Genomic DNA, 288,358 nt, shown 5'->3' with positions numbered 1-288,358 from the left:
AGAACAGCAGAAACTGGATCAGCAGCATGACCAGGGGGACTGGGGCCGGGAACTGCCAGGAATCATCAGGCTAGTTAGTCCTGAGGCATGGTCCTAGTGCTCAAGTACTGGGCCAACCACAGCCCCCACACCCCTAGAGGGATATCAACAGTCCACCAACTTACTACCCTGAGACAATGTGGAGTCTTGCCCACAAAGATCTCCCCCACCACAGGAGCCTGAGGGGGCGCAAGACCGGACAGGAAGTTAATATCAGTGACTCAACCTACTCAAGTCGAGAATAGCAAAACAATCCTGGCAAGACGTGATGCACCCCTCGTAGGGACGGCATGGGGGAGCACTAGCAAGCCAATGACTCAGCCCCCATAAGGGTCAGAGGCAGGGAGTCCCAGCAGAGAGGGGAGCCAGCCAGGCAGAGACAGCAAGTGTGGTTCGTCACTCCAGTGCCTTGCTGTTCACCTTCACACCCCTGGGCCAGACTACACTCAATCACAGGACCTACAGAAGAGATGAGTCTTCAGTAAAGACTTAAAGGTTGATATGGAGTCTGCGTCTCTCACATAATCAAGATACAGTGACAAGCAGTCATCAAGGCAAAGGGTGGCTACTTCAAAGAATCTAAAATCTATTTTGATTTGTTTAACACTTTTGGTTTCTACATGATTCCATGTGTTATTTCATAGTTCTGATGTCTTCACTATTATTCTACAATGTAGAAAATAGTAAAAAATAAGTACTGTATTTCAGTACATTCATACAACCTAACCATTGCGAAACATCTATAAGATCAAATAAACCTCACATAGCAAATCAGCAATTACATTTTTGGGGGACCAAATTCGACACTCTTTCCTTGACCTCCATGCTTTCATTGACCTTCACTTTGTGGTCTCATTTTAGTGGACAGATTTTGGGTTAAGTAAACCCTCTCTAATTTTCCAGCTGTACCTTTAGATCGCTAGAGTGTACTTTTATAACATTTACATAGACAACCAACTGTATTTTAATATTACTGTATTACACCGGTGGTCAGGAAGATCTAATCACAATTGGTTCACAATGGATCTTGTGATTGTCTACACCTGTTCACAAATGTGGGGACAATCAGAATGTGGATAATAAGCAGGGCTTTAAAGAGCAACTAGGAAAGATTATCTAAATGTTTAAATAGTCAACAGATAGAACACAAAATACCACAACACCCCTGTGTCTGAGGTGTGTTGATGATGAGCCACGGCCTGTTCACCCCACTATCATCCAGAAGACGAGGTCAGTACAGGTGCATCAAAGCAGGGGCCGAGAGACTGAAAAACAGCTTCTATCTCAAGGCCATCAGACTGTTAAACAGCCACCACTAACATTGAGTGGCTGCTGCCAACATACTGACTCAACTCCAGCCACTTTAATAATGGAAAAATTGATGTAAAAATGTATCACTAGCCACTTTAAACAATGCCACTTAATATAATGTTTACATACCCTACATTACTCATCTCATATGCATATACTGTACTCTATACCATCTACTGCATCTTTTCATCTTTATGTAATACATGTATCACTAGCCACTTTAAACAATGCCACTTAATATAATGTTTGCATACCCTACATTACTCATCTCATATGCATATACTGTACTCAATACCATCTACTGCATCTTGCCTATGCCGTTCTGTACCATCACTCATTCATATATATTTATGTACATATTCTTTATCCCTTTACACTTGTGTGTATAAGGTAGTAGTTTTGGAATTGTTAGGTTAGATTACTCGTTGGTTATTACTGCATTGTCGGAACTAGAAGCAAAAGCATTTCGCTACACTCGCATTAACATCAGCTAACCATGTGTATGTGACAAATACAATTGGATTGGATTTCATTTTATGCTTCCTGCACCATTTCCTGTTATTCATGAGGCTCTTGAGGTTTACTTCACATGAATTCTGAGGTGGTCTCACCTTCATGACATTGCTTCCTCTGTGGGCTCCATTTCCGTCTGGCATTAAGCCAGTTCAATTGTCAAACGCACACTTGTTTGTTGTTTTCAACTCTCTACAGACAGCAGGTGCGGTAGAGATACTCAATGATTGGCTATGAAAAGCCAACTGACATTTATTCCTGAGGTGCTAACTTGTTGCACCCTCGACAACTCCTGTGATTATTATTATTTGACCATGCTGTTCATCTATGAACATTTGAACATCTTGGCCATGTTCTGTTATAATCTCCACCCGGCACAGCCAGAAGAGGACTGGCCACCCCTCATAGCCTGGTTCCTCTCTAGGTTTCTTCCTAGGTTTTGGCCTTTCTAGGGAGTTTTTCCTAGCCACCGGGCTTCTATACCTGCATTGCTTGCTGTTTGGGGTTTTAATCTGGGTTTCTGTACAGCACTTATGATATATCAGCTGATGTAGGAAGGGCTATATAAATACATTTGATTTGATTTGATTATATTATTCCAATTACATTGTTTTGTTTACTTTAATTTGCTTCCTCTGTAAACATCCTCACGGCTGTTTGTTTATTGCTGAGTATCAGTTGACGATATAAAAAAATACATTTAGGCTTATTAAATCGTTACAATTTGATCCCGACGCATGGCGCAATACTTGGCCATGTCATCACGCAGTTCCATTGTCATTGCAGGCAATAGAGGAGGGTATAGCCTACTATTGTACACTATTCCCCCTATTATAATTATATGTACACTAACCTTCCAACATTACCATCGGTTGAATAACTGAATTTGGCAATTTTCAGAATGAACCAAACCATCGTTTTCTTTCTAACGCCCGTAAAGGAAATCCAAGCCTCGTATGATTCATAAATACTTTCCTAAATAATCTACAAGATCAGAGTATTTTTAAATCTACCAATTGGTACTGAAACAGAGACGATACGATATGCATAGATTTAGAACGTTTTGTATTATTGATCCCTAATATTCTGAACCCGTTCGTTCACTCGATATATTCTAGTCTGTCAGCAAAATTCGAATTAAAAGTTGCACTGTATTAAAAGGGATGGCTTAAAATAAATGTACTGAAAACCCCATTGAATGAAAACTCCATGAGAAAATCTGTTGGCCAGCAAGTGGGAGGGTTTTCAGCAATTTAATGACATTTATTCAGAGCGCACAATGTAGCCACACCTGCAGAACGTGTTACGCGACTGAAACAGGTAAGTCTGAATACCAAATACTGAGAAGTGAGTAGAAAGGCTTGGGTAGGAAAGCCATACATTTCTAAGTTGGGATCGGGTACTTAGAGACTTCTGTCAGGGGGTGAATACTTATATAATCTATCAATCAAATTTCAATAATGTGTATTTATAAAGCGCTTCTTACATCAGCTGATGTCACAAAGTGCTGTACAGAAACCCAGCCTAAAACCCCAAACAGCAAGCAATACAGGTGTTGAAGCATGGTGGCTAGGAAAAACTCCCTAGAAAGGCCAAAACCTAGGAAGAAACCTAGAGAGGAACCAGGCTCTGAGGTGGCCAGTCCTCTTTTGGCTGTGCCGGAGGAGATTGTAAGAGTACATGGCCATTAAGGCAAGATCGTTCTTCAAGATGTTCAAACGTTCATAGATGACCAGCAGGGTCAAATAATAATAATCACAGTGGTTGTCGAGGGTGCAACAGGTCAGCACATCAGGAGTAGATGTCAGTTGGCTTTTCATAGCCAAGCATTCAGAGGTCGAGACAGCAGGTGCGTTAGAGAGAGAGGGTCGAAAAATCAGGTCCAGGATAGGGTAGCACGTCTGGTTAACAGGTCAGGGTTCCATAGCTGCAGGCAGAACAGCAGAAACTGGATCAGCAGCATGACCAGGGGGACTGGGGCCGGGAACTGCCAGGAATCATCAGGCTAGTTAGTCCTGAGGCATGGTCCTAGTGCTCAAGTACTGGGCCAACCACAGCCCCCACACCCCTAGAGGGATATCAACAGTCCACCAACTTACTACCCTGAGACAATGTGGAGTCTTGCCCACAAAGATCTCCCCCACCACAGGAGCCTGAGGGGGCGCAAGACCGGACAGGAAGTTAATATCAGTGACTCAACCTACTCAAGTCGAGAATAGCAAAACAATCCTGGCAAGACGTGATGCACCCCTCGTAGGGACGGCATGGGGGAGCACTAGCAAGCCAATGACTCAGCCCCCATAAGGGTCAGAGGCAGGGAGTCCCAGCAGAGAGGGGAGCCAGCCAGGCAGAGACAGCAAGTGTGGTTCGTCACTCCAGTGCCTTGCTGTTCACCTTCACACCCCTGGGCCAGACTACACTCAATCACAGGACCTACAGAAGAGATGAGTCTTCAGTAAAGACTTAAAGGTTGATATGGAGTCTGCGTCTCTCACATAATCAAGATACAGTGACAAGCAGTCATCAAGGCAAAGGGTGGCTACTTCAAAGAATCTAAAATCTATTTTGATTTGTTTAACACTTTTGGTTTCTACATGATTCCATGTGTTATTTCATAGTTCTGATGTCTTCACTATTATTCTACAATGTAGAAAATAGTAAAAAATAAGTACTGTATTTCAGTACATTCATACAACCTAACCATTGCGAAACATCTATAAGATCAAATAAACCTCACATAGCAAATCAGCAATTACATTTTTGGGGGACCAAATTCGACACTCTTTCCTTGACCTCCATGCTTTCATTGACCTTCACTTTGTGGTCTCATTTTAGTGGACAGATTTTGGGTTAAGTAAACCCTCTCTAATTTTCCAGCTGTACCTTTAGATCGCTAGAGTGTACTTTTATAACATTTACATAGACAACCAACTGTATTTTAATATTACTGTATTACACCGGTGGTCAGGAAGATCTAATCACAATTGGTTCACAATGGATCTTGTGATTGTCTACACCTGTTCACAAATGTGGGGACAATCAGAATGTGGATAATAAGCAGGGCTTTAAAGAGCAACTAGGAAAGATTATCTAAATGTTTAAATAGTCAACAGATAGAACACAAAATACCACAACACCCCTGTGTCTGAGGTGTGTTGATGATGAGCCACGGCCTGTTCACCCCACTATCATCCAGAAGACGAGGTCAGTACAGGTGCATCAAAGCAGGGGCCGAGAGACTGAAAAACAGCTTCTATCTCAAGGCCATCAGACTGTTAAACAGCCACCACTAACATTGAGTGGCTGCTGCCAACATACTGACTCAACTCCAGCCACTTTAATAATGGAAAAATTGATGTAAAAATGTATCACTAGCCACTTTAAACAATGCCACTTAATATAATGTTTACATACCCTACATTACTCATCTCATATGCATATACTGTACTCTATACCATCTACTGCATCTTTTCATCTTTATGTAATACATGTATCACTAGCCACTTTAAACAATGCCACTTAATATAATGTTTGCATACCCTACATTACTCATCTCATATGCATATACTGTACTCAATACCATCTACTGCATCTTGCCTATGCCGTTCTGTACCATCACTCATTCATATATATTTATGTACATATTCTTTATCCCTTTACACTTGTGTGTATAAGGTAGTAGTTTTGGAATTGTTAGGTTAGATTACTCGTTGGTTATTACTGCATTGTCGGAACTAGAAGCAAAAGCATTTCGCTACACTCGCATTAACATCAGCTAACCATGTGTATGTGACAAATACAATTGGATTGGATTTCATTTTATGCTTCCTGCACCATTTCCTGTTATTCATGAGGCTCTTGAGGTTTACTTCACATGAATTCTGAGGTGGTCTCACCTTCATGACATTGCTTCCTCTGTGGGCTCCATTTCCGTCTGGCATTAAGCCAGTTCAATTGTCAAACGCACACTTGTTTGTTGTTTTCAACTCTCTACAGACAGCAGGTGCGGTAGAGATACTCAATGATTGGCTATGAAAAGCCAACTGACATTTATTCCTGAGGTGCTAACTTGTTGCACCCTCGACAACTCCTGTGATTATTATTATTTGACCATGCTGTTCATCTATGAACATTTGAACATCTTGGCCATGTTCTGTTATAATCTCCACCCGGCACAGCCAGAAGAGGACTGGCCACCCCTCATAGCCTGGTTCCTCTCTAGGTTTCTTCCTAGGTTTTGGCCTTTCTAGGGAGTTTTTCCTAGCCACCGGGCTTCTATACCTGCATTGCTTGCTGTTTGGGGTTTTAATCTGGGTTTCTGTACAGCACTTATGATATATCAGCTGATGTAAGAAGGGCTATATAAATACATTTGATTTGATATTTCAACCTTTTAAAGCCGGCGCTCTTCTATTGTCAAACCCTAGCCCCACGATTGGTAATTTACCGGTCTTATATGAACTTGCTTGCACTGAGGTGGGAGGGGTGGCAATATCTGAGGTGTGTCTTTAAATCATGCACCAAAGTGCCAATTTCAGTATGTGTGAGCTGTTGGGGATATTTAAGACCAACCAAAAGCTGGTCTTAACGGTAATGTGATTATGGCATGGATTCTGACAATGGAAGGATAGCCTATCCAGCCGTGAAGCCCAGTGCCCATATGCACATAGAACAAGAGAGATGTGCTTTTTGTGCCGGTAAACCTTGTATTTAGATTATTTTCTATTTTATCCCTATTTAGTTTGATTAAAAAACAAGCATAGCCTCCTCTCAATGAAGGCTGTGTTTTTGTTTGTTTTTATCCTGCCCAATGCATTCGCCAAGTAGTCAAGACTATCGATAAAGGGTTTGGCTCGTGAGACCGCTTTGACATCAATCTTACTCACCAAAGCTGTATTAAAATATCATGTTTGGCAGCAGCAAAACGGTGAGCGGACATCCCCTTTTAATCCATGTAGGCTATTCAATTATTTTAGCCAGGTTCCTCTAAAAACCCAGCATAGGCTATATGCCGATCATAGAACAATGGATGAGATAATCCGGTGACCCACAATGGACTAGGGCAGAATATTCTGTGTCCCCAGCCGAATTGGAGTTGATGACAACGCAAAGACTGTCAATAAACTACAGAACTTAAGACAAACACATGCAGTATTAATCCATGGAACACCTTGATTGGCCAGTAAGTGGCCAAGCCCTTCACAACTACAACTTCATCAAAACACAGCTCTTTCACGCCACCTGAACCTATAGCGCTACCACCAGCGCTTAGATTTACCATTACGTTGGCTCTCTCTCTCTCTCTCTCTCTCAAGTAGGAGGCCCAGCTTCAAAGCAACAACTAAAGCTTTGCACCCCTTACATAGCATGGTGGTTTATGGAAAATCCTCTCAAACTCACAGAGTGGGCCTGTTTAACCTGTAGGCAATTTGTAGCGTGAAGAATTAGCAAAAAACTACTTCAAGGTCTTTGGGTCTTCACAGTAAACTAACAAAAAAGAACTGATGACTTTTCCAGTTATTTGCTACAGTGGCAGCCAGTGCCAGTAATCCTATTATGTTACAGCACTCCTAATAGTACAAATAGAGGCATGGTTGCTAAGCTTATTTGCCCATACTACATTAGAACATACTGAATCAATGGTATTTACTCTGAGTCATTGCGGATATGCTCTTGCTCCCAAACAGAGCACCAGCAAATGGTCTGATTAAGGAGAGAAGAATCATCCCATAGGAAACATGGCGTAGCTTTTGATTTGTTTGACTGCATTGTACACAAGGTCAGGATGTTATCAGACGATAACATATCAGCATCTCCGGTTCTGAATCTAGATTAGAACCTTGACAGTTGACTTGCATTTCACTGAGGAGAATTGGCAAAGGCAGATGAGCAGTGTTGTTGAGGATGGTGGTTCAACTAAAAAGTGGTCCTATTCCCTTTTTTACTTTTGTGAATTTTACCCCCATTTTCTCCCCAATTTCGATCTTGTCTCATCACTTCAAATCCTCAACGGGCTCGGGAGAGGTGAAGGAGGAGTCAAGCGTCCTCCGAAACATGACCCGCCTAACTGCACTCCTTAACACCCGCCAGTTTAACCCGGAAGCCAGCCGCACCAATGTGTCGGAGGAAACATGGTTCGAGGAGGATACCCAACCCAACCTCTATGCAGGGTGATAGCCATCCCCAGATTGTGTCTGTGTTTTGACCTAGGTGTCGATTTCATCCCTTCTCTCTTGTAGTGCCACCCGAAACAGATGGCACTGTGACTGTAGGGAGCCGAGTCTAAGCTGTCGCTGGGAATTCCCATAGGAATCTCTTCCTCTCTTCTCCATTCACTCATATACTGTAGGACAGCGGGCTCCAAACACCTTGCAGGCTTGTAATCAAATCAAATCAGTAAATCCAATCTAATTTTAGTGGTCACATACACATGTTTAGCAGATGTTAGTATAGTGTAGTGAAATGCTTATGCTTCTAGATCCGACAGTGCAGCAGTATCTAACAGGTAATATCTAACAAATTCCACAACAAAACCTAATACATACAATGTAGTAAAGGAATGGGATAAGAATAGATAAGTATAAGTCTGTAGGTAGGCAGTTGCCTCTCTGTGCTAGTGGTGGCTGTTTAACAATCTGATGGCCTTGAGACGGAAGCTGTGCGTGTGTAAGTGACTGTAAGGTGACACAAAGGACATGTAAGAGACCGTAAGGTGACACAAAGGACTTGTAAGTGACTAAGGTGACACAAAGGACATGTAAATCACTGTAAGGTGACACAAAGGACATGTAAGTGACTGTAAGGTGACATAAAGGACATGTAAGTGACTGTAAGGTGACACAAAGGACATGTAAGTGCGTTTCGCTCTCTTTTACTTACCACTCTTTGTAACTGTAAACAGCACAGAGGAAGGAGCGTTGCACCTTGCAGGTGAACAGAGGACAAGGAAAGGAAATTAGGATATGACCCGCACTGAAAAAGGGGGCCATTTTGCCACCTCTCCAGGGACGAGGTGTGATAGTCACCAATTTGACAGTTCATTGCCAGGATACAATTGTGAGATGGAATTTGTTTGTAGTATACATTAGAGAGACTTCTTGTTTGTGTGTGTGAACATCGACTTCCGGAGAGAGCGCAGATCAGGTCAGTTTATACATTGTAAGATATTACTCCTCCATTATTATGGTATTTCCCAATCCCAAGCTTTATCTCCAAATCATTGGTGATTTCAGTTACAGAGCAAGTTCGTACCATGCGCTTTCTAACAGCCTCAGATTCCTGAAAACCAGAGGATCCCAGCCAAGTCTCAACAAGTTGCCAAATCCACCTTTCCTCACTTTTTTCTTTCATTGTCCTTCATGTAATTTTTTTTCTTCTGTCAATCCCAATTTCAACTCCCCGTGTTTTAGCAGTGTTTCTGTGTGTGTGGCAGCGGGAGGGGGGGGGGGGGGGGGGAGGGGGGTATGACACAGAGCTGGATAGTGTTAACTCTACAGGGAGAGCGGTATCACTTTAAAGGCTTTGGCATGGGAGGGAGCCACCAGTGTCGACATGTCCCACAACCCACTTGGGAATGCCAGGCCCATCCCGGACCCACACTGCCACATTCATGTTCCTCATGTTACCCAGTGAGTAACGCTGCGATCACATTTCCCCGCTAAAGTGGCCTGTGTTTTCACATATATGCACATCCACGTTTGCACAGGAGCACCAACACACGTGTGCGCACACAAGCACAGAACCTCTCATGCACACAAAAATACTTTTCACTCACATACACAGTACAGAGAGAACTACATTTTCTCATGACAATAAAATACTAACATGTACTTATATTCTGCATAATCCAATATGCATCTTCAGTAGAAGAAAAGCTTTGGGATATATTGCATTTCAATTTTTCCAATCTACACAACATTGCAAAAATATTTCGCTTCAGTGTTATAATTATTTTGCAATGTTGCCATGTATGGTTATTCCGGTGTTAGAGTAGGTCGACTTGAGCGTATTTTAGTAGTATTTCTCTCAGCTCCCACCCGTGTGCCTGTACCCTACATCTGAGGGGTCAGAGGTAGGGACACAAGCTCTCTTCCCCATTTGTCCTACTTTAACACATCACAGGGAAAGCAGCCAGTGGAAATGGGTTTAGAAGAATTCTCGGGGCCTCTCAGAACGAGAGAATGGGACTATTGTGAGCAGAGTGAAATGCTGGGTAAGAGGAATAACATGGCTCATAACCAAAAAGGGGGGGGGGGGGGGGGGGGGGGTTATGGTGCTTATTGCTGCCGATCATCACCAACCATAGAGAGAGAGATAGTATATTATCTACTTCACTTGCTTTGGCAATGTTAACATATGTTTCCAATGCCAATAAAGCCCCTTGAAATTCATTGAGATACAGTGCCTTGCGAAAGTATTCGGCCCCCTTGAACTTTGCGACCTTTTGCCACATTTCAGGCTTCAAACATAAAGATATAAAACTGTATTTTTTTGTGAAGAATCAACAACAAGTGGGACACAATCATGAAGTGGAACGACATTTATTGGATATTTCAAACTTTTTTAACAAATCAAAAACTGAAAAATTGGGCGTGCAAAATTATTCAGCCCCTTTACTCGAGAATCTGTGGAAAGAACTGAAAACTGCTGTTCACAAATGCTCTCCATCCAACCTCACTGAGCTCGAGCTGTTTTGCAAGGAGGAATGGGAAAAAATGTCAGTCTCTCGATGTGCAAAACTGATAGAGACATACCCCAAGCGACTTACAGCTGTAATCGCAGCAAAAGGTGGCGCTACAAAGTATTAACTTAAGGGGGCTGAATAATTTTGCACGCCCAATTTTTCAGTTTTTGATTTGTTAAAAAAGTTTGAAATATCCAATACATGTCGTTCCACTTCATGATTGTGTCCCACTTGTTGTTGATTCTTCACAAAAAAATACAGTTTTATATCTTTATGTTTGAAGCCTGAAATGTGGCAAAAGGTCGCAAAGTTCAAGGGGGCCGAATACTTTCGCAAGGCACTATAAATAAGGAAATGATCTCAACAGAGAAAAATGTCACCATGTGTGCTACCTATATCCCCTCAATAGAATCCCCATACTTTAACGATGACAGCTTCTCCATTCTAGAGGGGGAGATGAACAATTTCCAGGCCCATGGACATGTACTAGCCTGTGGCGACCTAAATGCCAGAACTGGACAAGAACCCGGCACCCTCATTATACAGGGGGACAAACACCTACCTGGAGGTGACAGCATTCCCTCCCCCATATGCCCCCCTAGACACAACTACAACAACATAACCAACAAAAACGGGTCACAACTCCTGCAGCTCTGTCAGTCGCTGGGTATGTACATAGTCAATGGTAGGCTTTGAGGGGACTCCTATGGTAGGTACACATATAGCTCATCTCTTGGCAGTAGTACTGTAGACTACTTTATCACTGCCCTCAACCCAGAGTCTCTCAGAGCGTTCAGCCCACAGGACACCCCTATCAGATCACAGCAAAATTTACTTGAACAGAGCTTTGCTCAATTATGAGGCATCAAAGCCAAAAGAGCTGAATAATATTAAGAAATGCTATAGATGGAAGAAGAGTAGTGTGGAAATCTACCAAAAAACAATTAGGCAAAAACAAATTCAATCCCTTCTAGACAATTTCCTGGACAAAAAAGTTTCACTGTAATAGACAACCTAAGAAAATGAACAACAATGACAAATGGTTTGCTGAAGAATGCAACAACCTAAGAAAGAAATTGATAAACCTATCCAACCAAAAACATAGAGACCCAGAAAACCTGAGCCTACGGCTTCACTATGGTGAATCACTAAAACAATACAGAAATACACTACGGAAAAAAATGGAACAGCACGTCAGAAATCAGCTCAATGTAATTGAAGAATCCATAGAATCTAACCACTACTGGGAAAATTGGAAAACTCTAATAAACAAACAACACGAATAAATCATTATCCAAAATGAAGATGTATGGATAAACAAATGCTCCAATTTTTTAAATTAAATCAAACAAATCAAATGTCACATGAAATGCTTACTTACAAGCCGTTAACCAACAGTGCAGTTCAAGAAGAGTTAAGAAAATATTTACCAAATAAACTAAAGTAAAAAATAAAATAAAAATATAATAAAAAGTAACACAATAAAATAACAATAACGAGGCTATATACAGGGGGTACCGTTACAGAGTCAGTGTGCGCGAGTACAGGTAAGTTGAGGTAATTTGTACATTTAGGTAAGGGTGACGTAACTATGCATAGATAATAAAGAGCGAGTAGCAGCAGTATACAAAACAAATTGATGTAATAGTCCGGTGGCCATTTGATTAATTAATCAGCAGTCTTATGGCTTGGGGGTAGAAGCTGTTAAGGAGCCTTTTGGTCCAAGACCTGACGCTCCGGTACCGCTTGCTGTGCGGTAACAGAGAAAACAGTCTATGACTTGGGTGACTGGAGTCTCTGACAATTTTATGGGCTCTCTTCTGGATGGCAGGAAGCTTGGCCCTAGTGACGTACTGGGCCGTACGCACTACCCTCTGTAGCGCCTTACGGTCAGATGGCGAGCAGTTGCCATACCATTCGGTGATGCAACCTGTCAGGATGCTCTCAATGGTGCAGCTGTAGAACTTTTTGAGGATCTGGGGACCCATGCCAAATCTTTTCAGTCTCTTGATGGGGAAAAGGTGTTGTCGTGCCCTCTTCACGACTGTCTTAGAGTCTTTGGACCATGATAGTTCATGGTGATGTGGACACCAAGGAACTCAAAACTCTCGACCCGCTCCACTACAGCCCCATTGATGTTAATGGGGACCTGTTCGGCCTGCCCTTTCCTGTAGTCCACGATCAGCTCCTTTGTCTTGCTCAAATTGAGGAAGAGTTTGTTGTCCTGGCACCACACTGCCAGATCTCTGACCTCCTCCCTGTAGGCTGTCTCATCAGTGTCGGTGATCAGGCCTACCACTGTTGTGTCGTCAGCTAACTTAACGATAGTGTTGGAGTCGTGTTTGGCCACGCAGTCGTGGGTGAACAGGGAGTACAGGAGGGGACTAAGTACACAACCCGGAAGGGCCCCAGTGTTGAGGATCAGCGTGGCAGATGTGTTGTTGCCTACCCTTACCACCTGGGGGCGGCCCATCAGGAAGTCCAGGATCCATTTGTAGAGGGAAGTGTTTAGTCCCAGGGTCCTTAGCTTAATGATAAGCTTCGTGGGCACTATGGTGATGAACACTGAGCTGTAGTCAATGAACAGCATTCTCACATAGGTGTTCCTCTTGTCCAGGTGGGAAAGGCAGAGTGGAGTGCGATTGAGATTGCGTCATCTGTGGATCTGTTGGGGCGGTATGCGAATTGGAGTGGGTCTAGGGTATCTGGGAGGATGATGTTGATGTGAGTCATGACCAGCCTTTAAAAGCATTTCATGGCTACCGACGTGAGTCCTACGGGGCGGTAATAATAACAAGTTGATGGAAAGAGGTGTTGGGGGAAAAACATACAACATTATAAAGTCCATCTACACAAACAAGTGTGTGGTTAAAATTAGCAAAAAACACACATTTCTTTCCACAGAGCTAGGGGGTGAGACAGGGATGCAGCTTAAGCCCCACCCCTCTTCAACATCTATATCAACAAATTGGCGAGGGCACTAGAACAATCTGCAGCACCCGGCCTCACACTATGAGAATCTGAAGTCAAATGTCTACTGTTTGCTGATGATCTGGTGCTTCTGTCCCCAACCAAGGTGAGCCTACAGCAGCACCTAGATCTCTGCACAGATTGTCAGACCTGGGCCCTAACAGTAAATCTCAGTAAGACAACAAATAATGGTGTTCCAAAAAATATCTAGTTCCCAGGACCACGAATACAAATTCCATCTAGACACCGTTGCCCTAGAGCACACAAACAACTATACATACCTCGGCCTAAACACCAGCGCCACAGATAACCTCCACAAAGCTGTGAACAATCTGAGAGACAAGGCAAGATGGGCCTTCTATGCCATCAAAAAGAACATCAAATTCACCATACCAGTTAGGATCTGGCTAAAAATTATTGAATCAGTTATAGAACCCATTGCCCTTTATGGTTGTGAGGTCTGGGGTCCACTCACCAACCAATAATTCACAAAATGGAACAAACACCAAATTGAGACTCTGCATGCAGAATTCTGAAAAAATATCCTCCGTGTACAACATAAAACACCAATTAATGCATGCAGAGCCGAATTAGGCCGATACCCGCTAATTATAAAATTCCCGAAAAGAGCTGTTAAATTCTACAATCACCTAAAAGGAAGCAATTCCCAAACCTTCCATAACAAAGCCATCACCGACAGAAAAACAAACCTGGAGAAGAGCCCCCTAAGCAAGCTGATCGTGGGGCACTGTTCACAAACACAAACAGACCCCACAGAGACCAAGGACAGCAACACAATTTGACCCAACCAAATACCTGAGAAAACAAAAAGATAAACAGAGCAAACTAGAATGCTATTTGGCTATAAACAGAGAGTACACAGTGGCAGAATACCTGAGCACTGTGACTGACCCAAAATCAGTCCGGAAATCTTTGACTATGTACAGATTCAAATTAGCATAGCCTTGCTATTGAGAAAGTCCGCCGAAGGCAGACCTGGCTCTCAAGAGAAGACAGGCTATGAGCACACTGCCCACAAAATGGGTGGAAACTGAGCTGCACTTCCTAACCGCCTGCCAAATGAATGACCATCCACAGTGTGCAATCACAGCAGCAAGATTTGTGACCAGTTGCCACAAGAAAAGGGCAACCAGTATAATAAACACCATTGTAAAAACAACATATTTATGTTGATTTATTTTCCCTTTCATACTTTAACTATTTGTACATCATGACAACATTGAATGTGTGTATATACATATATATATATATATATATATATATATACTGTATATACATATACAGTGGGGCAAAAAAGTATTTAGTCACCCACCAATTGTGCAAGTTCTCCCACTTAAAAAGATGAGAGAGGCCTGTAATTTTCATCATAGGTACTTCAACTATGACAGACGAAATGAGAAAAGAAAATCCAGAAAATCACATTGTAGGATTTTTTATGAATTTATTTGCAAATTATGGTGGAAAATAAGTATTTGATCACCTACAAACAAGCATGATTTCTGGCTCTCACAGACCTGTAACTTCTTCTTTAAGAGGCTCCTCTGTCCTCCACTCGTTACCTGTATTAATGGCACCTGTTTGAACTTGTTATCAGTATAAAAGACACCTGCCCACAACCTCAAACAGTCACACTCCAAACTCCACTATGGCCAAGACCAAAGAGCTGTCAAAGGACACCAGAAGCAAAATTGTAGACCTGCACCAGGCTGAGAAGACTGATTCTGCAATAGGTAAGCAGCATGGTTTGAAGAAATCAACTGTGGGAGCAATTATTAGGAAATGGAAGACATACAAGACCACTGGTAATCTCCCTCGATCTGGGGCTCCACGCAAGACCTCACCCCATGGGGTAAAAATGATCACAAGAACGGTGAGCAAAAATCCCAGAACCACACGGGGGGACCTAGTGAATGACCTGCAGAGAGCTGGGACCAAAGTAACAAAGCCTACCAGTAACACAGTATGCCGCCAGGGACTCAAATCCTGCAGTGCCAGACGTGTCCCCCTGCTTAAGCCAGTACATGTCCAGGCCGGTCTGAAGTTTGCTAGAGAGCATTTGGATGATCCAGAAGAAGATTGGGAGAATGTCATATGGTCAGATGAAACCAAAATATTACTTTTTGGTAAAAACTCAACTCGTCGTGTTTGGAGGACAAAGAATGCTGAGTTGCATCCAAAGAACACCATACCTACTGTGAAGCATGGGGGTGGAAACATCATGCTTTGGGGCTGTTTTTCTGCAAAGGGACCAGGACGACTGATCCGTGTAAAGGAAAGAATGAATGGGACCATGTATCGTGAGATTTTGAGTGAAAACTTCCTTCCATCAGCAAGGGCATTGAAGATGAAACGTGGCTGGGTCTTTCAGCATGAAATGATCCCAAACACACCGCCCGGGCAACGAAGGAGTGGCTTCGTAAGAAGCATTTCAAGGTCCTGGAGTGGCCTAGCCAGTCTCCAGATCTCAACCCCATAGAAAATCTTTGAAAGTCCGTGTTGCCCGGCAACAGCCCCAAAACATCACTGCTCTAGAGAAGATCTGCATGGAGGAATGGGCCAAAATACCAGCAACAGTGTGTGAAAACTGTGTGAAGACTTACAGAAAACGTAAGACCTCTGTCATTGACAACAAAGGGTATAAAACAAAGTATTTAGATAAACTTTTGTTATTGACCAAATACTTATTTTCCACCATAATTTGCAAATAAATTCATTAAAAATCCTACAATGTGATTTTCTGGATTTTTTTTTCTCATTTTGTCTGTCATAGTTGAAGTGTACCTATGATGAAAATTACAGGCCTCTCTCATCTTTTTAAGTGGGAGAACTTGCACAATTGGTGGCTGACTAAATACTTTTTTGCCCCACTGTGTATATATATATATATATATATATCTACACATACACATAATATTACATTTCAAATGTCTTTATTCTTTTGAAACTTAAATGTAATGTTTACTGTTCATATTTTATTGTTTATTTCACTTGCTTTGGCAATGTAAACATACGTTTCCCATGCCAATAAAGCCCTTAAATTGAAAAATGTAATTGCATTGAGAGAGAAAGAGGGGGGTATGGGACAGAAGCGACACCTCAAGGTGTAAGTTTGAGGATGTCTTGTCGGGATGACAGAAACAAACACACACTGTTGTTGTACACATGGTCGGACCATCTGCCCTGTCAGGACATGACTGAAAGCCATCTTTTACGTAGAAACGTGTCTGGCATTTCAACGCCACCAGCAGCTGGGCCCTGGGTGAAGCCTGGTTAGGGCTAACTGGTCCTATAATTAGCTGAATGCTGCAAGAACTAGTTCAGACTCATGCTAACTGTGCTGAAACGCTTTTTCATTTACAGACATCAAAACTATGAAATAACACATGGATTTATGTATTAATTAAGTAAAAAAAGAGTTAAATCAAAATATATTTTATATTTGAGATTCTACAAAGTAGAAACCATTTGCCTCGATGACAGCTTTGCACACTCTTGGCATTCTCTCAACCAGCTTCATGGGGTAGTCACCTGGAATGCTTTTCAATTAAAACGTGTGCCTTGTGGAATTTCTTTCCATCTCAATGCGTTTGAGCAAATCAGTTGTATTGTGACAAGGTAAGGGTGGTATACAGAAGATAGCCCAATTTAGTAAAAGAATACAGGGATCCTACCTCAAACCCTGTGGCAATACCTCAGGACACAGATGCTCTGTTATTGTCACAGAGACACAAAATACAGTACCTGACCAAAAGTATGTTGGCACCTGCTCGTCAAAATCATTCCAAAATCATGGGCATTAATATGGAGTTGGTCCCTCGTTTGCTGCTATAACAGCCTCCACTCTTCTGGGAAAGCTTTCTACTAGATGTTGGAACATCGCTGCAGGGACTTGCTTCCATTCAGCCACAAGAGCATTCATGAGGTTGGGCACTGATGTTAGGCGATTAGACCTGGCTCTCGGTCGCAATTCCAATTCATCCCAAAGGTGTTCGATGGGCTTGAGGTCAAGGCTCTGTGCTGGACAGTCAAGTTCTTCCACCGATCTCGCCAAAACCTTTCTGTATGGACCTCGCTTTGTGAACGGGGGCATTGTCATGCTGAAACAGGAAAGGGCCTTTACCAAACTGTTGCCACAAAGTTGGAAGCAAAGAATCATCTACATTGTCATTGTATGCTGTACAGTTAAGATTTCCATTCACTGGAACTAAGGGACCTAGCCCGAACCATGAAAAACAGCCCCAGACCATTATTCCTCTACCACCAAACTTTACAGTTGGCACTATGCATTGGGGTACATAGCATTCACATGGCATCCGCCAAATCCAGATTCGTCCGTCGGGCTGCCAGATGGTGAAGCGCGATTCACGTTTCCATGCTCCAGAGTCCAATGGTTGTGAGCTTTACACAACTCCAGCTGACTCTTGGCATTGCGTATGGTGATCTTAGACTTGTGTGTGGCTGCTCGGCCATGGAAAACCATTTCATCAAGCTCCCGATGAACATTTCTTGTGCTGAGGTTGAGTGTTTACGCGGAATGATTTGTACTCGCAACGAGCTTCAGCAGTCGCCAATCCTGTTCTATGAGCTTGTGTGGCCTACCACTTCGCGGCTGAGCCGCTGTTGCTCCTAGAAGTTTACACTTCACAATAACAGCACTTACAGTTGACCAGTGCAGCACCAGCAGGGAAGAAGTTTGACGAACTGACTTCTTGGAAAGGTGGCATCCTATTTTGGCGCTACGTTGAAAGTCACGGAGGTCTTCAGTATGACCATTCTACTGCCAATGTTTGTCTATGGAGATTGCATGTCAGTACGCTCAATTTTGTACACCTGTCAGAAACGGGTGTGTCTGAAATCCACTATTCACTAATCCACTATTTTGAAGGGTCCACATACTTTTGTAAAAACAGTAACCAGTCAAAAGTTTCAACACACCTACTCATTCATGAGTTTCTTTATTTTTAACTTTTTTTTTTCTACATTGTTGAATAATAGTGAAGACATCAATACTATGAAATAACACATATGGAATCATGTTGTAACCAAAAAAGTGTTAAACAAATCAAAATATATTTTAGATTTTAGTAGCCACCCTTTGCCTTGATGACAGCTTTGCACTGTCTTGGCATTCTCTCAACCAGCTTCACCTGGAATGCTTTTCCTAACAGTCTTGGAGTTCACACATATGCTGAGCACTTGTTGGCTGCTTTTCCATTCACTCTGTGGTCCAACTCATCCCAAACCATCTCAATTGGGTTGAGGTCGGGTGATTGTGGAGGCCAGGTCATCTGATGCAGCACTCCATCACTCTCCTTCTTGGTCAAATAGCCCTTACACAGCCTGGAGATGTGTTGGGTCATTTTCCTGTTGAAAAAAAAACGATAGTCGCACTAAGTGCAAACCAGATGGGATGGTGTATTGCTGCAGAATGCACTGACAGTGTCACCAGCAAATCACCATCACACCTCCTCCATGCTTCACGGTGGGGACCACACACGCAGAGATCATGCGTTCACCTACTCAGAGTCTCACAAAGACACTGGGGTTGGAACCAAAAATCTCAAAATTGGACTCATCAGACCAAAGGATAGATTTCCACTAGTCTAATGTCCTTTGCCCGTGTTTCTTGGTGTCCTTTAGTAGTGTTTTAGTAGTGTTTTTTGCCGCAAATCGACCATGAAGGCAGCATTCACGCAGTCTCCTCTGAACAGTTGATGTTGAGATGTGTCTGTTACTTGAACTTTGTGAGGCATTTTTATGGGCTGCAAATTTTGAGGCTGGTAACTTTAATGAACTTAAATCAAATCCAATTTTATTGCTCACATACAGTATATCACAAAAGTGAGTACACCGCATTTTTGTAAATATTTGAGTATATCTTTTCATGTGACAACACTGAAGAAATGACACTTTGCTACAATGTAAAGCAGTGAGTGTACAGCTTGTATAACAGTGTAAATTTGCTGTCCCCTCAAAATAACTCAACACACAGCCATTAATGTCTAAACCGCTGGTAACAAAAGTGAGTACACCCCTAAGTGAAAATGTCCAAATTGGGCCCAAAGTGTCAATATTTTGTGTGGCCACCATCATTTTCCAGCACTGCCTTAACCCTCTTAGGCATGGAGTTCACCAAAGCTTCACAGGTTGCCACTGGAATCCTCTTCCACTCCTCCATGATGACATCACGGAGCTAGTGGATGTTAGAGACCTTGCACTCCTCCACCTTCCGTTTGAGGATGCCCCACAGATGCTCAATGGGGTTGGGGTGAAGACACAGCCATTAATGTATAGACCACTGGCAACAAAAGTGAGTACACCCCTAAGGGAAAATGTCAAAATTGGACCCAATTAGCCATTTTCCCTCCCCGGTGTCATGTGACTCGTTAGTTTTACAAGTCTCAGGTGTGAATGGGGAGCAGGTGTGTTAAATTTGGTGTCATCGCTCTCACACTTCCTCATACTGACTGGTCACTGGAAGTTCAACATGGCACCTCATGGCAAAGAACTCTGAGGATCTGAAAAAAAAATTGTTGCTCTACATGAAGATGGCCTGGGCTATAAGAAGATTGCGTCAAGACCATGAAACTGAGCTGCAGCACGGTGGCCAAGACCATACAGCGGTTTAACTGGACAGGTTCCACTCAGAACAGGCCTCGCCATGGTCGACCAAAGAAGTTGAGTGCACATGCTCAGCGTTATATCCAGAGGTTGTCTTCGGGAAATAGATGTATGAGTGCTGCCAGCATTGCTGCAGAGGTTGAAGGGGTGAGAGGTCAGCCTGTCAGTGCTCAGACCATACGCCGTACACTGCATCAAATTGGTCTGCATGGCTGTCATCCCAGAAGGAAGCCTCTTCTAAAGATGATGCACAAGAAAGCCCGCAAACAGTTTGCTGAAGACAAGCAGACTAAAGACATGTATTACTGGAACCATGTCCTGTGGTCTGATGAGACCAAGATAAACTTATTTGGTTCAGATGGTGTCAAGCGTGTGTGGCGGCAACCAGGTGAGGAGTACAAAGACAAGTGTCTTAACTTTTCTTGAAACAAGTTCTTGAAATTGTCCGGATTGACTGACCTTCATGTCTTAAAGTAATGATGGACTGTCATTTCTCTTTGCTTATTTGAGATGTTATTGCCAAAATAGGGACTTGGTATTTTACCAAATAGGGCTATCTTCTGTATCCCACCCCTATCTTGACACAACAACTGACTGGCTCAAACACATTAAAATATATTTTGATTTGTTTAACCCTTTTTTGCTTACTACATAATTCCATGTGTTATTTCATAGTTTTGATGTCTTCACTATTATTCTACAATTTAGAAAATAATTTAAAAAAAATTAAAAACCTGGAATGAGTCGGTGTGTCCAAATTTTTGACTGGTAATGTATACAAAAACATACTCCAAATGACTCATATTTACAGCTGTGGCATGACCAGGCCATAACATATTTGTGGTAGTAGGTGTAGTAAGAAACTGTAAATAAACGTTTCACCACAGTCAGGAGCTTCATGAAATGGGTTTCCATGGCCGAGCAGCCACACACAAGCCTAAGATCACAATGCCAAGCGTCGGCGTGGTGTAAAGTTCGATCATTGGACTCATGATTTGGGAAGGAACACACCTGTCTATATAAGGTCCCACAGTTGACAGTGCATGTCAGAGAAAAAAACCAAGCCATGAGGTCAAAGGAATTGTCCGTCGAGCTCCGAGACACGATTGTGTCGAGGCAAAGATCTGGGAAAGTGTACCAAAAAATGTATCCAGCATTGTAGGTCCCCAGGAACACAGTGGCTTCGATCATAAATGGAAGTAGTTTGGAACCACCAAGACTCTTCCTAAAGCTGGCCGCCCAGCCAAACTGAGAAAATGGGGGAGAAGGGCCTTGAGAAGGGCCTTCGGCGGTCGACGTCACCGGCTTTCTAGCTGCCACCGATCCATGTTTCATTTTTCCTTTTGTTTTGTCTGTTTTACACACCTGGTCCCATCTCATGATTATGTTCCTAATTTAACCCTCTGGTTTCCCTTTCTGTTTTGTGCGTGATTGTCGTTCGTGTGTTGGAGTTCGTATCCTGTTTTGTATTTGTTTTATATTTGTTTTATAACGAGATTTTTGTTCCGTTCGCGGATGGAGTAAATACAGTGGTTTTACTCTTACCTGTGTCCTGCGCCTGACTCCTTCGCCATCCTCTAGATCAGGGGTGTCAAAGTCAAATGGACGGAGGGCCAAATAAAAAAATCAGCTACAAGACGAGGGCCGGACTGTTCGAATGTTCATTGAAAAATGTTTAAATGACGCATATAGTCTAGTGAACCTAATTGAACCTACTGAAAACCTAACAAATATATTACAATATGATCAGATAAATAAAGCAATATTTTCTTATGGCTCTGTCAGTAATCTTTAATTTTCAACAGACACAAAAGACAAATTTCCTTTATATAAATATCCCCATAACATGAACATTAAATGAAAGAAACCGGTATTCAAGGCACCATCAGTAGACTATATTTTCTATTTTAGCAAAAGTGGGCTAAATTTACTTCAAAGAAAAAACAATAATAGCAATTTTCTATCATCCACTCAACTGAAATATTTTTAAAATATAATTGGATTGAAATACAAAAAAATAAAGTGCAAAAATCTATTAATCAAAAACAACACTTTGTTTAAGGAGAAGTAACATGCAGTGAAAACAAATATTAAATTTTAACTTTTAAACTTGAACTGAGTAAAAACTCTAAATATGTGATTGCACAGTAATGTTCACTTGTTTGAGGTTGAGGGTGATACTTGGTGGTGTCCCATCTTTTCCACAAGTTCATCAATGTTCGGGGTAAGGCTCTGAGCTGAAGAAATCCTCAGAATTGAGTGGAGGTGTTCAGCAGTAAGTCGACTTCTGTGTGATGTTTTGTTCAGGTTCATCAAAGAAAACAGTTGTTCACACAGGTATGTGCTGCCAAACATAGACAACGTTTGAGCAGCCTGGATGCGCAGCTGGGGCATTGTGCCGGGGAGGAAACGGGCGAACTCCGCAGCACCCACTGCCGCATATTTTGCCCTCAGTGCATCATTGCATTGGAGGTCAATCAACTCCATTTGGAGGTTTGGTGGTGAGCTTTCCACGTCAACAGCAAATGGGTTACCGAGCAGTTCCAACCTGCTTTTTTGTGCTTCAAAGTCAGCAAATCGGCGTCGAAAGTCAGCGGCAAGCATACCTATTTTATCAGCCAACTGTGTGCTCGGGAACGCACTGGTAGAGAGCTTCTCTTTCATGATCTGGCAGCTGGGAAAGTGGCTCAAATTTTCTTTCCGCATCTGCGTCTCCCACAGAGTCAGTTTGGTTTTAAATGCCTTCACTGTACTGTACATATCAGAGATGACACGATCCCGACCCTGCAGCTGCAAGTTTATTGCATTCAGATGACTCGTAATGTCACACAGAAAAGCCATTTCACACAGAAACATTTCGTCTCGGAGTTGTGTTGTGTCTTTCCCTTTGCTGTCCAAGAACAGACAAATCTCCTCACGAAGCTCGAAACATCTTTGAAGCACCTTTCCCTGGCTTAGCCATCGCACCTCTGTGTGATAAGGCAAATCACCATGCTCCGTTTCTAACTCCGTCAGAAATGCCTTGAACTGGCGGTGATTCAAACCTTTGGCTCTGATAAAGTTAACTGTGCGCGTGATGATGCTCATTACATGCTCCATTTTCAAGGCTTTACCGCACAACGCTTCCTGGTGTATGATACAATGATAAGCTGTCAGCTCACCTGTCGCGTTTTCCTCTTGCATCTTTTCCCGTATCTTCGCCACCAGTCCGCTCCTGTGTCCACACATCGCAGGTGCTCCGTCGGTTGTTAAACCCACGAGTTTTTCCCAAGGCAGCTCCATCTCATTTACACATCTTGACACCTCTTCATACAAATCATGCCCCGTAGTTGTGCCATGCATAGGACGTAAAGCCAAAAACTCCTCTGTCACGCTTAGGTTGGAGTCCACTCCGCGGATGAAAATTGACAACTGGGCAATGTCAGAAATGTCGGTGCTCTCATCCACAGCCAAGGAATATGCAATAAAATCTTTTCCCTTTTTCACAAGCTGCTCTTTTAGATTGATGGACAACTGGTCTACTCTCTCGGCAATGGTGTTTCTGCTCAGACTCACATTTAAAAAGAGTTGCCTTTTTTCTGGGCAAACTTCGTCACAAACTTTAATCATGCAGTTTTTGATGAAATCCCCCTCCGTAAATGGCCGGGCTGATTTAGCGATCTCTTCTGCCAAAATAAAACTGGCCTTGACAGCAGCCTGGCCTTGTGATTTGGCTTTTTTGAACAGAGCCTGTCGAGATTTGAGGCCTCGTTTTAATTCCTCTGCCTTTTGTAGCCTTTGTTCCATGTCCATATTCTTGTTTTTGTCCGCGTGTTTCGTTTCATAATGTCGTCTCAGATTATACTCTTTCAGTACCGCCACACTTTCTCCACACAGAAGACACACAGGTTTTCCAGCTACCTTCGTGAACATATACTCCGACTCCCACCTTGTTTGAAACCCCCGGTTCTCAGTATCCACCTTCCGTTTTGCCATTTTTGATGGGTATCTGAAAGTTAATTTTACTGTGATGCTGACGACTGCTGTGCCAATAAATATTGAAATGAAGCAGCCTACTGCTCGGTGCGTCACCTTTGCATTGTGGGAAATGTAGTATTGGTGCGTGTAAAAGATCTGCGGGCTGCCGGCTTGCTGCGGGCCGGTTCTAATAATAAATCAAGATCATCCCAGGGGCCGTAAAAAACCTTCTTGCGGGCCGGATGTGGCCCGCGGGCCTTGACTCTGACATATGTGCTCTAGATAGACTCTGACACCGTCAAAGACAATATAGTACTCCAACAGAGATACAGACAGAGATCTACATATATATATCAGGATTTTGTGTATCCTTGGAAAGAATCAGAATTAATGTAACATTAGTTTTGAAAACATAGCTGTCCAAAAAAAGTGGTCTCTCGGCAGAAGACAAGTTGAGAAACGAGACAGGGCAAGTTAAGCTGCTTACACATTTTAGTACTGTATTAATACCTTTAAAACCCTCTCTTTATTTCCCAAACAGAAGTCAACAGAATGGCCTTTTTTTCTTAACACCAAACACTTTGTACATAGGCCAGGCCCTGTTACCTCATATCCCAAGGTTACCCTCCTCTTTACTCCCCCAGGTAAATATCGGGCATGCCAAAGTGACACACTGCATTATTCTGATATGGCACTGCAACAATATGGTGAACGGCACTACAAATCTCACTCCACACTGAATTATTCTGATATGGCACAGCAACAAGATAGTTATTCTAAGGGAAGGCACTGCAAACAATATGGTGAAAGGCACTACAAACTCACACTGGTGCTGCACACAATATGGGACCACCCTCGGCCTTGCTCTACTCTGCCAAGGACTCTACTGCTATGAGACAAAATAGTGAGGGGGAAAGACAGACAACATAGAGAGGGTGGGTTTTCACTTTTCTAGGGCCCTACAAGAACCATATCCCCAAAAATAAAATAGTAAACATTTGTCTGCCGTTATCCAGATCCGCACAGCTCCCTGTCCTGGAAGGAGCCCGGTCTGAGACTTTGCTTGGCGTTTCACCTCCTGTGCTGAACGAGAGGGAGAGCGACGGCAAGGAAACATGCCAACAATAGTGGCTTTCAGTGGCAAAACAACCCAGAGAGAGAAAGAGTAGTGTAAGGGTAAAGGGTAAAATCACATTCTTGTCAGAGCTAAAGTGCCTAGAGGTGTGTTGTTCAAATGTCTTGCCCGGATCACCGCTCAGCTCCACAGCCGCAGTTTGTCACCAGAGCAGCCTCCCACTTTCTCACTCGAATTCGCCAGTAAGACTTCTTGTCCCGCAGACTCTGGTCCATTGCGATCACAGCAAACACGCAAGACATGATCACTTGCATAGGGGAACGATCCCCACAAAGAGACATTCTCCACTCAACTCCCAGCACCGAATACCACAAAACACTGGGCTTTTAAAGGAAATAGCCAATCCCCAGCTACCTGTCTGATAGCTAACTCGCTGCAGGTGCGTCTGATCACACCAGCCCCACCACCTACTTATCTACCAATATATCTCATGACATATCTACTTTGGTTTAGATACAAGCATCATGAATCCTCTAACACAATAAATTCATTTGGGACCTAACTTGCTTGCCCCCTTTGTGGGCCCCTCAGATAGCATATGTTAGCATAATTGCAGGACATGTTATTTATTTATTTAACCTTTATTTAAATAGGAAAGTCAGTTAAGAACAAATTCTTATTTACAATGACAGTCTACACTGGCCATACCCGGACGACGCTGTACGGCCAATTGTACGCCGCCCTACGGGACTCCCAATCACGGCCGGCTGTGATACAGCCTGGAATCGAACCAGGGTGTCTGTAGAGAAACCTCAAGGACTGAGATGCAGTGCTTTTAGATTGCTGCGCCATTCGGGAGCCCTAACTTAAATCTGCAACATTTTTACTTTGCCTCTTGACAAAATCGTAGAACAGCATGATAAAACTGCACATTTTTGAAAGTCCAGTCTTGCATGAAATTATGACCTCTTCCTAAATATTTGGTCAAATTTCTTGAAACAAGGGTGTCTCAACTTACCCCTTTGGCTCAACTTACCCCACTCTCCCCTAATGGTGATACAAGAGTCAAGATTAAATATTCTGTCACTTGTTTTTTTTTGTTGGTGTTATACAGTATGTTGAAGTAGACCTTTCTCAGACAGCAGGCTGTTCTGACAACGTCTTCACAAGTCTCTGAATAGTTGTGACCACATCCTGCAAGAGGAACGCAGCCACCTGTTTCATCATCCTTTGTTCTTTCTAGGAGAACCACATTTCGTTTATGTCAACTGCTATTTGAAGAGCATAAAGTGCACCTTTGCTCAACGTACTTGTTGACTTTTAGGCCTTCCAAACCGGAAATACGACTTTGGAGTGAGATATTTATAATGTGGTTCATTGAAACATTAGAAAGCGCTCCCATATCTGGAGACTTTAACCATTTATGCGTCTCTTACATCAGAGGAAATAGAACCAAGGTTGCCAAACTAAAGTGAACACAATGCAACTCAAACCTGACCCTGTACACAGACATAGAAACCATTCAGCAGGGCTGTACAAATTGTGGTCGACTCTCAAGGTCAGCCACTAAACTCATTGAGGAAATAATCTTATTTGATTTTAACATTATCTAACGGATGCAGTAAATTGTTTAAGTAGGGAGCAACCTTTGGAGCCTTTTGAAATTCTTAAATATTTTCCCACAGGAGTGGGAGAGAGAGCGGTTGAGGGATTGTGCAACGCCATTGTGAGAAAACCATGCAGGGTAGGCTGCTGCTGTGTAAACGGTGGCTCAGAAATGTCAGGGTGTGGCCTTTTATAAGTCCTTACACCTCCATTCAATCCTGCCAGAGCTGTCACGCTTGAACTCTCTCCCATGCGCTTAATCCCCCCCTCCAAATGAAACAGTTACATGCCAGGCTTCTCCCTCTCATCGTGTGCTCACTCGATACTCGTTACCAGGCAGAGGGCCGGGCAGTGCCAGGGTTAATGCGGGCGCTCAATCAGTCAGCGCGATCTTCTAAATGATATAATAGCTAACTGGCGAATGCGATTGAAAGCCACAGGCCAGGTGGAGTTAGCGGTAATGGGTGAGATCCCGTGGGAGTCGGCTGCTAGTGGGCTGGGTGCCAGTAGACCCACACAGTTAGCAGGCTGATTCATGCCTTCAGCATCAGAGAGAGGAACGGAACTTCAGTCAGTACCAGCACAATGCAGACACGTCTCTTACAGCATCACTCAAATGGCCACCAGGTCTTAAGGTCTGAATATACTTGCGCAATATAAGCCGAGCCAGCTGCTGAGCCCACCTAGAGTTAGGTGTTAATTGCCTTGCTCAAGGGCACAACGGCAGTAGATTTCAGTGGAAATATCCATTTGAAAGTTTAAACAAGCAAGATAACTCAAACAACACCACAGTGAACACAATCAATTCAGTGTTTGATTTCTGTCCTTTACCGGAAGTACCATATCAACAAGAATGACTATGCTAAGCATCATACAGGCACCGTAGTATTGAAAGGAGAAAGTGGAGACACATCCTTTCCAATGGCCTTAGGTGAAGCCTTTGTTGAGGAAGATGTCCCAATGCAAAATAACAACCAGGGGCTGTATATATATCAAGCATCTCCCATATGAATAACATTAGCAATATGTATGCCCTGCCCACCTGAGGAATCTTTTTCAGCCATCTATCAAATCAAATTGTATTCGTCACATGCTCCATCTACAACAGGTGAGTAGCAGCAGTGTAAAAACAAAAGGAGGGTTCAATGTAAATAGACCTGGTGGCCATTTGATTAGTTGTTCAGCAGTCTTATGGCTTGGGGGTAGAAGCTGTTAATTAAGGAGCCTCTTAGCCTTAGTGCTCCGGTACAGCTTGCCGTGCGGTAGTAGAGAGAACAGTCTATGACGTGGGTGGCTGGAGTCTTTGACATTTTTAGGGCCTTCCTGTGACGCCACCTAGTATATAGCTTCCTAGGAAGCTTGGCACCACTGATGCACTAAGCAGTACGCACGAGGCGGTAATGCAACCGGTCAGGATTCTCTCGATGGTGTAGCTGTAGAAATGTTTGAGGATCTTGGGACCCATAAAAAATCTTTTCATTCTCCTGAGGGGGAAAAGGTGTTGTTTTGCCCTTTTTCACAACTGTCTTGGTGTGTTTGGACTATGATAGTTTGTTGGTGATGTGGACGCCAAGAAACTTCAAACTCTCGACCCGGAACACTTCAGTCCTGTTGATGTTAATGGGGGCCTGTTTGGCCCTCCTTTACCTATAGTCCATGATGTCTTGCTCACATTAAGATAAATGTTTTTGTCCTGGCACCACACAGCCAGGTCTCTGACCTCCTCCCTATAGGCTGTCTCATCGTTGTAAGTGATCAGGCCTACAATTGTTGTGTCGTCAGCAAACTTAATGATGGTGTTGGAGTTTTGCTTGGCCACGCAGTCATCAGTGAACAGGGAGGACAGGAGGGGACTAAGCACGCATCCCTGAGGGGCCCCAGTGTTGAGGATCAGGGTAGCAGATGTGTTGTTGCCTACCTTTAACACCTGGGTGTGGCCCGTCAGGAAGTCCACAATCCAGTTGCAGAGGGAGATGTTTAGTCACTATGGTGTTGAACGCTGAGCTGTAGTCAATGAACAGCATTCTCACATAGGTGTTCCTTTTGTCCAGGTGAGAAAGGGCAGTGTTGAGTGCAATTGAGATTGCTTCATCTGTGGATCTGTTGGGGTGGTATGCGAATTGGAGTGGCATGATGGTGTTGATGGGAGCCACGACCAGCCTTTCAAAGCATTTCATGGCTACCGACGTGAGTGCTACGGGGCGGTAATCATTTAGGCAGGTTACCTTCACTATCTTCGGCACAGGGACTATGGTGGTCTGCTTGAAATATGTAGGTGTTACAGACTCGGCCAGGGAGAGGTTGAAAATGTCTGTGAAGATACTTACCAGGTGGTCCGCTTATACTTTGAGTAAACGTCCTGGAATGTTGACCTGTTAAAAGGTCTTGCTCACATCGGCTACAGAGAGAGGGATCACAAGGTAGTCTGGAAAAGTTGGTGTTTTGCATGCATGCTTCAGTGTTTCTTGCCTCAAAGCAAGCATAAAAAGGCATTTAGCTTGTCTGGTGGGCTCGTGTCACTGGGCAGCTTGCGGCTGGGTTTCTTTTTGTTGTCCGTAATAGTTTCCAAGCCCTGCCACATCCGACGAGTGCCAGAGCCGGTGTAGTAGGATTCAATCTTAGTCCTGTATTTCCTGTGTTTGAGGGGTGCAAAATCCACTTGTCACTTAAAATCTCGCTGGATTGCTTTAATTTTCCTCCTTCGACTCTTTCATACTCTTGCTTGTGCCTGTCATTTTTTCCTGTTAACGTTACGACCACGGAAATGTTTGTAATGACCTGTCAAACACACCCTGGTAATGCCAGATATGGGCTCCATGGAATACATCGTCTTTTCGTTGAATCTATAAGAACGCTAAAGATTTGTTGGGGATTTAATGCACTGGCTAGACACTTGTGGCTGAAATAACAGAATCACACTAATTTGAACGGGTTTCCACATACACTATATATACACAGAAGTATGTTTAGATAAGTGTAATCTAGAGCCAAGCATGTTGATTTTTTTTATCCGAGGGTATCCTGCTAGTGGCACTTATTGAATTATGCAACAGAATGTGACACCAACAATTTATGAGACAGAGCAAGTGTTTGGTGGTTGCAGCCTTGCTCAACCCCTTTATGTTAATTTATTTGTATATGGAAAAGGGGGATATTTAATCAGTTTTTCAACTAAATGCATTCAACTGAAATGTGTCTTCCGCATTTAACTCAACCCCTCTAAATCAAAGAGGTACGGGGGGCTGCCTTAATCGTCATCCACGTCCGGGGAGCAATTGTTGTTGGGGATTTACTGCCTTGCTCAGAGGCAGAACAACAGATGTTTACCTTGTCGGCTTGAGGATTTGATCCAGCAACCTTTCGGGTTACTGGCCCAATGCTCCTATTCGCCAGGCTTCCTGCATGCAAATACACCCAGTGTATCATGCAAATGAGGCACGTATAATTGTCTTTATTTTAACAGAAAATATATAAAGGAATGCCTGATACAATAAGAACATGTATATGAGTGCATTAAGATTATATCTATATTTTTTTTACAAAATACCTGAACTCCCATTCATAATTTGTAGTAAAATGTTTTATATCTTATATTTCAGTCAATATCTGATGGATTATAAAAATGCTAAAAGTTTGGAATATCTTTATCCATTGTCCAACTGTTGCATTTATAAGAATTGTTTTAAAAACTTTGTAACAATTTAAAGAGTGTTGCTGATAAGATTACATAGACCGGAGGTACCTCACCCTAGATCAACATGAACTACTCTGAGACGCTTGACACATATGACCCTAGATCATGAGCAGAAACATAAGTCAATATTAATGAGCTAATTATCATGAACCAATATGTAATTCATACTTATCATGACTGCGACGTATTGTAACTTACTGTAGGACTAACCACATAGCATGTAGTCTAAAGACATATTAGAAACACTAACATATGCCATGCTATTCCCATAAGAAGCTGATCAAGTTTTACTGTTACTATATTATGTGACCTAGGAGCAGGGGTGAGTATTCTATTTTCTAGGTGGAGGTGCGGTAACGTTCTGTTTAACTGGCTTAAGGGTTTTCCATTTGCCAGTAGTCAGTTAAACTCCCAGCTGCCAATATTTGCATAGGGAGATAAGAAGTACTTTATACCTGCCCAGGACAGGAAGACAGAAAAGGCCCCCAGGTCAATATAAATCATTTATGGGTACAGACCTGAGGAGAAATACACTTCAGCACTTGACCTGGGCCCTGTTGGAATACTTCGAAAATCTTTACTTCCTTCCTTCCTTCTCTCCTTCCTTCAAGTAATTACTAATCTGACTTGTCTGCATTGAGGAAATGAAACCAAGACAGTTGTACAACTGAATGGATGTGTTAGCCCATTGTGGACCGGCGGACTGGACCAGGTGCAGTTAGTTACACTTCAGCAATACAGAATTCATTCATTATTTATATTACCTGGCTGTAGGCTATATATGATGAGTAGGCCTACACTATACATCTTAATTCCAGTCTAATCCCAGAAAATCTGCACCTTCACACACGTTGCAAGAGCAAGTTAGATGTGTTCTCAATGTATGCCCAGCAACATCTATCGTGCATGTAGTTACACATTATACAGAATACAACCTACAGTCAATACAAGACGTTAACTGTACATCATTACGTGGGTATGATAAACAGACACTTCTACAATAAAACGTCTCACCACGACCTCTATGGCCTGGTCCCAGATCTGTTTGCGCTGTATCCATAGGAGTTGGCTATACAGCATAAACTGATCTGAGATCAGGGGTCATATCCACAAAGCGTCTCAGAGTAGAAAATTGTCATAACCGCTGAGAAGAGACATTTTACTCCTTCTCTTTTGGGTAAAAATAAAAGCTGTGCATGAAGCCTCTTTAGGACTCTTCTCAACTCATGAGCTGTCCTAAGCAGTTGAGTTGAGTTACCAGCAGTTGTCCTGATAATAGAACAAGGCTGCTAGTCAGTTGCTCCCATGCCACAAGCAATTGCTTTGGAGTTGTTTTTTTTTTTTTTTCACCTTAATTTAACCAGGTAGGGCAGTTGAGAACAAGTTCTCATTTACAACTGCACCCTGGCCAAGATAAAGCAAAGCAGTGTGACACAAACAACACAGAGTTACACATGGGATAAACAAATGTACAGTCAATAACACAATAGAAAAATCTATACACAGTGTGTGCAAATGTAGTAAGATTAGGGAGGTAAGGCAATAAATAGGACATAGTGGTTGAAATAATTACAATTTAGCATTAACACTGGAGTGATAGATGTGCAGAAGATGAATGTACACGCAGAGATACTGGGGTGCAAAGGAACAAAACATCAAAAACAATATGGGGATGAGGTAGTTGGATGGGCTATTTACAGATGGATTACAGTGCCTTGCGAAAGTATTCGGCCCCCTTGAACTTTGCAACCTTTTGCCACATTTCAGGCTTCAAACATAAAGATATAAAACTGTATTTTTTTGTGAAGATTCAACAACAAGTGGGACACAATCATGAAGTGGAACGACATTTATTGGATATTTCAAACTTTTTTAACAAATCAAAAACTGAAAAATTGGGCGTGCAAAATTATTCAGCCCCCTTAAGTTAATACTTTGTAGCGCCACCTTTTGCTGCGATTACAGCTGTAAGTCGCTTGGGGTATGTCTCTATCAGTTTTGCACATCGAGAGACTGACATTTTTTCCCATTCCTCCTTGCAAAACAGCTCGAGCTCAGTGAGGTTGGATGGAGAGCATTTGTGAACAGCAGTTTTCAGTTCTTTCCACAGATTCTCGATTGGATTCAGGTCTGGACTTTGACTTGGCCATTCTAACACCTGGATATGTTTATTTTTGAACCATTCCATTGTAGATTTTGCTTTATGTTTTGGATCATTGTCTTGTTGGAAGACAAATCTCCGTCCCAGTCTCAGGTCTTTTGCAGACTCCATCAGCTTTTCTTCCAGAATGGTCCTGTATTTGGCTCCATCCATCTTCCCATCAATTTTAACCATCTTCCCTGTCCCTGCTGAAGAAAAGCAGGCCCAAACCATGATGCTGCCACCACCATGTTTGACAGTGGGGATGGTGTGTTCAGCTGTGTTGCTTTTACGCCAAACATAACGTTTTGCATTGTTGCCAAAAAGTTCAATTTTGGTTTCATCTGACCAGAGCACCTTCTTCCACATGTTTGGTGTGTCTCCCAGGTGGCTTGTGGCAAACTTTAAACAACACTTTTTATGGATATCTTTAAGAAATGGCTTTCTTCTTGCCACTCTTCCATAAAGGCCAGATTTGTGCAATATACTTGTTGTCCTATGGACAGAGTCTCCCACCTCAGCTGTAGATCTCTGCAGTTCATCCAGAGTGATCATGGGCCTCTTGGCTGCATCTCTGATCAGTCTTCTCCTTGTATGAGCTGAAAGTTTAGAGGGACGGCCAGGTCTTGGTAGATTTGCAGTGGTCTGATACTCCTTCCATTTCAATATTATCGCTTGCACAGTGCTCCTTGGGATGTTTAAAGCTTGGGAAATCTTTTTGTATCCAAATCCGGCTTTAAACTTCTTCACAACAGTATCTCGGACCTGCCTGGTGTGTTCCTTGTTCTTCATGATGCTCTCTGCGCTTTTAACGGACCTCTGAGACTAACACAGTGCAGGTGCATTTATACGGAGACTTGATTACACACAGGTGGATTGTATTTATCATCATTAGTCATTTAGGTCAACATTGGATCATTCAGAGATCCTCACTGAACTTCTGGAGAGAGTTTGCTGCACTGAAAGTAAAGGGGCTGAATAATTTTGCACGCCCAATTTTTCAGTTTTTGATTTGTTAAAAAAGTTTGAAATATCCAATAAATGTCGTTCCACTTCATGATTGTGTCCCACTTGTTGTTGATTCTTCACAAAAAAATACAGTTTTATATCTTTATGTTTGAAGCCTGAAATGTGGCAAAAGGTCGCAAAGTTCAACGGGGCCGAATACTTTCGCAAGGCACTGTATGTACAGGTGCAATGATCGGCAAGCTGCTCTGACAGCTGATGCTTAAAGTTAGTGAGGGAGATATAAGACTCCAGCTTCAGTGATTTTTGCAATTCGTTCCAGTCATTGGCAGCAGAGAACTGGAAGGAAAGGCGGCCAAAGGAAGAGTTGGCTTTTGAGATGACAAGATAAATATACCTGCTGGAGCGCGTGCTATGGGTGGGTGCTGCTATAGTGACCAGTGTGCTGAGATAAGGCGGGGTTTTACCTAGCAAAGACCTTTAGATGACCTGGAGCCAGTGGGTTTGGCGACGAATTTGAAGCGAGGGCCAGCCAACGAGAGCATACAGGTCACAGTGGTGGGTAGTATATGGGGCTTTGGTGACAAAACGGATGGCACTGTGATAAACTACATCCAGTTTGCTAAGTAGAGTGTATGAGGCTATTTTGTAAATGATATTGCCGAAGTCAAGGATCAGTAGGATAGTAAGTTTTACGAGGGTATGTTTGGCAGCATGAGTGAAGGAAGCTTTGTTTGCCAAATAGGAAGCCGATTCTAAATTAAATGTTGGATTGGAGATCAGATCAAATCAAATTTTATTTGTCACATACACATGGTTAGCAGATGTTAATGCGAGTGTAGCGAAATGCTTGTGCTTCTAGTTCCGACAATGCAGTAATAACCAACAAGTAATCTAACTAACAATTCCAAAACTACTGTCTTATACACAGTGTAAGGGGATAAAGAATATGTACATAAGGATATATGAATGAGTGATGGTACAGAGCAGCATAGGCAAAATACAGTAGATGATATCGAGTACAGTATATACATATGAGATGAGTATGTAAGCAAAGTGGCATAGTTAAAGTGGCTAGTGATACATGTATTACATAAGGATGCAGTCGATGATATAGAGTACAGTATATACGTATGCATATGAGATGAATAATGTAGGGTAAGTAACATTATATAAGGTAGCGTTGTTTAAAGTGGCTAGTGATATATTTACATCATTTCCTATCAATTCCCATTATTAAAGTGGCTGGAGTGAGTCAGTGTCATTGTCAGTGTGTTGGCAGCAGCCACTCAATGTTAGTGGTGGCTGTTTAACAGTCTGATGGCCTTGAAATATAAGCTGTTTTTCAGTCTCTCGGTCCCAGCTTTGATGCACCTGTACTGACCTCGCCTTCTGGATGATAGCGGGGTGAACAGGCAGTGGCTCGGGTGGTTGATGTCCTTGATGATCTTTATGGCCTTCCTGTAACATCGGGTGGTGTAGGTGTCCTGGAGGGCAGGTAGTTTGCCCCCGGTGATGCGTTGTGCAGACCTCACTACCCTCTGTAGAGCCTTACGGTTGAGGGCGGAGCAGTTGCCGTACCAGGCGGTGATACAGCCCGACAGGATGCTCTCGATTGTGCATCTGTAGAAGTTTGTGAGTGCTTTTGGTGACAAGCCAAATTTCTTCAGCCTCCTGAGGTTGAAGAGGCGCTGCTGCACCTTCTTCACGATGCTGTCTGTGAGAGTGGACCAATTCAGTTTGTCTGTGATGTGTATGCCGAGGAACTTAAAACTTGCTACCCTCTCCACTACTGTTCCATCGATGTGGATCGGGGGGTGTTCCCTCTGCTGTTTCCTGAAGTCCACAATCATCTCCTTAGTTTTGTTGACGTTGAGTGTGAGGTTATTTTCCTGACACCACACTCCGAGGGCCCTCACCTCCTCCCTGTAGGCCGTCTCGTCGTTGTTGGTAATCAAGCCTACCACTGTTGTGTCGTCCGCAAACTTGATGATTGAGTTGGAGGCGTGCGTGGCCACGCAGTCGTGGGTGAACAGGGAGTACAGGAGAGGGCTCAGAACGCACCCTTGTGGGGCCCCAGTGTTGAGGATCAGCGGGGAGGAGATGTTGTTGCCTACCCTCACCACCTGGGGGCGGCCCGTCAGGAAGTCCAGTACCCAGTTGCACAGGGCGGGGTCGAGACCCAGGGTCTCGAGCTTGATGACGAGCTTGGAGGGTACTATGGTGTTGAATGCCGAGCTGTAGTCGACGAACAGCATTCTCACATAGGTATTCCTCTTGTCCAGATGGGTTAGGGCAGTGTGCAGTGTGGTTGAGATTGCATCGTCTGTGGACCTATTTGGGCGGTAAGCAAATTGGAGTGGGTCTAGGGTGTCAGGTAGGGTGGAGGTGATATGGTCCTTGACTAGTCTCCCAAAGCACTTCATGATGACGGAAGTGAGTGCTACGGGGCGGTAGTCGTTTAGCTCAGTTACCTTAGCTTTCTTGGGAACAGGAACAATGGTGGCCCTCTTGAAGCATGTGGGAACAGCAGACTGGTATAGGGATTGATTGAATATGTCCGTAAACACACCGGCCAGCTGGTCTGCGCATGCTCTGAGGGCGCGGCTGGGGATGCCGTCTGGGCCTGCAGCCTTGCGAGGGTTAACACGTTTAAATGTTTTACTCACCTCGGCTACAGTGAAGGAGAGGCTGCATGTTTTCGTTGCAGGCCGTGTCAGTGGCACTGTATTGTCCTCAAAGCGGGCAAAAAAGTTATTTAGTCTGCCTGGGAGCAAGACATCCTGGTCCGTGACTGGGCTGGATTTCTTCCTGTAGTCCGTGATTGACTGTAGACCCTGCCACATGCCTCTTGTGTCTGAGCCGTTGAATTGAGATTCTACTTTGTCTCTGTACTGACGCTTAGCTTGTTTGATAGCCTTGCGGAGGGAATAGCTGCACTGTTTGTATTCGGTCATGTTACCAGACACCTTGCCCTGATTAAAAGCAGTGGTTCGCGCTTTCAGTACCACACGAATGCTGCCATCAATCCATGGTTTCTGGTTAGGGAATGTTTTAATCGTTGCTATGGGAACGACATCTTCAACGCACGTTCTAATGAACTCGCACACCGAATCAGCGTATTCGTCAATATTGTTATCTGACGCAATACGAACCATGTCCCAGTCCACGTGATGGAAGCAGTCTTGGAGTGTGGAGTCAGCTTGGTCGGACCAGCGTTGGACAGACCTCAGCGTGGGAGCCTCTTGTTTTAGTTTCTGTCTGTAGGCAGGGATCAACAAAATGGAGTCGTGGTCAGCTTTTCCGAAAGGGGGGCGGGGCAGGGCCTTATATGCGTCACGGAAGTTAGAGTAACAATGATCCAAGGTCTTTCCACCCCTGGTTGCGCAATCGATATGCTGATAAAATTTAGGGAGTCTTGTCTAACCAGACACCTAGGGATTTGTAGTTGTCCACATATTCTAAGTCAAAACCGTCCAGAGTAGTGATGCTGGACGGGCGGGTGGATGGCAGGGAGCGATCGGTTGAAGAGCATGCATTTAGTTTTATTTGCAATTAAGAGCAGTTGGAGGCCACGGAAGGAGTGTTGTATGGCATTGAAGCTCGTCTGGAGGTTTGTTAACACAGTGTCCAAAGAAGGGTCAGAAGTATACAGAATGGTGTCGTCTGCGTCAACAGCAGAATCACCATCAGCAAGAGCGACATCATTGATGTATACAGAGAAGAGAGTCAGCCCAAGAATTGCACCCTGTGGCACCCCCATAGAGACTGCCAGAGGTCCATGCAACAGGCCCTCCGATTTGACACACTGAAATCTGTCTGAGAAGTAGTTGGTGAACCAGGCGAGGCAGTCATTTGAGAAACCAAGGCTATTGAGTCTGCCGATAAGAATTTGGTGATTGACAGAGTCGAAAGCCTTGGCCAGGTCAATGAAGACGGCTGCACAGTATTGTCTTTTATCAATGGCGGTTATGATATCATTTAGGACCTTGAGCGTGGCTGAGGTGAACCCATGACCAGCTCGGAAACCAGATTGCATAGCGGAGAAGATACGGTTGGATTCAGAAAGGTCGGTGATCTGTTTGTTAACTTGGCTTTCGAAGACCTTAGAAAAGCAGGGCAGGATGGATATAGGTCTAAAACAGTTTTGGTCTAGAGTGTCTCTCCCTTTGAAGAGGGGAATGACCACGGCAGCTTTCCAATCTTTGGGGATCTCAGACGATACGAAAGAGAGGTTGAAAAGGCTAGTAATAGCGGTTGCAACAGTATCGGCTGATAATTTTAGAAAGAGATGGTTCAGATTGCAGCTCTTTCAGAACATCTGCTGTCTGGATTTGGGTGAAGGAGAAATGGGGAGGCTTGGGCAAGTTGCTGTGGGGGGTGCAGAGCTGTTGACCGGGGAAGGGGTAGCCAGGAGGAAAGCATGGCCAGCCGTAGAAACACGCTTATTGAAATTCTCGATTATCATAGATCATAGCTCGAGGCTAGCTGGTGTTTGCTTCGGAACAGAGGTGTTAGCTAAGGTAGTCTGCATTTCATTTAACAGATGTGCCTTGTTTTAAAAGTTAATTTGTGGAATTTCTTAATGCATTTGAGCCAATCAGTTGTGTTGTGACAAGGTAGAGGTAGTATACAGAAGATAGCCCTATTTGGTAAAAGACCAAGTCCATTTTATGACAAGAGCATCATTACTTTAAGACATGAAGATCAGTCAATATGGAAAATTCAAAAACTTGTTTCTTCAAGTGCAGTCACAAAAACCATCCAGCGCTATGATGAAACTGTCTCTCATGAGGACCACCACAGGAAAGGAAGACCCAGAGTTACCTCTGCCGCAGAAGATAAGTTCATTAGAGTTAACTACACCTCAGATTGCAGCCCAAATAAATGCGTCAGAGTTCAAGTAACAGACACATGACAACATCAACTGTTCAGAGGAGACTACAAGCAAATTGCTGCAAAAAAAACACTACTAAAAGACACCAATAAGAATAAGAGACTTGCTTTGGCCAAGAAACACGGACAATGGACATTAGACCGGTGGAAATCTGTCCTTTAGTCTGATGAGTCCAAATTTGAGATTTTTGGTTCCAACCGCCGTGTCTTTGGGAGGACGCAGAGTAGGTGAATGGATGATTTCCGCATGTGTGGTTCCCACCGTGAAGCATGGAGGAGGAGGTGTGAAGGTGTGGGGTTGCTTTACTGGTGACACTGTAAATTATTTATTTAGAATTTAAGGCACACTTAACCAGCATGGCTACCACAGCGTTATGCAGCGATATGCCATCCCATCTGGTTTGCGCTTTGTGGGACTATCATTTGTTTTTCAACAGGGCAATGACCCAAAACACACCTCCAGTTGTGTAAGGGCTATTTGACCAAGGAGAGTGACGGATTGCTGCATTAGATGACCTGGCCTCCACAATCACCCAACCTCAACCCAATTGAGATGGTTTGGGATGAGTTTGACAACAGAATGAAGGAAAAGCAGCAATCAAGTGCTCAGCATATGTGAGAACTCCTTCAAGTCTGTTGGAAAAGCATTCCAGGTGAAGCTGGTTGAGAGAATTTCAAAGAAAAGGGTGGCTTCTTTGAAGAATCTCAAATATATTTTGATTTGTTTAAAACTTCTTTGGTTACTACATGTTTCCATATGTGTTATTTTATAGTTTTGAGGTCTTCACTATTATCCTACAATGTAGAAATTCGTAAAAATAACGAAAAACCCTTTAACGAGAAGGTGTGTTCTAACTTTTGACTGGTCCTGTAAGTATTCATTCCCTTTACATTGATGAAGCACTTTTGCAAGCAATTACAGCCTCGAGTCTTCTTGGGTATGATGCTACAAGCTTGGCACACCTGTATTTGGGGAGTTTCTCCCATTGTTGCCTGCAGATCCTCTCAGCGATAGATATTCGATCAGGTTCAAGTCCGGGCTCTGGTTGGGCCACTCAAGGACATTCAGAGACGTGTCCTCATGCCACTCCTGCCTTGTCTTGGCTGTGTGCTTAGGGTCATTGTCCTGTTGGAAGGTGAACCTTCACCCCAGTCTGAGGTCCTGAGCGCTCTAGAACAGGTTTTCATCAAGGATCTCTCTGTACTTTGCTCCGTTCATCTTTTCCTCAATCCTGACTAGTCTCCCAGTCCCTGCCGCTGAAAAACACCCCCACAGCATGATGCTGCCACCACCATGCTTCACCATAAGGATGGTGCCAGGTTTCCTCCAGATTCAGGGCAACATTGAAACAATGTTGCCAATGTCAGAGTGACAGACAGAGAGGTTTATAAAAATAACGTGAGATAATATATTGCTACTTTTTATAGTGAAAATCAAGTTTATAAATTGCCTGGCTGGGCTGATTAGACAGTGGATTGCTTAGTCAGATAGAACAGAGTAAATAGGCTATTTAATGTCAGATTTAGCCGGTGGTAACTTGTGGAATAGACACCGGCTGGAATGCGGTTTTAACCAATCAGGATTCAGGATTGGACCAACCTGTTGTATAAATATACATACATATGGGACCCATGTCCTAAAAGTTATAATTTTGAGTCACCTGTCCATAGAACATTATTCCAAGAGTCTTTATGATCATCCAGGTGCTTCCAGGTGCTTTTTGTCAAACTTGAGTTGACTTTTTGGACAAGATGGGTCCCATTATGTCTGGCGAAAACCAAACACTGCATTCCACAGTAAGAAACTCATACCAACGGTCAAGCATGGTGATGGATTGGGGATGTTTTGCTGCCTCAGGACCTGGATGACTTGCCTTAATAGAAGGAATGAATTCTGCTCTGTATCAGATAATTTTACAGGAGAATGTCAGGCCTGTGAGCTGAAGCGCAGCTGAGTCATGCAGAAAGACAATGATACAAAACACACAATCAAGTCTACATGAAAATGGTTTTAAAAAATAACAAATTTGAAGATGAGGACATGTGAGGCGTCCGTTTCTGGAACTAGACACTAATGTACTTGTCCTCTTGCTCAGTTGTGCACCGGGGCCTCCCACTCCGCTTTCTATTATGGTTAGAGCCAGTTTGTGCTGTTCTGTGGAGGGAGTAGTACACAGCGTTGTATGAGATCTTCAGTTTCTTGGCAATTTCTCACATGGAATAGCCTTCATTTCTCAGAAAACGAATAGACTGACGAGTTTCAGAAGAAAGATCTTTCTAGCCATTCTTAACCTGTAATCGAACCCACAAATGCTGATGCTCCAGATACTCAACTAGTCTAAAGAAGGCCAGTTTTATTGCTTCTTTAAATCAGCACAACAGTTTTCAGCTGTACTAAGACAATTGCAAAAGGGTTTTCTAATGATCAACTAGCCTTTTAAAATGTTAAACTTGCATTAGCTAACACAATGTGCCATTGGAACACAGGAGTGCTGGTTGCTGATAATGGGCCTCTGCACGCCTATGTAGATATTCCATAAAGAATCTGCAGTTTCCAGCTACAATAGTAATTTACAACATTAACAATGTCTACACTGTATTTCCGATCAATTTTATGTAATTTTAATGGACAAAAATGTTTGCTTTTCTTTCAAGAACAAGGACATTTCTAAGTGACCCCAAACTTTTGAACGGTAGTGTACATGATCATTTGTGCCCACAGACGTCGCCTTTAATGACATCTGGTATGCAGAACATTTCCAGAACGCTCATAGACACAAGTTCGGAAATGTAGCAATGTTTATCTGGTAGTTTGCCATGGGGCTGAGTGATTATTACAGTCTCTCAGACTCATTTAGGTGGCAGACATTCATCACATTTGATTGATATTCTTGATAAAATGACAAAATATTCAGGACCAGAAATTACAATTCTCGTTACTACATAATTGTAATTAGTTCTGCCATCCAATGGGTTGTGCCATTAACATGCTGTTTAAACTGAACTGTTTGAACTTGATAACCAAAAAAATTGCTAGAGGATGGATGGTTTGCTATGTAAAATCCTGCAACCTGATTGTCACGTTTATCCCACAACTTGCTCACCGGCTGGGCCCTGCATACCTAACCTAGAACCAGTGTCGATAAGAGGAGCAGATACTTTTTTAAATTTAATTTTAAATAGCTAAAGAAAACCCATAACTTTTGAACCAGACTAACAATTCAAGACTTGAAGTGAAACAATGGTGAGCACAGCGGTCAATCTGGTTGACCAGATTAGTAAAAGATAACTTTGTCACCAACAGCCAAAATGTGCAGTTGGATCAAGAAGCTACTCCAAGGCTAAGTGGAATGAGGGGGTGGGGGTTGAGTGGGTCGACCAACCACGCTGGTTTGAACACGTTGGAACCTGCGGTCCTCTGAAGAAGCGTTAATGATTAACCCCTTGTTTAAATCCAGACAAACATTGTCTGTTCACCTTCCCTGGGGTTCCTGGGTACAGCGTCTAACTGGAGTGGCAGAGCAAGCGCCAAGTGGTCAGAGACACATGGGTGATTCATTGGCCACTCTGACATGACATCAGAGAGATAGTTAGTCAATCATTCTGTTTGCTTTCTCTGATCCATTGCGACGTCATGTTTGACCTTGCCATAATGTGACTCAGCACTGCGTTGGGGTTTGAGCTCAGTGGAAAGGATCAAATGGGTTCTGCCGAATTAGATTAGACGTCAAAATTACCTCAGGATGAGCTGCACAAACCAACGTTGCTGGATATAATTCTTTCTCTAATGAAAGGCAAGTCTGTTACGACCCCTAAGGACATGTGTAAACTTAATCTCATGACAGCCTTATGTTGGCATTATGATAGAGTTCAAACACAGCATCAGCATGAGTTGAAGGCACTCAAAAGGAAGACAAAAAGCTTCCGCCTGCCCTGTACTGGTTCTCTTTAAACTCCTGTGTGTGTATGTGTGTGTGTGTGTGTGTGTGTGTGTGTGTTGGAGTGCCTGCTTGCGTGTACATTCTGCTTGTACAGTATGTGTGAGTGTCTCCATGTGTTCAACCTCCGCCACTCCTCTAGACCAGGGAAAGCAGAGCACAGGAAGTAGTGTGTAATGACGGGCCGTTCTGCCTGGCTCCCCCCTCTTCCTCCTCCTCCACTCGGTACAGTGCCAGCGGAGTCCTGGAGGGTGACTGAGGTTTCCAGTTCCTGGTAAAGGGCTGCCCTGCCCAGAGCCATTTAGCTCGTGTCTTTTTAACCATTTACAGAAACAAGATTATAACCGTATCCATGTAGCGATAGGGAGGCAGAGCGGAAGGAGAGGAGAGGAGCGTAGAGAAAAAGAGTCAAAAAGAGGAGAGCGGCTATATGCGTCTATGGAACAGCGTCACTTGCAGGTTCTTTCCGTCTCGTCGGGTAGGGTTAAAGGGACATTAAAAAAAAACACGTTAAAAGATTGTTGTCAGATCTCCAAAGTAGTCTTAAGTCAAGATGAGTCATCCGATTTTTAGATCTCAACCCCAAATGAATTGAGAAGATAAGCACAGCAAATCTGGAAATGACATGGTGCTTATCTTTACCATTTATTGTGGATTGTGGCGTATATAGTAGCTGGGTCTACAAAACAGATGGGTTGGCGCATGGATTTATCATCTCAACAGAATACTACTTTTAAAGCTATAAAAACATCTGACAAATTTTGGAGTGTAACTTCACTTTAACTCTATCCAGAGCCAGTGCAGTGGTGAAATCACAAACAGAAAGATTTTAGTCTTATGTAAACATAGAGAGGTCAATTCTATTTAAACTCCAGTAAATTGATCGGAATTCAATTCAGGCCTTGACAATTGCCAATTATAATTTATCAGTTGTCAGTAATTGCCCAGACTTAAACCCATCGAACATGTCTGGAGAGAACTGAAAATAGCTGTGCAGTGAAGCTCCCCATCCAACCTGACAGAGCTTGAGAGGATATGTAGAAAAGAATGGGAGAAACTCCCCAAATACAGGAGTGCCAAGCTTGGAGCATCATACCCAAGAAGACTCGAAGCTGTAATCGCTGCCAAAGGCACTTCAACAAAGTACTGAAAAGGGTCTGATTACTTATCAGTTTTTTATTTTAAATGCAAACATGTTTTTGCTTTGTCATTAGGGGGTATCGTGTGTATATTGATGAGAGAAAAAAAAGGTTTAATCAATTTCAGAATAAAGCTTTAATTTAACAAAATGTGGAAAAAGTCGAGGGGTCTGAAAACTTTCCGAATGCACTGTAAAACTAATGGCGGTGTTGAATCATCTATGATACAGAACAATGTGGAAAACCGTTAATAAAGTGTCATGAATACAATGAACTATAGTCTCTTATAATCAGATTGTAAATCACTTTGGATAAGAGCGTCTGCTAAATTACTAAAATGGCTTTGGGCTTCCGGCTCCTTTTTTTCTTCCCCCCTCCCGGTTTGGAGGAAGAGGGAGCTGCTTGGAAGAATGTCTCTGGCAGCGCTACAGGGATTTGCATAAAGCTGGCGGGAAACAGTCCCTCCCTTTGTCAGAACTGTACGGCATGCAGGAATTCTTGCCCAGCTGCTAGTTCCCCCCAGCGCTGGCCTCCTATTGGCTATGTCTTCGCGGGCTTTCTCCTGGACAAGACTGGCACAGTAAAGTACAAAAAGGTCAGCAAGGCCACTGCAACCCTCCTCAATCTTACAGTGCATTTACAATAGGAAGCAGCATCGTGCAGTGAAACATTGTAAACCATTCACTTTCAATGGAAGAAAAGTGAAACAAGTAGAGTAGGCAGGGGACCGTCGATCAATGCGAGCATGGACGAGGGAGATCAACAGGCTGGGACTAAAGTTGGGGAAGGCTGAGCTTTATGCAACAGCGATTGACCAATCAAAGCTTACCATAGCTTCCAGCCCCTACTGGATTTGCTGACAATCGCTGTTGATATGTAGTGTCAACTTTTTAGCACCCACATGAGGGATAGGCTAACGTGGCTAGGCGAGTGCCGTTTGTATAGTGTAAACGCTCTGTTACAGTTGAAAACCCTTGCAAGATTACGCAAGCACTGGGACAGAAACAAAGAAAAACAAAGATATACCCAGTCTGGAATTTATTCAAAGGTTGGCAGCATATAGAGTCCTTTCAATGGCCAATTCTTTGTTTTTAACAAATTCTGTCTCTTTTTGCGTTTTGGTCCACATTAATAAGAGTCATAGGGCTATAACTGCCACGGTTGAGTCATGGACGTGTTTGACAGTCAGAGAAAAGCAGGTACAGCAGGTACAGCATGATCTGTGACCCGATTAGCAGCCTGAAATGGTCACTTTTCAGCCGGACAGCCCCAGTAGCAAGCTGACAGCTCTTTAGGCTATGCGAATTCTCCGGCTGTATATCAGTGACTTGTTCCACAAAGTAACGCAGACAGAAGTACAAAACACCCCCAGACTAACATTGACGGCATCTAGTGGCTAAGACAAGACATGACACCAAAACCACACATTCCTTTATAAACAGACTTTTACTGTGTTGTCCACTCTTTTTAGAGTCCCCCTAAAATCTAAGAAAACAGATATTTCAATGGGCACACATTGGAGCTATTTTATGCAGAACACGGCAGAGCATATTTTCAGCTCTGTTTCAAGAGGAAAACCCCTCAGATGGCTTGGAGCAACACAAGGTGGCCAGTTACCATGGTGAGAGGGTGAACAGGCTGGCAGAGATTTGGCGGGAAAGTGCCAGCACAAAGTGTTGCCATTGTTTACTTTGCTTTTGGACTGGAGGAGCCCAGAACGGTTTCCGTCCTGGTTTGTTCAGTCCACTGAGCATAACACCGTTTTATCTGGTTGAGGAGACGTGGCCCGCCTCAATCATTTTTAGGATAAATCACTTTTATTAGGCCTTGAGTGTCATTATAGCGCTCGTGAAAAATGTTTTATTGCGCCATTGTGTGTCACGAAGTGAATGACTCTTGAAATGGTTAATCTTGTTTTATCTCGCTGGCCTACTCAAACTTAGAGAGAAATACTTTGACAAGCAAACTTCATGAACTCCTCCTTTGTCACACTGGATAAAGTCCAATACAGACTAACTCCCTATCAGTCAAACATATCAAGACTGACTCAAATATATCAGAACAAAACATTTAAAAAATGGGAAATGTGCTTACAGCGAAAACAAACAGCAGGGTACTCAAAAGAAATAAGGCGAATTACATGTGCTTTGGGCCGACTCCAATGCAATCAGATCCCGATAAGTGTTGTAAACACTTTGAGAACATAAATGTTGAACAGTCAGAATTGGCAGAGATCTTTTCATTGACTTAAAATACCAACTACCCCTCAGGTAAAATGACAAAAAGCATGACAAACCACTGTTGGAGACAAACGGGCTGCTGAATTCTACTGCATAGTAAATTGGAGGCAACATTTCTAGCTAACATAAGTCCAGATTCTTGGGCTCTCTCTGACATCCTTGCCCTTCCTTTCCCAACATCTTAACTGATCCAATCTGGGCCACAGTCACTCTATCATCAATTATGGCTCACAGTGTGTATCGCTGCCAAGGCTTCTTCCAGTAAGAGGTTTAGCTTGCTCATCTGTTCCATCCGATCTGAGGTTGCTAGTGACTGTGCCATGACAAAGACAAGGATGACATCAGAAGCCAAAATAGCCTCGTCCGTTGCTTCCCTGTCCCAGTTAAGTTTATTCAGAAGTAAAATAAACCTGGACTTTAAAATCTACTGGAATATACTCACAATAAAACATCAGTTGATATCACAGACAGTAATAAGGGAAGGTGGGTGGGGGGGGGGGGGGGGGTCATTTGGACAATAAAGAGTCACAACAGAAGATTTTGATGACTGTGGTTTTCAGACCCTGCCTATCTGAGGGGGGGGGGGGGGGGCTTGTGCCCTTGTGAGAGCGTTTCACCTCCCGACCCAGCTAACGACAAATGTTCAGACAACTTTAGAGAACGTTCCATTAAGAGTCTCATTAGGTAATTAACGTTTTTATAGGAATGTTCCTGTGATGCGCAAGGATGTTTCCAAGAGACCGTTCCCTTAATGTCAAATAGAACTTACCCAGAATGTGGTTGCCATGTTCTCAGAATTTAAGACATTTTATTGGACGTTGCAAGAACCCTTACGTGTCCAGTTCTGACGGTTAGGAGAATGTTCCATCAACGTCCCACCAAACACAAACAGGACAGTTGCCATGGCGACGAATCTGTAGCGAGGGCCAGCCAACGAGAGCATACAGGTCGCAGTGGTGGGTAGTATATGGGGCTTTGGTGACAAAATGGATGGCACTGTGATAGACTACATCCAGTTTGCTGAGTAGAGTGTTGGAGGCTATTTTGTAAATGACATCGCCGAAGTCAAGGATAGGTAGGATCGTCAGTTTTACGAAGGTATGTTTGGCAGCAAGAGTGAAGGAGGCTTTGTTTGCAAAATAGGAAGCCGATTCTAGATTTAATTTTGGATTGGAGATTAATGTGAGTCTGGAAGGAGAGTTTACAGTCTAACCAGACACCTAGGTATTTGTAGTTGTCCACATATTCTACGTCGAACCGTCCAGAGTAGTGATGCTAGTCGGGGGGGCGGGAGCGGGTAGCAATCAATTGAAGAGCATGCATTTAGTTTGATTTGCATTTAAGAGCCGTTGGAGGCCACGGAAGGAGTGTTGTATGGCATTGAAGCTCGTCTGGAGGTTTGTTAACACAGTGTCCAAAGAAGGGTCAGAAGTATACAGAATTGTGTCGTCTGCGTCAACAGCAGAACCACCATCAGCAAGAGCGACATCATTGATGTATACAGAGAAGAGAGTCAGCCCAAGAATTGCACCCTGTGGCACCCCCATAGAGACTGCCAGAGGTCCATGCAACAGGCCCTCCGATTTGACACACGGAATACTATCTAAGAGGTAGTTGGTGAACCAGGCGAGGCAGTCATTTGAGAAACCAAGGCTATTGAGTCTGCCGATAAGAATTGGCCAGGTCGATGAAGACGACTGCACAGTACTGTCTTTTATTGATGGCGGTTATGATATCGTTTAGGTCTTTGAGCGTAGCTGAGGTGCACCCATGACCAGCTCGGAAACCAGATTGCATGGTGGAGAAGGTACGGTGGGATTCGAAATTGTCGGCGATCTGTTTGTTAACTTGGCTTTCACAGATTTTAGAAAGGCAGTGCAGGATGGATATAGGTCTATAACAGTTTGGGTCTAGAGTGTCTCCCCCTTAGAATAGGGGGGTGACCGCGGCAATTTTACAATCTTTGGGGATCTCAGATGATTCGAAAGAGAGGCTGAACAAGCTAGTAATAGGGGTTGCAACAATATCGGCTGAAAAGTTTAGAGAGGGTCCAGATTGTCTAGCCCAGTTTATTTGTAGGGATCCAGATTTTGCAGCTCTTTCAGAATATTATCTGTCTGGATTTGGGTGAAGGAGAAGCGGCCAGCTGTGGAAAATTGCTTATTGAAATGATTGATTATCATAGATTTATTGGTGGTGACAGTGTTTCCTAGCCTCAGTGCAGTGGGAAGCTGGGAGGAGGTGCTATTATTCTCCATGCACTTTGCAGTGGCCCAAAACTTTTTGGAATTAGTGCTACAGGATGCAAATTTCTGTTTGAAAAAGCTAGCCTTAGCTTTCCTAACTGACTGTGTATATTGTTTCCTGACTTCTCTGAAAAGTTGCATATGGTGCTATTCGATGCTAATGCAGTACGCCACTAGTTATTTTTGTGCTGGTCAAGGGCAGTCAAGTCTGGGGTGAACCAAGGGCTATATCTGTTCTTAAGTGTGACTGTTTGAGGTTGTGGACAGGTGTCTTTTATACTGATAACAAGTTCAAACAGGTGCCATTAATACAGGTAACGAGTGGAGGACAGAGGAGCCTCTTAAAGAAGAAGTTACAGGTCTGTGAGAGCCAGAAATCTTGCTTGTTTGTAGGTGACCAAATGCTTATTTTCCACCATAATTTGCAAATAAATTCATAAAAAATCCTACAATGTGATTTTCTGGATTTTTTTTCTCATTTTGTCTATCATAGTTGAAGTGTACCTATGATGAAAATTACAGGCCTCTCATCTTTTTAAGTGGGAGAACTTGCACAATTGGTGGCTGACTAAATACTTTTTTGCCCCACTGTATATGGTCTCACTGTCAAGATCCAATTGCCATTTTGAAAACAGAGTGCAGAGGGTTTTGCTTGACATTATGCAAAGCTCTTTCAGAGAATCACATTTCCTGATATGAGACTATATTGTATCCTTTAAAAACCATAAAGGCTTTCAGGTGGGAACTTTGACACCTCCAGCCATAATGAAGTTATGTTCAGCTGTGACAGAAATGATGATATTTATTCTGACCTCAGATTACACGGTCGTATGGTCATTCTGCAATCCAGGTAATCTTTCCAAAAACCATAGAATATTCAGAAATACATTAAATCCACATTTTGCACTGAGGAGTTCCCTCGACATTTTAGCTGCCAGACATTTTGCATTTCCCAACATCTTAGCAGGAACTAGTAGTTTCGATGAGTGTAGAAGTAGATGACAGCGCATCACACAGTGCAGCCAAAACAACGATCTACACACATATAAGAGCCCTTTCTCACTCGATACAAAATGTGGATTTAATATATTTCTGAATATTCTATGGTTTTTGGAGACCCACCTGCAACTGGACACAAGACATTTCTAAGATACACTATTCAAGATCCTAAATGGCCTGGCTCCCCCTCCACTCAGGATTTTTGTTAAGCAGAAAACCCAAACATATGGCAGCAGATCCACAAGGTCTGCCATGAGAGGTGACTATAGTTCCCTTAAGGAAAAACACCTTTAGTAAATCCGTTTTCTCTGTGAGCTTCTCATATCTGGAATACACTGCCATCAGACACATAACTGCACCACATATCACACTTTCACAAAATGCATGAAGACATGGCTAAAGGTCAATCAGATTTGTGAACATAATCCCTAGCTGTGTATTGCCACTTTCCATGTTGTCTGTAGCTTGTGTGGTGTGGAAACACTTTGTTGCTTTTATGAATTTTGTCTTGCTGCTTTTTGTTCTGTTGCTCTGTCTGTATGCTATGTCTTGCTTGTCCTGTGTTGCTCTGTCTGTATGCTACATCTTGCTTGTCCTATGTTGCTCTGCGTGTGCTCACTGCTCAATGATTGTCTATATTGTAATTGTTTTTAATAACCTGCCCAGTGACTGCGGTTGAAAATTAGCCGGTACTTTTACTGAAACATTGATTAATGTCCACCGTCCCTGTAAAAATAAAATAAACTCAAACTTTACCTAATCGAGAACGAAGAAAGTATAGCCAAGAAAAGGTTAGCTGAAAAAAATAATTGCAAGGCTTTCCATTGGCTAATTTGTTATGCTATGGAGCATCACATACTTGATTGGGAGATGGGAAACATACTGTACAATAATGTTGAGTAAATCAGCTACTGTGAGGATTTCTGAGACATCAGCCACAATAAATTAACCAATGCACTGGCCACAAGAAACTCAATATGCTGCCAATACAACACTACCCACTGACAATACAATGACACACACACACCACATTTAGTCATAGCATAATACAGTGCCATTGACTGGTGCTCAGAGAGAGCTGAATCACGAGTCAAACAAATAAGGACTAATGTTGTTGGAGTAACACAAATCGGAGTTTGCGTCAGTAGCATTACACGAGTGAGTTTGAGAGAGAGAAGGAAGGAAAATGCGTTGCCTTCCCGGTTCTGGTGGGGATCTGGAGGAAAGTTCAGAGCCTGTAGCTTTCTCTGCGTGCCTGTGGTTAGGACAGCAGAGGGACTGGGGAGAGAGTATAGATCAGAAACCAAGGGTTTCAGAGTTGACTCACTCTAGGCCGGAGTTGACATACACAGGCCCACAACAAGGGAGTGACCACACACTGAGTCACCTCTGTTATTAACTTTTTATGGCTGCAGGGGCAGTATTGAGTAGCTTGGATGAAAAGGTGCCCATTGTAAACGGCCAGATCCTCAGTCGCTAATATATGCATATTAATATTAGTATTGGATAGAAAACACTGTAAAGTTTCCAAAACTGTTAAAATATTGTCTGTGAGTATAACAGAACTGATATTGCAGGCGAAACCCTGAGGAATATCAAAGCAGGAAGGGGCTTCTATTTCGAAAACTCCATGTTCCATAGCCTCCCTTTGCTCCATTTAAAGGGATATGAACCAGATTCCTTTTCCTATCGCTTCCTCAAGGTGTCAGTCTTCAGACATAGTTTCAGGCTTTTATTTTGAAAAAAGGAGCCAGAACGATAACATTGCGTCAAGTGGTCACATGAGTTTTGCTCGTGCAACAGTTTGGATAGGTATTGCTTTTCCCTCTCCTACTGTGAAAGACATCTGCGGTTGATATATTATCGATTATATATTTTAAAAACAACCTGAGGATTGATTATAAAAAACATTTGACATGTTTCTGTGGACAATATGGAAACTATTTGGAATTTGTCTGCGTTGTCGTGACCGCTCTTTCCTGTGGATTTCTGAACATAACGCGACAAACAAACGGAGGTATTTTGGATCTAAAAATAATGTTGTGTAACTGGGAGTCTCGTGAGTGAAAACATACGAAGATCATCAAAGGTAAACGATTAATTTGATTGCTTTTCTGATTTGTGACAGAGCTACCTGATGCTAAGTGTACTTAATGTTTTATAGTGCGATCGATAAACTTACACAAACGCTTGGATTGCTTTCGCTGTAAAGCATAATTTCAAAATCTGACATGACAGGTGGATTAACAAAAGGCTAAGCTGTGGTTTCCTATATTGCACTTGTGATTTCATGAATATAAATATTTATAACCGCTATTCAGCGGTTGTTGATGACACTTATCCCGATATCGGGATTGCAGCCATAACAAGTTCTTAAGCAGCTCCAAGAGTAGCAGGCAGTGAGAGCACTTCATCCCCACTTTTACACTGCAGGGAAAGGGAGGAATGTACCTTGCAAGCGATCAGTTATCATCAAACAGAAACTGACTTCAGAGTGGGTGGAGGGAGACAAAGGGAACGATCTGCAGTGATTTCGCTCAGATTTGACAAACTGATACCCTTTAAAACAGTGGTTCCAAAACTGTTGGGATCAAACCTTCAAAATGTTCTCTCCGCCAACAAGAGGGGTGTGAACAGTTTGTGTTATGAACAGTGCTTGTGCCCATAGAAATAGATGGGGAGCGCGAGATGTTCCCCAATGCTGTCTGCTGTCTACACTTCTCCAGCCTGCCAGTGGTCATCGAAGTTGAGCATTTGCACACTGAAGTTGGTTAAGACACCGAACAGCAGTCAGGACAAGACATTGGTGAGGCCGACAAGCATGCAGATGAGCTTCCCCGAGACAGTTTGTGTAGAAATTATTCGGTTGTGCAAACCCACAGTTTCATCAACTGTCTGGGTGACTTGTCTCAGACGATCCCGGAGGTGAAGAAGCTGGATGTGGAGTTCCTGGGCTGGCATGATTACACGTGATCTGTGGTTGTAAGGCCAGTTGGATGTACTGCCAAATTCTATAAAATGACGTTGGAGGCGGCTTATGGTAGAGAAATTAACATTGAATTCTCTAACAACAGCTCTGTTGGACATTCCTGCAGTCAGCATGCCAATTGCACACCTGTGGCATTGTGTTGTGTGAAAACTGCACATTTTAGAGTGGTATTGTATTGTCCCCAGCACAAGGTGCACCTGTGTAATGATCATGCTGTTTAATCAGCTTCTTGATATGTCACACCCGAAACGTGGATAATTTTTGCAAAGGAGAAATGCTCACTAACAGGGATGTAACATTTGTACACAAAACTTGAGAGAAATACGCTTTTTGTGCTTAAGGAAATTATATATATATTTTTCAGCTTATGAAACATGGGACCAACACTGTGCATGCCGCTTTTCGATTTTTCTTCAGTATATATATTCACGAATTGGGTGTGGGAATTGATAAACATTTGACATTTACATTTTGATAATATAGCAGACGCTCTTATCAGACGACAGAAGACAATCTTGGTCAAAAGTTGAGAATGACACAAATAATAATATCCACAAAGTTTGCTGCTTCAGTGTCTTTAGATATTTTTGTCAGATGTTACTATGGAATACTGAAGTATAATTACAAGCATTTCAAGTGTCAAAGGCTTTTATTGACAATTACATGAAGTTGATGCAAAGAGTCAATATTTGCAGTGTTGACCCTTCTTTTTCAAGACCTCTGCAATCCGCCCTGGCATGCTGTCAATTAACTTCTGGGCCACATCCTGACTGATGGCAGCCCATTCTTGCAGAATCAATGCTTGGAGTTTATCAGAATTTGTGTGTTTTTTTTGTCCACCCTCCTCTTGAGGATTAACCACAAATTCTAAATGGGAGTTTCCTCACCCTAGACACAAAATAATTATGTTTTGTTCCCCGAGCCACTTAGTTATCACTTTTTCCTTATGGCAAGGTGCTCCGTCATGCTGGAAAAGGCATTGTTCGTCACCAAACTGTTCCTGGATGGTTGGGAGAAGTTGCTCTCGGAGGATGTGTTGGTACCATTTTTTATTCATGGCTGTGTTCTTGGGCAAAATTGTGAGTGAACCCACTCCCTTGGCTGAGAAGAAACCCCACACGTGAATGGTCTCAAGGTGCTTTATTGTTGGCATGACACAGGACTGATGGTAGTGCTCACCTTGTCTTCTCAGGACAAGCTTTTTTCAGGATGCCCCAAACAATCGGAAAGGGGATTCATCAGAGAAAATGACTTTACCCCAGTCATCAGCAGTACAATCCCTGTACCTTTTGCAGAATATCAGTCTGTCCCTGATGTTTTTCCTGGAGAGAAGTGGCTTCTTTGCTGCCCTTCTTGACACCAGGCCATCCTCCAAAAGTCTTCGCCTAACTGTGCGTGCAGACGCACAAACACCTGCCGGCTGCCATTCCTGAGCAAGCTCTGTACTGGTGGTGCCCTGATCCCGCAGCTGAATCAACTTTAGAAGACGGTCCTGGCGCTTGCTGGACTTTCTTGGGCGCCCTGAAGCCTTCTTCACAACAATTGAACCGCTCTCCTTGAAGTTCTTGATGATCCGATAAAACGTTTATTTAGGTGCAATCTTACTGGCAGCAATATCCTTGCCTGTGAAGCCATTTCTGTGCAAAGCAATGATGACGGCACGTGTTTCCTTGCAGGTAACCATGGTTGACAGAGGAAGAACAATGATTCCAAGCACCACCCTCCTTTTGAAGCTTCCAGTCTGTTATTCGAACTCAATCAGCATGACAGAGTGATCTCCAGCCTTGTCCTCGTCAACACTCACACCTGTGTTAATGAGAAAATCACTGACATGATGTCAGCTGGTCCTTTGGTAGCAGGGCTGAAATGCAGTGGAAATGTTTTGGGGGGGGATTCAGTTAATTTGCATGGTAAAGAGGGGCTTTGAAATTAATTGCAATTCCACTGATCACTTTTCATAACATTCTGGAGTATATGCAAATTGCCATCATACAAACTGAGGCAGCAGACTTTGTGAAAATTAATATTTTTTTCATTCTCAAAACTTTTGGCCACGACTGTAGTGAGTGCATACATTTTTTTGTACTGGTCCCATGTGGGAATCAAACCCACAACCCTGGCGTTGCAAGCGCCATGCTCCACCAACTGAGCTACACAGTACCAACAAATAGGGCACCGACAGCTCTTAGTTTAGCTAATTAGCTATTTTTTGCTTTAATTTACATTCATGTATCACATTTCAGAATGATTTCCTTTTACATGTATTACTTTTGTATTTATGTTTTGCTTTAAAATCATTATTTTTGTTCGTAGTACTGTTTTTCTCGACTTCAGAAGTTTTGCTTAATATTAATAGCACGAAAGTAATTCCATATACTGTGCTAGTTCACGTTTGCCAATGGTGGTGTGGTGCCCCCCAGTGGCCAGAGTAAGAATACTCATGAGTCATGCAGCAGTGCAATAGCCGTGCAATCCCACTCTTATTACCTGCAGTCACTGTGCAGTGCCTTCTGCTTAGTCACTATTATTATCTAGTGTGTCAGTGTGTGTGAGAGTGGATAAGAGTGAGTCGGTGTGTATGAATCAATGAGTGTGTGACGGGGATGATTCATTACCTTAACCCATTCAATGTATAATTTACATTAGTACACTTGTTCTCTGCGCTTAATGGACAAATTTGACTAAATGTTTTAAATTGTTTGTCTACAATGTCTTTTACACATTTCACGAGTCAAGTCCTGTGAATACATGATCAGATCTTAATAAAATGTTGGTAAATACTGTAAATTGTCCAGACCAATATATACCCTGAGTACACCCAACATTAGAAACATCTCCACCCCAAGGATGTTGAAAGCGTTCCACAGGGATGCTGGCCCATGTTGACTCCAATGCTTCCCACAATTGTGTCAAGTTGGCTGGATGTTCTTTGGGTGGTGGACCGTTCTTGATACACACGGGAAACTGTTGAGTGTGAAAAACCCAGCCGCATTGCAGTTCTTGACACAAACTGGAGAGCCTGGCACCTACTACCATACCCCGTTCAAAAGGCACTTAAATATTTTGTCTAGCCCACTCACGCTCTGAATGGCCCACATGCACAATCCATGTCTCAAGGCTTAAAAACCCTTCTTTAACCTATCTCCTCCCCTTCATCTACACTGATTGAAGAGGATTTAACAAGTGACATTAATAAGGGATCATAGCTTGCACCTGGTCAGTCTGTCATTGAAAGAGCCGGTGTTGTTAATGTTTTGTATCCTAAGTGTATATATTTAAACAATATCTAAATAAATCCACACACACACACCCCTAGATCACATGGAGTATAAGCAAATCCAATGGAGACTGAACAGAGTCATTTTAGAGCATTTTCCTGCTTTCTCAGGATCTTAACCATCTTCACATCTTAATTTTTGGTGTATAGATTGTCCGGACCAATATATAAATATAAAAAACGATATCTAAATAAATCCACACTCTCACACCTAGTGTTCTGTATATGCAGTATAAGCAGATCCATTTTTTTTCTCTTTCTCAGATCTTAAGAAAGCTTTGTTTACTGTACATACCACTTCTGTAAACAGAAGTTCCTCCACTTGAGATAAACAAACAAGCCAATGAGCAACTTTTTGAATGCATTTGTATTTTAAAACCCACATTTATTTTAATTTAAGGCTTCAGCATCATTACACAGATGCAATTGTGACATTTGGCGATTTACATTGTACGCTTTTACAATAAGAGATCAACTCCCTTTACAGAACAGGATGGACAGGAGGAGGGTTGGTCAATTGGAGCTCTATGGGGCAGTTTGGGGTCAAGGTGGGGGGTCAAAGCTTCTAGTCAACACTCACCAAGTCTCAGTCTCTCACACACTGCCGGTGAGTGGCCAACAGTCTATGTCCCAAATGGAACCCTATTCCCGATATAGTGCACTAGTTTTGACCAGGGCCCATAGTAGTGCACAAAATAGGGAATAGTGTGCCATTTGGGACTCAGGCATAGTGTGGCTGAAGCCAAGGTCAAAGAAAGGAATTGGAAACTGCTTTTTAGAACAGGATACTGCCCTTCACTCTTGCTGATTGGCAGGGTTTGGAGTGGGACTGCAGCAGTGTTTGAGAAAACGTATAACTTAATTTAATCTCCATAGTCTATATAAACATAACTTGGATAATTTATTTCACTCAAACAAACAAAATAAATCTGAGTTCTTCTAGTGGAACACAAATCTTATCGGATTACATACAATTAACCCAACAGAGAAAGGGAACAGTCAGTTCAGCTGCCCCATAATTTGACTATCCCAGACCTACTTTGGGGTTAGGGAGATATGCACGCTGTACTGTAATTACCATTTGGAACTTTGAACTTAAAGCTGTGGCTCAAATGTAGCCTGATATTGCTTCAAATTTGCTCGAGTCAGGAGTTGTGTTGTTGTATAAGCCTATCCTGTAACAAAGTCCTCGATTACAGAGGCCATTGTAGTTTATCTGGGGGACAGGGGTTACCCCCAGCAACATGAAGAGGCCAGAGAAGAGGTGGGAGTGCGCACAATGGCTAAACCGGCCAATGGGGTCATTCGATGCGTGATGAGTGGTGTCAGGTAAATGGCCTCCTACACAAACCGGGAGGGAATGTGAGACAGAGGAGAGAATAACCCAGTCCAGCTGGGTGCGGAGTCCCGTTTAATATCGGGGAAGAGGGATATGCACTTAGCCGCGTCGTCGCTACTCAAAGTAGCTTCTCTGGTTTCATCGCCCTCTCTATACAGTACGACTAAGGGGATATTTTTAAGAACGAGTAGCTATGTGTAATGGCTAGAAGGCCCAAAACCCCACACATTTAAAGTGGTTCAGTTAAGAAAAAGACAATGGTAAACAAGTTCTAAATACAGTGCCATATCACTCATTTGCCTTTTATCAAATTATTTCACAACCCCACCCCTCAAAATGCTGTGATTAACAGGGCACACGAGTGGCACAGCAGTCTAAGGCACTACATCTCAGTGCAAGAGATGTCACTACAGACCCTGGTTCGATTCCAGTATGTATCCCAACCGGCCGTGATTGGGAGTCCCATAGGGCGGTGCACAACTGGCCCAGTGTGGTCCGGGTTTGGGTTTGACTGGGGTAGGCTGTCATTGTAAATAACAATTTGTTCTTAACTGACTTGCCTGGTTAAATAAAGGTTCAATAATAATTGATATGGGGCTCACATTCCAGAAGGATCCCAAAACCACTATAACCCACAGCACCTAGCCTGCAGCCGCAAAACTATTGCCACTGCAGAAACGGCGAGTCTCCTCACGACTTCTATGGTCTGTCCGTTAGTTGATTTGACAGCTTGCATGGTCAGTAACAGTTACTATAAAATCCCTAATATGGCCAGTGAGTGCATCATGTGTATGTGCAGTAAGTCGGGGGGCGAGGAGGCAGTGCAGGCTGGGATTGGTATGTCACAATAGCACCATATGTTCATAATAAAAGAGCCGATTTCCCTGAAATAATGCATAAAAACTTGAACATTAACCAGAACTCCAACATCAGGAAGATAGGGAGGATATCTATCACTTATGGGGAACAGGGTGATCAGTTGAAAAACTACCCCACATACATCACTAAATCAATGTGCTTGGCAATGTGAAGAAAGTGTTAAGACACATTAGAGCAGGGATTAAGAGCATTGCAGTCCTCCTTGCCCCCCCCCACACACACACAACGGTGGCTTTACTTTCCAGCTCAAGGTTACGGTACAGTGGTCCTGACCCCTGCTATCAAAAGCCCCACAAAGCCTTTCGTTGACCCTGTGACCCCTCTTTGCCCTTCGGTGCAAGCTTCTGATTGGCTCAAACACTGGTACAGTCAACCTCCATCATGAGAAGCCTGTCACCTTCGCCACAAAGGTGAAGCATGTGTTTGTAAATAGCAAAGTCAGCTCAAAGCATTTAAAGCCACGGTGGACCTACACTATATGGAGAGTGATTGAGCTTACTTGATCACATCTTGAATGAGATGCAGACTAGAACGGTATATAGGTCTAGTTATGCGTCTTTAATTTCCTCTAGGGGATCATTCATTACACATCCACTGTTTCAGTCTGTCATTGACACTGATAATAATAAAAATACAATAAAGATTTCCGTATAACACGCTAATATATACATATGTGTGGGTTTTTATTGGTTCCAACCATACAAGTGATAAGACTAATAAGTAAGCAAGGCATTTTCCCCTCAACAATATAGAAACATAAGACTTATCATTTATGCGCTCAAATTCTTGTATATAGCCAACACGCATCCTTGTACAATATGTATAAAAATCTTAAATTACAGAGCGATAAAGAGGCCACATTCACCTACGAGTCCCTCTGAGGGATATTATAACAATCTGTTTAAAACACAGTGCTACTGGACATTTGATTGGAGAGAGGGAAACCTTTTACACAAGACAAAACGTCCAAAAAGGAAACATCCTTTCTTTTCTCAGGAGAAATGTAATCAAAACGGGGCTAAAAGAAAAGCAAGAACCGTAAAACAAAACGATGACAACCTACACTGGTAGGGAAGGGCTCATTTGAATTGGTTGGGCAGGAGGATGAAGGGGGTAGAGCGGTCGTTGGTCAGAGTCCGACAACCTACACTGGTAGGGAAGGGCTCATTTGAATTGGTTGGGCAGGAGGATGAAGGGGGTAGAGCGGTCGTTGGTCAGAGTCCGACAACCTACACTGGTAGGGAAGGGCTCATTTGAATTGGTTGGGCAGGAGGATGAAGGGGGCAGAGCGGTCGTTGGTCAGAGTCCGACAACCTACACTGGTAGGGAAGGGCTCATTTGAATTGGTTGGGCAGGAGGATGAAGGGGGCAGAGCGGTCGTTGGTCAGAGTCCGACGCAGTTTCACTCCCCGGATCATGGTGACCATGTGACCTCCACCACCCGAGGGCTCATCTGCGTCCTGGGTGTCTGGGGCGGCAGGGGGCTGCTGGGGGGGAGGGCAGTGGCCGCTTTCCACCAGCTGGTTGCCAGTCCCAGATGCGTTGTACTGTTGTGGGAGATGAAACTGTTGCTGCTGCTGCTTTTGATATTGGAGCTTCTGCTGTTGCGGTTGTGGTGTCTGCTGGTACTGCTGTTGTTGTAACTGTTGCTGCTGCTGTAGTAGTTGTTGTTGTTGCTGGAACTGTTGCAGTAGTTGAAACTGCTGTTGTGTCTGGGCTGCTGGTTGCAACTGTTGTGTCTGGGGTGGCTGGAACTGCTGCTGCTGCTGGTTGTACTGTAGGTGCTGGTACTGCTTCTGCTGCTGCTGGTGCAGGGCGTACTGCTGCTGCTTGCTCAGCTGGTACAGCTGTTCTGAGCTGCCCACGGGCACTGGCGCCTTGCCCGGGATCAGAGAGTAGTAGGGCGATGTGGATGATGAGTGGTGCGAGGGCATGGCGCTCAGGCTCTGGGTGGAAGTGCACAGACTGTGCTTGGCGAGGACCAACTCGTGGTCCACCGTTCTGCTCATGCCAATAACGCCCTTCCCCACACTGCTCTCTGGAGGCCCCACGTTCTCGTCGCTCCCGCTCTTCCCCCCTCCACCAACGTTGCCTCCACCTACACCTCCCCCCAAGGCTTTGAAGGGAACCTGGGGGGTGCAGATAGGGATAGGTACGCCGCCACTGATGGTGCCACGGCGGTAGGTGGGCTTGGATGAGGGCTTGCGGCGGATGGTGGCAGTGTGCATCTGGCGCAGGCCCAGCGGCTCGGGCTCAGCGAGCAGGCTGACGGTCGAGGCGGGCCGCTTGCTCTGGAACATCTTGCGGTACTGCAGGCTGAGGTCGCTGTTGCGCGGGATGGTGGAGGACTTGTCAAAGTCGGGCGGGCTGTGGTGCAACTCCTCTCCCCCATGCAGGGAGATGTAGTCGTAGTCTGGTGGGTGGAGAAGGAGGGAGAGAGGGATGGATAAAGGAGGAGTGAGGGACAAGAGTAAGACTGTGGTTACTTAGAGCTGAGGAACACACAACACATTTCTTTCCTAACTGAAATAAAACATGGTAGGAAAGCAGAAGCTTTGCCTGGGGTGGAAAATCTGACCTGATGCATTCCATTAAAACCAAAAGCAAGAATGTTCCGTGGCACAACGTTTCTCTATACTAAAGTTTATCTTTTTAGCATGTCAGACAGAATTGAATACTTGGTGTAGTCGGTGAGAATCAGACATGGAAAATGTATCAGAGAACCCCAGAAACTAAGACTCCAGATTTGCCCCAAACATAATAACCTAACTATGTCTGTGTCCCAAATGGCACTCTATTTCCCGGGCTCTGGTCAAAAGTAGGGCACTATGTAGGGAATAGGGTGACATTTGGTACACAGACTGTCTCTCAATGCTGAATCACTGCCCAGTTGAGAAAAAAAACAGACTTATCTGAGGAGGAAGAAATGATTAGGGTGTGTGTGGTAATGGAGTGAGTCAGCACGGAGCGGTGACCTGTTATCAGCTGATGATGGTAAACACGCAATTACCTGCCGGTTGCACATACACAAACAAAGACAAAGGAGCGTGTGCTTGTATACCCAATCACTCACACACGCACTCAATTGATCTCATAATAACGCAAGAATCCGCCCCTCCGATTACATCAAGGTTCTCACACCCACGCACACACAACAAAACACTTGGCGCTAATGCTCTCCTTTTACTAGCAAAAAGGCCATTGATGTGATGGGAATTCACAAAGCACAGATGTCACACTAAATCACTGTGAATGTCTCTAATTTGACTTGTGAGGAACAGAGGGGGGAAAATCTAAAACAGTAACGGATAAGAAACCTACCATAAAGAGTCGGTTCTTTCTTTACAGCTGAAAAAGAATATAGGTTTGCGTTTAACTTGTATACAAATAAAAAGAGCACATTTTCTTTGATCTAAACATGATGTAGAGTGGGGAGGTGCTTTACAAAGTGACAGTCCAGCACCACAATGCTTTGAGAGGGACCAAACTGGAGTAGAACAACCTTCTCGGGTTGCAGGCTGATATGCTATGTATGGCTTTACATCTCGGCATACAGGCTTTTGATCCCACAAACAGGTGGGGTGAGGTGATGTGTGGAGAGAGGTCAAATTCAGACTTGGTTTTCAGGTAGCACTGCAGAAAAAAGCACATTATCCTACCATAGGCTACTTGCACAAACTGGTGTTGTGATAATGCTGTTGAAACAGGCATATGGATTGGGCAGAAGTGTAGACGTCATTCTGTTGTGATAGTGAAGTAACTGATGGATGCATGCCGCATACTGCAAGACAATCACAGATGTACAGACACACAGACAGATCCAAGCAAACAGACCCAAAAGCACAAATCATGACACACAACCAATAAGACAAGCATGCTGTATAAGATCCCTGACACAGAGAAACAGACACGTAGCTAGAAAAGCAGACAGTGCTGTGACCATGTAGGTTTGCGTCCCAAATGGCATCCTTCCCTACAGTGCCTGTTCAAAGGTAGTGCACTAGGTAGCTAATAGGGTGACAATTTGGTCGCAACCTAGGAGGGGTGTGGCGGGGGGTTTGGTGAGTGGAAGTCACTACTAACCGTGGGAGGGAATGGTGTCCTCGGAACAGGAGGGCGTGGTGGTCTGCGTGCTGTAGCCACTAGAGCAGTGGAGGGAGTCACGACTAGTGTGGGGGGCCTCCGAGTTGAGCCCACCGCCCAGGGTCAGGGCCAGCTATGAAAGGGAGTGTAACGGAGAGGGTGGAGTGCGGAAGGGAAGGAGGGATAGTGAGGAAGGGAGAGAATGAAACAGCGTGAGGGGAAGGTGGGAGGGAGAGATATTTGTTGAGGTGGGGGGGGGGTGGAGATGTTTATAGCGGAAGAGAATCCTTCCTCAACCTCTTGGCCTCTGCTGCCCCCTGTCAGCTGAACACTAAGAATACACCCTGAAATAGCTCTCGAACTATACTGATCACAAATATAAATGCAACATGAAGGAATTTAAATGATTATACTGAGTTACAGTTCATAGAAGGAAATAAATGAATTAGGCGCTAATTTATGGATTTCACATGACTGGGGCAGGGGCGCAGCCATAGGTGGGCCTGGAAGGGCATAGGCCCACCTACTGGGGAGCCAGGCCCAGCCAACCAGCCGGATGTGGAGGTACTGGGCTGGCGTGGTTACACATGGTCTGCGGTTGTGAGGCCGGTTGTGAGTACTTCCAAATTCTATAAAATGACGTTGGAGGCGGCTTATGGTAGAGAAATTAACATTAAATTATCTGGCAACAGCTCTGGTGGACATTCCTGCAGTCAGCATGCCAATTGCACTCTCCCTCAAAACTTGAGACCTCTGTGGCATTGTGTTGTGTGATAAAACTGCACATTTTAGTGGCCTTTTAATGTCCCCAGCACAAGGTGCACCTGTGTAATGATGATGTTTAATCAGTTTCTTGACATGCCACATCTGTCAGGTTACCACTTATTTAAGCTCTAACAATTTTGTATTTTCTTGGAAAACAAAATTAGGTCATTTATTTGATTTGATTTGATTTATTTAACCAGGCAAGTCATTAAGAACAAATTCTTATTTCCAATGATGGCCTACTAAATATTACTGCCTATATTTAATGTTATATAACTTTTTGCTATATATTTAGCCTGGAGTAATGCCTATGTAATGCAAAGAGTTGCCATCATTTCCTTGTGGAAATATTTCTTAAGTTATCATACAATCAATTAATTATTAATGGATTACAAAAAGGTTGGTTTGTTTGTCAATGATTCAGAAACGGTGGAACATACTGCACCGGTGCTTATTTGAATTAATAATTGACCACATATCAAAGTACAAACTGATAAGCATTCTTTCTATTGTGTGTGTGTGTGTGTGTGTCCGTTTGTGTGTATGTGCTACCTTTCCGGATGTGGACATGGTGCGCGCTCTCTCTCCGTGCTGTGTGTAGGCGTTGTGTGGAGGGGGCATGGCCGTGCCATTCTCTGTGCCCGGCCCGATCTGCCCCGACCACGGCCCGCTCAACTCCTGAAACAAATACTAAAAATATCACATTGTGCCACTGCCCACATATTGATATATTCTATACATATTCTATATATAGATACACCATTAAGTACAAGACACATTCTATAATCACTGTTGGACAATTAGATACAGACACTGTTACACGGTATACCGAAAGTTCGTTACTTTTTTTTCCCTTATCTGTTTAATGGCTTACCGTAAGTTGCCTATATGCAGCCAAAACAGAAAGAGGAATACAGAGACTTACGAGAGCAGCACTGCCCCCTCAATACTCTGAGCTTGCCTGGCAGGGTTGGTCCTACAAAGCCAAAGCCCCCTAATGGGAGAGCATAACATACAAGGAAATTCTCAAAGCTGCTATTGAGAACCTTGATGACCTTTAACCTAGCCTGTGGGGATTCCAGTGGGGTACCCCAACCCAGGTAGTGGCAGTTCTGGCAACACTGGATGCAGTAACCCATGGGGAGGGGGTCACACTCGGACATTCAGAGAGGGGGTATATTATTGTGACCCTGGTGGCACAAAATAATCAAAGGTCTGTCTGCACAGAGATGCTTGGGAAAATGGTCACAACGGGGGACTAGTGTGTGTGTGTGTGTATTTCAGGGGAACGTGGTGGATCTGATCTCCATCACCTGGACTTGACAATGGTTAATCAAATCTCCCCATTTTTGCGCAATCGTGCACGCTTTCTCAAACAGCTGTAACTGTACATACATTCGTAAATCAAGTCCTTGCTTTAGTTGGGATCTGGGATGTAACAACCGTTGAGCATGGGGGAAAGGGGTTGAGTGTGTAAAAGCATGCATGATAAACTACACGGTAATGTAAACGTTTTTTAAAAATATATATGTAAAAGTTTTTTTTAATATATATTTAAAAGTTTTTATATATATTTATATATAAATAATGGTCTGATGGTGATGTGGACATACTCGGTATACACATCCCAAAATAAATAAATGATCTCACTCCACTATTTTTATAGAAAGTTAGCAAAAATAGATATGATCTTGCTGCCATGTAAATACCTGTTTATTTGTGGAAAATCACCCGGATGAACTATTTAGTCATATCCCAGGTTACCTATTTGCTTATGGTCTTTCCTACACCTAGAAAACAGTTATTTAAATTACATTTATTTGGAACGGCATGCCAGACAAAATTAAACGGGCCTATTTATAATTACTATGAATTCAGAGGGCAGAAATGATTAAATATTAAAGCATTAGACTGCTCACTAAAGGCTTCAGTCATACAAAAGCTATACTTAAATCCTAACGGGTTCTCTAGCAAATGAATAAGAATGTCTCACCCCATGTTCAAGAATGGCCCTTTTCCCTTTATTCAAAGGAAATAAAATCTCCAAAATATATTTATTTTTAAAACAAGCCATGGAAAGTTGATTGCAATTTCAATTTAATCCACCAGAAAAAACACAGAACAAAGAATACAACAAATATTGTGGTTGAACTCAAATATACTATTAGAAGAAAAAAATATATACCTTAAATAGGACTTTGTAGTTGTCACACATGCAGCTAACAACTATATGGAAATGTCTGCTCTACCCAAAATTACAACAAACTAATTGCAGCATTACCGCAAAAATGGAAGAGGAAAGTGGAAGGGGGGGAAAGTAGGGAACTTGTATAAAAGACTATAATTGGTTAAAGAAAATTGTGATAAACAAAAAAGTATACCAGTTTCATTTAAGGACCCCAAAATTTACAGCTGTGCCATATAGATTGCAAAAAAGTTAGGAGGAGATTTTCGACCTACCGATTCCATGACACATGGTTTATGAACTGTTATGCAAAACGTCACCGGATTCAAAACTTTGAATTTTTTAATTATACAAACTTCTTGCAACAATGTTATATAAACTCAGCAAAAAAAGAAGCATTCTCTCACTGTCAACTGTGTTAATATTCAGCAAAATTAACATGTGTAGATATTTGTATGAACATAAGATTATGGCAACCATGGCATGGTATTGATGACAGGGAGAATTGTCCACCATGCATGATGATGTATACGGGTAAAATAGTCTAGCTAGATACATTTCCAGATTATACACATTTCTAATTTTGACAGAAAGTGATTTCATTTCAAGCTAAAGTATACAGCCAGCTAACGTTAGCTGGCTGGCTCCCTAGCTAATTTTACGTGTATGATATTATTCGCATCCCAGAGATGTTTGCTTGGGTGGTTAGAGGCTAATGTTAGCTAGCTAACATTGAACCTGGTTGGTTAGCTCCCAGCAGATTCATGCAGGGCGTGGTAACGTTATGAGTTGGCACTATGTTCATTGTTGTTTAACTAGCTAATGTTAGCTGGCTGGCTCGCTAGCTAACGTTACGTGTATGATCTTACACATTGTTTACCTAGCTAGGTTCATTCTTTCCTAGCTAGCCAGCTAGCTATATGTCTTAAGCTAAAGTGCACTGTTAGCTAGCTAGCGAACATTAGCTGGATAGCTCCCAAGTGGACGTTATTATTCATTTCCAAGAGCTGTTTGCTTTTCTAGTTCCCAGCACTGTGGCCTTGTTGGCACTTTGTTCATTGTTTAACTATCTAACGTTAGCTGGCTGGCTTGTTAGCTAATGTGACGTGCATGATATTATTCATATCCCAGATCCGCTTGCTTGGCTAGTTAGAGACTAATGTCAGCTAGCTAACATTGAACCTGATTGGTTAGTGCCCAGCAGATTCATGCAGGGTAGTAACAACATGATTTGGCACTATGTTCATTGTTGTTTAACTAGCTAACATTAGCTGGCTTGCTAGCTAACGTTACGTGATGTGTATGATCTTACACGTTGTTTACTTAGTTAGCTTGCAAGCTAGCTACATATCTTAACAAAAGACTATGCAAGTAACCATTTTGGGTGCATTCGTAAATTCAGAGTATGCCAGAGTGCAGAATAACTGAAGAATTTACAAAACGCACAACACCCGTTGAATATGGCCGGTGTCAGTAAAAGTTGGGAAAAAAACAATGAAATTGTTGCCAGCTGAGCTGGTTAGGCTGTTTTCATGTTATCCAGAGGCAAACAAATCATCGGCCAGAGTGTCAAGTGTGCGCTCTGAACGCCCCGAGAGCGAAAAGAGATGGGTGGGGCTAAAGCTTTAGGAGGGTGTGAACGATGCTGAACGGGTGTAGACAAAGAATAGCTCTTCACTAGGTACCAAAATATTCAAAAAAGGCCATTTTCTCAAAAGTGAGTTTACACATTTCTCAACTTTCAAAGCAGAATTACTTTCCCATTGCTCCTCAAAAATGCAGTGTGTGCTATACCCTTTTGTTGCTCTACTTTAATCTAATGTAAGAAACACAATTTCAAATTTTGCTACATTCAACCGATTTGAGCCGGTTGGTCACATTTGAGTGTTATGAAATAAAAAGTGAACTATACCTGACAAGTATGAGTGGTTTAGGTTAATTTCTCATCCTTTGTAGGCTCTGCGCATTTGCTGATCTACTGTTAGCTGATGTTTATTTTGCAAGCTACCGGTAGAAACTTTGTAAAGTTGGCTAAACATATTGAAAAGTTAACCGAATTATACTGTTTTCTTCAACCAACATAGTTTTACCTAGCCTACGTTGGTTTAACCATGATTGCTGCTGACAGACATGATAGGCTACATTGACTGATGGACCAAATCAAATTGGCTAGCTATAACAAATCCCTTCAATACTGCTAGAAAACAAGTTAACTTTCAGGGGATAAACTAGATGGCTATATCCAAATATTGCTTGATTTGTTTGCCATCTTTAGTGGTGATGACAGTAGTCCGATTAACAACTTGCCAATGTCAAGATCTTCCCAAAAGCCACATTCTATTATAAATACATACACATTTAAGACAGCTCATGCAAAAACAAAACAAGCAGTGGCCTGTTTGATGTGACAGAAGTGAAAGTCATTTTGACAATAAATAATATGGAACAGAGGTGAACATATCCATCCGGGCAGGCCGGCAGGTCCACTTAACACTGAATGAACAGGATGTAGACACAAGGAAGAGCACTAGGAAGGGCAGCGAGACTATCACAGGGACTGGAGGAAGTTAGAGGCACTAAATACTATATATACATAGCACTATATAGACAAAGTTATGTGGACACCCCTTCAAATGAGTCGAATTGGCTATTTCAGCCACCCCCGTTGCTTACAGGCGTATAAAATTGAGTGCTGTTATTGTGAAGTGGAAATATCTAGGAGCAACAACAGCTCAGCCGCGAAGTGGTAGGCTACACAAGCTCACAGAACGGGACCGCTGAGTGCTGATGCGGGTAAAAATGGTCTGTCCTCGTTGAAACACTCACTACCAAGTTCCAAACTGCCTCTGGAAGCAATGTCAGCACAATAATTATTAGTCGTGAGCTTCATGAAATAGGTTTCCATGGCCGAGCAGCTGCACACAAGCCTAAGATCACCATGGGCAATGCCATGCGTCGGGTGGAGTGGTTTAAAGCTGGAAGCCATTGGACTCTGGAGCAGTGGAAACGCGTTCTCTGGAGTGACAAATCATGCTTCACCATCTGGCAGTCCAACGGACAAATCTGGGTTTGGTGGATGCTAGGAGAACGCTATCAGCCTCAATGCATAGTGCCAACTGTAAAGTTTGGTGGAAGAGGAATAATGGTCTGGGGCTGGATTTCATGGTTAAGGCTGGGGCCCTTAGTTCCAGTGAAGGGACATCTTAAAGCTACAACATACAATGGCATTCTAGACGATGATGTGCTTCCAACTTTGTGGCAACAGTTTGGTAAAGCCCTTTCCTGTTTTAGCATGACAACGCTCACCGTTCACTTACTCTGCGTCTCACAAAGACACGTCAGTTGAAACCAAAAATCTCAAATTTGGACTCATCAGACCAAAGGACAGATTTCCACTGGTTTAATGTCCATTGCTCGTGTTTCTTGGCCCAAGCAAGTCTCTTCTTATTATTGGTGTCCTTTAGTAATGGTTTCATTGCAGCAATCCGACAATGAAGGCCTGATTCACGCATTCTCCTCTGAACAGTTGATGTTGAGATGTATCTGTTATTTGAGCTCTGTCAAGCAGATTTTCCTGTGGCGTTTCTCATGAGCCAGTTTCATCATAGAGCTTGATGGTTTTTGCGACTGCACTTGAAGAGACTTTCAAAGTTCTAGAAATGACTGACCTTCATGTCTTAAAGTAATGATGGAATGGTGTTTCTCTTTGCTTATTTGAGCTGTTCTTGCCATAATATGGATTTGATCTTTTAACAAATAGGGCTATCTTCTGTATACCACCCCTACCTTGTCACAACACAACTGATTGGTCCAACTGCATTAAGGAAGGAAATAAATTCCACAAATTGACTTTGAACAAGGCACACCTGTTAATTTAAATGCATTCCCGGTGACTACCTTATGAAGCTGGTTGAGAAAATGCCAAGAGTGTGCAAAGCTGTAATCAAGGCAAAGGGTGGCTATTTGAAGAATCTCAAATATATTTGATATGTTTAACACTTCTTGGGTTACTACATGATTCCATATGTGTTATTACAGAGTTGATGTCTTCACTATTATTCTACAATGTAGAAATATAAAAAATGAAGAAAAACCCTTGAATGAGTAGGTGTGTCTTTTGACTGGTACTGTACACATACACACACATATACACATATACAGTTGAAGTCTGAAGTTTACATACACTTAGATTGGAGTCATTATAACTTGTTTTTCAAACACTCCACATTTCTTGTTAACAAACTATAGTTTTGGCAAGTCGGTTAGGACAACTTGTGCATGACAAGTCATTTTTCCAACAATTGTTTACAGACAGATGATTTCACTTATAATTCACTGCATCACAATTCCAGTGGGTCAGAAGTTTACATACCGTAATTTCCGGACTATAAGCCGCTACTTTATTCCCACACTTTGAACCTCACGGTTTATACAATAACGCGGCTAATTTATGGATTTTTCCCGCTTTCACAAGATTCATGCCGCCAAAAAACTGAGCACCGTCACATAATGTGACGTAAATCAAGCGCGCTCAAACTTCCCATCATTCTGATTACGGTAGTAATTTTGTCACCCTCATCATGGCAAAGACACAGAGAAATGCATATGCATAGCTTTCAAGTTGAAGGCGATCGATCTGGCTGTTGGAAAAGGAACTAGAGCTGCTGCACGGGAGCTTGGCCTTAATGAGTCGATGATAAGACGTTGGAAAGAAGCGTGAGGAACTGACTCAGTGCAAAAAGACAACAAAAGCTTTCAGAGGGAAGAAAAGCAGATGGCCCAAAGTATTTGCAGCCACTCGACATCAGTGTAAATCGTGCATTTAAGGTGGCGCTCCTTGTTCAGTGGGAGGCTTGGATGACAAGTGGGGAGAAATCCTTCACTAAAACGGGCCGCATGCGAAGAGCAACTTATGGTCAAGTCTGCTAGTGGGTCCTGACAGCGTGGAGCATTGTCAAAAAATCCACTATCATCAACGGGTTTCGAAAGGCTGGACTGCTGCGTGTTGAAGGGGCAGCATGAGCTCAGCGGGGTATTTGCCTCCGGATGAAAGTGACGAGAGCGACAATGAAAACGATCCAACATCGGATGAAGCAATTCTGAGGCTATTCAACTCCGACACCGAAGGAGATGGCTTCAGTGGTTTCAGTGCACAGGAGGAGGAAGATAGGGACCAATGACTTTCTTGGTAGGCCACTGTTTAATTTTTGCTACAAGCCGTGTTTTGTTTAAAGGCTGCGTAAAGTTCATTTGTTTCAATGTATCGGTAGGCACCTGCGGCTTAGACATGTGCGGCTTATTCATGTACAAAATACATATTTTTTAATAATTCAGTGGGTGCGGTTTATATTCAGGCGCGCTTAATAGTCCAGCAATTACGGTACACTAAGTTGACTGGCATCAAGGCCTACCTTCAAACTCAGTGCCTCTTTGCTTGACATCATGAGAAAATCAAAAGAAATCGGCCAATAAAAACAATTGGAGACCTCAACAAGTCTGGTTCATCCTTGGGAGCAATTTCCAAACGCCTGAAGGTACCACGTTCATCTGTACAAACAATAGTATGCAAGTATAAACACCATGGGACCACGCAGCCGTCATACCGCTCAGGAAGGAGACGCATTCTGTCAACTAGAGATGAACGTACTTTGGTGCAATAAGTGCAAATCAATCCCAGAACAACAGCAAAGGACCTTGTGAAGATGCTGGAGGAAACAGGTACCAAAGTATCTATATCCACAGTAACACAAATCATATATCGACATAACCTGAAAGGCTGCTCAGCAAGGAAGAAGCCACTGCTCCAAAACCGCAATAAAAAAAGACAGACTACGGTTTGCTGCACACTGCACACATGGACAAAGCTCGTAGTTTTGGAGAAATGTCCTCTGGTTTGATGAAACAGAAATATAACAACTGTTTGGCCATAATGACCATCATTAAATTTGGAGGAAAAAGTGGGAGGCTTGCAAGCCAAAGAACACCATCCCAACCGTGAAGCACGGGGGTGGCAGCATCATGTTGTGGGGGTGCTTTGCTGCAGGAGGGAATGGTGCACTTCACAAAATAGATGGCACCATGAGGAGGAAACTTACGTGGATATATTGAAGCAACATCTCAAGACATCAGTTAGGAAGTTAAAGCTTGGTCGCAAATGGGTCTTCCAAACGGACAATGACCCCAAGCATACTTCCAAAGTTGTGGCAAAATGGCTTAAGGACAACAAAGTCAAGGTATTGGAGTGTATGTAAACTTCCGACTTCAACTGTATATAAAACACACACACACACACACACACACACACACACACACACATAGAATTACTATATTAGCACAGTAGCTATTACACAGTCAACTGTTACTGTTCTAGGAGCAATGGCTTTTAGACCTTCAGGAGGCAGCTAGTAGGGTTATAGAGAACTTCAAGTTGATCATTTTACTTTTCCAGTGGGCAGCAGGTCAAAGTAAGGGCTAATAGTAAATTATCCAAAGCTGTTTATCTCACTCTCACACAGATGCAGTACTCTCACATACCCACACAGTAACAGACAGACACTGGATACATTCATTTGACAGAACTGGACAAATACAGACAACACGCATTATGCACACACACGCTTACATGGGGGCCATGAGTGGGGGTTTACGCCACAGTGGGTATACAGGGGGCCAGTAAGGGGGTGCGTGTTCTCACAGTGGTGTCTCTGTGGCTGGTTTGGCTGGCAGAGCGGACATGGGTGCGGTGGGCACCAGAGCGGGCGGAGATGGTTGGCGAGTTGCCCTCGCTGAGGGAGCGCGCGGTACCGTCAAAGCCCGCAAAGCGTGCCAACGGACTGGGCGAGCGGCGCTACCCACGAAGGGACGACGGGAAGAGGGATAGAGAGAAAATGGTTTGTGTTTCAAGCAGCGGAAGTTGTAACTCAGGTTGAGGGAGGGGGCCAGACAGAGCAGCGTCTTTCTTTTATACTGTTTACTGGGGTTTAGATAAAACAGTACTCAAGTTAAGGGCAATAGTTTGAACTTTGAATGTAAGAATGATTTAATATACTATGCTGCAGTGGACTGAAGTTTTCTTTCAAATTTGTTGAAATCAAGCCCCCTGGGCAAAAGTGCAGCAATGGGGTGAGATTATGATTGATGCATTTGAAAAATTCAGCAGCCAAAATAATAAAGGGCACATAGGAGCATTTCAAAATGGAGAAAGTCAGTCAGTCTTACCTGTGCTGGGTACATGGAGGGCAGGCAAAGGTGAATGCTGTCCACCGAGGTAGCGATGGAGTCCAGAGAGGGGACGTACCTAATAGAGTTGTAGTTACTGAGAGAGTGAGAGAGCGAGAAAGTTTGTGGAAGAGAAATAAATCATATTAATGAAAAAGGAAATAAGATAAATAAAAAAGGAGAGAAAGACAACAAGGCATAGAAACCTGGCACCATTACATCTGAAATAGAGCCAAGCGACAGACAGTGTGTGAACAAACTTCAGAAAAAAATGTAAACTATTTTTTTTAAGGAACTCAGTCCGGCTTTCAACTTACTCTTGAAAGTTGTAATAGTAGAATGCACAAGGTTCAATCTCGAAATGTAGTGCATCATCAGTTTTCCTCGTCATGTCAGTCATTAGAGCAGGGGTTCCCAAACTTTTTCACTCGGTGCCCCCCCCCCCCCAGCATTGGGGACCACCCCGCCCCCCCGAACGCGTAACTTCTATGTGCACAAGCACTGTTCATGACAAATTGTTCACCTCTCGTTGGTGGAGAGAATTTTGCAGGGTTAAAACTTATTTCCTGCCATTCTACACATTTTGTCATGGGGTGCAAAGAAAATGTTGCAGTTTTAAAGCACATTATCTTGCAAATCTATACATTTTGCCATGTCTAATGTGTATTCATGTGATATTTGAGTGATACAATTTACAACAATAACTATGGACAGATTATTTATTTTTTGAATCATTAACTGACATGGGCTAATTGATCTGGAGTTATAAAGAGAGTTATAAATAGCTAAGGTATGCAATGACTAACATGAGAAGAGAAAGTGGGGCCCCGAGTGAAAAAGTTAACCCTGAAGGAGCTGCAAAGCAAAGCTCCACTGCAGAGATTGGAGTATCTGTCCATAGGACCACTTTAAGCCATACACTCCACAAGGCTGGCTTTATGGAAGAGTGACCAGAAAAAAGCCATTGCTTAAAGAACACATTAAGCGAACACATTTGCCAAAAGGCAAGAGGGAGACTCCCCAAACATATGGAAGAAGGTACTCTGACTAAAATTGAGCTTTTTGGAAATCAAGGAAAGCGCTATGTCTGGCGCAAATCCAACACCTCTTCACCCGAGAACACCATCCCCACAGTGAAGCATGGTGGTGGCAGCATCATGCTGTGGGGATGTTTTTCCATCGGCAGGGACTGGGAAACTGGTCAGAATTGAAGAAATGATGGACAGCGCTAAATACTATGAAATTCTTGAGGGAAACCTGTTCCACTCTTCCAGAGATTTGAGACCGGGATGGAGGTTCACCTTCCAGCAGGACAATGACCAGAAGCATACTGCTAAAGCAACACGAGTGGTTTAGGGGAAACATTTAAATGTCTTGGAATGGCCTAGTTAAAGCCCAGACCTCAATCCAATTGAGAATCTGTGGTATGACTTAAAGATTGCTGTACACCAGTGGAACCTATCCGACTCGAAGGAGCTGGAGCAGTTTTGCCTTGAAGAATGGGCAGAAATCCCAGTGTCTAAATGTGCCAAGCTTATAGAGACATACCCCAAGAGACTTCCAGCTGTAATAGCTGCAAAAGGTGGTTCTATAAAGTATTGACTTTGGGGGGGGGGGGGGGGGGGGGATAGTTATGCACGCTCAAGTTATTTTTTTTGGTCTTATTTCATATTTTGCATCTTCAAAGTGGTAGGCATGTTGTGTAAATCAAATGATACAAACCCCCAACAAATCCAGGTTGTAAGGCAACAAAATAGGAATAATGCCAAGGGTAGTGAATACTTTTGCAAGGCACTGTAGTTCTGTCCTTGAGCTGTTCTGTATTATGTTTCATGTTAAGGAAGAGTAGCTGCTGCTTTTGCAACAGCTAATGGGGATCCTAATAAAATACCATCCTCTGACATGTAATGAACAATTACTTCTGAAATTAACCTATTGAGTCGGTGGATAACTGATGTATTGGAAACTGCACACGGACACCGTGGTCCTTTTTTCTGATATAAAGAGCTGCACATTTTGATGTGTCTTACTACATTGTATGTTTTCTGGTTAATGTATTTTTTAAATTGTACGTTAGGTTGTCTAGTCATAACATTCAGATGCAGTAGATGGTGTAGAATACAGTATATACACATATGAGTAGTGTAGGATATGTAAACATTATATAAAGTGACGTTATTTAAAGTGACTAGTGATACCTTTATTAAGTCTAATTATTTAAGTGGCCAGAGATTTGAGTCTATGTTGGCAGCAGCTATGTAAGTGGGAAACTGGTTAGTGATGTTAAACAGCCATCACTATGTTAGTGATGGCTGTTTAACAGTCTGATGGCCTTGAGATAGAAGCTGTTTTTCCGTCTCTTGGTCCCACCTTTGACGCAACTGTACTGACATCGCCTTCTGGATGATAGCGCGGTGAACAGGCTGTGGCTTGGGTGGTTGTTGTCCTTGGTGATCTTTTTTCCTTCCTGTGACATCGGGTGCTGTAGCTGTCCTGGAGGGAAGGTAGTTTGCCCCCGGGGATGTGTTGTGCAGACCGCACTACCCTCTGGAGAGCCCTGCGGTTGTGGGCGCGGTAAGCAAATTGGAGGGGGTCTAGGGTATCAGGTAGGGTGGAGGTGATATGATCCTTGACTCGTCTCTCAAAGCACTTCATGATGACAGAAGTGAGTGCTACAGGGCGATAGTTATTTAGTTCAGTTACCTTAGCTTTCTTGGGAACAGGAACATCTTGAAGCATGCGGGGACAACAGACTGGGCTAGGGATGGTTAAATATGTCTGTAAACACACCAGCCAGCTGGTCTGTGCATGCTCTGAGTACGTGGCTAGGGATGCCGTCTGGGCCGGTAGCCTTGCGAGGGTTAACAAGTTTTAAATGTTTTATTCACGTTGGCCACGGAGGAGGAGAGCCCACAGGCTTTGGTAGTGGGCCGTGTCAGTGGCACTGCATTGTCCTCAAAGTGTGAAAAGAAGTTATTTAGTTTGTCTGGAAGCAAGACGATGTCCTCGACGGGGCTGGTTTTCTTTTTGTAATCTGTGATTGACTGTAGACCCTGACACATATGTCTCATGTTTGAGCTTTTGAATTGCGACTCTACTTTGTCTCTATACTGATGCTTTGCTTGTGTGATTGCCTTGCGGAGGGAATAGCTGCACTGTTTGTATTTGGTCATGTTTCCGGTCGCCTTGCCATGATTAAAAGCGGTGGTTCGCGCTTTCAGTTTTGCGCCAATGTTGCCATCAATCCACGGTTTCTGGTTAGGTAAGGTTTTAATGGCCTGCATTTGCCTCATGCAGGGCGACGCAGCACGACACATCTTCATCGATCCAGAGCATCTCAAACATGCTCAATGCAGGCCATGGAAGAATTTTCCAAGAATTGTGTTCAGATCCTTGCAACATGGGCTGTGCATTAGCATGCTAAAACACGAGGTGATTGCAGCAGATGAATGGCAATGATGAATCACAGTATCTGTCCATTCAAATGGCCATAGATAAAATGCAATTGTGTTCGTTCTCTGTAGCTATGCCTGCCCATACCATAACCCCACAATGGGGTACACGTTGACATCAGGAAACCACTCTCCCACACAATGCTATACAACGCTATTTGCCATCTGCCCTGTACAGTAGAAACCGGGATTCATCCGTGAAGAGCACACTTCTCTAGTGTGCCAGTGGCAATCAAAGGTGAGCATTTGCCCACTGAAGTCGGTAACGACACCTAACTGCAGTCAGGTCAAGACCCAGTTGAGGACAACGAGCACACAGATGAGCTTCCGGTTGGACGTACTGCCAGATTCTCAAAAATGACATTGAAGGCGGCTTATGGTAGAGAAATTAACATTTGTGTCATTGTGTTGTGTGACAAACCTGCACATTTTAGAGAGAGGCCTTTTATTGTCCCCCAGCACAAGGTGCACCTGTATAATTATCATGCTGCTTAATCAGCTTCTTGATATGCCACAACTATCAGGTGGAAGGATTATCTTGGCAAGGAGAAATGCGCACTAACAGGGATGTACATTTCTGGGATCTTTTATTTGAGCTCATGGGAAACATGGGACCAACACTTTACATGTTGAGTTAATATTTTGCTCAGTGCATAAGTCAGAAGTATGATGAAGATATAAAGTGGGGACTCTAGCAAGCCCCATTAATAAAGCCTCTTCTTCTTTTGTAGCTCCCAAGGCAGCACCCTGAATACCATGTGGACAGAGGTATGCAGTCACGCTCTCGTCATGTTTTGCAGTTAGGTGTAGTTTTGCAGTTAGGTGTAGTTTTGCAGTTAGGTAATGTTCCAAATGGCACCCTATTCCCTATATAGTACACTACTTTCGGCCCATGGGGCTCTGGTCAAAAATACTGCACTATGTAGGTAGAAGGGTGCCATTTGGGACACATACTAAATCAAACTGTGTGAATCCAATCATGGACTTTGGTGTACTGGCCATCCAAATAGCTAAAAGTAGAAGGCCTGGTTTGAATGTGTAAATGATCTGCTACATCAACACACTGCAGGTCTTGAGCATAGTAGTAGTTTAGAGAAACGTTTGACTGCTTAAGTGGAAACTGAGCTCTGCCAGTGGAGAGTTGTCAGAACAGACTGTAGTGGAAACTACCGCTCTCAATGACTATCCCAAACAGGCTGGACCAATGAGGGCTGTGGTGTGTGTGTGTGCGTGCTTGTATGAGTTCCAAAGAGAGGACTGCAAAGCCAAGTTGACAGAAAACCCAAAGCCAACTCAACCTCAAACTGTTGCAATTTTTTATACTGTAGTTTGATATTTACTGTACATTATAGAGGTCTTGTTGACACCTTTAGCTAACCAAAGAGCGTAATGAATGTCATACATCATCAATTACAATAGCAATACATATAATCACATTCAAATAAACTTTGACTCGTGTTTAGGTGCATTGGACAAGGGTTCGGATGAGGTACACTTTGGAGTATTATTTGGAGAGTACCCCATGAAGACTGGAGATCTAAGCCTAGTCATTCTCCCACTTGCCTGCTCACCCTTCTACCCTCTCTATGATGGAGGAAGTCATCCACCCACCCTCCCTACCCCAATCAGCTCCTGGGGGACGTGCGTTTTGGCTGTGGCATGGACGACCAGTATACTCCTCCCCCCACCATGGGATACACACACACACACACACACATTCCCCTCTTATACACAGTGAGATGAAATCCGGAACATGTGTTTGTGTCTGCACACAGTAAAGGCTTGCTGCAGACATCCTGAGTGAGATGACGCCAAGTGTGTGTGTGCTCCATGCATGCGTGTGTGTGTGTGTCATCCCAGGCCATTCCATGGTAAGCAGACAGGACACATGGGTGACAGACTGTCTGCAGCCGCCACGCCCCACTATTCTTCCCTTCCCTTGGCTCCACTTTACATGTCCCCTCGGAACTTTACTCAGTCACCTGCTCTCTTTATCATCCCTCCCCTATCTCCCCCTCCTTCATCCCTCTCCAAGGCTGCGTTCCAAATGGCGCACTATTCCCTACACACTGCACTACTTTTGACTTGGCTCTGGCCAAAAGTAGTGCAGTATTTAGGGAAAAGGGTGCCATTTAGGGATCAAATGTTTAACTAAACCCTATTACGGGAGCACACTTCCTGAGCTGGCTCCAGTCAGTGAAACTGTGATAGCACAGACACACTGAACTTCACTTAGCTGCTCTTACTATCCATTTGATCCAGTTTCTCTTCCTGCACCGCCCCAATTTGGTAAGCTCTCTAAATATCAAGACGGCCCCCATGCAGTGTCAAAGTCAGGGACTTTGGTGTGAAGCAGTGTGCGTATGTGTGCCCATACTTAGTACCTGAGTACTTAGTGTAGTGTGTGTGTACACAAGTGTTGGAAAGTTCGTGTATGAGTAAGAATGTGTGAGTACGTGTGTGTGATTTGTGTTTTTGCGTGTGTGTGTGTTTAGCTACCTGCTGATGCTGCTCTTGCGGGACAGCGTGTTGCTGGGGGAGGCAGGGGGCGTCTGGTAACTGTAGCTGTATTCAGATCCCTTCAGATCCAAGATCACCTGTTGAGTGGGGAGAAAAAAATAATGTGTGAGAATGAGTACATGGAACAGTGGGAATATCTAACACTGTGTGTGTGTGTATGTGGTTAAGTGTATTTGGGAAGGTATATTGATGTCTCTGTGTGTGGTGCGAACAAGTGTGTGTGTGTGTGTGTGTGTGTGTGTGTGTGTGTGTGTGTGTGTGTGTGTGTGTGTCATCCAGCTTACCTGTTCGCTGGCGAGGGGCAGTTTGCTGGGCTCGGCCGTCAGGATGCTCAGGTCTTCTAGGATGGTCTGCAGGTGGGTCACTTCTCCCAGCATGCTAATCTCATGATCCTGTACACACATAACCACAGATCAGACACACACAACCAATCACCAAAAACCACAGCGCTGCCCATAACCACAGATCCCAGACACAACTATCAGTTACAAATAGCCCCTAGTAACAAGGCTTGGGCGGTATATCAGGGTAATTGGTTTTTCAATACCGTCAAAACTATTACTTTCAAGTTTTTCCAATACATGTGTATATTTGTAGCTATTTATTTAGTAAATACCAGCAGTCAACTTGTGCAATACGTTAGGAGATAAAGCAGATCACATTATTTTGCATTTTGAAGCTTACTTAGTTCCCCAGAACTGTTGAGCCAGTCACATATTTGTAAATAAGACAAGGAGACAAAGCGGGAGCAGGTGAGTCCAGCTGCGTATTGACACGGGTGACGTTTTATATTGAAAGTTACTTTTTTTGCTTCAATAGAGTGATCAGGGAGGTGCAACTATACTTTTCCTTCACAGAACGTACATCACATTCAGCTGAAAATATCTTAATTTTCATCAGATGATAACAGAAGTACAAAGCTATTTCACTGGCAGCCGCACAAGTAAATGAGCTTACAATGAAAAAGCCTATGGAACTCCATAGGCCAGCATAGCTGACCTAAGCTGAAGATGAAAAAAAGAGTTACCTGGTGATATAAATGCTTCTTATAGTTCCTGGAATGTCCTTATACCATTACATCGCCATGGGCATGGTTTCCACATTTGGACCATTGGGGCGACGTGAAAGGCAGTCCTCCAGATCGCAAGGCATTATTGTTAAATATTGGAGTCTGGGCGTGCGATTAAGTTTCCCAGTTGCATAGTTTTTACATTTTATGCCAAACAGATATTGTGAGAGCAATAATAGGGCCAAAGCGTAGTTTACATAGAACATCACTTCTTCCAGGGCAATGGGGGCCACCATATTTCTCTATTCTCAGCCAGGGAGCGGAAGAGTTGTGTCTAAACCAATTTATACATTCAGCGAAATGATAAAGCTTGGAAATATAATTAAGATAGCCCTCCAGCATCTTTCCCTCTGTGTAAATGTGTTAATTTATTCTGGGATCTCTTACCTTTCTATTTACATTCTGAACATTCACTGTGGAGTTTATCCCAATAGCCGGAAGGGGGAGACATAGGAAGCATTGAGCTCACAAAATTTAACCAAGGCAATATATTAACTTTCACAATAGAAATTCTGCCGGTTAGAGCGACTGGAATGTTAAGCCATCTACTGTGGTCTGATTGAATTGATTTGAGCGATCTGTTTAAGTTTTGGGCAATGGTTTTATCTAAAATAAATATATTGATTCCTACATTTTTAAAATGGGAAATGATTGGGATTACATAAGAAGAGATGGGGTCCTGTGCTGGGTTCTTAAGGGGGAGTAGGTCAGATTTATTTTAAAACGTGAAATGGAGCTGAATTTGTCTATAATCTTCAAAGCATTCGGGAGAGATTGAGATACATTGTCTAGATAAAGTAAGATATCGTCAGCGAATAATGAGATGACGTGATCCATATCATTTAGAAATATTGGTGTAATTTCTTTGAATTGTAGCACCCATTCTCCCTCAGGAGGTTGAAAGGATTTGGCATGGCCCCTCAGAACTTTTACAGCTGCACCATCGAGAGCATCCTGGTTGTATCACTGTCTGGTAACTACACTGCCCTCGACCGGAAGGCCCTACAGAGTGTGTCGCGGGCAGCCCAGCACATCACTGGGGGTAAGTTCCCAGGATGTACATGGCAGGCGGTGTCGGAGAAAGTCCACCAAATATTGCCAGGCTCCAGCCACCCGAGAAATTGCCAGACTCCATGCTCTCGTCCGGCAGGCGGTACCAGTGTATCAAGGCTCAGAACAACAGACTCTTAAACAGTTTCTATCCCCTGGCCATAAGACTGTTAAATGGCTAACAGCTACTGCTCTCCCACAGTCTATCCCCAGTCTACCCACTAAGACAGCTTACACTCATGTTTTTTTTCTCTCTTATTTTTCTATTTTGATGTTGGGAAGGACTTGCAAGTTAAGCATTTCAATGTACTTGTGCATATGACAAAATTTAAAATACTGTCTACGTCACAAATGGAACCCTATTCCCTACATAGCGCACTACTTTTGACGAGAGCCCTATGTGGAACTGAGGCCTTGAGGCACTGACCGTCCAATCACCATCAAACATTGCCAGATTCACTCAAAATAGACTCTCTCTCATGTCAACAGCGTAAACAGCGTTGAACTTGCATGGTGTTACATCATGGGGTTCTGGGGCCTCCAACCTGTTCCAATCACTTAAACAGAAGCCAGAGACTTTTTATATGAAAATGGATCAACTTCAGCAGCTGAGCGTTCCAACTAGATCCTTGGGCCAGTCTAGGCCTAGGTAGTACTGACTGAGTCTGGGTCAGATGAGAGTATAAAGCCCTCATACACACAGTTTTTGCATGAATCATAAAGACTGATTCTGGATTATAATTATAATAATATCCACACCAAAAATACATATTTGGCATGGACACTGATTCTAGATGAGAGGATAACCACAGCACAGGTTTGACGTGAATACTGACTGATTCCGGATCAGATGAGACTATAACTAACTCATGAAAACATATTTGTCATGAACATAGACTGATTGTAGATCAGATGATAATGATAATATTATTATAACCTACTCACCAGCACAGGTTTGAGCATGCTGACAAAGGCACAGTAACGGCCCCTCTCTTCGATGAGCGCCCGGCACACGGCCCTCTTCTCAGTCTCCTCCAGCACAGCATAGCACACGTTCACCTCCTGCAGGGCGCTGTCCAGCTGCCCGCGCACCTCGTCCTTTCCTAGGGAAACACAGGGGGGAACCAAAGTTGACAGGCAGAGCAGACTGGCAAAATAACAGGCAAACAAAGCCAGCGGGCTGCTATAGCAAGTTAACAAAACTCAGGGTACAAAATGATGCCAGAAACACATTTGTTGAGGTGTGTGCATTTAAGTGATAATGCACGAGAAGACAGTGTTTGGAGGATATCCTGGCACGGGTGTTGCTAGGCCCGAAACCATGTCGATGGCAGGGAAACTGTGCCAATATATCCTCCAAACAACGGCTTCAAGGGCATTATCACTTTTATACAACTGGTTACCAATATATCCAAATAATGATTCACATTTTAATTAAAAAAGTTATTTTGATGAATTTATTAATACGATTTCATCCTTCCAAGAGATATAGTCCCGACACAAATCTAGGGTTGCTGGTCGTTCATTCAATTGGGTCCGTTTCCAGAGGCGCGACCCAGTCTTTTTGTTCTGTATCTATGGACGCGACTCAGTCGTTCGTTCTAAATGTTCTACTGCCATACTGTTAGGCAACGTTCTCATCGCTTGCTAGCTAGCCAACTACGGCTAATTTACGGTCATGTCAAACAGTGCAGCCAGAATAACGGCAAAGTAGCTGCATTTGTATTAGTTTAAACTGTTTTCTAGTGATATTTAACAATGAGCTAATGATGCGCGATTTCACCTGGCATAGAAAATGTGCTCTCTTGTCAGGACACTGTTGTTCAGAGGAACTAGCCACAGTTAACACAATCACTTCAAACTGAAGCTGGAAAGACTCCAAACTAGCAGCATTTCGTTTTCCCTGTTTGACATGTTATCCATAAAAATGTGGCCTATTCAGGATTTCGACTGGCAGAGAAAAGCTGCCTGCCTGTCTCGTTCAGACTCCTACACTTTCATTACTATGGAACAGCTGGATATATAATTCTGTATTAAAACGGAGACAGAGAGCAAGGTTTATACAAGTCTCTGCTATTGAAAACCAATTGCTAGTCTAAAAAAAGGGAGATCATGTCTAGATGCTTTTTCAAATTAAATCACATTTTATTTGTCAAATGTGCCGAATACAACAGGTGTAGTAGACCTTACAGTGAAATGCTTACTTACAAGTCCTTAAATAACCAACAATGCAGTTATGAGAAATACGTGTTAAGTAAAACATAGAAGTAAAAAATAATTAAAGAGGAGCAGTAAAATAATAATAGCGAGGATATATAGAGGGGGTACTGGTAGAGTCAATGGGCAGGGGGCACCGGTTAGTCGAGATGATATGTACAGTAGGTTGAGTTAAAGTGACTATGCATAGATTATAAACAGAATAGCAGCAGTTTAAAAGAGGGGGGCAATGCAAATAGTCTGGGTTGCCAATTGATTAGCTGTTCAGGAGACTTGGCACTCCTGTACCGCTTGCTCTGTGGTAGCAGAGAGAACAGTCTATGAGTAGAGTGCCTGGAGTGACAATTTGTAGGGGCTTCCTCTGACACCGCCTGGTAGAGGTCCTGGATGGTAGGAAGCTTGGCCCCAGTGATGTACTGGGCCGTAAGCACTACTCTCTGTAGTGCATACTGTAGTGCCTTGCGGTCGGAGGCCGAGCAGTTGCCATACCAGGCAGTGATGCAACCAGTCAGGATGCTCTCGACGGTGTCGCTGTAGAACTTTGAGAGTCTGAGGACCCATGCCAAATCTTTTCAGTCTCCTGAGGGGGAATAGGTTCTATTGTGCGCTCTTCACAACTGTCTTGGTGTGCTTGGACCATGATAGTTTGTTGATGTGGACACCAAGAAACTTGAAGCTCTCAACCTGCTCCACTACAGCCCCGTCGATGAGAATGGGGGCGTGCTCGGTCCTCCTTTTCCTGTAGTCCATAATCATCTCCTTTGTCTTGATCAGTGGATATCAAGTTTATGAATTGTCTGGCTGGGCTGATGAGACAGTGGACTGTGCAGTGAGATGGGACAGATGAAACAGGCATTTCAACATCATCGCTTTAGCCAGTGGTAACTTTCCTCTTAGTATCCCATTCTCATTGCTGGTCAGAGGTGTCTGTTATTTATCCCAAAACCTTTGAAGAGAAATTCAGACCGTGATTGAGAAACTAAAAATACATAGCTTGAGATAGCCAAAGCATAGTACCTGCTATTGCATACTTTTGCCACAAGAAAGCAGTATAACCTTGAAAATCACTTTGTTTTGAATATCCTGTGTTTTCTATACACTGAGCATACAACACATTGAGAACACCTGCTCTTTCCATGACAGACCTACCAAGTGAAAGCAATGATCCCTTATTGATGTCACTTGTTAAATACACTTCAAATCAGTGTAGATGAAGGGGAGGAGACAGGTTAAATAAGGATTTTTAAGCCTGGAGACAATTGAGACATGGATTGTGCATGTGGGCCATTCAGAGGGTGAATGGGCTAAGACAAAATATTTAAGTGCCATTTGAATGGGGTATGGTAGTAGTTGCCAGGTGCACCGGTTCTAGTCAAAAACTGCACCACCCAAAAGACATCCAGCCAACTTGACACAACTGTGGGAAGCATTGGAGTCAACATTGACCAACATGCCTGTGGAACACGTTCAACACCTTGTAGAGTCCATGCCCCAACACCAATAGGGGTGGAGCACCTATGTAAGAGGATACTACATAAGATACCACTCCTCTCCTCTTCAACTGTTGTGTCAGTGTGCTCTCTGGGAAGATGCATGCTGCAAGCCTGTCGAGAGCAGGAGATGAACCGGAGTGAAGGCCAATGGCGAGCAGCAAAACAGATGTGTGTGTTGACAAACGCTGTGTGGTATGCAAGGGGTCTATAAAGAGACTCTAGAGGGCGCGTGACTGCCTACTCATTTGTGTCCAGCTGCTATGACAACAGATTCCACATACACTTGGCTGTCAGGAAGAAAGGGAAGGGGGCTCTCGCTCTGACACATGCACCTCAATACATGCACCTCAAAACATACCTTCCTTATGCATGCATGCACGCACTTACCAATTACATAACACACACACGCACACAATAGGCTAACTGAATTCATTATCACATGTTTAAATGGGCTCAGAAAGAAATACAAAAGCTGTTGGAAAGAGGGATCCTAAGTCCCTATATAGTGCACAACTTTGACCACCAGCATGATCCCTGATTTCCTATTATGTGCTATAGTACCCAAAGCAGACAGCTCACAAGCCCTACACCCTCCAATAATCCTCTCAAAGACCAAGAAAATGGGTTCCAAATATAAAAACGCAAATGCGCTGGATCTAACGTTTCCAAAACACACACTTTTCTAAATCTTGGTTGTCGTCACTGATATTTTCACGGTTAGACTGGTAAAATAGGCAAGGGTGAAGGTGCAAGGTCAGATCAGATATGTTTTTGAGAGTTAACGGAATAAAAGACACCTCCATTTTACATTTGAGTCATTTTGCAGATGCTCTTATTCAGAACAAATTACAGTTAGTGCATTCATCTTAAGATGGCTCGGTGGACAACCACATATCACAGGCATAGTAAGTACACTTTTCCTCAATAAAGTAGCTTTCAGCAAAGTCGGAGCTAGAAAGTGGGGAGAGGGATTGAGGTGAGAAGGGATTACTTAGGATACTCTAAAAAGGAGGTAGGGTTTCAGGTGCTTTCGGGAAGATGGGTTGCGAATCTGCGGTCCTAAATTCAGGGGGAAGCTGGTTCCACCAGGGTGTCAGAACAGAGGAGAGCTTGGACTGGGCTGAGTGGGAGCTGGGGTGGGAGGGCCAAGAGACCAGAGATGGCAGAACGGAGTGCTTGAGTTGGAGTGTAGGGTTTGAGCATAGCCTGAAGGTAGGGTCGGGGCAGTTCCTCTTGCTGCTCTGTAGGCAAGCCCCATGGTCTTGTAGTGGATGCGAGCTTTGACTGGAAGCCAGTGGAGTGTCCGGAGGAGCGGGGTGACATGGGAGAATTTACTACGGTTGAAAACTAGGCGGGCTGCAGTATTCTGGATTAGTTGCAGGGATTTGATGGCACAAGCAGGGAGCCCAGCCAACAGCAAGTTGCAGTAGTCCAGACCAGAGATGACAAGTGCCTGGATTAGGACCTGCACCGCTTCCTGTGTGAGGTAGAGTCGTACTATACAGATGTTGTAGAGCATGAACCTGCAGGAGCGAGTCACTGCTTTGAAGTTGCCCTGAATGACAGGGTGTTGTCCAGCGTGAATCCAAGGTTCTTTGCACTCTCAAAACCGTGATGGAGAGGTCTTTGAGCGGGCAGGCCTTCCCTAGGAGGAAGAGCAGCTCTGTCTTGTCAAGGTTGAGCTTGAGATGGTTGACCAACATCCAAGCTGAGACATCTGCCAGGCATGGAGAGATGCATGTCGCCACCTGGATGTCAGAAGGGGGAAGGAGAAAAGTAGTTGAGTGTCATCCGCATTGCAATGATAGGATATGATGGAGATGAGTGACTTGGTGCCTAGAACCGAGCCCTGGGCGACACCTCTAGCGAGAATATGTGGTGTAGACAGATCCTCTCCACGGCACCTTATATGGAGCGGCCTACCGGGTAGGATGCACTCCAAGAGTGTGCACAGCCCTGAGAGGAGGGTCTGAAGGTTCACGGTATCAAAGGCAGTGGATAGGTCTAGGAGGATGAGAAGAGAGGAGAAAGACTCAACTTTGGGAGCGCTGAGAGCCTCTGTAATACAGAATAGAGCAGTCATGGTTGAGTGAACTCTTGAAGACTAACTGGTTAGGGTCAAGAAGATTGTTCTGAGGGCGAAATCAAGAGACAGCACTCTCAAGTGTTTTGGAAAGAAAAGAAAGGGATACAGGTCTATAGTTTTTGACGTCAGATGCGCAGAGTGTTGGTTTCTTGAGGAGCGGAGCGACTTGGGCCATTTTGAAGTCAGAGGGGATACAGCCAGTGGTCTGGGATGAGTTGATAAGGGAAGTGAGGAATGGGAGGTCTCCAGAGATGGTCTGGAGAAGGGTGGAGGATGGGATGGGGTTGAGTCGCAGAATTTCTTCTGGAGAGAAAAAAAAAAAGGTAGAGGAGTAGGGCAGTTCTGTGTGAGTGACCAGTGGACTCAATAGGCTGAGAGAATGAGGAGCGGATGTCAACCTTCTTTTCAAAGTGGTTGACAAAGTCATCCGCAGAGAGAGAGGAGAGGGGGTGGAGGATTAAGGAGGGAGAAGAGTTTCCTAGGGCTAGAGGCAGAAGCTTGAAATTTAGAGTGATAGAAAGTGGCTTCAGTAGCAGATACAGTGGAAGAGAAGGTAGAGCGTTGGGAGTGAAAGGATGATAGGTCCTCCGGAAGTTTAATTTTCCTCCATTTTCATTTAGCTACCTCGCAGCCCTGTTCTTTAAGCTCGCAAAGAGTCACCGAGCAGGGGAAGGGCTGAGCCCGCTGGAGGAAAGGTGACAGTGCGAGTCATATGATGCGGAAAGACAGGAGAGTAGGGTTAAATAGGCAGAATCAGGAGAAGGATAGAGATGAGAATTGTGACTGCGCATGACCCACTGGGCATGGAATTCAAATGAGCAGATGGACAGGTGAGAAAGGGAGATTATAGAAAATCTCCAGTTTGGAGAAATGAGGAACCCTGTGCCACCATCACAACCACCAGATGCTCTTGGACTATGAGAGAAAATGTAGCCAGATGAAGAGAGAGCAGCAGTGTTCTCTGGGGAGATCCATGTCTCCGTCAGGGCCAAAATGTCAAGGGACTGAAGGGAAACACAGGCTGAGATAAACTCAGACTTATTTACCGCAGATCAGCAGTTCCAAATGCTGCCAGAGACCCATAATTCCACAGGGGTTGTGCGTGCAGGGTACACTAAATTTGAAGGGTTACCGCTAACGGGTGGGGAGCGTTTGTAAAGCCTACAGGGAGAAGGGCGAAACAGGTATAGAAAACACACATTTTCCAAATAACTAGGTAAGATACTCAATTGAGAGAGTGGTGTGGAGCCTTCCTCTCTTTCCTTCCTCAAATAACTCTGCAGAATCGTCTTTGTTTCGGTGACGGTCTTAGTTTTGCCGACGAGCCCTCCACTGACACAACCGCCACTTACAGCTGCAGCTGAGAAACCAGGCCAGACTGAAATATTAACACTAATTGCCTAGCAGAGGTTGAGAGCACACCTCCCTGTACTAATTGCCTCCAATACAGCGACTGATTACCAAAACAAGTCGCAAATTGCCCTGCTCCTTAATCCTGGTTGATGTGTCAACAACTATCTGCAAATGATGAGCAGTCAGCAGTTCACACACCAAGTAGTAGGCTACTGGGAAGACAGGCCGCACTTAAAGTAGATGGCCCTAGCTAGCATAAAGACAGTACTAGACAACAGATAGACAACAAATGATACTTATCACTCCTGGAGATATCAGTAGTCTTCCAGCTATAAAATGAAACACACGCCTAACGTCCCCGACACCCTCTCTCTACTTCGTAGCTCCGACAGAGCAGCGCAAACGGCTAAGTCATGTTCATTGGGGCATAGAGCAGAAAACATTGAGACGTTTCTGTTTCACAACGGAAAGTGAAAATGTGCCTTTCTTGTTGGGCAAGTCCAGGTAAGTCACTTCCACGTTTAAATCTGTTTTATTCCGTTTGGTGCATAATGAACACGACCCTGTTAATGGGAGGCAGGATAGCACTTATTAGCCAAACACAGAAGAAATCCAGGTTCTGATCTGATTTAAGACTTTAAAAAGGACCTTCGGGCCAACCAGTTGTCAGGTGAGGAGAGATTTGGCCATCATATGACGGCGCCTTCTGAGAGAGGGAAGGGAAAAAAATACCTCTTCCTCGCTCCACTTTCCAGCCACGCCATCCAAAACACAAAGTATTCTGAATCTCTCCTCCCGTTTCTCTTTTGTTCAAATAAGAAACAGCTTTCGGCTGCAGATACCTGGTCTGCGTCCCAAACTGCACCCTATTCCCTATATGTGACCCGTTTCAGGAAACTACTTCATAGGAGAGCCGTTTCAATGTAAACTTTTTTACAATTTTTTTTAATCAAAATGCTTTTTTTTGCAGAAATGCCTTCTTGAACATGTGAACTTTCATGTGACTTAACAAACCTGTATGCCATATGTAAATATGAATAACATTGTAAATTACGAGCCTATTAAGCCACAGAAAGCGAGCAACCTTCCCGCTACTCATGATTGGCTGAGATAATGAGTGGGCTGGACATCGAGAAATCAAATCAAATTTATTTATATAGCCCTTCGTACAGCAAGCAATGCAGGTGTAGAAGCACGGATGAGTTTGGATTGGTCTGCCATATAGCACACTTCTGTCTATTTGAGCTGGTCAGTATGTGTAGGTAATCCTGTCGAACATTGCTTTTTTTTAAAATGTATCGCATAGTAAAACTTAACAAAATCCATTTCAATAGAATGGCACTGCAACAACTGTTTCAGAGCACTCTCGTCTGAGTGTACCAGAGCGCAGAATAACTTATGAATTTACAAACGCTCAACACCAGTTGAATATGGCCGGTGTCAGTAAACATCGGCAAAAAAGCATAATTAAATTGTTGCCAGGAGCACAGTTACTGGATAACATGAAAACAGCCTAACGAGCTCTTCTAGAGCGAGAAAAATGGTCAGAGTTTGGGTGGGGGCTAAAGCTTAAGATGATTCTTATGGCATTGCACATGGTATGAACCAGAATGACTTGACAACGGGCAAAGCAACCTGTACAAACAAAACGGAGACAGAGGAAGTCTTATTTAATTGAAAGTGTTTGCAGTCTGCCGTGAAGCATTCATCCATGTATACTGGTAAGAGTCCAGCTACAGATATTATACTTTTCTAATTTTGTCAAAAAGTTGTTTTCATTGCAAGTTAAAGCTAACTGTTAGTTAGCTAGCTGACGTTAGATGGCTGGCTCGCTAGCTAACATTACGTTCATTACTACACACAGAACATATTCTCAGAATGCCATTTCGCATTGCTAGTTATAGCCTAATGTTAGCTAGCTAACTAACATTGAACCTGTTTGGTTAACTATAGCTAGCTATGACAATTTGTTTTTATTGCTCGTACTCTATGGATTGAGATTATGGTTCATTGTTTAGCTAGTTAGCTATGTCTAAACAAAAGACCAAGTGAACGCTTTCTGTTAGCTAGCTGACAATCTGACAGTGATTACAGCTATGCATTGTATAATAATGCTAAAATATTTGCATCTGGAATTTCAGCATCAGTAGAACACGCCCGACTCTCCTCCACCAGTCAAACAAGAAAAATGGTCTAATGCCTCCCATCAAAAAAGGGGGGTCTCCTGAGTGGCGCAGCGGTCTAGAGGTGTCACAGCAGTCCCTGGTTCAAATCCAGGCTGCATCACATCCGACTGTGATTGGGAGTTCCATAGAGCGGCGCACAATTGGCCCAGCGTCATCCAGGTTTGGCCGTCATTGCGAATAAGAATTTGTTTTTAACTTACTTGCCTAGTTAAATAAAAAGAGAGCTGGCCCAAGCAAGCACAGGTTACACCTGAAGTATGAGGACTTGCAGCAAGTGGTGAACTTCAACAACTACGCAGAGGATAGTGCAATAGTATTACCAGGACGCCACCCAGGACACAAACACTTGGTGGAAAGCTGCCGCCATCCCATGTGACAAAAGCAGTATCAGTCTCTACAAGGAATCGATGACAACACTTGGTAAGAAAAGTGTTTTTTATGCCGCTGCTCACCCACGTTGCCTCTGATTATATGCATATAACTTCCCCATCTATCACTGATATTGTTCTTGTACATACTGTATATTTTATTTATATTGACACTATCTTTCTGATATTTCTACTATGCAAGTAACCATTTCGCTGTACTGTTTACACCTTCTGTAGAGAACCACCCACTTAACCTCTCTAGGGTATGTGGGACACTAGCGTCCCACCTGACCAACATCCAGTGAGATTGCAGAGCCCCAAATTCAAATACAGAAATACTAATTATAAAAATTCAGAAAGGATACAACTATTTTACATAGGTTTAAAGATGAACTTCTTGTGAATCCAACCACGGTGTCAGATTTTAAAAAATGCTTTACGGCGAAAGCCTACCTTACAATTATTTGAGAACATAGCCCAGCAGACAAATCATTACAAACAGTAACCAGTAGAAGAGTTACACAAGTCAGAAACAGAGATAAAATTAATCAATTACTTTTGATGATCTTAATATGATTGCACTCAGAAGACATTAATTTATTCAATAAATGTTCCTTTTGTTTGATAAAGTCTCTTTATATCCAAAAACCTCCGTTTTGTTTGCGTGTTTTCCTCAGTAATCCACAGGCTCAAACACAGTCACAACAGGCAGACAAGAATCCAAATTGGATTATCCGTAAAATTCATAGAAACATGTCAAACGATGTTTATATTCAATCTTCAGGTTGTTTTTAGCCTAAATAATCAATAATATTTCAACCGGACAATAACGTCGTCAATATAAAAAAGTAAACAAGGCAATCTTGGTCGCGCGCTGGGTCCACTCATTCCGACTGCTCTTACTCCCTCATTTTTCAGAATACAAACCTGAAACAATTTCTAAAGACTGTTGACATCTAGTGGAAGGCATATGAACTGCAATTTGAGTCCTGAGTCAATGGATACTGTAATGGCATTGAATAGAAAACTACAAAAGAAAAATCCTACTTCCTGAATGGATTTCTCAGGTTTTTACCTGCCAAATAAGTTCTGTTATACTCACAGACATTATTTTAACAGTTTTGGAAACTTTATTGTTTTCTATCCAAATCTACTAATTATATGCATATCCTATCTTCTGGGCCTGAGAAGAAGGCAGTTTAATTTGGGCATGCTTTTCATCCAAAATTCCAAATGCTGCCCCCTACCCTAGAGAAGTTAACAAGATGTGGCTGTGGCTTATAGCATTTCTTTCACATGACCCATCAATTTAGACAAGTGTGTCTGGATAGGCGTCATCTAATATTTGCAACATATTGTTTTTTTATCTAGACACTCAGTTTACCTGGAATTTTTCCTTATTGTAGGCTACTACTTTTAGTCTTACTACAATACTCACTGTTAAGCACATGACGTCACATGTGAATCCTTAAAGAGATGGGTGAGGCTGGCTTAAGAGGGTGAACAATGCTGAATGGGTGTAGACAAAGAAGAGCTCTCCAGTAGGTACCAAAACATTCAAAGGCCATTTTCTCAAAATTGAGGTTACAACAATGGGAAAGCAGAATGACTTTCCCATTGTTAATCAAAAATTCAGTGTATGATATGCCATTTTGTAGCCGTGTCTCTGCTTTTATCCAATGTAAAAAAACACAATTTCAAATTTTGCTACATAAGACTGAATCACAGTGGTCGGTCACATATACAGAAGTGCACTACTTTTGACCAGAGTCGTAGTGCACTACATAGGGAATGGGGTGCCATTTGGGAGGCAGAGCTGGGCTTTTCGGAGTGCAAGCTTTTGAAAATAAAATGGCACTGGGAATGCGTTTCCAACATTCCACTGTGTAGAGGAAAACACGGAAGCTGGGTGCAAGAGGCAACGGGGCCAGACGGTATTGTGTTCTCAGAGCATGCACACAACAGATGGCAGGCATATTTAGTTAGTTATTTTCAACCGCTCCTTGTCCCAGTCTGTAATCTCCATGTCTTAAACTGACCATCATCATTCCTGTTCCCATGAACACTAAGGCTTCCTGCCACAATGACTACCGCCCTGTAGCACTCATCTGTAATCATGAAGTGCTTTGAAAGGCTGGTTATGCCACATCAACTTGAATATCCCAGACCCAATTCAATTTGCATACCGCCCCAACAGATTCATGAGACGACACAATCTCAATTGCAGTCCACACTGCCCTCAACAAACTAGATAAGAGGAATACCTGTGATAATGCTGTTCATTGACTACATATCAACGTTAAACAATATTTGCCTCGTCACAAAGCTTAGGACCCTGGGACTGAACCCCTCCCTATGTAACTGGATCCTGGACTTCCTGACGGGCCGACCCAAGGTGGTGAGGATAGGCAACATTCCCTCTACCACACTGACCCTTAACACAGGGACCCTACAGGGGTGTGTGCTTAGTCCCCCTCCTGTACTCCCTGTTCACCCACGACTGATTGGCAAAATACGACTCCAACATCAAGTTTGCTGACGACGCGACAACGACTGATCACTGGCGATAAGACAGCCACAGGGAGGTGGTCAGTGTGGTGTTGGGACAACAAACACTCCCTCAACGTCAGTATGAACAGGGAGCTGGCAAGCACTCAAGGCTACACTGGTTGAGGTCTCCCAGTATTATGACTGGTGCATCTGGGTGTTTTTGCTGGCAAGCATGATACTGGGAGACCTCAACCATGCTTGCCAGCAAAAACACCCAGACACACCAGTCATAATACTAGGAGAACTCAACCAGTGTAGCCTTGAGTGCTTGCCAGGATTCTGCCAAATCGTCGAAGGCAACACCAGGATGGGGAATATTTTGGGCAAGTGCTATGTCAACATCAGACTCCTACACCACCCGTATTAAACCACCAATCTCCAACTCTGACCACAACGCTATCCAGATCACCCCTGTCTACAGGACAAAGCTAGAGAAGCAGACAAGTGAGAAAGACAGTCAGAGTGTGATGCTAGGTGCTTCTGCTGTTTTGTAACGAGGGACATAGGTAACACAGTCAAACTCCCTTGGGAGATGATGATCTAAGAGTAAGGCACAGAACCTCCATCCATTTGGACAGCAGGTAGCCTAGTGGTTAGAGCGTTGGACTGGAAAGGTTGCAAGATCAAATCCATGAGCTGACAAGGTACAAATCTTATTTTCAATGACGGCCTAGGAACAGTGGGTTAACTGCCTTGTTCAGGGGCAGAACGACAGATTTTTACCTTGTCAGCTCGGCATTTGATTTTGCAACCTTTCGGTTACAAGTGGAGCTGCAGTGGAGCAGGACGAGAGCTTCAAGTTCCTTGTTTTCCAAATCATTTAAAATGGTCCCCACACAGTCGTGAAGGTGTGATAGCGCCTCTTCCCCCTCAGGAGGTTGAAAAGGTTTGGCATGGGCCCCTACATCCTACAAAAATAATACAGCTGTACCAACTAGGACTGGCTGCATCACCTGGTATGGCAACAGCTCAGCCCTGGATCACATGGTGCTACAGAGGGTGGTGCGGACAGCCCTGGGAGTCACTGTGGCTGAGCTCCCTGCTACCCAAGCCATAGACTTGTCTCTGCTTCAACACAGCAAGCGGTACATCAAGTTTGACACCAACAGGCTCCTGAACAGCTTCTATCCCCAAGCCTAAATTAATTTATGAAATTGCTTCTTCCAATTATTGATAAGCATTCACCTGTTAAGAAACCAACTTAAAATTATTAAGGCTCCATGGATTACTGAGGAATTGAAACATTTTATGGTTGGAAGAGTGGCTAATATGTCTGGCTGCACATCTGACTGGCTGTCTTACTGCAAATTGAGAATTTAATGGGACTAAACTCAACAAAAAGAAGAAACTGTATATGAAGCCAAGATCAATGATGTAAAGAATGATGGAAAAACAGAGCACTTTAAATTAAATTATGGGCAGAAAGACAAATTCAACTCCACCTTTTCATCAAATCAGATTGCTGATTCATCACAAAACCATTTGATGTTGCCAATTATTTTAACGATTACTTAATTGGCACATTTAGGCAGGAAATGCCAACAACGAACAGTGAGCCATTGTACTCATGCATAAAACATTTCAATAATGAAAGAAAAACATTAAGTTGTAATTTTGTTAGTGTGGGAGAGGTGGAAAAATAATTGTTATTGATCAATAATGACACCTGGCCTTGACAACTTAGATGGAAAGCTACTGAGGATGGTAGCTGACTTTATAGCCACTCCTGTCATATCTTTAATCTGAGCCAAGAGGAAAGGCCTTGTCCTCAGGCCTGGAGGGAAGCCAAAGTCATTCCACTACCAAAGTGTTTTTTTGACACTACACAAAGCAAGTCCTGCAGGCTCTCCTTTTATCTTATCTTGATTATTGTCCAGTCATATGGTCAAGTGTTGCAAAGACAGACCTAGTTAAGCTGCAGCTGGTCCAGAACAGAGCGCACAACTTTCTCTTTATTGTCATCAGATGGCTGATATTAATACTATGCATGCCAGTCTCTCTTGGCTAAGTTGAGTAAAGACCACATTACTTCTTGTTTTTATAAGAAACATTCATTTCTTGGAAATTCCAAATTGTTTGCGTAGTCAACTGACACAGTACTGACACACACACATTTACCCACCAGACATGCCACCAGGGGTCTTTTCACAGTCACAGGTCCAGAACAAATTCAAAGAAACATACAGTAATAATACAGAGCCATGAGTGTATAGAACTCCCTTCGATCTCATATAGAGCAAGTGAACAGCAAACCAAATAAACATAATAAAGCAACACCATGTGACCTACTGGTTGTGTGTATTTACTTATTTTATTTCACCTTTATTTAACCAGGTAGGCAAGTTGAGAACAAGTTCTCATTTGCAACTGTAACCTGGCCAAGATAAAGCACAGCAGTTCAACACATACAACAGAGTTACACATGGAGTAAAACAAAACAGTCAATAACAATAGAAAAAAGAAAACAAAAAGTCTAAATACAGTGTATGTACTGACATGTATGTGTAACTGATGCACGCACACACGTTAATGTTTTTGAAATGTAAATTGTAAAGTCTTTTGTCTGTCTTTTTCATTATGTGTCGGACCCCAGTAAGACAAGCTGTCGCCATTGCCATTGGCTAATGGGGATCCTAATAATCAAATCAGTCTCCCAAATTGTGAGTGAGGTATTTCAGACATAATTATGCACCATAGCGGTATTTTAAATATTCGTGCAGAATTAAACCGATGACGCCATCGGTTGATTGAACCTGCTGTCCAATCTAAAAATGAGTCAAAAACGAGTCATGTTTTGTAGCAATTATTGTGGCATGTGTGTTTTGCCGATTGCACCATCACGCTAGCAGCGAGTAGATATGATTGCCCTTGTTCATTAGGAACATCGTTAAGACAAGTCTAATGGCTCTGCCACAGGCTATCTAGGTTGACTCATTTTCCATGACTTTGAAAAGACTACAGCCTGACAGGAGCCCTACTTCCTTGTCCAATTGTGTTCCCACCCTCAAAGCTAGGCTTTTCAAAACGCTGGTGGTACTAGTTTTTACAGGGTCACGGGAACTATGTTACTGTGCAATGTCTGAGATTGCTAAATAATTACAGTGGCTGCTTTTTCCAAGAAGAGTATACACTGAAGAAGAGTTGAGACAGTGAGAATAAGAATTGTGAGACCAGCAAGCAGCGGCCGCTACAACCGCCACTCCTGAACCTGGGGAGCCACAGTCAGACGCCGACTGGTAGTGAGCACCTATGCGGGTTCTGTACAGCCACGCCAACAGAAGAGGAATGTCTGTGCTGCAACAAATTCGACTGCGGACTGTTCTAACTGGAGAAGGTCACTTCAGACCCCATGGATCATGTGTGTGTGACAGACCATCGAAGTTTATACGCACAGATAGAGGGGTGCTGGAGACATTCTTCAGAACCTCCAAGATCAAGTTGCAGCAGCAGCCAACACAATCTGAACCAGTAGGGCAAATGACAAATGAGTAAGTGGCTTTGCTGTCAGTAGCTGGCTAGCAATATAAGCTCTCTTTTTACGAGTCAGTGTTGTTCAGTACAACTTTGATAGAGTCGGCCATAATGGGGCTTGCTAGTACCACAAGCCAAGCTAGCTAGCTTTGTTTGCTATACCCAAAATGTACTATAGCCTAACTTTAAAGCTAGCGAGCAAGCTTAGCTAGCCCGGTAGCTAGCCTAGTTAGCCTCCAATATTTTGACGACTCATAACTAATAACGTAAACTCACTTTTGTACATCGCCCTGGTCCGTACAATTTACCTTCTTTTTGCACCCAAAAAACGTAATACTTCCAGATCAACTGCAATATCAATACCATTGTAAAGTACAATTTCTCCCCTTTCAAACTAAATTAATGATGAGACCTTCATGATGCCCATCTCTGCATAATTCAAGGCGGCAATGATCTCCGTCGGGTCTTTTTTTTGTTTTTTAAATGTCGGGTGGGGAGCGAAGGTTACGAAGTTGAAATTCATTCAATTGAAATTAATTCACTAGGACCTAATCTACGGACTCTCAGCGCACTCGTTACAATAGGCTAAATGTTATATCATCCAGACAGTTCCCTTTTGAAACATAACCTGGTTTAAATCTCCTCTCCCAGATGAACATCATGGCACTGGTCTTTGGGCTATAAAGAGGACCTTCTAAACCAGGGGTCTCAAACTCACGGCCTGCAGGTCAAAAGCAGACCGCAAGCCAATTTAAAGCGGCCCATGGTTGGCCCTGGCTGTAAACCAAGGTTGTGGCTAAGGAAGCTAGTTTGGTTAGAGGAGCAAAGAGATTAGAGAGCGGTTAAAGGGCACCCTGACCCAGCTGATGTACATCTCACCCTCATGGCTCATTCAGACACATGGCCTATTTCTACAAGAGGAATGACGCTGGAGTTCAAGAGTCAGGGCTAAACATTGTTGGATTTTATTGCGCGTCTCTTTTTTAACTTCAAAAGGACAGTAGTTAACTAGTCAGTGTGTCTTTAAACATTGCATGTGACAGAGACACATCCTAGAAAGACAAAGCCTTGAACTATAACGTGGCCTTCCTTAAATGGACACTTTATTTCTATCGCTCTGACAGTGAGTCTTGGCTGTTGCTGCTACTACACTATGCTGGTGGGGTCATTTGCTGAAGCTCGCCCGACCATTAGCCTTATTTTCCAGAGAAGCGCTCCGTTTCAACGCCCCTCAATGAATCCTTTTTAGGGATAGGCAGGGAGCGAGAGATGTACACTGCCAAGAAGAATCATGGGACCAACAGACTGACCACGCTACTGAGAGAGAAGACACAAAATGCAAGAAACAGTAAAAAAGCACAGGGAAGGCAATAAGTATTAATTCAGTTCAGGCGTGATGGTGATCATATCAGCCGGCCTTGAGTTGTCAAACACCTTCGGACTTCAGAGGAGTTAGAATCCAGCATTGTGAGGGTTTGTGGGTTCAGGGTAGAGGTCTTCAACTTGGGCCCGTTCCAAAATGGACCTGGGGCTTTCCCACCCGGATCCGATATGCATAATTTATTAGAGATAGATAGACCCATTCCGAAAGGACCGGAGGACAACTAGACCCATTCCATTAAGAACCTGGTAGGTTCTCGACCCGGTCCGATCAGAGTGAGGGAACCAGCAGAAAAGGAATTTAAGTGGATAATGCACGAGGAGGGAGAGGGGCCGTACTGTGAGCGAGGCTGTAGCAGCAAAATGTGGAGAAATTAAAGTGGCGTGAATACTTTCTGAAGGCACTGTATGTTTGCCATCCCTCGCTCCAGACTAATATTTTCCCCTTGTGGCACTGGTGCCATAACTTTTTCAGTGGGTGGCACCAGACCATGATTTGGTCACACCCCCACGCAATAGAAAACATTTGTTATCATCTTATAAAGTAATTCACAGTGCTTAAATTAGAGGTAATAGACTACTGAGACTGCATTAAAAAAATAACATGTCTATGCAGGAATGCTTGATTCAAGATTTTGTTGCTACCTAATCCAGTGATTGTCATTAATATTTGGTTGTATTATTTTACTGAATTTTCTGAATATTGTTGTTTGTTCAATACAGATGAATTTGCCTACATATTGTGCACTAATATCATACGGTAATTTAATTCCCTACCTGAGTAAGAGAAAACTCAAAACATATTAGCTAGATTGCTAACTTTAAACATAATACCCACTGCTGGTAGCTATGTATTGATCTAAAAGTAAGTTCAATGTGCTAAAAAAAAAACAGTTTTGGCTACCTAGGCCAGTGGATCCCAACTGATGGGCTTTGAGAATCTCAGGTGTGCAGTAAAACTTTTCCTCATTTTGATAATTTTTTTGAACACTCACTTCTAAATGTGACCTGTGGAATGCCCATGGAATTTTATCTTGGGAGCACTAGTGCTGGTCAGATAATACAGATGTAACCATGTTCCATTTAATGTATCGTTGTTTCAAGTCAAGTATGCTCAGGCTATTACATTTATCATTTGAGGGGCGCACATCACAAGCAAAGATATTTGTATAATTTGACTTGGTCTGTGGAAATCATTAGCACAGGCAAGTCTGATTAGGCTTAGCCAGAGTCATTTACTTCTTATGGATCTAGGCTTAGCTACACCACAACCTCTGCCATAGAAACAAACAGAGCATGGCTTTGGGTCTGTGGTTGTGCCTTTCCAATGCAGAAAACCACTCGTCTGTAAAGACTTATTTTAACGGAGCTATATTTTAGCTCCGTATCTCAAAGCCGTATCAAATACACTATATATACAAAACTATGTGGACACCCCTTTTCCTTTCAACGTGGCACCGTCATAGGATGCCACCTTTCCAACAAGTCAGTTTGTCAAATTTCTGCCCTGCTGGAGCTGTCCCGGTCAACTGAAAGTACGGCTATTGTAACGTGGAAACGTCTAGGAGCAACAGATCAGTCGCGAAGTGGTAGGCCACACAAGCTCTCTGGAGTGATGAATCACGCTTCACCATCTGGTAGTCCGAGGTCTTAGAGAAAATAAATGTTACGTGGTGGTACAAATATTCCAGAAGGGGGGCCCATTTCAAACGTAACCAGGATGTAAGTTATTGCAAAAAAATCAAAATACCTGCCATAATAGCTGGTATTTGACAATAAAACTGTTATGCAACATTTGGTACAAACACCCCTCAGAGAATATGAACAAATCCTAGAAGCAGTGGTCATTGCAAACTTAACCAGGAAGCAGAATTCTAAATGGCCCTAGTCATGTTTAAAATAGCTCATTAAGTGACATTTTCATAGAATAACATAACATTAAGTAATAATACATAAGGTGTAAACCTTGAAGCGGCAATCAGAAGTTGAAACAAAGTGTCTTCCACGCCCGTTTCAGTAAAAAGAGGGATGGGGCTGGATGCAAGGACTGACCATATATGATACAAAAATTCAAGTTAATGTTTTGAGGCTGTACTTTTACTTTGTTTGCAAACATTGGAGTAAAACAAGCTTATATTTTGGGTTCTGATGGGGTATGACAGTTGAACTTGAGGCATTCATCAGTTTTATTCTCCAAGAATCAAAAATAGATGTAGCAGATTGATTAGTGGAGAAAAAGACTTTGCGCCCTGGTTCACATGTTCTATCACAATGGCATAATGCAGTGCATGATAATCCAGCATCGTGGCATCGACCCTTCCGAAATCAGAGGGGCAACCTTTGGCAGCCTTTAGAGTGTCCTTAAAGATGTCCAGGAATAAACTGTTTTAGCCCCTCCAAATATTTCTGGTGAAGGTGGATTCTATGGTTTTCAGACTTGTTGACCAAATGCTTGTTTGGTAGACTGCTCGGTTTGAATGTTGCAGCAGTGCAGCCTGTGTTGTGGGGAGGGATGGGGGGTGTTCTCCATTGAGAATGGCTTCAGTATAACAGAACTGATATTGCAGGCGAAAGCCTGAGAAAAATCCAATCAGGAAGTGACTCTTATTTTGAAACCTCGTGCGTTCCTATGCCTCCCTATTGAGCATTGAAATGGATATCAACCAGATTCCTTTTTATATGGCTTCCCTAATGTGTCTACAGTCACAAGACATAGTTTCAGGCTTTTATTTTGAAAAATTAGCGTGAACGACAACATTGCGTCAGTGGTCAGCTGGTGGCTCTCCGAGTGCTTTGTGCATAATAGACAAAGGCGGCCATTGCTCCTCTCGCTCCTACTAAGAAGCCAATTGTCCCGGTTGATATATTATCGAATAGATATTTGAAAAACACCTTGAGGATTGATTATAAAAAACATTTGCCATGTTTGTCGATATTATGGATCTAATTTGGAATATTTTTCGGCATTTGTTATTGACCAAATACTTATTTTCCACCATATTTTGCAAATAAATTCATTAAAAATCCTAATGTGATTTTCTGGATTTTTTTTTCCTCATTTTGTCTGTCATAGTTGAAGTGTACCTATGATGAAAATTACAGGCCTCTCTCATCTTTTTAAGTGGGAGAACTTGCACAATCGGTGGTTGACTAAATACTTTTTTGCCCCACTGTACATATGAGATGAGTAATGCAAGATATGTAAACATTATTAAAGTGACATTATTAGTGACTAGTGTTCCATTTATTAAAGTGGCCAATGATATCAAGTCTGAAGGTAGGCAGCTGCCTCCCTCCCTTGACAAAAGCTGTTTTTCAATCTCTCTGTCGCAGCTTTCATGCACCTGTACTGACCTCACCTTATGGATGGAAGCAGGGTATACAGGTAGTGGCTCGGGTGGTTGTTGTCCTTGATGAGCTTCTTGCCCTTCCTGTGTGATCGGGTGTTGTAGGTGTCCTGGGGGGGCAGGTGGTTTGCCCCCGGTGATGCGATGTGCAGGCCGCACCACCCTCTGGAGAGCCCTGTGGTTGTGGGAAATGCAGTTGCTGTACCAGGCGGTGATACAGCCCGACAAGACGCTCTCAATGGTGCACCTGTAAAAGCGTGAGGGTTTTCGGTAACAAGCCACATTTTTTCAGCCTCCTGAGGTTGAAGAGGTGCTGTTGCGCCTTCTTCAGCACACTGTCTGTGTGCATGGACCATTTCAGTTTGCCGGTGATATGTACACGAGGATCTTAAAACTTTCCACCTTCTCCACTACTGTCCCGTTGATGTGGATAGGGGGGTGCTCCCTTTGCTGTTTCCTGAAGTAAACGATCATCTCTTTTGTTGACATTGAGAGGTTACTTTCCTGACACCACGCGCCAAGGGCCCTCACCTCCTCCCTGTAGGCTGTCTCGTCGTTGTTGGTAATCAAGCCTACCACTGTAGTGTCGTCTGCAAACTTGATGATTGAGTTGGAGGCGTGCATAGCCAAGCAGTCGTGGGAGAACAAGGAGTACAGGAGAGGGCTGAGAACACACCCTTGTGGGTCCCCAGTGTTGTGGATCAGCGGAGTGGAGATTGTTTCCTACCTTCACCACCTGAAGTGGCCCGTCAGGAAGTCCAGGACCCAGTTGCACAAGGTGGGGTTGAGACCAAGGGTCTCAAGCTTAATGATGAGTTGAGGGTACTATGGTGTTGAATGCTGAGCTGTAGTCAATGAACAGCATTCTTAGATAGGTATTACTCTTGTAGCGGTATTTATTAGAGAGGGGTAAAGAAAGATTTTGTTCGGGCGCCAGGCAGGTATTAACCATGCCGAAAGGAAAAGAGTAGAATAGAGAGAGTACCACTACCAGACCCACACACATCAGCAGAAGAGACCGCCTAGAGGGTAGCCTGTTTCCCAGATAGCCAGTGGAGAGAAAAAAGAATACACACCATATAAAACCCACATCACAGCACAGGGGTAACCCAAACAAGAATACCTCATACAATAATACTAATACTAATAATGGCAGAGCAATTCAACAGCAACTTAATACAAGAACGAACCCAGTCATCAACATAGGATTTGCAATAATCTGTATTATTTTCTAGTGGATGAGTGCAGAGGGTATGAATGTGGGGGGGTGTTCAACACAACAAAGGCCTTAAAAATGTCCACAGTCTTCTCGGACACATGTCATTAGTACATCTCAATACAGTTCACATAACAATACACAACTTGCAAGCAACCCTTTTAACTAAAATGTCCAAATACTTCTGGCAGGGCAATAATAGTCCAACTCTAATGAGAAGTGCATTGGAAAAATAGAGAGTCTGTTGCAGGGTAAAGCACTGGGACGATAGAGGGAAGAGAAAAAGAGAAAGAGAACAAGAGAGATCTTAGCTGTGGTCTTCAGGCGTGCAGGTGTACTGTCTGACTGTCCGATGGTTTGTTGGTTTGTATGTTAAAGCTTCGCAACAATGTTGCTACTAATCCATGCGATCCATAACGGGCGTGGTCCCAAACGAAAACAACCACGACCTAGAGCGATTACACCGATGATTGAGTTAAACACTCTATAAACTACACACGCTGAAAACAAACAAAACTTCTGCAGCACAGCACACACAATCAAACTGTCGCGCCACCAAAGAGCCCCTCCCCAAAGAGCTGAATGAGCTCTCTTCATTTCCTCCTTCCTTACTGCTCATGCGCTCTTAAAGTGGCAGTGCACGGTGAAGGCTCCGTGCAGATTTCGCCACACTCCTCCCCCCATGAAAATCAATGCCTGTAGAAACAGAGAGGATGCAGGCTTTGACAGGTTCATATTCCTGCTACACAAAACCAGGGAAGTCCTCCTCAGAGTCCTCCACAAAGAGGTCCTGCAGGTTTTGCTTTTGCCTGCGATCCAGCTCTTCTGCCGTAGGGTAGCAGGGCTTTAGGTCAACAACATGCACTGTCCGGACATCTTCCCCAGTGTCCTCCAAACAGACCAAGTAGTTCACTGGTCCCAACTGCTGCACTACACGGTATGGACCTTTCCATCTCAAAGCTAGCTTGGCAGTGAACTTCTTAGATGCCTTTGACAGATGATGTGAACGTACCTAGACACGAGACTGGGGTGGAAAACACACGTCTTGTCTATGTTTGTCATAGTTTCTCAGCTGTCGTTGTTTGGCTTTGGTTTTGCTGGCCTTCACTCTGGCTAGCAAGGTGTGGTGGTGTTGTACAGCATCAAACGCTGGGCAGTCAGGTGAAACATTCGAACTTTGCAAGACCCTGTCCATTGGACCTTTTAGTGGTCTTCCCAGGTGGAGTTCGGCGGGAGTGACCCCAGAAGTCTCCTGCACGGCAGAGTTCAGTGCAAAGCGAAATTCTGGAAGATGCTGATCCCACCTTGTGTGCTGATCCCCCACGAATGAAGCAAACATCCCCTTCAGGGTTCGGTTTACCCTCTCGGTCAGGTTGGTCTGAGGATGGTAGGCTGTGGTCAGCTTGGCAATTACACCCCAGTAGGTACAGAGCTCTTTGTATATTCCTGATATGAACTGCGGACCTCGGTCAGAGAGGATTTGGTCGGGAATTCCCGAATCTGGTAAAAACCTCCCTTCGCAGAATTAGAGCAATGGCTGATGCAGTGGCTTTGCGGAGGGGAAACAACTCCACCCAGTGTGTGTAGTAGTCCACTACCACCAATAAAAATTCATTCCCCCGGCTGGGAGGAAAAGGTCCCATGAGGTCAATTCCCAACATTTCATTTGGATGGTTCACTACGGTCTGCTGCATTTTCCCGGCAGGTCTGCCAATGTCTGGTTTGTATTTCTGGCAGACTTCACACTGCTGTACAAACTTCCGGGTATCAACCCACATGCCTGGCCAGTAAACCACCTCTTGTAGTCTTCGATAAGTTTTAAAAACTCCAAGATGGCCACTCATGGGATTGGCATGATAAGCTTGGATTATCTGGTCACACAATGTAGAGGGAATGAAGACGCGATAATGGGTGCTGTGTATTCCATCTTCTCTTGGAGTTTTTCGATACACTTTATCCTGAATTATGCTATACTTATCATTGAAGCGACTCTTGGAGTCTTCTTCAGACAGACTCTTGTGGATCGCCATGATGGCAGCATCCTTCTGCTGTGCTCTCCATACACTCATCATCCAGAGGAAAGGAATCATCCAGACATTTAGCGGTAGTATAAGTACTGCACAAGGGAGGACAAACATTGGCAGTCTCTGTAATCCGAGAAAGGGCATCTGGTACAACGTTCAGTTTTCCTTTGCGATACTCAATGATGAAGTCAAACTTCTGCAATCTGATAGACCAGCGAATAAGACGGCTGTTGGTCTTGCCTGATGCCATAACCCACTGCAGAGCAGCATGGTCTGTGACAACGGTGAAGATCTTTGCCTCCAAGTAGTAGCTCCATTTCTCCAAAGCCCAGACCACAGCGAGGCACTCCCTTTCAGTCGTTGAATAATTCCTCTCGGCTGAATTAAGGGTGCGACTTGCATAGGCAAGAACTTCTTCTGTTCCAAGTCCTGTTTGTTGAGCCAAGACTGCTCCAAGTCCTGTTTGACTTGCATCCGTGTACACAATGAAATGAGCATTCAGGTTAGGATGTCCAAGCACTGGAGGAGTAATTAGACTGTTTTTGAGTGCTTCAAATGCACCTTGGCATGCAGGGGTCCATTGGAATTTCACACCTTTCTTCTTAAGGTGGTTGAGGGGTTCGGCTACCTTTGAAAAATCAGGCACAAACCTGTGGTACCATCCAGCCATACCCAGAAACCGCTGAACAGCCTTGAGGGATGTGGGAATTGGGAATTCCTGCACGGCTGCAACTTTGGCTGGATCTGCATGGATACCTTCAGCATTAACCACATGACCAAGGAACTTGAGTTCTGGCAGACAGAAACGACACTTCTTCAAGTTCAAGGTCAAACCTGCAGCCTTTAGTCTGCCGAAGACGGACTGAATGTCTTGCAGATGATCCGCAACAGAGGAGGAGTAGATTATGATGTCATCCAGATAAACAAGACAATTTCTACCCCTCAGATCTCCCAGGACAGTCTCCATCAACCTTTGGAAGGTTGCTGGAGCATTCTTCAAACCAAAAGGCATGACTTTGAAGGAGTACAAACCAGCAGGGGTGACAAAGGCAGTCTTGTCCTGACTAGCGTGATCCATTGACACCTGCCAATAGCCACTGTTCAGATCCAGATTACTAAAGATGGATGCTCCTGCCAGAGATTCCAGTATGTCATTTATGTTTGGTAGAGGGTAGGCATCACTTTCTGTTATGGCATTCGGCTTCCTGTAGTCCACACAGAATCGATATCCACCATCTTTCTTAGGAATCAGGACAACCGGAGAAGCCCATCCGGAAAAAGAAGGTTCCACAATTCCATTCTCCAACATGCTTTTGAGCTGTTCGTTGAGAATTGCCAGTTTGGCGGGGGACAGCCTGTAGGGACGCTGCTTAATGGGGACCTCATGCTGGGTATAGATTTTGTGTTTGAAGACGGTTGTACGGCCGAGTGTAAGAGTCCAGACCTCACTGTTCACGTCCAACATCTGGGATAGCTGCCACCTTTCATCATCCGACAGACATGCCTGTTGCACCGCTTGTTTGATGTAGAAATCAGCATCAGGTTTGCTTTTGCTCTCGGATAGAAGGGGGTGTCCGGCGGTAATCAGGTTGATAGTTGGGTTCTCAGACTTCACTGGTGGAACATGTTTTTGTCTTTGTCTCTTTATATTTTCTCTGTCTGACTTGACCTTGTCCGGACTCTGCATAATGTAGCAGGCTCCAACCTGAAATCAGTGCATTGCCAGGTTGAAATGGATGAGGCTGAGAATAGTCAGAGTGCAGCCGATAGGAGGGTTCGGACATCGAGATGTTCAGTCCACTGAAGAACAGGAAGTCTAGGCCAAGGACTACAGCAAATGCAAGGCTTGAATCTGCAAGAATAGCCACAGGAAGGTTAATAGTCTCACTATGCAGTTTTATTATTATACTAATCCAGCCCAAGGGAGTGGTAGGTTCTCCATTGGCCAAGTACAATGATCCCTCCTCCCATGTTCGTAGCTCGTCATGAGGTAATGCCATGTTCTGCCACAGGGCCTCTTGCATCAGGGTGTAAGATGCCCCTGTGTCGATTATGGCCTTCCCTCTCCAGTTCCTAACAGTCAGAGGAACCAATAGTTGTTGCGGAATAGGAATAAGACCGCTAGCTGTGCTGTCTAAAGGCTTCATGGTGGGCATTAAGGCTGACCCAATTGTATGCAAGCCACCACGCCTGTGTAGACTTTCAGTCTTCGGTCCTTTCTGACCTTTTCCTGAATCCTGACGCTGGACATAGAGTGGGCAAGAATCTGGAGGATGTTGGACTTTACACCTCCAACACATAACTGGACTTTTGTCCTGGATCTTGGGTACAAATATCTGAGACGGTTTAGCCCCAGGAGAGTTATTGGTATACTGGGATGAGGGAACCGGGTTTTTAGTTTGGAGGTGGTGCTTCCAGTCCTTCTCAAACTGAGTCCCAAGACGCACCAGATCATCCACATTTTGCACACGTTCTTAAAGTTGACTAGCAAGGCGGGGAACCATGTTCTTAAGAAGGAGTTTGACCATCTCCTGCTCAGTAATGTCAGCCTTCCATCTCCTACATAGAACTCGATAGGAGAAGGCAAAGTCCCGTATTGGCTCTGCTTCACCCTGGACTCTGTTACGAACACGTTCCGCCAGTTCATCCCCATAGTCCTCTGAAAGGAAGGCTAAGAGGAATATTTTTTGAAACTCCTCCCAGGTTGACACATGTTCACGGGCTATCTCCCACCAGTCTCTTGCTGTACCATGGAGAACACTGCGGAGGGTGGCAAGAACCTCCAAGTCAGTAAGGGGCCGGATAGAAAGAAAATCATTACACTTAGATAAGAAAAACAGTGGATCAACATCATCTTCTGGGCTGCCAAAAGTGGGGAAAAGTAGTTTTATAGGGAGGGAGCGCTCTAGAGGAGACATGACAGTGGCAGCGGGAGTTCTGTTGTTTAACAGTATCTCCAGAGGGGTTTTTGTAGTGCTACCTGTTCCTATTCCATTACTGGCCAAGCCAGTGGCAGAGGTGGAGAAGATTTGTCCAGAAGGGAAAAGCACTGCATTACCTCCTGGTGCAGCCCTTCCAGTTGAAGGTCTGTGGCCTTCTGTGCTTTTTCCATCTCATTAACGATGTCCTTTTGAGTCTGTTCAATCAAAAATCGTAGTTCCCCTGTGAGAGAGTTCTTCATGTCCTCCATAACTTCCTTCAGATAAGAACACACTCCCTTCACAACAGAGGCTGACTCCTCTGCTCTCTGTTTTTGTTCGTCCTCAAGAAAGAGTATGACTTGATGGTTAGTTTCCATTTGTGTTTTGAACCGGTGCAGTTTTCCTTGAATATCCTGCTTCAGAGAATTTTGTAAATATTTCTGTCTCTGAACAATTTGTTGTTGGTTTTCCTCCATTTGACAGGGAAGGTAATCCAACCTCCTCTGCACATCTGTCTGATGAGCCTCCACACATTCACTGAGTTTGCGAATGGCATTCTCCTGCATTGTCAAACTATGATTGGTGTGTGTCCATTGATGTTCCAGTTGTCCAGTGATCACAGAGACACCTCTCCCAGTCTCTCTGGACAGGGTAACCGGAAGGGTTTGAGGAGAGGGTAATGGTGGAGATGTTATAGGTGAGCCAGAAGCCTGGGGATTAGGGGCAGTGCTATCCAACTCCATTAGTTCATCGAGTCCTTCCACAATGAAAGAATCTCGAACATGATTACCATCAGGTGTGTCCACATTGACACAGTATGGGGTTCCAACAAAAGACATGATTCAACCTTGTGTGGATGGTGTCATGGGTGTTTCTTTTCAAGTCCCTGTTCGGGCACCAATTCTGTGTCAATGTGGACACACCTGATGGTAATCTCTTATCCAGATGGGATAGGGCAGTGTGCAGTGTGATGGCGATTGCGTCGTCTGTGGACCTATTGGGGTGGTAAGCAAAATGGAGTGGGTCTAGGGTGTCAGGTAAGGTGGAGGTGATATGATCCTTGACTGGTCTCTCAAAGCACTTCATGATGACAGAAGTGAGTGCTATAGGGCGAAAGTCATTTAGTTCAGTTACCTTGGCCACCATTGTTCCTGTCCCAAGAAAGCTATCTTGAAGCATGTGGGGACAGCAGACTGGGATAGGGATTGATTGAATATGTCCATAATCACACCAGCCAGCTGGTCTGAGCATGCACTGGAGAAGCGGCTAGGATCGGCAGCCTTGCGAGGGTTAACACGTTTAAATGTTATACTCATGTCGGCCAAGGAGAAGGAGAGGCCACAGTCTTTGGTAGCGGGCTGTGTTGTTGACACTGCATTGTCCTCAAAGCGCGCAAAGAAGTTGTTTAATTTGTCTGGGAGCAAGATGTCGATGTCCACGACAGGGCTGGTTTTCTTTTCGTAATCCGTGATTGTCTGTAGACCCTGCCACAAACGTCTTGTGTTTGAGCCGTTGAATTGCATCTCCACTTTCTCTATACTGACGCATTGCTTGTTTGATTGCCTTGCGGAGGGAATAACTACACAGTTAGTATTCAGCCATGTTTCCGGTCGCCTTGCCATGATTAAATGCGGTGGTACGTGCTTTCAGTTTTGCGCAAATGCTGCCATCAATCCACAGTTTCTGGATAGGGAAGGTTTTAATAGTCACTGTGGGTACAACATCTCCTATACACTTCCTTATAAACTCGCTCACCGAGTCAGTGTATACATCAATGTTATTGTCTGAGGCTACCCAAAACATATGGATTCAAGCAATCTTGAAGCGTGGAATTCGATTGGTTAGACCAGTGTTGGATATACCTAAGCACGGACGCTTCCTGTTTTCCAACAAGATGGAGTCATGGTCAGATTTGCCAAAAGGAGGGCGGGGGAGGGCCTTGTATGCATCGCTTTGGAAAAGTCGTAGTGCTGGTAAGTGCTGACATCCAATAGTTCTTCCCGGCTGTATGTAATGACGCTTAAGGTTTTCTGGGCTAACAATGTATGAAACAATACATGAAAAAAACATTGCACAGTTTCCTAAGGACTTGAAGCAAAGCTTTTTCAACTGGTGCTCAGGTTAAGCATTTACAGTGCCAGGGTGCCAAAGACTAATGTTTCAACACAGCCCAAAATCTCTAGTTCTTTGTTCAATAGACAAAAATCGTTAGTCTGTCAAATTCAAGAACAATGTTCTAGAATTTGTTGTAGCATATTGTAAAAGCCTATATTAGAATGACCATCTCCAGTTAAAAGTAATTCTGTAAATTACCTATGTTCTCAATAAATTAGCTAGATAATGTACCGTGTGCGCGCCTTCAGAAACTATTCACACCCTCACATTTTGTTGTGTTACAGCCTGAATTAAAAATTAAATTGCTAATCAAAGTGGAATCTTTTTTGAAACGTTGAAAGAGTCAATAAGTCCTCAACACCTTTCTTATGGAAAGCCTAAATTAGTTCAGGAGTAAAAATGTGCTTAGCAAGTCCCACAAGTGGTATGGACTCACTCTGTATGCAATAGTGTTAAACATGATTTTTGAATGACTACGTCATCTCTGTACACCACACATATAATTATCTGTAAGGTCGTTCAGTTGAGCAGTGAATTTCAAACACAGATTCAATCACAAAGACCAGGGAGGTTTTCCAACGCCTCGCAAAAAATGGTATAAAAGTCATAATGGGGAGGTGGATTATCGCGTTTAAGCTTTTTGCTAACTAACAAGGTAAGATTGTTGTTATTGTCATAGAATTTTACATCTGGGAAAAATGTATTTATCTTTACAGCCTCTCACTACGGAGACCTCAGCTAGAGCTACACAACCATAACCTGGCTGAAACGATACCATGTACGGAAGAGGAACATTGAAGGTGTGGTGAGATGGATTGGCGAAGAGGGGCACCGTAACAGCTGCGGGTGTGGACAAACCACATTGTCTCCTTTCACAAAGCCAGCTGTGTTAAGGTAACCTGAACCTCGGTAATGACTATTCCACTGCTCAGAATCACACTTTATATTTAGGTGTAATCCCCCCCCCCCCCCCAAACACTTAGGCCACATTGCCAAGGGTGTTCTCTCTTATCTGGGAGAGAGTGTCACATCACACATTACTTAGAGAGTTAGAAACAGACACCCTTACCTTTCTTAACCTTCTTCTGCAGCTTGATTGTATCTGAGGATTTCTTCTTTATGTCTGCTCTGGCCTTCTTGTATTCTGCATTGGGAAGCAATGAGGATTTTATGTCTCAGTGAACTGAGTCGGATAACTCAGACTTGTCATAATTGTATGTATGTATGCCTATTTGTGTATGTACGGTCTCCTACCTTTGGCATGGTCCTTGTCCAACTGACTGGCCACCTTCTTCCACTCCTCAATCTTCAGCTCCAGGGGGTTGATCAGGGTATCTGTTAGTGCCCTACAGTGGAAGCCAATAGACCAGCCGTTACATTACAGTGAAAAATACAGTGGTTCACCTGGAATCTTCTACAGACTGGTTGATACGATTCAACTTCATCAAATTCTGAATTGTCAATGGAAACAAAGCAGAGCTTTTTTCAGGTCGATGAGCGATCCATCTACGTAATTGATAGGCGGGTGGTCATAAACTAGATAAACCAGGTCATCAAAATTAAACACCATAGCTTGGGAAGCAAAGCAATTAGACTGAGCATAGTCTCAGGTAGACGGTGAACTCCTATCTTCACATTCCTGACATAGCTCCATGTCATGAAGCCTGAGCTGATCAGCCATGACAGGTTAGCACACAATGGGTTTAAACTTGTGAGATGGTACTGTTAACACTTTCACATCACTGCGTCCAACACACAGGGTGACTGGTGAAAACTAGGCCAAGCTGATGACGATAAGAAATCTTAGTAATAAATCTTATAGGTTAAATCAGAAGTCTGCTCGTTTCCCTTCCCTCTACTGTCTAACGGCCTATTCAGAGCTGAGCCCCTACCTGGGTTGGGCCTATGTACAGTAAGGTCAATGGGATCATTGGGATTTTGGTGTCAGTCCTTGTTAATTTCAACTGAGGCTGGGCAGTCAATGAGTTGACATTGTGTAATCCATTCAAATAAAGACAATGAACCATGTCTGATGGAAATTAGAGGGAGAAATAAGAAAATATGGAACGAGACACTGCCAGGACTTACAGCAAAACCTAAATCTGCAAGTGTTCAAAACTTTCACTTCAGGTAGTGAGCCTCGTTAAATAAAAAATAAAAATGAAGAGTGAAAAAAAAAAAAAAAGCTAGCAAATTATCCTAAAGTAGCAGCTCAGAAGAGGGGGAAAGTAGGCTGCAGCCTGGGCTAGCGTATAGGCACACCCTTTTCACAGTACCATCTTGACCCGAACCATACTCTGCTGGCTCTGATATTTTATTTTCACATTGTCAATTCCGGGCATGGTTCCAGTAACTATGGTTAATGTGTAACCAGGCCAGCTCAGCAGAGCTTGGCCCGGCTTAGTACCGTGCAAACGGTACCAGAGCAACAATCCAATCTCTCATCCATCCACAGCCGAAGTACCATTATAGCCATGTCTCAGGCTTCGAGAGAGCACTGGCTGTAGTACAATCAATTCTCAGGGTGATTTAGAGCTGGAAAAAAATGTTCATTTGTCTGTCTCATCAGTACACTGAGAGCAACAGAAGGGACCCTAAGCAGAGCCTGAATGGATTTGCTGGGGCTGAAGTATGTAGGGGAAATTGGGTTCAGGATAGAAGGGGAGCGTGAGACGAGCCTGCTGTTATCCACTTGGGCTTTAATTGCAGAGTTAGCCAGGGTCATAATCCTAGAAAGGGACAGCACGCTGTGGTTTCTGGAGGAATGCCCGATATAGTGCCTTCAGAAAGTATTCACACTCCCTGAGTTTTTCAATTTAATGTGTTACAGCCAGAGTTTAAAATTGATTTAAATGAGATGTCGTCACTGGCCCATACACACACACACTATCTTCATATGTTCAAAGTGGAATTATGTCGTTTTTTTATTAAATGTTTTGAGTTAATAAGTATTGAACCCCTTTCTTATGGCAAACCTAAATAAGTTCAGGAGTAAAAATGTGCAATAGTGTTTAACATAACTTTTGAATGACTACCTCATCTCTGTACCCCACACATGTAAAGCCCTTCAGTTGAGCAGTGAATTTCTAGCACAGATTCAACCACAAAGACCAGGGAGTTTTTCCCAATGCCTCGCAAAGAAGGGCATCCATTGGTAGATAAAAAAATATAAAAGTAAAAATAAATAAAAAGCAGGCATTAAATATCTCTGAGCACAGTGAAGTTAATTACACTGGATGGTATGCATCAATACACCCAGTTACTACAAAGATACAGGCGTCCTTCCTAACTCAGTTGCCAGAGGAAGTGCTTTATTCGCCTGACGTTTTAGATGTCCAAAAGAGAATTACATGGCTAAGTTGAGACAAGGAAGCCCATCTAGCTTAGCTAGGCTAGCTAGCCTATAGCCTCAAACGGAGGATGCTAACAAACATTTTCAACGCTGCAGGAGTTGTTAATTTTGCTTTATTCAGGGACAATATGGAAAGCCTGAACTTTCAATGTAGCAACTGTTTGCTTTCAGAGGACTATAGGGGCGAAGTAGCTACTCTTAGCGAACTTACACAAGCTACTGGGAATTTACGCCCGCCTACGTTTTCCTTTCTCTTCGACCCCAGTAGCCGGACGCCGCTCTGGCCTGATGGAAGTGTCGCCACCGTGCCTCTGCAGGGATCCCTCCCTTCCTTGAAGAATGGAGTTAATGGGATGCTCCTGTCCTGGATGACTTGGTCGAAGTTCCTGCTCTCTGCCCTACAAACTTGCCATAGAGATAGATGTCTCTCGCCATGGACGTCGAACACAGCTGGGGCCTCCTCGGTGAAGGTAAGCCCGGACACAGACGAGAAACAGCTTCACCGCACTGGATCCAGATGTTCCGGAGCCTTCTTCCTTGGGTGCTTTCGATTTGAGATCGGATCCAGGGGTACCTGCGCCTTTGTCCTCTATTCTGTCTCCATCTCTGGTGGCTTCTACCTCGGGTTCAGATCTTCAGAGCTCACCCCCTCATTAGGCCAGTGAGGCTGTCTTAAGACTCCGGCACATTCCTCATCCACAATGGATACTAGAGCTGTCTCAGGTCCATTGGGCCCCACCGCCCTTCAGTCATCAAGGGGTTTATGAAACCCCTTGAGGCGAAAGAACGGCCGAACCTCCTCAGCAATTGCACCAGCAGCTCTAGGGTAAGAAAAATCTTGATTCCCGGGGCAAAAACCCTGTGCTATCCTGAAGCACGACTACAAGACATTACAGGGATGCTTCCGACTGTTCTGTGACAGCTGCCGGGAGCTGACGCTGTCATAGTCCATGTGGGGTCAAACGACATTAAGAGGGCTAGCTCGGAAGAGCTGAAAATGAATTTTAAAGAACTGATTCTAGCTCTGAAAGATTCCGAAAGTGGCCAATTATTTCAAGTCCGGTACCATCGTTGGGACGCAGGTGTGAAGGATTCAGCAGGCTATTACTGTAGCTCTTTTTGAATAACTTCTATGGGAAACTTTGACACCTTCTGGAAACAGAAAATGCTCTACAGGAATAACGGAGTGTATCAAAATAATCTTGGCTCCTGAATTAGATAGCCCAGTTTAGATAATCCCTACCATTGTGTCACTGCATTGCCATACTGCTGTAGCAAATGTATATTATCCCATGGGCGTTGGCAGTCACAATGTAAGTAACCTAATTTATGTCCCTCTAACTCCCCTGAATGCCTTTGTCATTCCTACAGCTAATGTATACAGCAATCATGTGCCTATGAACCAGATTTATACTGTTAGCACTGAGGTGGTGTGCACTAGTAGAAAGTCCACTGTGTGCAGCTATCACTGCACTATCAACTCAAAAATAAATAACAAATATATAAACATAACACTGTCATGTCTTCTTCTGATAAGCTTCCCAGTAAGGCAATAAAAACAATCAAGCATTGCAGAAAAGTGCAAACAATAGCCCACATTGAACAAGGTGCATGAAATCAATAACTTGCTAGTAACAGATGACATTCATATTCTGTCTCTCTCCGAAACTCACTTAGATAATACAGTGGTAGCAATACATGGTTATAACATCTACAGAAAGCGGTGTTGCGATCTATATTCAGAGCCACATTCCTGTTAAGCTTAGAGAGGATATGTTAAATAGTGTTAAAGTAATTTGGCTACAGGTTCACCTGCCTCACCTAAAGCCCATTCTGTCTGGGAAGCTGCTATAGACCACCAAGTGCTAACAGTCAGAATCTGTACAATGTGTGAGAAATGCATTATAATGTATGAGATATCAACAGAGGGGAATATTTTCTGGGTGACCTTAATATTGACTTGTTTTCCTCAAGCTGCCCACTCAAGAAAAAGCTTCAAAATGTAACCAGTGCCTGCAACCTGGTTCAGGTCATCAGTCAACCTACCAGGGTATTTACAAACAGCACATTAATGAAATGTATTGATCACATCTTTACTAATGCTGCAGAAATATGTTGTAAAGCAGTATCCAAATCCATAGTATGTAGTGATCACAATATAATAGCCATATCTAGGAAAACCAAAGTTCCAAAGGCTGGGCCTAATATAAGGTATAAGAGGTCATGCAAAAGGTTTTGTAGCAATTCTTATGTTGATGATGTAAAAATTATTTGCTGGTCTGTTATGTGTAATGAGGAGCAAATAGACACTGCACTTAACATTTATGAAACTGCTTATTTCCATGGATTGATGTAGAATTTAAAAAGTGGTATGGTTTTGAGAGGAACGGTAAATAAGTCTGGCTACACAACAGATTTCAAACGTACTTAAAATTGAGAAATCCTGTGACTAAACTGAATAAAAACAAGAAACTAAACCATTAAACAAAGATAAATGACAGACTGATAGTAAAAAGCATTAGAGCACCTTAAATAAAATGTTGGGCATAAAGGCAAACTCAACTCCATCATTCATTGAATCATTGCTCATTCATCATAAAACCCACATATTTTTTAAAAATTTAATTGGGAAGGTCAGCAAACGTAGGCATGACATGCTAGCAACAAACTCTGACACTACACAAGTACAACTGACCAAATTATGAAAGACAAGCATTGTAATTTTGAATTCTGAAAAGTGATTGTGAAAGAGGTGAAATAATTGACACTCACCACCTGGATTTGGTCTTATGTAGCAAAATGTGAAATTGTGTTTTTTTTAATTTTTTATTACATTGGATAAAAGTAGAGACTCAGAGACACAAAATGGTATACCAGACACTGCATTTTTGAGGAACAATGGGAAAGTAATTCTTTGAAAGTCAATAAACTTGTAACCTCACTTTTGAGAAAATGGCCTTTTGAATGTTTTGGTACCTACTGGAGAGCTCTTCTTTGTCTACCCATTCAGCATCGTTCACACCCTCACCCTAAGCTTTAGCCCCAACCATCTTGTTTAGGTATCGAAGCGCACTTAACGCTCTGGCCGATGATTTGTTTACCTCTGGATAGCATGAAAACAGCCTACCCAGCTCTGTTGGCAACAATTTCATTACGCTTTTTTGTAGACTTTTACTGACACCGGCCATACTCAACAGGTATTGTACACAGGTCACATAATGTTAGCTAACAAGTCAGCCAGCTAACGTTAGCTAGTTAAACAACAATGAACATAGTGCCAACAATGCCACAGTGCTGTGAGCTAATCAACCAGGTTCAATGTTAGCTAGCTAACATTAGGCTCTACCTAGAAAAGCAAACGGCTCTGGGATACAAATAATAACGTCAGCTAGGGAGCCAGCCAGCTAACGTTAGCTAGCTAGCTAACAGTACACGCCAGCTTAAGGCATATAGCTTGCTAGCTAGGTAAACAACATTTAAGATCACACACGTCACCTAACGTTAGCTAACGAATGGCTCTGGGAAAAGATCATCATCAACTAGCTCGCTAACAGTACATGTTAGCTTGAAATGAAACCACTTTGTCAAAATAGAAATGTGTAATATCTGAAAATGTAGCTAGCTAACGCTGGACTATCATCATGTATGATGGACACGTCTCCCTATCAGGAATGCCATACCACGGTTGCCCTTAGTTTGAAGATGTAATCCGGAGACAGGTGTTTTCCCCATCTCTTTAGCTATCATACTCTAAATCCACTGATTTCAAAACTTGATCCTCCAGAAAGTGGAGAGCAACACTTACGCAGCTCCACTACACAATGCATAAAAAAAAGCTGTGTTCGACAAGATTACCAACACAGACTGACCTGGCAAATAGACAGAAGCCTTCAACATGTTAGACCCATCCGAACTCCTCTCTCAGCATGTCCAAACCACTCATTATCTCAGCCAATCATGGCTATAGGGAAGGTTGCTCTCTTTTTCTGTGGCTTAACCAACAAGGCTTGTAATTTAACAATGTTATTCGTATTTACAGATGGCATACAAGTTTGTTATTAAGGCACATGAAAGTTCACATGGTCGAGAAGGCATTTCAGCCCCCCCAAAAAACGCATTTTGATTTAAAAAAAATAGTGTTATGCTCAAACGGCTCTCCTGTGAAGTTGTGACTTGCGACATAAGCCTAGTTTCCTAAATCGGGTCACAATTATTGTTGTATATCAACAATGACAAGTCACCAGGGTCTGACAACTTGGTTGGAAAATTATTGAGGATAACAGCAGACAATACTGCCACTCCTATTTGCCATATCTTCCATCTAAGCCTACAAGAAAGTGGGTGCCCTCAGGCCTGGAGGAAGCAAAAGTCCTTCCGCTACCCAATAATAGTCCCCTTTACTGGCATAAATAGCTAACCAAAGTAAACAAACTGACTGACTTTCAGCACGCTTATAGGGAAGGACAATCAACATGGACGGACGGCCCTTACAGAAATGATTGGCTGAGATAAATTGATGATAAAAAGATTGTGGGGTCCGTTATGTTAAACTTCAGTGCGGCTTTTGACATTATTGACCATAGTCTGCTCCTGGAAAAACATGTGTTATGGCTTTACACCCCCTGCTATATTGTGGATAAAGAGTTGCCGGTCTAACAGAACACAAAGGGGGTTCTTTAATGGAAGCCTCTCAAACATAATCCAGGTAAAATCAGGAATTCCCCAGAGCAGTTTTCTAGGCCCCTTACTTTTTTCAATCTTTAGTAATGACATGCCTTTGAATAAAAGGCCCGTGTGTATGTATGTGGATGACCCAACACTTTATAAGTCAGCTACTACAGCGAATGAAATTACTGCAACACTTAACTGCAGTCAGTTTCAGAATGGAAGGCAAGAAATTAGTTAGTCCTAAATATTTAAAAAACTAAAAGCATCGTATTTGGGACAAACCATTCACTAAACCCTAAACCTCAACCAACTCTTGTAATGAATAATGTGGACATTGAGGTGACTAAACTGCTTGGAGTTACCCTGGATCGTAAACTGTCATGGTCAAAACATGTTGATGCAACACTAGCTAAGATAGGAAGAAGTCTGTCCACAATAAAGCGCTGCTCTGCTTTTTTAACAACACTATCAACACGGCAGGTCATAGAGGCCCTAATTTTGTCGCACCTGGACTTCTGTCCAGTCGTGTGATCATGTGCCACAAAGAGGGACTTAGGTCAGAGCAGCACAGCTGGCCCTTAAATGTACACGGAGAGCTAACAATGATATGCATGTTAATTTCTCATGGCTCAAAGTGGAGAATAGATTGACTTCATCATTACTTGTTTTTGTAAGACGTATTGACATGCTGAACGCACCAAACTGGCTGTTTAAACTACTAGCACAAAGCTCAAACACCCATGAATACCCCACAAGACATGCCACCAGAGGTCTCTTCCCCAAGTCCAGAAGAAACTATGGGAGGCGCACATTACTACATAGAGCCATGACTACATGGAACTCTATTCCACACCAGGTATCTGATGCAAGCAGTAGAATCAGTACAAAAATAATTAAATACACCTTATGGAACAGCGGGATTGTGGCGACACACAGGCACACGCACTCTCCACATGGATTTTGTAATGTAGATATGTGGTAGTGGTGTAGAGGTCTCGAGGGTGTATTGTGAACAGTTATGAAAAGTAATGCAATATTTGTTATTGTATATAACTGCCTTAATGTGCTGGACCCCAGGAAGAGTAGTCGCTGCCTTGGCAGCAGCTAATGGGGATAGTTAATAAATACAAAAACACTCAGGGATTTCACCATGAAGGCCAATGGTGACTTTAAAACAGTTAACAGTGTAATGCTTGTGACAGCACAAAACTGAGTATGGATTAACAACATTGTTGTAATTCCACAACACTAACCTAATTTACAGAGTGAAAAGGAAGCCCTCCTCCAAAACATGCATCCTATTTTCAACAAAGCACTGAGATAGTGTGTTATGTTTGGGGCAAATCCAATACATTACCACTCTCCATATTTTCAAGCATAGTTGTAGCTGAATCATGTTATGGGTATGCTTGTAATCATTAAGGATTGGGGAGTTTTTCAGGATAAAAAAAAGAAACGCAATAGAGCTAAGCACAGGTAATATCCTAGAAGAAATACCTGGTTCAGCCTGCTTTCCACTAGACACTGGGAGATGAAATTACCTTTCAGCAGGACAATAACGTAAAACACAAGGCCAAATCTGCACTATAATTGCTTACAAATAAGACAGTGAATGTTCCTGAGTGGACAGTTTTGACAAATCTACTTGGCATCTACTTGTCTATGGCAAGATCTGAACATGGTTATCTAGCAATGATCAACAACCAATTTGACAGAGCTTGAAGAAATGTTTAAATAATAAAAATGGGTAAATGTTGTACAATCCAGGTGTGGAGAGCTCTTAGACATACCCAGAAAGACTGCTGTAATCGCTGCCAAAAGTTATTCTAAAAATATACAGTATTATTCTGTGATATAACATTATCAGAGAATGGTTTGTCACCTTCATGTAATACAGGACTAAGGTCGAATTCTACAACAATGGCACTGACGCTTGTTGGTTATGGCAAAGCTTGCCAACTATCACGGATTACAAAAGGAAAACCAGCCACGAGCTGCCCAATGATACGAGCCTACCAGACCAGCTAAATGCCTTCTATGATTGCATCAAGCCAGGCAACACTGAACCATGAGTGAGAAACCAGCTGTTCCGGATGACGGTGTGATCACGCTGTCTGTAGATGAGGTGAGTAAGCCCTTAACAGGTAAACATTCACAAGGCCAGATGGATTATCACGATGTGAACTCAGAGCATGTGCTGGCGAGTGTCTTCACTGACATTTTCAACTTCTTCCTGACCCAGTCTGTAATATATGTTTCAATTAGACCACCATAGTTTCTGTGCCCAAGAACACCAAGGTTACCTGTCTAAACGACTAACACCCTGTAGCACTCACATCTGTAGCCATGAAAAGCTTTGAAAGGCTGGTCATGGCTCACATCAACACCATCATCCTGGACCCACTCCAAATCACATACAACCCCAACAGATCATGCAATCTGTATTGCACTCCATACTTCCCTTTCCCACTTGGACTAAAGGGAATGTGAGAATGCTGTTCATTGACTACAGCTCAGCATTCAACACCATAGTGCCCAGAAGCTCATCACTAAGCTAAGGTTCCTGGGATTGAACACCTCACTCTGCAACTGGATCCTGGACTTCTTGACGGGCCCGCCCAGGTGGTCATTAAGTTTGCCGACGACACAATGGTCATAGGCCTGATCCCCGACGACAACGAGAGACCTGGCAATGTGGTGCAGTGTGGAGCTGATTTTGGACTACAGGAAACAGTGGAGCTGGTCGAGAGCCTCAAGTTCCTCGGTGTCCACATCACAAAAAATCTATCAGTCTAAACACACCAACACAGTCGTGAAGAGGGAACAACGCCTATTCCCCCTCAGGAGGCTGAAAAGATTTAGCATGGGCCCTCAAAAAGATCTACAGCTGCCCCACCGAGAGCATCTTGACTGGCTGAATCACTGCTTGATATGGCAACTGCTTGGCATCCGAACGCAAGACGATACAGAGTGTGGTGAGTACGGTCTAGTACATCACTGGGGCTAAGCTCCCTGCCATCCGGGACCTCTATACCAGGTGGTGTCAGAGAAACCCTACCCCAAAAAATTGTCAAAGACTCCAGCCAACCAAGTTGCAGACTGTTCTCTCTGCTACAGCACAGCAAGCGGTACCAATGCACCAACAGGACCCTGAACATCCTCTAACCCCAAGTCATAAGACTACTAAATAAAACTGTTAAATAGATAATCCAATGGCTACACGCACTACCCTTATTGACACTTTTTTTGCACAAACTCTTCACACACACTGGACTCTACCCACACACTTACAATAAGGCACACACTACATAGCCTACACACACACACACACACACACACTGACGCCACACTTTCTCACTTGCCACATACGCTGCTGCTAGTCACTTTACCCTTACCTACATACACTACATAATCAAGTCAGTGGACACCAGCTCGATGAACATCTCATTCCAAAACCATAGGCATTAATATGGAGTTGGTCCCCCCTTTGCTGATATAACAGCCTGCACTCTTCTGGGAAGGCTTTCCACTAGTTGTTGGAAGGTATTTTCTTCCATTAAGCCACAAGAGCATTAGTTGGGCGATTAGACCTGGCTCTCGGTCGCAATTCCAATTCATCCCAAAGGTGTTCGATGGGGTTGAGGTCAGGGCTCTGTGCAGGCCAGTCAAGTTCTTCCACACTAATCTAGACAAATAATTTCTGTATGGACCAAACTTTGTGCACAAGGGCATTGTCAAGCTGAAACAGGAATGGCCTTCCCCTAACTGTTGCCACAAAGTTGGAAGCACAGAAACGTCTAGAATGGCATTGTATGCTGTACTAGCGGGCCTAACCCCAACCATGAGAAAACAACCCCAGATCATCATTCCTCCTCCACTAAAAACTTTCAACTTGGCACTAAGCATTCAGACACGTAGCATCATCCTGGCATCCGTCGGACAGCCAGATGGTGAAGCGTGATTCATCACTCTAGAGAACGTGTTTCAACTGTTCCAGAGTCCAATGGCGGCAAGCTTTATTGCACCTCTCCAACCGACGCTTGACTTTGCGCATGGCGTTCATAGGCTGTGTAGGGCTGCTCAGCCACGGAAACCCCTATCATGAAGCTACCGACAAACAGTTATTGTGCCGACGTTGCTTCCAGAAGCAGTTTGGTAACTCGGTAGTGAGTGTTGCAACCGAGGACAGACAATTTTTACACTACGCTCTTCCACACTCGCAGACCCATTCTGTGAGCTTGTGTTGCCTACCATGTCATTGCTGAGCCGTTGTGAAGTGGAAACGTCTAGGAGCAACATTACCGCACTTAAAGTTGACAAACTGACTTGTTGGAAATGTGGAATACTCTGATGGTGTCACATTGAAAGTCACTGAGCTCTTCAGTAAGGCCATTCCACTGCCAATGTTTGTCTACGGCAATTGCATGGCAGTGTGCTTGATTTTTATACACCTATAAGTAACAGGTATAGCTGAAATAGCCAAATCCACAAATTTGATGGGGTGTCCACAGACTTCTGTACATATATAATGTAGCTACCTCAATTACCTCATACCCCTGCACATCGACTCGGTACTGGTACTCCCTGTACAGTGTATTCAGAAAGTATTCAGACCTCTTGACATTATCAACAATTTGTTACGTTACAGCATTATTCTAAAATGGACTAAATAAAAAGCCCTCAATGTACACACATTACCCCATAATGACAAAGTGAAAAAAGTTGACATTTTTTCAAATGTATTGAAATACCTTATTTACATTGTATTAAGACAATTTGCTATGAGACTCAAAATTGAGCTCAGGTGTATCCTGTTCACACTGATCATCCTTGATGTTTCTACAAATTGATTGGAATCCACCTGTACTAAATTCATTTGATTGGACATGATTTGGAAAAGCAGACACCTGTCTATATAAATCCCCACAGTTGACAGTGCATGTCAGAACAAAAACCAAGCCATGAGGTCAAATAAATAGTCTATAGCGCTCCAAAACAGGATTGTGTTGAGGCACACATTTGGGAAAGGGTACCAAAACATTTCAGCAGCATTGAAGGTCCCAAAGAACAGTGGCCTCCATCATTCTTAAATGAGCTAGAGAGCTGGCCACCCAGCCAAACTGAGCAATCGGGGGAGAAGGGCCTTGGTCAGGGAGGTGACAAAGAACGTGATGGTCACTCAGACAGAGCTCTAGAGTTCCTCTGTGGAGATGGGAGAACCTTCCAGAAGGGCAACCATCTCTGCAGAACTACACCAAATCAGGCCTTTATGGTAGAGTGGCCAGACAGAAGCTACTCCTCAGTAAAAAAAAGGCACATGGCAGCCCACTTGGAGTTCTCCAAAAGGCACCTAAAGACTCTCAGACCATGAAAAACAAGATTCTCTGGTCTGATGAAACCAAGATGGAGCTCTTTGGCCTGAATGCATAGAGTCACGTCTGGAGGAAACTTGGCACCATCCCTACTGTGAAGCATGATGGCGGCAGCATCATGCAGTGGGGATATTTTTCAGGGATAGGGACTGGGAGACAAGTCAGGATGAAGGCAAAGATGAATGGCACAAAGCACAAAGAAATCCTCAGACTGGGGCAAAAGTTCACCTTCCAACATGACAATGACCATAAGCACACAGCCAAGACAACGCAGGAGTGGCTTCGGGACAAGTCTCTGAATGTCCATGAGTGGCCCAGCCAGAGCCCGGACTTGAAGCCGATCTAACATCTCTGGAGGGACCTGAAAATAGCTGTGCAGCAGCACTCCCCCTCCAACCTGACAGAGCTTGAGAGGATCTGCAGGGAACAATGGGAGAAACTCATGTGCCAAAATTGCAGCGTCATACCCAAGAAGACTTGAGGCTATAATAACTGCCAAAAGAGCTTCAACAAAGTCATGAATAAAGGGTCTGAATACTTACAGTACCAGTCAAAAGTCTGGACACACCTACTCATTCAAGGGTTTTTCTTTATTTTTTACTATTTTCTACATTAATAGAATAATAGTGAATACATCAAAACTATGAAATAACACATATGGAATCATGTAGTAAGCAAAAAAGTGTTAAAAAAAAATATACAGTTTTTGTTTTGTTTTTCTACAAAGTAGCTATCCTTTGCCTTGACGGCTTTGAAACTCTTGGCATTCTCTCAACCAGCTTCACCTGGAATGCTTTGCGCACATGCTGAGCACTTGTAGGCTGCTTTTCCTTCCCTCTGCAGTTCAACTCATCCCAAACCACCTCAAATTGGCTTGAGGTTGGGTGATTGTGGAGGCCAGGTCATCTGATGTAGCACTCCATCACTCTCCTTGGTCAAATAGCCCTTACGCAGCCTGGAAGTGTGTTTTGGGTCATTGTCCTGTTGACAAACAAATGATAGTGGGACTAAGCCCAAACCAGATCGGATGGCATATCGCTGCAGAATGCTGTGGTAGCCATGCTGGTTAATTGTGCCTTGAATTCTAAAAAAATATATTTTGTGTCACCAGCAAAGCAGCCCCAGACCATCACACCACCTCCTCCATGCTTCATGGTGGGAACCACACATGCGGAGATCATCCATTCTCCTACACTGCTTCTCACAAAGACACTACAGTTGGAGCCTCAAATCAGACCAAAAGGGCAGATTTCCACCTGTCTAATGTCCATTGCTTGTGTTTCTTGGCCCAAGCAAGTCTCTTCTTATTATTGTTGTCCAATAATACGTTGTGTAGTGCTTTCTTTGCAGCAATTCGACCATGAAGGCCTGAATCACGCATTCTCCTGTGAACAGTTGATGTTGATGTGTCTGTTACTTGAACTTTGTGAAGCATTTATTTGGGCTGCAATCTGAGGTGCAGTTAACTAATGAACGTATCCTCTGCAGCAGAGGTAACTCTGGGTCTTCCTTGCATGTGGCGGTCCTCAAGAAAACCAGTTTCATCATAGCGCTGGATGGCTTATGTGACTGCACTTTGAGAAACATTCAAAGTTCTTGACATTTTCCGGAATGACTGACCTTCATGTCTTAAAGAAATGGCCTGTCGTTTCTCTTTGCTTATTTGAGCTGTTCTTGCCATAATATGAACTTTAACCAAATAGGGCTATATTGTGTACCACCCCTACCTCGTCACAACACAACTGATTGGCTCAAATGCATTAAGGAAAGAAATTCCACAGATGAACGTTTAACAAGGCGCACCTGTTAATTGAAAAGCATTGCAGGTGACTATCTCATGAAGCTGGTTGAGAGAATGCCAACAGTGTACAAAGCTGTCATCAAGGCAAAGGGTGGCTACTTTGAAGAATCTCAAATATATTTTGATTTGTTTAACACTTTTTTGGATACTAAATTATTCCATAGTTGAGATGTCTTCACTATTATTCGAAAATGTAGAAAACAGTAAAAATAAAATAAAAACCCTGGAATGAGTAGGTGTGTCTAAACATTTGACTACTGAACATCAGTCACAGGCTTCATTACTGCATGTAAGTGTGATATTTCAGTTTTCTATTTTTAAAACATTTGCCAAAATGTCTAAAAAACAGCTTTTGTTTTGTCATGATGGGGTATTGTGTGTACACTGATGAGGAAAACAAAATATTGAATCCAGTTGAAAATAAGGCTGTAATGTAACAATGTGGGAAAATGTAAGGGTTCTGTATACTTCCTGAATGCACTGTATAAAGTAATGTTATTTCTACAGTGGTTTGCGAAAATATTCTCCCCCTTGGCATTTTTCCTATTTTTTTGCCTTACAACCTTAAATTGAAATAGATTTTTTGGGGGGGGTTGTATAATTTGATTTACACAACATGCCTACCACTTTGAAGATGCAAAAATGTTTTTTTATTGTGAAACAAACAAGAAACAAGACAAAACTGAAAACTTGAGCGTGCATAACTATTCCCCCCCCCCCCAAAGTCAATACTTTGAAGAGCCACCTTTTGCAGCAATTACAGCTGCATCTCTCTTGGGGTATGTCTCTATAAGCTTGGCACCTCTTGCAACTGGGATTTTTGCCCATTCTTCAAGGCAAAACTGCTCCAGCTCCTTCGAGTCGGATGGGTTCCACTGGTGTACAGCAATTTTTAAGTCAATACCACAGATTCTCAATTGGATTGATGTCTGGGATTTGACGAGGCCATTCCAAGACATTTAAATGTTTCCCCTAAACCACTCGAGTGTTGCTTTAGCAGTAACCTCCGTCCCCGTCTCAAATCTCGAAGAATGAAACAGGCTTCCCTCAAGAATTTCCCTGTATTTAGCACCATCCACCATTCCGACCAGTTTCCCAGTCCCTGCCGATGAAAGGTGTTCTCAGGGTGATGAGGTGTTGGGTTTGCTCCAGACATAACGTTTTCCTTGATGGCCAAAAATATACATTTGTCTCATCTGACCAGAATACCTTTTTCCATACGGTTGGGTAGTCTCCCACATGTGGAGCGTTGCAGCTCCTTCAGGGTTATCTTTGGTCTCTTTGTTGCATCTCTGATTAATGCCCTCCTTGCCTGGTCTGTGAGTTTTGGTGGGCGGCCCTCTTGGCACATTTGTTGTGTTGCCATATTATTTCATTTTTAATTAATGGATATAATGCTGCTCAGTGGGATGTTCAAAGATTCTGGTATTTTTTTATAACCCAACCCTGATCTGTAATTCTCCACAACCTTGTCCCAGACCAGTCTGGAGAGCTCCTTGGTCTTCATGGTGCCGCTTGCTTGGTGGTGCCCCTTGCTTAGTGGTGTTGCAGATTCTGGGGTATTTCAGAACAGGTGTATACAGTTGAAGTTGGAATTTTACATACACCTTAGCCAAATACATTTAAACTCACTTTCACAATTCCCAACATTTAATCCAAGTAAAAATTCCCTGTTTTAGGTCAGTTAGGATCACCACTTATTTTGACATATCACATTCTTAAAATTGAGAGAATTATTTATTTCAGCTTTTATTTCTTTCATCACATTCCCAGTGGATCAAAAGATTACATACACTCAATTAGTATTTGGTAGCATTGCCTTTAAATTGTTTAACTTAAGTCAAACGTTTCGGGTAGCCTTCCACAGGCGTCCCACAATAAATTGGGTGAATTTTGGCCCATTCCTCCTGACAGAGCTGGTGTAATGAGTCAGCTGTGTAGGCTTCCTTGCTTGCACACAATTTTTCAGTTCTGCACAAACATTTTCTATGGGATTGAGGTCAGGGCTTTGTGATGGCCACTCCCAATACCTTGACTTTGTTGTCCTTAAGCCATTTTGCAACAACTTTGGAAGTATGCTTGGGGTCATTGTCCATTTGGAAGACCCATTTGCAACCAAGCTTTAACTTCCTGACTGACATCTTGAGATGTTGCTTCAACATAATCTTCCTTCCTCATGACGCCATCTATTTTGTGAAGTGCACCAGTCCCTCCTGCAGCAAAGCACCCCACGATGTCACCACCGTGCGTCACAGTTGGGATGGTGTTCTTCAGCTTGCAAGACTACCAAACATAACAATGGCCAAATAGTTCTATTTTTTTGTTTAATCAGACCAGAGGACATTTCTCAAAAAATTACGATCTTTGTCCCCATGTGCAGTTGCAAACCGTAGTCTGGCTTTTTTATGGCGGTTTTGGAGCAGTGGCTTCTTCCTTGCTAAGCGGCATTTCAGGTTATGTCGATATAGGACTCGTTTTACTGTGGATATAGATACTTTTGTACCCGTTTCCTCCAGCATCTTCACAAGGTCCTTTGCTGTTCTGGGATTGATTTGACCTTTTCGCACCAAAGTACGTTCATCTCTAAGAGACAGAAAGCGTCTCCTTCCTGAGCGGTATGACGGCTGCGTGGTCCCATGGTGTTTATACTTGCGTACTATTGTTTGTACAGATGAACGTGGTACCTTCAGGCACTTGGAAATTGCTCCCAAGGATGAACCAGACTTGTGGTCTACATTTTTTTTTCTGATTTCTTTTGATTTTCCCATGATGTCAAGCAAAGAGGCACTGAATTTGAAGGTAGGCCTCAAAATATATCCACAGGTACACCTCCAATTCACTCAAATTATGTCAATTAGCCTATCAGAAGCTTCTAAAGCCATGACATCATTTTCTGGAATTTTCCAAGCTGTTTAAAGTCCAAGGTGTTTAAAGTCAACTTAGTGAATGACCACTTCTGACCCACTGGAATTGTGATAGTGAATAAGTGAAATAATCTGTCTGTAAACAATTGTTGTAAAAATTACTTGTGTCATGCACAAAGTAGATGTCCTAATCGACATGCCATAACTATAGTTTGCTAACAAGAAATTTGTGAAGTGGTTGAAAAACGAGTTAATGACTCCAACCTAAGTGTATGCAAACTTCCGACTTCAACTGTTTATACTGAGATCATGTGACAAATCCTGTGAGACTTAAATAAATTCCACCTGTGTGCAATATAACTCATTCTGTAACTTCTGAAGGTAATTGGTTGCACCAAATCTTATTTAGATGATTCATAGCAAAGCGGGTGAATGAATACATATGCACGCAGCACTTTTCCGTTGAATTTTTTGCACTTCACCAATTTGGACTATTTTGTCCATGTCCATTACATGAAATCCAAATGAAAATCAATTTCAATTAAATTACAGGCTGTAATGCAACAAAATAGGACAAAAGGGGAATGAATACTTTTGAACGGCACTGTATACTCCCTATACAGTGCCTTGCGAAAGTATTTGGCCCCCTTGAACGTTGCGACCTTTTGCCACATTTCAGGCTTCAAACAAAGATATAAAACTGTATTTTTTTGTGAAGAATCAACAACAAGTGGGACACAATCATGAAGTGGAACGACATTTATTGGATATTTCAAACTTTTTGAACAAATCAAAAACTGAAAAATTGGGCGTGCAAAATTATTCAGCCCCTTTACTTTCAGTGCAGCAAACTCTCCAGAAGTTCAGTGAGGATCTCTGAATGATCCAATGTTGACCTAAATGACTAATGATGATAAATACAATCCACCTGTGTGTAATCAAGTCTCCGTATAAATGCACCTGCACTGTGTTAGTCTCAGAGGTCCGTTAAAAGCGCAGAGAGCATCATGAAGAACAAGGAACACACCAGGCAGGTCCGAGATACTGTTGTGAAGAAGTTTAAAGCCGGATTTGGATACAAAAAGATTTCCCAAGCTTTAAACATCCCAAGGAGCACTGTGCAAGCGATAATATTGAAATGGAAGGAGTATCAGACCACTGCAAATCTACCAAGACCTGGCCGTCCCTCTAAACTTTCAGCTCATACAAGGAGAAGACTGATCAGAGATGCAGCCAAGAGGCCCATGATCACTCTGGATGAACTGCAGAGATCTACAGCTGAGGTGGGAGACTCTGTCCATAGGACAACAATCAGTCGTATATTGCACAAATCTGGCCTTTATGGAAGAGTGGCAAGAAGAAAGCCATTTCTTAAAGATATCCATAAAAAGTGTTGTTTAAAGTTTGCCACAAGCCACCTGGGAGACACACCAAACATGTGGAAGAAGGTGCTCTGGTCAGATGAAACCAAAATTGAACTTTTTGGCAACAATGCAAAACGTTATGTTTGGCGTAAAAGCAACACACCATCCCCACTGTCAAACATGGTGGTGGCAGCATCATGGTTTGGGCCTGCTTTTCTTCAGCAGGGACAGGGAAGATGGTTAAAATTGATGGGAAGATGGATGGAGCCAAATACAGGACCATTCTGGAAGAAAACCTGATGGAGTCTGCAAAAGACCTGGGACGGAGATTTGTCTTCCAACAAGACAATGATCCAAAACATAAAGCAAAATCTACAATGGAATGGTTCAAAAATAAACATATCCAGGTGTTAGAATGGCCAAGTCAAAGTCCAGACCTGAATCCAATCGAGAATCTGTGGAAAGAACTGAAAACTGCTGTTCACAAATGCTCTCCATCCAACCTCACTGAGCTCGATCTGTTTTGCAAGGAGGAATGGGAAAAAATTTCAGTCTCTCGATGTGCAAAACTGATAGAGACATACCCCAAGCGACTTACAGCTGTAATCGCAGCAAAAGGTGGCGCTACAAAGTATTAACTTAAGGGGGCTGAATAATTTTGCACGCCCAATTTTTCAGTTTTTGATTTGTTAAAAAAGTTTGAAATATCCAATAAATGTCGTTCCACTTCATGATTGTGTCCCACTTGTTGTTGATTCTTCACAAAAAAATACAGTTTTATATCTTTATGTTTGAAGCCTGAAATGTGGCAAAAGGTCGCAAAGTTCAAGGGGGCCGAATACTTTCGCAAGGCACTGTATATAGCACTGTTAGTTTTACTCTTTATTGATATTTGTTATTCAATGTCACTAGGTCAATTGTTTTATTTTATCTTTCTGCATTTTTTGAAAAATAACTAAGTAAGCATTTCACTGTTAGTCTGCAGCTGTTTGTCTACGACGCATGTGACAAATAAAATTGGATTTGGTCTGAAATGTTAAAGATAGCAGTATTACGCACTAACCGCATATGAAAGATCTCAAACAAATAGGAAACAATGACATTGGAGGTGTTTTGCTTTGTCCCAAGACTGTTGTAATACCCAATCAATGTCTTCCTCCAGAAACCATGATTCACAGTTCCATCACTTACGTGGTGAAGAGCTTCAGTTTGGACTCAATGCTTCTGTGCCTCATGCACATTCTCGTCAAGGCTGAGCCAATCTCTTTTGTCGCCCCTGGAAAACAATGGAACAAAAGACAACAAACCTATTAATTATTAACAAACCTTGACAACAACAATGCCATATCACAAGTGTGTTGAAGCAAGGAAAGCTAAGCATGGACTCAAATGACAAACCCATTTAAGAAGAATCCACAGCTTTTTCGATGCCATCATGGTCTTACAAAAGCTTCAAATGTTTATTTGCAACGTGCACAGGATACAACAGGTGTAAAACTGTACAGTGAGAGATCTTTCCCAACAAGGCAGCGATGATAATCAAAATAAAAGATACTGTGATAATAAAACATAAAAACCACACAGGAACTACGACGCGATTTAGAAACACGAGAATGAAAGTATATACAGGTCAATGCCTGTACCTTATTCAATGTGAAGGGGTACCAGAATGGTTGAGGTGGGTTTATACATTTAGGTGGGTTTATAAGTGACTGGTAGTAGGATCTAACTGTAAACAGAGCTGGAAAGTGAATGGTAGCAGGAGTATAAAAATACTTTGTTAATGTCAGGGCTCTAAAGAGCTACAATTTTACTTGAAAATGTGTCTAAATATACACACACAGTTGAAGTCGGAAGTTTACATACACGTAGGTTGGAGTCAATAAACTTGTTTTTCAACCACCACACACATTTCTTGTTAACAAACTATAGTTTTGGCAAGTTGGTAAGGACATCTTTGCGCATGACACAATCCTGCAGGTGAAGAAGCTGGATATGGAGATCCTGGGCTGGTGCGGTTCAATGTAGTCTACAATTATTAGGCCGATTGGACGTACTGCCAAATTCTCTAAAATGACCTTGGCAGAGAAATGAACATTCAATTCTCTGGCAACAGCTCTGCCAATTGCACACTACCTCAAAATTTGAGACATCTGTGGCATTGTGTTGTGTGACAAAACTACACATTTTAGAGTGGCCTTACATTGTCCCCAGCACAAGGTGCACCTGTGTAATGATCATGCCATTTAAATCAGCTTCTTGATATTCCACACCCGTCAGGTGGATGGATAGTCCTGGCAAAGGAGAAATGCTCAGCTACATACATTTGACAGCTACATAAAAGAAAAATAAGAGGCTTGAGTGAGTGACAGACTTTCACTTCAATTGCTTGTCATATCAAGCTTAGACTTTCTGGACATCATTATCTAAGATATCCATTGAAGAAATCAGACAAATGGATCCTGCAAATAAAATGTGGTCCTGCTAACCCAACTGTTGCAGGCTAGAAGTCTGGAAGCGTCCACTGCAGCACTTAAAATACATTGGGTAAAATGGCACATCAAACGTTTCACAGCACCAGATCCATTTCTGCAGGGGGCTGTTGTGATGTATAGAGCGAGAGAAATCACACAGGATCCAGTGTGGCTTATCCAGCCCAGCCCTAAACCCCAGAGCCCTTGCCCTGTGCCTCTAACAAATAGGCCATTGTAGCATCCGGTCACTGAATACAGAGCACTTCCTATGAGACGGCCCAGCTCACCAAGCTGAAAGAGAAGATAATACCCCTTTCTGTGATAGAGGAAAACAGTGTGTGTGAGTGAGTGAGATGAGGGACAAGGCAAGAGGACAGCGATTCTCCACAATCCCGAGTGGTGATACTCCTCCCTCCACCCTACCCCCTGGGCAGGACTGTGTCCATAGAAATAGAATTTTGACAGTTATACATTTTAAAAACTTGATTTTTGGGACTATATCAACAATGGAATAATGAAACAAATACCAGAAGACAGTTTTGGTGTGGACTTAGCTTTTAAAAGGGGAATGGACAGCATTTTAACTACTTTGCAGATATGAAAGAAACAGAATCATAATATCAGTCAAAAATATCAAAATCCCAGTGCTTCAAAACCAACTTCATAAGAAGTTTTAAAAATAGGTTCTATTTGACTCAACATTCCATGATGTATAGTAAGGCATTGTTGGCAGAATAGATGGATGCTGTTCAATGCATGATTAATATAATTCACCAATACATTTCTTGGTAGTCCAAAATATATTGCTATCAGGTCATTTACGGCTGGCCTGGTTCATTGCTGCCTCCACCCAATAGGGATGGCACGGTTTCAGTTTCAATGACTCAATGTTTTTAACAAAAACAAAACAACTATTTAAAGTCTGGGAATGTCAATACAATGAAACGAGCAAGGGCAATAATCACAAGTCTGTCATAGCATGGCTAATAGGCAAGCACACGTGTCAAACAAGGAATAGGACACACATAATGAGTCAACAGTTGAGTCATCTACTTTATGAAATTGCAGCCTGATGCACACACATCAGTGAATTCAACTTAACTTGCACTGCTTTCGTGTGTCCCGATTACAGCGCGCAACGGAAGGAAAGTGGACAGACATGCCACTGCTAGTTAGGCTACTAAAATGTTGCAGTCTGGCTTTGGTTTTTATAGGAATAACCCAACAAGGAATAACCCAAAAACAAAACATCATGCAAAGGAGAAACATGTAGGCCTATTGCAGCAATATTTGCGCAGTAGCCTAGGCTGGCTACTCAACTACAACACGTTGAGTGCACCATACAGCAATGCTGCATTCAACCGCACCGGTGACCCATTCAGTGCAACAAAAAACATGTTTTTTAATTATTTGGATACTTTTTGATTCGGGTTGCAGCATATTATGCACTTCTGCAAGCATAGCAGCAAAGGATGGACAAATGTGATCTATTTTGTTTTAATATTTTAATGCTACATGCACAGCATCCTATGTACAGAAGTGAACAGAGTCATTTTTCTAAAACAATGGCCAGTTTGGGTCACAGTCGCAAATATTTTTGTAAAAACAAAGGCTATGTCTGGCCTGCGAATTCCTTGTGTTTTTTCAATATGACACTCCTGGGCTAGAGTATCTATGTTGCTAGCTCTTTATTTAGCAAGCTAAAAACAGAGCAGAACGTTAGCTAGCTGCTGCGGGATGTCATTTGTTTTTGGCTACAGATGCACGTTTCATTTGGTTAGCTAGCAAGACATTTGAATCGCTTCGCTAACTAGCTGTGCTGAACAGTCAGCATATCTCAGATGTCAATCAAATGGTTTTGGCATCGATCAAATGGTTGGGCAGGCACGATCCCATTCAGTTGTCAAAACGTGGTTTGGGACTGAACAAGTTTGAGAGAGTTTATCTAATGTCCCCTAGTTAGATTTTACCTCATCTGGCTAGCATTAGCTGTTGATGTGCATAGGCAACAGAGAGAGAGTTTGTTTGATCAATAGGACTGTGGAGTAGGTGAACGTTGGGAGCCGGCTCGCATATAATAAGAGCCAAATCTACTTTTTTAAATATCTATAGAGATATGAATAATCAAAAGATTTAAAACGAGTTGAATTAACGAACCAATGAACCAAAGATGCGTGAGGGAGGGCCGAGCCAACTCACTCACAGTCACACACTTAGCAGCCGAGGAGAAGGACAGCTGTGAAAACAGTAGCATTTGGATGCATTTTAATGTAGACAATGTTAGAGCACAGTGTAGAATCTCTTACATGTCACTTCATTGAAGATTTTTCTATGTCTAGGTGTCTTCTGGACTGCTTTGAGCTCAGCGACAGACACCTCAGAGAACTTGGCAGAGGAACTGTTGAGTGGCAAGTAGATGGAAAAGTGGTCTGTTGTGTTAGCGACAATGCAGCTAACAATCAAAGCCACGAAAATTGGACCCGTCATCCATGTCTTGCCCACACAATCAACCTGATCATAAGAGATGCTCTGAATGTGATGAAGCCCACTGTGGACAATGTGAAAGCAGCTGTGGAATACTTCCAAAGGAGCAAAGTAGGTGCTGAAAAACTCAAGTCTACACAACGCCGGATGGGGATGCCTGAGCTGAGGCCTAAACAAGACTGCACTACAAGGTGGAATTCAACATTTTATATGTTGAAGTTGTTTCTTGAGTCAAAAGGATACCATTATCTCTACCCTGGCCACTGTCAATGCACCTGTTGATGCTCTGGCCCAAGAGGAATGGGAGGTGGTGGTGGAGGTGTGCAGTTCTGGAACCCTTTGAGCAGGTCACTGTGGAGATCAGTGGAGAGAGGTACAGTAAGCAGTTATTACTACATCATTATTTAATCCAGTATTATATATGTATATGAGCAGTGATGAGAATGAAGTATCAGTAGACAAAACATGAACCTGAACTAATAAGTTACTGTTCTCTCTTTTCAGCTATGCGACAGCCTCAAAAATTATACTCATGTGCAAGGGTCTGCAGCGAATCATAGCCAGCCGACAGAGAGAAGCAAATGTAACCACAGGACATGTGACAGAGTTGATGGACACCCTGTTCATCAACGGACAGGAAGTTACACAGAATGGAATATAATCACGTGCTATCAGAAACCGCTGCACTTGACTACAGGTTTAAGAAGTTAGCCTTCAGTGATGCCAGAGCGATTGATGAGGCTCTTGAAGAATAAACTCAGAGGCAGGGAGGGACAGCCCCAGCAGTCAGCTGGCTCAGGCACCAGGAAGAAGAGGGATCAGATGGAGTAGAAGCACCAGCAGTAGTGCCACAAACATCTGCTGTTTGGATGCTGTTTGAAGAGAGAGCTACTGGGGATGCAGCATGAAGGAATCCCTCAGTAGATGCTATAAATGGAGGTCCGATCCTATTTGGAGGAGTCCCTCCAAAGATCTGCAGCTCCTCTGAGCTGGTGGAAGAACAAGGCCTCTGTCTACCCACAGCTTACTAAAGTCATGTCAGGGAGACTGCATAGTGGCCACATCCGTTCCCTCTGAGGGTCTTCTCGAAAACGGGACAAATAATTACTGAGAGAAGAAACCGCATCAGCCACTCGAAAGTGAGGCAGCTTGCATTTCTGAATGCAAATCTCTCATAAAAGCAAAATATGGTCAGCATTGCTGTGCTGCTGGTTATAACATGGCAATGAAGGAGAGAAGAGAGGGACCAGTCTAACATTTTAAGTGGAATGCTGCAGTTTTGCACATTGTTATTTATTTTTCTTTGATATGGTGCAATATTCTATTATGTTGTTCAGATTGTATTAGTTTTGAATTGTTACATTTATATGCACTTTGTTTATATACATTTAAAAGTTATATTTAAATGCAAATATTTTTCATAACAAACCAAAGCATTTTTAAATACATTGTGGTTAAGGTAGAGTATGATTTCATTTAATAATTTAATTAGAATGGTGTTAAAACAAATTTATAGTAAAACTATCGCAAACTGTTTGACTTGAAAAAAAATACAATACATATATTTTTTTAAAGTGCCATTTGGGAGCCAAAAGAGCAGTATCTTTTTGGTGAGCTGAGCCGTACTAGCCGGCTCACTGAAAGAGCCGGAATGCCCATCACTACTGTGAAGTTCCCAAATGTAAAAGGACTACAGTGGTATTTACATAAATCCATTCAGGTGCATTTTGTGGCTTTTGGCAGATGCATTCTAATGATCTAAAGTTACACTGTTGCTACTGCCTGGAAACACACAGTCCAGTAAAAAGTGAATGATGGCAGGCCCGTGTGGCGAATGTCTTATTTGCATATAGGCCTACTGTAGCTCTGATTGGCTATGGCGTACCAGTCTGCGTAGACTCCAGCCTTGGACAAGACAGGTGTTTTTATTAGGTTTTATTTAGCGCAGTGTCTATAAAATTTTCCAAACGCACTGCAGTTTTTCCACTCTATATTGCTATAGAATATTCACAAATGTTTTACTCTACGTCGTTCCAAAACATGGCCATAGAATATCTTAGTACAAGTAGTCTTGTCAGAATATTTGTTTTTAACTATTTAAAAATGGGCAATTTTTCCTGGGGGTCTGTATGAATGTGTCCCAGTCATCCCAACTCTAATCCCTGCTAATGCTGGATCACCTGGGCCTCTTGCTGGCTCACTAAGGCAATTAGTAGCCCTCCACACAGCCTCCACTGGCCACCCCCATCAGAGAGGTATGGATTATGACAACCACACAGACCCTCCTTAGTTTACCCACACCAACTTTCACAACAAGGCAGGCTGGCAACAGCTACAAAGGTTAAAATGGGTGCACATGAACTCTATGATCTTGTGAGATATTTGTTACGTCAGACAAACAGTATGATAAAGTAGCGTGTTACGTTCCCCAGCAGGAAAACCAAAAATGTTGCTCAAACAGAAGCGGGAACTAACAAAGAGTCACTGATCAACAAACAAACCAGGTGGGGTTTTAGGAGGGGCTCCCGAAAGACACTCATGGGTGTGTCAACTGAATGTCGACTAGCAACAACTACTAGAACCTAAAAATAAAATCATGGGGGTGTCTTTTTAGGTTATAGTAGTTGTTGCTCGTCGACATTCAGTTGACACCCCCATGAGTGTCTTTCGGGAGCCCCTAAGAGGTAAACAAAAGAAAAACAAACTTAAAGACAGGAGGCAAACCAAAAAGTTGGAGCAAAACAAAAATCACATAAAGGATTGTTTAGAACTAAAAATAGGGAGCACCAACTAAAAGGTGTTAACCCTCATCTATCAAGACAACTGGAGCATTGGGCCAGCCACTTAAATAGCACCTGGGCCAGCACAGGTGAAACACCTTCCCACTAATGAGATGGCAACCAGCACAGGTCTAAAAACCAAAACCTGTAACAAGCGCAAATGTGAACACTTTTTTTTGACCAGGCCTACTTATCATTCAAATCCTCCTAAGACCATGCGTTGCAGCTTTGGTCGACAAATGGTAATACCCATAGCATCATAGCAATGCAGTTTGTCACAGGTGGCACTCTATAGGACATTGAAAGTTTGTTTAATGTGAAACTCTCCTGGGAAAAAAGGATCAGTGCTCTGAGAGAAATCAACACCAGCAGAGGGAGACAGTATTGCTACAGTCACTTAAGTATTCCCTGGTCTTCAGTATGTTTTATTCAAGTCTGGGAGATCACATTGGATTTCTTACAGAGGTCTGTGAGTGAACCTGGGCATCGGCACAACATAAGCAAATGAGTTAATTGCTGGGGAAAACAGTTTGCTCTGTGAAATCACATCAAGGTAATCCGGCGCCATCAAACTGAGGGCGTGCATGACAAAAGACACTTGTTTGAGGAGAGAAGCAGACGTTTTGACAAACCAGTGCTGCAGTCAAAACATCTGTTTGTTTTGGCTGGTAGGACAGTGCGGAGGTAAAATGTTCACTCAGGGTTAAGGAACCAACTGAATGAAGACCAGAAACAGACAGACTTCTGCAATAACCTAAACAGAGATGTCACTGGACTTCAAACTGCCTACATTCGATGCTGACATTTTACCCAAAACAGTGAGGGGTGCAAAACAAGAACAAAACACAGATAGGCCGACAAATGCCTCATCCCATTCTCTGCACATCAAGTCTACGATCTCTAAATGCCCATGTGTGTGTGTTTCCGGTGGGGTGAACAGTGTCCCATTCATTAACTAAGTATGTGCAAATGTGACAGTGCAGTTCACAGGTTCATTTCGCACTTGGCCGAAATGCTTTGCACTCAGAAACATGTTACTAGAGCTGAGCCGATAAAACGGAAATTATTGTGAAGACAGAACCAGCCACTTAGAGGACATTTGACTTATCTTGATAATTACAATAAGTAGCCTACACTAGAGAAATTTAAATGTAAATCTGCAAATATAGGCGATTGCTAACAGGACAATTGATAGCTACGACATTCCAATTAATAGTTAGTACTTTTAAGGATAATACTACAAAGTAAATGGAGGTGTACATTAACATATATATTTATTGTTAGAGAATAATTCAGTCAATTTATCGTGATTAGGATTTGTCTATCGCACAGATGTACACCTCACCAATTGTGTGGGAGCACTCAGTCCTCAGACCGCAGTACTAGAGAATAAGAGGATGCAAATTACCTACTGAGAAACAAACATTTTAATTTGACACTTAAAAATGCCTTAATTGTTCAATACACCTTGTGTGGGTTTGAAGTTTGAGGATGAGCAGCGGCTAACCATGGTGGGTAGGGAGTGATGTGCACACTAAAACGCCGACTAAGCTAGGTAGCCGACTCAGGCACTACAGTGTCAGTAATATCAGTCAGTGTATCGTCGCACACATCTTATGCTAACAGACAATTCCAATAGTTCATGTTCTTCCTTCTTCCTCTAGTTTAGTTCTAATGTAGTGGTGCATCGGCCTACCTGTAGAAAGCGATGGATAAACAGACAGCCTGCTGTTGGGACCGTACAACACCATATGTTCTTATACCATCAGCATCCTTTAGCTCAACATCGAAATGTGCTTTTGAGTCATGTGGAAATTCTCAATGCATGACTTATCTAAAATGGTGACATTGGATTTCATCAGGTTTCTCAGGTTTATTATACACAGATGATTCACATCCTTAAACTAATTTGTGTTTCTTTCTTTGTCTGTTTGATCCCTTTGTTTGAGCTTTGTTTGAAAAGCCTCTCAAATCAAATTTTATTGGTCACATACAAGTGTTTAGCAGATGTTTTTGCAGGTGTAGTGAAATGTGTGTGCTTCTAGCTCCGCCAGTGCAATAATATCTAACAAGTAATATCTGACAATTTCACAACAAATACCCAATACACACAAATCTAAGTAAAGGAATGGAATTAAGAACATATAAATAATGGACGAACAATGTCAGAGAGGCATTGTAGAATAGAATAGAGTATATACACACACGAGTAATGCAAAATATGTAAACATTATTAAAGTGACTAGTGTTCCATTTATTAAAGTGGCCAGTGATTTCAAGTCTACGTACAGTTGAAGTTGAAAGTTTACATCCACTTAGGTTAGTCATTAACTCGTTTTTCAACCACTCCACAAATTTCTTGTTAACAAACTATAGTTTTGGCAAGTCGGTTAGGACATCTACTTTGTGCATGACAATACATTTTTCAAACAATTGTTTACAGACAGATTATTTCACTGTATCATAATTCCAGTTGGTCAGAAGTGTAAATACACTGAGTTGACTGCCTTTAGCTTCACTAGGGTAGGGGACAGCATTCGGAATTTTGGATGAAAAGCGTGCCCAAATTAAACGGCCTGCTACTCAGGCCCAGAAGATAGGATATGAATATAATTAATAGAATTGGAGTTAAAATAATGTCTGAGTATAACAGAACTTATTAGGCAGGCGAAAACCCAAGAAAAATCCAACCAGGAAGTACTATTATTTTGAAAGGCCGATTCTCCATTGAAAGCCTATCCACCATACAAAGACTCACGAGTTCACGAGCTCTATGGCTTCCTCAACATGTGACCAGTCTTTAGGCATCGTTTCAGGCTTTTACTCTGAAAAATTAGGGAGATACAGCACTCTCAATCAGTGGCCTGTGGACATTTCCATTCATCAGCCATGAGTCTGATCATGAACACGCCTTTCTTGTTTCTCCTTTCCTATTGACAAAGCTTTTGTCCATTTCAAAGATTGATTATTTATTATTTACATCGTTTGGCATGTTTCTATTAACTTAGTTATTTTTTTAAAAACTGTCTGGAATTAGTGCACGCGCCTTCTGCATTCGGATTACTGGACAAAACGCACAAACGAAAAATGAGTTTTTTGGTCATAAAGAGGGGCATTATCGAACACTGTCTATTATGGAGACCTGGGAGTGCCACCAGATGAAGATCAAAGGTAAGTGATTAATTTTAATGCTATTTCTGACTTTGAATCCTCTCCTTGCTTGGAAAATGGCTGTATGGGTTGCTGTGGCTAGGAGCTGACCTAACAATCGCAGAGTGTGCTTTCGGCGGAAAGCATTTTTGAAATCTGATTCAGCGGTTGCATTAAGGAGAAGTTTATCTATAATTCAATGCTTAACACTTGTATCGTTTATCAAAGTTTATGATGAGTATTACTGTTATTTGATGTGACTCTCTGCACTTTGTTTGTTTGAGACTATGCATTTCTGACCATAACGCTCCAGTGTAAACTGAGATTTTTGGATAGAAATATCAACTTTATCGAAAAAAACATACATGTATTGTGTAACATTTGATGAAGATCAAAGGTTAGTGATTAATTTTCTCCATTTCTCTATGGTGGATAATACCTGTATGTTTGAGGAATTTTAATTATGGGATTTCTGATGTTTTGAATTTGGCGCCCTGCAATTTCACTGGCTGTTGTCGAGGTGGGATGCTAGCGTCCCACTTGTACCAGAGAGGTTAAACAGCTTGGAAAATTACGTCATGACTTTAGAAGCTTCTCATAAGCTAGTTGACAACATTTGAGTCAATTGAAGGTGTACCTGTGGATGTATTTTGAGACCTACCTTCAAACTCAGTGCCTCTTTGCTTGACATCATGGGAAAATGAAAAGGAATCTGCCAAGACCTCAGAATTGTTTTTTTGTAGACCTCCACAAGTCTGGTTCATCCTTGGGAGCAATTTCCAAACGCCTGAAGGTACAACGTTGATCTGTACAAACAATAGTACGCAAGTAAAAACACCATGGGCCAGCCGCCATACCGCTCAGTAAAGAGACGCGTTCTGTATTTGTGCGAAAAGGTCAAATCAATCCCTGAACAACAGCAAAGGACCTTGTGAAGATGGAGGAAACGAGTACAAAAGTATCTATATCCACAGTAAAACGAGGCCAATATTGATATAACCTGAAAGGCCGCTCAGCAAGGAATAAGCCACTGCTCAAAAACCCCCATAAAAATAAAAGACTACGGTTTGCAACTGCACATGGGGACAAAGATCATACTTTTTGGAGAAATGTCCTCTGGTATGATGAAACAAAAATACAACTGTTTGGCCATAATGACCATTGTTATGTTTGGAGGACGAAGGGGGACGCTTGCAAGCCAAAGAACACCATCCCAAGCGTGAAGAACGGTGGTGGCAGCATCATGTTGTGGGGGTGCTTTGCTGCAGGAGGGACTGGTGCACTTCACAAAATAGATGGCATCATGAGGAACAATTATGTGGATATATTGAAGCAACAGTCAGGAAGTTAAAGCTTGGTCACAAATGGGTCTTCCAAATGGACAATGACCCCAAGCATACTTCCAAAGTTGTGGAAAAAGGGCTTAAGGACAACAAAGTCAAGGTATTGGAGTGGGCATCACAAAGCCCTGACCTCAATCCTATAAAAGATGTGTGGGCAGAACTGAAAAGCATGTGCGACCAAGGAGGCCTACAAACCTGACTCAGTTACACCAGCTCTGTCAGGTGGAATTGGCTAAAATTCACCCAACTTATTGTGGGAAGCTTGTGGAATGCTACCTGAAACATTTGACCCAAGTTAAACCATTTAAAGGCAATGCTACCAAATACTAATTGAGTGTATGTAAACTTCCGACTTCAACTGTATATAGGCAGCAGCCTCTCTGTGCTAGTGATGGCTAATTAACAGTCTGATGGTTTTTCCAGTCTCTTGGTCCCAGCTTTGATGCACCTGTACTGACCTCACCTTCTGGATGATAACGGGGTGAACAGGCAGTGGCTCAGTGGTTGTTGTCCTTGATATTTTTGGCCTTCCTGTGACACCAGGTGCTGTAGGTGTCCTGGAGGGCAGGTAGTTTGCCCCCGGTGAAGCGTTGGGCAGACCGCACCACCCTCTGGAGAGCCTTGCGGTTGCAGGCGGTGCAATACCAGGCAGTGATACAGCCCGACAGCATGCTCTCATCTGTAAAAGTGTGTGAGGGTTTTAGGTGACAAGCTAAATATCTTCAGCCTCCTGAGGTTGAAGAGGTGCTGTTGCGCCTTGACTACACTGTGTGGGTGGACCATTTCAGTTTGTCAATGATGTGTACGCCGAGGAACTTGAAGCTTTCCACATTCTACACTACTGTCCTGTTGATGTGGATAGTGGGGTGCTGCTCCCTCTGCTGTTTCCTGAAGTCCACGATCATCTCCTGTTTTGTTGACGTTGAGGATATATTCCTGGCACCACACTCCCAGAGCCCTCACATCATTGTTGGTAATCAAGCCTACCACTGTTGTGTCTGTAAACTAATGATTGAGTTGGAGGCGTGCGTGGCCATGCAGTCATGGGTGAACAGGGAGTACAGGAGGGGGCTGGGCACGCACGCTTGTGGGGCCCCAGGGTCGAGGATTAGCGAAGTAGAGGCGTTGTTTCCTACCTACACCACCTGGGGTGGCCCGTCAGTAAGTCCAGGACCCAGTTGCGCAGGTTGGGGTACAGACCCAGGGCCTCAAGCTTATGGTGAGCTTGGAGGATAATATGGTGGTGAATGCAGCGCTATGGAATGAACAGCATTCTTACAAAGGTATTCCCCTTGTCCAGATGGGATAGCGCAATGTGCATTGAGATGGCGTTCTATTGGGGAGGTAAGCAAATTGGAGTGGGTCTAGGGTGTCAGGTAAGGTAGAGGTGATATGATCCTTGACGAGTCTCTCAAAGCACTTCATGATGACAGAAGTGAGTGCTACGGGGCGAGAGTCATTTAGTTCAGTTACCTTTGCTTTCTTGGATACAGGAACATAGGTGGACATCTTGAAGCATGTGGGGACAGCAGACTGAGATAGAAAGAGATTGAATATGCCCATAAACACAACAGCCAGCTGGTCTGCGCATGCTCTGAGGACGCGGCTAGGGATGCCGTCTGAGCCAGCAGCCTTGCGAGGGTTAAATATTTTACTCACATCGGCCATGGAGGAGAGCCCACAGTCCTTGGTAGCGGGCCTCTGATGAGTTCGATGGGGAAAACGCTGTCATAATGTACAATGTGGCATACTTGCTCTAGTGTAGTGCAAGTTGGCAGACAGACACCAAGTCGACAACACCCTTCTTTAACATTGGGGCTGTAGTGAGAAAGGAATGAGCACATGTCCAAGAAATGCCCTCCAGATGGTGTATGAAAGCATTTGAAGTGACAACTTAACTAATTCCCAATGTTGCGACTGTCTGCAAAACACATGAAAAAATACACAGTATGGGATACAGAGCTTGACAACGGGAGGTTTCTCTTACAATAGCCCCACAACACAACAGGGTGGGCGAAATTGGAGCCAGCCCCCTCTTCCAAAAGGGGGAGGAGTCGAGTGTAAACCACAAGGGTTTGGTGCTGGATTAGGGGAGGCCTGGTTTGGGTGTGTCTGCAACTGTGGGGGCAGGAAAACAGCGCAGGACGGAACAGGTTGGTAAAGTAATGCTTTGACTGCAACCTGGCAACAGGTGATGAGTGCATAGTTAACGAGAGGAAAGATGGAGAAAGAGGAGACGCCGATCCCTTCATAAAGGTTGCACATGTCCTAACACCTAGGACCTAGGCAGTGAGGTGGATGGCCAAGCCTTGTTATTGGGGGGGAAGCTAAGCACTTCATCCAACTGGCATACATCAACATTACTCAGTCAGACAAGCCCTGGGGCATGATGGGTGTAGCCCTGCACTTGGAGCAGTTGGGGAGGGGATAGGCTACACCACTCACACCTGAGTCACGCTGCACAATAGCATAGGAATGGTACCTGCAGCACAGCCCAGACATGTCAGGTCCTGTGTCTAAATTCAGAGTGGTGGTGGAGAATAAAGATACTGCAACGAGAGATGTGTTGCATTTGAAATGTTAAGGGTTCAAGTAACTTTTAGCAGTATTTAAAGCTACATTGGACTCTTAAAATTGTTTAATACTGAGACACAAATAGTTATACAAGACCCTTTATCAGTCTTGCAATTAGACAATTAAATGAATCATTTTCTATTCAGATCTGCCAGTCAAGCTTTAAGAGCGAGGCACCTCTTGTTCCAGTCAGTGTGAACTGTTATCAAATAAGTCGTCGTGGGCCAGGTTGTGTGTCATTCTTCATTCACTCCCAGATGCATATTCTGAGAGGCAAATTTAATAGCCCTGACATTTCTTAAATAAGTCTGTCCATAGAGCATTAATATACATGTATTACCTTCGGGACACAATTCACTGTATTTCTGACAAATGCACACAGTGATTAGGGATTGCATGCAAATGTTTCCCGCCAGTTAAAATATCCCAATATAGCTGAACTCACTATGGAATTTAAAAATGTTTATATTACATAAATATATTAAACAAATAGGTTACAAAAAATACTTGCATTAGCGAAACCAAATACTCCCAAGGTTGTCTATATTGAATCCTAGTTTGGGAAACACAATTATGGTACTTTAGAGTGGTTATATAAAAACACAGCCAGGCTTAAATTTTTTGGGGTAAAAATCAGTTTTTGAACCATAACACTCAAGTCATACAGACAAAAATGAACAGTGGGTTTTTACTGACTTTTGTGCTTGACGTGTCCTCCATTTAAATATTTTCTCAAATGTTGCCTGAGGTATTAACAGTGATAAGGGGCTGATATGGATTGAGGGGTAAAAACAGAGGATGAGTCCCAAATGGCTCCCTATTCCCTACATATTCAAGCATGTCTCAAAATAATAGTCTATAAAATATTGCAGCACTACAATTACAACATAATACTTGTCTTTATAAAATAATTCCCTCCAGGGCTCGAAAATAAAGGGAGTTTCAAAACTGACTCTGGGACAGTTCTGGGATGACAGAACCACTGCAAATAAATAAAATGTAAAAAAAGCTCAAATGAGGCTGATGCAACAGAGGAGCCCATTCAGCTTAACATTTTCATAGTTGTATTTCTTCATTATAAGCTCAACAATGGGCACATGGCTGTAGGCTACGTGTGAATGTCCCAAAATGCAATTAGTAGGAAAACAATTCTCAAAAGCGCACCGCAGGCGCGAGCGGTTTAATGTGACAGAGATTAAATCTTCCCTCTATTTTGAAAGGATATTTTAAAGACGCACCAACTAGCATGGGTTACTAACAGGACAACGATTATGCCTTTGGCTGCTGGACAATAAGATAAAGTGGATTTGAAAATCACTAGAACATGAGAAAATATGCCAAAATTCATGCAAAATTCTGCTTTAGTTATTTTAATGTTGTTTCGATCGAGGCCTTTTGGGCCTTCATTTGAAATCACTAAAAGTCTCAGTCATTTTATGTAGATACGTTTTTTTTAAAAAGAGGCAAAAAAATAAAAATAAAAAAAAATATCACTTGACTGCATGTGTCCTAGTTCTTTAGGACATGACTCAGGAGAACAATCTCCTGGCCGTAATGCACCATCTCACCCATTTACGTAAGATTTGTGAAAGGGTCCAAATGAACAGGGTCCAAATGAACAGGGTCCAAATGAACAGGGTCCAAATGAACAGGATCCAAATGAACAGGATATGTTCAAGTAATCAACATACTCCAAGGAAAGAAAACATTTCCAACAATTTCATTTCTTTCCAATTTCCTTCGTCATATCGCCAGGCATAGAGAGAGCAGTGTGTTCAACGCAGCATTTCATTCGCACAGCCCTGGCCTAACAAATATTACGAGACATGCAAGACTGAGCTGCGACAGAAGGGAGAGGTAGGCTAGTCTGTAGCTCCAACCGTATTTTCCCCTCAAACTGTTCCTTTCTTTTTCATACAAGATTCATGTCGGTAAAAAAAGCTAATTGTATTTTTTTAAGTGGAATTGCATTTTCTCCTGCGTGGGTACACATCTACACTACATAGTTAGAAGTATGTGGACACCCATTCAAATGAGTGGATTTGTCTATTTCAGCCACACCCGTTTCTGACAGGTGTATAAAATCGAGCACAGCCATGCAATCTCCATAGACAATCATTGGCAGTAGAATGGCCTGTAATGAAGAGCTCCGTGACTTTCAACGTGGCACCGTCATAGGATGCCACCTTTCGAACAAGTCAGTTTGTCAAATTTCTGCCCTGCTAGAGCAGTTTCGGTCAACTGTAAGTGCCGTTACTGTGAAGTGTAAACGTCTAGGAGCAACAACTGTTCAGCCACGATGTGGCAGGCAACACAAGCACACAGAACGGGAAAAAATAGTCTTTCCTCGGTTACAACACTCAGTACCGAGTTCCAAACTGACTCCGGAAGCAACTTTTGTACCCGTTTCCTCCACCATTTTCACAAGTTCCTTTGCTGTTGTTCTGGGATTGATTTGACCTTTTTGCACCAAAGTACATTCATCCCTAGGAGACAGAACGCGTCTTCTTCCTGAGCATTATGACGGCAGCGTGGTCCCATGATGTTTATACTTGCGTACTATTGTTTGTACAGATGAACGTGATACCTTCAGGCACTTGGAAATTGCTCCCAAGGAGGAACCAGACTTGTGGAGGTCTACAAGAGGCAATACATTCACAGTACATTGTGAATACATTGAAATACATTCACAGGTACACCTCCAATTGACTCAAATGATGATCAGAAACTTCTAAAGCCATGACAATTTTCTGGAATTTTCCAAGCTGTTTAAAAAGGCACAGTCAACTTAGTGTATGTACACTTCTGACCCACTGGAATTGTGATATGGTGAATTATAAGTGAAATAATCTGTCTGTAAACAATTGTTGGAAAAATGACTTGTGTCATGCACAAAGTAATGTCCTAACCGACTTGCCAAAACTATAGTTTGTTAACAAGACATTTGTGGAGTGGTTGAAACGAGTTAATGACTAACCTAAAGTGTATGTAAACTTCGACTTCAACTGAAACATCTGAAATATTGTATTAAAGTAAACTAAGTGATGAAAATTTGCAAATTGGGATATTATTTTCGGACGATATGTATCGTTTTTACAATATCGCAATATTATTTGTACCAATATTTTCCCTTCCTAGCTTGTTCTCCATATTTCTAAATAATGAGTCAATTTGTTTTCAGCACTTATTATCATGACTGATTAAAACTTCTCATATTTCTCTTGTCCCTCTGCAGCAGACATACGGTAAGCAGTATATAATCGCAATACATATAGAATCATGAGAATTACAAAACATATCAGCACCAAAGCATTGTGAGATTGTATAGCGAGGTCCCTGGCAATTACCAGCCCTATAAAGTCATGTGAATAAATGGTTAATAAGTGATAAGCAGTAAATGGGCAAAAGCGTCGGACGGTGAAAATGACCCTATGCAACCACATTAGCAAGCTAAAAAAATAAGCTAGGTCGGCATCAGATTAGAGGGGCTGTGGAAGCTCCTGCTGTGTGCAAAACTAGATCAGGCTGAATATAGGCCTCTGGAAAAGGCCTGATGCAACTTCCTCATTATAGTCACCCCTACTTCCCCTAATAGGAACAACTTACTCCTTCCATATTTAACAGACTAAGTCCTGCAATTGTTTGTAGTGTTTTATGAAGTTATAATAAACAGAAAACATTTAAAATGTTCCTTTTTTACTATAAAGATAATATTTTTTAAATATTTTTTTTAAATGTCATTGGTTTTATTTGACACCAACAGTGAAATCGAGCCTTCCATGCAAATGTGGTATACAGCAACCCTTCATCTAATTTCTTAATGAAAGACGGGGGGAGGAGGGCACTCCACCAATGTCTTCAGTTTGAACTGAGATATTCTTCAGCCCGCAAATAAGTCTGTCAAATACATCAACAACCTTCCAGGTAATGCTATCCCTGTCCAAATCAATCTTTATGACCGTAATTAACTAATCGACATGGATTGAGCAGACTCGTATGAGTGTATAATACCTAAAAAACTGAATAATTGTTTTTTCTCAAGGCTCGTCTGAGCGATTTCTCATGAGGATGCCAACATTTCAGTTCCTGCGACATTGAGAGGCTTGTCAGTAGGGCATGGCAGGCTGGTAATGTGGTCTGGCTGATCAGCAGTGCGCAGCATTATCAGCTGAGACAGGCTGGGATGAGGGTCAGTCAATGGAAAGGGGAATGGGCGGAAGGGATGTCCACTGTAGTCAAGAATTGTTCTTCAACTCAGTTTGGGGACAAACTTCCTCTCCTGGTAGCTTAGCTCCATCCTGAGGCACCGTCAAAAAAGGCGACAGACACTCCCACACACTTCACACTGAATGGACTTCGTCTGGTTTTTTGAACTGCCTGCCTGCCCGTCTATCCTTTGAAAGGAGTGCGTGAGCTTTCCTCTCCAGTTCATGCCGAGTAGAATCATCCTCAGTAAACTCACTCCACATGGCCACTCTCCATGGACTGCCCTAAACAGTCTGCACCACCTGAAAAGAGGCATGCTACTTAAGCCAAAACAGCACACCGCTGAGAGGCCAGGCTTGAGCAGTTGTAAAATCCTCCTCCTCTGATGGTGGACGAGCGTTTGATGGTTGTGGTTGTTTTTGTACCAAATGGACTCTTTGCGTGCGTCACGCAGTGCTGTTTAGGCACAGGCCACAATAGTACAATAATACAAGCTGTGAGCTCATGCTCCAGATGGGGCCAATGCCTGCAGAAACATGACCCAGCTTTTCCTGGACCACTCCAATGCAAAGTGGTTTCAAATGGATCAAATTCAAATTGACCAGACAAAATTTTAAAAAACTGCCGGTATAGCTGGAGCATTATTCAATGGGGCGGCAGGGTAGCCTAGTGGTTAGAGCGTAGGACTAAAAACCGAAAGGTTGCTAGATTGAATCCCGAGCTGACAAGGTAAAAATCTGTCGTTCTGCCCCTGAACAAGGCAGTTAACACCTTGTTCCTAGGCCATCATTGAAAATAACTTTGTTCTTAACTGACTTGCCTAGTTAAATAAAGGTAAAAGCCATGTAGTTCACCAGTAGCCTCCTTGTCCAACCAATGCCAAATTCTCACCAGCACTTTCACACATTAGCAACATGTCTGGTGTTCTGTGTGAGTTGGTGGGCAAACCAAGCAGTGTTCTGTCTCGCTGTTAAACACATCCCAGAATAACTGGTGCCCACATCTCACCACTGCACAAAAGCACTCAGTGTCTCTCAGCACAAGAGTGGGGCTCTGTTCACACCTACTCAGTTTACTCAGACGCCCCCTCCTCGCGGCGGTCTGCTGTGGCGGTGGGCCACTGGACTGTGTTGTGCTGTGTTCCAGACAGGTCTCAATGCTTTGACTAGTTAAGATTCCATCTAAGGTAAAAGTAGAATATATCCTGGGGGACAGCCCTCCATACAATTTTTAACTCTATTCATACACTTATTTTGGGTCAGAACAATCCAACAATGCTCTTCATGTTTTAGCTTTTCCTTCTTTCATTAACTTCAAATCATACTATGCTCCTTCAAGTCTAAAACTGTAGATCACTACATTTTTCAGCTGATTCGGTTTGAATTAGTAGCTCTGACAGAACCTCCCTTGTCTTGTGGATCGCTGTTGCGAGTCTTGTGATGTTTCTTTGATGCACTAGAGAAAAAGAGTCTGCCTCATACAACACGTTTATAAAAATAAATGTAAAACAAATTAAAAAGACATCCTCATGGTAACCAGTCATGAGGATCCACAGATTAGTCAGATCATGCTGTTGACAACAGCATAATATTGAGCCTCTTACATTAACAGATTTCACAAATTATTCTAAACCCCCAGGTAAAAATAGAGCAATCTAAACATTTATCTGTTCTGAGACAAACACTCTGCAACCACAGAATACAAGGTCAAAAAGGAGCAATGCACATTATACAGCCAGCTCAATTTTTATAAGACGTGTCCCCTGAGTGCAATACTGTTACATTGTTAGTGTGTCACTAGTCAACTGATCACGCAAGGGTAAGACGAGAAGCCCGCACTGTCGAAACCTAGCATAGAAACTTGGGGAAGCCAAAATACTAGTTATTGATGGAGTAGTACTGAGGAATGGACTGGCAACTTAGAAAATTAAAAACGGGGTTGGGAATTCCTAATAACCCAAAACAAATTTCCCTGTAGCTCTCAAGAGGGAAATGTGCAGCGAAATCAAAGACTGTTTGGACATGTGCTGTCATCACCACTAAGGAGACCGAGGGCTGTGCTCCCACCACACTCCTTCCATTCAGATACACAGACATCTCCCCCTCTCTCCTTCCCTTTGTTTAGAATGTATACATTTCCCCTTTTCTAAACAGATTTCCATGAGCTCAATGCTGGGAGCGGGGAGGGGGCATGTGGCAGTGCAAGTTTGCTTATAGAAAGCACGTGTCACAGGAATATTTAACAGACGCAGGAACTCTAAACACTTCGTCAAAATGTTCCCAGTGATAAATATAGCCTAGTCCTCAAGTCATGTTGCGAATAACAGGTTGGACGTCAACGTACTGCCTTTTTCCAGACAAATTGTTATTTTTTTTAAACGTATGAGGCACAGGGGAGTATACGTTATACCACCCTGCACACCACTGCTGGCTTGCTTCTGAAGCTGAGCAAAGTTGGTCCTGGTCAGTCCCTGGGCGGGAGACCAGATGCTGCTGGAAGTGGTGTTGGAGGGCCAGTAGAAGGCACTCTTTCCTCTGGTCTAAAAAAATATCCCAATGCCCCAGAGCAGTGATTGGGGACATTGCCCTGTGTAGGGTGCTGTATTTCAGATGGAACGTTAAACAGGTGTCCTGACTGTGGACACTAAAGATAGTATGGCACTTATCGTAAGAGTAGGGGTGTTAACCCTGGTGTCCTGACTAAAGTCCCAATTTGACCTTCATGCCACCTAATCATCCCCAGCTTACAAATGGATCATTCATCCCCCCTCCCCCCTGTAGCTATTCCCCAGGTCGTTGCTGTATATGAGAATGCTTTCTCAGTCAACTTACCTGGTAAAATATGGGTAAAAAAAAAATCAGATAAAAACAAGCCTACATTGTAACAATGTGATGCAGTACTTTCACACAGCGAGATTGAAAAACATCACCCTCTATTAAGAATGTCATGATGCATAAGTACATAGGCTTGAGTAACCAATGTGGTTAAACGAGAGACAAAAACAAAGAGTGATTGCACTATCAAAACAATTTCAAACATGTACAGTACCAGTCAAATGTTTGGACACACCTACTCATTCCGAGTGACGCAGCGGTCTATGGCACTGCATCTCAGTGCAGTCCCTGGTTCGAATCCAGGCAGCATCATATCTGGCAGTCATTGGGAGTCCCATAGGGCGGTGCACAATTGGCCCAGTGTCGTCCAGGTTTGGTCAGGGTAGGCCGTCATTGTAAATAAGAATGTGTTCTTTATTTAACTAAGGCAAGTCAGTTAAGATGACATTTTTACTATTTTCTACATTGTGGAATACAAGTGAAGACATCAAAACTATGAAATAACACACATGGAGTCATGTCGTAACCAAAAAAAAGTGTTTAACAAATCAAAATATATCTTCAAAGTAGCCACCCTTTGCCTTGACAGCTTCGCACACTGTTGGCATTCTCTCAACCAGCTTCATGAAGTAGTCACATGGAAAGCATTTCAATTAACAGATATGCCTTGTTCAAAGTTCATTTCTGGAATTTCTTAATGTGTTTGAGCCAAATCAGTTGTGTTGTGACAAGGTAGGGGTGGTATACATACCAAAATACCAAGTCCATATTATGCCAAGAACAGTTCAAATAAGCAAAGAGAAACAGTCATTCAATACGGAAAATTTCAAGAACTTGTTTCAAGAAAAGTTTCTTCAAGTGCAGTTGCAAAAACCATCAAGCGCTATGATGAAACTGGCTCTCAGGAGGAATGCCACAGGGAAGGAAGACCCAGAGTCTGCTACAGAGGATTATTTCACTAGAGTTACCAGCCTCAGTAATTGCAGCCCAAATAACAGACATCTCAAAATCAACTGTTCAGAGGAGACTGCGTGAAAAATCAGGCCTCCATGGTCAAATTGCTGCAATGAAACCACTACTAAAAAGGACACCAATAAGAAGACTTTGTGAGACCCCGAGTAGGTGAACGGATGATCTCCGCATGTGTGGTTCCCAACGTGAAGCATGGAGAAGGTGGTGTTAATGTGTGGGGGTGCTTTGCTGGGAACACTGTCTGATTTATTTAGAATTCAAGGCACACTTAACCAGCATGGCTACCACAGCATTCTGCAGCAATACATCATCCCATCTGGTTTCTGCTTAGTGGGACTATAATTTGTTTTTCAACAGGACAATGACCCAACACACCTCCAGGTTGTGTAAGGGTTATTTGACCAATAAGGAGATTGGAGTGCTGCATCAGATGACCTGGCCTCAATCCCCCAACCCAATTGAGATGGTTTGGGATTAGTTGGACCGCAGAGTGAAGGCAAAGCAGCCAACAAGCGCTCAGCATATGTGGGAACTTATTCAAGACTGTTGGAAAATTATTCCAGGTGAAGCTGGTTGAGAGAATGCCAAGAGTGTGCAAAGCAGTCATCAAGGCAAAGGGTGGCTACTAAACTCTAAAATACATTTAGATTTGTTTAACACTTTTTTGGTTACTACATGACTCCATGTGTGTTATTTCATAGTTTTGATGTCTTCACTATTCTAAAATGTAGAAAATAGTAAAAATAAAGAAAAACCCTTGAATGAGTAGGTGTCCAAACTGGTACTGAATATAACATTTCAGACAAAAAAATTGGTCAGGGGAGTGGGTCAGAGCTGAAGGGGAGGCTTTGTGGGTCACCACGCACAAGCACGAACAGCACACAAACACACCTGCGTGCACACACAGCGACTCAAACCCAGTCAGGAAAGTGTCCAGTGGTGTCTGTTGTGGCAGAGGGGACAGTTGGCTCTCAGAGAAGATAATCTGTGGTCCCCCCCTCTCCATCCATCATTATACAGCTGAGTGAGTGAAGTGGGATGCAAGGAGGGGGATCTGGGGTGTCAGCTGCCAGGCCAGTCTCTCCCCAAATAGGTGCATCAACAAGACACCCCACTCTCCCCTTCCACCAACGCCCACTTTGGAATGTGCCGCTTCCACCGAGTGCATAACACTAAATAAGCTACCCCTCTCTTTAGAATACAAATGCATACTAAAAACGGACTCCACCAACGCCTGTGATACCAGACACTGTCACATTGCATTACCTGTGTTACAGTTTTACACGCGACTTTGTTTTACCTTTTATGCAGGCATCTACATAAATACCGAACTCAATATAACAGTGCTATCCCTGAATCATTTGATATCCATTGTGCATGAAACGAAATGACAGGACGAGTGCTTTCCTTTATAGAACAGCCCAGTGATTTTTTTTTATTTAACTAGGCAAGTCAGTTAAGAACAAATTCTTATTGACAATGACTGCCTACCCCATCCAATCCCTAACCCGGACGACGCTGGGTCAATTGTGCACCGCCCCACTGATAAAGGCATTTCCATGGTAAATCAAAGTGTTGCGTTATAAAGTATGTCTGGGCATCACACTGTTTGTCATGCTGTGTAACAGACACATGAATAATGGCCTTCGGGTTGACTGGCATTCTGCCCAGAGGGAAGACCTTTACAAATGAAGGCAACTGGGTCACATGGAAATTTACAATGAAAATGATGTAAATTGGCCGAGTGAGAGGTTTAATTTGAGGCAACAAATTACAACACAGGTGTTTGTGTTATAACTTCAAACGCTTATTCAATCTGAGGTTGTCTTCAAAAATGCTTATGCGTGAGACTGCACTGATTCAGTTATCCTCAAGAAATTAAAATGTTGTATCAAGGTTTCTCTCACATATCATGTGTGAGATATTTTTATCTGAGGGGATTCTGCAATTACTGTGTCCAAAATACCAACGTCAACTGCACTTTTATTACGTTTGTCAGGCAGGATCAATATCGGTTGATTGAGTGGAGTCAGTAGTAGACCCCAACCGATATAGGATGGGTCGGATACAGATTTTAGGGAGCCAAAAGTCACTGATAGGATTTTTAGAGTTGTGTTGGAATCAGCTAAACTTTGATCATTGAGATAGGAAATGAAAGAGACTGGGTTATGTCAGAAGTTAATGGTTCTCTGAAGAAAAACCCAATGGATTAGATGGAGGGGTTGAGGTCAGGACAGGTTCTCTTAAGGCAGTAATAAAGGTTTGTTATCCTGTTACCCTCTTTTTTAGCTTCCTGTACAGCCATAAACTAAGGATTGGAAAGAAAGGGGAGTGTCTTAAATAGGATGTATATAACTGTGAAGTGAGAAATGTTTTGCTGTCCAATTACAGCTGTACAGAACCTTCGGGAATAATTCAACTTGGTTAAAGCTTCTCTAGAGCCCGTAGGTCATTTACTCTGAAGAATAAGAACCTAACAGTTGGAAAGAAAATATATTTTTTTAAATGTATATGCACTACCAGTCAAAAGTTCAGACACACCTACTCATTCAAGGGTTTATTTATTTTTACATTGTAGAATAATAGTGAAGACATCAGAACTATGAATATGGAGTCCTGTAGTAACCAAAAAAAGTGTTCTATCAAAATACAGTATATTTTAGATTCTTCAAAGTAGTCACCCTTTACCTTGATGACAACTTTGCACACTCTTGGAATTCTCTCACCTGGAATGCCTTGTTAAAAGTTCATTTGTGGAATTTATTTTCTTAATGCGTTGGCTCAGTTGTGTTGGCTCAAATGTCACTAACGATGTGATACCACAGGGTTTTCCCCACCCCAGGACACCTGCTTCTGTTCTCTATATGTTCTGCACGTGTGCTGCAAAAAAACCTGTCCCTGGTATTCACACCTGTACTCAATACAACACATTGAATTTAACTTCACCCTTATTACTGTATAATAGAAAAGGCTACTGAATTTTTTTTTCCCCTCTTATCCAACCTGTGATTGGGCAGGAGGAATGTAGTAAGAAATATGAAATGCATAATGATCTGTGTTTCCATTGTGTCAGTAAGGTAAAAACACACCAGGCCTACATGAAACACTCCCTCTGTTCCTCCCTCTCCAACACCAACCCACCCTCTCCCCCCACACCACCTCACCCTCCCTTTCCCCCACACCCCCTTTCCCACACACCATTTCCCACACATCCCCTGTCAATACTTAAGTATATTTACGGTTTGCAAAAATGTATAAAACCTAATGTGTGTAGATTGAGTAGTATCATTTTTTTTAATGTAATCCTTTTTAGAACAAGGCTGTAACATAAAATGTGGAAAAAGTCAAGGGGTCTGAATACCTTCCACGATTCACGTGGATGACCTATTTTGAGATCAAAATGGTGAATATCGCCGAAAGGTTATGAGTTTGCATCCCTGGGCCCCATCCATAGAGAACAATGGTGAAATGTGAGGGGGGGGGGGGCTCTACACATGTTGTATAACAGCAATGATAATTTCATTAATAATGGATTGTGTCACTTGATCGCTAGGGAGAGAGGGGGGAGTTTGGTCACAGTATCACAACAGATAACCTACACCGATACTGTATTGTGCTTCAGAGCCATGTTCTTAACTGAAAGCACATGAGCTGAAAACAAGGGCACACACACAAATTCCAAACAGTCCTGCAAATCCTCAGATCTCCTGCCCTATGGGCGTTCTCAGTTTTAAGTGTAGGCCAGTGAGTGGGCCCATCCTCTGTTGCTCATTCGACAGCCCCGGTGTCCTTCTTAGATGTACACAGAACCGCAGACAAATACTTAGTCAGTAGTAGCTTATTAAAGCACCATAGAGCAAAAAAATATATACAAATCGACTGACCTACTCTGCACCATATTGAAAGAGCAATTCATGCCACATGACAACAGTTGACTCCCCTTTCACAAACTAGAATTGTCTTTGTCACCTACTGTGGCTTAAAGAAGCGATGAACAATAGATACACATCTTTGCCTTTACCTCTTGTTCCAGTCGCCATATCTGCCACCTTCTGAAAGGCATCCAGGAAAGAGCTCGTGACGATGACGGTTGCCCTGAAAGATAAAACAAAAAAAAGTAATGGAGAAACATTCAATTTAAACCACTCGTGTACACAATAAAACCAGCCTTAGAAGAAACCCTAGACAGGTTTCAGATAAGAATATGTTATTGCATCATCCGGCTTGAAATCAGTTCACTCTGTTTGCGTGAGCATACTGATTACAATCATTCCAGCTAACATTTTTAAGCATATTGTTTCTAAATCACAGAGTCAAAGAAAGTCCGTCACTACTGGGGAGACGGTGACTGTTTCGATCACAAGACTCAAATCTCATTTAGGAAAACCCCTACACGATTATGTCCTAGACCTACTGAATTTTCTTATTGCCCTCAGATTTCAGTTTCTGGATTTAGACATTCATGACATTGAACTGAGATGTGTTCCCCTAGTGGGTTGGCTTGGGCAGTATACTGGGGTATTTTGAAATACCAACAGTATCATTTTAAATATACTGTACAATTATTTCATTTTCGCAAAAAGTACAGTTGAAGTCAGAAGTTTACATACTTAGGTTGGAGTCATTAAAACAAATCTTTCAACCACTCCACAAATTTCTTGTTAACAAACTACAGTTTTGGCAAGTCGGTTAGGACATTACTTTGTGCATGACACAAGTCATTTTTCCAACAACTGTTTACAGACAGATTATTTCACTTATAATTCACCATACCACAATTCCAGTGGGTCAGAAGTGTACATACACTAAGGTGCCTTTTAAACACCTTGGAAAGTTCCAGAAAATGATGTCATGGCTTTAGAAGCTTCTGATAGGCTAATTGACATAATTTGAGTCAATTGGAGGTGTACCTGTGGATGTATTTCAAGGCCTCCCTTCAAACTCAGTGCCACTTTGCTTGACATGGGAAAATCAAAAGAAATCAGACAAGACATTAGAAAAATAAATGTAAACCTCCACAAGTCTGGTTGATCCTTAGGAGCGATTTCCAAATGCCTGAAGGTACCACGTTCATCTGTACAATAGTACGCAGGTATAAACACCATGGGACCACGCAGCCGTCATACCACTCAGGAAGGAGACTCGTTCTGTCTCCTAGAAATGAACGTACTTTGGTGCAATAAGTGCAAATCAATCCCAGGACAACAGCAAAGGACCTTGTGAAGATGCTGGAGGAAACGGGTACAAAAGTATCTATATCCACAGTAAAACAAGTCCAATAGACGTAACCTGAAAGGCTGCTCAGCAAGAAATAAGTATAATGTTGTGGGGGTGCTTTGCTGCAGGAGGGACTGGTGCACTTCACAAAATAGATGGCAACATGAAAAAGGAAAAGTATGTGGATATATTGAAGCAACATCAAGACATCAGTCAGGAAGTTAAAGCTTGGTCAAAAATGAGTCTTCCAAATGGTCAATGACCCCAAGCATACTTCCAAAGTTGTGGCAAAATGGCTTAAGGACAACAAAGTCAAGGTATTGGAGTGGCCATCACAAAGCCCTGATCTGAATCTTATAGAAAATGTTTGGGCAGAACTGAAAAAGCATGTGCGAATAAGGACGCCAACAAACCTGACTCAGTTACACCAGCTCTGTCAGGAGGAATGGGCTAAAATTCACCCAACATATTGTGGGAAGCTTGTGGAAGGCTACCCGAAACATTTGATCCAAGTTAACTTATCTGGGATCGTTCGGGAAGCTAGCATCCCACCTCGCCAACAGCCAGTGAAATTGCAGGGCGCCAAATTCAAAACGACAAATCTCATAATTAAAAAATTCCTCAACCATTCAAGTATTTTACACCATTTTAAAGATACACTTCTCGTTAATCCAACCACAGTGTCCGATTTCAAAAAGGCTTTTCGGCAAAAGCAGAAGATATCATTATGTTAGGTCTGCCATTTTCCAACCAAAGAGAGGTGTCACAAAAAGCAGAAATATAGATTAAATGAATCACTAACCTTTGATGATCTTCATCAGATGACACTCCCAGGACTCAATGTTACACAATACATGTATGTTTTGTTCGATCAAGTTCATATTTATATCCAAAAACCTCAGTTTACATTGGCGTCATGCTCCGAAATGCCTCCAAAAGATCCAGAGAAATTGCAGAGCCACATTAAATAACAGAAATACTCATCATAAACTTTGATGAAAGATACATGTTTTACATAGAATTAAAGAAACTTGTTCTTAATGCAACCGCTGTGTCAGATTTCAAAAAAGGCTTTACGGCAAAAGCACAATATTCAATAACCTGAGAACAGCCTTCAGCCACAAAAGCAAGCCATCCAATTACCCGCTAAATTGTGGAGTCAACAAAAGTCATAAATGGCATTATAAATCTTCACTTACCTTTGCTGATCTTCGTCGGAATGCACTCCCAGGACTTCCACAAGAAATGTTAGTTTTGTTCGATTACGTCCATATTGATGTCCAAATACCTCCGTTTTGTTCACGCGTTTAGTTCACTATTCCAAAGGCACAATGCGCGAGTGCAAAATCCAGACGATAAGTCAAAAGAGTTCCATTACAGTTTGTAGAAACATGTCAAACGATGTTTACAATCAATCCTTAGGTTTTTTAAAATAATACATCTTCAATAATATTCCAACCGGACAATAGCGTATTCATTAGAGGAAAAAGGAACAGCGCGCCCGTGTAGTAAACAACTGATTGGCCTCAGCCTAGTCCACTTGTTGAAACAGCTCTTATTCGACACCCTTCCACAATAGAAGCCTCAAACAACTTTCTAAAGACTGTTGACAGCTGCTGGAAGCCTTGGGAAGTGCAATCTGGCCCCATAGACACAGCATATTGGATAGGCAATCACTTAAATGAAACTAAAAACCTCAGATGTCCCACTTCCTGGTTGGATTTGTCTCAGGTTTTTGCCTGCCATATGAGTTCTGTTATACTCAGACATCATTCAAACAGTTTTAGAAACTTCAGAGTGTTTTATATCCAATACTACTAATAATATGCATATATTAGCATCTGGGACAGAGTAGCAGGCAGTTTACTCTGGGCACCTTATTCATCCAAGCTACTCAATACCACCCCCCTGTCACCAAGAAGTTTAAATTGTTTAAGGCAATGCTACCAAATACTAATTGAGTGCCTTAAACAAGTGCATGTAAACTTCTGACCCACTGGGAAAGAAATAAATGCTGAAATTAATCACTCTTATTCTGACATTTCACATTCTTAAAATAAAGTGGTGATCCTAACTGACCGAAGACAGGGAATTTGTACTAGGATTAAATGTCCGGAATTGTGAAAAACTGAGTTTAAATGTATTTGACTAAGGTGTATGTAAACTTCCGACTTCAACTGTATATCCAGCCAATCATGTGATATGTTTGTTTAGAATGAGCACATGGAGCAAACGGGATGTGATTTTCCACAGTTGAGCAACACAAGGGAGTGGATTACATTTGAAAAGCACAACTAATGTTTAGAAGATATTTAGCTGGCAAAGTATAAGTTACCTAAGATGTGCCAAATACAATTCTCAGCTCAGGGCTCCAGCTATGCATTTGGTTGCAACCCCTATTACTAGCCTTCACCTGGAATGCTTTTCCAAAAGCCTTGAAGGAGTTCCCACATATGCCAAACCCAGACGATGCTGGGCCAATTGTGAGCCACCCTATGGGACTCCCAACCACGGCCGGATGTGATACAGCCTGGCTTCAAGATGTCCACCATTGCTCCTGTACCCAAGAAAACGAAAGGTAACTGAACTAAATAACTATCAGCACTCACTAGCACTCACTTCTGTCATCATGAAGTGCTTTGAGAGGCTATTTAAGGATCATAACACCTCCACCTTACCTGACAAACCATTTCAATTTGCATACTATTCCAATAGATCCACATATGACGCAATCGCACTGCTCTATCCCATCTAGACACGAGGAATAGCTATGTAAGAATGCTGTTCCTTGACTACAGCTCAGCCTTCAACACCATATTACCCTCCAAGCTCATCATTAAGTTCAGGGCTCTGGGTCTGAACCCCGCCCTGTGCAACTGGGTCCTGGACTTCCTGACGGGCCACCCGTAGGTGGCGAATGTAGGAAACCCTTCTATTATGCTGATCCACAACACAAGGGTTCTTAGTCCCCTCCGGCTACCACCCAGTTACTCAACCCTGCACCCTATGTACATAGAGTCACTGGTCACTAATAATGGAACACTGTTCACTTTAATGTTTAAATACTGTTTTACTCATTCCATATGTATATACTGTATTCTAGTCAATGCCATCCTATTTAAGTGTTGTATATACACACACTATCCTAAGTATTCTAAAGATATGCCAAATATTCTATCCACATACTGACCATGTTTATATCACACACACATCCCAATTCCATTATTTTACTTTTAGATGTCTATTGTTAGATATTACTGCACGAGCTAGGAACAAACGGATTTCGCTACGTCAGCAATAACATCTGTTAAATGTGTGTATGCAGTGCCTCCCGGGTGGCGCAGTGGTTAAGGGCGCTGTACTGCAGCGCCAGCTGTGCCATCAGAGTCCCTGGGTTCGCGCCCAGGCTCTGTCGTAACCGGCCGCGACCGGGAGGTCCGTGGGGCGACGCACAATTGGCCTAGCGTCATCTGGGTTAGGGAGGGATTGGTCGGTAGGGATCTCCTTGTCTCATCGCGCACCAGCGACTCCTGTGGCGGGCCGGGCGCAGTGCGCGCTAGCCAAGGTTGTGTAGCCTCCGACACATTGGTGCGGCTGGCTTCCGTGTTTGGATGCGCGCTGTGTTAAGAAGCAGTACGGCTGGTTGGGTTGTGTATCGGAGGACGCATGACATTCAGCCTTCGTCTCTCCCGAGCCCGTACGGGGGTTGTAGCAATGAGACAAGATAGTAGCTACTACAACAATTGGATACCACGAAATTGGGGAGAAAAAGGGGTAAAATTCAAAACAACAAAAAAAAATTGTGTATGTGACCAATAAACTTTGATTTGATTCGTGACAATGCTGTTGTTCAAAGCAGCAAATCACATTGGGTTATATGGGAAATTACCGTTAAATTCTGTTCTGCCTAGTGGCGCTGAACCGGCAAGTGCGGAAAGGTAAGGGGAAAAATAGAGCATTGTCCTATATTTTCAATGCTTGTCGCTTTAAGATATGTGCTCTGAGCAAGTGTTTCCATTAATGTTTATTCTCAGCCAACCACAGACCTCTCAACCTGCATGTAGTAGGCAGGGTGGGAAGAAAAAAAAACACTTGATTCTAATTGGAGATTTCACAACAGTCAAACTGTAGCTGCGCTATAAACACTAGCTGTAAATCATTTGGATGGCCTTTCTATTAGTAATGAAGATTCAAAAAGTGAATTATGTAGGCCAATGTACTGTACTAGTAGCCAAATTGCAAGGAAAACCAAAAATACAACCAGAATTAAAAAATTGAATTGAAATGGGTATAAAACACTTAACTTTTGACTTGAGCTCTCAAACTTGCCCATTATTACTTAAGACTTGCTAAATTGTGACTTGGTCCCATCTCTGCCGTTGACACACTTGTTTATGGCGAATGCTCAAATTAATTGGGTGTGTGTGTTCATCAGTCCTTACTAAAATAATATAGGTCTAAGAAGAAGTCGGGGAATTCAAATCTTATTCTGTTGTCTTTTTATTTGACACATGCACACAGATCCTATTAGCTAATAAATGGATATTCACTGAGAGGGGTTGCAGAGGCCAGGGTTAGCTCTTACCTTAGCTGGGATTGCAGTTTAACTCCTTTGGTTACAAAGTCCTCCCAGGCTGGATAACTAGCCTGCAAAGCAAACAGACACACAACGGGTGGTTACTTAAGTACAGTAAATTATTGAATCAATAGAAAAAACATGTAATGTAAGTAGCAACCATAACATTCTATGAGATTAGAATTGCTTAGATTATTGAAATCAATCATATTTACTGTCATTTTTAATTGGATGTGGGAAAGATTGACTGTTACTGGGAAAAGGAGTGGGTCAGGGAGGCTTGAGCAGTCAACTACTGTATTCCATCCTGTTCCATCCCTGTGGAACGCTTGACAACTACAGTTGAAGTCGGAAGTTTACATATACCTTAGCCAAATACATTTAAACTCAGTTTCACAATTCCTGACATTTAATCCTAGTAAAAATGCCCTGTTTTAGGTCAGTTAGGATCACCACTTTATTTTAAGAATGTGAAATGTCAGAATAGTGTGATTTATTTGAGCTTTTATTTATTTCGGTTTTGAAGCAGTGGCTTCTTCCTTGCTGAGTGGCCTTTCAGGTTATGTCAATATAGGACTGGTTTTACTGTGGATAGATACTTTTGTACCCGTTTCCTCCAGCATCTTCACAAATTCCTTTGCTGTTGTTCTGGGATTGATTTGCACTTTTTGCACCAAAGTACGTTCATCTCTAGGAGACAGAATGCGTCCTCTTCCTAAGCGGTATGACGGCTGCGTGGTCCCATGGTGTTTATACTTGCATACTATTGTTTGTACAGATGAACGTGGTACCTTCAGGCGTTTGGAAATTGCTCCCAAGGATGAACCAGACTTGGTCTACAATTTTCTTTGAGGTCTTGGCGGATTTCTTTTGATTTTTCTATGTCAAGCAAAGTGGCACTGAGTTTGAATGTAGGCCTTGAAATACATCCACAGGTACACCTCCAATTGACTCAAATTATGTCAATTAACCTATCAGAAGCTTCTTAAGCCATGACATTATTTTCTGGAGTTTTCCAAGTTGTTTAAAGGCACAGTCAACTAAGTGTATGTAAACTTCTGACTCACTGGAATAGTGATAGTGAATAAGTGAAATAATCTGTCTGTAAACAATTGTTGGAAAACATGTCATGCACAAAGTAGATGTCCTAACCGACTTGCCAAAACTATAGTTCAACAAGAAATGTGTGGAGTGGTTGAAAAACAAGTTAATGACTCCAACCTAAGTGTATGTAAACTTCCGACTTCAACTGTATGTGTGGAAAGTAATTAGGTCATATTTGTTCAACTAAATCTTTATTTTCTCTGCCCCACTCTGAAAGCACCTCATTATTGCAGCTTAATTTAAATGAAAGTCACATTTCCAATCATGTTGAGTGAAAAACAATGAATGCCAACTCTGTCAGGGTGGAATGGACCATTATTATGAACCAGTCTGTGGGTGAGTAATGACAGGTAACATTATGAGGAAAAACGTTGATTATATTAATATGAAAATAAATTAATCATCTTTTCTAGAATAGTAGTTAGCTGTATGGATTAATTAACTTTTTGGGATGCCTTTGTCAACCATGTGTACACAACGCAGGCACAGTGGATGGAGGGGGTATATTTATGATAACTAGTATTATTTTTGTAAATTATGCCCTGCTCACAAGGCCCCTTGTTGGTGTGAGGCCTGAGGCAATTGCCTCTCCTTACCTAATTGTAAGTCCGCGACTGGTTATGTCATAGCTAATTTGTAAATTATAAAAATATTGATACATTACTGGCTCAAACAATTAAATCTGCAAAGATAACAATTAGTGGGTGGTCATTTCATAACCAAAGCAGAGGGGACAACAAAAACATAGGAAACATTGGCCCCCCATAATCTGGGGTAGGTTGGTAGATGCCTATAAATAATTTACACACTCACAAGTCAGCTCCAACTCATGAGCTTCATCAGCTGCAGATTTATTATTTAGAATGGAAAATGAATGTGTATGCAGCAAACGTTCGTAGAGCCCGAACGATAAGGCATATTTCGATCCGATACCGATTTTAGAGTGGAAATATTCACCGGCAGATATACACTGCTCAAAAAAATAAAGGGAACACTAAAATAACATCCTAGATCTGAATTAATGAAATGTTCTTATCAAATACTTGTTTTCCCTTTACATAGTTGAATGTGCTGACAAAAATCACACAAAAATGATCAATGGAAATCGAATTTATCAACCCATAGAGGTCTGGATTATGAGTCACACTCAAAATTAAAGTGGAAAACCACACTACAGGCTGATCCAACTATGATGTATTGTCCTTAAAACAAGTCAAAATGAGGCTCAGTAGTGTGTGTGTGGCCTCCACGTGACTGTATGACCTCCCTACAACGCCTGGGCATGAGGTGGCGGATGGTCTCCTGAGGGATCTCCTCCCAGACCTGGACTAAAGCATCCGCCAACTCCTGGACAGTGTGGTGCAACGTGGCGTTGGTGGATGGAGCGAGACATGATGTCCCAGATGTGCTCAATTGGATTCAGGTCTGGGGAACGGGCGGGCCAGTCCATAGCATCAATGCCTTCCTCTTGCAGGAACTGCTGACACTCCAGCCACATGAGGTCTAGCATTGTCTTGCATTAGGAGGAACCCAGGGCCAACCGCACCAGCATATGGTCTCACAAGGGGTCTGAGGATCTCATCTCGGTACCTAATGGCAGTCAGGCTACCTCTGGCGATCACATGGAGGGCTGTGCGGCCCCCCAAAGAAATGCCACCCTACACCATGACTGACCCACCGCCAAACCGGTCATGCTGGAGGATGTTGCAGGCAGCAGAACGTTCTCCACGGCGTCTCCAGACTGTCACATGTTCTCAGTGTGAACCTGCTTTCATCTGTGAAGAGCACAGGGCGCCAGTGGCGAATTTGCCAATCTTGGTGTTCTCTGGCAAATGCCAAACATCCTGCACGGTGTTGGGCTGTAAGCACAACCCCCACCTGTAGACGTCGGGCCCTCATACTACACTCATGGAGTCTGTTTATGAACGTTTGAGCAGACGTGCACATTTGTGGCCTGCTGGAGGTCATTTTGCAGGGCTCTGGCAGTTCTCCTCCTGCTCATCCTTGCACAAAGGCAGAGGTAGCGGTCCTGCTGCTGGGTTGTTGCCCTCCTACGGCCTCCTCCACATCTCCTGATGTACTGGCCTGTCTCCTGGTAGCGCCTCCATGCTCTGGACACTACGCTGACAGACACAGCAAACCTTCTTGCCACAGCTCGCATTGATGTCCCATCCTGGATGAGCTGTACTACCTGAGACACTTGTGTGGGTTATAGACTCAGTCTCATGCTACCACTAGAGTGAAAGCCCCGCCAGCATTCAAAAGTGACCAAAACATCAGCCAGGAAGCATAGGAACTGAGAAGTGGTCTGTGGTCACCACCTGCAGAACCACTCCTTTATTGGGGGTGTCTTGCTAATTGCCTATAATTTCCACCTGTTGTCTATTCCATTTGCACAACAGCATGTGAAATGTATTGTCAATCAGTGTTGCTTCCTAAGTGGACAGTTTGATTTCACAGAAGTGTGATTGACTTGGAGTTACATTGTGTTGTTTAAGTGTTCCCTTTATTTTTGTTGAGCAGTTGCATCTGTTGATATTTATATATTTATTTATTGTTATTATAATAGCTGGAATAAAAATAACATCTGTATCGATTGCGCTTAAAAACAGACCTACAAAAAAGATACGCCAGAAGCTTGTTTCTTAAATTTGAGGGAAAAAAACAAAAAATGTAAGCAGCACACAATTTAGGAGCACCAGAAAGACAGGCTTTTTTAAATGCTAAAACTGTGTTACTCTAGTGAAAGTAAGAAACTGCACAGATTCCAGCAAAATAATTGCCTCTGAAGACTGAGCTGCCTCATGCTAGCCAGCTGGAAAACAATGATAATACATTTAATTTATAGGTATTTATTTATACTATACAAAAATCTCAACATGTAAAGTGTTTCATGAGCTGAACGAAAAGATCCCAGAAATGTTCCTTACATAGCCAGACCTAAAGGCATATTTCAAATTGTGCACAAATTTATTTACATCCCTGTTAGTGAGCATTTACTTTTTGCCAAGATAATCCATCCACCTAACAGGTGTGGCATATTAAGAAGCTGATTAAACAGCATGATCATTACTCAGGTAAACCTCTTGCTGGGAACAATAAAATGCCACTAAAATGTGCAGTTTTGTCACAACACATCTCAAGTTGAGGGAGCGTGAAATTGGCATGCTGACTGCAGGAATGTCCACCAGAGCCGTTGCCATAGAATTTAATGTTAATTTCAATACCATATCCCACCTCCAGCGTAATTTTAGAGAATTTGTCAGTACATCCAATAAGCCTCACAACAGCAGACCACATGTATGGCGTTGTGTGGGTGAGTGGTTTGCTGATGTCAACGTTGTGAACAAAGTGCCCCATGGTGGCTGTGGGGTTATGGTATGGGCAGACAGCAAATGGTGGTCATGCCAGATACTGACTGGTTCTCTGATCCACGACCCTACTTTTTTTATTTTTTTAAAGGCATCTGTGACCAACCAATGCATATCTAATTTAATTTTTCACATGCGCCAAATACAGCTTACCCTGTGTTGGGTTCTGAGAATATGAAATATACTTATTCATGTCACTGAGGGAGAGAGGGTAATGTATAACGCTTACATTATATCAGGTGTCCTATTGAAATATTGAGTGCAGGGAAGCGATCATGTGGCAGGCAATGATAAGTGGCGAGCACATTGGATTAGTGATGGGGGGGGGGGGGGGGGGGGGGGGGGGTGGCTGAGATCAGGTCTGGGGATACGGACCATAAAAGTTTATCCTGCCTAGCAGTAAAGATAAAATGTTTGTTCAGATGTGTAGGAGGAGACTCAGTCTATGAGGAAGTGTTAAATATCAGTGCTTGTGTTTAAATGTGTTTGTCTAATGTAGCTGTATTGACCCTCTGGGATGAATAAACTTGGTTAAGCTTTCATAAAAAGCTTTTTCGTTAAAAAAAACTGACACTAAGTATCAGAACCTAACACCTGAAATGCTTACTTCCAAGCCCCCAACTCTTCCTTCAACTGCATTGTTGGTTAAGAAAACACATTTACTAAATAAACTAAAGTTTTAAAAAGTACAGGGGCTATGTACAGGGGGAACAGGTACAGAGTCAATGTACAGGTTAGTCGAGGTAATATATATATATATATATATAGGTAGGGGTAAAGTTACTATGCATAGATAATGAACAGTGAGTAGCAGAGGGGGGGGGGGGGGGGGGGGTCCGGTTCAAAAACAGAGGGGGGGGGGGGGGGGGGGTCCGTATTGACTGACCTTCATGTCTTATAGTAATGGACTGTCATTTCTCTTTTTCTTATTTGAGCTGTTCTTGCCATAATATGGACTTGGTCTTTTACCAAATAGGGCTGTCTTCTGTATACCACCCCTACCTTGTCACAAAACTGACTGACTCAAACGCATTAAGAAATTCCACAAATTAACTTAAGGCACACCTATTAATTGAAATGCATTCCAGGTGACTAGTGCATAAATCTGGTTGAGAGAATCCCAAGAGTGTGCAAAGCTATCATCAAGTCAAAGGGAGGCTACTTTGAAGAATCCCAAATATATTGATTTGTTTAACACTTTTGATCACGACATTGTAGTATCCTAAGAGACTTCTTAGATTGATGACTCATGGCAGGCAAGTACGTTTTAGTATTTAATTGGAACTTAGAATAACATGCTCTAATGTACCTGGCTTAAGCTACCTGAAGCTTTCTTAAATCAGTTATATAGGCAGACATAGGAAACGGCTAGCGGAACGCAAACCCCCGTCTTGAGTCAGTACCGCCATCTATTGGTAAACAAATATACCAGGTTACTACATGCATTACTCCATGTGTTATTTCATAGTTTGTCTATATTATTATTCTACAATGCAGAAAATAGTAAAAAGAAAAACCCTTGTCCAAACTTTTGTCTGGTACTGTAGGTACCAGCTGTAGTCAAACAGCACTCACATAGGTGTTCCTTATGTCTGGCCCTTCTTTGGACACTGTGTTGACAACCCTCCAGGCAAGCTTTAATGCCATACAACTCTCCTTCTGTGGTCTCCAATTGCTCTTAAATACAACTAAATGCATGCTCTTCAACCAACCGCTGCCTGCACCTGCCCGCCTGTCCAACATCACTACTCTGGACGGCTCTGACTTAGAATACGTGGACAACTACAAATACCTAGGTGTCTGGTTAGACTGTAAACTCTCCTTCCAGACCTACATCAAACATCTCCAATCCAAAGTTAAATCTAGAACCGGCTTCCTATTTCGCAACAAAGCATTCTTCACTCATGCTGCCAAACATACCCTTGTAAAACTTACCATCCTACCGATCCTCGACTTCGGCGATGTCATTTACAAAATAGCCTCCAATACCCTACTCAACAAATTGGATGCAGTCTATCACAGTGCCATCCATTGTCACCAAAGCCCCATATACTACCCACCATTGCGACCTGTACGCTCTCGTTGGCTGGCCCTTGCTTCATACTCGTCGCCAAACCCACTGGCTCCATGTCATCTACAAGACTCTGCTAGGTAAAGTCCCCCCTTATCTCAGCTCGCTGGTCACCATAGCACCACCCACCTGTAGCACGCGCTCCAGCAGGTATATCTCTCTGGTCACCCCCAAAACCAATTATTTTTGGCCACCGCTCCTACCAGTTCTCTGCTGCCCATGACTGGAACGAACTACAAAAATCTCTGAAACTGGAAACACTTACCTCACTCACTAGCTTTAAGCACCAGCTGTCAGATCAGCTCATAGATTACTGCACCTGTACATAGCCCACCTATAATTTAGCCCAAACTACCTCTTTCCCTACTGCATTTATTTTATTTTGCACCCCATTATTTTTATTTCTACTATTTCTGCACATTCTTCCACTGCAAATCTACCATTCCAGTGTTTTACTTGCTATATTGTGTTTACTTTGCCTCCATGGCTTTTTTTTCCCTTTACCTCCCTTATCTCACCTCATTTGCTCATATCGTATATAGACTTGGTTCTACTGTATTATTGACTGTATGTTTGTTTTACTCCATGTGTAACTCTGTGTCGTTGTGTCAAACTGCTTTGCTTTATCTTGGCCAGGTCGCAATTGTAAATGAGAACTTGTTCTCATCTTGCCTACCTGGTTAAATAAAGGTGAAATAAATAAATAAAATGTCCAGGTGGGAAAGGGAAGTATTCCTAGTCATGTAAAATCCATAGATTTGGGCCTAATGACTTAATTTAAATTGACCAATTTCCTTATGAGCTTTGTCAGTAAAATTATTGAAATTGTTGCATATATTTTTGTATAGATCAAGCGTATGCCCCCTTTGATATAAGGGTTCACTGTAAAAATAGAATCTAGAAGGGAGGTAAGTAGGCATGATGGGAAGTGACTAGAGTATGAAGATACAAAACTACGTAATTGCAGGTAACTAAAGAAACGTTCAAAATATGCAAAATCCATATCAAAACGTACAAGTCGTTCATTGAGGAGATCCCTTTTCCAGACCAGATATGAAACACCCGTTCTAATAATGATGGAGAGAAGGTATGGTTCTCTAATAATGGGGCAGAAGTTAAATTCACCGAGACCAAGCGATCGACTGAACTGTTTCCAGATTTTTAGAGTGTTTCACAATAGGGTTTTTAGAGTATTTGGAAAAAGGCTCAGGTAATGCAAGTTGACCTGAACAAGGCAGCTAAGGAGGTGGGGCCACAGGATGAGAGCTCCAAGTCAACCATTTCAGGCCTGTAACATCAGGGATTTCTGCCATCTAATATAGAATGAGTCTAATAGCTGCCCAGTAATAATAGTGAAAGTTCGGCAGTGCTAGACCACCGTGGGGACGAGATCTCTGCAATACGCTCTTATTTATCCGAGGCTTTTTCTTGTTCCAGATAAACTGAGATCTGTTTTTACCTATGAGATAAAATATTGTCAGAAAGATACGTTTTTATACATTACAATGTATACCTAAGTAATACATACATTAAGTGTTGATTCTTCCGCTCAAAAGAAAGGGAAAGTAAATCCCAGCATTCAAGATCCGGTTTCAGACGGAGTATAAAGGGACCCAAATGTTTCTGTGTAGTCACTGAAGGGCACATGACTAAAATAAGGTTGCACAAGGATTAATAGGCATCAATTCTCTTTTTTGTAAATAAATCTTATACCCAGATATTTTACCAAATGTCTTTAATAGAACCTGGATCTTTTGAAGACCAGTTAAAGGGTCAGACATAATAGCATGTCAACCGCATAGAGTGACATTTTATGCACTAAGCCCCCTCTTCGAATACCTTTGATAGTGGTGTTATTACATATTGCTATGGCTAAAGGCAAAATTGCAATGGAAAACAGCTGAGGGGATAGAGGAATACCCGGTCTTGTCCCACGTTGAAGTTGGAAATAGGATGAAAGGTTATGTGTGCGTGCACACTGCAGCCATAGGGGAGGAATAAAGGACTTTGATCCAGGACATAAAATTGGGACCGAATCCCAAATGTTTTAGAGTATAAAATAGATAAGCCCACTCCACCTGATCAAACAAACACCTCAGCATCAAGTGATAATATCTCTGGAGTGTCAGATGAAGAGGGATTATGAAGTACATTACAAAAAGACATCTGATGTTGAAAAAAGAATACCATTTTTAATGGAACCAGTTCAATCTGTAGAGATAAGAGGGAAGGACTGACCCAAAATGGCAGGCAATCATCTTAGAAAGTATCTTTACGTCGCAACTCAGTTAAGAAATTGGCCTATATGAACCACACAAGTATTTTTCCCCTTTCTCAGAATAAGTGAAATACATGCTTGTCTCATTGTTGAGGGTAGAGAGTTTGAGGAGAATGATTTCTCAAATACAGAAAGCAAGGAGAGAGAGTTGAAAAAATCTGTCAAGTCGGAAATCCGTCAAGTCCAGGGGATTTACCACACTGCATACATTTAATTGCTAACACAATATCTTCAACAAATAACTATTCTTCTAATTAAGCAGCAATCTCAGGTTCAATTGTAGTCATATCTAAGTTCTCAAAGAAGGTATCAAGTAAGGTAGCATTACCAGCGGATTTCAAAGTGTATAATTTTGAGTAAAAGTTATAAAATCATGAATTGACTTCTAAATGATCAATACATTTGTTAACCAGCTCATCAGTTCTCAGGTATGATTTGATTTGCGGTTGTCTAAAGCAGTTGGTGTGCTAGCATTTTCCCTGATTTCTCTGCATGTTCATCATTTTTGTAATGAGATTTACTAATTACATTTTTGGCTTGTCGATTTGAAAGATCAAACTGTCTTTAGTGTAACGTTGTTTTAGTAAATCTGCGGATGAATATGCCATATCCACATTTTTATTTGCAAGTTCCCCTAGGCGCTGAATATTGCACTTCCTTAATCTTGCGCTGTACAAAATAATTTGGCCCCTTAGATAAGCCTTCATTGGTTCGCATACTGTTGTAGGAGACCTTCCAGGGGTTTGATTAAGCTCGAGAAATAGCTCAATTTGAGATAAAAGAAAAGGTTTCTTCTAAAAGGAGTAGTGCCACCAAGGGCGATAATTAGGCTATGTATTTGGTATAAGCAGTTTCATTTTAAGCGGAGAATGATCTTAAATGACTATAGCTTGGTAAAACACTCCATGAGAAGTGGCAGAAATCCATTGTCTAGGAAAAAGTAGTCTATACGTGAGGAGGTCTTATAAACTGTTAAGAAAAAAAAAAGAAAAAAAGAAAAAAATACACCCTAGCTGTGAGATTGCAGAAACCAATTTGGTGCATAAATGTTAGCCAACAGTCTTCCTACTACAATAATGAAACTGCCTGCTGAGTCTGCCTCTTCACTTGACATTGCGAATGGTATGTTTTTACTAATTAAAATGGCTGCTTCTCTAGTTTTAAAATGATGATTGACCGACACATCCTTTTAAACTAGAGTGGTCGAAAATGCGGAGCTGTGTCTCCAGAAGGCAATATCTACTTTAAGGTGATTTAAATGAGAAATAAGCCTTTTACGTTTCACTGTGTGACTTAAAGATTTAACATTCCAGCTAGCAAAAGTGACTGCGCAACTAGCTGTTCCTCTCATGATATTAGGCCTAGCCATAGAAAGTCAGGTGGGAAAGGGAGATGTCAGTTTACAATAACTAATCAATTAAAAGAAATGCCAAAAATAGCACACAAAAAAGTTGCAGAATAAAGAAACAATACTCAAGTCTGGTATGAAAAAGAAAACTCACCCGTGTCACCTAATAGAACAAAGTAACCGCTAATCCCAAAGCAAAGATATCCAAACAATGTGCTTGAAGTAGGGAACACTAAACCTATCGAATAGAGAGCCCTGCTGAAAGTGTGAAGTATATAAAACAAGTTGAACATAAATACTTATTACTAGACCATTTTAAAAGTATAAAACATTTTATAAATCACCTTACAGCAATACCACTAAGTTAACAGCAACGTCTTTAAAGAAATTAGGTAAACTAATAATAGAACTGTGCTTCATATACCCTGGATACGGGTACCATCATTAAATAGAAACAAGCAGCTTCATGGTAAGAACATAAAATGTTACAACAAAAGGAGATTTGACTCACCAGATCTAAGGCACTAATGTTAACAATACCAACTGATACTGTATAGCATTGCCAGTGGCATCTACAAAAAAGTGAGTCTGCAGTGGTAGACATTTGTCCATTACCCTAATCGTCAAATAGGTGAACATTCAGCCATTTACTTCGTCCGACCTCGCTAGAATGTTTGCCTTTATGAAGGCCATCGCCTTATGAGGGTCTTGGAACTCTTTCTCGGTGCCGATGTGTTATACGGAGCCGGGCAGGAAAAGTCACACCATTCCGAGGTCCGTCCACAGAGCAGACCTTTGACATCGTTGATAGCGGCACGGTCAAGAGCAACGCTGGGGGCAAACTCTTGGAAGACAAACATATGTGTTCTGCTGCATCGAAGTGGGCCAAATTCTCTTGCATGCCATAGTATTGATATTCTATCCTGATAGTGTAGTTTAGCCACAATGACGCAAGATTTTCCGCCAGGCTTTCTTGCTTGAGAGCCCCGATGTGAGCGGTCTACAAGGACGTCTTTATCCAATTTGAGCGCATCCTTCAATAACTTTGAGGCCGATAAAGGAGAACTTGAGCCCGGGTCCTCAACTACCCCATGATCCTGATACTGGATCATAACATATAACCTTGTAAATATATGCATTGTTCCTTAAGGCTAGATACATCAGTTTCAAGCTTCTTAACCGTGGTTTGAAGCGTAGTCGTGTTGTCTGAGCATGTTGACCAGCCTTGTTCAATGTCGGAGACAGTTTTCTTAACTGTATCCAGTTCAGTACAAAACATTGCTGGATGCTTGCGAGTTCATTCTTGACTGCTTGTAACTCAGACTTAATAAAATGTAAGTTGTCACTGAGCGCCTCCTTGAGCATAGAAGAAATGCTCGCTCTGAGGGAAGCAAAAATCTCGACCAGCAAATCCTCAGTGTTAATTTTTTCGCTGAGCCGAGGGGAGGTGCCGCTGCTTCCACTTGTTAAAGAACTTGAGCCAAGTGTGCTCTTTTGTCAGTTCTCCGCTGAACTTAAACTTTTTATTTTAATGCGTAAATGGTGCAATACCTGCAAAAGTTTAACAAAGTAAAGCATGTCATTCAAAGGCTGTGATTCCTAGTTTTCGGGTGAAAGCGCAAGGAAAGTATTAAATAAATACAATTTCAGCAGGAGCTCAGAAAAACGTGACCTACCCCATGGCTTGCTCACTAGCACTCCCGTGTTTTAATTTTTGCCATGGAAAAGTGTATAAAAAATATTTCCTCATTCAATGAACTAAGGATCAAATGGCTACGGTGTTTATATAATGTATATCTATTTGTAAAAATATTCCATGTTCAGGGTAGAAAACGTGGTAAATCACTACAATGACAGTAATCAATTGCATGCCTACTTGTCCATTCTGTTTCTTTTACACATGCTACCTAAAAGAGAGACTGTTGAGAAGGATAGAAAAGTTGCTTCATGAGTTATAGTGGCAAGAAAAAGTGTGAACCCTTTGAAAATACCTGGATTTCTGCATAAATTGGTCATACAATTTGATCTGATCATCTAAGTCACAATAGACAGTCAGCTTAAACTAATAACACACAATTATTGGCCATGTTCTGTTATAATCTCCACCCGGCACAGCCAGAAGAGGACTGGCCATCCCACATATGCTCTCTCTAATTCTCTCTTTCTTTCTCTCTCTCGGAGGACCTGAGCCCTAGGACCATGCCCCAGGAATACCTGACATGATGACTCCTTGCTGTCCCCAGTCCACCTGACTGTGCTGATGCTCCAGTTTCAACTGTTCTGCCGTATTAATATTCGACCATGCTGGTCATTTATGAACATTTGAAAATCTTGACCATGTTTTGTTATAATCTCCACCCGGCACAGCCAGAAGAGGACTGGCCACCCCACATAGCCTGGTTCCTCTCTAGGTTTCTTCCTAGGTTTTAGCCTTTCTAGGGAGTTTTTCCTAGCCACCGTGCTTCTACACCTGCATTGCTTGCTGTTTGGGGTTTTAGGCTGGGTTTCTGTACAGCACTTTGAGATATCAGCTGATGTACGAAGGGCTATATAAATAAATTTGATTTTGAATTATATGTTTTCATGTCTTAATTGAACACACCGTATAAACATTCACAGTGCAGGGTGGGAAAAGTATGTGAACCCTTCAATTTAATAACTGGTTGACCCTCCTTTGGCAGCAATAACCTCAACCAAACATTTTCTGTAGTTGTGGATCAGACCTACACAACGGTCCGGAGGAATTTTGGACCATTCTTATTAAAAAAACTGTTTCAGTCCAGCAATATTCTTGGGATGTCTGGTGTAAACTGCTCTCGAGGTCATGCCACAGCATCTCAAATCAGGTTGAGGTCAGGACTCCAGAAGGTGTATTTTCTTCTGTTGAAGCCATTCTGTTGTTGATTCCCGTGTGTGTTTTGAGTCGATGTCCTGTTGCGTCACCCAACTTCTGTTGCGCTTCAATTGGAGGAGAGTTAGCCTAACATTCTCCTGCAAAATGTATAAATGACTTCAAGTTTTCCGTCGATGATAGCAAGCTGTCCAGGCCCTGAGGCAGCAAAGCAGCCCCAAACCATGATGCTCCCTTCACCATACTTTACAGTTGGGATGAGGTTTTGATGTTGGTTTTTTGTGTTAATCTTGGGTCTTCTGAGAACTCTTTTGTTCAAGGCATGGTTCACATCAGGCAATGCTTCTTGAAAATAGCAAACTCAAATTTTGTGAGTGTTATTTATAGGGCAAGGCAGCTCTAGCCAACATCTTCAAATTGTATTAAACCTTTATTTAACCAGGTAGGCTAGTTGAGAACAAGTACTCATTTACAACTGCGACCTGGCATAGATAAAGCAAAGCAGTAATACACAAACAGTTACACATGGAATAAACAGTCAATAATACAATAGAAAAAGTATATATACAGTGTGTGCAAATGAGGTAGGATAAGGGAGGTAAGGCAATAAATAGGCCATAGTGGCAAAATAATTAAAATATAGCAATTGAACACTGGAGTGATAGATGTGCAGAAGATGAGTGTGCAAGCAGATAAACAGTGGGGCAAGAAAGTATTTAGTCAGCCAACAATTGTGCAAGTTCTCCCACTTAAATAGATGAGAGGCCTGTAATTTTCATCATAGGTACACTTCAACTATGACAGACAAAATGAGAAAAAAAATAAATTAAATCACATTGTAGGATTTTTATGAATTTATTTGCAAATTATGGTGGAAAATAAGTATTTGGTCACCTACAAACAAGCAAGATTTCTGGCTCTTACAGACCTGTAACAACTTTTTAAGAGGCTCCTCTGTCCTCCACTCGTTACCTGTATTAATGGCACCCGTTTGAAGTTATCAGTATAAAAAGACACCTGTCCACAACCTTAAACAGTCACACTCCAAACTCCACTATGGCCAAGACCAAAGAGCTGTCAAAGGACACCAGAAACAAAATTTGTAGACCTGCACCAGGCTGGGAAGACTGAATCTGCAATAGGTAAGCAGCTTGGTTTGAAGAAATCAACTGTGGGAGCAATTATTAGAAAATGGAAGACATACAAGAGCACTGATAATCTCCCTCGATCTGGGGCTCCACGCAAGATCTCACCTTGTGGGGTCAAAATGATCACAAAAACGGTGAGCAAAAATCCCAGAACCATACGGGGGGACCCAGTGAATGACTTGCAGAGCGCTAAGACCAAAGTAACAAAGCCTACCATCAGTAACACACTACGCCGCCAGGGACTCAAATCCTGCAGTGCCAGACGTGTCCCCTTGCTTAAGCCAGTACATGTCCAGGCCCGTCTGAAGTTTGCTAGAGAGCATTTGAATGATCTAGAAGAAGATTGGGAGAATGTCATATGGTCAGATGAAACCAAAATAGAACTGTTTGGTAAAAACTCAACTCGTCGTGTTTGGAGGAGAAAGAATGCTGAGTCGCATCCAAAGAACACCATACCTACTGTGAAGCATGGGGGTGGAAACATCATGCTTTGGGGCTGTTTTTCTACAAAGGGACCAGGACGACTGATCCGTGTAAAGGAAAGAATGAATGGGGCCATGCATCTTGAGATTTTGAATGAAAACCTCCTTCCATCAGCAAGGGCATTGAAGATGAAACGTGGCTGGGTCTTTCAGCATGACAATGATCAAAAACACACCGCCCGGGCAATGAAGGAGTGGCTTCGTAAGAAGCATTTCGAGGTCCTGGAGTGGCCTAGCCAGTCTCCAGATCTCAACCCCATAGGAAATCTTTGGAGGGAGTTGAAAGTCCATGTTGCCCAGCAACAGCCCCAAAACATCACTGCTCTAGAAGAGATCTGCATGGAGGAATGGGCCAAAATACCAGCAACAGTGTGTGAAAACCTTGTGAAGACTTACAGAAAACGTTTGACCTCTGTCATTGCCAACAAAGGGTATATAACAAAGTATTGAGATAAGTATTTGGTCAAAAACAAAAGTTTATTTTCCACCATAATTTGCAAATAAATTCATAAAAAATCCTACAATGTGATTTTCTGGATTTTTTTTCTCTCATTTTGTCTGTCATAGTTGAAGTGTACCTATGATGAAAATTACAGGCCTCTCTCATCTTAAGTGGGAGAACTTGCACAATTGGTGGCTGACTAAATACTTTTTTGCCCCACTGTACTTGGGTGAAAAGGAGCTAAATAAATAAAATAACAGCATGGGGATGAGGTAGTTGGGCTATTTACAGGTGCCGTGATCTGTGAGCTGCTCTGACAGCTGGTGCTTAAAGCTACTGAGAGAGATATGAGTCTCCAGCTTCAGTGATTTTTGCAGTTCGTTCCAGTCATTTGCAACAGAGAACTGGAAGGAAAGGCGGCCGAAGTAGGAATTGGCTTTGGGGGTGACCAGTGAAATATACCTGCTGGAGCGCGTGCTACGGGTGGGTGCTGCTATGGTGACCAGTGAGCTGAGATAAGGCGGGGCTTTACCTAGCAAAAACGTAGATAACCGTCAGAAAACTGGGCTCTAGGTCAGGAGAATATTCCATCAACGTCCCACCAAACACAAACAGGACACAGTTGCCATGGCGATGAATATGAAGCAAGGGCCAGCCAACGAGGACATACAGGTCGCAGTGGTGTGGTATATGGGGCTTTGGTGACAAAATGGATGGCACTGTAATAGACTGCATCCAATTTGCTGATTAGAGTGTTGGAGGCTATTTTGTAAATGACATCGTCGAAGTCAAGGACCGGCAGGATAGTCAGTTTTACAAGGGTATGTTTGGCAGCATGAGTGAAGGATGCTTTGTTGCGAAATAGGAAGCCGGTTCTAGATTTCAATTTGGATTGGAGATGCTTAATGTGAGACTGGAAGGAGAGTTTACAGTCTAACCAGACACCTAGGTATTTGTAGTTGTCCACATATTTTAAGTCAGAACCGTCCAGAGTAGTGATGTTGGACTAGCGGGCAGGTGCGGGCAGCGATCGGTTGAAGAGCATGGATTTATTATTTATTATGTATTACTTGCATTTAAGAGCAGTTGGAGGCCACTGAATGAGTTGTATGGCATTGAAGCTTGTCTGGAGAGTTGTTGACACATTGTCCAAAGAAGGGCCAGAAGTATACAGAATGGTGTCGTCTGCCAATATCCTTCCAGGATACCCGGGCCAGGTCGATTAGAAAGGCCTGCTCGCTGAAGTATTTTAGGGAGCGTTTAACAGTGATGAGGGGTGGTCATTTGAACGCAGGCCATTACAGACGCAGGCAATGATCAGTGATCGCTGAGATTGAGATCCTGGTTGAAGACAGAGGTATAATTGGAGGGCAGGTTGGTTAGGATGATATCTATGAGGGTGCCCGTGTTTACGGATTTGGGGTAGTACCTGGTAGGTTCATTGATAATTTGTGTGAGATTGAGAGCATCAAGCTTAGATTGTCAGATGGTCGGGGTGTTAAGCATGTCCACGTTTAGGTCACCTAACAGCACGAACTCTGAAGGTAGATGGGGGGGGGCAATCAATTCACATATGGTGTCCAGGGCAAAGCTGGGGGCAGAAGGTGGTCTATAGCAAGCAGCAACGGTGAGAGACTTGTTTCTGGAAAGGTGGAATTTTAAAAGTAGAATCTAAAATTGTTTGGGCACAGACCTGGATAGTAAGACAGAACTCTGCAGGCCATCTCTGCAGTAGATTGCAATTCAGTTTTATCTTGTCGGAAAATGTTATAGTTAGGCATGGAAATTGCAGGGTTTTTGGTGGTCTTCCGAAACCAGGATTCAGACACGGCCAATCTCTTCTCATTGATTGGACTCCAGGTTATCTGACTCCTAGCTTTGGGCAAAGTCACTAGCCTAGGGGTTCACATAATTTAAACAATCAGTGTAGGTTGTAAAAAGTATGTATTCAATATAGACAAGAAAAACGAATAACACACAAATGATTGTATTTAAGCACGCTATGTTTGTCTATTGTTGTGACCTAGACGAAGATCAGATCAAATTTGATGACCAATTTTAGCAGAAATCCAGGTAATTCCAAAGGGTTCACATACTTTCTTGCCACTGTATCTCTAGCTGAAAATACATGATCTAAGTGATTGATAGTTGGTATTCAGAAGTCATTAAAAAGTATGCCTTATTTACTTTATAGAACTCATAAAATTGTGATTTTTGTCAGACAGCAGCTCTATTAGAGATGATGACTTGTTATTAAATAATAAAGTCATAAAATAAAACAAATACAATATACACAATTGAAACGTTTCATGTATATTTCCGGAGGCAGGTAGCCTAGTGGTTACGAGCATTGTGCCAGTAACCGCTGGTTTTAATACCTGAGCAGACGAGGTGAAAAGTAAGTCGGTGCCCTTGAGCAAGGCAATTAACCCTAATTGTTCCTGTAAATTGCTCTGAATAAGTGCATGACACTTTTTTTTAATGGGCAGTGACTTATCACGGTACTTTTACTAATTGTTTTATTCTGTGTTACAGCTTCCAATATCAAAACCGAAATCCGTTATTTTTTAAATAAACGAACCTATCTGAAAAAGCACCAATTGTTCAGCACTAACAGGGTGTCAATTAGACTGACAGCCCATTTCATTCAGCCACCCCATTTCATTCAGCCACAATCCATATATATATATGTGCGATACATCCACAGTGCGAGTTCAAATTTGTCAAATTAACCAATTGTCTTCATTTAAAAATCACGTTACAAACTTGTTTAACATGATCTACTCCAAATATGGCACTATTCCACTATTTGTATTCCCTTTCAAATTAGGAACTTTTATTTTAAATGCGAACCGCAAATTCCACTATTGTGGCTAATCGTTAGTGGCTAGCTTCACATAGGTGCTAAAGACAGTTAGCTAGCCTGTTACAAAGTACACCACTCATTTTGTCAACCCGAATAGAGACGAAGACGAGCCGTGACAACTTGGCAAATTCTAGTTAATAGCATGCTTGATAAATTATGGTTCTCACCAGATAAATGTGAAGGTTGAGTTCTACCTACTAAGAAAGGTATTTATTGTAAATGCATCTTACCTTCATGTCGTTCATGATGATCTGGAAGAGCCCTCCCAGAGCGCTGCATTCCTTTTCAATGCCCGCATCCATTTTCCAAAATCGAACAACACTAGCTAGCTATAGTAGCTTTTAAATTCATTCGTTTATAAATATAGCTGTTGAGGGAAATCTCGGTGTAAAGTTTCAAAGGGATTGGCCCAAAGATATCTAAGTACTGTTAATGTTCTAGTAAAATAAATCCAAATTCCTGGAGGGAAACAATACAGTAGCTAGCAACGTGGAATATTATAATCCCGTCCGACTCGGTGTGTTTGGCTAGCTAGCTCGTTAACTAGCCAGCCAATTTGATACACCTCCGAGTAAACATGGAATGGATGAATGTAGCTAGAATGGGAAATCCGTCCAATTGACCTGATTGTTGTATCCGAGCCTAGTATGCTATAGTTACAACCACAGCCAATCCAAATACCTATAGGACCTTGGCAATGCAGCTGGCCAGAAATTCCGGAATATCTACCTGCTAACTAGCAGTCCGTGATCAATGATTCATTCAGTAGTCAGCAAATACAAACAAAAATAAGCATATCTCTGTGTCCCATGAAAATAATTATGTTCGTGTCGAGTCATCTGTCCTCTTGTGCGGTTTCAGTTTGTTGGTAAATTTGTGTCACCATGGGCTTTCACCCAGCCACGAGCCATACAATTATTCAATGAGAATCCACGTATCCTTTGAGTTTGCTGATGTGTGTTTCTGCCATTGAGCTATAATAAGAAGGTTGCTACCACCACCGTGCGCGCTCCAAATGACATATTTCCCAAGATCCGCCTGGTACTTGGGTGGAGCAAGTAAGATTCGGATTTACAAGCATCACAAGAACATGGCTATTTTAATTCAATGTAAATGCTAATGTGATTAAAACATCACAATGAGGCCATTCATCTCTCTACAAAGAAATAAAATAAAAAATTAACCGCAATGCAGAGTTTCAGACATCGTATGAACTGCAAAGGTAGGAAAATGTTGGGGTCTATGACATTTTAATAAACAAATGCATTTAAATGACCTATGAATTAAATGTCCTTATATGGAGGTGAACAAGATGACGTCACAGTCTGTAAAGCCAGTGGCGAACCTCGCGAGACTCCGGGAACGCTAGTGAAACAGACCAAGCAGGACGGGGTTTGGGGTTTGAGAAGGCAATGAGAGAAGAGTTGTTCATTTTCTCAAAAGCTATACGCAGAACCTAGATTCGAGCAAATGTCTTAAGTAGTTGAACATGTTATCACTTCAACCTCGTGAAAGTGACAAACTGACACGATTTAATTTTCGTTAAAAACTACTTTATATCGAAGTGCCTTTAATTTGACGGCATGCACATGCGCAGCTCGGCACGAGACGATCATTGGATCCGATGACGTTTCTACGCATGGGCTTAGCTAACCAACGTCGCCATGACATCGCCTACAAGTGTGATCGGGGATTTCTATTGGAGAAGCAGCTTTTAATACAGAGTTTCAAAACCTAGAGGCGCAACATCGCAAGACTTCCGGGAACGCTTGCGAGGCAGAACAGGCGGGGGGGTTGGGGTTAGAAGTCAATGAGAGAAAAACAAATCAAATGTATTTGACACATGTGCCGAATACAGACATTACAGTGACATGCTTACTTTACAAGCCCTTAACCAACAATGCAGTTTAGAAAAATTGTTAAGTAAAAAAACATGAAATAAAAATATTAAGAGGAGCAGTAAAATAACAGTAGCGAGGCTATAAACAGGGGTACCGGTTAGTCGAGGTAATATGTATATGTTGGTAGAGTTAAAGTGACTATGCATAGATAATAACTAGAGAGCAGCGGCAGTGTAAAAGGAGGGGGCGGGGGGGGGAAATGCAAATAGTCTAGGTAGCCGTTTGATTAGCTGTTCAGGAGTCTTATGGCTTGCGGTCGGAGGCCAAGCAGTTGCCATACCAGGCAGTGATGCAACCAGTCAGTAAGGCTGGGCGATATGGCCAAAATATCATATGCTATTTTTCAAATTTGACGGTATGACGGTGTTTTATGTTTTTGATTAATAAAAGTTCTACATTTGCTTAATGAGTAGTGTGTGACCCTAGGGTGTCAACACATATATTCCAAATTCTTTCAAAGGGTCTTTCTCCATTCTGATTGTTTTAGCCTTTTCAATTCTACTTCAACCTAAAAAAAATTCCTGCATTTCCATCAATCTCTGCATTTCCTGCACTCATGTGAGATCATTTCCACACTGCCACAAAATGGGCAAAAATACTAGACCTGATTTTTTTACCAAAGCCAGCTAACTAGCAATTAGCATTATTGTCTCACAAGTTTTAGGGCAACTTGCTAAGAAAATACAAACTAGCTGTTTGCAGATGTAAGAAACACAAACTAATATTGTAATTATAGAACTGTTGTGGATTTATATTATGATCAAAGTGGAAACATCGTTGTCATCAACATTGTTGCATGTGCTGCATTGACCATGCGTGTCTCGTGGTCAAGCAACAACAAATGTGCTCCTTGAGTGACATGGGGTGTGATTAGGTCTGTGTGGAAAGCGGCATGGAGAGAGGGAGAGTGGAGAGGGATGACTCAAGTAGCAGAGTAAACTATAAAAATGGATGTTACATGGTGCATCACATTTAACAAACCAAAAATTTAAATACCGTTGTAGAAGGTAAAGTAAAACTCAAACTGGTCCTTGCATAAATACCAGTATATAGTAAAATACGGTATACCGCCAGCCCTACCAGTCAGGATGTTCTCGATGGTGCAGGTGTAGAACTTTGAGGACCCATGCCAAATCTTTTCAGTCACCTGAGGTGGAATAGGATCCAGTTGCAGGTGTTTCATCCCAGGGTCCTTAGCTTATTGAGCTGCCAGTTGAGGACATGTGAGGCATCTGTTTCTCAAACTAGACACTAATGTACTTGTCCTCTTGCTCAGTTGTGCACCGGGGCCTCCCACTCCTCTTTCTATTCTGGTTAGAGCCAGTTTGCGCTGTTATGTGAAGGAAGTAGTACACAGCATTGTACGAGGTCTTCAGTTTCTTGGCAATTTCTCGCATGGAATAACCTTCATTTCTCAGAACAAGAATAGACTGACGAGTTTCAGAAGAAAGTTCTTTGTTTCTGGCTATTTTGAGCCTGTAATCGAACCCACATATGCTGATGCTCCAGATACTCAACTAGTCTAAAGAAGGCCAGTTTTATTGCTTCTTTAAATCAGTACAACAGTTTTCAGCTGTGCTAACATAATTGCTAAATAGTTTTCTAATGATCAATTAGACTTTTAAAATTATCAACTTGGATATGCTAACATGCCATTTGAACACAGGAGTGATGGTTGCTGATAATGGGCCTCTATAGATGTTCCATACATTTTTATTTTTTTTGTTTCCATCTACAATAGTAATTTACAACATTAACAATGTCTACCCTGTAATTCTGATTTGATGTTATTTTAATGGACACTTTTTTGCTTTTCTTTAAAAAACAAGGACATTTCTAAGTGACCCCAAACTTTTGAATGGTAGTTTACATAAACACATATGGCCATACATTGGTTACTGACATGATAGAAAGTCCCTAGTGGGCTATGCCAATATGACAAAGGAAAGTGATGGGACAGCTCAAGAGCGGGAAACTCAGAGTGGATTCACCACATACAGTTGAATACTTCATCATAAATATGGACATTTAGCACCCTAACAACCGCCCATTTGGATTTTAGATATTTACGAGTGTACGTCTTGGTTGTCCCTCTCTGTAATCGCCAGTCCGTCTGCTGGGTAGTCAGACAACAGAAAGCCTCTGGTCTGTCCACCAGAAATCAAAGTCCATCGTAGTTGTTATAATGGACACTTCAGAGTAGCATTCGGAAATGTTCGGATGCGTTTAACAGACTAAAGTATTTAAACAGCTGCAGCCTGAATAATTGTTCTTTAGTTTGTAGATATCTTAGTCATTTCAATGTGGGGACCTAGTCCTGGTGTTATCTAGACTCTAGTTTGTATTGCCAACTATTTCAACATGTAGCGAAAGCTCTATATTTTCTGGTCTAATGTACATTTTGGTGGAAGTAACTTTTATACTAGAGTAGAAAAGAGGGTGTTTCCATGACGCCAATGTAAATGTTTGTACTCACAGGGTGTGTCCACTGACCAGTTAACTTTTTATCTAAACAAGTATTTAGTTTAGAAGGCCATATTTGTAAGTAGTTCCACAACATTTAGATGTACATCTGATAATTACATTGTGAAAGCTCTTTAAGTTACAATTATTTCCGTTATAACATATTTAATGATATCACCACACAGTAAAAGTTGGCCATGATTATTGTTTAAATTCCCACAAACCATTTCTGTTGGAATACAGAAATTTGTTACATTAGAAAACCTTTTGAGGTACCGTAATGCAAAGTCATTCTCTGTGGTAACAAAGGGATTGTTAACGTTCATCTTGGCAGAGTAGGGAAGGGAGTTTTGGTATTTACGACCGTCATAAAGCAGCCGACTTCCCGCTATCCCCCTATAGGAGAGAGAGCACGATGTAGAGCGGATCCACTGTAACCTGATCCTTCAGATTGTCATAGGAGAATCATGACAGAATTATGGTCAGATTTGTCAAATTTGTCAGATTTGTACGTGTCTCTGTGTGTGGAGTAAAGGTGGTCTAGTTTTTTTTCTCCTCTGGTTGCACATTTAACATGCTGGTAGAAATGAGGTAAAATCTTTCCCTAGGGATATTTTTCCTCTCGTTGCACATTTAACATGCTGGTAGAAATGAGGTAAGACGGATATAAGTTTCCCTGCATTAAAGTTCCCGGCCACTAGGAGCGCCGCCTCTGGATGAGGGTTTTCCTGTTTGCTTATGGCCTTATACAGCTCATTGAGTGCAAACTTAGTGCCAGCATCGGTCTGTGGTGGTAAATAGATTCCTTAATATTAGATTTCGTGCACCAGCGGTTGTTTACAAATATACACAGACCGCCACCCCTTGTCTTACCGGAGGCAGCTGTTCAATCTTGCTAATGCAGCGTAAAACCCACCAGCTGTATTTTATCCAGGCCGTCATTCAGCCACGACTCGATCAAACATAAGATATTACAGTTTAATGTCCTGTTGGTTGGACATTCATGATCGTAGCTTGTCTATTTTGTTATCCAATGATTTAGCCAACGTACAGAGGACTGATGGTAGAGGCAGATTACACATTCGCTGTTGGATCCTTATAAGGCACCCCGACCTACGTCCCCGATATCTCCGTCACTTTCTCCTGCGAATGACGGGGACGTTGGCCTTGTCGGGTGTCTGAAGTAAATCCTTTGCGTCTGACTCGTTAAAGAAAAACAATATTCAGTACGAGGTGAGTAATCGCTGTCCTGATATCCAGAAGCTGTTTTCGGTCATAAGAGACGGTGGCAGAAAAATAAAATAAGTTATAAATAACGGAGAAAAACACACAATAGCACAATTGCAGAGCCCGTAAAATGGCAGCCATCTGTCACGGCCGTCGAAAGAAGTGGACCAAAGTGCAGCGTGGTGAGCGTACATTTTCCTTTTTATTTAAAATGTTGCCAACAAACGAAGACACAACCGTGAAGCTTACAGGGCTATAGTGCCACTAACAAAAGTCAACTACCCACACTGAAAGGAGGGGAAAGGGCTACCTAAGTATGATTCCCAATCAGAGACAACGATAGACAGCTGTCCTTAATTGAGAACCATACCCGGCCAAAACATAGAAAACAAAACATAGAATGCCAATCACACCCTGTGACACCATCTCCTCCAGCGCAATTCAAATCCTTCCTTAGTTATTGAATTTCTAGAAATCTAAAGGCACAACCTACATTAAATGACGCATCGCTCTCCAAACCAACCAAACTTTGTCTTTCCTCCAGAAATGTTGTGTGCCTGAAATTCCGACAGAACCCTCACCGAAAAACGTCAAATTGTTGTCATAATATATGTACGAATATGGAGGTAGAATAATGACTTCATTATACAAGAATGCAAAGTATGATTTGCACATGTAAAATATGAGATCACCTGTATGCTACATTTTGTGGTTGCAAAAAAAATTGCAAACGTAACTTATTTTAAGAATAAATGCAACCTCAACCCAATCGAACACGATGAAATGGAACGCCGACTGCGAATCAGGCCTAATCGCCCAACAGTGCATTCTGTTAATGTTAATAATGTTCTGAATAATGGCCAAGTCTACCTCGCTCCTTATTCTACTGAACCGCTTAGGCGTAACAAACACAAATCCAACATTTATCGGAAACTGTTAAACTACCTGTTCACTACCCTCCTGCTCTCCGGGGATGTACAACTCAATCCTGGGCCCAATATCACCGAGCCAGTGATACGCACCGGAGTGGAGAGCGGTGGATGGCCTCGTCCACTGGTCGTCGCCGCTGTGGAGGTGGGTGAGTGCTATGGTCCTATGGTTTCTCTCGACTCACCCGGCTCCAGGATAGATTTTGACTCTTCAAACATACCAGAGTCGTTATATGCGATCTCTGACTCTGTTTCTGGTACGCAAGCTATTTTAATTAGTTCCCCGCATCCAGTGCAGGCGGGAGGGATTGTTAATTGCGCTACCGAACTGCCCCTAATCAAAACGAAACAAAACGGCCTAAACCCAGCCGTCAGAAAACACAGAAAATTTAACTTTTTTCAATGTGTCAATCACTCTCGAGTCATCTGGGACCCACGAGCTAAGCCCAAGGGACTATTAGGGGGGCACTTGAACATTCGTAGTGTCATTCCAAAAAGTGATCAAATTCAACATCTACTCACAGACTCCAACCTTGACTTTCTCTGCCTCTCAGAGACATGGCTCCATAAACACTCTCCATATGCTGCTTTGATTGTGCCTGGCTACAATGTTTTCAGGAGAGACAGGATTGAAGGAAGAGGAGGGGGTGTGATGATTTACATTAAAGAACATATCCGATGTAAACAAATTGAGTGGTCATGTGATAATGAACTAGAATGTATCGGCCTGAACGTTACACTGTCTCCCCAAATGTCTTTTACCCTCATTGGAATGTATAGGCCACCTTCCACCAAAAGTGTGTTTTTTGATCAGTTTAATACCATGCTTAGGGAATGTGATTTTGGGAAAGAGGTCTTAATGGGAGATTTTAACATTAATTATGAAGACAAGTGTTGTAGGAAAACCCTCAAACGAATCACTAATACCTTTGACCTTACACAGCTAGTTAAAGGGCCAACCAGGGTGACTTGTTGCTCTAAAACACAGATTGATTTGGTGTTCAGTAATAAACCAGAGAGAGTGACTAAATCATTCAATATGGTTACTGGGCTATCTGATCATAATCTGACACTTATAGCCAGAAAGCTGTCTAAGAGCAGGTTTAACCTCTCTACTGTTAGAAAGCCGGATCAACTCAGAATACCTAAGAGTGAATTAAACTATTTTGAAAAAGCAATTAAGGGAATAAACTGGAATGATCTCTTGTCCTATACAGACGTGGAAGCTGATAGTCAGGTTTTTCTATCCACAATCCAGACTACAATAAATGGCTTCCTAAAGAAAATCAAATCCAAACCTGGCCAAAAGAGCACTCTTCCTTGGCTAAATGGAGAAATCTGGAAATTGATGAAAGAACGAGATTATGCTCTAAAAATAGCCCTAAAATCTAAATTAGAGCATGACAGACGTAGGTTTACCATGTTGAGAAATAAGGTGATGAAAGAAATTAGACAGGCCAAGGCAAACTTCTTTATTAACATAATTGGTGAAGCAAAGGGAAATTCTAAATTGATATGGGAGAATCTAAAAAAGTTAACAGGGAAAGACCATAGTAACACTGCAAAAAGACTAGAAATCATGGTGAATAACAATCTAACACAGGATGCAGTCGAAATAGCAATAGCCTTCAATTCCTACTTTATTGACTCTGTCAGGGCACTGACACAGAACCCCTCCACTTGTTTCCTGGGCCCAGTGCTAGTGAATGACACTCAACCTGTCTTCATCATAAGGGAGGTTTCTGAGTCAAAGGTGAACAAGGTGATTAGCTCACTAAAGAACTCTAAAGCCAAAGATGTGTTTGGGATGGACTCTACCTTTCTTAAAAACTACAAAGAGTCACTCATTGGCCCCATTACTAAGGTCACCAACACATCTATTGGTCTCGGTGTGTTTCCAAGGGTATGGAAGTCGGCCATAATAACGGCCATCTTTAAATCAGGCGACCCTGCTGACGTGAGTAACTACAGGCCCATTAGTATACTACCTGTGGTGTCAAAGGTTGTTGAAAAGTGTGTAGCAGAACAACTGATTGCCCACCTCAACAACAGCCCCTTCACATTACACTCCATGCAGTTTGGCTTCAGAGCGAAACACTCCACAGAAACGGCCAACTGCTTTCTTCTGGAAAATGTGAAGTCCAAGATGGACAAAGGGGGTGTTGTGGGGGCTGTGTTTCTGGACCTAAGAAAGGCTTTTGATACTGTTAACCATGAGATTCTCATCACAAAATTGTCCAAGTTCAACTTTTCCCCTGATGCCTTGAGATGGATGAAATCATACCTTGAAGGCAGAACTCAGTGTGTCAGAGTGAGCAATGAGCTGTCGCCCACTCGTAGCTATGATGTGGGCGTGCCCCAAGGGTCAATACTGGGGCCCCTCCTGTTCAGCCTGTACATTAATGATCTGCCTTCTGTCTGTACTGGGTCTGAAGTTCAAATGTATGCAGATGATACAGTGATATATGTGCATGCAAAGAGCAAACAACAAGCTGCACAAGAACTCACTACTGTAATGGTCCAGGTTACAAAGTGGCTCAGTGACTCGTGTTTGCATCTCAATGTGAAAAAAACTGTTTGCATGTTCTTCACAAAGAGGGCAACAGATGCTACTGAGCCAGATGTCTATGTGTCAGGGGAGAAGCTCCAGGTGGTATCCGATTTTAAGTACCTTGGCATCATACTCGATTCCAACCTCTCTTTTAAAAAGCATGTGAAAAAAGTAATTCAAATAACCAAATTCAACCTAGCTAATTTCCGATTTATACGAAATTGTTTGACTACAGAGGTAGCAAAACTGTACTTCGAAACTATGATACTCCCCCACTTAACATACTGCTTGACTAGTTGGGCCCAAGCTTGCTGTACAACATTAAAACCTATTCAGTCTGTCTACAAACAGGCTCTCAAAGTGCTTGATAGGAAGCCCAATAGCCATCATCATTGTCACATTCTTAGAAAGCATGAGCTCTTGAGTTGGGAAAATCTTGTGCAATACACCGACGCATGTCTTGTATTCAAGATCCTTAATGGCCTGGCTCCCCCTCCACTCAATATTTTTGTTAAACAGACAACCCAGACATATGGCAGCAGATCCACAAGGTCTGCCATGAGAGGTGACTGTATAGTTCCCCTAAGGAAAAGCACCTTTAGTAAATCTGCATTCTCTGTGAGAGCTTCCCATGTCTGGAATACACTGCCATCAGACACACATAACTGCACCACATATCACACTTTCACAAAATGCTTGAAGACATGGCTAAAGGTCAATCAGATTTGTGAACATGGTCCCTAGCTGTGTGTTGCCGCTTTCCATGTTGTCTGTTGTCTGCAGCTTGTGAGGTGTGGAAACACTTTGTTACTTTTATGAATTTTGTCTTGCTAATTTTTGTTTTATGTTGCTCTGTCTGTATGCTACGTCTTGCTTGTCCTATGTTGCTCTGTATGCTATGTCTTGCTTGTCCTATGTTGCTATGTCTTGCTTGTTCTATGCTGCTATTGTCTATATTGTAATTGTTTTAATAACCTGCCCAGGGACTGCGGTTGAAAATTAGCCGGCTGGCTAAAACCGGCACTTTTACTGAAACGTTGATTAATGTGCACTGTCCCTGTAAAAATAAAAATAAACTCAAACTCAAAGTATTCAGACCCCTTGACTTTCCACATTTTGCTACGTTACAGCCTTATTGGATTAAATTGACAAAGAGAAAATAGTTTTTTTTTTTTAAAGTATTCAGACCCCTTGACTTTCCACATTTTGCTACGTTACAGCCTTATTGGATTAAATTGACAAAGCGAAAATAGTTTTTTTTTTTTTATGATTGCAAAAAACTGAAGTATTCGGACACTGCTATTAAACTTGAAATTGAGCTCAGGTGTATCCTGTTTCTGTCACGTTCTGACCCTAGTTCTTGTGTTATTTGTTTGTTTTAGTTGGTCAGGACATGAGTTGGGTGGGCATTCTATGTTTTGTGTTTCTAGGATGGTTTTCTGTGTTCGGCCTAGTATGGTTCTCAATCAGAGGCAGGTGTCGTTAGTTGTCTTTGATTGAGGATCATACTTAGGTAGCCTGGGTTTCACTGTTGTTTTGTGGGTGATTGTTTCTGTGTTTGTTCGCCATGCGGTACTGTTTCGGTTTTGTTCACTTTTATTGTTTTGTATTCATTGAGTGTTCAGTTTATGTTTTATTAAACGATATGGACACTTACCACGCTGCGCATTGGTCCTCTGATCCTTCTCGCTACTCCTCCTCAGAAGAGGAGGAGGAGAACCTTTACAGAATCACCCACCAACCAAGGACCAAGCAGCGTGGTAACGGGCAGCAGCAACAGCGGCCGAAGACACAAGACTCCTGGACGTGGGAGGAAATCCTAGACGGGAGAGGACCCTGGGCAAAGCCAGGGGAATATTGCTGCCCCAAAGTGCAGCAGGAGAAGCAGCAGCAGCGGCCAGCATCACAAGACTCATGGACATGGGAGGACGAGTTGGACGGAAAAGGACCCTGGGCAGAGCCAGGGGAATATCGCCGCCCCAAAGCAGAGCTGGAGGCAGCGAAAGCAGAGAGGCGGCATTACGAGGAGCTGGCACGGCAGCGCGGCTGGAAGCCCGAGAGGCAGCCCCAGAAATGTCTTGGGTGGGGGCACAGGGAGAGTGTGGAAGAGTCAGGAGTCAGACCTGAGCCAACTCCCCCTGTTTACCGTAAGGAGCCAAGGGTGGAACCAGAGCCGGTCAGGGCGGTGTTGGAGGTGAGCGAAGCAGAGACAGTGAAGGAGTTAATGGGGAAATTGGAGGAGAGAGTTATTAGGGAGGTGCTGTGTTGGTGCATGAGGCACGGTATTCGCACGATGGAGCGTGTCAGGGATTTGATGGCACCTGGGTCAGCTCTCCATACTCGTCCTGAGGTGCGTGCTAGTCGTCTGGTGAAGACTGTACCAGCCTCACGCACCAGGCCTCCTGTGCACCTCCCTAGCCCTGCACGTCCTGTGCCAGCTCAGCGCTAAAGTGCTCCTAGCTGTGCTAACCGTGGCGGGCGTTGTACTGGTCAGGCACCGTGTTATGCGGTGGAACGCACGGTGTCCCCAGTATGCATGCTTAGCCCGGTGCGCTACATCCCAGCTCCCCACATCTGCCGGGCTAGGGTGAAGATCCAGCCAGGGCGGATGGTGCCAGCCCTGCTCTCAAGATCTCCAGTACGCCTTCACGGTCCGGTCCATCCAGTGCCAACTCCACGCACCAGCCCTCCGGTGGCAGCCCCCCGCACCAGGCTGTCTCTCCGTCCTTTGGCTACAGGTGCTCCCACCTGTCCAGCGCTGCTAGCGCCTTCCTCCTCTCCAGAGCTGCTAGTCTTCCGTCTGTTCAGAGCTGCTAGAGTCTCCCGTCTCTCCAGAGCTGCTAAAGTCTCCCGCCTGTCCAGCGCTGCTAGAGTCTCCTGTCTCTCCAGAGCTGCTAGAGTCTCCCGCCTGTCCAGCGCTGCTAGCGCCTTCCTTCTCTCCAGAGCTGCTAGAGCTGTCATTCTATGTTTTGTGTTTCTAGGTTGGTTTTCTGTGTTCGGCCTAGTATGGTTCTCAATCAGAGGCAGGTGTCGTTAGTTGTCTCTGATTGAGGATCATACTTAGGTAGCCTGGGTTTCACTGTTGTTTTGTGGGTGATTGTTTCCGTGTCTGTGTTTGTTCGCCACACGGTACTGTTTTGGTTTTGTTCACGTTTATTGTTTTGTATTCATTGAGTGTTCAGTTTGTTTTATTAAACGATATGGACACTTACAACGCTGCGCATTGGTCCTCTGATCCTTCTCGCTACTCAGAAGAGGAGGAGGAGAACCTTTACAGTTTCCATTGATCATCCTTATGATGCTTCTACAACTTGATTGGAGTCCAACTGTGGTAAATTCAATTGACTGGACATGATTTGCAAAGGCACACACCCGTCTATATAAGGTCCCACAGTTGACAGTGAATGTCAAAATCAAATAAAATGTGTCACATGTGCCGAATACAACAGGTGTAGACCTTACCATGAAATGCTTACTTACAAGCCCTTAACCAACTCTAGTTCAAGAAATAGAGTTAAGAAAATATTTACTAAATAAAATCGAATCAAAAAGTAACAAAAAAATAACATAACAACAAGACTATATACAGTGGTAATGGGTACTGAGTCAATATGTGTGGATACAGGTTAGTCGAGGTAATTTGTAAAGTGACTATGCATAGATAATAAACAGCGAGTAGCAGCCATTTAAAAACAAAGAGTGGGGGTAATTTGATTAATTGTTCAGCAGTCTTATGACTTGGGGATAGAAGCTGTTAAGGAGCTTTTTGCTGCTGTACTGCTTGCCGTGTGGTAGCAGAGAGAACAGTCTATGACTAGGGTGGCTGGAGTCTTTGACAATTTTTAAGGCTTTCCTCTGACACTGCCTGGTATAGAGGTCCTGGATGGCAGGAAGCTTGGCCCCAGTGATGTACTGGGACGTACGCACTACCCTCTGTAGCACCTTGATGCAGAGAAGTTGCCATACCAGTCGGGGATTCAACCATGGTGCAGCTGTAGAACTTGTTGAGGAACTGGGGACCCATGCCAAATCTTTTCAGTCTCCTGAGGGGGAAAAGGTTTTGTGGTGCCCTTTTCACGACTGTCTTGGTGTGTTTGGACCATGATAGTTGTTGGTGATGTGAGACCAGAGCAAAAACCAAGCCATTGGATCAAAGGAATTGTCCGTAGAGCTCCGAGACATGATTGTGTCGAGGCACAGATCTGAGGAAGGGTACAGAATAAAAAATTATGCAGCATTGAAACTCCAAGAACACAGTGGCCTCAATCATTTTTAAATGGAAGAAGTTTGGAGACACCGAGACTCTTCCTAGAGCTGGCCGCCCGTCCAAACTAAGCAATTGGGGGACAAATACCTTGGTCACTCTGACAGAGCTCCAGAGTTCCTTTGTGGAGATGGGAGATTCTTCCAGAAGGACAAAAGTCTGTGTGGCACTCCACCAATCCTTTATGGTAGAGTGGCCAGAGAGAAGCCACTCCTCAGTAAAAAGGCACATGACAGCCCACTTGGTTTGCCAAAAGGCACCTAAAGAACTCTCAGATTATGAGAAACAAGATTGTCTGGTCTGATGAAACCAAGATTAAACTCTTTGGCATAAATGCCAAGCTTCACGTCTGGAGGAATCCTGGCACCATCCCTACAGTGAAGCATGGTGGTGGCAGCATCATGCTTTGGGGATGTTTTTCAGCGGCAGGGACTGGAAGACTAGTCAGGATCGAGGGAAAGATGAAACGAGCAAAGTACAGAGAGAGCCTTGATGAAAACCTGCTCCAGAGGGCTCAGGACCTCAGACTGGGGAAAAGGTTCACCTTCCAACAGGACAACGACACTAAGCAAACAGCCAAGACAGCCCAGGAGTGGCTTCAGGACAAGTCTCTGAATGTGTTTGAGTGGCCCGGCCAGAGCCCGGACTTGAACCCGATCGAACATCTCTGGGGAGACCTGAAAATAGCTGTGCAGCGACGCTCCCCATCCAACCTGACAGAGTTTGAGATGATCTGCAGAGAAGAATGGAGAAACTCCCCAAATACAGGTGTGCCACGCTTGTAGCTTCATACCCAAGAAGACAAGGCTATCATCACTGCCAAAGATGCTTCAACAAAGTACTGAGTAAAGGGTCTCAATACTTATGTTAATATAATATTCAAGTTTAATACATGTGCTAAAATTTCTAAAAACAAGTTTTGGCTTTGTTAATATGGGGTATCGTGTAGATTGATGACTGGAAAAAAGTTATTTTAGAATATGGCTGTAACATAATAAAATGTGGATAAAGTCAAGAGGTCTGAACACTTTCTGAATACACTGTAGTTAGCTCATCTCGCCTGGGCACTGCAGCAGCCAGATTAAGCAACTGCAGATGAAGCACTTGCATCTAATCTTCTTCCCCTTCCCCATCCCCTCATCTTGATTCTACAGGGTGCAAGCATGTTCTCCTCAAAACATTATTAGCAAGCTAGCTAAAGTTAACCAACTTAACCAAGTTAACCAACTTGAGCTAAAATCATTGTTAGCTAACTAGCAAAGCCAGCCAACTACATACCAAATAAACACAGAGCAAACAATTGTTTTCTAATGTTAGTCTCAACAAAATGACCTATTGATCTGATACACAACGTAAGAACCACTAGATACAGACGGCTTTAAAGCTAGGTAGATAACCAACCATGTAATGCCAAAAGAAAAGCATCAGCTTTGTAGCAGTTATGCCATGTGGAAACACTTGTTTAATTGTTCCTGTCATCTTCCTCACCAACACCTTGTTGAAGCTTTCAAAATCTGTGAATATCATTTAGCTAGCTAGCTATTAATTTTAACAAATTGTAACTGATCTATATTTAGCGCAGTAGAAAGCATGCTTCCAGACCGGAACCCTGTAAAACATGAAAGCAAATTCAAGAATGTTAACGCCTCATCCGATTGGTCGGAAGAAAAAGCCCTGTCCTGCCTGCTTACCGATTATTTATTTTTTTACAATTGCAAAACTTTTGGCACAGGTACAATGTAGTTGCATGCTGGCAAATCTTATTGAATTTATTCACATATCAAGTTACCTGTTTGCAAGTGTTGTTGCATTTATTCACAAAATAAGTTACATGTTTGCTAATATTTGTTGCAACTACAAAAGTCAGGTTACAAGTGAATTAATATGTTACATGTGCAAATCATACTTTACATGTTTGTAATTAAGTCATTATTCCACCTCCATTCACAAACTCTACTGAATTACTTCAGCTGAAAAGCATGCGGACACCTTGAGTATGAGCTTAGCTAGCCAACGTCGCCATGACATCACCTACAAGTGAGATCGGCAATTTCTATTGGAGAAGCAATCTTTATACTGTACTGTCTTTGGTGAAATTGAACTGAACTAAAAGTACATTGAAATGCCCTCTGACCCATTTTTAGTTATTTATTCATGCATTATCACATTTTTCAAACTTTAATTAATTGTATTAATTTATATATTTATTCATTCCTTCCTCCAATATGATAATAAGGAGGTGTCAATCAAACGTATGTTGGTGGTATCTAACACACCATTGGTTGATCAATGTCATGGCACTTTGTTCAATTGCTTTTGCGTGCTTTTCCACCACCTATGCGAAGCTAGCCACAATAACGATTAGCCAAAATAGTAACATTTGTGGTTCAAAACAAGTCCTGCATTGAAACTGATGCAAACAGATACACATACTGGAATAACGCCATATTTGGACGAATATTAAAAATCTGAAATCACACAGTGGATGTATAAGACTTTAGAATTGAATTGGGGGCCTACTATATGCATTGTACAGCCTTGCCTATGGATCTTGGGTCCATGAAATGTTCACAACTGAAGAGTTTACACAAATATTAGGACTTTAACTGTGGGAAATCATCTCACCATTCAGCCTATTGTGCGTAAAGATTTTATTTGATTTATTAGGATCCTATTAGCTGACTTTAATGGCGACAGCTAGTCTTACCGGGATCTAATCAATTTCTATTCCTCACATGCACTGAATAAAACAGGTGTAGACTTTACCACAAAATGATTACTTACGAGGCCTTTCCCAACAATGCCTTCCATGACTTCCACCCAAGTCGTTTCTTCTCATTGTTCGGGCGGCGAATTAGAGAGAATTAGAGAGAGCATACTTACATTCACACAAGACACCAGATAAGACAGAAGAGATACTCCAGATATAACAGACTGACCCTAGCCCACCGAAACAAACTAGTATAGTCATGTAGTTTGTCTTGCAAGCTAAGTGGACTGTAGCTAGGTTTCTAGAAAATAACAACTACCTATATAAACTGGTAGTAATATTTGAAAGACTAGCTAGTTATTCACCAGTTTTTGTTCCCCTGCCTGTTTATTGATGTATTGGTGCCTGAAAGTTGGCAAGAAAAAATACCCTAATTTCACTGCAATTTGTTTTCATATAATTTGGCTGATTAGACTTGTGCTCATTTACATGAGTGTTTCATTAGCTAGTTAGGTAAATTACTGACTAAGCTAATTCGTAGTCATGTTTTTGTTGCATTTCAGGTAGAGTGGCATTGCTGATAGGCCAGGGCCCATATTCACAAAGAATTTCAGTACTGATTTTAGGATCAGTTTTGCCTTCACACCGAGTACAATTACATTGACAAGGGGGATGCTATCTTAGATCATTATCCCTACTCTGAGAAGCTTTGTGAATATGGGCCCTGGAAGAAAGCTGTTGCCGTTTAGGCACCACAGCGGAGGTGTCATAATAGGGGAAAGGTTTCACCCCTTTTTCTCCAAAATTGTGGTATCCAATTGGTAGTTACAGTCTTGTCTCATCGCTGCAACTCCCGTACGGACTCAGGAGAGGCGAAGGTCGAGAGCCATGTGTCCTCCGAAACACGACCCAACCAATCCGCACTGCTTCTTGACACAATGCCCACTTTACTCGGAAGCCAGCCTCACCAATGTGTCAGAGGAAACACTGTACACCTGGCGACCATGTCAGCGTGCACACACCTGGCCCATCGCTAGAGCGCAATGGGACAAGGACATCGCGCTCTAGCCTGGACTGGAACAAGGATCTCTAGTGGCACAGCTAGCAACTGTGGTGCAGTGCCTTAGACCACTGCACCACTCGGCAGGCCCTAGTCCACTTGTTTTTATACACTTAAAATAGGGTCTGTGTTTCTTTCTCTGACAAGTTGACTTTTATCAATATATTCTGCTCTATTTACTCTCAGATTCGAAAATGCTAATTAGCATCAAAGTAGACATCATGCAAAACTAGCTTACACCCTTGCTAACAGGTATTGTCACAATATAGTTCATAGAATTGTAAATTTAAAGAAATGTAGCAAATTTATTCATTGACACATTTAGCTTAAATTAGAAAGTAAATCCAGAGATTCTTACCTTTTGCTTTGATTCAGCAGTATTGTCCAGATCATGGCATTTGTAGTTCTTTATGATAGCCACATTAGCAGCTAATTATAATTTAATTGGGGGGGGGGGGTAAATATATGTGACTCACCACCTGTATTCGGTCTTATATAGCAAAATATTGAATTATTTAGTAATTTTTTAAAGTAGAGACTCAGAGCTACTAAATGGTATATCATACACTGCATTTTTTTTAGGAACAATGGGAAAGGAATTCTGCTTTGAAAGTTGATACACCAGCCTCACCCATCTCTTTAAGGATTCACATGTGAGGTAATGTGCTAAACAGTGAGTAGTGTAGTAAAGATTACTTGAGCAAAATCAAAGTTGTAATGCATCCTGATGTCTTTGCTTGCTGGTTCAATAGGGGCCCCCAGAGACAACTGCAGGTCTTGACAGGTGGACTTGCAGTCAGCAACCATCTTCTGGTAGACAGACACACTCTGAACAAGCAGGAGATGCTGCTCTTGCTTCTTCAGCTTGGCTGACTTAACAGCTTCTGGCAGATCTGAAGACCTGATAGTTGTTTCTCTGGCACTCCCAGCACAGGTCTGTCTTGGGCTTAGTGCTTGAGATGTGGGGCAGCAATTTTCTCCCCAGATTCCTGAAGGAAGACAGCCCGACTACAAGTACCTCTGGAGAATACAGAAAAAATGTGAGAACAATAAAAGTAGTGCCAATCATGTTGGAGGTCAATTAAATAATCAAAATGTGTTTATGCTTTACATACCAAGTGTTGACATTGATTCCTTGTAGCAGCTTTCCACCAAAGTGTATGTGTCCTGGGTGTCTTCCTCGTAATACTATTGCATTATCCTCTGCATAGTTGTTGATGAAGTTCACCACTCGCTGCAAGACCTCATTCAGGTGTAACCTGTGCTTGCTTGGGCCAGCTCTCTTTTTGAAGGGAGGAATTAGACCATTCTCCCTGTATGACTGCTGGAGGAGAGTCAGGTGTGTTCTACTGATGCTGAAAGACAAATCCCAGATATTAACGTTACAGACACTTCATACATGTAAGTTAGTGTTAGCTAGCAAGCCAGCCATCTAACCTCCGCTAACGTTAGCTAGCTAACAGCATTAAATGGGGGTCTTTTGTTTAGACATGTAACGTTAACATTAGCTAACTAAAAAATAATAATAAATCCCAATCCATAGAGTAACGTTAGCAAGCCAGCCATCGAACTCCAGCTGGTTAGCTAACAGCAAGCTTTAACTAGCAATACAAACCGATTGGTTAACTTTAGCTAGCTATGACAAACAGGTTCAATGTTAGATTCTTACCCGTATACATGAAAGCTTCACGGCAGACTTCATTTTCAGAGTCAGAGAGATTCAGATTCAGCACGATCGTCCTCCAGAAAGTAGTCCATCACAACAATCACGGCTCTCTGCATGTCCAGCACACTCCTTATCTCAGCCAATCATGGCTAGCGGGAAGGTTACTGTCTTTCTCTGTGGCTAAACAAACTAGGCGCGTAATTTAACCATTTTATTTGTATTTATAGATGGCACATAGTGCCTTGCAAAAGTATTCATCCCCCTTGACGTTTTTCCTATTTTGTTGCATTACAACCTGTATTTTAAACAGATTTTTATTTGTATTTCATGTAATGGACATACACAAAATAGTCTAAATTGGTGAAGTGAAATGAAAAAAATAACATGTTTCAAAAAAATGGATAAGTGGTGCATTCATATGTATTCACCCCTTTTGCTATGAAGCCCCTAAATAAGATCTGGTGCACCCATTTACCTTCAGAAGTCACATAATTAGTTACATTAAGACCACCTGTGTGCAATCTAAGTGTCACATGATCTCAGTATACATACGCAGCTGTTCTGAAAGGCCCCAGAGTCTGCAACATCAAAAAGCAAGCGGCACCGTGAAGACCAAGGAGCTCTCCAAACAGGGCAGGGACAAAGTTGTGGAGAAGTACAGATCAGGGTTGGGTTATACAAAAATATCAGAATCTTTGAACATCCCACTGAGCACCATTAAATCCATTATTACATTATTAAAAAATGGAAAGAATATGGCACCACAACAAACCTGCCAAGAGAGGGCTGCGCACCAAAACTCACAGACCAGGCAAGGAGGGCATTAATCAGAGAGGCAACAAAGAGGCCAAAGATAACCCTAAAGGAGCTACGAAGCTCCACAGCGGAGATTGGAGTATCTGTCCATAGGACCACTTTAAGCCGTACACTCCACAGAGCTGGGCTTTACGGAAGAGTGGCCAGAAAAAAAAGCCATTGCTGAAAGAAAAAAATAAGCAAACATGTTTGGTGTTTGCCAAAAGGCATGTCGGAGACTGACCCAAACATATGGAAGAAGGGACTCTGGTCAGATGAGACTAAAATGTAGCCTTTTGTCCATCAAGGAAAACGCTGAATCTGGCGCAAACCCAACACCTCTCATCACCCCGCTAAATACAGGGAAATTCTTGAGGGAAACCTGTTTCAGACTTCCAGAGATTTGAGACTGGAACAGGGGTTCACCTTCCAGCAGGGCAATGACCCTAAGCATACTGCTAAAGCAACACTTGAGTGGTTTAAGTGGAAACATTTAAATGTCTTGGAATGGCCTAGTCAAAGCCCAGACCTCAATCCAATTGAGAATCTGTGGTATGACTTAAAGATTGCTGTACACCAGCGAAACACATTCAACTTGAAGGAGCTGGAGCAGTTTTGCCTTGAAGAATGGGCAAAGAGCCCAGTGGCTATATGTTTTTTTTGTCTTATTTCTTGTTTGTTCCACATTTTTTTTTATTTTGCATCTTCAAAGTGGTTGTCATGTGTAAATCAAATGATACACATTTTAATTTCAGGTTGTATGGCAACAAAATTTAAAAAATGCTAAAGGGGGTGGATACTTTTGCAAGCCACTGTACAAGTTTGTTATTAAGGCACATGAAAGTTCACATGTCGAATGGCTCTCCTGTGAAGTTGTGAATTGCGACATACGCCTAGTTTCCTGAATCGGGTCACACATTGATACAAATCACCATGTCCCAGAGAGAGTTACACGGTTATCAAAACATCACGCCAGGGTATACCTACACAAAACACAGACCTGATTAAGTTTTTCTTAAAACCCCTATGGGAAAAATTATTGGAATCATTTCCGTTTGACGGCTAGGTTTTATGGATATGACTCATACTATGGTACTCTAAACCTTTTACCGCAGTCGCTTCACCCTAGGACCCTAGAACAGGGCTAGGCATACCTGTCACTGGATGTCACGTCCTGACCTTAGTTCCTTTTTTATTTCTCTATTTTAGTTTGGTCAGGGCGTGAGTTGGGGTGGGCATTCTATGTTTGTTCTGTGTGTTATAGTTCTATGTGTTTGGCCTGGTATGGTTCCCAATCAGAGGCAGCTGTCAATCGTTGTCTCTGATTGAGAACCATACTTAGGTAGCCTGTTCCCACCTGGTGTTTGTGGGTAGTTGTTTTCTGTGTCTGTGTTTTCACCATACAGAACTGTTTCGATTTTCATTTCTTTCCCTTACTTTGTTATTTTGTATTTTTCGTGTTCTGATATAATAAATTATCATGGACACTTACAACGCTACATTTTGGTCCGATCCTTCCTACTCCTCATCAGATGAAGAAGAAGTTCGTTACACTGGAGTGCCTTCAGGAATTGCAGTATTTTGTTCCAACTAAGCCCTTGTCGTGACGTGACTATCATTAATCTGATGACTGTTATTTATCAAACCAATGTTTAATTGTTACTTGATTAAATTAATCATGTAACAATTAACTCATTAGGAATTTGGGGCACCACGGGAAAATATGTTTAACGAGTTACTAGTTCCCGACTTAAACTCTAAAGATATACAGATATCTTTTACATCTGTCAATTATTACGTCATCAGTCTCATTCTGAACGGTGCATAATCCTTGGATCCCAAGAACCTTAGCCTTTTGAATATTCAGTACTACACATTGATTTATTTATTTATTAACCAACTAAATAATAACACAGTATACCAATGCACACTTACATGAGATAAAAGTATTTGGTGGACTGACACGATATGACGGCTTGTTACACAATGGAAAGGGGGTGGGGAAAGATAAAGAGATGGAGAGAAATAGTTAACTTACTGTACATACATTTGGAAACTACGCTCACAGTAACCAGAATACTTAGCACCCTAACTACCATTATTCAGATTAGAAGTGCAATATACCGTGGGGCAAAAAAGTATTTAGTCAGCCAACAATTGTGCAAGTTCTTCCACTTAAAAAGATGACAGAGGCCTGTAATTTTTATCATAGGTACACTTCAACTATGACAGACAAAATGAGGAAAAAAATCCAGAAAATCACATTGTAGGATTAATTATTATTATTTATTTTTTTGTGAATTTGACCTCTTTTTCTCCCCAATTTCGTGGTATCCAACTATTTAGTAGCTACTATCCTGTCTCATCGCTACAACTCCCGTACGGGCTCGGGAGAGACGAAGGTTGAAAGTCATGCTTCCTCCGATACACAACCCAACCAAGCCGCACTGCTTCTTAACACAGCGCGCAACCAACACGGAAGCCAGCCGCACCAATGTGTAAGCAGCTTGTTAGAAACTTTGGTTTGAAGATATCAACTGTGGGAGCAATTTTTAGGAAATGGAAGACATACAAGACCACTGATAATCACCCTCGATCTGGGGCTCCATGCAAGATCTCACCCCGTGGGGTCAAAATGATCACAAGAACGGCGAGCAAAAATCCCAGAACCTCACGCAGGGACCTAGTGAATGACCTGCAGAAAGCTGGGACCAAAGTAACAAAGCCTACCATCAGTAACACACTACGCCGCCGGGGACTCAAATCCTGCAGTGCCAGACGTGTCCCCCTTCTTAAGCCAGTACATGTCCAGGCCCGTCTGAAGTTTGCTAGAAAGCATTTGGATGATCCAGAAGAAGATTGGGAGAATGTCATATGGTCAGATGAAACCAAAATATAACTTTTTGGTAAAAACTCAACTCGTGGTGTTTGGAGGACAAAGAATGCTGAGTTGCATCCAAAGAACACCATACCTACTGTGAAGCATAGGGGTGGAAACATCATGCTTTGGGGCTGTTTTTCTGCAAAGGCACCAGGACAACTGATCCGTGTAAAGGAAAGAATGAATGGGGCCATGTATCGTGAGATTTTGAGTGAAAACCTCCTTCCATCAGCAAGGGCATTGAAGATGAAACGTGGCTGGGTCTTTCAGCATGACAATGATCCTAAACACACCAACGAAGGAGTGGCTTCGTAAGAAGCATTTCAAGGTCCTGGAGTGGCCTAGCCAGTCTCCAGATCTCAACCCCATAGAAAATCTTTGGAGGGAGTTGAAAGTCCGTGTTGCCCAGCAACAGCCCCAAAACATCACTGCTCTAGAGGAGATCTGCATGGAGGAATGGTCCAAAATACCAGCAACAGTGTGTGAAAACCTTGTGAAGACTTACAGAAAACATTTGACCTCTGTCATTGCCAAGTATTGAGATAAACTTTTGTTATTGACCAAATGCTTATTTTCCACCATAATTTGCAAATAAATTCATTAAAAATCCTACAATGCGATTTTATTGATTTTCTTTTCTCATTTTGTCTGTCATAGTTGAAGTGTGATGAAAATTACAGGCCTCTCTCATATTTTTAAGTGGGAGAACATGCACAATTGGTGGCTGACTAAATACTTTTTTGCCCCACTGTATAGTCACGTGTAGATGTCTCTCTGGTGAAACCAATCGAGCCGTCTATCCGTAGTGGCTCAATGTGAGATTCTGGTTGTCCACCAGAGGTAAGACAATTGTTTTATTTTTTTATTTTACCTTTATTTAACTAGGCAAGTCAGTTAAGAACAAATTCTTATTTTCAATGACGGCCTAGAAACAGTGGGTTAACTGCCTGTTCAGGGAACGACAGATTTGTACCTTGTCAGCTCAGGGGTTTGAACTTGCAACCTCCCGGTTACTAATCCAACGCTCTAACCACTAGGCTACCCTGCCGCCCCAATGTCCTTAGTTGTAGTGCTTCTCTGTTCTTGGAGTGTCCGTTAGAATAGATCCTTCAGACATACCAACGGTTGTCTGGGAGGGATTCTTCTATCCAACCTCGTGTCTTTTAGTTAAAGTTCTAGGACCACTTTTTACAAGCACAGCTGCAGACTGAATGTTTCTGGTCTTCTGGGTGAGGTTATCTTCTTCTGTGGAGATTGCGAGTTTCAACATTTTAAACATATGGACTACCATCCCATGTTTTCTGGTCTGTAGAGTTTAAACCATTTTGTAACGTTCAGCTCACGCTGTACATCAGGCTGGTCTGTAGAGTTGAAACAATTTTCAGCCGTGTAGACACCGCTCCACGCTGTCTGGTCTCAGTACAAAGTTTCTAACCATTTCAACATGTGGACCACAGCCTCACGTCTTTTTGGTCTTGTAGTTTTAACCATTCATGACGTCCAGTTTACACCATCCATCTGCAAGTTAATTCTTAGCAAGTCCTTTAAAGCACTCTGGCCAAAGGGGGAATTCCGTCATGCTGATACAAACTCTGAGCTCACTTGGGCGTGCCTACTGACTGGGCACAATTTTATATGAAAAACAATTCTCATTTAGAAGGCTATCGTCACAAAAGTATTCTCATATTTAATCATATATTTTACACCACATTTATGAAACTTGATACATAGGATGCGTACACTTTCAGAGTAACAGTTACTTTGTCATACCATCCTTAATGACTTCACAAAATAATAAACCATATGACAGGATTATTCTTTCAGATCCCCACGGACCATTCCTAACATTCCTATCTTATGAATATTGTTCCAAATTTCATTATGGTATTGCACAATGAAAGCTGTTTCAGGAGAAAGAGAGCGTTCTATTTCATTAGGACAACTTGCAGACTTATTTACATGTTGCTGTGTGTTTTGTTGCCCACCTTCAGTTGCTACCTGACAACTTTACAGTTTATATTTTTAGATTTTCCCTCACTCAACTTTTTTTCATTCAACTTGTTCACTCCGGATGCTTTATCTGGACATGGTTTGTCAGGACTTCCAACAGCCAAAGCTAAGTAGTAACATTAACATGATGCCTTCTAACAGTCTCTGTACTCATAATATACAGGAGAACGATTGCCTTACGGTGAGGATAGCTGTGCTGCAAGACCAGCTTCAGACGCAATCATTAGGCAAGTGTAATTTCAGTGTAGGAAAGGATGAAACAGCGTCTGTGCCACCATTAAGTACAGATAGTAGTATAAATCCCCTCGCACGGTCCCCGCAGCCGGACAACTTTCTCATGGCTTCTGGAGGGAAATGCTGTAGGAATGCTCAACCGGTGTAGCTCATTCAGCCGACAGAAACTTTCAACCGGTTTTCCCCATTAAGCAGCAAGTTGGAGACTTCTCTGGTCTCTGAGACGCAGAAGCTTCCCACCATTAGCTCTGACAAATTGAAAACCCTAGTCATTGGCGACTTCATTACCCGCAGTTTTAGACTTTAGTTTTAAAACGAACCAGTTTTAAAACGAACCATCCAGCGATCATACACTGTTTACCAGGGGGCAGGGCTACCAACGTTAACCTGTTGAACCTATGGGGGCGCTATTTCATTATTGGATAAAAAAACGTGCCCGTTTTAAGCGAAATATTTTGTCACGAAAAGATGCTCGACTATGCATATAATTGATAGCTTTGGAAAGAAAACAGTCTGACGTTTCCAAAACTGCAAAGATATTATCTGTGAGTGCCACAGAACTCATGCTACAGGCGAAACCAAGATGAAACTTCAAACAGGAAATGAGCAGAATTTCTGAGGCTCTGTTTTCCATTGTCTCCTTATATGGCTGTGAATGCACCAGGAACGAGCCTGCCCTTTCTGTCGTTTCTTCAAGATGTCTGCAGCATTGTGACGTATTTGTAGGCATATCATTGGAAGATTGGCCATAAGAGACTACATTTTCCAGGGGTCCGCCCGGTGTCCTTTGTCTAAATTGGTGCGTAATCTTCAGCTGCGGGCATTTTCTCCTGGGATTCAGAACAGAAAGCACACTTCCACGAACGATATATCATCGAAGAGATATGTGAAAAACACCTTGAGGATTGGTTCTAAACAACGTTTGCCATGTTTCAGTCGATATTATGGAGTTAATTTGGAAAAAAGTTTGGCGTTTTGATGACTGGATTTTCTGTCTTTTTTGGTAGCCAAACGTGACGCACCAAACGGAGCGATTTCTTCTAAACAAATAATCTTTCAGGAAAAACTGAACATTTACTATCTAACAGAGTCTCCTAATTGAAAACATCTGAAGTTCTTCAAAGGTAAATTATTTTATTTGAATGCTTTTCTGGTTTTTGTGAAAATGTTGCCTGCTGAATGCTAACGCTAACGCTAAATGCTACGCTAGCTATGAATACTGTTACACAAATTATTGTTTTCCTATGGTTGAGAAGCATATTTTGAAATATGAGATGACAGTGTTGTTAACAAAAGGCTAAGCTTCAGAGCTAGCATATTCATTTCATTTCATTTGCGATTTCATGAATAGTTAACGTTGCGTTATGCTAATGAGCTTGCGGGGATAATTACACTCCTGGATACAGGTTTATTTGGTAGCCAAACGTGATGTACAAAACGGAGCGATTTCTAATACACAAAGAATCTTTTTGGAAAAACTGAACATTTGCTATCTAACTGAGAGTGTCCTCATTGAAAACATCTGAAGTTCTTCAAAGGTAAATGATTTTATTTGAATGCTTTTCTTGTTTTTGTGAAAATTTTGCCTGCTGAATGCTAACGCTAAATGCTACGCTAGCTATGAATACTGTTACACAAATGATCGTTTTCCTATGGTTGAGAAGCATATTTTGAAATATGAGATGACAGTGTTGTTAACAAAAGGCTAAGCTTCAGAGCTAGCATATTCATTTCATTTCATTTGCGATTTCATGAATAGTTAACGTTGCGTTATGCTAATGAGCTTGCGGGGATAATTACACTCCTGGATACAGGTTTATTTGGTAGCCAAACGTGATGTACAAAACGGAGCGATTTCTAATACACAAAGAATCTTTTTGGAAAAACTGAACATTTGCTATCTAACTGAGAGTGTCCTCATTGAAAACATCTGAAGTTCTTCAAAGGTAAATGATTTTATTTGAATGCTTTTCTTGTTTTTGTGAAAATTTTGCCTGCTGAATGCTAACGCTAAATGCTACGCTAGCTATGAATACTGTTACACAAATGATTGTTTTCCTATGGTTGAGAAGCATATTTTGAAAATCTGAGATGACAGTGTTGTTAACAAAAGGCTAAGCTTGAGAGCTAGCATATTTATTTCATTTCATTTGCGATTTTCATGAATAGTTAACGTTGCGTTATGGTAATAAGCTTGAGGCTGTATTCACGATCCCGGATCCGGGATGGCTAAGTGCAAGAGGTTAAAGCTAATCTGAAGATGGTGCTGGCTAACGCTAAAACTGGCGAGTGTAGAGATATTGTTATCCACGATGGCACCAACGATGTTAGGATGAAACAGTCAGAGGTCACCAAGCGCAACAAAGCTTCAGCCTGTAAATCAGCTAGTAAGATGTGTCGGCATTGAGTAATTGTCTCTGGCCCCCTCCCAGTTAGGGGGAGTGATGAGGTCTACAGCAGAGTCTCACAACTCAATCGCTGGTTAAACTGTTTTCTGCCCCTCCCAAAAGATAGAATTTGTAGATAATGGGCCCTCTTTCTGGGACTAACCCACAAACAGGACCAGGCTTGGCCTGCTGAGGAGTGACGGACTCCATCCTAGCTGGAGGGGTGCTCTCATCTTATCTACCAACATAGCCAGGGCTATAACTCCTCTAACTCCACAATGAAATAGGGTGCAGGCCAGGCAGCAGGCTGTTAGCCAGCCTGCCAGTTTAGTGGAGTCAGCTCAGCTATCCCCATTGAGACCATGTCTGTGCCTCGACCTAGGTTGGGCAAAACTAAACATGGCGGTGTTCGCTTTAGCAATCTCACTAGAATAAAGATCTCCTCCATTCCTGCCATTATTGAAAGAGATCGTGATACCTCACATCTCAAAATAGGGCTACTTAATGTTATATCCCTCACTTCAAAGGCAGTTATAGTCAATAAACTAATCACTGATCATAATCTTGATGTGATTAGCCTGACTGAAACATGGCTTAACCCTGATGAATTTACTATGTTAAATGAGGCCTCACCTCCTGGTTACACTAGTGACCATATCCCCCATGCATCCCGCAAAGGCGGAGGTGTTGCTAACATTTACGATTTCAATTTTCAAAAAAAAAACCAGACGTTTTCGTCTTTTGAGCTTCTAGTCATGAAATCTATGCAGCCTACTCAATCACTTTTTGTAGCTACTGTTTATAGGCCTCTTGGGCCATATACAGTGAGGGACTCATTTCTTCAGTAGGTCATATGATTGAGTGTAGTCTGGCCCAGGAGTGTGAAGGTGAATGGAAAGGCTCTGGAGCAACGAACCGGCCTTGCTGTCTCTGCCTGACCGGTTCCCCTCTTTCCACTGGGATTCTCTGCCTCTAACCCTATTACAGGGGCTGAGTCACTGGCTTACTGGTGCTCTTCCATGCTGTCCCTAGGAGGGGTGCGTCACTTGAGTGGGTTGAGTCGCTGATGTGGTCTTCCTGTCTGGGTTGACGCCCCCCCTTGGGTTGTGCCGTGGCGGAGATCTTTGTGGGCTATACTCGGCCTTGTCTCAGGATGGTAAGTTGGTGGTTGAAGATATCCCTCTAGTGGTGTGGGGTTATATCCTTCCTGTTTGGCCCTGTCCGGGGGTATCATCGGATGGGGCCACAGTGTCTCCTGACCCCTCCAGTATTTATGCTTCAGTAGTTTGTGTCGGGGGGCTAGGGTCAGTCTGTTATATCTGGAGTACTTCTCCTGTCTTATCTGGTGTCCTGTGTGAATTTAAGCATGCTCTCTCTAATTCTCTCTTTCTTTCTTTCTCTCTCTCGGAGGACCTGAGCCCTTGACCATTCCTCAGGACTACCTGGCATGATGACTCCTTTATTTTCCCCAGTCCACCTGGCCGTGCTGCTTCTCCAATTTCAACTGTTCTGCCTGCGGCTATGGAACCCAGACCTGTTCACCGGACGTGCTACCTGTTCCAGACCTGCTGTTTTCCACTCTCTAGAGACAGCAGGAGCGGTAGAGATACTCTCAATGATCGGCTAGGAAAAGCCAACTGACATTTACTCCGGAAGTGCTGACTTGTTGCACCCTCGACAGCTACTGTGATTATTATCATTTGACCATGCTGGTCATTTATGAACATTTGAACATCTTGGCCATGTTCTGTCATAATCTCCACCCGGCACAGCCAGAAGAGGACTGGCCACCCCTCATAGCCTGGTTCCTCTCTAGGTTTCTTCCTAGGATTTGGCCTTTCTAGGGAGTTTTGCCTAGCCACCGTGCTTCTACATCTGCATTGCTTGCTGTTTGGGGTTTTAGGCTGGGTTTCTGTACAGCACATTGTGACATCAGCTGATGTAAGAAGGGCTATATACAGTGCCTTGCGAAAGTATTCGGCCCCCTTGAACTTTGCGACCTTTTGCTACATTTCAGGCTTCAAACATAAAGATATAAAACTGTATTTTTTTGTGAAGAATCAACAACAAGTGGGACACAATCATGAAGTGGAACGACATTTATTGGATATTTCAAACTTTTTTAACAAATCAAAAACTGAAAAATTGGGCGTGCAAAATTATTCAGCCCCTTTACTTTCAGTGCAGCAAACTATCTCCAGAAGTTCAGTGAGGATCTCTGAATGATCCAATGTTGACCTAAATGACTAATGATGATAAATACAATCCACCTGTGTGTAATCAAGTCTCCGTATAAATGCACCTGCACTGTGATAGTCTCAGAGGTCTGTTAAAAGCGCAGAGAGCATCATGAAGAACAAGGAACACACCAGGCAGGTCCGAGATACTGTTGTGAAGAAGTTTAAAGCCGGATTTGGATACAAAAAGATTTCCCAAGCTTTAAACATCCCAAGGAGCACTGTGCAAGCGATAATATTGAAATGGAAGGAGTATCAGACCACTGCAAATCTACCAAGACCTGGCCGTCCCTCTAAACTTTCAGCTCATACAAGGAGAAGACTGATCAGAGATGCAGCCAAGAGGCCCATGATCACTCTGGATGAACTGCAGAGATCTACAGCTGAGGTGGGAGACTCTGTCCATAGGACAACAATCAGTCGTATATTGCACAAATCTGGCCTTTATGGAAGAGTGGCAAGAAGAAAGCCATTTCTTAAAGATATCCATAAAAAGTGTCGTTTAAAGTTTGCCACAAGCCACCTGGGAGACACACCAAACATGTGGAAGAAGGTGCTCTGGTCAGATGAAACCAAAATGTAACTTTTTGGCAACAATGCAAAACGTTATGTTTGGCGTAAAAGCAACACAGCTCATCACCCTGAACACACCATCCCCACTGTCAAACATGGTGGTGGCAGCATCATGGTTTGGGCCTGCTTTTCTTCAGCAGGGACAGGGAAGATGGTTAAAATTGATGGGAAGATGGATGGAGCCAAATACAGGACCATTCTGGAAGAAAACCTGATGGAGTCTGCAAAAGACCTGAGACTGGGACGGAGATTTGTTTTCCAACAAGACAATGATCCAAAACATAAAGCAAAATCTACAATGGAATGGTTCAAAAATAAACATATCCAGGTGTTAGAATGGCCAAGTCAAAGTCCAGACCTGAATCCAATCGAGAATCTGTGGAAAGAACTGAAAACTGCTGTTCACAAATGCTCTCCATCCAACCTCACTGAGCTCGAGCTGTTTTGCAAGGAGGAATGGGAAAACATTTCAGTCTCTCGGTGTGCAAAACTGATAGAGACATACCAAAAGCGACTTACAGCTGTAATCGCAGCAAAAGGTGGCGCTACAAAGTATTAACTTAAGGGGGCTGAATAATTTTGCACGCCCAATTTTTCAGTTTTTGATTTGTTAAAAAAGTTTGAAATATCCAATAAATGTCGTTCCACTTCATGATTGTGTCCCACTTGTTGTTGATTCTTCACAAAAAAATACAGTTTTATATCTTTATGTTTGAAGCCTGAAATGTGGCAAAAGGTCGCAAAGTTCAAGGGGGCCGAATACTTTCGCAAGGCACTGTAAATACATTTGATTTTATTTGATTATTTGACCGTTAGAGTTTTTGGCGGCAAATGTCTTCTGTAGACAATGTTTTTATTTCCCTATACTGCAGGGAAAGAAATTGAAAGTTTCTGCAAACTATTTGAGTTATTAAACCAGCCCCCCCCCCACCCCACCGTGGGAGAGAGGGGGATCTGGCTATCTGTCAGCCATGTGCCAAGCTGATCTGGCACCTTTGATCCTCAACAAGTAGAAAGAGTCATGACACCTTAAACCAGGGGTGCGGTTAGTTCGCTTGAAAGGGAAAGGGGGATGCCTAGTCAGTTGTGCTGCCTTCAATTTAACCAGAGAATCAGAGAGGTGCGGGGGGCTGCCTTAATCAACATCCACATCTTCAGGGCCCAGAAACAGTGGGTTAACTGCCTTTCTCAGGGGCAGAACGACAGATATTTACCTTGTCAGCTGGGGGATTCGATCCAGCAACTTTTCTGTTACTGGCCCAATGCTCTAACCACTAAGCTACCTTGAACGCTTCCTACGTTGCGGAACGTTTTGAACTGAACGACACGTTTTCCTCAAACATTATTTGACGTACTTGAACATACTTTGAGATACGTTGGCGCCATCCAAAGGGCATATTTAATTAAAGGGCAGTGGTGCAAATTGAACCCACAACCCAACCCTTCCCCATTTTTCAACTGGTCGTTCAGTTTAGCACCGCTTCTGTTCAGTTAAATGTTCTGTTACGTTTTTATGTACTGAATGCACAATTGATGCACAACTGAGAGCATCCTATTGGACTGTATCACTACCTAGTACGGCAACTGCACCGCCCGCAACCGCAAGGCTCTCCAGAGGGTGGCACAGTCTGCCCAACCACAATAACATCTGCTATATAAATATACACTGCTCAAAAAAATAAAGGGAACACTTAAACAACACAATGTAACTCCAAGTCAATCACACTTCTGTGAAATCAAACTGTCCACTTAGGAAGCAACACTGATTGACAATAAATTGCACATGCTGTTGTGCAAATGGAATAGACAACAGGTGGAAATTATAGGCAATTAGCAAGACACCCCCAATAAAGGAGTGGTTCTGCAGGTGATGACCACAGACCACTTCTCAGTTCCTATGCTTCCTGGCTGATGTTTTGGTCACTTTTGAATGCTGGCGGTGATTTCACTCTAGTGGTAGCATGAGACGGAGTCTACAACCCACACAAGGGGCTCAGGTAGTGCAGCTCATCCAGGATGGCACATCAATGCGAGCTGTGGCAAGAAGGTTTGCTGTGTCTGTCAGCGTAGTGTCCAGAGCATGGAGGCGCTACCAGGAGACAGGCCAGTACATCAGGAGACGTGGAGGAGGCCGTAGGATGGCAACAACCCAGCAGCAGGACCGCTACCTCCGCCTTTGTGCAAGGAGGAGCAGGAGGAGCACTGCCAGAGCCCTGCAAAATGACCTCCAGCAGGCCACATGTGCATGTGTCTGCTCAAACGTTCATTAACAGACTCCATGAGTGTGGTATGAGGGCCCGACGTCCACAGGTGGGGGTTGTGCTTACAGCCCAACACCGTGCAGGACGTTTGGCATTTGCCAGAGAACACCAAGATTGGCAAATTCGCCACTGGCGCCCTGTGCTCTTCACAGATGAAAGCAGGTTCACACTGAGCACATGTGACAGACGTAACAGTCTGGAGACGCCGTGGAGAACGTTCTGCTGCCTGCAACATCCTCCAGCATGACTGGTTTGGCGGTGGGTCAGTCATGGTGTGGGGTGGCATTTATTTGGGGGGCTGCACACCTCCATGTGCTCGCCAGAGGTAGCCTGACTGCCATTAGGTACCGAGATGAGCTCCTCAGACCCCTTGTGAGACCATATGCTGGTGCGGTTGGCCCTGGGTTCCTCCTAATGCAAGACAATGCTAGACCTCATGTGCCTGTAGTGTGTCAGCAGTTCCTGCAAGAGGAAGGCATTGATGCTATGGACCGCCCGTTCCCCAGACCTGAATCCAATTGAGCACATCTGGGACATCATGTCTCGCTCCATCCACCAACGCCACGTTGCACCACAGACTGTCCAGGAGTTGGCGGATGTTTTAGTCCAGGCCTGGGAGGAGATCCCTCAGGAGACCATCCGTCATCTCATCAGGAGCATGCCCAGGCGTTGTAGGGAGGTCATACAGGCACGTGGAGGCCACACACACTAGTGTGACTCCAAAGCCAGACCTCCGTGGGTTGATAAATTTGATTTCCATTGATAATTTTTGTGTGATTTGTCAGCACATTCAACTATGTAAAGAAAAAAGTATTTAATAAGAATATTAAATTCATTCAGATCTAGGATGTGTTATTTTAGTGTTCCCTTTATTTTTTTTGAGCAGTGCATATATGTGTGTGTGTATGTGACCAATACAATTAGATTTGAATGCAGCCCTGACCAACTGAGCTAATTGATGAGTTCAATGATTGCCTAAATTCAACACACCTGGTCTTCCAGGTCAGTTAAATCAAAAACATGAAGGGCCTGTGGCACTTCAGGACCAGGGTTCCCTACCTCTGCCCTAAAGGTATTAGTCAATGCTTATGAACTGAATATTGTATGTCACACTAAATCCACAGAGGGCCAATTGTCTGTGGGTCTTCATTCCACCCTTGTACTTGATTGATTAATTAAGGCCACTAATTAGTAAGGAACCCCCCTCACCTAGTCTAGGGCTGCATTCCAAACACTTAAAAGACACACCCTCTCCCCTCAGCCCTCAAATTAAGTGGACACTTCTGATGACGTCTGACGAGTTGACACTTGCAGGGCGAGGGAAGAATTTATTTATTTTAAATGGGCCGCTCTTGTCTGTTCGTCTCACGGTTCTGTTTTCAGTCATCATGGAAACACCAGAAGCTGTGTGTGCGCCTTATATTCTCTACAGTCAATTATGATTGCATTTCACGTCTTGGCTAGAAGACAACGCACCCGCAAACATTGAATGCTAGCCATCCTATATCAAGTAAATTGAAAATTACAATGTATAAGTGTGATGTCAGGGAAAGTTATGCGCTAGCTAACATTTCCAAAAGCTAAAGAAACAAACATTTACTTTAATGATAAGTGTTTGAGCTGTCGTGCATTAGTAACACAATTTCTAACTTATTTACATTTGTGTTGACTTCTCCATATTAATGTTGGTTTTAAGTTTTGGCTAACTTTTCTTAGCGGCTGTACAATCATAGCAAATTAAATTAGGGGGTGTTTCAGGCCCCAGAGTGAACATAAACTCGATCAAAAACGAGGGCTGAGGGGCTTACGTTGCCAACTTCCCTTGGATAATCATTTGGATCGAAGACAAAGATGGCCGCGGGGATTCCCCCAAGGGTGTAAGGCGATGGTAAGTGGAGGAGGGTGTGTCTTTTATGGGTTTGTCTTAATTGAAAGGAAAAAACAAAAACCTGCAGACACTCGCCCCCCCCGGAATGACTTTGACACACCTGACACACTACGCTATTGGCGCTTATCACACAAACCAAAACAGGGTTGGAGTCAATTCTGTTTTAATTCCAGTTAATTTATTGGAATTAGAATGCAATTGATTCCAGCTCTGCCACACTCACGCACCTCTTTCTTTATAACTGTATTATGGACCCCTCAAACTCAACTCTGGACCTCGAAGCCAGGTCCACTGCAATTTGTTGTTCCCTTCTAATCAGGGACTAATTTAGACCTGGGACACCAGTTGTGTGGAATTACTTATCAGGTAGAAGGAAGGCTCCGGAACTCGTTGTGTAAGAGTTGATTATCCCTGGCATAGACCAATTCTTGGTTATTAAGTGGTTGCATGTTCATTCCACCGCTGCAATATTTGTAAGGTAAAATTGATTTCCATTTGTGAACCTTATATTGTTTATAATTTGTCTTTTAAAAAGGTATAACAAATATGAATTGTATCTTTTTTAAATCACAAGAACATTCACCCTTTTTACACAAAAAGGATCCTCACCAAGATCATTCTGCCATCAACGCAGCCTCACAATCATCAACCTAAGCCGGTAAGTCTGCGACCCTCATCACTCAAGCCAGTGGAGTGTCAACAAACAAAGTATTTTCTCCGTCTTTCTTAAAGTAAACTTGGAACTTTGAAAATTGTACTGAAATGTCATGGGCATGAGGAAAAATCAAAGCCTTATGGTCCAGCCATTCTCCGATCCCTGGATCAAGATATCCACCTGAGCCTTGCAAGATGGTGTGCATCTTGGTCCCCTACTGTACATGATGAATTTGGTGAAACGTGAGTCAAGGCATAGAATAACAAGGACCAGTGAAATATCACTTGTTCAAATAGCTGAACTTGTTTGGAATGGCAAATGTATTTATTTCTCCATTAAGACAGACTTCTGACAACACAAAAGAGATGGCCCTGGCACTGATTTCAGAATTCCGTTGTCTGAGACTGAGGAGCATGGATATGTAAGTAAATACAATAATCAAATTAAATAAAGTAAATGTCATGTTTGCTGTCCTCTCCTGGACTGTCGCTTGCTTGAGTGGAGAGGTTTGCGTACTCCGACGACCCTTTGAGGTTTGAGGCTGGAGGTGGTATACTTCCTCTGCAGGTGCAACTAAGCCAGACAGGTCGAAGGGTAGAAGGCAGAACAATCAATCCCTGGTCCTCCAGGTTGGGGATTTCTGTACTGTGTCTTCCTTTGTTTCTTAATTAACATGCAAGAGGTGTGGTACGCTCCTAGCCGATACATTATCCTGCAACCGGCTATTTGGAGGACAGGCTGAGGAACATGAGGAAACGGCTGAGTGCCCCTGGAAGGGAGGCCAGACACTTGAGTGCAGACAGAGAGGAGGGAATCCTCTCAGGAATGTATTTTAGATACTATGCCAAATGAGACCTCGTTAAAAAACATGTTTTAAACAATTAGCAACCGCGTGACGCAGCATGACTGGTCAACAGTCTGCTGAGTGAGGTGTTATATGTCCCTTATTTGATTGGATTCCTATCTCCTTTCTATATCTTTTAGTTTTTTTAAAATTAACTAGGCAACGGCACCATGAAATGCACACTGGACTAAAGAGGCAGACAAGTTAGGAATATTGCAAAAAAATATGACCAATGGCTCATTCGAGAGAAGACATCGGTCAGTATTGAAATCTGGCATCTATGATATACTTATTCACAATCTAAAAGTTGTATGCCTATTAACTTCCAGTGTGGTGAGTGACTTTATCACAGTGCTACACCATACCGGCTGGATCAGATACACATTAAATGACCCATGGAATCGATAGAACATAACTCAGAGATGCAAAAAAACAATATTACATAAAAAAATGGGTGAACCTTTCATTTAAGTCACCACACACACACACAGAGAGAGAAAGACAGAAAAAGAACCCTCACAATATCAACTGGAATTCCATGGGTCTATTACTGAACTTTCTGTCACTGGCAAAGAGGCTGTCACTGGCAAACATGGTTACAGACCCAACAACATTATAAAGTATCCCCTCCTCGTGGAGAAAAGCACGTTCATTAATTATAATGCACAAAGTAAGCAAAACAATGAAATGCATCATTCCTTGCTTCTTTGGATGCAGTTGTTGAAAGGTTTGCCATTACACCTGAAAGAGGACACAATGACATCAACCTGTTTTGCCTGTAGATGGCAGGCTTACCCCAGAGTATTGTTGTGACGAGGCTGAACTCGAAAAGGAGGAATTATCATTGGCAAGTGTTAAAATGTGATTGCTATACAAATTGATTAATACAAAAATAATATTGCAATTTTTTTTGACTGTATTTAACGTTGGTGGTACATTGGTCTTGTATGCCACCTTACATTTCAGGCCTATTACTGAATATTACATGTTCCTCTGGTTATGTATTCACAGGTCAATGTTTTGCTACTTGTTCCCACTTAAAAAAAATGTCTACTATGTAATATTCATTGATAACATGTGTATGACTATGCATTAAAAGTTGCACATTGTCACTACCTGTACTATATGAAGGAGGGGTGTAATGAAAATCAATGCTCATTCATATGGAATTCTAATGTTCATATTCTGATGAATAAAAATGTCACCCTGCTCTTTTTGCATTCCTGAGGTTTTCTAAGGATGTAGGCCTATTCAATGAGTTTCAGAATGCTGCAGATAGAAATGTGGTACATACAGTGGGGAAAAAAAGTATTTAGTCAGCCACCAATTGTGCAAGTTCTCCCACTTAAAAAGATGAGAGAGGCCTGTAATTTTCATCATAGGTACACTTCAACTATGACAGACAAAATGAGAAAAGAAATCCAGAAAATCACATTGTAGGATTTTTAATGAATTTATTTGCAAATTATGGTGGAAAATAAGTATTTGGTCACCTACAAACAAGCAAGATTTCTGGCTCTCACAGACCTGTAACTTATTCTTTAAGAGGCTCCTCTGTCCTCCACTTGTTACCTGTATTAATGGCATCTGTTTGAACTTGTTATCAGTATAAAAGACACCTGTCCACAAACTCAGTCACACTTCAAACTCCACTATGGCCAAGACCAAAGAGCTGTCAAAGGACACCAGAAACAACATTGTAGACCTGCACCAGGCTGGGAAGACTGAATCTGCAATAGGTAAGCAGCTTGGTTTGAAGAAATCAACTGTGGGGGCAATTATTAGGAAATGGAAGACATACAAGACCACTGATAATCTCCCTCGATCGGGGGCTCCACGCAAGATCCACGCAAGATCTCACCCCGTGGGGTCACGGGGGTCAAAATGATCACAAGAACGGCGAGCAAAAATCCCAGAACCACATGGGGGGACCTAGTGAATGACCTGCAGAGAGCTGGGACCAAAGTAACAAAGCCTACATCAGGGGGTAGGGGGTAGCGATTCTTAATCATAATCCTGTTCAGCTCTCTGTAGTCGATGCAGGGAAGCAGACCTCCATCCTTCTTTCCCGCAAAGAAGAAGCCTGCACCGGCTGTGGATATAGAGGAGCTAATAAAACCTGCCCACAGCAACTCCCGAATGTAATTGTCCATGACTGCAGAGGGAGTACAGATGGCCCCGGGGAGTCGTATGGACGATTATTTTTAGATTTAACCTTTAACTGGGCAAGTCAGTTCAGAACAAATTCTTATTTACAATGACGGCCTACAGCGGCCAAACCTGGACGACACTGGGCCAATTGTGCACCGCCCTATGGGACTCCAATCACGGCCAGTTACGATTCAGTCTGGATTCGAACCAGGGTGTCTGTAGTGACACCTCTAGCACTGAGATGCAGTGCCTTAGACCGCTGCACCACTCGGGAGCCCACGAGGAGGAGGGAGGGTGGCAGATTGCCTCTTACTGAAGGCCTCCCGGAGGTTGAAGTACTCGGGAGGGAGAGCGTGATGGGGCGTCCATCGGCCCCGGAGTCCACGAAGGCTTGATAGTGGTGCTGACGGCTGTCCCAATGGAGGGTTGTGGGTAGTGTCAGATGGTGACCGGGCAGCTGGGGTGTAACTGCACAGCTCGTCAAAGTCTCCCCTTGTTGTGGCGAGACCCAACATTTCCGAGACCACCGCAGTAGAGGCAGCAGCCGTCACACATGCACCTATCACGTTCCTGAAGGCTGAGACATGTGCATCCCAGCTGCCTGGGCACCTCAATGCTGGGCTCGTGGGGCTTAGGGCCGTCCGGAAACCGGGATACGGGGGTGGTGTCAAAAAGGTGCCGTCTTACACGTTCTCGGATGCTGTTGTCAAGCCTGATGGCCAGCGTTATCAGAGACTCAAGGTCCTCTCCCAGTTCCCGAGCAGACAGTTCATCCTTGATGGAGTTAGTCAGACCCTGGTGGAAACCGGTGACCAGTGCCTCAGTATTCCACCCACTCTCGGCAGCGAGGGTGCAGAACTCAATGGCGAAGTCAGCCACTTGTCTGTCCCCTTGGTGGAGGTTGAACAGTCGGATTGCCACTTTTCGTCCACCGACTGGGTGGTTGAAGACTCGCCGCAGCTCGGCAGTGTAGCCTAATATGGAGATGCAGGATGGTGGCTGCTGTTCCCACACTGCCGTTGCCCACGCCTGGGCCTTGCCCGAGAGTAGAGAGCTTGGGACCCTGGGACTGCAACTGGATCCTGTACTTCCAGACGGTCGTACCCCAGGTGGTGAGGGTAGGCATCCACATCGATGGGGCTGCATTGGAGCGTGTCGAGAGCTTCAAGTTCCTCAGTGTCCAAATCACTAAGAACTTAAAATGGTCCACACACAAATAAACATTCATAAAGAAGGTGTGACAGCACCTCTTCCTTCTCGGGAGGTTGAACAAATTTGGCATGGGACCACAAATCCTCAAAAAGTTCTACAGCTGCACCATTAAAGAGCATCTTGACTGGCTGCATCACTGCTTAGTATGGCAACTTCATAGCCCTCGATCGCATGGTGCTACAGAGGGCTGTACGGACAGCCCAGTACATCACTGGGTCCAAGCTACCTGCCATCCAGGACCTCTATATTAGGCGGTGTGAAAGGTATACCTGGAAAATTGTTAAAGACTACAGCCACCCAAGCCATAGACTGTTCTCTCTGCTTCCGCACAGCAAGCTGTACCGGAGCTACAAGTCTGACACAAACCGGCTCCTGAACAGCTTCTATCCTCAAGCCATAATACTGCTAAGTTCCTCGGCGTACACATCACAGACAAACTGAATTGGTCCACCCACACAGACAGCATCGTGAAGAAGGCGCAGCAGCGCTCTTCAACCTCAGGAGGCTGAAGAAATTTGGCTTGTCACCAAAAGCACTCACAAACTTCTACAGATGCACAATCGAGAGCATCCTGTCGGGCTGTATCACCGCCTGGTATGGCAACTGCTCCACCCACAACTGTAAGGCTCTCCAGAGGGTAGTGAGGTCTGCACAACGCATCACCGGGGGCAAACTACCTGCCCTCCAGGACACCTACACCACCCGATGTCACAGGAAGGCCATAAAGATCATCAAGGACAACAACCACCTGAGCCACTGCCTGTTCACCCCGCTATCATCCAGAAGGCGAGGTCAGTACAGGTGCATCAAAGCTGGGACAGAGAGACTGAAAAACAGCTTCTATCTCAAGGCCCTCAGACTGTTAAACAGCCATCACTAACATTGACAGGCTTCTGCCAAAATACAGACTCAAAATCTCTTGCCACTTTAATAAATGGACTTAATAAAAGTATCACAAGTCACTTTAAATAACATCACTTTAATAATATGTATATACTGTATTCTATTCTATACCTTCTACTGCATCTTGCCAACGCCGCACGGCCTTCGCTCATCCATATATTTATATGTACATATTCATATTCATACCTTTACATTTGTGTGTATAAGGTAGTTGTTGTGAATTTGTTAGATAACTTGTTAGATATATTACTGCATCGGATCTAGACGCACCAGCATTTCGCAACACTCGCATTAACATTTGCTAACCATGTGACCAATAACATTTGATTTGATTTGAATTAGTATTGATTCCCATCACGTTGTAGGGAAGACCCAGATGCAGACAGTGTCGAAGTAACACATGTGTATTACTAAAACAGAGGGCAGGCAAATGACAGGTCAAGGGCAAGCAGAGGTCAGTAAATCTAGATCAGAGTCCAAAAGGTACAGAACGGACAGGCAGTCTCAGAGACAGGGCAGGCAGAACGGTCAAAACCAGGAAAAATAGAAACAGACAGGAGCAAGAGGAAAAACGCTGGTAGGCTTGATGAACAAAACATACTGGCATGTGACACAAACAGGTATAAATACACAGGGGATAATGGGGAAGATGGGTGACACCTGGGGGGGGGTAGAGACAAGCACAAAGACAGGCGTGACAGTACCCCCCCCTCCTCCTCTAGGGGCGCCACCAGGCGTCCTACCTGGGTGCATACCTGGTTGACCGGGGTGCCGGCGTTGGAAATCAGCAATCAGGCCTGGGTCCAGGATGTCCCTAGCGGGGGACCCAGCACCTCTCCTCCTGGCCATAACCCTCCCAGTCAACCAGGTACTGGAATCCCCTGCCCCAAGGTCGAGCCTTAAGGGGACGCCTCACCATGTACGCAGGTTGGCTGTCGATGAGACGGGGAAGGGAAACAGGAGACAAAGGTCTGTGAGACATCGGTTTGATTCTAGGCAGATGAAAAGTGGGATGTACACTACCATTCAAAAGTTTGGGGTCACTTAGAAATGTTCTTGTTTTTTAAAGAAGAGCAATTTTTTTTTGTCCATTAAAATAACATCAAATTGATCAGAAATACAGTGTAGACATTGTTAATGTTGTAAATGGCTGATTTTTTTATGGAATATCTATATAGGCGTACAGAGGCCCATCAGCATTTGTGGGTTCGATGACAGGCTCAAAATGGACAGAAACTCATCAGTCCATTCTTGTTCTAAGAAATTAAGGCTATCCATGAGAGATTGCCAAGAAACTGAAGATCTCCTGCAACGCTGTGTACTACTCCCTTCACAGAACAGAGCAAACTGGCCCTAACCAAATCAAATCAAATTTATTTGTCACATACACATGGTTAGCAGATGTTAATGCGAGTGTAGCGAAAAGCTTGTGCTTCTAGTTCCGACAATGCAGTAATAACCAACGAGTAATCTAACTAACAATTCCAAAACTACTACCTTATACACACAAGTGTAAAGGGATAAAGAATATGTACATAAAGATATATGAATGAGTAATGGTACAGAGCGGGATAGGCAAGATGCAGTAGATGGTATCGAGTACAGTATATACATATGAGATGAGTAATGTAGGGTATGTAAACAAAGTGGCATAGTTAAAGTGGCTAGTGATACATGTATTACATAAAGATGCAGTAGATGATATAGAGTACAATATATACGAGATGAATAATGTAGGGTATGTAAACATTATATTAAGTAGCATTGTTTAAAGTGGCTAGTGATATATTCTACATCAATTCCCATCAATTCCCATTATTAAAGTGGCTGGAGTTGAGTCAGGCGTACAGAGGCCCATCTGCCTATGTGAGAATGCTCTTCGACTACAGCTCAGCATTTAACACCATAGTACCCTCCAAACTCATCATTAAGCTTGAGACCCTGGGTCTCGACCCCGCCCTGTGCAACTGGGTCATGGACTTCCTGACGGGCCGCCCCCAGGTGGTGAGGGTAGGAAACAACATCTCCACCCCGCTAATCCTCAACACTGGGGCCCCACAAAGGTGCGTTCTCAGCCCTCTCTTGTACTCCCGTGCAAGACCACGCAGTTATTGGTGAACAGGGAGTACAGGAGAGGGCTGAGAACACACCCTTGTGGGGCCCGAGTGTTGAGGATCAGCGGAGTGGAGAATTTGCTACCTACCCTCACCACCTGGGGGCGGCCTGTCAGGAAGTCCAGGACCCAGTTGCATAGGGCGGGGTCGAGACCCAGGGTCTCGAGCTTAATGATGAGATTGCAGGGTACTATGGTTTTGGTATATACTATGTTAGTTGTTGCTGAGGGAGCTGATTGGTTATGTCTGGTATGTGTCAATAGGACGCGCTGTTTTATTGAAATAGTTTGTTATCCTGTTTCATTTGTCCCAGGGAGGAAGGGGAAGGCGCCCTAGGGTGTGCTTAGGCACACCGTAGTATATTCACTGTCTAGGCACACTAGGTAAGACCTGGGCGGACCAACCCTGTATTTTGGTAAGGGCACCAGGTGGTGCTAAATTAGGTAAGTAGTGGGTAGGCAGGTTAGATAGAAGGGGCTTTAATATTTACTTTCTTTGCTTTGGTTCCGTCCAGCCCCTTTTCCCCATATTACCGTGTGAAGGAATAAATTCCTAGTAAACTGTAAATTCTCTGCCTTTTGTCATCCTTACTCGCACCTACAGTCCACACCTCTTTCACTTCCCGGAGAGTTGAGTTGTAGCCGGGTGTTGCGTTCCCTCTTCATAGAGGCGTGCATAACATAATGGGGGCTCATCCGGGATCATCGTTATGTTTGGAGGAAAAAGGGGGACGCTTGCAAGCCGAAGAACACCATCCCAACCGTGAAGCACGGGGGTGGCAGCATCATGTTGTGGGGGTGCTTTGCTGCAGGAGGGACTGGTGCACTTCACAAAAATAGATGGCATCATGGGGGAAGAAAATTATGTGGATATATTGAAGCAACATCAAGACATCAGTCAGGAGGTTAAAGCTTGGTCACAAATGGGTCTTCCACATGGACAATGACCCCAAGCATACTTCCAAAGTTGTGGCAAAATGGCTTAAGGACAACAAAGTCAAGGTATTGGAGTGGCCATCACAAAGCCCTGACCTCAATCCTACATAACATGTTTGGGCAGAACTGAAAAAGCTTGTCTGAGGAAGGCCTACAAACCTGACTCAGTTACACCAGCTCTGTCAGGAGGAATGGGCCAAAATTCACCAAACTTATTGTGGGAAGCTTGTGGAAGGCTACCCAAAAGGTTTGACCCAAGTTAAACAATTTAAAGACAATGCCAAATACTAATTGAGTGTATGTAAACTTCTGACCCACTGGGAATGTGATGAAAGAAATAAAAGCTAAAATAAATCACTCTGCTATTATTCTGACATTTCACATTCTTAAAATGAAGTGGTGATCCTAACTGACCTAAGACAGGGACTTTTCACTAGGATTAAATGTCAGGAATTGTGAAAAATTGAGTTTAAATGTATTTGGCTAAGGAGTATGTAAACTTTCGACGTCAGGTGAAAGTCCAGGTGAGTCTGAAAACGCGCAATGATGGTGACAGGTGTGTGCCATAACGAGCAGCCTGGTGACCTAGAGGCCGGAGAGGGCGCACACGTGACAGCTGTTCTGTTCATTATTTTCTGTTGACAGTCCTGCAAGCACACACACTTGACTGTACACATATGAAATGTTTTAACAAAATATTTGTTTTTTTATACAATTAAAATCAATGTTATTTGTCACATCCTCCGAATACAACAGTGAAATGCTTATTTACAAGCCCATAACCAACAATGCAGTTAAGAAAAATAGGTGTTAAGTAAAAAATAGATTAATAGAAATTTATATTATATGTAACAAATAATTAAACAGCAGCAATAAAATAACATTTGCAGGCTATATACAGGGGGTACCGGTACAGAGTCAATGTGTGGGGGTGCCGGTTAGTCGAGTTAATTGAGGTAATCTGTACATGTAGGTAGAGTTAAAGTGACTATGCATAGATAATAAACAGAGTAGCAGCAGTGTAAGGGAGGGGAGGGAGGGGGGGGGGGGGGTTACCCTCAAATAGTCTGGGTAGCCATTTGATTAGCTGTTCAGGAGTCTTATGGCTTGGGGGTAGAAGCTGTTAAGAAGCCTTTTGGACCTAGGACCAATTAATAAAAACATTGATAAAAACAGAAGTGTTATAAACTTGTTTTAGAGTCCATTCATTTTAGACCTTTCAGAATGAGGCCCCATGGTAATGCGAAAACTACAGCTTGACAAAAAAAAAAACTTAATAACTTAACTTATAAATAACTTATGCAAACAATTACCTTAACAGCAGCGGTTTGTAGTTTGCCCCGAAAAGGGACGGTATTGGTACAAGCCTTCATTCAAACTAGTAAGTCGCATCTCTGATTCAACAACTTAGTCTTGACCGGAGACTTTGACCAGGTGAATCAGGCCTGTAACGGACTGGTTGGAATGAAAGCTTGGACCCACACTGACCTTTTGTGGATAAGACTGGACACCACTCGATGAAAACAGGTTAAAGAATAACAAGACATGTTGATAGATGACCCCTGGCGACCAAACCCCATCCCTAACCTTAGTCAACACATTATGGACAAAAACATGAAACGAGTAATAAGAACATTGAAGCAATGGTGTCCAGTATCATCAGCAATGGGCCAGTGTGGGTCCATGCCTTTATTTCAACCAGTAAGTCACAGCTCGACTGGTTGGAACTAAAGCATGAACCCATACTGGCCCTTTGCGGATAAGACTGGACACCACTACTTTAAATGCAAACTTCATCTAGAAATAACATCTCAAAGGTAATGAGGCCAAGGGGGTGATTTAGACAGCTTGATTGTAGTTCTGGTCTGCCAGAAATTGAGGAACTTGGACAGGTGTTGAAATACATGCTACCAAGTTGTTGCTTTGGGCAGTCCAGCTTGCTTCATTTGGGCCCTGCCTTGGTGCTGGTCCAGCATCCCCAATGTTTATTTTTATCTCTGGGTCTGGTTTCTCAAGGTCCCCAACCCCTATGCAGGTGTTGTGCAAAACTGCACAAGCACAGATAACCCTCAGCACATACAGTGGGGCAAAAAAGTATTTGGTCAGCAACCAATTGTGCAAGTTCTCCGACTTAAAAAGATGAGAGAGGCCTGTACTTTTCATCATAGGTCCACTTCAACTATGACAGACAAAATGAGGAAAAAAAATCCAGAAAATCACATTGTAGGATTTTTTATGAATTTATTTGCAAATTATGGTGGAAAATAAGTATTTGGTAATCTACAATCAAGCAAGATTTCTGGCTCTCACAGACCTGTAACTTCTTCTTTAAGAGGCTCCTCTGTCCTCCACTCGTTACCTGTATTAATGGCACCTGTTTGAACTTGTTATCAGTATAAAAGACACCTGTCCACAACCTCAAACAGTCACACTCCAAACTCCACTATGGCCAAGACCAAAGAGCTGTCAAAGGACACCAGAAACAAAATTGTAGACCTGCACCAGGCTGGGAAGACTGAATCTGCAATAGGTAAGCAGCTTGGTTTGAAGAAATCAACTGTGGGGGCAATTATTAGGAAATGGAAGACATACAAGACCACTGATAATCTCCCTCGATCTGGGGCTCCACGCAAGATCTCACCCCGTGGGGTCAAAATGACCACAAGAACGGTGAGCAAAAATCCCAGAACCACACGGCGGGACCTACTGAATGACCTGCAGAGAGCTGGGACCAAAGTAACAAAGCCTACCATCAGCAAGGGCATTGAAGATGAAACGTGGCTGGGTGTTTCAGCATGACAATGATCCCAAACACACCGCCCAGGCAACGAAGGAGTGGCTTCGTAAGAAGCATTTCAAGGTCCTGGAGTGGCCTAGCCAGTCTCCAGATCTAAACCCCATAGAAAATATTTGAGGGAGTTGAAAGTCCGTGTTGTCTGTGTTTTTCACCACACGGTACTGTTTTGGTTTTCGTTCGTTCCACCTTTATTGTTTTTGTATTCAGTTGTGTTCATGTTGAGTATTTCTTATTAAAAGTACCATGGACACTTACAATGCCGCATATTGGTCCTCCAATCCTTCTCACCTCTCCTCTTCAGAGGAAGAGGAGGAAAACCTTTACATATGCGTACTGTCCCTTCTTGCCCTCTGGCCAGGGTTAACCTCTTATGGGCAGGTGGGACGGAAGCATCCGGTGAAATTGCGAAATTCAAACTACAGTATTATAACTATTTAACTTTCATAAAATCACAAGTGTAATACATCAAAATAAAGCTTAACTTCTTGTTAATCCGGCCACTGTGTCAGATTTATGTCCAAAGAGCTACTTTTGTTAGCACGTTTGGTAAACAAATCCAAAGTCATGAGGGGCGTTCCCTAGTTGCAGACGAAATGTCAAACATTTCCGTTACTGTCCGTAGAAACATGTCAAACGATGTATGGAATGTATGGAACATCTTTAGGATGTTTTTAACTTAAAATGTCAATAATGTTTCAACCGGAGAATTCCTATGTCTGTAGAAAAGCAATGGAACGAGAGCTAACTCTCTCGTGACCCCACCTCAGAGCCTGTGGCAATCTGCCAGAAACCTGGCTCAAACAGCCCTTATGAGCTCCCACTTCACAGCAGAATCCTCAAACAATTTTCTAAAGATGGTTGACATCTAGTGGAAGCCTTAGGAAGTGCAACATAACCAATACCCCACTGTGTATTCAATAGGGGCTGGGTTGAAAATCGACCAACCTCAGATTTCCCACTTCCTGTTTAGATTTCTTCTCAGGTTTTTGCCTGCCATATGAGTTCAAACAGTTTTAGAAACTTCAGAGTGTTTTCTATCCAATACTAATATGCATATATTAGGAACTGGGACTGCGGAGCAGGCCGTTTACTCTGGGCACCTTTCATCCAAGCTACTCAATACTGCCCCTGCAGCCATAAGAAGTTAAAACTATGTGACCAGTTTAGAAAATATCTGTATACCTAGGTGGCAGGTAGCCTAGTGTTTGAGAGTGTTGGACCAGTAACCGAAAGGTCAATGGTTTGAATCCCAGAGCCAACTAGGAGAACAATCTGTCAGTGTGCCCTTGAGCAAGGCACTTAACCCCAAATGACTAAAATGTAAGTCTGGTCAATTACCCATATAAATAGCTTTTTAAAACAAATAATTAATCACCATCAGAGCCTGTAGGTTCCTGATTTATACCTGGTTAGCTGACCAGATTAGGAAAAGCTCCGGTCCCCAGGGAAAACAACTTGCCCCACCACTCTGGGACCTGTGGTGCCACCGCTGTATCAGGATCAGAGCATCATCTGTCACGGGCGTTGTAAGAAGTAGACCAAAGTGCGGCGTGGTGAGCGTACATTTCTGTTTATTTAGGTAAATGTCGCCAACAAAACAATAAACAATACAAAACGACCGTGAAGCTTAACATAGGCTATAATGCCTCTAACAAAGTCAACTACCCACAAATACAACAGGGAAAGAAGGCTGCCTAAGCATGATTCCCAATCAGAGACAATGATAGACAGCTGTCCCTGCTTGATAACCATACCCGGCCAAAACATAGAACGCCCACCCAAATCACACCCTGACCAAACCAAAATAGTTGACATAAGTTGTTGCATTCGGTTTCAAAGACTTTGTGGTACTGGGGGGAAAAGGGGATGCAGTTTCCCATGGAAACCCATTTCATGAAGCTCCCGACAAACAATTATTGTGCTGACGTTGCTTCCAGAGACAGTTTGGAACTCGGTAGTGAGTGTTGCAACTGAGGACAGACGATTATTACTCCTTACGGGCTTCAGCACTTGGCAGTCCAGTTCTGTGAGCTTGTGTGGCTTACCACTTCGTGGCTGAGCCATTGTTGCTCCTAGACTTTCCACTTCACAATATCAGCACTTACAGTTGACCAGGGCATCTCTAGCGGGGCAGAAATTTGATGAACTGACTTGTTGGAAAGCTGGCATCCTATGACGGTGCAAGTTGAAAGTCACTGTGCTCTTCAGTAAGGCCATTCTACTGACAATGTTTGTCAATGGAGATTGCATGGTTGTGTGCTCGATTTTATACACCTGTCAGCAGCGGGTGTGGCAGAAATAGCCAAATTCACTCACTTTTTCCGCTGTTTATATTAGCTCTTTTACAGGGTTTACTATATAATTTCTTCCATCTTAGCCAAATTCCCTCATCTGCTTGCATAAGCCTCCCCTATATCAAGGTGTTTTGGTATTTACCTTTTCTGTACGCTAACTTTTACTATATGAAAGGTAAATATAGTCTTCCAGTCTGTCTATCCTGCCCTCTATCCATCATCCATAGTGACAATAGTGGTAGGTGGATCGTTTGTCCAGCAATAGGTTAACTAGCAATCGTACTACACATACAACTATTCAAAGCTGCATCAATTTTCAATATGAATCCACAAGAACAAATAGGAATAGCAGATAGGCAGCGGAGAAGCCAGGTGCATCATTGCACATGAAAGATATGTGAAGGCGTGGCTCAAAACGCTCCCCTATTGATCTGGTTTTGAGGTAAATACAATGATCCTTCCTAGACTATCCTACAACACCACAATGCAATGAATAACTGCATCATTGTTTTCAAGTGAGTACAAAATTCTACTCTAAGCTGTAGTGAAAATGTAATTTGAATAACGGCACAAAAGCCCTGTGATTTTGAATGTTTCATTCTATTTAGATCAGTTGTGGGTCTACTCTCGACAGTTTTAAAGGTCTAGAAAGGCACAGTACCAGGCCAGTCTCACTGCATTTTTACTTCTGATACTGAGATACCCTGTCTGTTGCAGATCATCTCTCTCCCAAGTCGTCCTATAATAATGTGGTCACATATGCTCATGGCAGGCTGTCACGCCCTGACCATAGTTTGCTTTGTATGTTTATATGTTTTGTTTGGTCAGGGTGTGATCTGAGTGAGCATTCTATGTTGGATGTCTAGTTTGTCTGTTTCTGTGTTTGGCCTGATATGGTTCTCAATCAGAGGCAGGTGTTAGTCGTTGTCTCTGATTGGGAACCATGTTTAGGTAGCCTGTTTTGTCATTGTGGGTTGTGGGTGATTGTCTATGGAAGTTGCTTGTGTCAGCACAGTTCTTATAGCTTCACGGTTGTTTTTTTGTTTCTTGTTTTGTATTCAGTGTTCAGTGCTTTCTTTAATTACAATATCATCATGAACACATACCACGCTGCATTTTGGTCCACTTCTTACGGCGATCGTGACAGAATCACCCACCGCAACCGGACCAAGCGGCGTGGTAACGGGCAGCAGCAGCAGCGGCCAGCATCACAAGACTCATGGACACGGGAGGACGAGTTGGACGGAAAAGGACCCTGGGCACAGCCAAGGGAATATCGCCGCCCCAAAGCAGAGTTGGAGGCAGCAAAGGCAGAGAGACGCTGGTATGAGGAGGCAGCACGGCGGCGCGGTTGGAAGCCTGAGAGTCAGCCCCCAAAAATTATTTGAGGGGGCACACGGGGAGTGTGGCGAAGCCAGGTAGGAGACCTGCGCCAACTCCCCGTGCTTACCGGAGAGCGAGAGGGACCGGGCAGGCACCGTGTTATGCTGTGGAGCTCACAGTGTCCCCAGTGCGGGTGCACAGCCCGGTGCGGTACATTCGAGCTCCTCGTATCGGCCGGGCTAGAGTGGGCATCGAGCCAGGTGCCATGAAGCCGGCTCTATGCATCTGGTCTCCAGTGCGTCTCCTTGGGCCGGCGTACATGGCACCAGCCTTACGCATGGTGTCCCCGGTTCGCCAGCACAGCCCAGTGCGGGCTATTCCACCTCGCCGCATTGGCCTGGCTACCGGGAGCATGCAACCAGGTAAGGTTGGGCAGGCTCGGTGCTCAAGAGCTCCAGTGTGCCTGCACGGTCCGGTCTATCCAGTGCCACCTCCACGCACCAGCCCTCCGGTGGCAGCCCCCCGTACCAGGCTGTATCTCTGTCTTCTGCCTACAGTTGTTCCCGTCTGTCCAGCGCCGCCAGAGTCTCCCGTCTGTCCAGCGCCGCCAGAGTCTCCCGTCTGTCCAGCGCCGCCAGAGTCTCCCGTCTGTCCAGCGCCGCCAGAGTCTCCCGTCTGTCCTGAGACGCCAGAGCCGCCAGTCTGACCTGAGCCGCCAGTCTGTCCTGAGCTGCCAGAGCCGCCAGTCTGTCCTGAGCCGCCAGTCTGTCCTGAGCCGCCAGAGCCGCCAGTCTGTCCTGAGCCGCCAGTCTGTCCTGAGCCGCCAGAGCCGCCAGTCTGTCCTGAGCCGCCAGTCTGTCCTGAGCCGCCAGAGCCGCCAGTCTGTCCTGAGCCGCCAGTCTACCAGGAGCCACCAGAGCCGCCAGCCAGCCCTGAGCTACCCTTCAGTCCCGAGCTACCCCTCAGTCCCGTGGGGCCCTTTAGTAGGGTTGCCAGTCCAAGGTCGGTGGCGAGGGTCGGCGTTTCTAGGAGGCCACAGAAGCGGACTAAGACTATGGTGGAGTGGGGTCCACGTCCAGCGCCAGAGCCGCCACCGCGGACAGATGCCAACCCAGACCCTCCCCTACAGGTTCAGGTTTTGCGGGGGGGGGGGGGGGGGGGGGGCCCTGACCATAGTTTGCTTTGTATGTTTATATGTTTTGTATGGTCAGGGTGTGATCTGAGTGGGCATTCTATGTTGGATGTCTAGTTTGTCTGTTTCTGTGTTTGGACTGATATGGTTCTCAATCAGAGGTAGGTGTTAGTCGTTGTCTCTGATTGGGAACCATATTTAGGTAGCCTGTTTTGTCATTGTGGGTTGTGGGTGATTGTCTTTGTTAGTTGCTTGTCAGCACAGTTCTTATAGCTTCACTGTTGTTTTTTTGTTTATTGTTTTGTATTCAGTGTGCTTTCTTTAATTAAAATATCATCATGAACACATACCACTCTGCATTTTGGTCTGCTTCTTACGACGATCACGATACAGGCCCAGTTATTCAGGACAGCTTACCTTGCTCACTGCTTCTTCTCCAATCTGAGCGGCACCTAGAACCTAAAGCTTCAATATAGCCTAAATATTTATCATTTCACTTTTGAAATGTACTCAACCAGTCAGCATCTTTTAATTTGATTAGGCTAATTCAAAAGTCTGCTGTAGGTATGCCCATGTTTTCCCAAAATATAAATGCAGCATCCTCAATGGCTTGACATTAACCAAGTTTCCATCCAACCTCTGTTTTTTAGCAAATGTTGGATAAAAAAGCATGCAGCTTATTAGGCTACAGATGAAATAAATGTTGATGAACTTCGCTTGGTGATGAAAGTGCAGTGAAAAGCTTGATGCTGCTTTTCATAAATAAAAATAATCTTGCACTTTTGTCCATATAATCAAATTTTGTTGTCGTCAAATACCGGCACTGCATCTGCGAGCTGTTGGCTAGAGTGTACTATACCTTCTACACATTTGTTACAAAACCATCAATAGGCCTAGAGTTGAAAACCCATTTAACTTTTTTTTTTTTTTTTTTCGGTACATGGGAATTTAATCGCAAAAGTAATTTTTACCTGCATTATGTAGTATTTACGCACATAATCCACAGCAAGTCAATTTGATGGAAACACAACTCTGATTGGATAATGCAGCTATTATTTTTATGCAGATTTTTGAATATTCACATGAATATCTGTCACCAATTGGATGGAAACCTAGCATTAGACACCCTAAAGACACGAACGGTAGTCCAGTGTCACTTTGATTATGCCTGCACATCATTGTTCACCAGCAGCCACATCATTGTTCACCCCCATACTCATCTGGAGGTTGAGATAATTTTAATCTGTCTCTGTAATATATTTAAAAAAAAATAGGGACCACAATGGAAATAAGTCCCTGACTTTATTGTGCAATCCCGGTCACAAAGAAAATTCTTTGTACTGTGTGTGTGTGCCTTTGGAAAGTATTCATACCCCTAGACTTATTCCACATTTTGTTGTGCTACAGCCTGAATTCAAAATGGATTAAATATATTTGTTTTCTCACCCATCTACACACAATACTCTATAATGACAAAGTAAAAACATGTTAATGACAATGATTTACACAAATTTATTGAAAATGATTTACAGAAATATCTAATTTACATACCTTAAGGGAACATTTTGACATGTGCTGTATGGTTAGTGAGAAAGTCTATATTGCAAATGTACGGTCCCTTACTAGACGTCCGAAAATGTTTGTAAAATTCGCGGTCGGCGTCGGGCCGAGCGGCAGGGCCGGACCTACCGGGAAGTCATCAAATTAACTTTCTCGGACATTCGGTTTCCGTTTTATAAAATAATCAAATTTTGGTCATTTTTCCGCTGTCCCGGAAAATCCCACAAGAGGGCATAAGCAATCATATTGCAATTGTACAAAACATCACGAATCACGACGTGGCCTTATCTCCAAAACTGAAAATATTTCGAAGCCGAAACTTGGTGAGCGTAGGTTTGGCATAATGGGCAGTTGGCCTCAAACAAGATGGCGTCTAGGCCTCAATGGTTTTTGAGTTATGGCCATGTCTCTGGGATTAAAGGTCCAAAATGAAAATAGAGAAATAATTGTTCCACTTCACGTCAAAGTCAAGGAGCCTCCGGTGTCAATAAAAAAAGAACCAGACATTCATCTATTGTCATTTAAGAGAAATCGTACAATGACAAATTGGTGATGTTCAAAGAGAGGTGTTTTTTTTTAAACAGTTACAGATCCAGTTGCAGGGTGTTCATACGAATCTTTTTAAAGTGTGCTGCGGAGCTCTGCGAGATTTCTGTGATTTTCTATGATTTTCTGAAATAACACACAGTCACTAAACCCTCCGTAAATAACTCAGTTCTTAACGTAAAGACTTATAACTCATTCTGTAAAGGCATACCCCAATCAGGATATGAGTTTATTTATAGCTTCCTGTGCCAACCGGAAGTGCCTTAAATGGTGTCATAGTGGCTGTTTCCAAGGGTTAAAAGGTCAGATCTTTTCAAAACTTCATATGTGTGATTAGGCAACCCCCATGAACTGTAAGTCAGTCATTTCTCCCAACAGATGTCAAAGAAAAGCTCTCACACACACACACAGCAAGATAGAGTGACAAAGTGCGGTGCTTAAAGACACAGAGAGCAGGCAATGGCATTACCATAATCCCTAGGCCGTGCCGAGTTCAACGAGATATCCCGCTTGACCGTAGCTTGCTCGGTCTAAGCGCAGCGACCATTAAAAAAGTAGGCCCAAAATGAAGCCTGCCCCCAAAGTCATTTGCTTTTGGGTGACAGTGAGGGAACCGTTAGGGTGAGAAGCACAATTCGACCTCAGGTACGTTCCTAAGGTCCTTCCGATCCGTGCAAGCCTAACCTTGACCGTGTGGCATTAACCCTTAACAGTTAAAAGAAGGTGTTTACATCAAACAGTTTGCATTTACTTCTCTCCCCATAGGAATACATTGCCTGCACCCCTAAATTCAACCTGAAGCCTATATGGGTTATGAATGCCGTATGAACCTGTCTTCGGTAACAGTCCATCAGGCCACTATGAGGTCTACCTGTGTTGATTCTAAGCTTCCTGGACCAACCGGAAGTGGTTAAAATCACCCTAAAAGTGTATATCCATACCCTGCCTGCAGTTTGATAGAAATAGTGCATTCAACCCTGTGTAAATCAGTCAGTTCTTAACGTAAAGACTTAAAACTCAGGATTCTGTAAAATAATACCCCAATGAGGATATGTGTTGACTTATAGCTTCCTGTGCCAACCGGAAGTGGCATAATTGGTGTCTCAGGGGCTGTTTCGAAGGGTTAAAAAAGTCAGATCTGTCCAAAACTTCATATGTGTGATTAGGCAACCCCCATGAACTGTAAATCAGTCGTTTGTCCCATAAAATTTAAAAGGAAAACTAAATCACACTAACACACAAATTGGAAGGAGGGACGCATTGGGGTGCGGAGAGATAGACAGTGGCTGCAATAGTTAGCTTTGTTCGAGCTAAAAAAGAACCGTCAGACCTAGAGTTCTGAAACTTTAGAAACCTGTTCTAGACCTCCGGTCGATAGTGCGTGGTGAGTTACGTGGCTCTAGAAGGTTCTCGGACCGAGAAACAGCCTCGTACATTTGCAATGACTTAAATTCATTTTGACCATTACGAAAATGTCGACATTTAGAAAAGTCTCAGAGACACAAGACTAGGTGCATTGAAACCGGCTCGGCCCATAGAGACAGACCCCAATGTTTATGTCCGATAGCTCATTCAAGGACCCCGTAGCAAGGCATGGAAAAAAAGTGGATTTTCAGCACCAATTAGGGTTTTGCTCGGGCACCGAAGGACCTATCGAGCCGAAACTCGGGATTCGGGGTAGCCTCACATAGGCCTACACATAATGTCCGAACTGGACCCGCAGCTAGAACGTAACTATGTGTTTTACGTTTTTATTATGTTTTAAACTGAAGGCGCTGTGAATTATGGGCCTGCTCTGACATATGTGATAGTTGGCTTCTAAATGAGTTGGAAAAAGTGGGTTTGGTGTCAATTGGTATCAGTTTGGTGTCAGAATGACATCTACTTGACTGATGGACACTGACTTGCTAGTTGACTTTTGTACATTTGCAATATGTTTAAGCACCGCACTTTGTCACTCCATCCTTGCTGTGTGTGTGTGAGGGAGCTTTTCTTTGACATCTGTTGGGAGAAATGACTGATTTACAGTTCATGAGGGTTACCTAGTCACACATATGAAGTTTTGGAGAGATGTGACTTTTTTAACCCTTCGAAACAGACACTGTGACCCAATTAAAGGCACTTCCGGTTGGCACAGGAAGCTATAAGTAAACACGTCTTGATTGAGATAGCCACTTACAGAATCCTGAGTTTTAAGTCTTTAAGTTAAGAATTAACTGATCTACACAGGTTTGAATACAGTGATTTTCATAATGACAGGTTGTGTTTCAAAACACTTTTAGGGTGATTTTAAAGACACAGAGAGCAAGCAATGGCATTACCATAATCCCTAGGCCGTGCCGAGTTCAACGAGATATCCCGCTTGACCGTAGCTTGCTCGGTCTAAGCGCAGCGACCATTAGAATAGTAGGCCCAAAATGAAGCCTGCCCCACAACGTCATTTGCTTTTGGGTGACAGTGAGAGAACCGTTAGGGTGAGAAGCATAATTCGACCTCAGGTACGTTCCTAAGGTACTCCCGATCCGTGCAAGCCTAACCTTGACCGTGTGGAATTAACCCTTAACAGTTAAAAGAAGGTGTTTACATCAAACTGTTTGCATTGACTTCTCTCTCCATAGGAATACATTGCCTGCACCCCTAAATTCAACCTGAAGCCTATATGGGTTATGAATGCCGTACGAACCTGTCTTCGGTAACAGTCCATCAGGCCACTATGAGGTCTACCTGTGTTAATTCTAAGCTTCCTGGACCAACCGGAAGTGGTTAAAATCACCCTAAAAGTGTATATCCATACCCTGCCTGCAGTTTGATAGACATAGTGCATTCAACCCTGTGTAAATCAGTCAGTTTTTATGGTAAAGACTCAGGATTCTGTAAAAGCATACCCCATTGAGGATGTGTGTTGACTTATAGCTTCCTGTGCCAACCGGAAGTGGCATAATTGGTGTCTCAGGGGCTGTTTCGAAGGGTTAAAAAAGTCAGATCTGTCCAAAACTTCATATATGTGATTAGGCAACCCCATGAACTGTAAATGTCATTTTTCCCATAACATTTCAAAGGAAAACTAAATCACACACACACACACACACACACACACAGAGCTTGGAAGGAGGGACCCATTGGGGTGCGAAGAGACATACACTGCCTGCATTTGTTAACCTTGTTGGAACTTTTAAAGAACCGTCACACCTAGAGTTCCGAAACTTTAGAAACCTGTTTTAGACCTCGAGTCGATAGTGCGTGGTGAGTTAGGTGGCTCTAGAAGGTTCTCGGACTGAGAAACAGCCATGTACATTTACAATGACTTCAATTCATTTTTGCATCACGAAAATGACGACATTTAGAAATGTCCCAGAGTCGCAAGACTAGGTGCATTGCGACCGTCTCGGCCCATATAGACGGACCCCAACGTTCCTGTCCGATAGCTCATTCAAGGACCCCGTCGCAAGTCATGGAAAAAAGTGGATTTTCAGCACCAATTAGGGTCTAGCTCGGGTCTAGCTCGGACACCAAATGACCTATCGACCCTGGATTCAGGGTCGCCGCAGCTAGGCCTACACATGACATCAGAAATGGACCCGCAGCTAGAACTTAACTACTTGTTTTACTGTTTTTTTTATGGTTTGAACCGAATCCCGAGTTCATCGGGCCAGTCAATTTCACATTCCTGCAGGACTTTTATAGCATGACAAATTTGTGATGGTAAATGCCCATTGAACCATATTGCAATGCACGTGCATTTGCAATATGATTCTATAGTGAAAAAAACATCACCAAATGGACATGATGAAATCAACACAACGAGTGAAGGAAAGGAACAACTATCACTGCCCGGCCATCCCGAGTTCATCAGGCCAGTCAATTTTGCATTTCTGCAGGATTTTTGAGCATGTCAAATTTCTTATGGCATTTGGCCCCCAAAAAAGTGACTTTTGACTTCCTATGAAATCATATTGCAAATGGACAAATCATATGCCTTATGCACAAGTAAAAAAATAAATAATTATGATAATAACTGTTATGAATCCCTTTTGGCCCGACAGTCTAGGGGGGATGGTAATGAGACGCGTAACATAACTCATGCAAATTATAATTGTGACAAAGTAAAAGTGTGAACGAAATAACCACGACAACTGAAATAATACAATGAAACTCAGGGTTTATTGTAAAACACACGGTAATGGGGGGAGCAGGAAAAGGGGCTGAGCTGGACCCAAGGAAAGAAACAATAAGTATGCAAAAACACCCCTAAGCTAGACTAGCCTATTTCAACAACAGCTAACTAACTAACCAAAAATACAGTGGGTGGTCCGCCCAGTTCTAACTAGTGTATTTAACAGAGTCTACCTACGGGTAGTGTATGCCCATGGGCGACTTGTCTTGGTTTCCCCCTTTTCCCAACAGCAACAAACAAACACCATAACCAAAACAATACTCACAGGGGATGACAAAGTGCTATGGAGGTGCTCAAACAAAAGAGAGGTCTAAGACACAAAGAGAGAGTGAAACACAGAGATCTACACACATGGCATTTAGAGAGAGATTGAGCTCTAGAGCAAACAAATGATGCCTTATGCACAAGTAAAAAAAAAATTATGATAATAAAATATGACTAAAGTATGTTGATACAGTTCTTACACATGTGTAATTGACACAAAAATCGAAAGAATTTCGAAAAACGGTCCAGAAAGCACTTTAAGGGTGTGTGAAGTTTTTTATAAAATGTTGCTATTTTTGACTTTTGACTTTTGACTTCCTATGAAATCATATTGCAAATGGACAAAACATATTCCTTATGCGCAAGTAAAACATTTTTTTTAAACAAATATGATAATAAAATTGGACAAAAGTATATTCATATAGTTCTTACACATGTGTAATTGACAAAAAAAAAAACGAAAGAATTTCGAAAAACGGTCCAGAAAGCACTTTTTTGGGGGGTGATAAGTTTTTGAAAAAAATTCACTTTTTCAAAATTTTGCTTTTGGATGTTGACTTGTGTTGCATTTCCAACATGAAAAACCAAGGTGGAACGCACTCGCCACCTGTTAGATTTTTAAAGTGTTACAACTTGCATTTGCCATATGGCATTTGCAATCAACTTTACACGAAACAACGCCGAATTGAGTGGTATTGGACACAGTGTATATGGTTTGTCCAGTGCCAATGACTTCCCATTCATTTTTGTCCATTTCAGGGGGGTATTCCCTTACATAAGTATTCATACCCCTGAGTCAATACTTAATAAGCACCTTTGGTGGTGATTATAGCTGAGAGTTTTTTGGGATTTGCACAACTGGATCGTGCAATATTTGCCTATTATTCTTATAAAAATTCTTCAAGCTCTGTCAAGTTGATCATTGTTTTTAAGAGGCATTTTCAAGTCTTGCCATAGATTTTATAGGCCACTCAGGAAAATTCAATGTCATCTTGGTAAGCAACTCCACTGTGGATTTGGCTTTGTGTTTTAGGTTATTGTCTTGCTGAAAGGTGAATTAGTCTCCAAGTGTCTGTTGGAAAGCAGACTGAACTAGGTTTTCCTCTAGGATTTTGTCAGTGCTGTATTCCATTTATTTGTATCATAAAATACTCCCTAGTCCTTGGCGATAACAAGCATACCCATTGCATAATGTAACCACCACCATGCTTGAAAATATGAAGAGTGGTGTTGTGTTAGATTTTCCCCAAACATAACGCTTTGCATTCAGGATAAAAGTTCCTTTCTTTGCCACATTACCTAAGTGCATTGTTGCAAACAGGATGCATCTTTTCATTCTATTATTGTTACAGAATCCCCCTGCCGAGGGTCCTGCGGGACAAATTTCCATTGTGTGTGTTGTTGTTTATGTCTGTCTGGAGCCGCAATGTCTGATTCTCACCCTTTCTCCCCCTCAGGTGAGAGATCAATATCCTCTCCAGCTCATGACTTTCACCAAATCGGACAGTAGCCGTGTGTTTCACCCCTATGCATGATCTAGCCATGCAGTTTCTCCAGACCCTGATTGGCTGGCCAGCCTGACCCACACTCTCCAAGGGAGTAAATATTGCCCGTACCAGTCTGTGAGTGTGGGTGGACATATATGCATGGGATGTGTGAACATGGAGTAAATTGTTGTTTAGCTTGGCTTTTTATATCACTACATAGCTATTACAATGTTATATGCTGAAGTTATTATTTGTATTGCCTATTATTACCTTTAGTGCCATTTCTATGTGTAATATTTGCTATTTATGTTTCCCATTTGTATAGCCTCATTGTATGGTATTAGATAAGATGTTTACATTAACTCTGCTGTTGTTATTGTACTATTATGTATTACCTGGTTATTAGATCCAATCCTTACCTATTGTGCTATTGTAGTTCTGTTCCATTTTAATTCACCGTTGTAGTCCTTTTGATATTCATACATTCATCTTCTCTATTCATTGCATTCTATGTGTATATTCATTATCTCCCTGTTCCTCTAATTTGCCAGAACCATACCCATCTACATCCCCAGGTTAATCTTCTCCTGTGTGTGACTCAAGTTCCTGTGTGTTAACTCTTGGGCTGCTTTATTGCCCTCTAACCGGGGGCGGTGTCAGTGAGTCACAAACCAGTCAAATACGCAGAGCCGGGTCACTCTCTTTCAGTCATTTAGGTTAGTATTGTGGTGTAACTACAATGTTGTTGATTCATCCTCAGTTTTCTAATTTCACAACCATTAAACTCTGCAACTGTTTGCAGAGTTGGTGAAATCCCTGAACAGTTTCTTTCCTCTCCAGCAACTGAGTTACAAGGACACCTTTATCTTTGTAATGTCTGGGTGTATTGATACACCATCCAAAGCCTAATTAATAACTTCACCATGCTCAAAGGGATATTCAGCGTCTCCTTTTTTTATTTTTACACATCTATCAATCGGTGGCCTTCTTTGCGAGGAATTGAAATACTTCTCTGAGCTTTGTGGTTGAATCTGTGGTTGAAATTCACCGTTTGACTGTGGGATACAGAGATGGGGTAGTTATTCAAAATTCATGTAAACCACTATTATTGAAAACGGAATGATTAGTTAAGCAAATGTGTTATCCCTGAACTTATTTAGGCTTGCCATAACAAAGGGGTTGAATACTTATTATATAAGGGCACAAGGCGAGACCCAACTGCAGACACAGGGGGCAGATGGTTGAGTTCCGATATTTATTGCACCAAAAGGCAGGAAGGGACAGGCGAGAGTTCTTAAACCAGGTCAGTCCAAAGAGTACCTGGTGATAGGCAGGCTCGAGGTCAGAACAGACCACTGTCTATTGTTGTCTCTGATTGAGAACCATACTTAGGTAGCTTTTTCCCAACTGTGTTTTGTGGGTAGTTATTTTCTGTTTAGTGTTTTCTGCACCTTACAGGACTGTTTCGATTTCGTTTATTCATGTTGTTGTTTTGTGTTTTAGTGTTCAGTCAAATAAAAATCATGGACACGTACCACGCTGCACTTTGGTCCACACCTTCTTCAAACAGCCATTACAGAACTACCCAACACCAAAGGACCAAGCAGCGTGGCCAGGAGGAGCAGGGATCCTGGGCCCTGGAGAAGAGAGAATGGAGGACATTGTGGACATGGGAGAAGGTGATGACAGGGGACAAGACCCTGCCATGGAAACAGGCTGAAGTAGCGAGGGAGGAACAACTTCGCTACCAGGAGTCACGGCAACGAAGCAGACACGAGAGGCAGCCCCCAAATAATTTTGGGAGGAGCACACGGGAGTGTGGCAGAGTCAGGATTAAGACCTGAGCCAACTCCCCGTGCTTACCGTAAGGAGCCGAGAATGGAACCAGAGCCAGTCGGGGTGAAATTGGAGGTGAGCGAAGGAGAGACAGTGAAGGAGTTGATGGGGAGATTGGAGGAGAGAGTAATGCGAGAGTTGCTGTGTTGGTGCATGAGGCACGACATCCGCCCGACGGAGCATGTCCTCGATTTGATGTCACCTGAGTCAGCTCTCCATACTCGTTCTGAGGTGCGTGCTAGCCGTCTGGTGAAGACTGTGCCAGCCCCACGCACCAGGCCTCCTGTGCGCGTCCCCAGCCCTGCATGTCTTGTGCCAGCTTGGCGCTCCTGACCTCCAGTGCGTCTCCACAGCCCGGTGAGTCCTGCGCCGGCTCTAGGCACGGTTTCCCCAGTTCGCCAGGAGGACCCAGTGCGGCCTGTTGCAGCTCCCCGCACGTGCCGGGCTAGAGTCGGCATTCAGCCTGGAAGAGTGGTGCTAAGGCTACGCACCATATCTCCAGTGCTCCCCCACAGCCCGGCCTATCCTGTGCCTCCTCCATGGACCAGGCCTCCAGTAGGTCTCCACAGCCTGGTGAGTCCTGTGCCTGCTCCCAGAGCCAGGTCTCTTTTGTGTCTCCCCAGCCTGGTGAGTCCTGTGCCTGCGCCCTGTCCGGAGCTTCCAGAGTCGCCTGCGCCCTGTCCGGAGCTTCCAGAGTCGCCTGCGCCCTGTCCGGAGCTGCCAGAGTCGCCTGCGCCCTGTCCGGAGCTGCCAGAGTCGCCTGCGCCCTGTCCGGAGCTGCCAGAGTCGCCTGCGCCCTGTCCGGAGCTGCCAGAGTCGCCTGCGCCCTGTCCGGAGCTGCCAGAGTCGCCTGCGCCCTGTCCGGAGCTGCCAGAGTCGCCTGCGCCCTGTCCGGAGCTGCCAAAGTCACCTGCGCCCTGTCCAGAGCTGCCAGAGTCGCCTGCGCCCTGTCCGGAGCTGCCAGAGTCACCTGCGCCCTGGCCGGAGCTGCCAGAGTCACCTGCGCCCTGTCCGGAGCTGCCAGAGTCGCCCTCCTGTCCGGGGCACGCGACGAGGGTCCCCGCCCCAGAGGCGCCACCTAAGTGGGCCAAGCCTAAGGTGGAGCGGGGTCCACGTCCCGCACCAGAGCCGCCACCACGGATAGATGCCCACCCAGAGACTTGATTTTTATTTGACTGAACACCAAAACACAAACCTATAGGTTTTGCGGCCGAAGGTCACGCCCTGACCTTAGAGATCCTTTTTATGTCTGTATTTTGGTTTGGTCAGGGCGTGAGTTGGGGTGGGCATTCTATGTTTTCTATTTCTGTGTGTTTGGCCGGGTGTGGTTCTCAATCAGAGGCAGCTGTCTATCGTTGTCTCTGAGAACCATACTTAGGTAGCCTTTTCCCACCTGTGTTTTGTGGGTAGTTATTTTCTGTTTAGTGTTTTCTGCACCTTACAGGACTGTTTAATTTATTCACGTTTTTGTTTTGTGTTTGTGTTCAGTCAAATAAAAATCATGGACATGTACCACGCTGCGCTTTGGTCCACACCTTCTTCATGCAACGATGACCGTTACAACTACATGGAACAACAGATAGTCCCCCAAACAATCAAAAGAAAGTTTGTTCTGAAGTGTCTGTCCTCTATCTGAGAGATATAAGATCAGGAAACATTGTTATTATATTATTTTTATGTATTGAACCCCTTATTTTTTGCACTAATCAGTCTCCATATACAGTACAGTGCCTTCGTAAAATAGTCAGACCCCTTCACTTTTTCCACATTTTGTTATATTATAGCCTTATTCTAAAATTGATCAAATACAACATTTTCCTCATCAATATGCACACAATAACCCATAATGACAAAGTGAAAACAGGTTTTTAGAAATGTTTGCAAATGTATAAAAAAACAGAAATACCTGATTTACATACAGTTGAAGTCAGTTTACATACACTTAGGTTGGAGTCAAACTTGTTTTTCAACCACTCCACAAATGTCTTGTTAAAACTTCTCTAGGATAGGGGGCAGCATTTGTAATTTTGGATGAAAAGCATGCCCAAATTCAACTACCTGCTACTCATATGATATGCATATTATTAGTAGATTTGGATAGTAAACACTCTGAAGTTTCTAAAAACTGTTTGAATCATGTCTGTGAGTATAACATAACTTATGTAGCAGGCGAAACCCAGAGGAAAAACCATTCAGATTTTTTGTTGTTTTTGAGGTCACCCTCTTTTCAATGAGTTTTCATTGGGATTCCAGATTTCTAAGGGACTTGCTTGCAGTTCCTACCGCTTCCACTGGCTGTCACCAGTCTTTGGAAATTGGTTGAGGTTATTCCTTTGTGTAATGAAGAAGTACGGCCATGTGTACTGTTTCTGGCGCAAGACCAGAAAGCATGCTTGAGTTTGTTGTTTTCCTGTAGTGAACACAGATCATCCCGTCTTCAATTTTATCGATTATTTACTTTAGAAAATACCTAAAGTTGTATTACAAAAGTAGTTTAAAATGTTTTGGCAAAGTTTACAGGTAACTTTTGAGATATTTTGTCGTTACGTTGCGCAAGTTGGAACCGTTTTTTTCTGGATCAAACGCACCAAATAAATGGACATTTTGTATATACAGTGGGGAGAACAAGTATTTGATACACTGCTGATTTTGCAGATTTTCCTACTTACAAAGCATGTAGAGGTCTGTCATTTTTTTTTATCATAGGTACACTTCAACAGTGAGAGATGGAATCTAAAACAAAAATCCAGAAAATCACATTGTATGATTAAGTCATTAATTTGCATTTTATTGCATGACATAAGTATTTGATGCATCAGAAAAGCAGAACTTAATATTTGGTACAGAAACCTTTGTTTGCAATTACAGAGATCATATGTTTCCTGTAGTTCCTGACCAGATTTGCACACACTGCAGCAGGGATTTTGGCCCACTCCTACATACAGACATTCTCCAGATCCTTCAGGTTTCGGGGCTGTCGCTGGGCAATACAGACTTTCAGCTCCCTTCAAAGATTTTCTATTGGGTTCAGGTCTGGAGACTGGCTAGGCTACTCCAGGACCTTGAGATGCTTCTTACGGAGCCACTACGTAGTTGCCCTGGCTGTGGGTTTTGGGTCGTTGTCAGGCTGGACGACCCAGCCACGACCCATCTTCAATGCTCTTACTGGCGGAAGGAGGTTGTTGGCCAAAAAATTCGCTTGCGATACATGGCCTCATCCATCCTCCCCTCAATACGGTGCAGTCGTCCTGTCCCCTTTTCAGAAAAGCATCCCCAAAGAATGATGTTTCCACCTCCATGCTTTACTGTTGGGATGGTGTTCTTGGGGTGGTACTCATCCTTCTTCTTCCTCCAAACACGGCGAGTGGAGTTTAGACCAAAAAGCTCTATTTTTGTCTCATCAGACCACATGACCTTCTCCCATTACTCCTCTGGATCATCCAGATGGTTATTGGCAAACTTCAGACGGTCCTGGACATGCGCTGGCTTGAGCAGGGGGACCTTGCATGCCCTGCAGGATTTTAATCCATCACGGCGTAGTGTGTTACTAATGGTTTTCTTTGAGACTGTGGTCCCAGCTCTCTTCAGGTCATTGACCAGATCCTGTCGTGTAGTTCTTGGCTGAACCCTCACCTTCCTCATGATCATTGATGCCCCACGAGGTGAGAACTTGCATGGAGCCCCAGACCGAGGGTGATTGACCGTCATCTTGAACTTCTTCCATTTTCTAATAATTGCGCCAACAGTTGTTGCCTTCTCACCAAGCTGCTTGCCTATTGTCCTGTAGCCCATCTCAGCCTTGTGCAGGTCTACACTTTTATCCCTGATGTCCTTACACAGCTCACTGGTCTTGGCCATTGTGGAGAGGTTGGAGTCTGTTTGATTGAGTGTGTGGACAGGTGTCTTTTATACAGGTAACGAGTTCAAACAGGTGCAGTTAATACAGGTAATGAGTGGAGAACAGGAGGGCTTCTTAAAGAAAAACTAACATGCAATAAAATGCTAATTAATTACTTAAAAGTCATACAATGTGATTTTCTGGATTTTTGTTTTAGATTCCTTCTCTCACAGTTGAAGTGTACCTATGATAAAAATGACAGACCTCTACATTCTTTGTAAGTAGGAAAACCTGCAAAATCGGCAGTGTATCAAATACTTGTTCTCCCCACTGTATATGGACGGAATGAATCGAACAAAAGGACAATTTGTGATGTTTATGGGACATATTGGAGTGCCAACAGAAGAAGCTTGTCAAAGGTAAAGCATGATTTATTTTCATTTCTGCATTTTGTGTCGTGCCTGCAGGGTTGAAATGTTCTCTCTATTTTAAACTACTTTTGTAATACAACTTTAGGTATTTTTAAACGTTAATAATAGATCAAATTGTCTATCTGTGTTCAATACAGGAAAACAACAAACCAATGCTACTTTTCACGTCTTGCGCACCTCTCAACAGTGTTACCTAGATGGCCTACTTCTTCATTGCACAAATGCATAACCTCAACCAAATTCCAAAGACTGGTGACATCCAGTGGAAGCGGTAGGAACTGAAAAATGCCAATGAGAACTCAGTGAACAGACAGAGACCAAAAAAAATAAAATAATCTGAACAGTTTGTCCTCTGGGTTTTGCCTGCTACATAAATTCTGTTATACTCACAGACATGATTCAAACAGTTTTAGAAACTTCAGTGTTTTCTATTCAAATCCACTAATAATATGCATATCTTATATCCCTGGCATGAGTAGCAGGAAGTTGAAATTGGGCACGCTATTCATCAAAAAGTGAAAATGCTGCCCCCTATACCTTAAGAAGTTAACAGATTATTTCCCTGTATCTCAATTCCAGTGTGTCAGAAGTTTACATACACTAAATAGACTGTGCCTTTAAACAACTTGGAAAATTCCAGAAAATGATGACATGGCTTTAGAAGCTTCTGATAGGCTAATTGACATCATTTGAGTCAATTGGAGGTGTACCTGTGGATGTATTTCAAGACCAACCTTCAAAATCTGTGCCTCATTGCTTGACATCATGGGAAAAACAAAAGAAAGAAACGCCTGAAGGTACCACGTTCATCTGTACAAACAATAGTACTCAAGTATAAACACCATGGGACCACGCAGCCGTCATACCGCTCAGGCAGGAGACGCGTTCTGTCTACTAGAGATGAACGTACTTTGGTGCAAAAAGTGCAAATTATCCCAGATCAACAGCAAAGGACCTTCTGAAGATGCTGGAGGAAACAGGTACAAAAGTATCTTTAACCACAGTAAAACAAGTCCTATATCAACATAACCTGAAAGGCCGCTCAGCAAGGAAGATGCCACTGCTCCAAAACCGCCATAAAAAAAAACAGACCACGGTTTGCAACTGCACATAGGGACAAAGGTCGTACTTTCTGGAGAAATGTCCTCTGGTCTGATGAAACAAAAGTAGAACATCAGTCAATTAGATATCATTCTGACACCAAACTGATACAAACTGACACCAAACCCACTTTGTCCAACTCGTTTAGAAGCCAACTATCACATACTTCAGAGCTGGCCCAAAATTCCCAACACCTTCTGTTCAAACCATAATAAAAACGTAAAACACGTAGTTAAGTTCTAGCTGCGGGTCCAGTTCTGACATTATGTGTAGGCCTATGTGTAGGCCTATGTGAGCCGACCCTGAATCCCAAGTTTCGATAGGTCATTCAATGCCTGAGCAAGACCCTAATTGGTGCAGAAAATCCACTTTTTTCCATGCCTTGCTACGGGATCCTTGAATGAGCTATTGGGCAGAAACGTTGGGTTCCATCTATATTGGTGGAGGTGGTCGCAATGCACCTAGTCTTGCGACTCGGGGACATTTCTAAACGTTGGCATTTTCGTGATGCAAAAATGAGAGGCTGTTTCTCAGTCCGAGAACCTTCTAGAGCCACGTAACTCACCACGCACTATCGACCTCAGGTCTGGAACAGGTTTCTAAAGTTTCAGAACTCTAGGTATGACGGTTCTTTTTTAGCTCGAACAAAGGTAACTATTGCAGGCACTGTCTGTCTCTACGCACCCCAATGTGTCCCTCCTTCCAAGTTGTGTGTGTGTGTGATTTAGTTTTTCTTTGAAATTGTATGGGAGTCATGACTGATTTACAGTTCATGGGGGTTGCTTAATCACACATTACGTTTTGAAAAGATCTGACCTTTTTAACCCTTCGAAACAGCCATTATGACACCATAATGGTTTTCAGTTTTCCGGTTTTCACAGGAAGCTGAAAGTGAACACATATCCTCCTTTGGGTAGGCACTTATAGAATATTGAGATTTAAGTCTTTATGTTAAGAACTAACTTATTTACAGAGGGTTGAATGAGTGTGTGTTATTTCAGAAAATCATAGGAAATCACAAATGTCGCATAGCTCGGAAACACAATTCAAAAAGATTTGTCTGAACATGCTGCAACTGGATCTGTAACTTAAAAAATAAAATAAAAAACATTGTACGATTTATCTTAAATTACAATAGATAAATGGCTGGTTCTTTTTTTATTGACACCGTAGGTTCATTTACTTTGATATGAAGTGGAAAAATTATTGCTCTATTTTCATTTTTGACCTTTAATCCCAGAAAAATGGCCATAACTCAAAAACCGTTGAGGCCTAGACGCCATCTTGTTCGGGGCCAACTGCCCATTATGCCAAACCTATGCTCACCAAGTTTCGTCTTCAAAGCCTTTTCCGTTTAGGAGATAAGGCCACGTCGTGATTGGTGATGTTTTGTACATTTGCAATATGATTCCACCCGCCCTCGTGGCATTTACCGGGACAGCGGAAAAATTACACCTTTTATAAAACGGAAACCGAATGTCCGAGAGACTTCGTTTGATGACTTCCTGGAAGATCCGGCCCTGCTGCACGGCCCGCCGCCATCCGCAAATTTAAAAAATGTGTCGGACGTCTAGTAAGGGACCGTACATTTGCAATGTGGACTTTCTGGCGACTGTCAAAATGGTGAATGTCAAAATGTTCCCTTAAGGTATGTTAACCATTTTAACTGCAGTGTCCAAAACGTCTTTCAAGCGGTCAGGCATTCCTTTAGCAGCAAGTGCCTCTCGGTGGATGCTGCAGTGTACCCAAGTGGCGTAAGGAGCAACTGCTTGCACTCGCATTATCACTCCACTATGTCTCCCTGTCAGGGCTTTTTTGCCATCAGTCGAGATACCAACACATCTTGACCACCAAAGTCCATTTGATGTCACAAAGCTGTCCAGCACTTTAAAAATATCCTCTCCTGTTGTCCTGGTTTCCAGTGGTTTGCAAAAGAGGATGTCTTCCTTAATTTACCCCCCAAAAACGTAATGGACATGTACCAGGAGCTGTGCCAGGCCCGCCTGTAACGGGGTGCGTACTGGCGGCAGAGAAGTCAGGCGCAGGAGAGCGAAAACTGATTTACAACGGTGTAGTTTAATTAATAAACATAAAAACCACCATAAACAGAACAATAAATAAATGGATCAAACAAAACCCGGTATCCATCAGCATAACGTACATAGGCACTACAAGAAACAATTCCGGACAAGGACATGGGGGAAACAGAGGGTTAAATACACAACATGTAATTGATGGAATTGAAACCAGGTGTGAGGAAAGACAAGACAAAACCAATAGAAAATGTGGATCGGTGATGGCTAGAAGGTGGATCGGTGATGGCTAGAAGGCCGGTGAAGAACGCCGCCCGAACAAGGAGAGGGACCGACTTCAAAGGAAGTCGTGACACCGCCAAGTCTGTTGACTCCAGCTGTAACGCATAGAATTCACTGGCTTGTATGCAAAGTGGTAATTGTTTCAAAACATCTCCTGCCATGTCGCTGATGCGCCGTGAAACAGTGTTTGATATGTATAGTTTTTTGGGCCTTTTCCCCGAGCATTGTCTCAGCCATATCCGTGGCAGCAGGAAAAATTAAGTCCTCCACAATAGTATGGGGCTTGCCTGTCCTAGCCTCTCGGTAGCTCCCCATATAAGACTCTTCTAGCCCCTTCTTATTAATGGTATCTGTTGCTTTTATACATGTCTAATTACTCGAAAGTCGTCTTAATCTTCACTCAAACTCGTGGCTTATTTTTCAAATTGGCATGTTTTGTTTCTAAATGTTTGCGCAAGAGTTAAGGTTTCATCGTGTTGTGAGATAGTACTTTTGCAAATATAACACACTGTGGCTGAGGAAAGGCACTACTCCCAATATAAGTGAACCCAAAATCAATGTTCTCATCATATTTGCGCCTCTTCAATGGTCCAACGTCCCTGTCTGTTCGGTGCTTTCCCGGGTAAGGGGGCAGTAGCTCTTCGGCTGCATCAGATTCACGACGGTCAGTGTCCATGCTAGCTGGGCTAATAACAAATGTAGAATTACTGATGCTAGCATTGGATGTGCTCGTGGAAGCAGAACAACTTGTGTCGTCGACAGGTGCAGGTGTAGTACTGCTGGTAGTAGCAGTAGTACCAGTAGAGCTGGTATGTGTCTTTATGGATGCGGGCCTTACTTTTTTTTAACCATTTATTGATTTTCGAGCAAACGGAATGAGCAGCAGCTACGTTTGGCTACATACGGACAGTAAGTGGAATTCCGGTGAGAGAGTAACGGTTTATGTGATTGGATGTTCATTATTTGACTAGGCTACTTGTATTTGACATTGTGTTGTTATTTCACTGAACACTAAATGGTTTATTTTTGGCAGTGAAACGAGGCTACCCAGGCGAGAAAATTTACCCAAATGTATACCCCCGTTGGAAAATATAAATGGACTGATTACATTTATGAATTTTTTGGGGCGTACCCCAACGGCATTGCACGTACCCCAGTTTGGGAATACCTGGTTTATAGAAAATATCCTTTCTATTTTATTCAGCTTTGTTCAATTGTATTCTTCATACTATAAAAACATTATTTTTTAAATGCCACGGAATTCTAAGCAAATCTTGTCTGCAAAATGGACTAGTGTAACCCACAGCCATATGGTCGCCAAACTTTTCTTTGACAATATCACTTTCCGAGTCAAAATTGTGCAATTCTCTGCTGGGTGTGGGAGAACAAGTGTGAGATCAAGTGTGACAACAATGTATTGTGTGATATCAATGATCAATAGCCTTATAGGGCCTAACTGTAGTGAATGGGTGGAGAAGCACAGGGCAAAGTTATATTTCCAATGAAATTAACTTCCTAAAAATGATAGGCTATTTGTATTGACTGGAAATAAATATTATTTCATGCATTTGCATAATAACAAAATGGCAGATTGTGCCCATGTTACTATAAATAACAGAGTCCCTTATATTTCAAAACTCGAGTCTCAAGCTAGGCTATATGATAACACTGGTAAAAAATAAAATAAAAATGTCACCTTTATTTAACCAGGTAGGCTAGTTGAGAACAAGTTCTCATTTGCAACTGCGACCTGGCCAATATAAAGAAGATGAATGTGCAAGTAGAGATACTGGGGTGCAAAGGAGCAAAATAAATAAATACCAGTATGGGGATGAGGTAGGTAGATAGATGAGCTGTTTACAGATAGGCTAAGTACAGGTGCAGTGCTCTGTAAACTGCTCTGACAGCTGGTGCTTAAAGCTAGTGAGGGAGATGTGAGTCTCCAGCTTCAGAGAGTTTTTGCAATTTGTTCCAGTCATGGGCAGCAGAGAACTGGAAGGAAAGCTGGGGGCTTGGCTTTGGGGGAGACCAGTAAAATATATACCTGCTGGAGCGCGTGCTACAAGTGGATGCTGCTATGGTGACCAGTAAGCTGAGATATGGCGGGGCTTTACCTAGCAGAGACTTGTAGATAACCTGTAGCCAGTGGGTTTGGCGACGAGTATGAAGCGAGGGCCAACCAACGAGAGCGTACAGGTCGCAGTGGTGGGTAGTATATGGGGTAGTGTATGGGGCTTTGGTGACAAAACGGATGGCACTGTGATAGACTGCATCCAGTTTGTTGAGTAGAGTGTCGGAGGCTATTTTATAGATGACATCACCGAAGTCGAGGATCGGTAGGATGGTCAGTTTTACGAGGGTATGTTTGGCAGCATGAGTGAAGGATGCTTTGTTGCGATATAGGAAGCCGATTCTAGATTTAATTTTGGATTGGAGATGCTTAATGTGAGTCTGGAAGGAGAGTTTCCAGTCTAACCAGACACCCAGGTATTTGTAGTTGTCCACGTATTCTAAGTCAGAGTCGTCCAGATTAGTGATGCTGGACGGGCGTGCAGGTGCGGGCAGCGATTGATTGAAAAGCATGCATTTAGTTTTACTTGCGTTTAAGAGCAGTTGGAGGCCACGGAAGGAGAGATGTATGGCATTGAAGCTTGTCTGGAGGTTAGTTAACACAGTGTCCAAGGAGGGGCCAGAAGTATACAGAATGGTGTCGTCTGCGTAGAGGTGGATCAGAGAATCACCAGCAGCAAGAGCAACATCATTGATGTAATAGGTCAGTTGCTGTAGCCCATTACTTGTGAGGCACATTGGATCATAAATGTATATAACTACTTTTTTTTTTTTATTTCACTGGAATGATGTTCAGTCTCAGCGGAGGGAGGGAGAGTGCAAATCGAAGAGGAGATGAGTGTTTCATGATTTCTAAAAGCAGTGAATAAAAAAAGCATTGTAAAAAAAACTCACAGCTCCCCTTTGCTGTATTCTTTTACAATCTTTCTCTAGGCATGTTTTTAAAATCTTACATTAGCCTGCTTTACAGTCAGTATCAACTTTGCTGTGGGCTCATGGAAGCTAACTATCTGATTGGCCAGCAGTATGCCTACAGGTGCACCTGATTTAGCTGTCTTGGGATGCTGGGTAGGCAGAGTTTGTATCTTCAGAAACATTTAATGGTTCCTGATGGGAATGCTCCACCTACCCAGCATGCAGGGCAGCTGAATCAAATGCAGCTATCACATTATTGACAAATAGGCTTCAAATAATATACACTGCCATTCAAAAGTTTGGGGTCACTTAGAAAGTACATAAGAGTGTCTACTTTGAGAAACAGAAGCCTCACAAGTCCTCAACTGACAGCTTCATTAAATAGTACCCTCAAAACACCAGTCTAGAAGTCAACAGTGAAGAGGCGACTCTGGGATGCTGGCCATGAAATGCTTTGAAAGGCTGGTCATGGCTCACATCAACAGCATCATCCCGGATACCCTAGACCCGCTCCAATTCGCATACCGCCCCAACAGATCCACAGATGACACAATTTCAATCGCACTCCACACTGCCCTTTCCCACCTGGACAAAAGGAACACCTATGTGAGAATGCTGTTCATTAATTACAGCTCAGCGTTCAACACCATAGTGCCCACAAAGCTTATCACTAAGCTAAGGACCCTGGGACCAAATACCTCGCTCTGCAACTTGGTCCTGGACTTCCTGACGGGCCGCCCCCCAGGTGGTAAGGGTAGGCAACAACACATCTGCCACACTGATCCTCAACACTGCGGCCCTCAGTGGTGCATGCTTAGTCCCCTACTGTACTCCTTCTTCACCCACAACTGCATGGACAAACACAACTCCAACACCATCATTAAGTTTGCTGACAACACAACAGTGGTAGGCCTGATTACCGACAACAATGAGACAGCCAATAGGGAGGAGATCAGAGACCTGGCAGTGTGGTGCCAGAACAACAACCTCTCCCTCTCCCAACCTCTCCCTCAATGTGAGCAAGACAAATGAGCTGATCATGGACTACAGGAAAAGGTGGGCCGAACAAGCCTCAATAACATCAACGGGGCTGTAGTGGGGCGGGAACTATCATGGTCCAAACACACCAAGACAGTCGAATTTGCAAATAAATTCATAAAAAATCCTACAATGTGATTTTCTGGATTTTTTTTCTTCTCATTTTGTCTGTCATAGTTGAAGTGTACCTATGATGAAAATTACAGGCCTCTCTCATCTTTTTAAGTGGGAGAACTTGCACAATTGATGTCTGACTAAATACTTTTTTGCCCCACTGTATGTCACCTCCTTAGTTCCATTCCCCAGGCAGTATTGACTATGTGTTTCATGTCTATATGCTACTTGAGTTTTTTGTATTGTTCTATGTTCCGTTTATTATTAATTTCACCGCCTGCACTTGCTTTCCGACTCCCAGCGTATACGTTACAGTGGCAAAACTGCACATTTTATTGGCCTTTTATTGTCCTCAGCACAAGGTGCTACTGTGTAATGATCTTGCTTTTTGATATGTCACACCTGTCAGGATAACTTCTCACAAACAGAGATGTAAACAAATGTGTGCACCAAATTTGAGAGGAATAAGCATTTTGTGCGTATGAAAAATTTCTGGGATCATAGTACAGTCGTGGCCAAAAGTTGTGAGAATGACACAAATACTAATTTCCACAAAGTCTGCTGCCTCAGTTTGGATGATGGCAATTTGCATATACTCCAGAATGTTATGAAGAGTGATCAGATGAATTGCAATTAATTGCAAAGTCCCTCTTTGCCATGCAAATTAACTGAATCCCCCCAAAAACATTTCCACTGCATTTCAGCCCTGTCACAAAAGGACCAGCTGACATCATGTCAGTGATTCTCTTTAACACAGGTGTGAGTGTTGACGAGGACAAGGCTGGAGATCACTCTGTCATGCTGATTGAGTTTGAATAACAGACTGGAAGCTTCAAAAGGTGCTTGGAATCATTGTTCTTCCTCTGTCAATCATGGTTACCTAAAAGGAATCACATGCCGTCATCATTGCTTTGTACAAAAAGGGCTTCACAGGCAAGGATATTGCTGCCAGTAAGATTGCACCTAAATCAACCATTTATCGGATCATCAAGAACTTCAAGGAGAGCGGTTCAATTGTTGTGAAGAAGGCTTCAGGGCGCCCAAGAAAGTCCAGCAAGCGCCAGGACTGTCTTCTAAATTTGATTCAGCTGTGGGATCAGGGCACCAACAGTACAGAGCTTGCTTAGGAATGGCTGCAGGCAGGTGTGAGTGCATCTGCATGCACAGTGAGGCAAAGACTTTTGGAGGATGGCCTGGTGTCGAGAAGGGCAGCAAAGAAGCCACTTCTCTCCAGGAAAAACATCAGGGACAGACTGATATTCTGCAAAAGGTACAGGGATTGGACTGCTGAGGACTGGGGTAAAGTAATTTTCTCTGATGAATCCCCTTTCCGATTGTTTGGGGCATCCGGAAAAAAGCTTGTCCGGAGAAGTCAAGGTGAGCGCTATCATAAGTCCTGTGTCGTGCCAACAGTAAAGCATCCTGAAATCATTCATGTGTGGGGTTGCTTCTCAGCCAAGGGAGTGGGCTCACTCACAATTTTGCCTAAGAACACAGCCATAACTAAAGAATGGTACCAACACATCCTCCGAGAGAAACTTCTCCCAACCATCCAGGAACAGTTTGGTGACAAACAATGCCTTTTCCAGCATGATGGAGCACCTTGCTATAAGGCAAAAGTGATAACTAAGTGGCTCGGGGAACAAAACATCAATATTTTGGGTCCATGGCCAGGAAACTCCCCGGACCTTAATCCCATTGAGAACTTGTGGTCAATCCTCAAGAGGCGGGTGGACAAACAAAAACTCTGATAAACTCCAAGCATTGATGATGCAAGAATGGGCTGCCATCAGTCAGGATGTGGCCCAGAAGTTAATTGACAGCATGCCAGGCTGGATTGCAGAGGTCTTGAAAAAGAAGGGTCAACACTGCAAATATGGACTCTTTGCGTCAACTTCATGCAATTGTCAATAAAAGCCTTTGACACTTATTAATTGTTTGTTATTATATATACTTCAGTATTCCATAGTAACATCTGACAAAAATATCTAAAGAAACTGAAGCAACAAACTTGTGAAAATTAATATTTGTGGCATTCTCAAACCTTTTGGTCACGACTGTTTTTCCACCATAATTTGCAAATAAATTAATTGAAAATCCTACAATGTGATTTTCTGGAATTTTTTTTCTCATTCTGTCTGTCATAGTTCAAGTGTACCTATGATGAAAATTACAGGCCTCTCATCTTTTTAAGTGGGAGAACTTGCACAATTGGTGGCTGACTAAAATACTTTTTTGCCCCACTGTATATTATACTTGGTACATTTAGAGTGAGTAATTTTTTGATATTGAGTGCCTTTACACAATGGAATTCAAAATGAGTGTTATTCCTATTGACATGGATGTCTTGTCATATTAAAGAAGAGGTTGTGCTCTTTAAAACTAAGGGTTACTAACTTGTAATTGTCATTAGTTCTTTGTTTTTGAGCTATGTCTGTTTGAAATGTGTGAGAAAATTACCTTTATCTTGAAAATGTTCAGTAATTTACAGCAGTATTCTAGAATTATTAGCAGTGTAGAATTATTAGCAGTGTTACTCTCTAGAGTGGGTTGAGGGCCACTTTGGGTTGAGACAATCATTTAGAGGATCGCACAGATCTTTAATTTGTGGTTATTTTTCTTCCAATATGATCAATTATCAATTGAGAGCCAATTCAGAGCAATAGAGCACATGCGTTTGATTCGATGTACAACACATCACACATATATACATATACACATCAAATAGGCTACATCACATGTATAAGACCCATGGAAAGGGTTACCTCAGTGGTTGGATGAGCAAAAATTTCTCTTCTGCTCCTTGACTGAATTAATTCAAAATGTATAGTCTGTTGTTGCTATCATTGTGAGGCAATCCAGGTGTGCATTGGTCAGTCTGTTTCTCTGTTTTTGTTTCACAATGTTCATTGTTGAAAATGTTGCTTCACATGAATAAGTGCTGACAAAAAATGTCACCTTTTGCACACACTGCTTCAGAAGTGGATACTCTGTGTCTGACACAAGGCTCCAGAAGTGGGTAACACCTCATCTTAGTTCACCTTGCTGTGTGTCATTTGCCTGCAGCTACACTATCTCACTCTCTATTCCAGCACGGTCAGGACAGAGGGCTGTAATGACTGGGGTCAGAGATAACACTGGCACATGAAAGGTGTTCTCATTGAAGTTGAAAACCTCCTTGTACTCCATGATATCCTTGAATCTTGACTCAAACTCCAACTTCAACTCTTCCAACACACACACACAAATGCATCATAGCTAAAAATGTTGCAGTATGTCTGGGTTGGATGTGGTGACTGCTCTGAGTTTTGGGAAATAAACAAACTGTCTGTCAGGTATGAACAGTGTGGTGATTTTACTTGGAAATGCTGTGACCACATGCAGCATTTTTCTGGGAGTTTTAGCTTTCCCTTGGAGCTGAAGATTCACCGTGTTCAGGTGGCAGGTGATGTCAGTTAAAAAGCCAGCTTTAATATCCACTGTGGATCATTCAGCTCTGGCTCTTTCCAAAACTCTGCCATGAGACTTCCATCTCACCTCATTGTGAAATATGAAGTCGCTGTATTCTGTCTGGTATCCTCCAGCAACTTACTGAATTGCCGGTGATTCAGTGCCCTCGCAATAATAATTTTCACCACGTGCACGACTTGCTGCATCACATTTTGCAAGACACAATCTTTGAGTTTAGCCACAAGTGCTTCCTGATGAATGATAAAATGAAACATAACAAATTTGGGAATATCCTCTCTCATTTAAATCAAATCAAAGTTTATTTGTCATGTGCGCCGAATACAACAGGTGTAGACCTTACAGTGAAATGCTTACTTACAGGCTCTAACCAACAGTGCAAAAAAGGTATTAGGTGAACAATAGGTAAGTAACGTAATATAAACAACAGTAAAAAGACAGTGAAAAATAACAGGAGTGAGGCTATATACCGTAGCGAGGCTATAACAGTAGAGAGGCTACATACAGGCACCAGTTAATCAGGCTGATTGAGGTACACACAATGCAAATAGTCCGGGTAGCCATTTGATTACCTGTTCAGGAGTCTTATGGCTTGGGGATAAAAACTGTTGAGAAGCCTTTTTGTCCTAGACTTGGCACTCCGGTACCGCTTGCCATGCGGTAGTAGAGAGAACAGTCTATGACTGGGGTGGCTGAGGTCTTTGACAATTTTAAGGGCCTTCCTCTGACACCGCCTGGTGTAGAGGTCCTGGTTGGTAGGCAGCTTAGCCCCAGTGATGTACTGGGCCATACGCACTACCCTCTGTAGTGCCTTGCGGTCGGAGGCCGAGCAATTGCCGTACCAGGCAGTGATGCAACCAGTCAGGATGCTCTCGATGTTGCAACAGTAGAACCTTTTGAGGATGAGGACCCATGAAAAATCGTTTTAGTTTCTTGAGGGGGAATAGGCTTTTTCGTGTCTTCACAACTGTCTTGGCGTGTTTGGACCATTCTAGTTTGTTGGTGATGTGGACAACAAGGAACTTGAAGCTCTCAACTTGCTCCACTACAGCCCCGTCGATGAGAATGGGGGCGTGCTCGGTTCTCCTTTTCCTGTAGTCCACAATAATCTCCTTAGTCTTGGTTACATTAAGGAATAGGTTGTTATTCTGGCACCACCCGGACAGGTCTCTGACCTTCTCACTATAGGCTGTCTCGTCGTTGTCGGTGATCAGGCCTACCACTGTTGTGTCGTCTGCAAACTTAATGATGGTGTTGGACTCGTGCCTGGCCATGCAGTCTTGGGTGAACAGGGAGTACAGGGGGGGACTGAGCACGCACCCCTGTGGAGCTCCAGCGTTAAAGATCAGCGTGGCAGATGTGTTGCTACCTACCCTCACCATCTGGGGGCGGCCCGTCTGGAAGTCCAGGATCCAGTTGCAGAGGGAGGTGTTTAGTCCCAGGGTCCTTAGCTTAGTGATGAGCTTTGAGGGTACTATGGTTTTGAACGCTGAGCTGTAGTCAAAGAATAGCATTCTCACATAGGTGTCCTTTTGTCCAGGTGGGAAAGGGCAGTGTGGAGTGCAATAAAGATTGTATCATCTGTGGATCTGTTTGGGCGGCATGCAAATTGGAGTGGGTCTAGGGTTTCTGGGATAATGGTGTTGATGAGAGCCATTACATAGCCTTTCAAAGCATTTCATGGCTACGGACGTGAGTGCCACGGGTCTGTAGTCATTTAGGCAGGTTGCCTTTGTTTTCTTGGGCACAGTGGTCTGCTTGAAGCATGTTGGTATTACAGACTCAATCAGGGACATGTTGAAAATGTCAGTGAAAACACCTGCCAGTTGGCAGCACATGCCCAGAGCACATGCTCTGGTAATCCATCTGGCCCCGCAGCCTTGTCAATGTTGACCTGTTTAAAGGTCTTACTCACGTTGGCTACGGAGAGCGTGATCACACAGTCGTCCTGAACAGCTGATGCTCTCATGCATGCCTCACTGTTGCTTGCCTCGAAGCGAGCATAGAAGTGATTTAGTTCGCCTGGTAGGCTCGTGTCACTGGGCAGCTCGCAGCTGTGCTTCCCTTTGTAGTCTGTAATAGTATGCAAGCCCTGCCACATCCGACGAGCGTCGGAGCCGGTGTAGTATGATTCAATCTAAACCCTGTATTGACGCTTTGCCTGTTTGATAGTTCGTCGCAGGGCATAGCGGGATTTCTTGTAAGCTTCCGGGTTAGAGTCCCGCACCTTGAAAGCGGCAGCTCTACCCTTTAGCTCAGTGCGAATGTTGCCTGTAATCCATGACTTCTGGTTGGGGTATGTACAGTCACTGTGGGGACGACGTCCTCGATGCACTTATTGATAAAGCCAGTGACTGATGTGGTGTATTCCTCAATGTCATCGGAAGAATTCCCGTAACATATTCCAGTCTGTGATAGCAAAACAGTCCTGTAGTTTAGCATCTGCTTCATCTGACCATTTTTTTATAGATCGAGTCACTGGTGCTTCCTGCTTTAATTTTTGCTTGTAAGCAGGAATCAGGAGGATAGAGTTGTGGTCGGATTTTCCAAATGGAGGGCGAGGGAGAGCTCTGTATGCATTTCTGTGTGTGGAGAACAGGTGATCTAGAAAATAAATTCCCTCTGGTTGCACATTTAACATGTTGATAGAGATTTGGTAGAACTGTTTTAAGTTTCCCTGCATTAAAGTCTCCAGCCACTAGGAGCGCCATCTCTGGGTGAGTGGTTTCCTGCTTGCTTATTTCCTTATAACCTCTTCAGTCTACCCCCTCCTTTTTCGAACATTCTGTTAAAAATCGCGCAACATTTCAGCGTCCTGCTACTCATGCCAGGAATATAGTATATGCATATGATTAGTATGTGTGGATAGAAAACACTCTGAAGTTTCTAAAACTGGTTAAATCACGGCTGTGACTATAACAGAGCGTGTGTTTCATCGAAAAGCGCAAGAAAAACTGGTCACTGAAAGCTGAAAATAATATTCATGCGCCACTTGCATGTATTGTTTAAAGGACACCAAATTAAATAGGACCAAGGATGCAATTCCTACAGCTTCCACACGATGTCGCCATTGTCGTCATTTTGAGAGTTATTTCTTGGTAAAACAAAGGAAAGGGATTCCATTTCTTCCGGTCTCCGACAGGATGTTTTGGAGGAGAGATTTCCGACCATGATTTCAAGACGTGGAGCTATTGAATACACATCGCCCCGTGATCATTTTGATAGATTATAAACGTTTACTAATACCTAAAGTTGGATTACAAAAGTATTTTGAAGTGTTTTGTGAAAGTTTATCGTCGACTTTTTTAATTAAAAAAAATGACGCAGCGTTTTGAAACAATGTTTTTTTCTGAATTACACAGTTTTCATAGATGGCTATTTTGGGTATATATGGACCGATTTAATCGAAAAAAAGACCCAATAGTGATGTTTATGGGGCATATAGGAGTGCCAAGAAAGAAGCTTGTCAAAGGTAATGAATGTTTTATATTTTATTTCTGCTATTTGTGTAGCGCCGGCTACGCTAATTCTTTTGTTTACGTCGCCTTCAGGCATTTTGGGGTGTTGCATGCTATCAGATAATAGCTTCTCATGCTTTCGCCGAAAAGCATTTTAAAAATCTGACTTGTTGGCTAGATTCACAACGAGTGTAGCTTTAATTCAATACCCTGTATGTGTGTTTTAATGAACGTTTGAGTTTTAACGAGTACATTTAGCATTTAGCGTAGCGCATTTGCATTTCCAGGTGCCTAGTTGAGACATCTGCGTCTCAGATAGGAGCAACTGGATTTATACAGCTGGCTGAGTGCGGTCTTAGTGCCAGCATCTGTCTGTGGTTGTAAGTAAACAGCCACGGAAAGTATAGCTGAGAACTCTCTAGGCAAGTAGTGTGGCCTGCAATTTATCATAATATACTCTACTTCAGGCGAGCAAAATCTAGAGACTTCCTTAGATTTCGTGCACCAGCTGTTGTTTACAAATATGCACAGACCGCCCACCCTGGTCTTACTGGAGTGTGCTGTTCTATCCTGCCGGTGCAGCGTGTATCCCGCTAGCTGAATATCCATGTCGTCATTCAGGCACGATTCCGTGAAACATAGGATATTACAGTTTTTTATGTCCCGCTGGTAGGATATTCGTGAATGTACCTTGTGTAGTTAATTGTCCAATGACTGCACGTTGGCGAGTAATATTGTTGCCTTCTGCAGGTCCGGACGAGGCATCCGGCTCTTCTTCCTCTGTGTCACTTCCTTTTGCGAATAATTAGGATGTCTGCCCTGTGTGGTGTTTGGAGAGTATCGTGTGAGTCCTGCTTGCTGCTGTTGTTGTTTTTGTTGTTGAAAATATCCGAGGTGAGTGATCACTGTCCTGATATCTAGAAGCTCTTTTCTGCCGTAAGATACGGTTGCAGAAACATTATGTACAAAATAATTTACAAATATCGCGAAAAAAACACATAATAGCACAATTGGTTAGGAGACCGTAAAACGGTCCTTTGAGACCCCTCTTTCAAAGTAACTGGTATCTCTTCCCAAATTATGGAATAGCCATGGGAGCCAAAGTAATAGGCAGCTGGGCATTTTTCTACATGACCCTAAGCATGATGGGATGTTAATTGTTTAATTAACTAAGGAATCACACCTGTAATCTCACCTGTTTTCAATATACTTTGTAGCCCTCATTTACATTTAATAAAGTGTTTCCTTTATTTTGGCAGTTATCTGTAGGTTGTAATCTCATTGATCAACTGCTCACCCAAATATTACCCAATTGTCCACGTTGAAATTGCATGGTGTGCCTAGTGGGTAATCATCCCAAGAAAAGGAACTTACAAAATGTATGTTTATCATGCTTTTCCCCCCTCCTCGCAGATATTTTGAGGTTATATTTTGAGGTTCATAACCAAGATGTCTCTGAAGGTTCACACCAGCAATGACACCAACAAGAATGACCCCAAGTCCATCAACTCACGCGTGTTCATCGGTAACCTCAACACAGCCGTGGTGAAGAAGTCGGATGTGGAGAGTATTTTCTTGAAATATGGCCGTGTGCTGGGCTGCTCTGTGCACAAGGGCTACGCCTTTGTCCAGTATGCCAGCGAGAGGCATGCCCGTGGGTCTGTTATAGGGGAGAATGGACGAGTGATGGCGGGACAGACTCTGGGTGAGTCCTATTTGGGTTCTTCTGTCGTTCATCTCAATAGTGAATACTAGGGCCATGTTTTTGTTTCAGCTGTAGCAAGTGTTACCATTACATTTCAGTGTAATGATGATGATAATGTCATGATAATAACAGATCAGCATATGTCAACAGACACTGTCGAGGGATAATTAATAAAATAGTTGACCCTAAAATCAAAGTTCGTCAGAAGTTTTCAGACCTTAAAAGGGATCTGAAGTCGATTAGAACATATTTCACGGCATCTGTTATTTAGAAATCTGCAGGTCTTAATTGCACATGAATGGGAAAGATTGGCACCATCTAACATACACAACAAATGCCGTGGAACTCAGCTTTTGACATACAGTACCAGTCAAAAGTTTGGACACACCTAATCATTCAAGGGTTTTCCTTTATTTTTTTGTAGAATAATAGTGAAGACATCAAAACTATGAAATAACACATGGAATCATGTAACCAAAATATTTAGATTTGTCAAACACATATTCAAAGTATCCACTGCCTTTGACAGCTTTGCACACTCTTGGTATTCTCTCAACCAGCTTCATGAGGAATGCTTTTCCAACAGTCTTGAAGGAGTTCCCACACATCCCAAACCATCTCAATTGAGTTGGGGTCGGGTGATTGTGGAAGGCAGGTCATCTGTTGCAGCACTTAATCACTCTCCTTGGTCAAATAGCCCTTACACAGCATGGAGGTGTGTTTTGGGTCATTGTCCTATTGAAAAACAAATGATAGTCCCACTAAGCGCAAACCAGATGGGATGGCGTATCGCTGCAGAATGCTGTGGTAGCCATGCTGGTTAAGTGAGCCGACAGTGTCACCTGCAAAGCACCATCACACCACCTCCTCCATGCTTCACGGTGGGAACCACACATGCAGAGATCAATCAAGTAACCACTCTTGACCTTATGATACAGTATGTACCCCATGTAGAATGCAGCAGCCATGACTAAACGGGTTGGCCCTGTTTTATTTTGGTCTTGCATAATGTGCCTCCAGTGGTATAAAAATAATTTAAAGTACTACTTAAGTTGTTTTTTGGGGGGTATCTGTACTTTACTATTTATATTTTTGAAAACGTTTACTTCACTACATTCCTAAAAAAAAAAGAAGACTTTTTACTCCATACATTTTCCATTACACACAAAAGTACTCATTACATTTTGACAGGACAAGGGAAATTATCTAATTCACACGCTTATCAAGAGAACATTCCTGGGGCCTGTTGCACAAAAGTAGAATTAAGACATCCGGGATAAATGACTCAGCTGAGCTCAATGAAGCCAAAACATGTGCGTCCAGGCTTAATTGGTTGCACAAAGACCAAGCCAGGATGAGCAGACACGGATTCATTAAGCCAGGTGAAACCAATCCTGGATAGGTGCGCGCTCACGGCTCACTCAAATAGACCCCGCCACAGATCACAGATTAACTGATTTACCATGGCAACTAGAGCCGCGTACTTTTCCCCGTCGGAAGCACAAATCCTCATGGAGGCATACGAGGAGGTAAAAGATATAATTAAGAAGAAAGGCAACACCGCCACAGTGATAAAGCAAAGAGAAAAAGCGTGGCAAAGTATTGCAGACCGCCTGAATGCGTAAGTAGTGCACAATTACACACTCACCGCTCCGCTGAAACATCACAATTACAATTCAAATATTTAATTCACATCTCCAAAAATGCAGTTGTACTGTAATTATGAAACGGTTAATTTTTTTTATTGAAATGCACTGCAGATATGAGTGAAATTGTGTAAAGTAACTCCATCACACTGTATAAAGCTATGATAAAATTTTTGATATTTTTACTGAAAACAAGACAAAAATACCAAGTAATTTTTTGCAGTGTGACTCCATTAAGTGTGTGTGTGTGTGTGTGTGTGTGTGTGTGTGTAGATTAAACATGAACGGGCCAAAACGGACATGGCAGCAGGTCAAAATCAAATACAAGAACATTCTGCAGAATGGTATGGTCCCTGACTAATATTTAACAAAGCACAAGCATATATTGTACCCAGAAGGTGCCTGCTCACACATTGTCTGTACTGTTTTAGCAGTGAAAAAGAATACCCACAGACAAGGCACGGGTGGTGGGTCACCAAAGGCTGACCTTACCCCAGCAGAGGACATGGCCTTGGAGCTAAATAAAGGCAGGCCCGTCTTAGAGGGGATCCCTGGGGGGAAAGAGACGAGCATAGGTTCCTCCCAAGATGCCACCCGCTTCATTCAAGGTATGTCCTTCCATCTCTACATGGGATACAACCACATTCATATTGAATCAATTTGGACTGTCTGACTTTGGTTTACCTATTGCCTTGCAGTGTCTGGCAGCACTGTGTTCCTGTTAGAGCCACCAGCACAAGCACCAGACGATGCTGATCCAGTGAGTACTCCATCAAAGGCATACTGTAGGCCTGGCATGTCTTGTCTACTAGCTTCAATATGAATCCGATTAAATGTGATAGGGTGAAGGCCCCAGTGCAGCAGCAACAGCACATGATGGAGACGATGATGAGGAGGAGACCATCTCTCTGGATTCCAGAAGGCATGAGGTATCATGTTAAGACTGTGAAAGTACTATTTACTCTACAATGGTGAGGAGTCCTCATCAAAATCAAAAAATCTAATTTCTTTTACAGGACCCAGATGCTATACAGTGGGAAAACCAGCCTGGCAACATAGTGCGTATTAATAAAAGGACACCACATCCTGCCAAATTCCAGCTGCGCTAATTGTATTGTGTTCACAGAGCTCACAAGCTATCAGAAAGTTGTATGGCAACCACCTCCGGTGCCAAATAGAACTGGCAGACATAGACATTCAGTACAAGAAGAAAAAGATGGAAAATCTTGCACTGGAGTTCGAAATAAAAAAGAGGACAATTAGGAAACTGGACCTTGAAATAAAAAAACTTGAGAGGGAGGTGAGATATGCCTTCAATGTACACTGTATGCTAACTGTAACACAAATGTATTAATCATTATTTTTCTTTCCTCCCCCAGCTCCAAGAAGATGACACAGCTCAAAATAAAAATTAGGTATATTCTCGTAAAGTCAAGTGAGCCATGACATATGAGCTCTTATTGTGAGCACACAGGACGGTGGCATCTTTCTAAGGTTTTTTTTATTTTCCCAGCAATCAGTACAACCAAGTCATCGTTATAAGGCATCGCCCTCTTTTGCCCACCCCCCCCAGCACCAGGTGTGGCCACTAGCCTATATGAAGGCCCAAAATTGTGTGTTCCTTTCTGCTCTGACAATGGCATGCCCATTCGTGCGAGATGTGGTGGATGAAGAAGCACTTGTGCTGAGGAGAGCCTTCAGGTGAGAAAGGGTCTTCAGGGACCGGTTGGACCCACTGGCCTTCCCTGATGACCATCTATATGAAAGATACAGGTTTTCTGCAGATGGCATCAGGTATCTATGCAGACTACTGGGTCCCAGGATTAAGCACCGCACTGCACGGAGCCATGCACTGAGTGTGGAGCAAATGGTTTGTGTGGCCTTGCGCTTTTTTGCTAGTGGAGCCTTCCTGTACTCAGTGGGGGATGCAGAACAGCTGAACAAGGCCACAATTTGCCGCACAATAAGGAGTGTGTGTCTGGCTATCAAAGCATTAGCAGATGTCTTCATCTCCTTCCCTGGCCACAGAAGACTCTGTGACATCAAAGAGGAGTTCTATAGGATTGCAGGTAAGAGGATCTACAAATTACAGGACAACTGTTAACACATAGTAGGATACTCATTACTTTGTGTGACAGGTTTCCCCAATGTCATTGGTGCAGTGGACTGCACACACATAAGGATAAAAGCCCCCTCAGGTGCCCATGAGGCCGATTTTGTGAATAGGAAATCCTTTCACAGCATTAATGTTCAGGTGAACATAACTTTTTGATATTGTCCATTGACGAACACTCTGCATTGCCAGTGATGTGCATTGATTGGTGTAATATTCCTCATCTTATGATTTCAGATGGTCTGCAATGCTGACTGTGTGATCAGCAATGTTGTGGCAAAATGGCCTGGCTCAGTCCATGACTCCAGAATCTTTCGGGCCTCTGAAATCTATCAGTGCCTATCACAAGGTAAGCCACACAACCCCTATTTATAACCATCATGGCTGTGTCAAGAATATCACTGTGTTTATGAGGTAGTAATGATGAGATTTTGTGTTGACAGGTGAATTCTCTGGTGTGTTGCTGGGAGACAGGGGGTATGGCTGCCAGCCTTTTCTCCTGACACCTTTCACAGACCCCCAGGAAGCACAGCAGGCCTACAACCATGCCCATGCCAGGACCAGGGCCAGAGTTGAAATGACCTTTGGCCTCCTGAAGGCACGCTTTCACTGCCTTCACAAATTAAGGGTCAGCCCTGTTAGGGCATGTGATATTACTGTGGCTTGTGCTGTCCTTCACAATGTGGCCTGCCTGAGGAAGGAGAGGGCCCCCAGAGTGCCACCAGCCATGGACTGGGACAATCCGGCAATCTTCCCTGATGACGACAGTGGTCGGCTGCTGAGGGACCAATATGTGTTGAATTATTTTAGTTAGTATGTGTGCTTTCAATTTTGGTTAAATATGTCCTGCGGTGGCAGAGGAATTTGGGTTTTTTTGGGTTCGTTTTTTGACGAATTTGGCCTCTTATGATGTTTGTGCGGTATACTGTGTGTAATACAAGGCTGCAGGGAGGCTACTGCATCCATTCATTTGTCTGTTCAGTTGATGTGTATGGATTTGTCCTGCATTTATTTTAGTGTGCAGACATGCAGGGTGTGTTATACACATTCAAAGGTCTGTATATGTATAATTTTGTATAATATGCTTAGATTCTGTGCTTTCCATCTTGTAGAGTCACTGTGACTTCAGTTTTGAAAGGAGCTGATGGTTTACCTGCTTTGTTTTGTCCTTATTCAATAAAGGAACATAATGTTACACATTGTGTTTTTATATTCATATGGAATGTGTATTTGTTTATATGACAGAGTACTAGGGCCACACTGAAGAAAAAGGATAAAGTCATAAATTTATGAGGCTGGTTCTTTCTGCAGAAAAGCTACATATTGTTTTTACAGTTTTGATACTTATGACAATGTGATACTTAATATTCTGGCACATCAGCATGTCTTTGTTTATGAAACCATACTGAAGTACAATTTCACGAAATGCCCCACATCTGTCATTTTAACAACTGTCCTCCTTTAAAACAACTGGTTACAATATTATGACTTGTGTTTTTTTCCCCTCTGTGGCCCTAATATTCTAGCATTTTATATATAGCCTTATAGTCTATGGGAAACTGTAAATTATCTAATGATAGCAACATCATCTAAAAATCATTTTTTATCCAAAATCATTGAAATGAATGATCACAAACGTTTAAATAACAGTGGGTCTAGTTATATGTGATAACAATGTATAGTGAGCAGTGAAATAACTATTGGTTTCCATTTGTGGTGACTGCTGACTGACATTAGGGATGAGATTAAATAGATCCTGGAATTTAGCCTGGTCTGGAGCAGGCTAGCTCCACAGAATAAATCTCCATGGTAATTTATACCATAACATATCCTCCTGCCCCCTATCCATCTTTAGTGCAACCGGATTACGGATCAATTGAGCCAGGATCACCAAGATATCCTGGCTTAATCCCTTATCCTAGTTTTGTGCAACAGGCCCCTGGTCACACCTACTGCATCTGATCTGGTGAACTCCCTAAACACATGCTTTGTTTTTAATGATTTCTGAATGTTGGACAATGCCCCAGGCCATCCTTTTTTTTTTAAATAATACCATTTGGTTTGCTTTATATTAGGAATTTTAAATGATTTACACTTTTACTTTTGATACTTAAGTATATTTTAGAAATTACATTTACGTTTGATACTTAAGTATATTTAAAACCAAATACTTTTAGACTTTTACTGAAGTAGTATTTTACTGGGTGACTTTCACTTTTAATTGAGTAATTTTCTATTAAGGTATCTTTTACTTTTACTCAAGTATGAAAATTGGGTACTTTTCCACCACTGTGTGCCTCTGGGAGAGAGCAGAGAGACCTGTTGGGCTTTTGGTATGAGCAGTGTGTATCTGAACCACTCTTACAGCACTCTCTGTAGTCCTTATCAGCCCTTTGAAGAGTGGTGCTTGTTATCAAAGCATTAATCTCAATGAAACTCAGATATTAACCTCCTTCCAACTCGTATTCATAACAACGCTGGCCGCACTGCACTGAGCATCATTCAACACTGGTCGTCTGGTACAGCTTCATCCCCCATTACACAGAGCCCCAACTGGACTCTGTCAGTGTCAGGGAACTAGAGCCCTAAAAGCATTTTCCTATATGGGTGATTCTACAGAAGTGTGCAAATTGCAGTCCCACTCTCAAAACACACTCCAAACATAGGACATTTATTTACATAATGATATGTTCTAATTCAATCCAAGGCAATAACAAACATATTGTTAAATTAATATAGTACACAGTCATTGTTTATACACCTATTTCTGTTGAGGTGGCTGTCCTAAACCCTGACTCCTAAACTTTGTTTGAAAATAAAGTAATTCATGATTTTTGTATTTTTTACCAATATTATTTCAAGAGAAAATCTTTTTATATTATTACATCGAAATATACTAATCTAATTAGTAGTTGTTTATTTTCAAACATCGTACTCAAAAGAATGCTGTACCATCTTTTGATGTACATCACGGAAACACACACTAAACGACTGTAGAATGGGCCTTCCGAGTGGCGCAGCGGTCTAAGTCAGCATCACTATAGACTAGGGTTCGATCCTGGCCAGGACAGGTAATCACAGCCAACCGGGAGTCCCATAGGGCGTCGCGCAAGGGGAGAGTTTGGGGGTTTTTACTTGGCTCATCGTGCTCTAGCGACTCCTTGTGGCAGGCCGGGTGCCTGCAGGCTGACTTCGGTCGTCAGTTAAATGGTGTTTCCTCTGACACATTTGACCGGCTGGCTCCGGGATAAGCGAGCAGGTGTTAAGAAGCGTGATTTGGCGGGTCATGTTTCAGAGGGCACATGACTTCACCTTCACTTCTCCCGAGCCCATTGGGGAGTTGCACTGATGAGACAAGATTGTAATATCATGTAAAAGGGTGAGAAAAAAAATTATTACAAACAATAGACTGTAGAATGAATGTGCCTTAAGACACACCCCTACAAATATCACCAGGTGATGGATTGCACCCCTCTCCAGCATTGCAGCATGGTGTGTAGAAAGTTGGTAAATCTTCATGTATTTTTAAGAAGTGTCACTACGAAACTCCTAATATGTAAAGTACGCTTTTGGGACTAAAATATGTTTTGCTGGGGTGTACATCTGGCCAAATGAAAAAGAGCCAGCCATATGTTAGTTCTGGGGATTCTTTAAAGTCCAAACAGAAACGATCACAACCAAAACAATTGACACGAATATATATGAGGTCTCATCTTTGTTTCTGGCTATCATGGCGTCTGTTACAGGACAGGCAGCGACATTTTAAAGTTGCAAGCTTTACCAACTGAGCTACAAAGGAGCACCATGTGGGTAGTAGACAAGTGCACACTTCAGGAAAAAGTGTAGTATTGAGATGCATAGCCAGCAGGGGGGCTCCAACCCTCCAAGATTCCAAACATTTACATCCATTTGTCCACTACATAGAGATCTATAATGTGCTATACTGTAATGTACTTTTACTGTACTGTGCTCAAGTTTACTCTACTTGAGTTTTATACAATTGAAGAAACGGCCCATGGCCTCTTGATCAAGTGGTCTTAGTCTTGAGACCACTCAAGACCACAATTTCAGTCTTTAACTTGTCATGGTCTCAACCACAGAGTTAGAGAGATCATCATTATGGCGTCTGCCTCAACGGCGCTCTCCGTGGTCAGTTTTCTTATTTTGTTGTGTTTGATTAATGCATACATCTTATTTTGGTGATTTAATTCCACCTGCAGTACTGGAGTCATGAACCAATTCTTGTCATTAATTTATTGTGGCCACTAGATGGGGGGTGTTTTAGTAATTTACAAACCGTAGCATCCAATTTGAAGACAATGCTCTGATCATTGGCTGATTACTCCCAACCCATAGGAATCTTGACCCAGCTGACTACTTTAGAATGGTGGAAGCCTTCATTGGCAATGTCCAGGCTAAAATGGGTTACAAAGAGGTTGAGTCCTCTATCCATCTCTATGGTCTCATCTCACTGGGTCGGGATCTTGGGGCCAATGTCCTTGTATAAATATTGGTCTTGGCACCTGGATATTACCTTAGTATTTGGTTTACAAACCATAGGCAACCCAATTTTGAAGAAGACAATGACTGATCATTGGCTGATCACTCACAGGCAGGTATTAACCATGCCGAAAGGAAAAGAGTAGAATAGAGAGAGTACCACTACCAGACCCACACACATCAGCAGAAGAGACTGCCTAGAGGGTAGCTGGTTTCCCAGATAGCCAGTGGAGAGAAAAAAAGAATACACACCATATAAAACCCACATCACAGCACAGGGGTAACCCAAACAAGAATACCTCATACAATAATACTAATACTAATAATGGCAGAGCAATTCAACAGCAACTTCATACAAGAACGAACCCAGTCATCAACATAGGATTTGCAATAATCTGTATTATTTTCTAGTGGATGAGTGCAGAGGGTATGAATGTGGGGGGTGTTCATCAACACAACAAAGGCCTTAAAAATGTCCACAGTCTTCTCGGCCACATGTCATTAGTACACCTCAATACAGTTCACATAACAATACACAACTTGCAAGCAACCTCCCTTTAACTAAAATGTCCAAATACTTCTGGCAGGGCAATAATAGTCCAGCTCTAATGAACTTCAATGGGAAGTGCATTGGAAAAATAGAGAGTCTGTTGCAGGGTAAAGCACTGGAACGATAGAGGGAAGAGAAAAAAAGAAAGAGAACAAGAGAGATCTTAGCTGTGGTCTTCAGGCGTGCAGGTGTACTGTCTGACTGTCCGATGGTTTGTTGGTTTGTATGTTAAAGCTTCGCAAAAATGTTGCTACTAATCCATGCGATCCATAACGGGCGCGGTCCCAAACGAAAACAACCACGACCTAGAGCGATTACACCGATGATTGAGTTAAACACTCTATAAACTACACACGCTGAAAACAAACAAAACTTCTGCAGCACAGCACACACAATCAAACTGTCGCGCCACCAAAGAGCCCCTCCCCAAAGAGCTGAACGAGCTCTCTTTATTTCCTCCTTCCTTACTGCTCATGCGCTCTTAAAGTGGCAGTGCACGGTGAAGGCTCCGTGCAGATTTCGCCACAGTGTGATCATTTTAACATCTAACAACGTAATTCAATAAACAAGCTTCAGATTCATACAATCAACGTTGAACATTTTACAGAGAATAATAGAGATTATATTACTTAATTAATTTTAAAAGTTTTAAAACGCAGTTTAGAAATCTTCAGGGGTCCTGTGTGGCTCAGTTAGGAGAGCATGGTGTTTGCAATGCCAGGGTTGTGGGTTCAATTCCCATGAGGGACCACTGAGAGAAATGTATGCACACACAAGTTGCTCTGGATAAAAGCATCTGCTAAATGACTGAAAATGTAAAACATATACACTTACTGACGTGCCGTTTATGAGTAGGCACACACCTACACATGCTCACACATAAACACACACACCTTTATTTAAACAGGGGGAAAAAATACACACAGCTCTTTCACGTCAAGTTAATAGGCTTTCAGTGTGGAGCGATGCCCTAGCGTACTCCTCACTGCCTCAGCCCTAAGCCCCCACAGTGGGTGTGCCCAGAGAACACAAACAGGAGGCCTGGTGCTCAAACTGGAGGTGACAGTGTCCATAGGCTCCAGTGACAGCTAAGACTTAGAGCACTGATGCTAGCATTAGCTACAATGCCTTCAGAAGGTATTCATATCCCTGACTTATTCCACATTTTGTTGTTACAGCCTGAATTTAAAATGTATTAAGTATATTTTGTTTCTCACGCATGATCTACACACAATACCCCAAAATGACAAAGTGAACACATTTTTAAAAAAAAATTGCACATTTATTGAAAATGAAATTCAGAAATGGCTCATTTACATGAATAAGTATTAACATATGTATACATGTTAATGACCTTTAAACAACGATTACAGCTGTGAGTCTTTCTGGGTAAGTCTCTCTAAGAGCTTTGCATACCGGGATTGAACATTGTTTACACATTATTATGAAAAATATTATTCAAGCTCTGTCAAGTTGGTTGTTGATCATTGCTAGATAGCCAAATCTTGCCATAGATGTTTAAGACCATTTTAATTCAAATGTCATCTTGGTAAGCAACTCCAGTGTATTTTTGGCTTTGTGTTTTAGGTTATTGTCCTGCTGAATTTGTCTCCCAGTGGTGGAAAGCAGACTGAACCAGGTTTTCCCCTAGTATTTTGCCTGTGTTTAGCTCTATTCCATTTTTTTAAATCCAAATAACCTCTGTAGTCCTTGCCGATGACAAGCATATCCATAACATGATGCAGCCACAAACATGCTTCAAAATATGAACAGTGGTACTACAGTAGGTGATGTGTTGGATTTGAAATAGGAAGAGTGGTACTAGGTGATGTGTTGGCGTTGCCCCGAACATAACACTTTGTATTCAGGACGTAAAGTTACATTCTTTGCAACCTTTTTGGCAGTTTTACTTTAGTGTCTTATTGCAAACAGGATATATTTTTTTTTCTATTTTGATTCTCTACAGGCTTCCTTTTTTCACTGTCATTTGGTTAGTATTGTGAGTACTACAATGTTGTTGATCCATCCCATTAAACTGTTTTAAAGTCACCATTGGTCTCATGGTGAAATCCCTGAGCAGTTTCCTTCCTCTCCGGCAACTGAGTTAGGAGAGATGCTTGTACAGTGCATTTGGAAAGTATTCAGACCCCTTGACTTTTTCCACATTTTGTTATGTTACAGCCTTATTCTAAAATTGATTCAATTATATTTTTTCCTCATCAATCTACACACAATACCCAATACTGCAAAAACAGGTTTTTAGAAATGTTTGCAAATGTATTTATATATAAAAACAGATACCTTATTTACATAAGTATTCAGATCCTTTGCTATGAGACTCAAAATTGAGCTCAGGTGCATCCTGTTTCCATTGATCATCCTTGAGATGTTTCTACAAGTTGATTGGAGTCCACCTGTTATAAATTAAATTGATTGGACATGATTTGGAAAGGCACATCTCTCTATATAAGGTCCCACAGTTGACAGCACATGTCAGAGCAAAAACCAAGCAATGAGGTTGAAGGAAATGTGGGAAAGGGCACCAAAACAGATCTGGGGAAGGGCACCAAAACATTTCTGCAGGATTGAAGGTCCCCAAGAACACAGTGGCCTCCATCATTCTTAAATGGAAGACGGTTGGAACCACCAAGACTCTTCCTAGAGCTGACCGGTCGGCCAAACTGAGCAATCAGGGGAGAAGGGCCTTGGTTAGGGTGACCAAGAACCCGACGGTCACTCTGACAGAGCTCCACTGTTCCTCTGTAGAGATGGGAGAACCTTCCAGAAGGACAACTATCTCTGCAGCACTCCACCAATCAGGCCTTTATGGTGGAGTGGCCAGACAAAAGCCGCTCCTCAGTAAAAGACATAAGACAACCTGCTTGGAGTTTGCCAAAAGTGACCTAAAGACTCTCAGACCATGTGAATCAAGATTTTCTGGTCTGATGAAACCAAGATTGAACTCTTTGGCCTGAATGCCAAGCGACATGTCTTGAGGAAACCTGGCAGCATCCCAACGGTGAAACATGGTGGTGGCAGCATCATACTCTGGGGATGTTTTTCAGCAGCAGGGACTGGGAGACTAATCAGGATTGAGGAAAAGATGAACGGAGCGAAGTACACAGAGATCCTTGATGAAAACCTGTTCCAGAGCGCTCTGGACCTCAGATTGTGATAAAGGTTCACCTTCCGACAGGACAACGACCCTAAGCACACAGTCTAGACAAAGCAGGAGCGGCTTCGGGACAGGTCTCTGAATGTCCTTGAGTGGCCCAGCCAGAACCCAGACTAGAACCCGATCCAACATCTCTGCAGAGACCTAAAAATGGCTGTGCAGCAACGCTCCCCATCCAACTGTAACAGTGTAGCTTCCGTCCTTCTCCTCGCCACAACCTGGGCTCAAACCAGGGACCCTCTGCATACATCAACAACTACCTCCCACGAAGCATCATTAGCCATCGCTCCACAAAGGAACAACTACTTCAAGGTCTCAGAGCGAGTGACGTCACCGATTGAAACACTATTAGCGCGCACCCCGCTAACTAGCTAGCAATTTCACATCGGTTACACAACCTTATAGAGCTTGAGAGGATCTGCAGAGGATAATGGGAGAAATTCCCCAAATACAGGTGTGCCAAGCTTGTAGCGTCATATCAAAGAAGACTCGAGGCTGTAATCGCTGCCAAAGTGCTTCTTCAAAGTACTGAGTAAAGAGTCTGAATATTTATGTAAATGTAATATTTCAGTCTTTTTATAAATGTGCTAATATTTCTTAACCTGTTTTTGCTTTGTCATGATGGGGTATTTAATCCCTTTTTAGAATAAGGCTGTAACGTCACAAAATTCAAGAGGTCTGAATACTTTCCGAACACACTATATTTGAAGTGACTGGGGGTACGGATACACCATCCAAAGTGTAATTAATAACTTCACTGTGCTCAAAGGGATAGTTAATTTTTACCCATCTACCAGTAGGTGCCCTTTGTGAAGCATTGGAAAACCTCCCTTGTGGTTGAATCTGTGTGTGAACTTCATTGCTTGACTGACAGATAATTGTATATGTTGGGAACAGAGGTGAGGTAGTCATTAAAAAATCACGTTAAAACACTATTGCACACAGAGTCCATGCAACTCATGTGGCTTGTTAAGCATATGTTTACTCCTGAACTTATTTAGGCTTGCCATAACAAAGGGGTTGAATACTTTTTCACTTAAAGACATTTCAGCTTTTCATTTTTAATGAATTTGTAAAAATGTTTCTACATATGTCTACAAACATAATTCCACTTTGACATTATGGGGTATTATGTGTGAGCCAGTGACACATCTAAATGTAACGTATTTTAAATTCAGGCTGTAACATGACAAAATGTGGAAAAAGAGAATACTTTCAGAAGGCAGAGGGGCAGAGAGAGGCGTATCATGGTTTCACACCTCCCTCTGGTGGAGATGGTAGGTCTGCACAAACATTAGGGTTGTTGTCAGGCTTTCATTTTGCCCTGTTGTGGCTTGGTACTGGACAGATCTAGAATCAGCCTCCCGTCCCCCATGGGCTCCCTTTTGTGTTATGGCTAGGTTCAATGCAGCGATCAAAGGGTGTGGTCCAGATATTCTTGTTATGTGGTGTGTTTCCATTGGGCCCTTTATGTTGATTCACCTTTACCTGACCCCCGAATGTCAGACATAATACTGCAGCAGTAACACCTGTAACAGAAACCTCATATCCTTCTCATATTGTCTATGTTTGATGTAATATTAAAGTTCACCCAAATTACAAAATGACATATTGGTTTCTGTAAGCAGTCTATGGACAAGGTATGACAGCAATCAATGCTTTGAGTTTGTTTATCTGACAACTGTCTCCAAAAGCTAATATCAGGGCTTGTATTGGATTTGTTCCACAAATGCTAAAAAATAAGCATTTGGAGATCGTGTCCAGGTAAACAAAACCACTGCTTTGTCTTATGTTGTCCATAGACTGCTTACAGTGTAAGGAAACCCATATTTACTAACTAAAAGGTAAGGCTAAGGTTTCTAAATATGGGTTTCCTTGCCCTGTCTGAATATTTACGTAATTGTAATATTTCAGTCTTTTTTATAAATGTGCTAAAATTAGTTAACCTGTTTCTGCTTTGTCATGATGTGGTATTTAATAACGTTTTAGAATAAGGTTGTAACGTCACAAAATTCAAGAGGTCTGAATACTTTCCAAATGCACTGTATATTTTAAGTGAAGTAGGCGTTAGATTATTGAGAGATTGATTTAAAAAAAAGCATCTCTCTCTATTTCTCTGTAACACCCCCTTTCTCCACTCCTCCTCAGACATCAACATGGCGGGGGAGCCCAAGCCCAACAGACCCAGAGGGCAAGGTTGATATAGATGAAACTTGTGACACTTTCCCCTTTTTAGTCAATTTCTCTCAATTTCTCTGTAACATTCTTTGTTCTACCTCAGACATCAACATGGCGGGGGAGCCCAAGCCCAACAGACCCAGAGGACGGAAGAGGTCTGCCGCTGGTCTCTACAGGTACATAGGAGAACCCTTTTTGGTTTCAGGTAAAAACCCTTTTTGGTTCCATGTAGAACTATTTTGGGTTCCATGTAGAACCCTCTGTAGAAAGTGTTCTACACAAACCCAAAACGGAACCAACAAGTGTTCTTCAAAGGGATCTCAAATTTGGACAGTTGAAGAACCCTTTTGGGTTCTAGATTGCACCTTTTTTTCTGAGTGTACTCTATAAGGTGTAAAGCGTAAATCATGTGCACAGACTCAGAGCCGCAATAGTCCGGCATTCTGTTGTGACATAGCTATGTGGCTCTGTATACCTCCCCACAATTCCCAACCAATGCAGCTCTATTCATTTGAATGTGTTGACAGTTGAAGAAATTGCTTGAGCTGCGCTGAGAATTTGAAAAGTATGAAAGCCAACGGTTCAATATTCTAGAACACTGCTGTACGTATGAATACACATTTGAACTATTAAGGCTTTATGGAACGGAGGGGGCAGGAATAAGTGGTCAATCTCAAGTCTCAATAGTTGCTGGTAATTCCTTTACTCATTTCCTATCCTTCTTCTACACCGATCAGATAGAACTTGATAGTGGGATTTTTGCTGTACTGCTTTGACCTGTCTTTTTTTCTGAGGTCAGTGCACATGAGGGAGAGGAATTTGGGAACTGAGGAGACTATTGATGCTCAATGTCATTCCAGAACATTATAATGTTGTCTAGATATTTTTTGGTTTCTTTCAGTGGCTATGACTTTGATAATGACTACTACAGTGATGAATTCTATGAAAGGTGAGTGGATTACGCCTGTAAATACACTTTCGGTGTAACTCTACATTGCACATCATCCAGCAATGAGAAAGAGAGAATGATTTTGCAATGGCAAACATTCACAGTAAAGTAAATAAAGAGATCATATTCTTTCATCAGTGACATTAATCGTTTTGCAATCTCCAAACAAATCAGTCAGTGATGGCATTATAATGCAGTCATACAGACACAATTAATGTATTTTGTGAGGGTGCGAACCATTAATGTCATTGATCAAAGACTATAAACTATATATTTACTTTCATGGGACTTTTTTTCTGAGCAGTGGAAGATGTTGTTGCCTTTTATTCTCAACTCATCATTACTGAAAGATGTCAAAACTTGTTCCCATAAGTAACGCTCACCCAGCTGTTAAGTCAAGCTTTTGTTTCACAACATGGCCTGTGCCGAGCAAACTTTGGCAGTGTCCGCCTCCTCTCTTGGCCGTTCCCATTTCAGTGGCTATAGAAGCCCCGCTGGTGCTCTCCGCTGGATGCCTGTGTTTGCAGATGTCTGAACATAATATCCAGATGAGGAACACATTTCAGCCATCCAGAGGAGTTTATTTATACCCTCTCTGTGATGTCCAAATCTGAGTTACGGCTGTCAGAGGCTGCCTTTGACTGGGATCAATATATTACAGAGAGATACACCCAATAATTTAATCGCCCTTCTGCTTTCAAGTGATCTTCAAAACCCCTAGTCTTCATGGAGCCGCTGACGCAACCAACGAACTTGCTCTCTGTCTGGACGGCAGATATCGCTTTGAAGCCGAGGCAATAGCCTCAGCCTCTTACTTTATTTCATTCACAACACACCAGAGAAAGCAGAATAGTTTCCTCTAAATCCTTTTCAGAGGTAGGTTTATTTTTCTACTGAACAATGGACACACATACCCCTTAAAGGCAATATAATTATCTCAAACTCCATAAGATGTATTCAACACCCACAGTCCATGATACTGTAGATACAATATGGTGTACTGTAGATGGTGTACAACTTCTGTGTGTAAGAAGGCAGTGCTTTACCTCAGTTGGCCCTTTCAATGTTTCAGGCATGTCAATACCTTTTTAACACCCTCGAGTCGATTTGGGCACTGGTGCATCAATCTAGGTAACATAATAAAAAATCCCCATCCAAATCTGTCAGTTCAAGCTAGAGATATTTTTTTGCATTGAATGCGTCTCAATCCACCTTATCCGCCAATGTTGCACTTACGCATCTATGGTGAAAGATGGCAGAGCTATAGCGGTGTTTGTCATACCATGTGACATCCCGAAAATCAGTCTTTCTCGTGAAAACGCCTGTAGCGTCCGAACAGTTTGACCTAAAAAACTATTATGGAAAGGGGAGACTCTCACGAACACCATGGTGGTCTCCGTTTTGCATTACGAACTTCACAAGTGTCAGGGGACTTGTCTGAAGTCGGTACCGTCAATGTGCCAACTTCTGTTTGTAGCATCCAAACCATTTGAGCTAAACTAATGTGATCCCAATGTGGAAAGGGAAGTTTCTCAAAACACAAAGGTGTTCTCTGTTTGGCTTTATGACCATCACAAGTGTCAAGGAGCCCATCTGAAGGTAACCGGCACCGGTTTAAAAAATGAATGGAAGTATGAAGGTAGTTTTGTGCCTAGGGATTAAATACATGCAAGGGATTAAATACATGCAAAAAAATCTAGATTTATATTTCCCGAGCTTTCTTATATCTCGTAGATATAGGACAAACACTTCAAAACCTTGTTTTTCATTTCTTGACTGTCTTTTTTGCCATTTATGAATGTGTTATTCAATGTGTTTCTCTGGTCTGTAGTAAAGGCCAAATTCAATATTTTATCAAATATTTTTTGGATACCTAAAAGGAATTCTAAATCTATAGTATAACCATCTAAAAACAATTCAATGTCAATTTAGAACCCCCAAAAACGGACTATTACCTCTGTACTGTCATAACTCAATACAGAAATGTACATTATCAATATCCATCCACCAAAGGCTGTGTACCCTCTCTCTTTCCCTCTATAGGCTGTTTGAGTACAGGGGCAGAGTGTCGCCAGTGCCTCGCATAGTGCCAGTTCAGTGGCCTCACATGGCCATGCCCCTGGTGCGTCAGGTCAACTATTTGCCCGCCAAGCTGTTGGAACGCACATCACTCCTCCCTAGCAGCATCAAGCAGAAGTGTAAGTTCCTGCAGGCGCTTTATATCAACAATTTACCCAATAAGATGTCTTTAAGCAAAGCTCTGAACTAAAATGGCTCGGTTGAACTTGAACGAATCCATAGCAATCTCTTTTCATCTAAAATTGTATTTTTGCTTTTAAACAGTAAATTCTAAGATGAATGGATATCATTTGTTGGGACGAGTACATGTTATTGTTTCGAGCAATCGCGCTTTGCAGTGTTGTTACCATATACAGCAGTCTTCTCTTGATTCGGTTCCATGCTGCAATAAATGTCTGGGTGGATCTCAAACTTAAATGACTCTTCTTTGCTGACCCCCTTCTCTCTCTTTATATCTCTGTTCTGGTGTTGTCTGTTACGGTGAGCTCAGCGGAAAAATCCAACGAGCTACAGGCAATCCAATCAGAGCTGACTCAGATCAAGTTCAACATTGATGCGCTGCTCGGCCGAGTGGAACAGATCACAGAAGACAAACACTTTGCCGCGGGTGAGTTCCATCTCCATCAGGCCACAAGAAAAATACAACTCTACAGACTACAACTTTACAGAGAGCACTCTTTATCAGGGTGGAGTCAACAAAAGGTAAAACAATTATGTGAAAACACCTTTACAGGAGGATAGAGAAAGTAGGGTAGAGAACTCAATTGAACCCCCAACACTGTGAAAAATGGCAGGTCCTTGCAGCCAAATAGAACTTGAAGTGTGAGTTGAGTACAGTTTAATACAGCTTAATCAACCCCCAAAAACAAAAAGGGCCAAGATAGGCCCAATATAAACTCTTACAGAAGCAGCCAAGAAAATCAGACTGAGTCAATAACCTTAATTAGTGTAATATTAATTCAGTTGAGTTATTATTACAAGGCTGCCTCTGGTATGCAGACTGTATAGTTTCCCACTCTCCCTTAATGGCCACTGTCCAGTAGGTGGCAGAATGACACAATCAGCCATTGATTATCTCCTTGGTGTGACCAAAGAAGAACATCTATTTTCTCTCTCCTGTCACAGACTACTTTATTGCATCAACAGCCCCTGCATTATTTTTCATATGTGAGACACCTTTATAAGCCCTTTTTCTAAATAAATTGACCCTCCACAGATCATATTCTGTTAACAGTGAGGGTCAAACACTGTAAAGGTGCGAGTCAGCGAGGTCCTGGTCTGCATCCCAAATGGCACCATATAAGGCACTACCTTTGACCAGAGCCCATTGGAAATAGGGTGCCATTTGGGACAAAGATCTGTTATATGAACTGTCATTCGCACTGGGTTTATGGCCCTGTAGGCTGGGCCAGCTGTACTCCTCTCTTTCTCTCTCAAACACACACACACACACACAGGTCATAAATTCAGTGCTCCTCTGTCTCTGACCAGGCGTGGCCTCTAACCAGAGATTTAGGATCAGTATTCCCTTCCTAAATTTTTAAGCCAAACCGTATCGATGTGAAACACAACTAACCTTGGATCAGTTGTTTCGGGGTTTACTTCAGAGCAGCTCTAAGTCCTAACTAATCATATGTATGTTTGTCAATTATTAATCTGCTGTGTGTACCACACTTTTGGTTTTCAAGTAGACTTGTCAATGATGTCTGGACAAATAGTACCTAGTTAAAGTGTTCCATTGAGAGCAGATGCAATACCTCAAGCTTTTTTGGGACCCATTAGAGCGTTGGACTAGTAACCGGAAGGTTGCGAGTTCAAACCCCCGAGCTGACAAGGTACAAATCTGTCGTTCTGCCCCTGAACAGGCAGTTAACCCACTGTTCCCAGGCCGTCATTGAAAATAAGAATTTGTTCTTAACTGACTTGCCTGGTTAAATAAAGGTAAAATAAAAATAAAAATAAAAATCACATTGCGAAACAGTGGAGAAAATATACCAGAAACAGATTTTTGTTCACTTGACTCACTGGTTTCATGACTTTAGCACATGAAATGTTTAATGTACAACCTACAAAGTAGCCCCAGAGGTTAAGGCGCATGTGGGAAGTGAGAAGGTTCTGGGTTTTCTAGAATGGCTTTACTTTCTCAGGGTACTAATTCAAATACACATATCATTGTCTCACTACGGGATTTGCTCAGCATATCACTGACGGCTCGAAGAATCAATCGCACATCATCTGTTGGAGGCAGACCAGTTGAGTGAGCGAATGAGGTGAGCCCCTCGCCTCCTTATAAGGCACCACTACCCCCTCCTCTGGTCATTCTCACCTCTTCCTTGTGGAAGAGATCACTACTCTCCTGAAGGTCTCCTCAACAAAACTAAATGGCTGTCTTCCTACTGAACTGTTCTCAGGGGACCTGTGAGGTTAACATTGCCAAATGTAGGACCTCTGCTCCTGTCGAGAGTGTTGCTAATCACACGAGCATTCCTACCTGCACATACAGTTGCATAAGAAAGGCTAGATAACTAAGAAACGAGTTGCCTACCTGCCCAGACAGTAGTATGGCAAGTTCCATTCTCTCGTTTAGTTCAACCTACGTTCATGCGTTTGATTTGACTGACCAGTTTAGCCTCACGGCATTACGGTCGTGGGAGACTTTAAACCGAAGTCGAACAACGCACCCTTCGCCTAGCACTGTGCTAGCTAAAACTTACCCTAGCCTAACGAGGTGCTTGCTAACTAGCTAATGCCTACACTAGCCTCACAGCTATAGCATTCATACACTGTGCTCACTTCAGCTATCCAAACCGCTCGCGGTTGAGGCTGGTTGGACGTGCTGCTATGGTAGAGAAAATAACATTAAATTCTCTGGCAACAGCTCTAAAGGATATTCCTGCAGTCAGCATGCCAATTGCATGCTCCCTCGAAACTTGAGACATCTGTGGCATTGTATTGTGCGACAACTGCACATTTTAGTGGCCTTTTATTGTCCCTAGCACAAGGTGCCCCTGTGTAATGATCGTGCTGTTTAATCAGCTTCTTGATATGCCACACCTGGATTATGGATTATCTCGGCAAAGGAGAAATGCTCACTAACAGGGATGTAAACAAATTTGTGCACAAGATTTGCGAAGCTTTTTGTGCGTATAGAATTCTGGCATCTTTTATTTCAGCTCATGAAACCAAAACTTTACATGTTACATTTATATTTCTGTTCAGTATATATCACTCTTTGTCCCCTTGAAACTAGGGGCACAGGGCCATGTTAATTCGATAAAAATGGCTCTCTGACGCCACCAGAGGGTGCCACCACACTACCTCAGGTGAGCGCAAATCACCAGTTCTTTCTCATAGCAGAGAATTAACACGCTTTCACAGTTACTGCCTAAGTGCTGTCTACTATTACAAGGGGATACAAACTTCAGTTTGCTATGAAATCCCCCATTTTCTACTGGGTTGTATTATCAATAGCCAACGACCACTCGCCAAAAGTCGCCGCCGTGCGGCAGAAGTGTAACATGCGTAAAACAGAAGGCTAACACAGCATGCACACAGCTTTTATTAAACTTTATGTGTTCTGGTGGAAGTCCATTCATTTCAATGGAATTCAATCTGCGACTCATCTGCTGTACTATTATTCAGACCCCTTGACTTTTTCCACATTTTGCTACGTTACATTTACATTTTTGTAAATGTATTCAAAAAATAAACATACCATATTTACATAAGTACATTCAGATCCTTTGCTATGAGACTCGAAATTGAGCTAAGGTGCATCCTGTTTCCATTGATCGTCCCTGACGTTTCGACAACTGGATGAGTCCACTTGTGGTAAATTCAATTGATTGGACATGATTTGGAAAGGAACACACCTGTATATAAGGTCCCACAGTTGACAGTGCATGTCAGAGCAAAAACCAAGCCATGAGGTTGAAGGAATTGTCCGAGACAGGATTGTGTCGAGGGGGGAAGGGTACCAAAAAATGTCTGCTCCATTTTTTATATTATTATTATGATATATTATATTTTTTTTTAACCTTTATTTAACAAGGCAAGTCAGTTAAGAAAAAAAATATTATTTACGATGACGGCCTACCCTGGCCAAACCTGGACAACGCTGGGCCAATTGAGTGCCGCCCTATGGGACTCCCAATCAAGACCGGATGTGATACAGCCTGGATCTGAACCAGGGACTGTAGTGACGCCTCTTGCACTGAGATGCAGTGCCTTAGACTGCTGCGCCACTCTGGACCCCATTCAAGTTCCCCAAGAACACAGTGGCCTCCATCATTCTTAAATGGAAGTAGTGTGGAACCGCCAAGACTCTTCCTAGAGCTGGCCACCCAGTCAAACTGAGTCACTCGGGGGAGAAGGGTCTTGGTCAGGGAGGTGACCAAGAACCCGATGGTCACTCTGACAGAGCTCCAGAGTTCCTCTGTGGAGATGGGAGAACCTTCCAGAACAACCATCTCTGCAGCTCTCAACCAATCAGGCCTTTATGATAGAGTGGCCAGACGAAAGCCACTCCTCAGTAAAAAGGCACATGACAGCCAGGAGTTTACCAAAAGGCACCTAAAGACTCTCAGACCATGAGAAACAAGATTCTCTGGTCTGATGAAACCAAGATAAAACTCTTTGGCCTGAATGCCAAGCATCACGTCTGGAGGAAACCTGGCAGCATCCCTACGATGAAGTATTGTGGTGGCAGTATATTGCTGTGGGGATGTTTTTCAGCGGCAGGGACTGGAAGACTAGTTAGGTTTGAGGGAAAGATGAACGGAGCAAAGTACAGAGAGATCCTTGATGAAAACCTGCTCCAGAGCACTCAGGACCTCCAACTGGGGCAACGGTTCACCTTCCAACAGGACAACGACCCTAAGCACACAGCCAAGACAACACAGGAGTGGCTTTGGGTGTGGCCCAGCCAGAGTCCGGACTTGATCCCGATCTAACATCTCTGGAGAGACCTGAAAATAGCTGTGCAGCAACGCTCCCCATCCAACCTGACAGAGCTTGAGAGGATCTGTAGAGAAGAATGGGAGAAACTCCCCAACAACACGTGTGCCAAGCTTGTGTCATATCGAAGACGATTCAAGGCAGTAATTGCTGGCAAGGGTGCTTCAACAAAGTACTGAGTAAAGGGTATGAATACTTATGTAGGTGTGATATTTCAGTTTTGTTGGGGGGGGGGGAGTTGCATAAAAAAAAGAAACCTACTCGGGTGAAAAAATAAGACATCAAAAAAATTACCACAACTGATTTTAAAGACTTACAATAACACTACTATGAAAGGACATATAGATTACACTGTAGGGCATTGCTTTCCAACCCTCTCCTTGGGTACCACCAGACATTTAACATATTTGTTGAAGCACTGAACTGACAATTAGTCAAGGAAGGGCTTGGTGATAGTTGACTAATTGAATCAGGTGTGCCAGTTTACGGATGCAAAAAATGTGACATTCCTGGTGGTCCCTGAGAGGGTTTGGAAGCACTGCTGTAGGCTATATTACCTGTCATTGAAGTGTTATTACACTTCACGACTCAGGTGAAAGACAAATATGTATAAGAGAGACTGGGTATGAATTCCTACACCATTTCCAAAAAATCACACACAATTTATTCATCACCTGTTATGGCTGCATCCTAATTATGTTGTAGCCCCATGTATACAGTGTTTTAATTTGAGAATAAACAGAGTGACAGTTTCACTAGTATATTTTCCAGTTTTTGTACGTCCCTGGTTAGTAGGAAACAATGAAAAAATGCAGTGGAACTGGCTTCAAGGTCCAGAAATGAGTTTGATGGATCTAGATCATGGAAATTAAATCAGACAAAATCATCCATTTAAAAGTTTAATAGAGTAGAGAATCTAAATGCATAAAAATACACAATAGCATTGGGAGTGTGTTGTTTCAGAGATGTAGAGCCAGGTAAACAAAGATCCTGTAAACAAAGATTCTCAGAGAAAAAGTAAGTGTGTGTGTTTCCTTCCAGGTTTCACCAGCTAAGGCCAAGTCTAACAACCTGTTAACTAGGACAGACAAAAAGAGAAACACAGAGGGAGGCAGAGAACACCCTGGCCCTGAAATAGTGACTTGGCAGTTTAAAGTGACTGAAAAAAAAAATATTGCATATCCGATTGGAATCTGTTCTTTTCCTGCAGTCAGAACAGCCAAAAAGTACATGGAATCGGATATTACCACCTTTGTAGGTGGTTTTAAATAAGTTACAAACCTGATTCCTGGGAATGCGACTTGTCTCTGAACGGTCAAATCTGATTTATATGCACTCAAGTGTTTTTTTATACTTTTATTTGGCATGTGTTGTTGCTTGCTAGCTACTCTGTTGACAGTTTGACAAGAACATGACGTGGCAGCTAACTACCCCAAATGACCAAAAGTATGTGGACAGCTGCTCATCAAACAACTCATTCCAAAATAATGGGCATTAATATGGAGTTGGTCCCCCTTTGCTGCTATAACAGTCTCCACTCTTCTGGGAAGGCTTTCCACTAGATGTTGGAACATTGCTGTGGGGACTTGCTTCCATTCAGCCACAAAATAATTAGTGAGGTCGGGCACTGATTTTGGCCGATTAGGCCTGGTTCGCTGTCGGCATTCCAATTCATTCCAAAGGTTTTCGATTGGGTTGAAATCAATGCACTGCAGTCAAGTTCTTCCACACCGATCTTGACAAACCATTTCTGTAAGGACCCCCCTTGGTGCACAGGGGCATTGTCATGCTGAAACAGGAAAGGGCCTTCCCCAAACTGTCGCCACTCCAGCCGACACATTGCGCATGGTGATCTTAAGCTTGTGTGCGGCTGCTCAACCATGGAAACCCATTTCATTAAGCTCCCAACGAACAGTTATTGTGCTGACGTTGCTTCCAGAGGCAGTTTGGAACTCTGTAGTGAGTGTTGCAACCAAGGACAGACGATCTGTACACGCTTACGTGCTTCAGCAATCGGCGGTCCCGTTCTGTGAGCTTGTGTATCCTACCACTTCACGACTGAGCCATTGTTGCTCCTAGACCTTTCCACTTCACAATAACAGCAGTTACAGTTGACCGGGGCAGCTCCAGCAGGGCAGAAATTTGTCAAACTGACTTGTTGGAAAGGTGGCGCCCAATGACGGTGCCACGTTGAATGTCACTGAGCTCTTCAGTAAGGCCAGTACTGCCAATGTTTGTCTATGAAGATTGCATGTCTATATACCCTATGAACTTGTGGACGATTTGACAGGTGTAAGCAATATGATAATAGGTTCACCTTGTCCCCCTAGATGGAAGTTCCACCATATTCCTTATACCAATTATATCATATCAGATCTCCACCCGTGTATAGTGTGTAGGGCAGGATTCTTAATGTTTTGAAAAACCTTTTTGCCCTCAGTACAGCCTCAATTTTGTCGGGCATGGACTACAAGGTTTTGAGTGTTCTACAGAGATGCTGGCCCATGTTGACTCCAATGCTTCCCGCAGTTGTGTCAAATTGGTTTGATGTCCTTTGGGTGGTGAACCATTCTTTATACACACAGAAACCCAGCAGCATTGAAGTTCTTGACAAAAAACAGTGCTCCTTGCACCTACTACTTAGTTAAATAAAATACTACCATATCCCATTCAAAGGCACATAAATATTTTGTCTTGCCCATTCATCCTCTGAATGGCACAAATTCCGATTTGGCTCAAGGCAAAAAAACATCCTTATGTAACCTGTATCCTCCCCTTCATCTACACTGATTTAAAATGGATTGAACAAGTTACATCAATAAGGGATTATAGCTTTAACCTGGATTCACCTGGTCAGTCTATGTCATGGAAAGAGCAGGTGTTCCTAATGTGTAAATACACAATTCCTTCACACACGTATTCACACGCCTTTACTTTTTCCACATTTTGTTGTTACAACTGGAATTAAACATTTATTAAATTGAGATTATGGGTCATTGGCCTACACACAATACCAAATGTCAGTGGAATTATGTTTTAGAAATTAATTTAACAAATGAAAATTGAAATGTCTTGAGTCAATAAGTATGGACTCCCGATTGGTGCAGTGGTCTAAGGCACTGCATTGCAGCGCTAGAGGCGTCACTACAGATCTGGGTTCGACCCCAGGCTGTGTCGCAGCCAACTGGGAGAACCATGAGGGCGGAGCATAATTGGCACAGCGTCGTCCGGGTTACGTGAGGGTTTGGCCCGCCTGGATATCCTTGTCCCATTGTGCTCTAGCGACTACTTGTGGTGGGTCGGGCGCATGCACGCAAGGAAAATGTGTGTATATATCTCAGCAAAAATAGAAACAGCCCTTTTTCAGGACCCTGTCTTTAAGAGATCATTTTTTTAAATCTAAATAACTTCACAGATCTTCATTGTAAAGGGTTTAAACACTGTTTCCCCATGCTTGTTCAATGAACCATAAACAATTAATGAACATGCACCTGTGGAACAATCGTTAAGACACTAACAGCTTACAGACGGTAGGCAATTAAGGTCACAGTTATGAAAACGTAGGACACAAAAAAGGCCTTTCTACTGAAAACACCAAAAGAAAGATGAGCAGGGTCCCTGCTCTTCTGCATGAGCGTGCCTTAGACATGCTGCAAGTAGGCATGAGAACTGCAGATGTAGCCAAGGCAATAAATTGCAATATCCGTACTGTGAGATGCCTAAGACAGCGCTACAGGGAGACAGGAGGGATTGGTAGGTAAAATGGCGTTGGAAGAAATGGCAGCAGTTTTACAGGCGCCCAACCAATTTCGCTATTATGTGGGGGGGGGGGGGGGGGGGGGGGGGTTTGCGTTATTTGTAACTTATTTTGTTCATAATGTTTCTGCAACTGTATCTTATGGCAAAAAAAGAGCTTCTGGATATCAGGACAGCGATCGCTCACCTCGGATTAGACAAATATTTTTTCTACAACAAAGACGACGCACAAGACATTCTCCAAACACCCCACAGGACCGACATCCCCATTATTTGCAAGAGGAGGCTGCGCATGTACAGAGGACAAAGAGCCGGATGCGTGGTCAGGACCCGGAGAAGGCGACTGGGAAAGCTGCCGTTACCGTCAATACTACTCACCAACGTGCAATCATTGGACAATAAATTAGACGAGATACGATCACGAACATCCTACCAACGGGACATCGAAAACTGTAATATCCTATGTTTCACGGAATCGTGGCTGAATGATGACATAGATATTCAGCTAGCGGGATATACGCTGCACCAATAAAAAACCTGCCATTTCCAGCTACAATAGTCATTTACAACATTAACAATGTCTGCACCGTATTTCTGATCAAATTGATGTTATGGTAATGGACAAAACAATAGATTTTCTTTCAAAACTTTTGAAAGGTAGTGTAAAATATATATAGAGTGGGGAGAACAAGTATTTGATACACTGCCGATTTTGCAGGTTTTCCTACGTACAAAGCATGTAGAGGTATGTCATTTTTATCATAGGTACACTTCAACTGCGAGAGACGGAATCTAAAACAAAAATCCAGAAAATCACCTTGTATGATTTTTAAGTAATTCATTTGCAGTTGAAGTGTACCTATGATAAAAAATGACAGACCTCTACATGCTTTGTAAGTAGGAAAACCTGCAAAATCGGCAGTGTATCAAATACTTGTTCTCCCCACTGTACATACACAACACCACTTTACATTTGAGAATAATAATGATATTCGTGTGTGTCAATGTATAAAATGTACAATTAAATGCTGCATCATAGAGCAGCTGGTGAGTTGGACAATGTTTATTTTTTTTGAGTGACAGTGCAGTAAGTGGAGCTGGTGGTTGAACGAACAAGTTATCTGCTTCGATTCAGTCAGGATGCGATGCTGGAAAGGAGTGACGTCAGAGGTGTCTGAAAGGTGTTTCCGGGTATGGGGTCTAGGGTGGTGGGTGACTTGAAAGGTGCTTTGCTTCAGATGTCTGGTAGCTTGAGTGGTGCTCAGGATGTCCTCCTGTGGATTTAGGCTCTTCCCAGATAGCAACCTCAAGCGTTCCCCTGTCCTCTTCTAGCTGGTTGTTCTCATCAAATCAAACTGTATTGGTCACATACAAGTGTTTAGCAGATGTTATTGCGGTTGTCGCAAAATGCTTGTTTCTAGCTCCGCCAGTGCAGTAATATCTAACAAGTAATATCTAACAATTAAACAACATATACATCATACAACATATACCAACATCTTCCTCTCCCTCTTCCTGTCCTGTCTTGTCCCTGCACCTGGCTATCATATTCCCACTTGTGGGATGTGATTTTACAAATGGGTCAATGAATGAATGATATGATTGGGAAGAAACGGCAAGAACAGTGGTTGCTAGCTGCAGCCCCAGTCCTCTTTCTTGAAGAGAAATTACCTTAAGCACTTCTCTCTCCATTTTTCACACACACACACACACACACACACCATAACTTGTGGCTAGCTAGACTTGGCATCATGGCAAGCTAACGTTAGCTAGCTAGAAATGTGGCCTATCTTAATTCTTAACCAATTATTAACCTATTAACCAATTTGGCATCTTAACGTGTGCTGCAGCAAATTACCATGCTGCATTTGTGGAATTCTGTTCATGGTATACATCAGAAGTTGTATTGAATATGTTGACGCAAGCTGTGTGCACACAGCGTAAGCCTTAAACGTCTGTCTGCCCCACAGACCCGGGCCCTGTAAAGGGTAGCCCGTTGGTTTCTGCAGCTAATCATTCCAGCTTCACAGTGGGGAGGGGCCAACATTCTGGCTTTAGGGGACCTAAACCCCAGACAACGCAGCAAACTGCCGATACCCAGGTTAGGGCCCTGAACCAGGGCAGACCTGGAGGAAAAACAGATTTTTCTGCAGCCGCAGCAATGTTCTGCCCTCCCGACCCCTCTTGGGGTAGAAGGCTCAGCCAACCTACAGCCTTGACTTAAGCGGTAGAGGAGGATAGGGTGCAAAGCCTACGGTTTCCTTGCCCAACATGCTCTCTCTGGTTTAAGGTGAGCCATTCTTCTCCGCCTTGCGGAGGCACGTCTGCACAAAAAACACACAAAAGTCAGCATGTCCGCTCTCCCTCTAGTCTCTTCTGACATGAGGAGCAGGATGACAAGTTTGCCATCCTTCATGGCCCTCTTCCTATGCCTTGGGGCATTTTGCCTCCAACTGTCTTGCAACGCAAGCGAACAGGTTCCGTCAGCTGCTCTCTCCGCAAAGCCCTGCTTGGTGACATGCTTGGTCCAAGAGGATCAAGCATGTTTTGCAAGAAAAACACTATGCTCATATTTCTCGGACACATTACGAGGTATCCCAATTAACTAGGAGACACGCTCTGCACCCCTGCGCCGCGGGTACTCCCTGTCAACGGTGATGGCCTATGTTTTTTTTCCCCGTATGCCTAGCAACTAACAAGCTTATCTCTCATCTTCGAGCCCCTGTCTGACCAGGGAGGCTGGTTGGCAGAGATCACTCCCCTGCTTTACTACCAGTTCCTGGTAGCTACCGTTACGCAGGGATCTTCTAACACAAGTGTACCTGGTGATTTGCCACCCTCGCCCAGTAGCCATGGCCATCTGGGCATGGCCTGTGAGAGAAGGAATGTGACAGACCTGACACTCAAGATCATTGACATGGACCCCTTTACATGCTCACTTTATGGAAACAAGTGGTGCGTTTTTGAGAAGTGGTGTGAACTACACAGATCCTTCCTTAAATGGTCTGTATCTGAGATTTTTATGCATTGATGATATCTACCAGTAAATGCTAACTAAGGCAACAATGGGTATGCAAACCAGGTTTTGAAAAATGATTTTTCACATAGAGTGCCTTTCCTTCACTGCACGGGCCATTTGGG

General features: G+C 42.9%; 2 protein-coding genes across 3 annotated transcripts; one reads left to right on the top strand and one right to left on the bottom strand.

The window, feature by feature from the left end:
- Positions 1-55,683: 55,683 nt before the first annotated feature.
- On the bottom strand, positions 55,684-179,867 carry LOC139413186 (protein MTSS 2-like). 2 transcript variants are annotated; one of them, XM_071160284.1, is made up of 14 exons: positions 178,829-179,867; positions 160,647-160,708; positions 154,866-154,939; positions 129,219-129,303; positions 109,861-109,952; positions 109,676-109,750; positions 80,825-80,982; positions 78,045-78,152; positions 77,740-77,837; positions 71,789-71,885; positions 62,938-63,063; positions 61,621-61,753; positions 60,859-60,885; positions 55,684-59,950 (listed from the first exon to the last, which is right to left on the bottom strand). In XM_071160284.1, exons 1-14 carry the CDS (start codon positions 178,898-178,900, stop codon positions 58,872-58,874), a joined length of 2,286 nt encoding a protein of 761 aa, XP_071016385.1. In that variant the 5' UTR covers positions 178,901-179,867; the 3' UTR covers positions 55,684-58,871. The 2 variants fall into 2 exon arrangements, with proteins under 2 accessions (XP_071016385.1, XP_071016386.1); XM_071160285.1 differs by lacking the exon at positions 60,859-60,885.
- On the top strand, positions 89,518-280,044 carry LOC139412583 (RNA-binding protein Raly-like). The gene is made up of 10 exons (XM_071159294.1): positions 89,518-89,634; positions 109,323-109,500; positions 236,997-237,161; positions 259,024-259,315; positions 273,448-273,495; positions 273,581-273,653; positions 274,379-274,426; positions 276,470-276,624; positions 276,996-277,112; positions 279,977-280,044. The coding sequence occupies exons 4-10, from the start codon at positions 259,060-259,062 to the stop codon at positions 280,042-280,044; spliced, it is 765 nt and encodes a 254-aa protein (XP_071015395.1). The 5' UTR covers positions 89,518-89,634; positions 109,323-109,500; positions 236,997-237,161; positions 259,024-259,059.
- Positions 280,045-288,358: the final 8,314 nt, after the last annotated feature.

The sequence above is a fragment of the Oncorhynchus clarkii genome, chromosome 7 (genome assembly GCF_045791955.1).
Source record: "Oncorhynchus clarkii lewisi isolate Uvic-CL-2024 chromosome 7, UVic_Ocla_1.0, whole genome shotgun sequence".
Classification (NCBI taxonomy): domain Eukaryota; kingdom Metazoa; phylum Chordata; class Actinopteri; order Salmoniformes; family Salmonidae; genus Oncorhynchus; species Oncorhynchus clarkii.
This window is presented reverse-complemented; position numbering and strand designations above follow the sequence as displayed.

Excerpts from the sequence above, each read along its gene's own strand:
- LOC139413186 (XM_071160284.1), bottom strand. The coding sequence starts at position 178,900 with ATGGATGCGGGCATTGAAAAGGAATGCAGCGCTCTGGGAGGGCTCTTC. Across the intron at positions 129,304-154,865 it reads TATGGCGACTGGAACAAGAG|GGGCGACAAAAGAGATTGGC; the intron begins GTAAAGGCAAAG and ends ATTGTTTTCCAG. Across the intron at positions 61,754-62,937 it reads CCATGTCCACATCCGGAAAG|CTGGCCCTGACCCTGGGCGG; the intron begins GTAGCACATACA and ends TCCCTTTCATAG.
- LOC139412583 (XM_071159294.1), top strand. The coding sequence starts at position 259,060 with ATGTCTCTGAAGGTTCACACCAGCAATGACACCAACAAGAATGACCCC. Across the intron at positions 273,496-273,580 it reads CAACAGACCCAGAGGGCAAG|ACATCAACATGGCGGGGGAG; the intron begins GTTGATATAGAT and ends GTTCTACCTCAG. Across the intron at positions 277,113-279,976 it reads AGACAAACACTTTGCCGCGG|CCAACGACCACTCGCCAAAA; the intron begins GTGAGTTCCATC and ends TATTATCAATAG.